A 288,358-nucleotide genomic window follows, 5' to 3' on the forward strand; every position below is an offset into this window, starting at 1 on the left:
CACAAGGACAAAAATTTAACAACTATCTACAAAAAAGTTTGGTTCTTCATAAGAACCAAAAACCAGGTGAGCACTCACAGTACCTGGTTTAAACTTCATTATCACTGAAAGAGTAACCAAAGAAGTTAAAAGCAAAAAACAAAAAAACAAGAGTGTTGAAATAGCTAGCACCCCATCCCCACTTCCTAGCAGCAGTGGCATGGTATGGAAAGCATTTCAGAGCACTAGGAGAGGGAAAGTGCATATTATCAGAGAAAATTACCTTCACAAAAAAATAAGACAGGAAGGAAAAAAGGAAGAGAAGACCACAAAACAAGCAGAAAACAAATAACAAAATGGTAGGAGTAAGTCCTTGCTTATCAATAATAACATTGAATGTAAATGGACTAAACTCTCTAAGAAATATAGACTGGCTGAATGGATAAAAAAAGCAAGATCCATTAATCTGTTGCCTACAAGAAACAGTGGACTTAATCTGCACTGTAGACCAAATGGATCTAACACACATTTATAGAACATTTCATTCCAAAGCTGCAGAAGACTCATTCTTTTCCTCAGCACATGTATTATTCGCAAGGATAGATCATATGTTGGATCACAAAATAAGTCTTAAAACATTCAAAAAACACTTGAAATATCAAGCATCTTCTCTGAGCACAATAGAATAAAACTAGAAATTAATAAGAGGAATTTGGGGAACTATACAAATACATGAAAATTAAACAATCTGGTCCTGAATCATCAGTGGGTCAGTGAAGAAATTAAGAAGGAAATGAAAAAAATTTCTTGAAACAAATGATAAGGGAAACAGCATACCAAAACCTATGGAATACAGAAAAAGCAGTACCAAGAGGGAACTTTACAGCTATAAGTGCCTAGATAAGAAAAGGAGAGGCCAGGCGTGGTGGCTCATGCCTGTAATCCCAGCACTCTGGGAGGCCGAGGAGGGCAGATCACGAAGTCAGGAGATCGAGACCATCCTGACTAACATGGTGAAACCCCATCTCTACTAAAAATACAAAAAATTTGCCAGGTATGGTGGCGGGCACCTATAGTCCCAGCTACTCGAGAGGCTGAGGCAAGAGAATGGCATGAACCCAGGAGGTGGAGCTTGCAGTGAGCTGACATCGCACCACTGCACTCCAGCCTGGGTGACAGAGCGAGACTCCATCTCAAAAAACAAACAAACAAAAAACAAAACAAAACAAAACAAAAACAAAAGAAAAGGAGAAAAATTTCAAATAAACAACCACAAAATGCATCTTAAAGAACTAGAAAAGCAAGAGCAAATCAAACACAAAATTAGTAAAAGAAAAGAAATAACAAAGATCAGAGCAAAAATATATAAAATTGAAAGGAAGGAAACAAAACAAAAAATCAGTGAAACAAAAAGTTTTCTGAAAAGTTAAACAAAATTGGCAAAACTTTAGCCAGCATAAGAAAATAAAAAGGGAGAAGATCCAAATTAATAACATCAGAGATGAAAAAAGACACATTACAACTGATACCGCAGAAATTTAAAGAATCATTAGTGGCTACTATGAGCAACTACATGTCAATAAATTGGGAAATCTAGAAGAAATAGACAAATTCCTAGACACACGGTTCAAACTATCAAGATTAAACCATAAAGAAATCCAAAACCTGAACAGACCAATAAGAAGTAATAAGACCAAAGCCATAATAAAGTCTCCAGTAAAGAAAAGCTTGGGACATGATGACTTCACTTCTGAATTCTACCAATGATTTAAAGAAGGGCTAATACCAATCCTACTCAAACTATTCCAAAAAATAGAGGAGGTGGGAATATTTCCAAACTCCTTCTATAATGCCAATATTACCCCGATATCAAAACCAGACAAAGACACATCAAAAAAATAAAACTACAGGGCGATATCTCTCATAAATATTTTTGCCAAAATCCTCAGCAAAATGCTAGCAAATCAAATTCAACAGTACATTAAAAAGATCATTATTATCACCAAGTGGGATTTATCCCTGGGATGCAAGGATGGTTCAACATACAAAAATCAATCCATGTGATACATTATATCAACAGAATAAAGGATAAAAACCATATGATCATTTCTATTGATGATGTAAAAGCATTTGATAAAGTTCAACATCTCTTTATGATGAAAACCCACAAAAAACTGGGTACAGAAGGAACATACCTCAACATAACAAAAACTATATATGACAAACCAACAGCTAGTATCATACTGATTGATGAAAAACTGAAAGCCTTTTTTCTAAGATTGGGAACATGGCAAGGATGCCCACTTTTACCACTTGTTTTAGACCATTTTCATGCTGCTGATGAAGACATACCTGAGACTGAGCAATTTACAAAAGAAAGAGTTAATGGACTCACAGTTCCACATGGCTAGGGAGGCCTCACAATCATGGTGGAAGGTGAAATGCACATCTCACATGGTGGCAGACAAGAGAAGAGAACTTGTGCAGGGAAACTCCCCTTCATAAAACCATCAGATCTTATGAGACTTATTCACTATCATGAGAATAGCATGGGAAAGACCCACCCCTGTGACTCAATTATCTCCCACTGGGTCCCTCCCACAACACATGGGAATTAGGGGGGCTACAATTCAAGATGAGATTTAGGTAGAGACACAGCCAAACCATATCATTCTGCCCCTGGCCCCTCCAAAATCTCATGTCCTCACATTTTAGAACCAATCATGCCTTTCCAACAGTCCCCCAGAGTTTTAACTCATTTCTGCATTAACTCAAAAGTCCACAGTCCGAAGTCTTATCCGAGACAAGGTAAGTCCCTTCAGACTGTGAGCTCATAAAATCAAAAGCAAGTTAGTTACTTCCTAGATACAATGGGGGTAGAGGCTTGGGTAAATACAGCCACTCCAAATGGGATAAATTGGCCAAAACAAAGGGGCTACAAGCCCCATGCAAGTCCAGATTTCAGAGGGCAGTCAAATCTTAAAGCTACAACATGGTCTCCTTTGACTCCATGTCTCACATGCAGTTCACACTGGTGCAAGTGGTGGGTTCCCATGGTCTTGGGCAGCTCTGTCCCTGTGGCTTTGCAGGGTACAGACTTCCTGGCTGCTTTCATGGGCTGGAGTTGAGTGTCTGCAGCTTTCCCAGGCACACGATGCAAGCTGTCAGTGGATCTATCATTCTGGGGTCTGGAGGATGGTGGCCCTCTTCTCACAATTTCACTAGGCAGTGCCTCAGTGGGACTATGTGTGGGGGCACCCACCCCACATTTCCCTTCTGCACTGCCCTAGCAGAGGTTCTTCATGAGTGCCCCACCTCTGCAGCAAACTTCCCCCTGGACACACAGGCATTTCCATACATCCTCTGAAATCTAGGTGGAGGTTCCCAAACCTCAATTCTTGACTTCTTTACACTCACAGGCTGAATATCACATAGAAACTGCCAAGGCTTGAGACTTGCACCCTCTGAAGTCATAGCCTGAGTTGTACCTTAGCCCCTTTTAGTCACAGCTGGAGTGGCTAGGAAGCAGGGCACCAAGTCCCTAGACTGCACATAGCAGAGGAACCCTAGGCGCAGCCAACAAAACAATTTTTTCCTCCTAGGTCTCCAGGCCTGTGATGGGAGGAGCTGCCGCAAAGGTCTCTGACATGCCCTGGAGACATTTTCGCCATTGTCTTGGGGATTAACATTGGTTCCTTGTTACTGATGCAAATTTATTAGCAGGATTGAATTTCTCCTCAAAAAAATGGGATTTTCTTTTCTATCACATTGTCAGGCTACAAATGTTCTGAACTTTTATTCTCTGTTTCCATTTTAAAATGCCTTTAACAGCACCCAAGTCATATCTTCAATGCTTTGCTGCTTAGAAATTTCTTCTGCCAGATATCCTAAATCATTTCTCTCAAGTTCAACATTCCACAAATCTCTAGTGCAGGGGCAAAATGCCACCAGTCTCTTTGCTAAAACATAACAAGAGTCACCTTTGCTCCAGTTCCCAAGTTCCTGAGACTAACTCAGCTTGAATTTTATTGTCCATATCATTATCAGTATTTTGGTCAAAGCCATTCAACAAGTCTCTAGGGAGTTCCAAACTTTTCTGCATTTTCCTATCTTTTTCTGAGCCCTCCAAACTGTTCCTACATCTGCCTATTACACAGTTCCCAAGTTGCTTCCACATTTTGGGTATCTTTTAAGCAGCCCCCCACTCTACCAGTATCAATTTGCTGTATTAGTCAATGCTGCTGATAAAGACATACCCGAGATTGGGCAATTTACAAAAGAAAAAAGTTTAATGGACTCACAGTTCCACGTGGCTGGGGAGGCCTCACAATCATGGCAGAAAGTGAAAGGCAGCACATCTCACATGGCAGCAGACAAGAAAAGAGAATTTATGCAGGGAAACTCCCCTTTATAGAACCATCAGAGCTCATAAGACTTATTCACTGTCATGAGAATAGCACAGGAAAGACCCACCTCCATGAGTCAATTATCTCCCACCTGGTCTCTCTCACAGCACATGAAAATTATGGGAACTACAATTCGAGATGAGATTTGAGTGGGGACACAGCCAAACCATATCACCACTTTTATTCAACATGTTACTAGAAGTCTTAGCTAGAGCAATCAGACAAAAGAAGGAAATCAAGAGTATCCAAATTGGATAGGAAGAAATCAAATTATCTTTGTTTGCAGATGTTATCGTCTTATATTTTATAAAAAACTAAAGACTCCACACACCCAAAAAAACTATTAGAACTGATAAACAAATACAATAAAGTTTCAGGACACAAAATCAACACAAAAAAATTAGTAACATTTCTATATGCCAACAGTAAACAATCTGAAAAAGAAATAAAAAGGTAGTCCCATTTACAATAGCCACAAATAAAATTCAATATCTTGGAATTAACCAAAGAAGTCAAAGCCTCTGTAATGAAAACTCTAAACACTGATGAAAGAAATTGAAAAGGACTCAAAAAAGTGGAAAGATATTCCATGTTCATGAATTGGAAGAATAAATATTATTAAAATGTTCATACTGCCCAGAGCATTCTACAGATTAAATATAATCCCTATCAAAATACCAATTACATTCTTCACAGAAATAGAATAAAGAATTCTGAAATTTACATGAAGCCTCAAAAGACCCAAAGCTATCTTAAGCAAAAATAACAAAACTTGAGGAATCACAATATCTGACTTCAAATTATACTACAGAGCTATAGTAACCAAAATATTATGGTACTGGCATAAAAACAGAAACGTAGACCAGTGAAACAGAATAGAGAACCCAGGAACAAATCTACACACCTACATTTACTCAAATGTGTACATTGAGTGAACTCATTTTCGACAAAAGTGCCAACAACATACACTGTGAAAAAGTCTCTTCAATAAATGGTGCTTGGAAAACTGGATATCCATATGCAGAAGAAGGAAACGAAACTCCTATCTCTCACTATGTACAAAAATCAAATAAAAATGGATTAAAGACTTAAATCAAAGACCTCAAACTATGAAACTACTACAAGAAAACATTGGGGAAACTCTCCTGGACATTGGTCTTAACAATAATTTCTTGAGCAATACCCCCAAAACACAGGCAACCAAAACAAAAATGGACAAACGGGATTGCATCAAGTTAAAAAGCTTCTGCACAGCACAGGATGTAATCAACAAAGTGAAGAGACAACCCAAAGAATGGAAAAAATATTTGCAAACTACCCATCTGACAAGGAATTAATAACCAGAATACATAAGGAGCTCAAACAACTACAGGAAAAAATCTAATAATCCAATTAAAAAAATGGGCAAAAGAGAGACATTCAGAGAATGTCAGAATTAGACATTTCTCTAAAAAAACATGCAAATGGGAAACAGGCATATGAAAATGTTCTCAACATCATTGATCATCAGCAAAATGCAAATCAAAACTACAATTAAATATATCACCCCTGTTAAAGTGGCTTGTCTTCAAAAGAAAGCCAATAACAAATGCTGGTGAGGATGTGGAGCAAAGGGAACCCTTGTCCACTGTTGCTGGAAATGTACATTAGTACAACCACTATTGAGAACACTTTGGTGGTTCCTCCAAAAACTAAAAATGGAGCTGCCATAAGACCCAGTAATTCCACTGCTGGGTATATATCCACAAGTCAAAAAAAAACTGGTATATTGGAGAAATATCTGCACTCCCCTGTTTGTTGCAGCATTGTTCACAATAGCCAAAATTTGGAAGCAAGCTAAGTGTTCATCAACAGATGAATGGATAAAGAACATGTGGTAAATATACACAATGGAATATGAATCAGCCATAAAAAAGAAAGAGATCCTGTCATTTGCAACATGGATGGAACTGAAGTTCACTATGTTATGTGAAATAAGCCAGGCACAGAAAGACAAACATTTCATGTTCTCACTTATTTGTGGCATCTAAAAATGAAAACAATTGAACTCATGGACATAGGGCAGGGGATGGTTACCAGATTCTGGGAAGGATAGTGGATAGAGGGGTAGGGGCAGGAGGGAGATTAATGGGTACAAAAAATTAGTTAGAAATAATGAAGAAGACCTACTATTTGATAGCACAAGAGGGTGACTATAGTCAATAAAAATTTAATTGTACATTTTAAAATAACTAAAATAGTATAATCGGACTGTTTGTAACACAAAGGATAAATGTTTGAGGAGATTGATATCCCATTCTTTATGATATGATTATCATGCATTGCATGCCTATATCAAAACATCTCATGTACCACATAAATATATACCCTTACTATGTACTCACAAAAATTAACCATAAAAAGTTACAAAATAAATAAATATGCATTGCCATTAGAAAATGTCTTTACAGGTGAGATGAGTTTCCTGTAGGCAGCATGTAATCGGGTTTTTTTTTGTTTTGTTTTGTTCTGTTTGAGACAGTCTCGGGCTGTCACCCAGGCTGGAGTGCAGTGGCACGATCTTGGCTCATTGCAACCTCTGAATCCTGGATTCAAGTGATTCACCTGCCTCCTGAGTAGCTGGGACTACAGGTGTGTACCACCATGCCCGGCTAATTTTTTGTATTTTTAGTAGAGATAGGGTCTCACCATGTTAGCCAGGATGGTCTCGATCTCCTGACCTCGCGATCCACCTGCCTCAGCCTCCCAAAGTACTGGGATTACAAGCATGAGCCACTGTGCCTGGCCTGGACCATATTTTTTATCCATTCAGATAGTCTATACCTTTTAAGTGGAAAGCTTAATCTGTTTACGTTAAAGGTTGTTATTGATATGTGAAAGCTTATCCTTGTCATTCTACTAATTGATTTCTGCTTGTTTTGTATATCCTTGGTTCCTTTCTTTCTCTTTTCTTGTTTATCATTGTGATTTGGTGGTTTTCTGTGATAGTAACATTTAAGTTCTTTCTTTTTTTAATCTCTGTGTTTGCTTTACCATTGAGTTTTATACATTCATGTCTATTCAGGATAATGGATGTAGTCCTTTTGCTTCCAGCTGTAGGACTCTCTTATGCATTTCTTGTAGATCTGGTCTAGTGGTAATGAATTTCCTCATCTTTTGCTTGCATAGGAAGGACTATTTGTCCTTTTAGTAAAGAATAACTTTGCTGCAGATAGTATCCTTGGTCAGCTGCTTTTTTTTTCTTTCTACACTTTGAATATATTATCCCTTTCAGGACTTTAAATATAAAATCCCATTTTCTCCTTTTATTACTTTTTTTTTTTGGCTGAGAAATCTGCTGTTAGTCTGATTGTGGGGTGGGGGTGGGGAGGTCCCTTTATATATGACTAGGTGTCTTTTTCTTGCTGCCTTACAATTTTCTCTTTGTCTTTGACTTTTTTTTGACAGTTTGACTATGATGTTCTGTGGAGATAAAATGTATTAATTGTGTGTATTTGAGATATTTTAGCTTCCTATTTCTGGATGTCTAAATATGTTGCTAAACTTGGAATGTTCCAGCTATTATTTTTTCAAATGGTTTTTCTATACCTTTTTTTTCCTTTTGCCTTCGGGGACACAAAATAATTTGAATACCTGGTTGCTTTACGGTGTTACATAAGTCATGTGGATTTATTCCTTCTCTTTTTTTATCTACTTTTGTCTGACTGGGTTATTTCAAAAGACCTTTCTTCAAATTCTAAAGTTCTTTCTTTTGCTTCATATAGTTCCTTTTTGAAGGTTTTAAGTGTACTTTTTATTTCATTCAGTGGTCTCTTCATTTCCAGAATTTCCATATGAATTTTTTTATTATAACTATCTCTGGTGAATTTCTCATTCATATCTGGTGTGGTTTGGCTGTGTCCCCACGCAAATCTCATCTTGTATTGTAGTTCCCATAATCCCCATGTGTCATGGGATAGGCCAGGTGGGAGGTAATTGAATCATGGGTGTGGGTTTTATCTGTGCTGTTCTTGTGATAGTGAATAAGTCTCATGAGATCTGATTGTTTTATAAAAGGCAGCGCCCCTGCATTTGCTGTCTTGCCTGATGCCATGTAAGACATGCCTTTGCTCTTCCTTTGCTTTCCACCATGATTGTGAGGACTCCCCAGCCATGTGAAACTGTGAGTCCATTAAACCTCTTTTTCTTTATAAATTCCCCAGTCTTGGGTATTTCCTCATAGTAGTATGAAAGTGGACTAATGCAATATCCTAGGCTGTTTTTCTGATCTCTTTGTATTGCTTATTTGTGTTTTCTTGTATTTCACTGAGCTTCTTTTTTTTTTTTCTTTTTCTTTTTTTTTTTTGACAGAGTTTTGCTCTGTCGCCCAGGCTGGAGTGCAGTGGAGAGATCTTGGCTCACTGCAACCTCCGCCTCCCAGGTTCACGCCATTCTCCTACCTCAGCCTCCCTAGTAGCTGGGACTACAGGTGCCCGCCACCAAGCCTGGCTAATTTTTTTTTGTATTTTTAGTAGAGACGGGGTTTTACCATGTTATCCAGGATGGTCTCGATCTCCTGACCTCGTGATCCACCTGCCTTGGCCTCCCAAAGTGCTGGGATTACAGGCAAGACCCACTGTGCCTGGCCCCTCACTGAGTTTCTTTAATATCATTATTTTGATTTATATTTCCAGGACTTGAAAATTTTCCTTTTCATTGGAATCTGTTTCTGGAGAATGATTTTCTCTCTTTGAAGGTGTCATATTCCTTGATTTTTCATATTTCTTCTGTCTTTCTGTTGATATACATCATTGGTATAATATAATTGACATTTGATATAATAGTCACTTCTTCCAACATTTTGCATTTGCTTTCACAGGAGAACTTTTCCTGTAGGTGTATCTATGGTGTTGGTTCTGTAGGACATTTTAGCTTTGATTCTGGGTGTATGGAATAGTGTAGTCTCTGTATGATTTATTTGGCTATAATCAGCCTCAATGGTGTCTGTAATTTCCTCAGTGGCTTAGGATGTGACTGTTAGTAGTGTCTGTGTGAGAGTTTTGCTGGGGATTGGGATGCCAGGTAACCCATTTTACAGTTCCCAGTGGTGGCAGTGGTAGGTTGAGCATGCCTATTTTTTTGGTCCCAGGGCAGCATACACTAGCACCAATGTTAACCTGTCCAGGCAGATCAATTACTGGGCCTCTGGGAGGCTTTTCGTGTGCCAATAATGGCAGTGGTAGGCTGGGCAGGTGGGTGGGTACTTGGGCCTCTGGGCAGTGGACATGGTGTAGGCAATGGCAGGAGGAGTGATAGGACAACCCTATTGATCCCAAGTAGTCTGCATTGGTATTTTCGTGGCTGTGATAAGCTGGGTGTGCCAGTCCCCAGGCCTGCAGCTGGTGTTTTCAGGTGGGTGCAACTATGGTGTCAGCAGTAGTTTGTGTGGGCCCAATGTCAGGCCCCTGAGAGGTGTGCTTAGGTGTCAATGGTGGTGGACTGTGCTGGGTGATCCTCAGACCCCTGTACAATGTGCTCAGGCACTGGACGGGGTGTGGGGCTTGTCTGGGAAGACCTGTTCTAAAGTCCCCTGGTAATGCGTGCAGGTACTGGCTGTGATAGGCAAAAGCAGGATGATCCCTGGCAGAATGCTTGGGTAAGGGTAGCAGGAGTTACAATATACCCCTGCTACTAGAGAAGGTGGCATGGCTTTCAGTGGCAGCAGCCATAGACAAGCGGCTGGGATATCAGCCCCAGGTGGAGGTTACAAGTGGGATACCCTGTTATTAGGGCCTTTGTAAATGTGCAGCATTTCTGCTGGTGAGGGTAGGTCATGCTTTGGCCTTGGTGGAGGCAGCCCTCCACCAAGGTGGTACAGTTTGTGGTAGCTGGTCTGCTGCTAAGGGCAGAGGGGTCAATGCCAATGGTTCGAGCATTGCCCCTGGCAACAGCAACCAACCATGGTGGTGGCTGCAGGCAGGGGATGTCAAAGGGGCTCCGGAGATGCAGAGATGCAACAGCTTTTGAACCCTATGGCAGGATGCAGTATGGTGGGGGCTGGGTTTTACATTTAAAGACAATGTAAAATATAAGGTGAAAATAGAAAAAAAAGAAATGACACATTTGTCCACATAGTAAATCTGAAAACAACTCTTACATATAAATTATTAAAAGTAATAAGATAATTTTGTGAGTCCATTGAATATATTAATATATAAAACTATTAGAAAATGTAATTCAAAAATTACAATATCAATAACAATAAGGTGTCTAGAAATAAGTTTAACAAGTGATGGGTAAGACAAATAAAAAATTGTAAAATTGCATTTAAATATAAATTCAAATTGTTAGTGAGACTGTATACAAGATAAATTCTCATATCTTAATTGCAACTACATGTGATAAAACCTTTTTGGAAACTGTTTAGCCTAACTTAATAGAGTTGGAAAACATACAAGGAATGCTTACAGTTATAAGAAATGAAACAAGAGGCATATTCAGGAATTTTTATTTACAAAATTGTTTGTATGGTAAATAAGATTTCAAAATGGTCCTCATGATTTTCACCCCCTGGTGTACACACCCTGTATAATGCCCTCACCTTGAGTGTGAGGAGTACTGCTGAATATGATATTTCACTCCTATGATTCTATTATGTTTTATTGCAGGAAGAATTTTGCAGAGACAATTAAGGTATGTAATTAGTTGACTTTGAGTTAATCAGAAGGAATATCACTCTTGGTGGGCCTCATATAATCAGAGAGCCCTTAAAAGAAGTAGGAGAGACTCAAAGTTAGAGGTATTTTTTCTGCTGTACTTGAATAAGCAAACATTTATGTTGTAGAATGGTTCCCATGGCAGAAAATAGTAAGTGGTCCCCAAAGCTGTGAAAGGTCCCAGTTGGCAAGCAGCAAGAAAAGTGGGGATCTCAGTCTTACAAGTCTAAAGAAATTAATTCTACAAATGACTTAAATGGGTTTGAAAGAGGAGCTTGAGCCTCAGAGGAGACCGCAGCCCTGACCAATGCCATTATTTTGGACTTGTGAGACCCTAAGCAAATAAACTCAGCTGAGCCATGCAGTGCCCAGACTCTTAACTCACAAAATTGCAAGATAACCCGTTTGTGGTATTTAAGTTTCTAAGTTTGTGATAATGTGAGCAATGGAAAACTAACACATTTTGTAATAGAAAAAAGAACTTTGAAATAATCCAAATGTTTATGCGTGACACATGGATAATAAATTATTTCAATAAAGGCATGCAATGGTATACTAAACCTAAACCATGCAAAAATTAAATAAACTATAGCTATGTATGCCTAATGTGAATAAATCTAAAATCTGTTGAGGAAAAAAAAGGAAAATCATAAAAGTATACACATTATCATTCTGTTTATATAATTATTAAAACAAAAACTTGAATAATTTATCAATTAAGTACATAAATAAATAAGTAATTTTAATATACTAGTCAGAATAGAGACACACGTAGAGGCAAAAGATATTTTGAGAGAGTTATTAAAGCAGTTTCCGAAGTATTGTTATTAGTCTATTTTTTAACTCAGTGTTGAATACATAGGTGTTTATTACATTTTAAACTCTGCCTATATATTATATACATTCTTTTATATGGAAGACGTATTTTATCTATTAAAAAGTACCCAAATTCTAGAAAGTTAATCTCTTGTCTTCCCAGATTATACATTGAGTAATAAGTTCATCAAGTGGAAAAAATTATGTAAGGCTCTCCAAACGCATTTAAATACAGCAAAAGCAGTAACAGCCATGGTAGTAGTCATCTCTTCACCCTAATTAGTGATGGCAGTTGAGATAGATTAGCAAAGTGAGCCAGGAGACTAATGACCCAAGTGTCATCTTTCTTTTGTGTTCTATGCTTTGCATGTTCAATCTGTACTATGTTGGGGAAGTGAAACTGAGAGAAAACCAAGGAGTTAATGACAATGAGAGAGAAAGATACAAAGGCAGAAAATTGGAAAAGAAAAAACATAAATATGCTTTACATTTATTGCATTAATTAGAAAGTGAATCATAAACTTGAGTTTAACTGGCAATATAACTATGGGTGGATATCCAGTTGAATATTTAGCCTGTGTTCATAATATTGAGCTGTTTTGCTTATACAGCTTGACTGCTGTGTTGGGTACTCCTTGATTCAGGAGAATTACCTTAAATAAGGGCCCTGAGAAACTCCATCAAATCTGTATTCCTGAATTGTCTTGATGAACGATTGAAATGCAAAGCATTTCTACGTTTTTACACCAATTCTCCAAATCTAGTTCTACTCCTCCAAAGCCAGTTCTGAATTTGGTGATCACTATGGCTAATGTGCTGATCTGACCTAGACCCATCACAGGAAAACACTTTGCAATAAGACTTTGGATAGGTATACACATGTCTCTTGCATTCTCATCTTTTTTTTTTTTTTTTTTTTTTTTTGAGACGGAGTCTCGCTCTGTCGCCCAGGCTCTGGAGTGCAGTGGCGCAATCTCGGCTCACTCAAGCTCCGCCTCCCGGGTTCACGCCATTCTCCTGCCTCAGCCTCTCGAGTAGCTGGGACTACAGGAACCCGCCACCACGCCCGGCTAATTTTTTTGTATTTTTAGTAGAGACGGGGTTTCACTGTGTTAGCCAGGATGGTCTTGATCTCCTGACCTCGTGATCTGCCCTCCTGAGCCTCCCAAAGTGCTGGGATTACAGGCGTGAGCCACCGCGTCCGGCCTCTTATCTCTTGTAATTAAACAATGCTAAATCATATTTCCCAAAACCTAATCCCCATGATTAGCAAGCAAGGATCATTATGTATGCCCATATTCCTAGACATTATTAGCACTTTCTACTTTGCAAATTAATTCTAGGCTAGAACTAGGGAAGTTAGTGTAAACAGAGTCATACTGTGTAACTGTTATTACTGTGGCTTGAAAAAGATAGAAAATTATTTATTACAAAGAATTATCACTGAAACAGAGAAAAACATCAATTTTTCAGTGTAAAAATTTTCATAATCATTTTGCTGTAGGGTTTAAGGACATTATTTTCACTTAGTAAATTCCAACTTAATATTAAAGCACTATGCCACTATTTCATCCCTCTCCATTTTCACTCCCAACAGCCCACTCCAGCAAAAGCAACATTTATCTATGCTAAACTAATATTCACAGAATTTTAGAGCTAGAAAAGATCCAAACTATCATGTGGTTCAACCCAACAATAAAATTACATTAGACATGGTTGTTAAACAAAATTTCTTTTTGAAAGAAACTCTAGAAAAGAAAACAATATTCTCTGTAGATGGTCATTTAAAAGGTTTATTAACTCCCCGAGTTTGAGAAAAAAAGCACTTTTTAAGCAACTAAATTTTGGCACACACACGCAAAATAATTCAGTCAACTATCAAAGTGACAAGACCATGTAGAATGGAGATTATAAAGGAACAACATTTATAAATGTTGGCAACCAGTTGTATACCAGGAAACCAAAAGCAATTTATGTAGGAGTTTGGCATCCTAAATTCTCTCTAAAATTCTATGACTAATTTCTCTAGTGGTTTTATTTGCTCTGACTTAATCACTCTACTACCTACTTCACAATATAGATGACGCCATTTGATCATAACCAATGCTCCAAGGGGACATTGGAATAAAATATGTCAGTAAGGTTTTAAACAAGAATGGTCCAATAACTGACAATGGAGCACACTGTAAGATTTAAGTAGGAAAATGTGAGATAAATTAGTTTTCTCCTCTTGTATGTTTTCAAAAGCTAGAGACTATTGTTTCCTTGCCTTTTTGTCAGTCCAGTACTACTTTTTCTAATGTAATTGTTTCAAAACCCATTCATAATTTCTGCTATGCTGCACCTGCTATATATACTGTGCTTTGATCAATATTTTTGTTCTTATCAAGTATATCTATCAGTCAGCACTTTCAGGGCTTCAAGATGACTTCTTCCCTTAAAAAAAAATCCAAAAATAATCCTTTATACAAGGCTCTCATATACATTACCACATTTTATTCTCAAAGCAAAGTGGCAGAGGTATATAGATTTCCACTCTCTCTATGGGAGAAAAGAGCCTGAAAAGTTAAGTGGCCTGCTCCAGATCATAGTTCAATAAGTGATTGAACCAAGAATAAAAGTCAAGTTTCTTCTCACAATGACCAGAATGATTTTTTTTTTTTTTTTTTTTGAGATGGAGTTTCACTGTGTTGCCCAGGCTGGAGTGCAGTGGCATATCTCGGCTCACCACAACCTCCACCTCCTGGGTTCAAGGTATTCTCCTGCCTCAGCCTCCCGAGTAGCTGGGACTACAGGCATGCACCACCATGCCCGGCTAATTTTTGTATTTTTAGTAGAGACGGGGTTTCACTATGTTGGCCAGACTGGTCTTGAACTCCTAACCTCATGATCCACCTGCCTCGGCCTCCCAAAGTGCTGGGATTACAGGTGTGAGCCACTGCGCCTGGCCCCAGCATGATTTCTTAATGCCACCTTGTCTCTTTAGCTGTGTCAGTTGGTCCTTGTTCATCGCTCCCTCTCCATTGTCACTCTTCACTCCCACATATATTTCCATGCAATAATATTTAAAAGCTCTTATATAAATTGATAGTGACAACAAGACAAACTACCAGTGACTTCTATCTTCAAAGCCTTTGTAGTAGCTGACTTCCCAATGGCACTTAAGTGCCACTGGAACACTTACATGGAAATAATCTGGACCTGATGGAAGAAATTTCTGGTACCTCTGCTAGCAGGAATTATGTGAATTTAAAGAGGGTTTCCCTTCTTCTGCTCAAGAACCATGGATTCATCATTATTTCTGAATATTTTGCCATATTGTATCATTCATTAATGGCTAGATTATTTAGGTTCCATATATTGAACTGGGAAAAATAATTATAAAACTTAAATTTATTAGAAACATAGTCAATTACTATAATTTTTATATCAGTCAGGGGCCAGGCAGAAACTATTCTAGGTAGCTAAATTGAGAAAATTTTAATACATAGGTAATACGCAAAGAAAGAGCTGAGAAGCCAACAGGGGATAGTGAAGCAACCAAAAGATGAGCAATTGTATAAAGCCACTACCACGTCTAAGGCTGGGGTGGCAAAGGTAAGTCTTATTACCTGAGACTGGAAGCCAGAATTGCCTGGTAAGGACTAGAACTGAGCAAAGGCTGTCTAGTGGGGAACTAAAACCACAGAAGAAAACCATCCACTACTGTAAAATGCTACTGAGGATGAACTTGCAGAGGAGAAATACCCTGGCTTTTTCCATTCTTCCTCTTTTCTACCACCCTACCCCCTACCTCTCATGAGCTAATGTACCTGGAAGCCAGCTGGGAATGAAATCTGAGAACCATAGTTTGTAGGTAAAGGATTGAAAATGAATATCAGTAGAATAAACTATGACCAACTCACTTTCCATGTCATAAAAGAGAAATTTAGAGCTGTTAACTAATTACTAAATTATGTTCAATTTACTTTTCTTTTAAATAATTAAAATGATCTGCAAATCTTTGAGTAGTTTAGACATTGTAGCATTTGGTAGATAATGTATTTGGTTAGTGAAACTACTGCTAAATATAAGAAGTTCTGCAGCAGAAGTACCATTATATTTTCTTACTACGTTCTTTAAACAATAATAATGGATATTATTACACCGAAATACATAGTATAATTACGCAATTTATTTGGACTTCATAAAGAAAAGTTTTGTGTAGCCTGTCTTAATAAGTTTATGCCTCCATTTAGAAATGTATTCTATAAGCAGTCACACAAGACCTAATGTGCAGCATGGAATGGGCTAGTCCCTAGAGAAACAACTATTTTCATAAGACAGGCTCATGTCTTCAAGAAACAGAGAGCAAAGAAATTAAGACTACAGCATGAAATACACATATGACATAGATACACATTGAAGTGGTACACAAATCAGGAAGCAATTCATTTTTTCAGGGGGGAAGGGAGTCAGACAAGGCTTCACATAAAAGGTGACATTTTAGTCAAATCTGAAAAGATAAGGAAGAACCAAATCAATTGCTATGTCTCTCTGAAGCCTGCCCAGGCTCCTCTCCCATACATAACAGTGATCATTACTTTGGATCAACTGTAATGCATAATTACCTGGATACTTTAAGAAAATTCTGAAATAATCCATCACATTACCATCCACTTGGCAATGCAAGAAACCTAGCAGATATATCAAAATTTTAAAGATTGTCAACCTAAACAACTGACAGAGAGTGGCTCTGTAAAAGAAAATTATATTTATTCAGGAATAGGCATTGCAATGGGAATACAAGTGGCATAGTTAACTATGTGCATATTCAGTAAAGTAAAATAAGACAGATTTTTTGTTTGTTTGTTTTTTGAGATGGAGTTTCACTCTTGTTGCCAAGGCTGGAGTGCAATGGCATAATCTCGGCTCACCACAACCTCTACCTCCCAGGTTCAAGCAATTCTCCTGCCTCAGCCTCCCAAGTAGCTGGAATTACAAGCATACGCCACCACATCCAGCTAATTTTTTGTATTTTTGGTAGAGATGGGGTTTCTCCATGTTGGTCAGGCTGGTCTTGAACTCCCGACCTCAGGCGATCTGCCCACCTTGGCCTCCCAAGGACAGATGTTTTTAAAGAAGAAATGAGGTGCATTACATAATTGTTTTGAAATAATTATTCTTAGCTACAAGGATCAATAACAAGAGTGGCACCAGTTTGGGGTTGGAAAGGCAGTTGCTTTTCTTTAAGGTTGTGGTGGCCTTTGTGCAAGGTTGTGATTTTTGCATAGTCCTTTGTGATCATTCTTATTATCAGGCATTCCTGCATGAGAACCCTCCCTTCATGCCCTTCCTGGGCTCCATTTCTCATGGTTTTTAACATAAGTGACTTCATTTTTATTCTAAAACTTTCATAAGCTCTTTGAACAGTACATGCTACAGAGTTACCTTCTTTTTGTCATTCATAACCCCATCCCTTTCCTATCCTGCATCCCTGATATTGCTAAATATGTTATTGAACTGCTCTTTGATCTACTTTATTTTCTTTCCCAGTAAAACCCAAGAGCCATGTAGACCTCCAGTTTACATTAAGGCAAATTCCTTGAGGCTATAATGAAAGCCATTCTTTCTTCTCCCACGTTTGGAAAAAGGATTTAGATATTTTATCACTGGAAATCTGTCCTTATCCAAGATGTTGATGGCCTCTTGCTAGCCACTCCTTCACTGGAAGATAAGATACCTAAAACTTCTTGTATAGACCTTCTGTGCTACAAAACTTTTTTCTTTTTTTTGAGACTGAGTCTCACTCTGTCACCCAGGCTGTAGTGCAGTAGCGCGATCTTGGCTTACTGCAAATTCCACTTCCCAGGTTCAAGCGATTCTCATGCCTCGGCCTCCAAGTAGCTAGAATTATAGACATGCACCACCACGCCTGGCTAATTTTTGTATTTTTATTAGAGATGAGGTTTTGCCATGCTGCCAGGCTGGTCTCAAACTCCGGATCTCAGGTGATCCACCCGTCTCGGCCTCCCAAAGTGCTGGGATTACAGACATGAGCCACCATGCCTGGCCTGTGCTACAAAACTCTAAAATACATATGGTTTTGTCTGTCTCAGATTCATCACTTAGAACATTTCATACCTATTCAGAAGTGAGATTTTCTCCTAAGAGAAAAAGCAATCCCAAGGTCCTAAGATCCACCCAAATTTCACAAATGTCCACTCTCTTGCATATGGCCAGCTATTACTGATATAGTATACTAAATATGATTCTAATACGATGATTCTAAGTGCATCCAATTTAAAGTACTATTCCAGAGTCATGACCTTTGTCACAGGAAGCCGAAGACGCTTTTTACTCTTTAAAAGAAACCTTGTAGAGAACTCCAGCATTAAGTCTCCTTGATAATCATTGAGCCAATACATTTTTCACAAAGAAACTGTTTTAGGTATGAACATATGTTCAAGACAGTGACCCATTGCTTAATATAAGTCAGTTCTCCCCTGACTCAAGTGGCTGGTTTGCCGCCTTTCCTGCAGCTGCTATTGTGATTGAGACTTCCTTTACTTTGGCCTTACGCACCTCTCTGACTATAGCTATCTCCCACACACTAACAGCACTCCTGAAGATGTTAGCAGTGATGAATCTTTATGGGTCTGAAGCAATGCAGTTCTTGCCCCCTTGGAGGAAATAATTCAGCTGAGGAGCAAATGGCAAAGTGAGAGACTGAGGCAAGTTTTAGAATAGGAGTGAAAATTTATTAAAAAGCTTTATACCTGGGAGGCTGAGGCGGGAGGATCATTTGAATCTGGGAGGTGGAGGTTGCAGTGAGCTAAGATCACACCACTGCACTTCAGCCTGGGCAACAGAGCAAGACTCTGTCTCAGGAAAAAAAAAAAAAAAAAAAAAAGCTTTAGAGCAGAAACAAAAGGAAGCAAAGTACACTTGGAAGAGGGCCAAGTGGATGACTTGAGAGATCTGAAACCACCAGTGCAAAATTATAACGAAGACAGTGAAAGAGATCTGACCTAATCAACTCCATCTTGTTTCTAACCTCCCAGCTGTCCCTGTTCATTCCTGGGCAGAGGCTGAACTAACTTTGGGAGGAACTTAGTTTATAGTCTATAGTTTAAACAAAGATGATAACAGCCCTTTCCCAAAAGAAACCTCCTTCTTGCCTGGGGACTAGACTTCCCTTGTAGGACTAACAAATTAGTCACAAGATTAGAAATTATGGTTCAGGAGTCATGCAGCTGGAGACTACAAGATTCTGACCCTCCCTAAACTGCTCCTGAGATCAGTGCTTGAGATATTTTGCAGACCCTGCACTTGGTGGATCAGCTGGCACCACCCAGATTAATAAACTGGCTTATCTGATCTTGTGGCCCCCATCCAGGAACCGACTCAGCACAAGAAGACAGTTTCAACTCCCTATGATTTCAACTCCAACCCAACTAATCAGCACTCTTGACTCACTGGCTGCCCCCAACCCACCAAATTAGCTCTAAAATCTCTGATCTATGAATGCCTGAGGAGATTGATTTGAGTAATAATAAAAACTCTAGTCTCCCTCACAGCTGGCTCTGTGTGAATTAGCGTTTCTGTATCGCAATTCCCCCATCTTGATAAATTGGCTCTGTCTAGGCAGCAGGCAAGGTGAACCCATTGGGTAGTTACAGATCCAAGTGCACTGTACGGCCCTTGACTTGGGGTTTTATACATTGGCATGGTTCAGGGATTGTAGTTTATCCTCTCTTGATTTTTTCCTTGGAGTGGACTGTCCACAGGCCCAGTTGCCTGCCAGCAATTGGGAGGGGCCGCATGTACACTGTGTTTACTGAAGTTGTGCACATGCTCATTTGAGATGTCTTTCCCTTACCAGTTGAGTGTACCTACAGGAAGGTCATATATCAGTTAAACTCTGACATTTTGCCCCTTAGTTTACATGCTTGAGCTTGCTCACCCAACTCCTAGAGATCTTATTGGGAAGCTGCTGATCACCAGCTTTAGGTGTTTCCTATCTGTTAGGAGCCTGCCTTTCCCTGGTGCCAGCTGCAACCAATTATCATTTTAGAGAGACAGCTTAACAACCACATGACTGTCACCTGATGGTTACAGGTGACAGGGGGGTTTTCTCTTACCCTGCTCACGTCTGCCTAGCTACCTACTAAAAAATTCACACAATCACATTTTAATGCTAGCTTAACAAACTGCAATTGTATTATTCTCCGTTTGCCATTGGCTTATACTAAACTCAGCCTCTTTTCTTCTGTTTCAATGGAAGGGAAGTTCCCTATCATCACTGTCCACTATTCAAACCCAATATTAACTTCTAAACTTTTTTTTCAAAATTATCATCTCATATTTATATAGACATGCCCTGACAGTGGCATCATGAGAAAAAAAAGTTGTTTTGGAATATGCAGTAACACGAGAATGTAGAAAATATTTTGTTATCTATATGACTGAATTTATAATCTCTGATATTGTTTATGATTATAGACAATGGAGAAAACAATGAGAATTTATCCTCTCAGTAGGTATTAAAACTGTCTGTTTGTCCTTTTCTTGATAATCTTTTTATATGTTATATAATTCCTTTATAATACAGCTGTTATAAATGGTGTTGCTCTCCAAACATCTTCAGCAAGAAAATGTTTGACTCTCACTGCAGCCAAAGTAATGGCCATTTTCCCTTTCTGGGTTCAACCAGTTGCCTCTGAAAACTCTCACTCTCTCTTTTTTTTTTTTTTTTTTTTTTTTGAGACAGTCTTTCTCTGTTGCTCAGACTGGAGTGCAGTGGTGCAATCACGGCTCACTGCAGTCTCCACCTGCTGGGCTCAAGTGATCCTCCCACATCAGCCTCCTGAGTAGCTGAGATCACAGGTGTGCACCACTATGCTTGGCTAATTTTTTTTTTTAACATTTGCAGGGACATGGCCCTGACACGTTGCCCATGTTGGTCACAAATTCCTGAGCTCAAGCGATCTTCCTGCCTTGGCCTCTCAAAGTGCTGGGAATGCAGGTGTGAACCACTGTACCGAGGCTGAAAACTATTTCTGTGTTTGACTTTCTTTAAGATTAGACCTCAGATTCAGGATTAAACAGAATCAAGCCAACAAACAAACAAAGCCTTACTGATTAATAGGGTGCCTTTTCTTTCCAAACTTCTTTGAACCCACAAATACTCATCTTGCTTTAATGGCTCATGGAATAAGAAAGGCAGACAAAGGAGATGACAGTAAAAATAACAGATAGTTGATATGCTTCTAATTCTTCCAAATTGGTCTATTTTGTTACGTTTTCCTCATTTGTCAGGCCTATATTTTAGGAAGTCCAGTAAAGACACAAAGGATGGCTAACCCATCATTCCTAGGGTCATTTATGAGTATTAGGTTTGTTTATTCACACATATGAAGAAAAGTTGTTCAAATGAAAGTGTTTAGGAAATGTTTTTTTTTTTTTCAGGTACATAATATATTCTTACAGTAAACCTGATAAAATTACTCAGGGTGAGGGGGGCAATAAAAAGCTATTTAAAAACTCTTTATAATATTTGGAATAAACTTGTTTTTTACTAGTAAGAAGAAAATTAGTTTGCAAGTCATATTGTAAAGGAAGTGTATATAGAAATTGTTTATTCATCCATAGCACCACAGTGGTATGTAGAATTCATACAAAAGACAGATAAGATGTAGAAACATAAGGTTAAAAAATAACTTGACTAAGATTTGTGCAGAACCCAGGCTCAAATAATCATATGTCTTGCCCTTAGATCCTATAGGCATGAGATATAAAGCCAGTTAGGAAGATGGGAGCTTTTTCCACATGAAATATTATAGATATGACATAATACCTGACTAGAACTCCAGGAGCTCTCATTTACAAAACATTTATGTATTAGATGACTTTTTGCTAAATTTTTGCAAAATATTAATGAAGATTGCCAATGCCCTTTACTTATGATAAAAACATACCACACACAAAACCTGACAAGACATGCTAGATCGATAGTCCAGAAATTAGAGGCACATTGTAATTCATGAGAGAACATTTATACTTGACCTCAGTAGGAGGGGCCAAATTAAGTACTACTTACTACCAACACCACCTTAAGTGTCAGAGTTTTAGTTTTGGATCCATGCTTTCCACTGCAGCTGAAATGAATATGCAAATGCTGAGGATAAATGATAGCAAATTCTCTGTCAAAAAAGAAGACAGCCTTTCAGAATATAACCAGTTTTTGCATTTTTTGTCTTAGCTACTGTGGTCATTGCAACTGGTAGACCCTTCTTCCATGACAGTGGAGTTGTCATCATATTCCTTCTACGATTATATATGAATAAAGATCACATTATTGTATATTAAAAACCATGCTTATTACTGTTGGTTTTGGTACCATGCCTACTCTGGAATAAGTCAAGTATACTGCCCAACTCTTGGGCATTAAGCCAGCAACTATTCTATGTTGAAGGATATAGTATCTGTAATGAACCTGGCTGCATTTAAATTAACCCTGTCAAAGAATACAGTGCACTCAAGTTTCAATAGTCTATGCTTTTTAAAAGAAGAACCCACTATAGAAGAATCAACAAAATGACTCTTCTGGATCATGCTTTTAGAGCTACATCACTACAAATTATAGATCCCCATCCATGGTGTCAGGCACAACATGAAAGAAATTTCTGAACGGAAATAATACTGGTGAATAACTTTTCCAATGTATACAGCCTATCAAAAAATCAGGGAGCTAAAATGCTTACGTTAAATCTTAAAAATATATTAATAGATACTGCCAATTGTCAAAATACAACAAAAATAGTGGCTATTCAAGCTATGTTTCACAGATCACATGGCTCTAGGTTACTCTACCTATTAAAGGAGTGCGTACCCTCATTGGAAAGAAAGCTGCACACATATTCTAGATGAGTTAAGAGTGTATCCATGACCTGGCTAATTACAACATAATTCATTTTGGTACTTGAGTTCTGAGGTCTGCTAGGAAACTGGGAAGAAAGACTGTACGAGACATACAGATAATTCCATTTGTGCAAGTAGTGCTAATAAAATGTGACTTCCTTGCACTATTAAATACCCCAAATCTTGCTTTATCGAGATGGCATATGATTATTTACTTATTCTTCTTCTTGTTCTGTCACCCAGGCTGGGGTGCAGTCATGCAATCATAGTTCACTACAGCCTTAAACTCCTGGCCGCAAGTGATCCTCCTGCCTCAGCCTCCCAAGTAGCTGAGACTACAGGCATGAATAACCACACCCAGCTAAGATGACATTAAAATTTTTAAATGCATCTAGAAATAAAACTTAGGACTTATGACAAAGGTAACAATGCAGTAATATGAAGAAAGGATAATAATCTTTTTTCACAAAATGGTGTAAATGGTGCTATATGAATTGTACATCCACACAGGAAAAGAATATTGGGTCCACTGATACCTTACAGCATACACAAAACTAAATTTCAGTCAATTGCAGATCTAAATATAAAATGTAAAACTAACAATCTTAGAAGAAAATATAAAAGAATGCCTTCAGTCACCATGGAGTATGCAACGATTTATTAAACAGAACACAAAAAGCATTAACCACCAAATTTTAAAACTGGAAAAATTGAACTATATTAAAATTCATGCTTGGTGTCAAAAATCACCATTAAGAAAGGGAAATATCAATCAATAGACAAGAATGATATTCATTACAAATATATCTGACAAAGGACTTATACCCAGAATATATTTTTGATAAAACTCAAAAATTAATGTGAAAAAGACACACAAGTAGAAAAATGAGCAAAAAAATCTGAGCAGCCATTTACAAAAGAGAACACAGTATGGCTAATAAGCATATAAAGTGCTCAACTTTACTACTCATCAGTGCAATGCAAATACAACCACAGTGTAATACTTCTACCCCTACAAAAGAATGGCTAAAATAAAAACAATGGGGAAATAGCAAATGCTGTTGAGAAGGTGGAGCAACCACTCTGAAAAAGTGGCAGTATTTATAAAAGTTGAACATCATTATATTCACTGACCCAATAATTCTAATCCTAGATAAATATGCATTTGTTCCAACTAAAGACAAGTCTAGAATGTTCAGCTACCCTAGGGGTACTATTCCCAAACTGAAAATGACAAAATGGCCAGTAACAGTAGAATTGATAAAAAAAATTGTGACATATTTAGGCAATAGAATATCAAACAAGGAAGAATATAAAGAACCCTCAGCTATACACGAGGTGGCTAAAACTTACAAAGAGTGACTGAAAAAACCTGACACAAAAATAATGCATGCACTATGATTCCATTTATATAAATTCTGTCGGAAGTCTAGGTAATCGTTATTCTTGGGATGTTGGAAGCAGGTACTGGAAGGGGACAGGAGGGGGGGTTCTGGGATACAATGTTCTTTATTTTCTCTAAGTTCCTGTTATATGGGTTTCTCCAGTTTGTGAAAATTTATTCAGATGTACCCAAATCAAAAAGTTAAAACTGAAACAAAAATAATAATTGCAATGGATCACTTTATTTAAAACAAAGGCGACCACAATGAACTCCTCTCTCCCCACCCCCTAACCCCTGCGCACGCACACGCACAATGAAGCGAAACCTCATTGGCTGGGATCAGTGACGCACTTCTGAAAGCCGCAGTTTGGCACCATCTTTTCCATCTCCTGCTCCTTCCGCCTTCCCGCCATCCGGCCTCCACAAGATTCAGCCCGGTGGTGTTAGCCCCCTGGACTCGATTCCTGAGGCAAACAGTGCCCCTTAAGGTCGGCGACAGCCTCTTCTGGATTCACTGCAGTCCAACCGGTTCCCTACGCTCCGCCATTATGAACATCCGCAACGCTCGGCCAGACGACCTGATGAATATGCAACACTGCAACCTCCTTTGCCTTCCTGAGAACTACCAGATGAAATACTATTTATATCATGGCCTTTCCTGGCCCCAGCTTTCTTACATCGCTGAGGATGAGGACGGGAAGATTGTGGGCTATGTTCTGGCCAAAATGGAGGAGGAACCAGATGATGTCCCGCATGGCCATATCACCTCACTGGCCGTGAAGCGTTCACACCGGCGCCTCGGCCTGGCCCAGAAGCTGATGGACCAGGCCTCCAGGGCCATGATAGAGAACTTTAACGCCAAATACGTGTCTCTGCACGTCAGGAAGAGTAACCGGGCAGCCTTGCACCTTTATTCTAACACCCTCAACTTTCAAATTAGTGAGGTGGAACCTAAATACTATGCAGATGGGGAAGATGCTTATGCTATGAAGCGGGATCTCTCGCAGATGGCAGATGAGCTGAGACGACAAACGGACCTGAAGAAGGGCGGGTATGTGGTCCTGGGCTCCAGGGAGAACCAGGAGACCCAGGGCAGCACACTTTCTGATTCTGAAGAGGCCTGTCAGCAAAAGAACCCGGCTACCGAAGAAAGTGGCAGTGACAGCAAAGAACCTAAGGAGTCTGTGGAGAGCACCAACGTCCAGGACAGCTCAGAAAGCTCGGATTCCACCTCCTAGAGCATGCTTAAGGTATTCTGTCTTCCCTGACCCAGTACCCCCTTCTCCTAAATCCCTGCATCCTGCCTTGGCTTGCCCAATTCCATCCTGTCTTACCCCATTCTGGCCCTACGAGATTTTACGGTAAAAACCACCTGGTGACCTTAGGGAGAAGTTAGAGTGAGTTGAGGGAGACTCATTATACGCTATTGGAAGTTAAATAGGATACCAGCTTATGCTGAAAGTAGATTAATTTCAATGAAGAAACAAGCATTTATCCTGCTTTTTGGGCATGAGTTGTATTTCAGGGTAACCACGTAGTTGATGAAAGGCATTTTTTTCTTTATGGAATTCCAGTTAGTAATAATGATAGAAATATAAAATCATCATTTTCCAACTCTTGATGAAATAATGGACCCAGCCAAGAGTCATCAATGGCTAATAGCATTAGGTAAAAGTTGGAGCACTTTGTAATGATGGAGCAGACTGACAACACTTGAAGTCAGTGTAGTCAGTCTTCACTAAACGTGGAGACAAATATGTGTCTCCTTATGCAACAGGAAGTGCACAGTACTACCTATGAAATATTCTTTCCAAAAGAAAATTATGAGATCTGACTACCATTTTACAGAAAATAGAGGGACTTGTTAAACTATACCATGATGCAAACAGCCAAATCCAGAATGAGAGGTTTTTACAAAACAAATGACCTGGTTTCTTCAACAAATAAATGGCACACACACAAAAAAAGATGAAGCATTATCTGTTAAACTTTACAGATACATTAAACTCAACTGTTATGGACATTGTTTGGATACTGATTCAAACAAACCATGTATAAGACATTTTTGAGATAATCAGGCAAAATTTGAACAGGGACTATATTAAGGAATTATTAATAATTTTATTAGAGGAGCTAAATGGTATTGTATTATGTTTAGAAAGTCCTTATCTGTTAAAGATACATACAGAAATAATTATAGCTGAAATAATAGGATGCCTAGGATTTCCTTTAAAATAATCCAGCAAAAAAAGAAGAAAAAGATTGAAAGAGGGAAAATGAAATAAGAATGGCAATGATAATTGTTGGGTTGGGAAATGGGTACTTAGGGGGTTCCTTATGCCATTTACTCTTTCGAATGTGTGAAAATTAGCATGAAAAGTTAAAGAGCCAAAACAATTTCTGTACTTTTTTTTTTTTTTGAGACAGAGTCTCGTTCTGTCGCCCAGGCTGGAGTGCAGTGGCGCGATCTCGGCTCACTGCAACCTCCACGTCCTGGGTTCAAGCTATTCTCCTGCCTCAGCCTCCCAAGTAACTGGGACTACAGGCGCCCGCCACCTCGCCTGGCTAATTTTTGTATTTTTGTATCTTTTTTTCTTTTTTTGAGACGGAGTCTAGCTCTGTCGCCGAAGCTGGAGTGCAGTGGCACTGTCTTGGCTCACTGCAAGCTCCGCCTCCCAGGTTCACGCCATTCCCCTGCCTCAGCCTCCCGAGTAGCTGGGACTACAGGCGCCCGCCACCACGCCTGGCTAATTTTTTTGTATTTTTAGTAGAGACGGGGTTTCACTGTGTTAGCCAGGGTGTTCTCGATCTCCTGACCTCGTGATGCGTCCGCCTCGGCCTCCCAAAGTGCTGGGGTTACAGGCATGAGCCACCGTGCCTGGCCTAATTTTTGTATTTTTAGTAGAGACAGAGTTTCAGCATATTGGCCAGGCTGGTCTCGAACTCCTGACCTTGTGATCTGCCTGCCTCAGCCCCCCAAAGTGCTGCGATTACAGGCGTGAGCCACCGCGCCCAGCTCTTGTACTTCTTAATACACACTTATGCTAATACTAAGAAACCACTGAAACTAAGTTTTAAAGGATTGGTATGTTAGAAACAACTTAATTGTAATAATATACCACAGTATTTCTTCCATCAAAGGACTTTGTATCGCTTTAGGAATTTCAAGGGTCAGTGAGCTACTGGCAGTTTACAGGCTTTAACATCTTAATCTAGTCACCTTACCCTTACATGTATGAAAGGCAGCAACTTCTCATGGCAAAGTCTAGTCATAAATAGTGTATTCTGTATATAATTTCAGTAAGTGCTATTTGATTAGTCTACTCATTCATAAAAATATTTGTCAGGCATTAGGCTTGGAGCTGAGTATACAGCAGTGATCAAGACAGACTGATGTTTATATTATATAGCATTTAAGAATAAATGGACTTTTTTTTTGCATTTTAATGCCAAAACCGAAGCTATAACACACTAATCCCATTTTATTTTCATTCAGTTACAGTTCAGTATGTTATAAAAATTTAGATACAGTAAGTCTTTGGTGGTTAGAAAGAATCTGTCCTCAGAGGAGATTTTGCATCTGACTTTTAATAACCTGAAAGTTTCACAGTGACTGATTCATTTTTTCTAAAAAATAAAGCCGGCAGAACAGTCTAAAAGCAAAGATGAAATTAAACAAAACTTGATGCCTTGAGAAAGCGTTGTCAAATTTACACCTGTCTTGAAAACCCTGGAGGGCTCTCTCAAGACTCTTTGAATGCACAAACCTTTTATAAAAAATTTCAACTTTCAAATTCCTTCGTAGAAGGACTTACACAGTATTGATCTCATCTTTGTAGTTATTTGCTTCTCTTCAGTGTTAAACTCTAGCTGAGAACAGAGCTAATCAGAGGTTGTTTTAAAACCGTATATATACACACACACACACACACACACACACACATACACCTATAAAACTGATGAATTCAAAAGCACTTAATATCTGCTATGAGAAACAAAATAACTGCCACTGTAGTAAAAGAAGAGAGAAATAATAAATAAGAAAATTCATTGTTGTGTCACAGTTATAAATTTCAGCATACAAATTCAAGAATAATTGAACTGTTTCTTTATGATACTGTAATTGAACTTTATTTCTAAGTTGAAGGAAATGTTTCCTAGACTGAGCTTCACCGTCTTTCTGAGTTGTTATCTGCTGAGACATATTCAATGGCCCCATCCAATCTTTGATCCTCAGGATTCACTTCTGGGTCTTTTCCAACCGGAGGTCTCTTACCATTTTGGTAGCAAGGGTATATGAGTATTAGTCTGCACAGGCTAACTGCTCTAAAAATTAACTTCCAAATCTCAGTAACTTAACCCAGTAAAATCTTATTTCTCACATCATAGTACAATGTGGGTCATCAGTGTGGTGGTGATGTGGAGTAGAGGGGAAAAGATGGACCCTACTCCATGGTATCATTCAGGGATCATTTAGACAGGGATTCTTAATTTTCTGTAGCTCCTTTTGGCAATCTGGTGAAGCAGAAAAATTTTTAAAAGATGTAAAAATTATACCAGATTACAAAGGAAAACAATTTCATTGATATAGTTATCAAACTATTTTAAAAATATTTTTGTTGTAATATATGTGCTTTGTGTTAGCATATTGAATAGCCTAATAATTACTATTATTTCAAAGTAAATTTTAGTATAAATGATATTTAAGATACCTTAAGTATCTATAATGTGATATGAAAATACCTATGAGTTTTATTGGTGACAAAGTCTCAAGTATTGCTAATACTACTGTGCATTGATTCCTATGTTCATAATTTAAAGAATTGCCAGATTTCAGTTAGAGGTTGATGAAAATACAGAATTGTTTTTGTTCCAAATCCAAGGTCATGGTTCTCCTACATTTTATTAAATAGATCCCAGGTTAAGAACTCCTAATTCAATGACTCTTGTCTTTTTTCTAGAATCATAAGACCTTCAACTGGTTCATATACATTCAACTAGCAGATGAGAGAAAAGAATGTATATAGTGGTTCATAAAGGTTTTAAAAGTCAAGTCTTACCCAACTAACTGCAGGGGAGGCTATGATATTTAGTTTAGCTTTGTGCTCAGGAAAGAAAGGAAGGAGTTCAGCAACAACACAGCATAGTTTCTGCCACAATAGGAAACATCCTAGTGGTGCTCTGGACTTTGAGAAGTTTTGCTTCCATGCCCAGTTAGAAGCAATGGGATCATACAGCTGCTCTCACTCCATGGCATGGCCCAGGGAACTCTGTTAGGCTGTCTGAGGTTGTCTACATAAACACCTGACATATATTTATTCTGCTGCTTCACAAACTTGGGCATGGAAAACTATGGGATTCTGTTATCTTGCTGCCATTATGCCACTAATTAAACCTGGGACAAATGACCCCTCTCCTCTGAAGTCCCCAAAACTGTCTAAATCTTCACTTCCATCCCATTTAATAGGGATTCACCAGCACATAGGTCTAGCTCCCTGAATGGAGAAAGGCTACAGTGAAGAAAGAAAGAACAGGAAAAACATTTAAAAGGCTCATACTGCAAAAGTACTATCCTTCTACAATTGTGGTGCTCCCTCCTGTGGAGCTGGAGTTCAAATACCTATAGAAAAAATGTCCTAAAAAAATATTTTTCATTTTCCCTATCTGTACTTTTGGATTTGGGAACAGAGACAGAGTTAGAAGTGATGTTGAGCAGGACAGTTGGTGAAGAACTGGTTGATTTCATCTAAAAAATGGTAATAAAAATTGCTCTTCACACTATGAAAACGCACTGTTTTGCAGGTATTAATTCTAAGCACTGTTAATGATGTGTTTCAATAAGCCTGTGAGGTAGGTACTATTACTTCATTTTGTGGTTGAGGAAATCATGTCACAGGGAGGGCTGCATGTTATACAGATAGTGGAAAACAAGGATGCAAACTCAGGTGGTCAGACTCCATGATTGAGAAGATTAAATGAGTCAATCTATGCAAATTGCTAAGCACAACTCCTCACACACAGTAAAATAATCAATAAATTTTAGCTCTTAATATAATCGATAGTAAGAGTAACTTTTCAGGTTCTCTTCTTCTCCACGGTAATCAAATGATAGAATGTTGTGTATGAGCAGCAACAGTTTGCAATCTTGGACGGGAAATGCATCTTAATGATTAAAATAGCTTTCACTGACAAGCTAAATGTCAAAGCATTCAGCTGAATCAACGCTCGTCAACGGCAGAGTTTCTTGGGAGCCATAGCAATGAAGACAGGTCAGTTCAAAACATGCTGGTTGAGGCAGGAATGTCATCAAACTGCTGCTTATCTCTTGACAAGAAATATGTGCTTGATTATTAATAACAAAAATGAAAAAAATGCAAAATCTTAGTGTTTTCAATTGAGCTGGCAACATTGAGTTAAGTAAGGTTACTTCAGTGACTCTCCCTTTCTGGTTTATTCTTTGTGTCGCTAAACTGTCATTCTAACAAAAAGTTGTTAAATGTTCACATGAGCAGTCACTGAAATAGACTGTTCTTAATTTTACCAGACAACTAATTATAACTGGAATGATATAATGAAATATGGAAGAAACCTACAGACTGACAGGTCTGGTAAATTCGTAGTATAACCTTACCCCAGATATGCCAGAAACCATAGATTTCAAATGCAACTGCACTCTATGAAGATAAAGAGGGGGTTGGGAAGAGATAAAATATTGTTTTGAAATACTAATCAGATAGATGCCATTTGTTGAATTATTTATAATCTCTAACAATGTCACCTTTCAATCAGTGTATGATGTACATGTAGGATGACTGAAATACCAACTTTGTCAGAAGTAACTGATAAAAGCAGAGGTTTTTCCTAAATTTTGTACTCTATGCTCTAGTATATGAAATCCAATGGGCTTTATGGTACAGGAGGTTAGATAGAATATTTAAAATTCTTTGAATGGGCAATGATTCAAAGAGCCACCATAAAAGCCTTTCTGAAAATATTCTACAATGCCATTTCTATAGATAAATATCTTTGGAAAATTATAGGATTTTTTTTTTAAAGTAAAGCCATAGTATTCTGTTTCATGTTTATAACACCATATCGACAAACAGCATGTATTTGTCAGGCTTCCATAGCCCACCTTTAAGAAAACCTGATAATGTAAAACTTTGAACTTAATAAGCTAAGACATTAAGGGCTTGGGGTGGGCACAGCGGCTCATGCCTGTAATCCCAGCACTTTAGGAGGCCAAGGTGGGAGCTTTGCATGAGGCCAGGAGTTCAAGACCAGCCTTGAAAACATAGCAAGACCCTAGTCTCTACAAAAACTAAAAAACATTAGCCAGCGTGGTGGTGTATACTGGTGCGTGCTTGTAGTCCTAGCTACTCAGGAGGCTGAGGCTGGAGGATCACTTGTGCCCAGGAGTTTGAGGCTCTTGTGAGCCATGATTGTACCACTGTGCTCCAGTCTGGGTGACAGAGCAAGACCCTGTCTCAAAAAAAGGACTATAATACTAACATTTTAAAGGGAATCTTTATGAAAAATACCTATACTCTTAAACAACAAACTATCCTATAGCCTTTATTACAGTGTTATTTGACTTTTTCAGTTTAATTTCTTAAAATTTTCAAGCAGTATTTACTGAGATAACTAAAACAGCTATATAACTTCTTTTGCATGCCTGTTCATGCAAAAATGAAAAAGGCAATGATGATAGTCTTTCTGACCTGTTCCTCCGTATCTTGTGTCTCTTTTGTTATAGCAAATATACTTTAAAAAATAAGATTTTACATAATATTACCTCTTACAACTGGCTTCACTTGTTATTCTGGCAACAGAATTTTCTATAACAATGATTTTGTACAAAAATGCTTTTTAACTGCTCTGTGCATAATAGCCTCAATCTTATTTACTTCTGTGTGCATATGATAGATGAGAAGGTACTGAGTAAATATTTATTGAATGAATGAATGAATGGACCTCTCAAATTACCCATATAATAAATTTTTTTAAAGGAGAGAAAAATAATGTATGTATGATTCCTCTTACCTGATATAATTACCTACTTCCTCTTACCTGATGTAATTAGGGCACTTTAATTTGTGAATAAAGAAACATTATGGTTATTTTGGTTTCCTGTCCAGGCCTCACAGAAAGAAAATATGACTTACAGAGTTGGACACATTGCATCTAACTTATCAAGAGCTAAAAAGGCCTTTCATTTCTTTAGAATTGGAATAAATTTTCTTTTGAGTGGAGTAGGATGAGATACAATTTAAAGATGACAAGCAAAATGATCTCAGTTTCTTTAGTTTTAAAATAGGTTCTTTGGGGGTAAATCCCAGTTTTTTGGTGTTCTTTCTGTCCCTTTCTCCTGGCAGAAATGTCCTTTAGATGTCAGGAAAGGTTCATGTGTTCTTATGGTAGGGAGGGGAGAGAGCCCCAGATCTGTGTGTGGTCTTTGTGCAGTCATCTGAATTCTCACTGACTTCCATGGAGATATATCTAGTCCAAACTAGTTACTGGGTTTCTTTATCTGCTGTTCCAGTCTATCATTAACTAAACCAGTATTCTTTCAGAGCTGTCAGAGCTTATAGCTCTCCCTTTCTCATTTGTTTTCTTCTCATTTTTCAACAGCATTTCAGGTCCTCATGTCTCAACCACATCTACTCTGTGAACCCTGGCTTAGTCTGTCTGCTCTGCAGCATCTGCTGTGGGGATCATCTCACAGTGACCAGAATGGCTTCTCACTCTTAACTCTATAAACAACCACCTTTCACATATCCTGCTGGGATCATGAAGGAATACCTGGACACAAGAGCCACTGCACAACAGCCAAGGAACTTTGAGACCTGCCATTACAGGACCTTTCTTGGCCTACTCACACTACGCTGCCATTTTATTCTGTTTGTAGTAGTCCTCTGTTGGGTGTGGTTATCCTACAAGTTTTTCTCCTTTTAGAATGATGAACAGGAAGCAGGGCAAACTCTTAAAGATTTCCAGCTTTCAGTTTTTGTTTTTGTTTTTTAACCATTATTTACCTGAGTTTTCATCCTTGAGGAGGTGAAGTAGTCAGGACCATGAAGTCAGACCTCATGCCCTCTTCCTCCTCTTTCCTGGAAGAAGTATTCGGTTTCCTTTTCCTTTCTCTGGTAACTCCTCCTTTATACTATTCCCCCATCCCTTTTTTTTGAGGAGGAGGGCATCACCTTCCCAGTGGGAAAAGGTGTTAAGTTAGGAGCTTCTACTGTACAATCAGAACTTGGAGATTTTAAGAAAAGGACAAACGGTAATTAAATTGGAATCTCTAATGTGCTTGTTTGTGTTAGTTTTTTTGTGATTATGTCACTTGGCATTTATTGAGTACCTGCAGTGTTCACACACAATGCTGGGGCCTTCATTAGTTATATATTTAACCCTCTCAGCAACCCTGTAAAGTAGGTAGTATTATCCCTGTTTTACAGATGAGGAAACTGAAGCTCAGAGAAGTGAATTAAATATCCTGGATCTGAACCCAATTCTGTTTGAATTCAAAGCCAAAGTTCCTTCTACTTTTCTGTTCCTACTCTTTGCATTTTATTTATAAATGTGTTAAAATTTTAGCAAAAATGGAGAATCTGCTGTTTAAAAATGTGTTTGCTTAATACATGGCTACTGTATGTCAATTGTAAATATATAACCTACAATTATAATCTATTTTTATTATTTTTCTCTAGTAAAAATAAGTGAAGACAAAGTACCTTGACCTCTGCAGTAAAAGTTACCAGATAAATCCAGTTATCATTACTTAATGTTGTTTTTATGTTCACTGAATGTGAATTACCAAAGTATATAACATTTTTCATGTTTAAACTTTTATGAAAACTGGTGTGTATGGATTTAAGTCAAAGCCTGGACTTTATCTGGTGACAAGAGGTAAGTCTTTTCTGTGTAATCGTAATTAGCCCTGCTAAGCAGTTCTTACAGATCTACCCTAGTGCACTCTAAGAATGTCTACCTAATGGTAAATGATTGCCTGAGGCAGATATAAAAGTTTTTCCCTACATGAAAGGATTTGCCATTTCTTGTGCCAATACAGTATGATAAAATCTATCTTTCCATCTTTTCCTTTTTTCTTTTTAATATTCTATCTCAACGCTAAATTATTTTATTCTTTCCTCTCAACCATGTGTTTATCTCTTTATTTTTAAATATTACAGCTTTCTAACATCTGTCTCTAGGGCAGCATAATCTTACTGATGAAGTATTCCATGTTTTCCTTGAGCTTTTGTCAATATGTCTTTGTGTTAACAGCTTAGCAGATGGAGAAACAGAAGGAGTAGCCTCAGCTTACCTGAATGATTTTTCTCCAGCACCAGGCACATTGACTTGCTGTCTCTAGTAACTTGATAGGAGTTGGAGCAATTGGAAAATGGGAAATGATATATGACTTCTGCAGTGTTATTTACTAAAACAATTGGCTGCATTTCTTTGTTATCATTATATCTTCTTTCCCAGTCTCGTACCAGGAGAAAGCAGAATTATAGCAGCCTATCTGGTTTGGGCTATAATGAAAATAAAATAAACAATAATACTAATATTGCTTTGGGCATAGATTAGCATGTTCATAATGGTTCCAGGACAGTAGTGGTGATTTAGCAGCAGCAGTGGCTTTTTGAAACACAAATTGTGAGAGTCTGTGGCACCATTGTTTTTGTAATAGCATTGTTCTTTTTACACAGGAAAAGTGATTTTTTTTTTTTTAATTCTGAAGGGACTGACTACTTTTTACTGAGGCACAGTCCTAGAGAGAGCAAAGCAAGGCTTTGAAGCAAGGAGGGAGGACAGTTAATGGTGTGAATACCCTTATACTAGCTATATTTTATTCACTTGCAGCTTTAAATAAACTGGATGTGCTCAGGTCTGCTAGCAGATTATTTAAAGATATTGATCAGCTCACTACGTTTTCTTTGGTTAAAAGAGGAAAACTTGTGAATGAAGCCTGTGAGTTCCTAGTTAGAGTCTGTGTGGTTTTCCCTTTGGAGATAAGAGCAAGAAGCGAGAGATGACCATCTGAAATAAAAATAATGGGGTGTGGATATATGGGAGAAATGGGGAATAGTACTGGGAATTAGTCCACAGCCAGGAAAATTTAGAAAGGATCAGGACTGAAACACTGGAAAGAAAGTTTTCTTTATTTTTTATGTGCAGCTAAGTCATTTGGGTATTATGTTAAAAAATGCTGATTTTTTTTTTCAGTATGTCTGGTGGGGCCTGAGTATCTGCATTTCTAACTAGTTCCTACATTGCTCATGTTGCTGGTCCCGGAACCACACTTTGACTAGTAAGGGTCTTAAAGCTCATCTCCAACCCTTGGACTGGGGTCCAAAACACCTGTGACTATCCATTAGGTCACTTAATAATAGATTAGACCCTAAATAATTCAGATTCCCCTTCTTAAATATACATTTACATAAATCCTGTTTGAGTTTATGTCTTGATGGCCTAATAATTTCAATAAAAATAGAGTTTGTTAAAAACATGTACAACAAAAAAGTGTATATAGTATAAAATGTATTGATAATATCATATCTATTAGGATGCTTTGATATAACAATTTTGCCTCATTGGCTTCTAGGCAAGTGAATGGTGTATGAGGTTTTTAAAAGTTTCACTTCTAATTCTTACTCAATTTATCGTGTTCATTGGTTGATGAATTAGCTCAGACACTGAAATTGTTTTCCATGCTGACAACATTTGACAGGATTTGAAAAGGACTACTGAGTCTTTTTTTTTTTTTTTTAATTTTAAGGAACAGCAGACCTATGTATGGGTTCAGGTGGTCTAATAGAGATTTTCCATCCAGGGATAAGAATTTCTAGCCTATTGTTTCTCAAAGTATAGTTCATATGCTTAGTGCATCGGAATCACCTGGGTGCTATGTTAAAAATGCAGTTTCTTTGTCTCTGGCTCAGACTTAAAAAATCAGTCCTGTATTTTTAACAACCCTCCAGGTGATTGTTTTGCACACTGTCATCTGAAAATCACTGATCAGTACGAGGCTTTGAATTCTTCATAAAGATAATATGAAGGGAGCTTTTTTCCATGGTAATACTCTCCAGACAAATTAATTCATCAAAAGAAGCAAATAACTCAGAGGAGATATAACAAAATTTTGTTTATTATAAAACATATGGGAAAGGGTGAGATGGTATATGGGAACTCTGCTCAACTTTCTGTAAAAACTGTTCTAAAAATAATTTATAAATTAAAAATATTTTAAAAGTACATGTGAACATTCGACACACATTCTTCCATATGTGTTTTACATAAATGTGAGATCATGTATGTTATTTTTTAGGGCTTTTTTGGTCATTACTTTCTTCCTCATCCTTTCTTTTCAAGCAAACAATAGCTACAACTTGGCAATGGCAGTATACAGCACAAGCCTGAAGGATGAGAACATTCACAAACCACACCATGAAATTTGTCCCAATTTGTTTCCAGAGCAAAAATCTCAAATTCTGCAGTGTCTTGTTAGGAACCAGACACCTAGCATGTCTGGAACCACGTCCTTCCATCCATGTCATTAGCTCCTCATATCCCATCACCATCTGGGCATCTTGAGTTAGAACTTTTAAGAACACAGTACCCAGCCAAAATCCAGTGAAACAGACTAAGTGACTTATCAAGGTCCTTTTTTATATTAATACTTTTTCCTAGACATGAATGCTTCTTTGAAATCCAGTAAGACACAGATCATTTCCTTGAGGTGCACTTGAAGGGTTATTTAAACACCATGTTTCCTTATTAGGGCGTGGGAATTACGTTTTGTGAAGTTCTGGGGAAAAAAACTCTTTTCATTTTAAATCATACATATATTGCTTTCCTAACCAAAATTAAGATAGATTTCACACCTTTGGAATGGTGTCATCACCTCAACTGCATTTTACAGGCGCTTACCTAGAGAACACAGTCCTTAGCAAGTTGAGCAATTTTCACAAGAGGTGGTTCAATAGAGTGAGAAGACACAGAGTGCGGAGTCCAACAGCTTAAATTTTAGTCCTAGTTTGGCTTATGACCACGTGGATATCCTCTAGCACATCAGTTTTCTCATTTACAAAATAGAGATAAAAATAACTTTTGTGCTTTCAGGGTTATTGTGTAATGAGTTAGTGTAAAAAAAAAACCTGCATTGTAATTTGTAAAAAATGTTACTGTAAACATTTTTACTTTTAGACATTTTTACCCCTCAATTTAAACTGGTGTAGAGTAACAGTGATCATTTGTTTTTGTTTCCCCTTTAATGGTCCAGAAAAGAACAGTGTTTCAGAGAATGTATTATCAAACAATAACTATGTCAGCAATGACAAATATATGCATGTATGTGGACATTTTAAGGGATAAAATATGGAGAAGGTGAATTCCTGTAAATATAGCAAGCCAACTTTCTATACATTCATTTGAAAAGAAAAGACTCAATAAAAGTTACCTTTTACTCTCTATGACCTAAGCATTCATATGTAATATATTTTTCAGGTAAAGCGAACTGTACTTAATCTCCTATTTACATGGTTTTGAATAAAGGAATTCACACAAACACACATACACACAGTGACCAAAATTTTTACATATTCGAAAACTTCAGTAAACTGGCTGGGCATGGTGCCTCATACCTGTAATCCCAGCTAATCAGGAGGCTGATGTGGGAAGATCTCTTGAGGCCAGGAGTTCGAGATCAGCCTGGGCAGCCTAAGCAAGACCCCAACTCTTTTTTTTTTTTTTTTTTGAGATGGAGTCTCTCTCTGTCACACCCTGGCTGGAGTCCAGTGGCACAATCTCAGCTCACTGCAACCTCCACCTCCCAGGTAATTCTCCTGCCTCAGCCTCCCGAGTAGCTGAGACTACAGGTATGTGCCACGACGCCTGGCTAATTGTTGTATTTTTAGTAGAGATGGGGTTTCACCATGTTGGCCAGGCTGGTCTCAAGTTCCTAACCTCAGGTGATCTACCCGCTTTGGCCTCCCAAAGTGCTGGGATCATAGGCATGAGCCACTGCGCCCGGCCAAGATCCCCAACTCTTAAATAAATAAATAAAACATTAGTAAACCATGATAGTACATTAGGGCAAGCATCTGGCTGGTTTTTCATTACCAGAACTCTAACGAGAGTGTTAAGTCTGGCTTTTATTCCTGAAAGCTGGTACACAAGTTAAAAGTTTGACTGTTTGTTAAATAATAAATGTTATAAAGAATTTTGAAAAATCACGTACTCTCTTGTATAAGGAGGTCTTTAATAAACAAATATTTCTAATTGCTCCTTTGGCAATCAAGACGTTTTTGCATCCTGGGACAGTGTCACTTAGTAAGATTCCCAGTGGGTGAGAGGTACATCTCTTTTGTAAAGTGGCAGATAGATTAATGTGAAAGAAAGGTGAGAAAGAGGCAGCCCCATAGAACTGCTCTTAGGCAGATCATTTTAGAAAGGCATACATATGGAACTTGAGAATGCAGAATTTGAGTTCCTTAAAAATTACTCATGTCTGTGTAGCCCTTGAAAGGCAATAATCTAATATATATTTTTCAACATTTAATACATGTTCTTTAATTTTATTATCTTCTTTATAATTGTTGGGGATGGGGTAGATTAAGCTTGTATCCAGTAGGTATTTAAGCTGAAACGTCACAGCTTTTGTGTGTCTAATTAGCATCATTGCCTCAACTGCATTGAGTTAATAGGTAGTAGTATCACAGAGGTTAAACTCATTCACTCTAGATTATACCTAGAGTTATACCCTAAGGTACCTGCTTTGGAAATGTTGAAATATGTAATTGCATATACCTTGCTTTATAAAGATAGCAACCCTATCAAAACTAAATCCTTGGCAGGCTAATAGGAGCGCCATGAAATAACCTGAAATTGTCATTTGTCAGCAGATGATAGAAATCTGAATTCAGAGTTAGAAAGCTGGTTTAGGAGTGACAGTGTATGAAAGAGAAAATTGTCAGCTGTTAGAAAGTCAAAGATGCTATTTTTATAAAGGCAAGGTGAAAAAAAGACTTTATGACAGTTGTATTGGATCCTCTGTTTGTTCAAGAAAAAAAGTATTTTTTATTACTGACTTGAATTTTATTTTCATAATGTAAAGTAGTTGTTATAATAATTGGGTACCCTGAATAATGAAAACAGACTGTATTTATAGTTTAAATTTTTGCATGCCAGTACAATTCTTATTAAAAGACATTTGGGTCAGTTTTGCTAAAAAACAGAAGCTCCTGTCTTTAATGAGGAAAAAGCATAATAGTGGCTTATCTTAGAATGTAAAGCTTTTGAAATCACCCTGTAATTCATGGCTTATCCCTGAGAATTCAAAGCTTTATAAATTATAAACCTTTTCCAGGACACCATACACACTGTCTTAAGTCAAATAGCGCTGGACTAAGCCAAAGACATAAATGAATTCTTCACTCATCCCTGGTGCTCAGTATTATTATTTTCTAGCTTACATTATACACCCTGGCCAAAACTAGAATTCTTTCAAAATAAGCCACACTCCCATATCACCTTTTCACTTCCTTTTCTCTTTCTGCTACTTCTTCCCATAGTTAAATCTATCGGTCAATAAAACCTACATTATAGCTGGTAATAAGCAACTTTCATAAATTATTAATAACTGGCAGACTTGCTCCTATAAATAATATTTAGATGTAATTCAAATAAACCTCCAGTTGGTAGGTTAAACCTACCTAACCAAAACCATTCTTACTCTACCTGTTTCAAGATCTAAACTGGGACTCTGTGGGGTGTCCTGCCATCTTGAGCCACAGCTTTCAAAAGAAAGGAAGGAGGCATTTTCTGTCTATAAGCAAGTGCGGGAATTAAGGTGCTAAGTAAACGAGCATTGTTGTATTTGAACCCCTGAAGCTTTCTTTTCTGCATCTTTCTTCCAGTACCTTCTTGTTTCTTCTATATCTTCAGCAATTCTAAAGTCTTAATTTCCACATCCACAAAATAGGTGTAAGTATAAGGTTGCTTTAAGGAACTGTAGAGTTGTTGCAAGAGTAAAATAAGGAAATTCACAGAAATAAACTGATAACCAGAAAATATTAAGGGTACCAAAATATTGTTTCATCCACTTCCTTTTTAGTTGTTGAGTAAACATTTTAATAAGTCTAATCATTCCAATACGTGTTTTTATGTTTGAATATTATTTTTTGGCAGAAAGATGACTGAGTGATCATAGATTGTTTTTGTCTTTCCAGTTTTTTCTCCATTCTCTAATTTGTCTCTGAATGTGCCCAGGCAATAGCAGGTGCTCAAGTAAAAGCACGAATGAATGAAAATGAGTGGTTCACAGATGAGGAATAATTGAGCCAATAAAAATTATAATGAATCCCATTTTATATCAATAACGATAGAATAGGCAGGGTGCGGTGGCTCACGCCTGTAATCCCAGCACTTTGGGAGGCTGAGGTGGGCGGATCACGAGGTCAGGAGATCAAGACCACCCTGGCTAACACGGTGAAACCTCGTCTCTACTAAAAATACAAAAGATTAGCCGGGCGTGGTGGCGGGCGCCTGTAGTCCCAGCTACTGGAGGGGCTGAGGCAGAAGAATGGCGTGAACCCGGGAGATGGAGGTTGCAGTGAGCCGAGATTGTGCCACTGCATTCCAGCCTGGGCGACAGAGCGAGACTCCATCTCAAAAAAACAAACAAACAACAACAAAAAAACACCGATAGAATAAGAATTCTTTTCAAACAATAAATACTACGTTAAGAAGAAAACACTCCAGTGCTGTTTTATGCCAATAGTGAAGTATTTCTATTTCCATACCCTGTTTTCAATTCTAAAAAAACAAATATCTTCCTAACATATCCTTGGACAAAAGGTAAAAATAAGAGGCACAGGTAAATAGAGAACACATCAAATCTCTTAATCAAGATGTGTTTTACCAAATATAATAGCAAACAATAAGCAAACATGATGATTACCAGCGAAATCCTGAGCATTGCAAATCCAGTTTTCAGTTGGAAAATACAGCTAAAGTAACATATGAAATGCTTTGAAAATACCACAGTACAATGTGATTTTCATCGGTGTTTATGTTTTTGAAAGGAAAAAAATGGCTGAAGTATTATTTTAGTCCATGTGCAAAGCAAATTCTGTTTTGTCTGTTAAAAAAATAAATGAGCAATAATCTCCAAGAAATCATCTTGACCAGCATTAATGACTAGTTTGGTAGTTAACAGCCCGAGGCATAGCCAGAGGCTATTAAGGCTCTGGGGGAAAGAAAAGGTTGGTAGATTGTGGTTTACCAGTAATTAACTATAGGTATGAATCAAAACTTCCTAAGAAAAGAGATTAAAGTTACTTTGGATTATTTTATGTGTAGGCTTATCTTTTCATACATCCCCCTCCCACACCTTTTCTAATAAATAGGAAAAGAAGATGATGCCATTATTTCACAAACCAAGTTGAATTGGAAATAATTCATGTAATGAAACAGGAAACACATGGGACCAATTAATGCCTTTTCAAGCTTGGACTATATAACTATAAGAAGCACTTAAAAAAAAACTCAGTCTAACACATTAGTTGATTGTTGGTGAAATGAAACTCAATCATGAGATCATAAGGATTTTTTGAAGCTTTTTTTTTAGTTTTTAATCCTATCTCAATAAAAGTAAATACATAAGGATTACACATAAACCAAATCTGAAGTAATATAGATTGGGGGAACCTCAAGAGGGTCAGGAGATAATGAAGATTATACCTCAATATTGGGATTATGATGTTAGTTCTTTATTTCAATAAAAGTGGATAGAGATCTTTCATATCAGGGACAGGGCTTAGCTGTAAGGACGAAAGTAATCTTCCGGGAATTATGCATACAGGCTTGACATCATTTTTATTGGATGGCTGATGAACTGGAAAACTCCAGGATAGCCAGGCTTTAATTTGTAATCTTAATTTTCATATAAATCGGTACATTTCAGGGGGAGGCAGAGGGGGATGTGGGGACATTGATGCTTGCCGGCCTTGTGGTAATAAGACAGCTCTGAAGCACAAGCAGCAGTACTAACTCATCCAGTATCTGATTCTGTCTTTTCCTCTATCCATCTGTCTTCCATCTTTGCATCCATCATTTAACGAAATTTACAGCCTGCAAATACCAGAGAAGCTAATGTTAGTGCAATCTTCCTTCTACCTCCTCTCGGAATGATCTATAGTAATCTACTTATCATAGACATGCACACTACAATGCACAATAATTTAGTTTTCAGCCAGGAAAATGACTGCCATTGTTTTGCCAGCATACATTAATGAGGATTTTTTTCCCCTTCTTCTTCTTTTAATTTTCATAAAGGATATAGAGCATGAGAGAGCACTAGTTTCCCTTCATAAAATAATTATCTTGGTGTTTCCCATATATAATTTCATATCCATGGAATTACATAGGGGCAAAGTTATAAAGCTAGAACATAGTGGAAATTTATTTGGATATATGGAAACTTGGTCCATATATTTTCAATATAGGATCCATATGTCCTTTACATGGTCAAAGAAGTAAAATGCTGTTGAATGTTTTAGAAATATATTAAGAAAATAGAATTTTCTTTCTGGATTGTTCTAGTCTCTTACAATATAAATAAAATTAAATTGTTTGTGCAAAATTATTCTTATCAAAGGATATTTTAGTTGAATTCGCCATAGGAAACAAGCAATATACTCCCTTCTTACATTGTGGTTATTGTTTTGAGGTTTTATGTGTCTCCCAGCTCTATCAGGTTTTATGTGTCTCTACCATTTGTTTTACCTTCGTCTCATTATTTTTTAGCTTTTGGGTGATTTATTATAAAAGAAGAGGAAAGATCATAGTTCCTACTCCATAATTTTTAAACCAGAAATCATATGTAGCTTTTTGATCTTCTAATAATCATGTGTATGTAAAGAACATATAAGGCTCATATTCTACCATATAAAAAAAAAATCCTCAGCCAAAGCTAAAAATGCAGAACTTGTTACACATAAGAACATTTTCCAACTTCTGAGTATATCTGAATGGCTCTGGTTTTAGATTTTCCCCATGATTTAGAGATGTTTTTATTTTTCAAAGACAAATCATCTGTTCTCAAGATTGTTTTGTTTGTTTGTTTTCTGATGTCTTCCTAGATGCACAGTGTACTGAAATGTTGAGATACTACCTTCAGAGCAGAAAATAGATTCTCCCGATCATATGTTATCCTCTTATCCTCCAAAGCTCCCAGTTTGCCAGTGAAGTAACACGAAAGTTGATATAGATAAATACTGTGACCGTAATCCCAGTTGGGAGCACACTCATCTCTTAAACAGTTCTGTCAACTGGGATTTATCTGCATGGAAGGCATATAAAGCATCGTTTACATAAATAACTTGGAGTTTTGGGTTGGACATATATCAGGGATGAGTAACTGCCCTGAAGTATACCTATTAAATCAACCACCAGGCTCAATCAGAAAAGCTTTGACTATAGCTATACAAAACTTGATCACAACATAATCTTCCTCTGCTTCTTGATGAGGTAACAAAATATGCTGTGTTCATTGAACAGCTGCTTTCATAACGAGAGCAATAATGAAAAAATATTCCAGAACCTTCAGCACTTGCACATGAAAACAAGGTTTCCAGTGAGAAAATTAAAATGCCAACAAGATTTATACTTACCTATGCAGATGTTCTGTGGTCTTAAACATGTTGTATTCCTTTTAAAATGGAAGAAACAGACACAAGGTCATTTTTCAAAGTACGGTTATTGAAAAATAAAAGTTATAACCATGATTTCTGTTATGGGCTGAATCTTGTCCCTCCCAAAATTCATGTGTGAACTTCTAATTCCTACTCTCTCAGAATGTGACTATTTGGACATAGCACCTTTAAAGAAATAATTAAGTTAAAATGAAGCCATTAGGATGGGCCCAAATCTGATTTGACTAGTATCCTTATAATAAGAGGAGATTAGACACAGATGACACCTAGAGAGGAAAGACTGTGTGAAGATACAGGGAGAAAATGGCCATCTGCAAGCCAAGGAGAGAGGCCTTAGAAAATCAACTCGGCCAACACCTTGATCTCAGGCTTCTAGCATCCCAAACTGTGAGACTATATATTTCTGTCATTTAAGCCACACAGTCTGTGGTATTTTGTTATCACAGCCCTTACAAGCTAATGCAATACAGTTCTCTTTCTTGTTTAAAGATAAATAAGGAAATGAAGATAGAAAGGCCCAAAGTTAAGTCATCTCTAACTTGCTCAGACATCCAGCTTTTCATTGATTCCATATGGAAATCAATGTTCCCTTAATTGCTTGAACTTTGGCTGTGAATATTCTTCCATCATAACTTCTCTATTAAGAAGAGTGAAATGTCAGATAGTTAGTTGGAACAGGGCTTGCCAGAGCTGCATAAAGCAAGCATGAAAGCATATTCCTCAGGGAAACATCTGTTTTTATAAATGAGTTAACTCTGAAGAAGTAGACATGTAAGTAGGATAGGCTAATTAATTTCAAAGGGGATGTAAAGAAGAGAAATGTACAAATTACTAGTAGAAAAAATGATGAAAACTAGATTTTTGAGGATTATTATGTTATACCATTTGAGAGTCTTTCAATATACCTAAAAAATGAGGAAGATGCCTGTTTGAGATCCTCTTATTAAAGAGGAGAAAGCTTTTTTCTCACCATTCTATTCTTTTAAGTGTCCTTATAATACATAATCAAATGATAAGATCACATCTTCTTGCTTCTATGTTCATATGAAAAGCTTCCCCATCTCACTACTTCCTATCAAATGAGAGCAGGAAGTGAAAAAAGCTTTTGTGAACCAGGACATCCTGCAGGTGAACATGTGCCAGCATCCTACCCAGATGCACAGCTTAGGAAGAAGGCCCTGTTCATTGAGCCATATCGGCTTTTCTAGAGAAATTGAACAATCTTTCAAATGATTTGTGAAATTTTAGGCACATAAAACTTCTAGATCTCAGAAATGAACTGATGACTATACTGCCATGGCAGTCATGTTTTACTTTGTGAAATATGTGGAATATAATTTTCTAAAAGGCAGTATAGTATTAGGAGTCTTGTTTTCCAAGATTTTTGGATAAATATTTAAGATCTATGTAAAGTATTTTACCTTAGTTATTAATCACCACTTTATTTGCATACATGGTGGGGGAAGAGCCTCTGTTTGAAGATAAAGTCTATCTATGGCCTAACCTGGTCATATGTCAGAGGTGATTCAGAAAAGACATGGGTCAGTCCCGGCAGTATTCTCTACATGAAGAACCAAAGAACATCCTGAGAAAGAATTCAGCCCATGAAGACAGGCGACTGCTACTATGACAGAGACATGAGGTACCACTGCCAGTCTGGGGACAGCTTCTTAGTGCATCACGTGGGACATGGTGGGTAGAGAAAGAAATGTAGTCTCTTTATTCCTAGGATTATATTCATCTATGTCTGCTCCTTGCCACAGGAACCCTGGCCTCTCAGTATGACACCTTTTCACTGACAGAGTTCTTTTAATTTGCACCCAAACAGGTATAGCATACTCAAGATACTAGGGCAAGGGGCTCAAGAGGGGTTCTCAAATCACTCTTACAGTCTGCCTGAAACCAGCACCCCCACCGTCACTACCTAGATTCAAGTGTTTCATTGGGTTTAATACTCTCATATGCATAATTTCTAGGTAGTGTGACCATATAAAAATCCCAAAAAGGATATTTTTGAGGATGAAATGGAGCAGGAAAAGTAGTAAAAATTATATAATTTCTTTGAAATATGTATATTGGACTTACAATTTAATATCATTATCTCATTGGCTGTTCAATGAACTTTATTCATTGCTGAAAATATAAAAATATTCTTGCCAAAATATAGAACTAACATTTGTTATTAAAGCAAAATAAAAAATATCTTTATATGAATTATTCGTACCTTAAAAAATAAATGGGATAATTATTTTTGGTTCACATACACATTCTTAATCATTTTCTTAGCCTGTACCTGTTTCTAACACTGTGTCACTGGCAATTTTCTGAAGAATATATTTTGCAATGTTGTGCTGTTTTACATTTTTTAATAAAATTGCTTGCAATTTTCTTCAAATTTGTATTTTGTGATGAATACAGTTTAAATTGCTGACACTCAGTTGACTCTGCTCTGTAGACCATAATTTTTTAACTGAGAAACTGCTATCTACAGATGCTGAGGTTCATGATAAGATCAGAGAAAATTTGGCTAAATAAAGGATCTTCTCAATTCTAATTTTATTGATATATGTAAATATCTTAGTCCAAATATGTTAACAACTGAAAGACAAAAGAGGTGCAAAAACAGAAAAACACATGATGGTCGAAGAGCTGTTGAGCTGTCACTAAGAAAAGTATGCCATAGAGCAGAGGAAAAATAACAAAATGAATCAACATGAGTTTTTAAAAATTAGTAAAACAATCATATATTAAAAACAAAAATGTGATATAAAGATGAAAGAGGTCAGAAAATGTGTGGAGATTTCTTTCTCAGGCCATCTAGGCTCATTAGAGACATTCTAATCATTTTGATCTTTAAGTGAAAGGGTCTGTGTTTTCATACTCTTACTTCTTTTGGTTCCGACGCCAATCTGCAAACTTATTCTCAGCAACTTTTAAACCTACCAAGGAGTCTGACAGAGTGGTAACGTCCATTACCCAAGTCAAAAGACTACCAATTACATTCTTCTCCCAAAACAAAAAGGGAAGCCTTATTGACTTAATTCTAGAAGGTTGCCCAAATGTTTTATCTCAGACCAAAGCCTATCTGCTCCAAGGAGCCTTCCTGTCTGAACAGCTAGCTACTTTCAAATGGCACTGTGTTCCTTTCCCATCTCCCCTTAAATTAAGTCCCAGTTCACCAATTCTCCCACTATGTTATCTTGATCATCACTGTGATTAACAAAGGTCAGGAAGAGCGGGTGTAATGATGCGCACCTGTCGTCCCAGGCTTCCTTGGAGTTTGAGGCTGCAGTGATCATGATTATGCCACTGCACTCCAGCCTGAGCGACAGAGCAAGACCCCTACTCAAATTAATGTAAAATAAAATAATAAATGAACAAAGGCCAAGAAGATATTATCAAATTTGCATCTGAAAATAAAGAAAAGTGAGTGTCTTTGCAAAGATTTTCAGATGGTCCATGTTAGCAGTAAAAACTGACCTGTACATTTATCTCTTATGTTGTTTCTTTCCCAGTTAGGACTGCTTTTTTGCATGCTTTTTGAAAACATTTATGTTGGGAGGTTTATATATATATAAAAAAAAAAGGCCTCAAGAGAACAGGAATGAAAAGGGAAGGATGCACAAATTAAAAAGTCAAGATGGCAAATATATTACTTTGGGTGTATATTTTAAGCAGCTGTAACAACAACAACAACAAAACCCTAAAATTCAAAGTCTCAAACAAAATAGAATTTTATTTCTGTCTTATCTAACGATCCAGGGATGAGCATTTCCAGGCCAGCAGGGAAGCTCTTTCCCTATAGATATCTTGTTTCTCTTCCATTTCCTCCAGTGTTCTTCTCTGGATTGGTTGAGGTTGGATTACACATACTAGTCCATGTTCCATTTTGTAAGAAGGGAGAAAGAGATTAAGTGGCAAGCAAACAATTTCTTCTTTAAACCATTTTACTTGAAAGTTACACATATCACTTTTATTATGAAGTAGTTGATGCTATAGATATGAAATATATGTGAATATACACACAAATGTATATACAAATATAATGCAAATATACATATATAGAATAAAGATATATACATTATATACACATATACAGTCTCAGACAATGCAATGACACAAAAAAATGAGACTTTGTTATGAAGGATTTGGGTGTCTTTGTAGAAAACTATTTAAAATTTGTCAGATTAATATTAGCAACTGCACATCCATTTTCATTTTGTCCTACCATCATTTTGATTGTTTATAGATTTTTACACTTGCAACCTAAACTTAACAAGAATAAATCAGTGACATTTTCCTTGAATACTTATTGTATAGATGAATTAATAATACCTCTCACAGAAAAGAATACCAATACATTTGGGAAGATTGACATAAGGAAAGAGAAGATATGATTTAGATCTTCAGAAGAGAAGGAAAATTCACAAAGTTATTCAAAGCAGAAATCTGTAATATAATTTCAATTTCTGTTCTATGGTATCAATCTACATTAAAAGTGCATATTTCAAAACAAAGTCCCTCTGATGCCCTTGTATCCCGTATACACATTTATACTCTCAAAATATTCCATATGTCATTTCTTAAAATTATTTATGTATTTCTACTAATGCAGGGCCAAATAAACCAACTAAATAGAATAAGAGGAAATTAGTTTGGCCAGTCTTTTATTTTTCTCTAGTTCTGCTATGGAAGCATTTTAGCATCCATCATTTTTAAAAGAAATAGAAGATTCCTTAAAGTAAGGCTGACTGCCTTCCATTCCAGACAAAATAATGTTAAACCTCTTTTAGAATACAGTAAATTGTAAGATAAAATTAGCTATTGTTGTAAAGGGTAACTTTGCCCTGCAAAGTTAAATTAAATTCAAGTATTTTTTGTGAGCTATTATAAAATGGATTTGGCTCCTCCACACTTGGTCCCTCGTATAGCTAGAGCCCTTGTGCTTGCTGGTCCCCATGCTGGAGCTCTTCTGCTTTTCCATGGGTGCCCAGCTTTTATCACCACCATGTACAGAAGTATTTTTAACTTATTGTATTTTCTTCTTAAAGACCTTGAACTGAGGAGCTAGAAGTGGATTCTATCACCAAGAAATGAGCCCGAAGTAAAATCACTTCCTCTGGTTAATCTGCATTACAATTTATTTAATGCTGATAAACAGGAATTGACATATTATTCATCAAAAAATTGTATCAAAGAAATATATTTAACAGCATGAGGTAAATGCTAAGTGTCTCTTGATTAGTATAGATGATCAATATTTTAAAAACACAGAGGTAGGAAAGATCATTGTGCACAGGACTATTCAAGGAACTCTTCATAGTGGAGTGCAATAGAGATGGGCAGATTTCAACAAGGTAGAGAAGCAAGTGGAAAGAAAAATAAACTTGGAGGGGAGGATATTCTGATCAAATTCTTCAACCATCTGTCTTAAAACTTCTCCACAATAATATGAAATGTTTATTCAGTACTTACTCTGTGGCAGGCATTTTATAAAGATTATTCCATGTGAACTAAGAACACACTTTTGACTTGAGTGCCAAGATAATCTGCACTTTAGATACATGGATTCTGATGCATAGATCAGTTTGCTAATTCATTTAAGGTGACATAGCTAATAAATGGCAGAGACATGATGCAAACCTGTGTGTGACTCTGGAATTCACATGCTTAACCACTGTAATATAAGGACATTCTTACTGCAAAGTCATGGAGTGCATCCCTTTCATCTCACTTCTACTATCAGTGATTACCTTTCAGGCCCTTATCATTACCTGACACGAACTGCTATTACAACCTTCTTAAAATATGGCTTCTCTAATTTTAATATCCGTCTCTCTAGCTTATCCTTTCTAATGTCCACCTCATGTTCTGCTCATTCTTTCCCTATTCAAAACCTTTTAGAGGATCCCAATGCATTAAAAAAACACACACACTTAAATAACCTCTTTTGATGTCCTCATATAACCCAATTTACTTTTCAACATTTTTGCCCTCCCTACCGCTCACTCTACTTCATATCAGATTAATTTATGTACTTGCTTGTCTTTCCCATTAGATTTCCAATTACTTAAGGATAGAAGAAATGCCTTCTCTTCCTGCCCTGTATAGTTCTTAGCAAAATTCCAAACATATGGTGGACATTTATCAAATGTTTGTTTCTTTGAATTTTGCTGAATCGGCATGTTGTAAGCATAATGAGTAGTTTATGTTGACTAAGGCAGGTAAGATATGAAGGGAAGAAGCAATAGAAGTGCAGGGTAGGGGGGCCATATTGTGGGGGCACATCAAAGATCAATGTCAGAAGTTGGGACTTTAACTTGAAATAGGCAACAAAATGTGCTTTGAGATGAAACATGTTAAAGTATATGGCAAGGTATAAAACCAAATTTCATTGTAATGTTCCCTCTGTTGCCATTCTTTCTTCCCACATACAAATGGCATGCATTTTGCCTAACACCTTAGGAAAATCATTGCCTACATCCAGTGAATGAAGCAGTTCTCAACGTCATTCCATGTCATTTTTACAAATTCTCAAGATAGTTCTACTTTTTCAGTGCCTGTGAATACTTGCCCCTATAAGCATGAATGTCTCTTTGGGAAGGTACAACAGATTGCCACTAGTATTATAACTGGGCATGTTAAAGCATGACATTTCCATCACCTGAAAGCGAATGGGGAAACCAAGCTGAACCAGGCCAGAGCTCATTGGCAGTGGTGGCTGGTTCAGACTTACTAGCACCTGTCACTCGCAGTCTCCATTACTAACAAAATCATTCCTTAGATATTGTAGAGTCACATCAAGATGTTAGAGTTACCATCTCTTGAGGAAGCAGAATGTCCTGGTATCTGCAATATGAGAACAGATTCCTCCTGGCTACTCTCCAGGTTAAGGTCACAATCCTAATATTGACAAAGTTGCTTCCTTTGAGATTCTTTATCCATAAAATGAGGAAACAATGCTTAACAATGCTTATGGATAGAGAACAGCTCTATCCAACAGTTTTTATTTTGGGGTTTTTGTTTGTTTGGGGTGGAGAGGAGGAAATGTCAACTGATATATAATAAATATCAAAAAAATTTAAAGTATAAACCAAGATTTGATATAAAAAAACTTTTTAAATAATCAAATTCTGTAATTAGTCAGAGATATAAAGTCAAACCATAAGTACAACATTGGGGTCTTGATATTCTTATAAGCCTTTTTAGTCTCTTTCTGCTGGACAAATGATGGGTCTATGAGAAGATAGCCTGATAGCCTCTGTAAACTTCCAAAGTCTTTCATCTTGTTGTTATAAAACTTCTCCGTCTTTCAGAAATGTAATGAGGCAGGATTATATAGAGGAAAGGACTCAGGGTTGGGCATAAGCATCATGAAGACTAGGCACTGGTGTGTAGAAAGTCTCAACTTCTCTATGCCTCGGTTTTCTTATTGGTAAAATATAGCAAGTAAATAAAATCATTGCAGGAGTCTACCTGCTCTAAAGTTTAGTGATTCTGTGATAGCAAATTTTCTCAAAATCAGTCTCACAAGTAAGAAAAATGTTGAATGTATATTTGGTGACAGTCTGACAGTATATCCATGGATTTTCTGTGTGTTCCACTGTTAGTTCTTAATAAAGATAAGTAAGATTTAGTCCTTGCTCTCAAGATGTTTATAACCTAACAAGTAGAAAAAGACAAAGGCATTTAACATAAAGCAAAATGTAATCAACTATTACTTGAATCCAAAGAGAAATAAAATATAGTCAAGTAAAATCAGTGGAGAACATGTTATTAAAGTGTTAACATTTGATTTTGTTATGGGATCTTCGGGATGTCCATTTCCTGGCTGGAAACCTCTGTGGCCGATGACACCTTTGGCAGTTTTGCTTGGGCCCACTGGGCTCATTTCGCCCACTTGGCCAGTAGGCTGCACTCGGCTCATACCACTGGTCTGGGTCTCATGCTTGCCAAGGGCGTGTATCCATGTCTGCCAAGGGCGAGTCAGGCATGGAACAGTGAGGGGTGTGTGAGTGAGTGTGGGGTCTGGCCACTGTGCACAGTCAGACACACCAACTGCTGCAGTGGGGTGGGAACTCCAGGTGCTGGCACTGGGGCTGGCTCTCTGCAAGGCTACAGCCAGACCAGGCGCACCATAAGCAGCTTCCACAGCTGGCACTAAGGAATGTGGTGGCACCTGGAATCTTGGAGATGCCAGGAACCACAGGATCCCAAAGAGGGAGTCACAGCCCTGGCTTGGGGAGCTTCTAGGTCTGGGATCCCCAAAGGGCCACAACTCTTCTCTCCTTTTCTTCTCCCGCAACCTGGCAAGCAAGGGACATGTTTCAGGCCTGTTCGTGTTACTGCTCTTTTAGCCTCACCATTCAGTGGGTCCCGACTTCTTGTCATGTGACCAGGAAGAATGAGATATGCAGACAAGTGAAGGGTGAGCAAGACGAAGAGGAGCGTTATTGGGCAATAGAACAGCTCAGGGGAGACCTGCAGGGGGCAGCTCCTTTCTGCAGCCAGGGTGTCCAGATGAGTGTTCAGCTCCTAGCAGAGAGGATAGCACCTCTCTTCAGGCAGGTAGTCCCAACAAGTGTTCAGCTCCCAGCAGAAAACGTAGCTCCTCTCTGCAGCTGCTCTTCCCATCATCTGCTCTGCTCTGGCTGAGCCCTGGGCTTTTATCAGCCTCAGTGGGGAGGAAGTACATGCTGATTGGTCCATGAGCAGCCATTGGTGGGCCCAGAAAAGGCACCACAAATTCCCACTATGGTCTGCAGGACTGGCAGCCTGCCCCCCAGCCTTCAGGCCCTCCCTAGCCTGAAGGTGGGGCCTCAACAGGGACCCACCCCCTTCCACACAGAAGCCTGTCTGCCTCCTGCTGCTGTCCATGGCACCCAGGCTGCTTGCACCAAGGGGCACCTGCAGGCCAGCGCCGAGCTGCCCTCAGTCCCCCTTCAACTCCCCCCACCACGTGCTTATTGGCACCCAAAGTCTGGAGGGGGCTGAGGCATGAGGGGGCTGGCATGTCAGCACTACCCCGAGTGAGTGCACACCTGGATGGGCTGTGACAGCACCTGGGCTTGGCCCCAACCCTGCTCTGAGATTGGAGCAGGCACCAGGAATGGGGAGAGGCAAGTCAGTGGGAGCAGACACTGCCCAGCCTGAGGGGACAGGGGGGCTTTCCTGGGCCCCTGAGGGTGCAAAGTGCAGAGATGCCCAGGCCCTACGTTTGGGAGGGCGGAGCTCTCGCCCACTCCATGGAGTGTGTGGCAGCCCCAGCTGCACCTCCTCACAATCTGGGGCCGGAGCTCCAGGTCCTCGCTGAGGCCCTCTCTGTCCACTCCTCTGTGCCTGACCACACTGCTCCCCATCCAGTGGGTGGCTCAGCCTGGCTCCATCACAGTAGCCCCCAGGGCGGTGGGCTCCACGGAGGCTCTCGCTTGTCCCTAGTTCCTGCCAGCTCTGTGGAGTGCAGCACCACTCCGGGGCCAGTTCTGCCTCCTCCCCACACGCTCCCCACAGCGGTGGCAGGCGACAGCGGCAACTGCATGGCCAGGGTGCAGAGCAGCAGAGGCTCTGGACCTGGGAGCAGGTCCTGCCTGGCCTCAGGAGGGTGGGAGCAGTGCAGTCTGCTGCTCAGGGACAGAAGGCACAGGGGACCCACTGCTGCCATTGATGATGCTCCCACAGCCGCTCCTGCTGCCACTGCCTGTGCCTCCCTGATGACAGCAGCTGCTCTGGATGGTCTGCCGCTGCCATTAATTTAAGCGTTGAAGAATCAATAGCCTTAATCATAAATGGGGATTAGATGGGAGTGAGAATTCAGGAGCACATAACAACAAAGGAAAAACATTCAGTGGTCTATGGGTGGGGATAAATGTTAAATCATAGGGCATTCTATGACAACACTGAGTAATAGAATTTGGCATACTGGCTTCTGGGAGACAAGAACTAAGATAGGCTAGGACAAAGAAAAGAGAGCCTTCAATGCCAGACACAAGAGTTCAGAGGTAATGGGGTCCATGGTCAATTTTTGAGCAAGGGAATTAAATGAGAAGGTCAAAACTGTACTTGAAACTGAGTATCAATTGAAGATTGAATGCTGAAATTAATGAGGAGCTCTTTCCCAGATAAGGAAGGCCAAGGTGTGAATCTGGCTGCAGAGGTAAGAAAAGAAATAAAGGGAGGTACATTCTAAAGCTTAATAAGCGCTCTGTTTTATAAATGTTCTGTAAGTGCCTAATAAGTTCTAGGCACTGGGTAAGGTGTAGGAATACAAAGATGAACAAAATGTTGTCCTCTGTCAAGAATGGCTTATTGGTTAAAAGGATGACTTCCAGAAGTTGAAGCTTGGCTTCATAGTTTTAAGCTGTGTAACTCTGGACAAGTTGCTTACCTTCTTTGTGCCTTAATTTCCTCATGTGTAAAAAGGGGATAATTAGTAACATTCCTCAAACTGTTATGATGAAGATTAACTAGGTCAATGTAAGGCAAAAGATTTTCTGTCATATAATACAGGATTCAGTATATATTTGCTACTTCTACTTCCACTTCCACACAGAATTACACAGAATGAAGTAATTTCAGAAGGAAGAATTTGGTTTAGTGAAAGTAAGACATTTCAAATAGCAAAATAAAAGAAAAGGGATATCTTTTAAAAGTGGTAAGAATCCATTTATTAATATTAGCTTAGCTCAAGAATGAATATAAACAACTAGACAGGCTTCACCTAATCTAATACTTTAAAGACATGTTACTTCTCAGAGGAATAGAACTCTCAGAACAGAAGAACAAATTGTATATTTTATATTAAATAAATAAGAAGTTCATGGTTATAATAACTCAATCTGTTCTGCATTACTTTATCAATGATGGAGATAGAAAATACTATGAGAAGCATGATACTTTATCCTTGACTAGTTTTTCTAAGCTGTCTTTTTAAATTGAACAGCAAAGAGTTTTTGCAATTGAAGATTGTTTATACTACCCATTTAATGTCTAGCATTTTGAACATTTTCTCTCCTGCTTTTTTAAAGTAATACAATTTCCCAGTGTTTAGCACAGGGGATATTATGGTTTGGGGGGATAAACCAATTCCTGAGAGTTTATCTACAGGTCCTTCCTTATGTGTCTAAAAGTAAACTCTGGAGTACTATTGTGAGTAGCATTATCAAAGTTGCTTTTGTGTGTCAGCATTTATTTTAGTTTTGTTGTCAAAGATCATGCAGTTTTTTTGTTTCTATTTATCAACCTAAATATCCCTTAGTCAACAATCTTTTCTGAAAGCCTGTAATCCTGAAACAGATTTCCTGAGCAAGATGGAGTTAAATAAAACACTCATTTTCTAGGACTTGGAACATTTGTCCTAATTTCACACCTTATGCTGCAGCTCAGTTAGTGCTTGAAAGGCAAAGCATGCAGCCAAAAAGCAAGTTCCAACATCACCTCTTCTATTGCATTGCACCTTTTGACTCCCTAAGACAGAATAAGATGCACTAACATGCCTCTTTGCTTTATAGTGAAGCAGTATTTGGATTATGTCAAAATCAGAGACCTGAAGAAAGATGCTTAATTTACATGCAAACCCTGTTTCAAACCTTGTCTACTATATTCTTTCTGAGACTCTTTATTGTTTCAAAAATAATTCTCAAAGTAGCTTCAGTAATGGAAAGCAATTTATTCACACAGCAAATATTTATTAAACACCTACTATATCCATATCACTGAAATCACTATAGTATGGGATGAGGGAATGGGGATGAACTATAGGCGTAAATTATACAAAAATAGGCAATAAGAAGGTTTTTCCTTCAAGAGTTCAGAATCTAGTTGAAAATATAAATAAGAGTATACAAATTGTATATTATTAGAAAACTATGGATCATTTTTCATTTTTAGCATCATGTCTACTTTCAGATACATAGAAATGCTTATAGATATTTAAATTTAAAATCCTCTTTCCTCGAGGATACAGAGTAATGTTTAATTTATTTATAATAAACTGGATAAAAGAACCTTAGAGAGTGATTTGAACAAAGCCACCAGATAGAAATATAAGACAGGAATCTTTCCTAGCAAATATTAGAAATATCAAAGATTAAATGAAACTGATTTTAATAAACAATGATTTGTTTCTAATTTGCATTTAGACATGTTCATAAACATTGCCTTTTATGATTGCCAAAATTTGATTCGGATGTGCATTGTCTCTGTTCTTATTTAGCAATGTGTATATAAACTTCAATTTCTTTCCCAATCACTGATGTAGGAAAATCAGTATGTGCCCTCCACAAACACTGGTTAATTGTTTGAATCTAGTTTTCGCAGCTAGATTCTTCTTTACCCTGTATTTCTGTTCCTTGATTGTAGGGTAAGTTCAAAGGGAGACGATGTGGTAATGAGTCCAAAGGGCTTATGAGTCATAGGCTAAAACCTTAGCAACTTGGCAGATGAGCTGTGCTTAAAATTTAGAAATGGGCTCAGCATTGATGTACTATGGAACCCATATCTGGAATTTCTACTTTGTCTTAGTCCATTTTGTCCTATTACAACAGAATGCCACAGACTGAGTGATTTACACTTAATGGAGGCCAGGAAGTTCAATATCAAGGTGGTGGCATCTGGCAAGGGCCTTCATGCTGCATCATCCCATGAAGGTGAGAAGGTAAGAGAGGGTTTGAGAGCAATGGGGACAAAGGGTCCAACTCATCATTTTATCAGGACACCACTCCTGAGATAACTAATCCATTCCTGAGATAATAGCATTAATCCATTCAGGAGGGCAGAGATGTCTTGATCTAATCCTCTCTTAAAGATCCCACCTCTTAACACTGTTGCACTGGGAATTTAGTTTTCAACACATGAATTTTGGGGGACACATTTAAACCATACCATACTTTTAAAAAGGAAGTTTGTGGAGGAGAGAAAAATGGACCAGTTGGTCATTCAATTTCTCACTTGTTCACTACCATATTCTCATTAGATTGAGTTTAATTCATTTTATATATTTTCTGGGTTGACCATGTAAACATAACTAGCATAGTGGTTAAGAACATGGACTTGAACCAAATTTGCCAAGTTTGAACCATGCTTCTGCCATATAAGCTTGAATAATTTCTTCACTTCTGTCTTCATTTTCCTTATCTGTATAATTAAAATAATGGGATCAACTCCCAAATGCTTTGGGAAAATTAATTGACTTGATATAGGTAAAGTTTTTAGAGCAGTGTCTGTCCATTTTAAGCATCTCTAAGATTTTGCCATTACTATATTGTTGTTCTTTAGAATATTATTGGGATTCTCTACTGTAACTTTTTGCTTCACATACAATTTTAGAAGAGTCAAGAAAAGTTGGCAGCACCGAATGAGGGAAGATCAGAGTCTTTCCCTTTGTTTTTAAACACTAAGGTAACCATTTTTAAAAATATCTAATTTCTATGACATGACCAGTCACCAAAGTTTTTCTTTCCTGTGGTTTAAATGAGGTCTACTTTAGTAATCACGATTTAGCAAGAAGTCAACAGAGGGCATGCAAAACACAGTGTTAAAAAAAACTTTCACTCTTATTTATACAACAGTTTATATTGAGTGTTAATATTTAAATTCTTTAAAAAACTATACTTTTTTTCTTTATTTCATCAATATAGACAACAAATATAATTTCTTTTGTCTATTTAAAAAGAAGAAAAACAGTAGATAAGCAGAGAAATCTAACACTCCTCTGAAATCTAGACATAGCATCTTTTTAATCAAAAACAACAGGTTAATCCTGGCTTTGGAGTCAGAGAAATCATATTAAAATGCATACAGTGTGATTCATTCAAAACCTGAATATAGCAACATATAATCCTATAAAGCCACAGAGATTTTTAGATCAAAGCAAAAAAGGTAAATCAAACCTGAAATGAATGGATTAACAGAAATGGGAGCGTTACTGTAATATTCCTTTGTACTGAGTAACAGAGAAGCAGATTTTGTCAAATCTTGCTTTCTAATTCCCATCTGGAAAAGCCTTGCTCTGGAAATGAACAGGTTTGAAGGAATGCCTTTGACATCTGTAAAGTTAAAAAGCATCAATAATTGGAATGGGCTTAATCCCTCATTCAACAGCAGGTACTTTATACGCAATCATAAGAAGTGATGAAAGTCAGGCACAGATGTACAAATTGTTAGATTTAATCAGATTGGTCCTCTACCCCTGGTTTACTCTATTCTGTTTTAGCTTCTGCTTAACCTGAGTTAATGGAAGGAGATGGTCATATATGTAAGGAACAAATCCAGGTCAAAAATCAGTTTGGAGATGTCGGGTGACAACTGAGTTTAACCCATGAACCACCAGATATAGAAAGTTTTCATTAATAGTTCTTTGAATAGTATGAATTATCATTCATACTAGTCTATATTAAACTGATTCTGTGAAAAGGGCCTAGTGTTTGCTCCTCTGAGATTCTGCAATAAGAAGAGGCTGTGTGTCAAAGAGAAACAATAGTGGGTGGTAGGGGAAAAATAAACAGAGGAAGTAGACCTGACACTTAGGGGTTGACAACACCAACTGTTTCTGATGTCTAAAATATTTATTGGAGCGGCACACACATTTAGATGCTCTGAAATTTATTCTGTTTTCACAGTTCCAGCTGTTAAGTAGCCATCTCTCTCTCCAAATAGTGGTATAGAGATGGAGAAAAGAAGATGAAATTTGTAATTGCACAATCAAATTACAGTATGGATTTAACTAGAAATTGATTCAAAAATTTATGCTTATCTACCCACATCTCAAATTTTGGGGAAGCATTTTAATTTCAATTATTTACTATTACTATGTCCTATTGGAAGTCTAAAGAAAAACTTGAAAATACTATATAACATGTTTCATCAGAACCTCTAAGCATATTATTGCCTACTAGATTTTTTTTTATTTTACATTTATTTATTTGTTTGTTTCTTTTTTGAGACGGAGTTTCACTTTTGCTGCCCAGGAGTGCATTGGGGTGATCTTGGCTCACCGCAACCTCTGCCTTCCAGGTTCAAGCGATTCTCCTGCCTCAGCCACCCGAGTAGCTGGGATTACAGGCATGCACCACCACACCCAGCTGATTTTGTATTTTTAGTAGAGACAGGGTTTCTCTATGTTGGTCAGGCTGGTCTCGAACACCTAACCTCAGGTGATCCACCCGCCTCAGCCTCCCAAAGTGTTGAGATTACAGGCATTAGCCACCAGGCCCGGCCCAATTCTTTTTTATTTTTAATTTTGAGACAGGGTCTCACTCTTTTGCTCACGCTGGAGTAGACAGGCACCATCATAGTTCACTTCAGCCTCGATCTCTTGGGCTGAAGTGATCCTCCTGCCTCAGACCCCCTAGTAGCTGGGACTACAGTTACACACCACCATGCCCAGCTGATTTTTTTGTTTTTTGTAGAGACAGGATCTCAATATGTTGCCCAGGCTGGTCCCCAACTCCTGGTCTTAAGCAATCCTCTGGTCTCAGCCTCCCAAAGTCCTGGGATTATAGGCGTAAACCACCGCACCTGGCCCAGATTCTTTATATGGTGCTGTACACGCTCTTTTAAAATAAACCAAAAACTTGGATAATAAATTATATAAGAACTAATACTACTAGAAATGGTACTATTTTATTTTGTTTCCCCATTTGTAGTAAAACTGTTTTTTTCAAACTCAGTAATATATATATGTGAATGTGCTTTTAATTTCTAACATACCATATTGTACATACATATTAGTTGTCAGTATTCTTGTACTTCCACAATGATAGAAATATCTTAAAATTAAGGAATTTAATAGTCAAATAGAGATTTACATTCAGAGAAAAGAAAAATACCCTTTTCAGTTTTGTCTCATTTTCATGCAAATAATTTTTGTTCTTACTCCCCCATCTTTATTAAATCTTAATTTCAGTATAAAAAATCTGCAAACTCCATATGCAGCAAGTTCTCTCCCTCTTCTGACCTCAATCATACACAAAACTTTAAAACAGAATTATTTCTTACCATATGGGATCTGAGACTAAGATCAAACCCAACCTAGACAAATGCCATGCAGCAAGTTGACAACTGTTCCTGGAGTCCTGGGCAATGCCTGGGAGAGTGCCTGCCAGGGCCTACTGTTTTCAAACGAGTTTCATTTCTCTAACAATTTAAATCTGCCAAGAAGAAACCGAGACAATCAAGCTTCGTGCCAAAAAGCCCCAAGCTTAAGCGAGAGATGTATCCTCTCTTTAGCCTGCTGATGAGAGAGAGAGCAGAGGGAGAGGAAAGGATAAAGATTCATAATGAGTAGGACAGAGGCTCATATGCTTTTGGAATGCCACAACAGGACAATTTCTGGCCCTAATGATGTTACTTTGTTGAGCTTCATATCTGGGATAGAGCACACCATTTTCCTTTTTCTGTTCTGAGTTCCATTACATTTGGGATTGAATATTATCTATGCCATATCTTCCTCCCATCTCCCCATCCTAACCCTCCCACAACTGTGTCAACCAGAGAAACATCCCACTAGAGAGGCTCCTGGTTCAATTTTGGACATAAAATCTTGGGACCAAGGAAACCTTCCTGGAGAGACCCAGCATTCTCTGCTGTCAGTTTCCTGGCCCTTTGCTTCTTTATATCACCTCAAATTCACCTTCAAAAAGGAAGTAAACAAGAAAGTCAGAATATCTATCATATGGACTATAATTTGTGAGAAAAGGAGAGCAAAAGAGAGGGCCTGGTGGTCGCTTTCTACCCCAAAGAGCCATATGCACTGAGAATGGCTGAGAACCTCCTCTGCCAACCCAGCAGCAGCCTTCCTAACACCTTGTGTTTGAGAAATGAGAGACCTACTGTTTATTATCACAGGTCCAGGTGGTAAAAATCCAAAGTTTATCCAAGCAGATATCTTCAATCGTAATACCAAATGACAATAAATTGAGGTAAAATGTTGCTGTTGCAAATCTACAAATGAGCTATACTGTGTACTATTTTGAGGTAAAACATTTTCAGAACTACAAATTTATGATCCTTCTAGTAGCTGAAATATAATCTTTTGAATCATACTGTTCTGAATTCAAATCCCAGCTTCCCACCAACTAGCTGTGTGACTGAGCAATTTATTTATAAATTGTCTGAGTTCTGGCTTTTTCTTCACAAGGAACATCAAAAACATATTCCACAGGGTAATTTTGTGAGGATAAAAAAACGAGATAATTGATGTAAAGCACATAGAACTATTGCAAAGTTATCACTGCTGCATGGTAAGCACTTAGTAAATAATGGCTATTCGTAGTTTTCAATTTGGGATAAATGTATGATGTTAAATGAATTTGCTAACTTTGGCCTTAAGACAATCACTGCAAATATTTTGCTTTTGAAATTGTTTTGAGATTTCTCTCTCAATTGCCTTCCATTTATCCTGAAAAATCCATTACTTATGACATGATATCAGAGTCATGTAGAAGGCAGATTAGAAAGAAGAGCTTTATAATCACAACTGAGAGGGAATTTGAAATCCACATTGTGTTGGGAATAAACTGAGACACCTTTCTGGAGGACAACTTGGCAATGTCTGTCAAAGCCATCAGAATTTCATTTCTAGGGATGTGCCAAAGGGCATTATGAAGATATAGCTCTAGTGATATTCACTGCAATTTTTAAAAAATTAAAAACCATTTGTATGTCCCTTGACAGAAGATTGTTTAAATATATTATGATACATCATACCAGTGGAATGTTATGTAGCCATCAAAAATATTGTAGAAAAATATTGAATGACATAAAGAATAATCATTTAATAAGTGAAAAAGTATACTGAAGACAATATTACAGTATCCTGTTTTTCACAGAGGAAAAGTCTTCAGAGGATATACACCAAAATATTAACATCTTATATCAGCATGGTAGGATTATGAATGACTTTATTTTAAGGTTTCTGTTCTTGATTTTCTGAAATTTAAATGATTTTTTGAACAAACATGTATTGTTTAGTAATTTTTAAATAATATAAAATAAATTTACTTGAGTTTTAAATTTTGCTATTTCATTGAAAATTCAGAAATGTAAATAATGATATCTATAAAGCCAAGCATAAATCCACACACAAATTTATCCACACGTATTTATTCATATTTTCTCTAAAATGCCAGTATATTGGTACATACTATGTTTGCATACACAAGCATACTAACAGATGAAAAATTCCTACCAAGTTCTCATAGAAAATCTGTGTATTTCTTCAAATATTCATTTAAATCCCAATTTAAAGCTGTATTTAAGAAATAGTTGCAGCATATCTTTTAATGCCTCTTCCTTGTAAAGTCTTCAAATGCTGCTGACCTTGCATAATAATTTTTTTCTTACAACATATTAATTATTGTTCTGGCACCTCTGGCCTACTCATGAAATCAATGAAGTGTGAAATGCGTCTGTGCAGAGTAATATTTCATATTTGGTACTTTATGTATTAATTACTTTTCTGTTTCTGCTAATACAGTCTGGGGGAAAAAAACACCCCATTCTGTAATGAGGTGTCAGTGGGGAAAGAAGGAAAACAGCAAACAATTCTGATTTGCTGACCTATCAAAAGCTACTAAGAGAAGAAAGAGAATCTTCTGCACCAGTTCCCTCTGCTGAGAGTGTCTCCTTCTGTAAGCCTGCTACTTAGCAAGTGAGGGGCCTTCTCATAGTGGAGCCTGGCTTTCTTGTGTTTAAAATAACAGATGTGAGATTATGAGAAGCAAGTCACTCAAGTCACACCTCATTGTTTTCAGCCTGACATATAAAATAAAATCCAAAATCCAAAGTTCAACTCAATGTCAACCAAAGATGGAATACAGAGTGCAATTAAAATATATAACAATTTACCAAATTATAATCTGCAAAGAGAAAAAAATGTGGGAAAATGCTAGTCTGTTAAGATCCTATTTAGTTGTCACTTCAGCTGTCCAACAGTTAAAATATAAATCAGTTTGACAATCTGAAAGCAGCAGTTTTAATCCTGAATTCCAGGGGTGCTCTCTCTCTCTCTCTCTCCCTCTTTCTCTCACTCACACACAGACACACACACATGCCAGTCATTCAGCCTGAACAGAAAAATTCAGGTGTGATATTTCTTGATTCAAGAGCTGTGTTAAGCAGTTATAAAGCTGATGTAATTTACAGCAAATAATAAAGCTAACCTAAGAGACCTCAGCCTCAATTTGCTAAAACTTATTACACCTCATTGGCCACTGAATATCCAAAAGAAGAAAAAAGAAAAAAAAAACTTACCTGAATAAGAGACTTGACAAGTATTAGCCTAGTGAGAAATGATTGGCTTAAAATTGCTCTGGCTACCCCGAAAGGTTCAGATGAACACTATTTATGATGTTATGATTTCCTATTTCCTGAGTTATGTCAAAGCCAAAGGAGCTACTGGAACTATACTAATGAGTCCATAGATGTTTTCAGATGTCTGTTTGACTCCTGAGTCTAATTAAATGTCCTAATATGACATATGTGGTTCTCCACTGAATATCCCAGCTGTGGAATTAATACATTACAAAAATACACACACACAATTATCTCAAACTACAGTGAGTTTGAGGTTATAAATATAGCAATTATATTGAATTCACTAACATAGCACTTTGTAAAGTGCTATAAACATGCTAAATAAATGACCAAGAATGTGTGACTATTAATAACTAGCCTCTTGTTAATGACACCTCACAGCCTTGTGAAGGAGAGTGCGCTACTTTGGTTTTGTACCATACCATCTTTAATCCATATTTTTCATGAGAATTTTTTTGTAGCAACATGTATTCCCATGTGCCAAAATGTTTTGGGGGTGATGGGGGTAAAGAACTCATGGGCAAAATGTTATGATGTCAAAGAAAAGTAACAAATGGCTGGTTTACCCTAAATTACCAACCCAGTCCAAAATAATTCTAATAGTCTCAGAAGTTATTCTATAATGGTAAATTTGGTGAGGTGAAATATTTGCCCACAACTTTCAAAAATTTCCATTATGTATTAGCAGATACGTAATACATATTCTTTATAGTACAAATCCCTTATTGACAGTGATTATTATACTCGAAAAGAAATAAAAATGTAAAAAGTTATTTGAGCGAGTCACAGCATTTTTACATGTGTTTCAATCAACTGTAATCTCATGTGACTAGAGATTCTCAGATCTGATAACTTTCTGAAATATGATTCAGATATTAAAAATTACATTCATGACTAAAGAAGTAGGAGACATTCAAATATATTAAACACAAATCTATAACACACATATACTTTGAAACATCTATAAACACTTTCTCTAAGAAACATGTAGAATACACAAGGCAAACATCCCTTCACCTTATTTGCCCACCTCATCCTCATTGCTCAAGCGTTTATTATTAAGAGGTTGGTGTATATTTGCTTTCTATTTTAGACTGCTTACTGTGTCACAATTTGTATACTGGTACAGTTTATTCATTTATTAAGAAATCAAGTGTGTATATTAGGATGATTTTAAGTAAATTTAAAAGTAATCATTTCAGCCATTGTGGGTTTGTAGAATTCTCTTAAATTTAGTTGATCTGAGGATTATTAAAGAAAATGAGCAACATATGTTCTGCTTAGAATACAGACAGTAAAATTTCAGAGTAAAATCAGAAGACTGTTGAATAGAAAGAAGACAAAGGTTAATGTTGGGAAGCAGAAATCACTTCTCATAAATCACTGGCTTATAAAAATAAAGTGCTTATCCTTTCCTTTTGTTCAAGGTGTAATTGCCCATCCTTGATACTACCTATGGCAGTTATATAATACACTGTTGGGAGAAAAAAATGGAATATTTGAATGCCTAAGGATGCATGCAGTATCATTCTACCAAAGCTTCCAACATTGAAGTGTTTGTATTATTAACAGCCTCTAAAATTTACTATAGTGACTAATTTGCTATAGTCATGAGACAGAAATCATGTAGCATGATTTACACTACTACAAAATCTTTACTAACTTGGGCACCGTAAATTTGATCATTTAATAATTTAGTACTAAATCTCTTCTTTTAATGAAAGGAGAGTGATCATGATTATTATTAATGCTATTTTTAGTTAGTTTTAAATTATGCCATTATGATAAAACATTCTACTTCATTTAATATTTCAACTCAAAATTAATTTCCAAAGTCTTTAACTCTAGTCAGTCTGCATAATTACAAGGTATTGTAATACTCTTGCAATTGAATTTCAGAAGTGCATTTAACAATAGGGAAAGTTAAGTGAGTATCTTATTTAGGTATTGCAGCTTAGAGTTGCTCTTGGTTTTTCAGACTTCCAACAGACAGCATTCTAAATCAGAAATTAATTTTTTAATTTTTGAAGAAAAGATAAACAATAGGCAAAGCCATTTATATCTGTTTCTGATAAAAACACTGCATAGTTTTAAAGTGCTGTGATGAATAGTCTGTGTGTTCTTTCAGATCAGTCCTTTTGAAAAATAAACAACAGTTAACATGTCACTTCAAAATGCTCTCATGTGCCACCTTCATCCAATTTATGGCATCTGATAAATAGAAAAGTGAATTTCAACATTTTGTTGAAAGCAGTAGTTGTTTCACATGCTGACAGGTGTTAGCGTAAAAGCAACTTGCAACTTAAGACCACCATCTACTGGTTCTGTCCAATGCTGCAAAAGCTACAGTGTAATATCTGATTGATTTTAAATGCACCCCACTAAAGAATCTACCAACACTCTTTCAAAAAATTTGCTAAATTAGTCACCTACCTCCTAACCAATACTTTAATATTGAGTATGCGCATTCTTAAAGACCTCAATCATTCTTTAAGACATCAATCATTCTTCAAGAAACAACAATAACTAGAATCTGTTATGCTAGAGGCTGTTACCTATGATGACTAATGGTAGATTTTTTAAAAATAATCAACCTGATACTCTTGAATCAAACTTGATTGATAGACATGGATATCAAAATTTATGCTCTACCTCAGAGGAAGATACCCTATGACAGTTAAGATTCGATTTAAGAACTAAATAGAAAAGCATTTTGTTGATGAGACTCCTTTATACTGATTCATATTGCCTTCCATTACTCCAGAGCCATGGTTAAGCATTGACTTTGGTGGGACACTATAGCCCTGAAAGGGACATGGGATTGTTACTTAGGGTCACAACCTCTGTAGAGCCTTTCAAATTAATATGATTAGTAATTTACAAAGTTGGATAAAAGTTGAGCTAAATTTCTCAAGAGTTTGCTGCCTTAGGGCTGTTGCCTCCCAAATGGACTTTTGTTTTTGGGTTTAGAGACAAAGCATTGCATTTATAAAGTTTTGTTTCTTTCATGTACTGCCCCATCTACCCTGAAAAGATGTAATTTCTTGTTTTCCAAGTTCCTCAATCACTTCATTCATTCATTCATTCAACAAATATTTGTTAAAAGCCCTAAGCTCTGTGGCAGGTAATAGGGATGGATAGGTAAGGAAAAAATATAATTCCAATTAACATAACAGGATTAAATATATTTATTTATTTATACGTTCTGTGGTTCCACAAAGAATTAAAGCATACCACTATAACCAATTTTCTAGTACAGATATTTTAAAAAACTTTTGGAATTTTGCAAAATTATATCTCTCCTTCCCCAACTTCTACCACTTGAATGATATGCATAGATTTTGAGACCACATTTTATCACAGACAGATACAGTGACTATACAGCTCTTCTAAGCCCTCTGCTTCTCTATATGTTTGAAGTTAGCTCATACCCTTAGAGATTTTGTGTTGGTGTGCGTAATTTGTTCCATTATTTTCTTCGTTACCCAGACTTGAAATTCTGCCTTTGCTTTTCTGATTAAAATAGAAGCAATCAAACAGAAATTCCCTCATCTTACCAACACAAAATATACCAATCTACCTGCATTACTACCTGTAATCTCTGCCTTTCTTGCTGTTAGAATAGAAGATGTGGTCCTCTTATCAAAGCCCAGGTCTCCCCTGTACACTCCACCACTTTCCAGCCTTCTAAAAAAAAGTTACCTTCCGTAATTATGACATTATTAACTTTTCTTCCTCCATTTGATCATTTTCATTAGCATTAAAAAAACCTTTAGGTTTGTTCATTAAAAAAAAAAAACTTCTTGACATTTTACTCACTACTATCCCTTTATACTACACCCTTCACAGTGAAAATTCTTGACAAGGTTGTCTATAGTCTCTTCTCTATTGCATTACCTTCTATTTTCTCCTCAACTAATTCCTGTAGGCTTTCTGCCTCACCTTCCACTGAGATTGCACATTGAGATCACCAATGATTTGCATGTTTCCACATCCAACAGTAACACTTTTGCTCTTATATTTAGAGACTTCTCAGCAGCGTTGGCCATGGTGAACCCTTCTGTCCTCAAAAGCCTCTCTGAGTTTGGCTCTCAGATACTTCACTCTACTTCCTCCATCCTTACTGGCCATTCCTCTGCTGGCTCCTTATTCTCTGCTACATTTGAAATACCGGAAAGCCTCAGAGTTTGTAGCTGGGGATCCTTTTCTTCTTTAGTCTACACTCTCTTACTAGGCAATTTCATCCAGTTCCATGGAGTTAAAGAATTCCGTATTAACAGTGATCTGAAATTTCTTTCTCTAGCCTTGAACCTCACCTGAAATAGGCTTTTAGATCCAATTGACCTCTTGACACTTCCACTGGAATTTCTAATATGCAACTCATTAACATGCCTCAAACAAAACTTCTGAGATTTGCAAAACTTATCTTCCTCCTTGTTTTTTTAAACAATCATCAATACACCACAATCTATCTGTTTGCTCTAGGAAATTTTTCAATATATCACAATCTATCTAGTTGATCTAGGAAACATTTAGAAAACCTTTCCTTCCCTCTCTTTGCTGTCTAACCCATCAGCCAGTCTTGTCAATTCCACCTCTGAAATATTTCCATGAACTCCATCTCAATAGCTACAAACTGGACTTCTTCTATTGTCTCCTAATATATTGCTTGGCTTCTACTCCTATCATGCTATAATTCCTTTTTCACAGGTTGGCCAGAGTGACTTTTTTAAAAAACAGAATTTATATTATGTAACTGTTCTATTTAAACCTTCCAAATTAAAACTCCTAAGCCTGTCATCCAGCACCTTGTATAATGTGGGCTGTGTTTACTTCTCTGCTTTCACCTCTTTATACTCTTTTCCCACTACATCCCAGACACATTTGCCTTACTTGTGTTCTTCAAGCATGCCAAGCATGCCATTTGTTCTTTTCTTGGGGCTTTGTGTTTGCTGGTCCCCCTGCCAGGACACTTTGTCCCTAGATCTTTAGAAGGTTGGTTAATTCCCATCATTCAGGTCATTGAAAGAAGTTTTGTTTCTTTCATGACAGTCCCACCCATCCTGGAAAAATGTAATTTCTTGCTTTTCAAGTTCCTCAAATCACTTCATTCACTCATTCAGCAAATATTTTTTAAAGGGTCTAGAGCTTGTCCAACCCGCCTTATTTTGTTGTTGTTGTTCTATTTTGTTTTGTTTTAGGCTTTTAGAAGCCTGCAGCCATGGTGTTTAGTTTCTGTCTCTCTGAGGAAGGAGCTTTACTGGCCTAATCAGAAACAGAAACTAAGAATCCATGACTGTATTCTCTCCCTTGGACAGCCTGATAGGCTCTGTGGCAGATAATAGGGATGTAATTCGTCATTGTGTACATGCTAATTCCTTAGAGAGGCCTTCCTTGAGTACTGTCTATGTAATCAGATCCTAATCAGTCTCTATTGCCTTCTTTTATTTTCATCATAGCACTTATTGTTACCTGATATTTTTTATTTATTTATTAATCACTTATCTTGTAGTAGAATATGGACTCGACAACAAAGAACTTGTCTGCTTTGTGCACTGTGGTATCACTAGTAGATATAACAGTGCATGATATTTGGTGGGTACTCAATAAATGTTGATAAAATTAATGGATAAATTACTAGCTAAGTAATTAATGGGCCTTGATTTTATCCAATATCAGCCCACATCCAGTGATGCCAAGTCCTGACAACTCTTACTTTATGATATGTATTTATTATCTATGCCACATCATTTCTACAGTTGGATTCTTTACTGTCTCCTTGAGAATGTTTTTTTTTTTTTTTTCTCCATCTGCATAGCCATACTATGGAGGGAGGCAGTAGAGTGTAATAGTTAAATGCTTTTCAGACTGCCCATGTTTGCCATTTGCTGTTTGACTGGTAAATTGTTTGGCAAGTCTGTGCCTCTGCTTCCTCATCTGTAAACTGGGGATAGGATAATGATGGTACCCAGCTGTAGACAGTTGTGAGGAATTGGTGAGTTAATTGCTAGGAAACATTTGCACTGGAGCCTGGAAAGCATGGATAAGTGTTAGTTGTTTCTTTGCCTGTTCAGTTAACCTTCCTGAAACACTGTTCTTATATCACTCCCTCACTCACCACACCCTGCAACCTTGTGTGCAGAAACTTCCAAGACTTCCCAATGCCCCCAAAATTGAGGCTTCAGTCTGTCTTTCAAGGCTTTCCTCAATGTAGTCCCTATAACTTTCTTTATATTACTTTTCTTCATTCCATCATATGAACACTTCCACTCAGTCCAGTTCATGCACACACATTTTATTTCCATTAATATTAATTAAAATCATGTGTTAGAGCCAGGCATTGTTGCTGGATATACACAAAAATGAAAGATACCGCCTTTGTCCTCAAACTCCACAGAGTTTCCTAAAGCCCCTATATCAGTCAGGATTCTCCAGGCACAAGAAACAGAAACTGACTCTCAAAAACTTAATAGGAAAAAAAAAGTATCAAAATGTATCAGAATTGAAGGAAAAGCTAGAGCACGAAGAAACAACAAAACAAAACAAACAAAAAACCATGACAGACTCAGAAAGGATAACAACCAAAGTAGAACCTAAGTTATAGGAACTAAAAGATAGTATTCTCAGGGTCCTAATACCAGAAAAAGTGAGTATAAACAACTTTTCTGCCTTGCATCACTCTTTGTCTCAAGAGCCAAATCCCAGGAAAATAACATTTAATTAACCTGGACCGGGCTGCATGCCCACTCTTTAGTTACGGGAGGGCACAGTGATTCCTGGTCTTACCAACATTGTATCTGGAGGAAGAACTGTGCCTCTTTTTGAGGCACAGTTCAAACCGTACTGCCTCTCTAAAGCCTTCAGAATCTGCCTGATTTCAATCATCATTGTCGTCTGGAAACTTTTATGGAAGTTATTAATTTGTACCTGACATTCAGCACTTAACATTACTTGCTCGCATTGTAACTTGTATATTTTATGTAAATATTATAGGTCCTTTAAAAAATGACTCCGTTGTGGCCTCCTTGTGGAGCAGCATTATTATATCTTCAGAACTTTTCTTTGTGCACCCAAAGAGGAAAGTGGCAAAACATCCATGAATGTTGCCCATACTGGTTATCTGAGGGGAAATAGACACATCTCCCTGAACAGATCTTTTATTTCTGCTCTGTTCTTCAAGTGCACCCCCATCCTCTCCCATTTCCCCAGTAGCACCAGGGATTTGATTTAGGCAGAAAGGCTGGGGTATTGCTTAGTATCTACGAGTCCTGGGTTGCCTCCTCTAAGGCTTGCCAGCTAACACTTTAGAAAACAGTGATGTTCTGCAATAATCAGGTATGAAACAGGTTTACAACATATTTTCACCTTTATTAACTCATTTAATCATGTCATTTCACCAAAATATTCTATTTGGCACATACAGAGGGATCCAGAGGCTCTGGCCAGCCCTGGATTCACAAAGCCAAGGCTGGTCATTAGAGTAGCAAAGGAATGACCCAGAGTTGAGATATCCCCAATATCACCTTCCAATCTACTATACAATTATCTTAGTTACTATGTTTGCTTTTTATTTTCTGTCACTCCACTAGAATATAAGCTCCTCAAGATCAGAGATCTTTATGCTATGTTGCCTGATGTATCCCAAATTTCTAGTTGTGTTTAGCAGAGCACTTAAAAGAGCTGGTCAGACTTGCATTATAACCCTGGCTCCACCACTTGCTGTAACCTAAAGCAAGTTACATATTTTCTCTGAGCCTCAGTTTCTCATTTCCTAAATGAAAATAAAATAGTGCTCATCTCCTAGATTTGTTAGGAGAATTAAATGAGAAAATGTATGCAAAGCACTTAGTATATTGCCTGGCACATAGAAAGATGATATACATTACTATAATAGTCAGCATTTGTATCTGTATCAAACAAATATTTATTGGGTACCTACTGCTGTGGTCTAAATGTGTTCCCCAAAATTCATATGTTAGAAACTTAACCCTCAATACAACATTGTAAAGAGGTTAGGTCTTTTGGGAGGTGTTTAGGTCATGAGGGCCCTACCCTCATGAATGGATTAGTGCTACTCTAACAAGGGCTTGCAATAGCAGGTTCACCCTATCTTGCCCTTCTGTCTTTTACCATGTAAGGATGAAGCAAGAAGGCCCACACCAGATGCTGACATCTTGATCTTGGACTTCCCAGACCTCAGAACTGTGGGAAACAAATTTCTGTTCTTTATAAATTATCAAGTCTATGTTACTCTGTTATAGCAGGATAAATGTACTAAGACATGTATTATAAAGGATGTTGAGAATCCTCATATCAATAAGATGTGATTTTATAGTAGCTTTCAAGTATTTCACAGTCTAGACCTCAAACAGATAAACTAAAAACAAGATGTGATATAATATAATGTAATATGATATGATATGTTTGATATGATATGATAAGGGTAAGGCCAAAATACAACACAGGGAAAAGAACACTATTATGCCCTGAGTGGTCTAGAAGGGCTTCCTGGCAGACGTAACTCTGGAGAGGTATCCATAGGATTATTTAGGAGTTTTTCAGGCAAAGAAATATGAACAAGTCATTGTCATCAAAGATAATAGAATTAATAAAGTGCAAGGTGATGATAAGCAGTTTAGAGAAAAATTTTCAAAGTAGGGAAAGTGAGAGATAGGATTGAAGAGGTAAGAACTAGGTAATTCAGGACTTAGTACAAGATGTTTGAAAACTTGTACTTTCTTCTTTTGGCAATATGGAATAATAAGATGTGTTTAAGAAAGAAAACAGCATAATGAGACGTTCATTGGCTGAGTCACTGGTAACTGCATGGAAGATGAATTTGAGGGGACAAGATCAGGTAACAGATTTCAATTAGAGAGTTACTACAAAAGTCAAAGTAGAAGACAACAAGGGACAAAAATAAGGCAGTGGAGAGGAAAGAAGAGGTTAAAGAAAAAACTTAAATCCCTAGGACTGGCTAATTGAATGGGGTTTAGGTTGAAGTTGGTAAGGAAGGTAGTCATGGGGAGTCTAAGAAATGAAAGCACTGAAAAGGGAAGCTCCTTCTGGCCAAATTCTTTCCAAAGCTGTTTTCAAATAAATAATTCCAGGACACCTGGTGAGACAGTGTTCATTTTCTTTTTTTTTCTTTTTTTAATTTTCTTTTTAATTTTCAGCAAGGCAAGTTACTTCTATATAGAAGGGTGCACCCTTACAGATGGAACAATGGTGAGCGCACACTTGGACAAGGGAGGGGAAGGAGTTCTTATCCCTGACGCATGTGGCCCCTGCTGCTGTGTTGTTTCCCTATTGGCTAGGGTTAGACTGCACAGGCTAAACTAATTCCGATTGGCTAATTTAAAGAGAATGACGGGGTGAGTGCTTTGGCAGGAGTCAGGGCAGAGCAGGTAGCAGGTAATCAGAATGAGTTAGGGTGGAGCAGGTAATCAGAATGAGTCAGGGTGGAGTAGGTAATCGAAAAAGATTGCTTTATGAGGAAGTTAAGTTTAAAAGTAGAAGGCAAAGAATTGAACATAATGACATATTAATTCTTTGAAAATAAATTTAGAATTCATATCTAACAACCCCTCCTCTTGTATTTCCTTACAGCTTTCTTTTCAAACTTTTTAAACATATCTTAGCTTAGTTATTTTGCTTGATTTTCTAAAAGAAGAAGCTTCTCTGGATAAGGTGGAGGACAGTTAAGGAAGGTTTTAGTAAGTGCTGTTTTTATGAGCCTCTGCACCAACTTACGGATACATGGTATGACACAGCACCCGACAAGAATAAGTACACCTATAACGGCTGCGAGGGAAATAAGAATTGAGGCTATTATTCCTTTCCATTTACCTAACCACTTTTCTAGCCATCCCGTAAAGGGGTCATTTACCCTTGAGTTGCTGGCTAACTCATTGGATAGAGCAGTCAGACCTTGCAATGCCTTTGTTATACTTCCATTAGAGACAGTGTTGTTTGGGATGAAGGTGCAACACTGAGTTTTAATCATGATGCAAACTCCTCCTCTTTCTGCTAATATCATGTCTAAGGCTATCCTATTTTCCCAAGCCATCTGGCTAGTAGCCCCTAATTGTTCAGCTATTCCTTTAACGGCATCTCTAGTGTAGTTAATAAATCGCTGCTGGTTGTAATAGATGTAGTTTATCCAATCTACATTTTTACTAACTGTCACCCACCAAAATATTGACTCAAATCCTGCAGCTATTTGATTTCGGGCTTTAAATTGATCTGGTATTCCCCATGGGACTCCAATTGCGTCTAAATAGACATGAGAGTTGAAAGACCCATAAGGGGCTTCTCTCGCTTTATGATGTTTATTTTTCCTCCCTCTGGTTGATGAAATGCCAGGGTGAAAGGGATAGCCAATTGGACTAAAGCACAAGTGCCACTCCAGTTATTCGGCAGAGTGTCCAGTAAAGGTCCACCACAATACCACCACACATCCGCTTGGGGATGAACAAGGGCTGACTTATTGGCAAGCTCTTGAAAGTTCTTAAGCTAACTGCATGTCTTCAGGTCTCCAAGGAATGCTAAGTTTCCTCCCTGTCATGGGAGACACAAAGTGAACTTAGTGTTGGGAGATGGAAGCTGGATGGCCCTCACGGGCTGACCTGCAGGGTGGCGAACTTCGGGATATAGCAGAGAGAGAGCTTGGTAAGACTTATTACTCCAGGCTGTAGACAGTGTTCATTTTCAGCTGACCTTATAGTATCATATACCTGTCTCTTCTTTCTGATGGCACAGACATGTCTTTGAGGACTTATCAGTCTCCATTGTCTTTTACTATCTTTTATGGGCAGCGTTTGCATTTTAAATGTGTTCTCTTTAAAATGCAAGAACAAGATCAAACGAAACAAATTTCTTAGTAGGAGCCAGAAGATTCAAAAGTCATTCTTATTTCTATTAAGTACTGTAAAATGGATTCAATACTCTAGCCTCAGTTTCTATGGCTGATAAAATAGTAGAATCCATGCATTCCCTTCATGTTGAGCAATTGAGCAAGACATGTAAGAACTTTTAGCAACAATAACAAAAACCATTAAAATAATCTTGTCCTTTTAAAATATCAAATGTATTGTCAAGGTGATTAAGCACTGGTTTGGTTAAGGTCTCCTCCCTCTATTTTGTAAGGTTTTTAAACATATTTAAATTAACAAGCATTTGTTGGTATCCAACAACATGCCAGACTCACTGGCATTTACGATGTTGCTTACAGCATATCCTTTTAAGTTATAACTCACCAAGCTCTGAAAATTGTCACATTTTTATTGAAGCCCTTTCACTTTTCCTTTCCATTAGTTTTCACATCTCAGTTTTATAATCCTTATCCCTAGGAAACTAAAGCCTTGCCCTAGATCTGTGCACACTGAGATTTCAGGATAACCCATTAGCTTCACATAAATATCAAATATAAATTTCAAATTGATAGAATGCACATGAAAATCAGTGTAACTTTGCAGGATCTATGTCCCATTCTTGTTCATTTTCCTACTATACATATGACAGAAAGGAAGAACTCATTATACATTTTTTGAGTGAGTGAGTGAAAATGTTGCCTTACTTCAGGACAAGGTCTAGGTCTGGTGGACAATAGTTTCTAAAATGATATTAAACTAGTAGGGCAAAAAAATCTGCCTCAATTTTCCCCTTTCTTATGACCAGAATTCTTTCCAGTTCTTCATCACTTCTTCCTATGGCAACTATTTATCTTCTTTGGCAATCCCTATCATGAAACGATATACCATGACAACTGTATTCAGAGACAGAACTTGGTCTCTATTTTCTCTAAATCATGAGGCACATAGATAATACTATATTTCATCTTGGCAATGTGTGTGTGTACTGGATAACTTCATGAGCATCAGAAAGAAGAAATCTAGAGGAATCCTGTAGGAGGGGAAAAATAAGTATTCTCCTTGTGTAGAGAAAATAAGTATTAGAATATGGTTACTTAACAGATCTAACAACAAAATTTTTCTGAGTAATTTTTATTCATCTTGAACTACCTACAGACTCATAGTTCCATCAAGCCATCAACAACTAAGACCTGAAGTAGGATCTGGCCTGCTTCATAGGTCGTAGTTTCCAGTCTTTGGGAAACTAGCACATAAACCTTATCTTGGAAAGCAAAAGAAAAAAGGTAAATAAACGATTTTAGATTTCTGCTATATACCTGGCTGTAGATTAGATACTTTTATGAATATTACACTAAGTTGTGATCCCTATGTGAGCAGCCATCTTGAATGTGCTGCTCGAGACTATATCCAGAGCTTAGTCATGCCAAACACACAGTATGTGTTCAATAATAATAACAGTAACTAAGATTGGCTGGGTACTTTTTACATGCCATGCACTGTTCCAAGCACCTTTCATATACTAATTCATTTTATTCTCATACTGATACTATACTCTCCATTTTATAGTAGAGGAAACTAAAGCTAAGATGCGAGAATAAAGTAACTTGACCAAGGTCACATAGGTAGGAGGGCCAAGATGCAAATCTGAGCAGTCCAACATTATAGCCCATCCTTAATCCCTGTATTAGGCTTGTTGAATGAATAAGTTAACATTGTGCCCTTTAGGAACAAGTAACTTTTTACACTGGGATGGTTCTGAGGTTGATGCAAATGTACCTTTTCCAAAGCCCTAGTGCTTGCCTTCTGTTACCCAGATAAAGCAGTAAGTTTTCCTTCTTGCTTCATAAATTTCAGGTAAAGCCTTTCCCCCCTGTACTTCACCTCTTGTTCTTCACAGCTCAGTAGTAATCATCAGCCCATAATGCAGTGTAGAATTGCCAACACCATCCCGATGATGTAGTTATTTCCAATTGGCACTTGGGAGCAGTGAGGATAGGAGGCATTACTCATAGCCAAGAGTACAGATGTTTCTAATTGCTTTCCATTACCAAGAATAACAGCTGTTTACATCTATCAGCAAATAATTCACAAGAGCTCCAGACTATTAAGATAACACACCCCACCTGGTCACCATCACAAGTTGTCAAGGCCAAGATAGAGGCTGCCAGAATTCCCTTCTGCATCTCTGTTCATCAACTGACAGCATGTGTCACCTTCAGATATCCTTATGCTTCCCCACAAGCTCTGGCTTCTTGGTGGCCTGACACATCAAATGGACATATGGATTCTTCATGGCTTTGCAGTAAATGTTTTATGGCTATCTTGCAGCCAAGGGCAGCTGACATGAAGAAGCAAGGGACTTGCAAATAGCCTGATGAAAGAATTTCTGCACGTTTTTAAAAGAAGAGGAATACATGTTCTGCTTAGAGGATTTTCACAGCTGCAATATGCTTAACTTCTTTAATGCACCCACAAATTGCATTAGGTGATAGATTATGCAGTTCAGTACCATCCCAGGGACCTGGTCATATGCTTGGATACAATCCCCAAAATGGACAATGTTCACAGTTCAATAAACTTTATCACATAGTTTTATTGACCACAAAAGAAGACAAATATTAAAACACATTATAGATATTAGGGTTAAAAAGACCAGTAGTACCTCCTTGCCGATACAACATTGACCCATATTGCATATTTTTCTTCCAGACTAGTTTAAAGTGACTCAGGTATTTGGTCTGTATTATTTTTTCCACGGAGACAACTTCAGAGTCTAATACAACTTTCTGTGTTCCTGCTGTACCTGAATTTATGTCTGAAATTGGCTTTCTATACATTTAGACATATTTTTTAGTGCATGGATTTTAACCTACTAAAAATAATGGAACCTCATCTATTTAAAACTATATTATGTGTTTACAAAGCTATATTAACTAAAAAATTTCCTTGTGGTTTGTGGTAGCTTATCTCCAAGGGGCCCACCATCAATTCCTGCCTTCTATATATGTACTTGTATGTCACTCCCCCATCGAAAGGTGGAATCTATGGAGTCCTTTGAATCTCAGCTGACCTCTCATTGCTTGAACCAGGAAGATATGCCACAATCTTGCTTTGCCAGTTCTGGGCCTAATTCCTAAGAGGACTGGCAGTTTCTATTTTTCCTCTTTTGGAACTCTCTCTTTGAGGGAAGCCAAATGCCATGTAAGAGCCCTTACTACCCTGAGGCCTCCAGGCTGTCAGGAAACCCAGAGTAGCTATGTAGAAGAACTGTATGGAGAAAAAGTAGTAATAGCAGCCCCCATCAACTGTTCCAGCTGCTCAAGAATGCCAACCATTCCAACCATCTCTAGCAATTCAACCCATTCCAGTAGAGGTTCTAGATATCATGCAGTATAGACAGGTTGTCCTTGAATTATTGACCCACAGAATGTGAGCATCGGAAAAAATGTTCAATGTTAAGTAACAATTAGTAACTGGAACATAGCCCCCACCTTACTTTCTATGAACCCCTGTTAATTCCTTAGCATTACTCTATAATACTGATGACATAACTCCTGAGATAAAAACCTCTTTACTAAATCATAATTCATACCCTAAATATCATTGTAGTTTCTAATCAAAAGAAACAAAAAGACAAAAGTTAAGCGCTTATAATGCACCTTACTCCTTTTCTTTTCCTCTAAATCTGTGTCTCATTCCATTGTCAATGAAGAGTTTACTATATAGTTTTGCCCATAAAACAAGCTATTATATATTTTAGGCCCCTGCTTCTGCACAGGATATCAATTCAAATCACTGTACTTAGTTTTTCTGGTCTAAATATATATCTGACAGTCTGGTTTAAATTAGAATAAAATCCTCACTTCCTTCCAGGAAATTTGGTTCTTTTAATAGAACTCCAACAAGTTTGGAAAACTGTACAAATTCTCTTTTCACAACATCAAATATGAATCTGTAGATGCTATTGGGAAAAGTACGAGTTTTAAAACCTAAAGAAGTTATTGTATTACTTACAAATACATTTCTTTTATCTTATTAACAGAGGGGAAAGTTCAAAATCTGTGGAGCCTTATTTGTGTATATAGCATAGTATATATGTATATATACACACACATATAATATATGTGTGTGTTGTATATGTATGGGTGTATCTTCTATGTGTGTATATATCTCTATATGTGTGTGTATATATGTGTGTGTGTGTATACATATATATATATGTTTGTCAGGAAGAGTTATAATATACATTAACAAATTCATGGCATTCATTTAGTCACTTTACATCTGCTTAATGATCATGAGAAGACTACTGCATTAGAACATAGACTCTCTGGATTCTAGGTCTCTATGCCAGCCTCTCTACCACACCCCCTACCTGGTTCTTAGAAGACTGGCATGATACCATGAGTTCCCTTTCACTTCATTAGCCAAATGAATTTACACAGCCTAATTTCTACTATACAATATTTTAGTAAGAAATTCAACATTTCAACATTACTTAAACATTGTTTTCTTAATTTGGTCTAATTTTGTAGCAAAATTAGGAAACAGCGAGTTAGTTTCTTCTTAATAATGTTAGGGTGCTAAAGTAACAATATTAGCTCACTCTTTAAGTTGAAAAGAATTATTTCCCCTAATTAAATTTAGTTATTTATCAATGGCCACAGATTTTCTTAAACTATCAAGAAATCGCACCACTTATTGTTCACAAGGAAACAAATTTTTATGTTCTCCTTTACCAAAAAAAATACAAAGTGTCCTTAATTACTCCTGAATATAGTTCAATTTAGAGGAAGAAAGGATTCCTTATGCAGTCATTTGACCCTACATTGAGAGTCTTCAAAGTAAAGATGTCCAAGATACATAGTCACTTCTTTTGGAGTCAGTATTTCTTTTGAAATTGCAAAATTACTTGTGCTGCAATGAAACACAGACTCTTTACTCACAAACTGCCCAATCTGAGTACAGTAAAGAACTCTTCTCCGGCATAACTTTGGGCAGGGTGATGAAGCAGAGAAATGTCTAGCCATTAGCCTCCTTGGCAAGTCAACATTCACCTCTCGTAACTTTACCCTCAATCTTTCTTTCATACTAAAGTGATCTTTAAAAGATCTAATGGAATCAGAGTTCCAATATTTGATATGAACTTTACAATTGTAAACTTTGTAAATACCAGAATTGATGTTAAATAAACTACTGATTATTCTATTGATATGCAAGGCCATCCCTGAGTTTGTATCATATTTTTTAAACATTTTATTTTGAAATAATTACAGATTCACAGGAAGTTTCAAAACAGTAAAAAGAATCCTTTGAACCTTTCCTTCAGATTCATCAATGCTCCACAGATTTTGAAATTTCCCTTTTCCATTGTCCATATTAAAATACCAGAAGATAAGTATATTCTTAATAAACATGACAAAGTTGCTTTCATGTTTGTCTTCAAGGGCTGCAGGAAGACAGCTAGTTATTAATTAGATTGCAAGTAGGATGATGCTAATATAGTACTGGTGAACATACTTGTTTCCAGGCTGGCATGATATGGCATGCAAGTTGGCATGCAGTGTTATATGAACATATGGCAGGCAGAAGCTGCTGTTTCCTCCTAGGAAACAGCAACGCAAACGTCAGCTTCCACAGTACTGAAGACACACACCCTAAAACTCTCCAGTGCTGTTGGGGGCTTAGTGCACATGCCATTTCCCAGTCATCAGGATGGGAAATAAACTCTACCTGTGGTGTCACACCAACAACTATGGGAACTGAAATTCTGTTCCCCCAAGAAGAGGAGGACACAACCAGAAGTTCTCACTGAAGCTTTTTTGTCAGAGTTCAATCTAGGGGACTTGTATTTGCAGTTATGAGATTCCATTATAAAGAAGCTTTTACCTGGGAAAACTTCATCCACTCAAATAGTTTACTCCTTTGCCTCCAAACAAGTATATGCTTAAAACTAGAAGAAACCACCACCTTCATTTTGCAGTAGAGAAAACAGAAGCATTCTATGACCTGTCCAAATGTTCGGAGTCTGAATCTCATTAAATATTCAAGGCTTTCCACTTTTTTAGAATTGTACTGCTAAAGCAATTCATCCTTCATTACTAAGCCTCTCCCCAAGTGTAATAATCTTCACTCTGAAAATTCATCCAACTTGTGCCTAAATCTCTACCACTGAAATCCATTTTCTTCATTCTATTCTCCGTGGCAGAAAAGCACATTTAATATGTAATAAACTCACATCTTTTTGAAGACCATTATTAAATTTTTCTCAGCTTTCCCTTCATCAAACTATGTAAATGAATTTGCTTCAGGAAGAAGGTTATGAAATAGGTCTATGTTCTTGACTATATTTATATCTACTCAAAGGATTCCTGTTTGCTTAAAATATAAGCTTGAAACAATGTGGGTAAATTATCCACATTCTATGAAATATACTATACAAAGATAATTTAGCTAAACATGCTTTTTGTCTTTCACTGTGCTTTTTAAACAAACAGTTTAAAATCTATGATTTGGTGGAATATGTTATTTAAAAAGACCTTACTCGTTTAATGGAAAAATTCTTCATTGAAAGAGTGAAGCCCTAATTACATTCAATAAATGTATCTTTTCCTTCCTCTTGGTCTCTGCTTTCTACTCCCAAATGCAATGATGACTCAAAAAAGCTAATAGAGAATAGTAAGGGATGAATCTTCTGTGATTCACTTACCCCCCAAAATGGAAAGTTCTTATACCAGTTATTTGGAAGAGTTCTTCAGGTGCCTTCAACTGGAAGAATACGTTTTATAAAATTATTCTTTCCTTGTGCAAAAGGATTCTTCTGTGTTGGAGAGTGCAAAACCGTCAGCTTCTGTGAGAGCTTTGCTTCTGCCTGCCTCTGTTAGCCAGTTGCAAGGACCAGCACGCCAAACTGTAAGAGAGCAGGGGCCCTGAGGTGCCTGAACTAGCAATTCCATCATGCTGAGGGGCAAAAACCTGAACAATCACTGTGACTGAAATCTAGGTTTCTTTTGTCTCTCTTCAGGCAGTCCTGAGTATTTGTTTTTTATTCCTATGGTTGTTATTGTTGTTGGATGTTTCTATGTGATTTGTTGTTTTTCCAGAGGGGGAGAGTGCACATCAGGTTGCCTGCCAGGCAGAGCAGAATGCCATTAGGAAGAGAGCTACTGCTCTGTGTGAGTGAGCTGCCTCCATCACGGGGGATTTATCTCTGCGAGTGCCGATCATAATGGATTCCTTCACTAAATGACTTTGGATGTGCAGGGCTTTGGCAGAGGCCCTGCAAGTCCCACATTCTGTTATAAAACTGAATGCCAATGTAATGGATGCTAAGGAGAAGTGGGGATGTGAGGGCAGGGGGGTGGGAGAGAGTTATGTGTACAGTGGCATAGACAGCCACCCTGGACAGAGGGAGTAGAGGAATGTGAGGTTGATACTGAGTTTTCCCAACTGGCAAAAGGACCAAGCATGGACCCAACTAATTCAAAGAAACATCAGTCATAATTCTAAACAGGAGAAACAAACAATAGAGAAACACATGTTTTAATAAGCAGATGTAAAGTGCTCTAAAGAAAAATATAGCTGAGGCAGGAGGATTACTTGGGCCAGGAGTTTGAGACCAGCCTGGGCAGCAAAGCAAGACCCTCATCTCTACAAAAAAATTTAAACCACCAAAAAACAAATAAAAAACACAGAATCTGGGGATAAGAGAGTGAGACAGGGCAGATCAGTGTTATTTCATAAAACTTGGTCATAAAACCTCTCTTTCATAAATTGAAATGAGCCAAGGACTGATGAGGTGAGGGAGTAAGCCATGCATTTAACTGGAGAAAGAATTTCAAGAAGAAGAAACAGTAAATGCAAAGGCCTTGAGTCAGGAGTGCAATGGCTGCTGAGCTGTTCAAAGAACAGCAAGATACCCCATAGGTGTAAGCTAAAGAAAGTGCAATAGGGGAGAGCCTGATAGGCAGCAGGGGCCAGATCAGGTCGAGCCAGGGGCCAATGTAATAATTTGAAGTTTTATTCTCAGTGAGAGGAGTATCAGCAGAGAGTTTTGAACAGAGGACTAACTTGTTTGGACTTAAGTTTTAAGAGAAATTACTCTGCTGCTGTGTGGTGAACAGATTGCAGGAGAGCAAAAGTGGAAAAAGGAATACCAGTTTGGAGGTCATTGGAGAAGTCCATTAGAGAAATGAGGGTGAGTTGGAGCAGGGTTGTATTAACAGAAGTAGAGGAAAATGAGGAGACTTGAAATATGATTTGAAGGTAAAGCCAATAGGATTTGTTGATAAATTGGATGCAGAGTTTAAGAAAATGAGAGGCATGAGGATGACTCCAGATACTTTATCTGACCAACTGGGAGGATGGGATTGCCATTTATTGAGATAGGGAAAATTGTAAAAGGAAAGGTTTTAGGAGACAATTAAGAAGCATAGTTTAGACATTTTAAGTCCAGAAATGCCAATTTGATATTCAAACAGAGAACTTGAGTAGGCAATTGGGTATTTGAATATGGAATTCAAAATGCAGAGACCTTATCAATGGGATCTAGCAATAATAAAGAAGTTGGTCATGGAGCTTCAGTAGAATAGAGATGGTCATCAAAGCTATGAAACCAGATCAGATAACCTATGAAATGAGTGTAGGTTAGAAAAATTTCAAGGATTGAGACCCGATGCATTTAGAGAAAGGTAAGGATGGTCCATTAAATGAGACTGAAAAGAAGTGCCCAGTGTGGCAAGGAAAACAAAAAAAGAGCACTGACCCAGCAAACACAGGCAGTGTTTCAAGGAGGAAGACTGAAGACCTGTGCCAAATGCTGAGATAAAGAAGTACACATGAGATCTGGCCGTGTGAAGATCGCTGGTGAGCTTGACAAAGTCAGGTATTTTGGAGTGGTATAGATAAAAGTCAGAATCATGCAAAGAGAATAAGAAGAAAGTATGTGAAAGACAGTGAGAATAGACAACTCTTTTTGTTAGTTTTGCTGTAAAAAGAGAAGAGAAATAGAGTAGGAACTGAAGGAGAATGATAGATCAAAGCAAGTTTATTTTAAGATGGGAGCTTTTACAGCCTATTTTTGTAGTGACGGTAATGATACAAATTTTTTTAAAAATTTATGTTATAAGAGACGAAGTCATTGTAGGAGAGAAGTCCTCAAAAGGAATAGAACCTGTAGTTTAAGATTCAACAGACATAAAATCAACTCTGTCAAATGGTTATAAAAGTTTCTATACATTTATTCTCCATTTCTGTACTGTCTCATCACAGACTAGTAACAGTTTACTAGTCCATGACCAACAATGGTTCATGGTTGTACTTTAGTGCTGATCTAGTGCACGAGCGGAAGTGTTGATTTAAACAGGAGAAGAGACAATACATGCAAAGTTAAATATTGAGAGGGCAAGGCTGGGCACAGTGGCTTATGCCTATAAATCCCAATTCTTTGGGAGTTGGAGGTGGGGGTATTGCTTAAAGCGAGGAGTTTGAGACCAGCTTGACCAGAATATATGGAAGGCAGAGTATATGGGCTCAGAAAAGATAGAAATGGTAGACTTCTAGAAGCATGTGAAGGTTGTCTTCATTTGGCTTTTATTTCCTTAGTGAAGATAAAGTGGAAGTGAAGATGAGGGATGGGGTGTTGGGGATTCAGAAGAGAGAAGATGTAAAGTAGTCTAGAAAAGTGAGAGTGTAAATTGACTAAGAAAATATAGAGGGATTTCCAAGTAGTGCTAAGTGAACGGAATAGGAGAAAGGTTGTATTTAACCAGAGTCAGAGAGAATATGACAGAGGGAAAGAAGGCAAGGAAGGAGAAAGTGTTTTTTGATAACATCTCCCAGATAAATTCATAATCGTACAATCCTGTTGTCAGCCCTCTTGTAAAAGCACTCACTGTTAACTAGTTTTCCTCTGCCAATATATTCTGCATGTTACAACCACATTAGTCTTGCTAGACCTCTACATTTATGGTACCATTCAGTTAGCCCAAGAATTCTCAATGCTTTCTTTTTGTTCCAGATACAAGCTCTGCCTGCTGTTCAGGAACTCAAACTTTCACTTTCTTGAGCATGCACTAGGTCATTTCTTCTAGTCATTGCTCATTGTTAATTTTTTTAACCTCATACTTGTACACATCCACACTCATCCTTCCACACATGCATGCATGCATATATATATATATATATATATATATATATATACACCCTACAGGAAAGTTTTCATGCTTCTAAATGTCATCCATATCTTGTACTTCCTTCAAGATTGTTAAAGTCATATTTTAATTTTATGAACTTTTATTGAATATCTATTATGCACTAGTCACTGTGCAAAAGGAATAAAAATACCATGATTTTTCTTGTTGTCTTTTTGATCCAGACAATCATTGTTCTCTCCCTTATCTAAATTATTATGCTATTCATAGTTTTTAACACGCATCTATGTATTTTGACTATTTATGCCTTAGGTATTCTCTAGCCATTTTATTTATTTAAATCCTGTCATCCCTTTTATATGTAAGTTTCTACAAGGTGGGGACAGTTTCGTATTTCTTTCATAGTACTAGCATGATGATAGATACATAATACTCATTTAATAAATACTTGGTGACTCTATAACCTTATTAGGACTTGAGAACTGCATGTCTTTGGAATAGTAGGGCTCACAAAATATCCTTATATTTATGCCGTTTAGAACACATTTACTATATAAACTTGGGTGTGTTTGGCTTCTATCAACAAAAACTCAGCCAACAATGAATTAAACAAATAGAGTTTCTTTTTATTATAAAAGTCCATAATTAGGCAGTACTCATAATTGGTTCAGCCACTCAAGAACACAGACTCTACTACCATTTTGTCCTTAGGCTTCTGGTAGCAAGACTCATGCAAAGGAAGAATGCAGGACTGAGAATACTTGCAAAAGTTAGATTTCTCCTTGTTGCTGAATAAAAAGATGTTTCTCACAAATTTCCCTATTCCCCCCTATATATTACTAACAAGTACTTAGTTACATGGCCACCCATAGCTGCAAGTGAGACTAGAAAAGTGACTAGATTTGTTCAGCCCTCATTAAAGATGTGGCAAAGGCAGAAGGAATTATGAAGAACAGCTATATTGATCAAACATTTGTTTGTTTGCAATATTTGTTTAGCCTGTTTCTTCTAAACTCATTCTTTGCATAGATCTCTAAGTCTAAAACATCACACTATTCTATTTCCAATATCTACAACTTCTTTTCTTATGTTTTACTAGCTTGTCTTTGCATGTTTTTCAGCAGAATTCTAGTTCTTTCTTGGATCCACTAACATAATTGGAAATTATACTTTTCATGCTTGATTATACAATTTTAGGCACTAAGTATCATTAGAATTGCTTAAAGACTGGGTACGAATCCATTGACCACTTTAGTCCCACGAACTTTCAGTCCACACCATTATATTCAAAAGATATTAGGTTCTCCTCAGATATCCAGTTCTCTCTAATGTTTTAATAGTCTTTTGAAGAAAAAAAAATGAGAGCAAGTGGGTATCATCGGGAAACACTAGATTATAGACGGATATGTAGGCTTCTTAACTTTAATATTTTTCAGCTATTTTTATGTGCTAACATTTAATCACCTCTTCAAAAGGAGTATATAATATCCACTGTTTTCCACTATTTAACTGCATGATTTACTTTTTCAGAGAGCATTTTGTAGAACCATTGTTTAAAGGAAAAATCCTTGCAGAATGCTGCTCTCGATATTTCTACACACTTGGATGTCACATGAGGACTCAGGACTTTATTTTAAATGGCACAGAACACAATTATACTACCTAGCTTAAACCTCATGGTCTCACTGGTTTCAAAAGCACTATATTCTTCCACGTTCAACTTCTGAGTAATTATCTATTTCCCAGTTGATCCATGCACATGGGTTTTAGTTCTAGCCCAGGGTACAGGTGCACTGTGTTCCGATCCTACCCCTGCCTCTTCTCCCAAATCAGTATTAAAAATTAACGTAAAAATCATGGTCGCCTGAGATTTTCTATTCCACCGATTCTTAGACCCTATTCTTTATATAGTTGACTTGGAGGGTACGGTTACTAAAGTATCATACAACTCTCTGAAAATTCACACTGTTGCCTATTGAAATAGTAGAATCTTAGAAGGGGTTTCAGTCACTTGGTTTCACACTCAGCCAAAACAATACCTGAAGCATACAAGGAAGTCAGTCATGTGGTCCAAGGGTATCCAGACATGCTATAAGTAGAAGAGCCCAAATTTTCCAATGTCATCAAGAAGGGGGACTGCGTTAAAAATAATAATAACTAGGCTATTCTTTGTGTATAATAAAGTCTTTGTTAGAGCATCCTCAAATGTCTTAATGGTGCCATTTTATTTTAGCCCTTTCAAAAGACATTAATTTAAACCATATATCAATGTGCTCACTAATGTAATTATTAACCTTTCTTTTTCATTTTCACTTCAAGGCCTACTGATATAGTTCTAAAAAATGACATATAGCTCTAAGGCCAAAGGGGATTTACAATTGGTTTTTATAACATCATAGATGTAATATTTTGAAAAGACTTTACAAAAGTAATATAAATGTGAAATTGATTTGCTGGTTTTAAAGGAGCTTTCTAAAACAATGCATCTTTTGTTCTTTCCCCCAATGTTTCTAGCCAAGTAAAGACAGTGTTTTTAGAAATGGAGAAATAAACTAAGTTTCTTCATTTGGAGGACTATAAATGACTCCCCCAAAGTCAAAGAAAGAGTAGGTTCATGATCAGGATTTCAGCTCTGATTTTCTAGATGAAGCTGAGTTTCCCTTTCTTTCTTGTTAAAGTTTATTTCCAGGCCAAGCCTGTGTTCAGGTTAGTTTCAATCAGTGTTCAGCAGAGATGGAAATCAGCTGGCTACAATCCTGCACATGCTTTCCTAGCCTAGAGGATGGAGAGTCAAAAGCGGGACTCTATGTACACTGTACCTAAAATCCAAATCCATCCTACCCTTCCCTACAGAGAGCCCCAAAATGGCCTAGTCAGATGCCAATCAAATGCTTCTTGTTGGGGTTTGGATAATCTGGAAACTGATTTAAAACAGAGGATTGCATTATGGAAAGATGGCAGCTGTGGTGGCAGCATAGTTTTTCCACCTTCCAAGATCCTCACATTAAAACAGATGGCAAAACCAAAACCAATGGACATTTGCAACAAAACTAAATGACAAAATATTCCCATTAACCTCAAAATAAAAGTGGATGAGGACAAACCACCAACAGTCACACAATGTATGTGTTACTGGCATCTGCAGAGGAGAAAGCAGAGAAAGCAATGGGGTATCTTATGGGGACCTCAGATTAGGATAACCCCCAAATACCAAACAAAGATTCACTGGAAACTGCAGTGAGCCAAATCAACACAGAATATAAAACTGTGAAGAATTTTGCCCAGTCCCATAGAGGGTGAAACTAACAAGCCTACAATTAAGCATGAGTCTTTTGCACTTTGGACTCTATGCACTCTCAAAAATAACCCATTAGGGCTTCCATCAAAGACAAGTCCCCATACTGAGAAGAAACTTCTGAGAGAAATAAAAACGAGCAGCACAGAGACACCTGAAATGAAGAAATGTGAAGGTTTGGATAAAAGTCAGGGAGAACAACAAAACCAAGAAATCTCAGAAAGCTATCTGCACCAAGCCTTTTTCTGTGATTTCAGGGAAACTAAATATTCCTAACTATAAGAAAGGGGAAAGTACCAAGTTCTATATTTACAGAAAGTCATTATAAGATAATATGACGCAAATTAACGTGTATGTTTGAAGGATCCTTGAGGTGTCACCTTTCTGGCTGGATACCTCTGTGGGTGGTGGTGTGTTTGCCCAAGTTTTGTTTGGGCCTGCTGGGCTTGTTCTGCCCACTTGGCCTGGCAGGCTGCATTCGGCTCATGATACCAGTCTGGATCCCATGCCTGCCAAGGGTGAGCCAGGCAGGGAGCAGTGAGGGGTAGTGTGAGTGAGTGAGCATGGTGTCTGACCACTGTTCACAGTCAGGCACACTGGCAGCTGCAGCAGGGCATGCAGCTCTAGGTGCCAGCATGGGTGCCAGCTCTCTGTGAGGCTGTGGCTAGACCAGGTACACCACAAGCAGCTTCCACAGCTGCCACCAGGGAATGTGGTGACGCCCAGAAGCTTGGAGACTCCAGGAACTGCAGGGCCCCAAAGAGAGAGTCACAACCCTGGCTCAGGGAGCTCCCAGGTCTGGCTCACCAAAGGGCCACAGCTCTTCTCTCCTCTTCACCTGCAATGTGGCAACCAAGGGGCATGTTTCAGCTGTTTTGTGTCACAGCTCTTTCAGCCCTGCCATTCTTTAGGTCCTGAGTTCTTGTCCTGCATACAGGAAGAATGAGGTACACAGACAAGCAGAGGGTGAGCAAGGCAAAGAGGAGATTTACTGAGTGTCAGAATAGCTCAGAGGAAGCCTTGGAGTGGGTACCTTTTCTCTGCAGACAGGTTGTCCCATTGTCTCTGCAGCTCTCATCAGAGAGGAGGCCCTGGAGTGGGTAGCTCCTCTCTGCAGCTGGTCATCCAGATATCTGCTTAGTTCTGGCTGAGCGCAGGGCTTTTATGGGCCTCAGAGGAGAGAAAGTATGTGCCAATTGGTCCATGGGTAGCCATGGGTGGCCCGGAAAAGGCACCACAAGTTCCTACTCCTGTCTGCAGGACTGGCAGCCTGGCCCCCAGCCTTCAGGCCCTCCATGGCCTGAAGGTGGGGCCTCATTGCCCTTTTCCAGCCAGGACCCTGTCTACCTCCTGCTGCCATTCATGGCCCCCAGGCTATAGGTGCCAAGGGGTGCCTGCAGGCCAGCACCAAGCTACCCTCAGTTCCTCCATCAGCTTCCCTCCTATGCTCATCAGCACCCAAAGTCCAGAAGGGGCCAAGGCAGCAGGGGGCTGTCCTGTCAGCACTCCTTGACCATGTGCACACCCAGCTGGGCTGTGACAGCACCTGGGCTCAGCCCCGACTTTGCTCCAAGATCAAAGTAGGTGCTGACAGCAGGGAGAAGGCAGACAGCGGGAGCAGGCATTTCTGAGCCTGTGAGGGCAAGGGGGGCCTTCCCAGCCCCCACAAAGTGCAACGATGCTTGGGTCTGCAACCACAGTTTGGGTAGCTGCCACTGCTCCCAGGATCAGGGGTCCTGCTCTGTGGAGCAAGAGACCCGGGTCTGCAGCCACAACTGGGAAGGCTGCAGCTATGTCCAGGACAGCCAGGCATCTGTCTGCTCCCAGAATCCCCAAGAGCACAGGGAGGCCTGTAGCTGACCCCTGGGAGCTCCTGCCCCACCAACTTGGAAGGGACAGGGCTCCCACTTTTCCCTGGCTCCCACTGGCTCTGTGGCATGTGCAGCCCTGGCCACACCTTTCCACTGCAGCTGGCGTAATGGCAGTAGCCGCTCCAGATGGGCCACTACTGCTATCATATGCATTACCTCACATATGTTAATTTGCTTCATATTGTCTTATAGTGACTCTCATGTTGTACATGATTACATATAGACAAATTTATCTGTCTATTTAACAAGTAAGATTAAACTAAAATTTTAACAGAGAATATGAAGCAGAATAACATCCTTCAGGCAATAAAATTATGCCACAAAAATATGCTCAAATATAGATTAAAATGGCAGCATACATTCCAAAATTAGTTAAAATGTATTAATAAAATGATACAATATATGAAATAAATTAGAAAAACTCAGAAATTAGGTGACAGAACTCAAGAAGAAATTAGAAATTTTAAAAAGCTTTTGAAATAAAGATCAAATACCAAAATGAATGTACACAGAAATAGTGGCTTCAGAGAAATACGCAGTAAAAAGAAATTTCAGAATCAAAAAGAAATGAAAGAAAATGGTTCTGAAAGTGGCACATTTTGAATATAGGCAAAGAGAATCCTCTTACAGATAATAAGTGACCTAAAGAAGAAAACCAAAGCAAAGGAACTAAATACTAAACTAAAAGCAACAATTAAAAAATCTCTTGCAAATTAAAATATTTTTAAATTTTTGAAACTACACTTTAAAACTTCATACTGTATACCCCAAAATATTGAAACAAAATGACCTACACCAAGATATATCTAGAAAACATGCTTCAGACAACCAAAATGACTAGAGAAAGATCAACAAAAAGACTGGTGGTGAGCATTAAATATGAAGCTAGTGGTGTAAATAAGATTGAGAATTTAAGAGTATTTAATGTAATGGCTATGTGCTCTGTCAATGTAGTAATAGTACAACTGGAACACATAGGGGAAAAATAGAGAGGGCATATGCAAAAGAACACAACAGATTTCAAAGATTTAATAAAAATAAAGAAAATATTTCATTAACAACTTTACATTGATTACATGTTGAAATGATAGTATTTTGTGAGGTGTTGGGTTAATGAAATATGTATATAATATACTAGAATTAATTTTACAAGTTTATTTAAACTTTTCTGACATGGCTACAAAAGTATTTACAGGCCGGGCATGGTGGCTCATGTCTGTAATCCCAGCACTTAGGGAGGCCAAAGCAGCCAGGAGTTTGAGACCAGCCTGGTCAACACAGTGAAACCCTGTCTCTAACAAAAAATATAAAAATTAGCCGACTGTGGCGGCATGCACCTGTGGTCCCAGCTACTCAGGAGGCTGAGGCATAAGAATTGCTTGAACCCAGGAGGTGGAAGTTGCAGTGAGCCAAGATGGCACCACTGCACTCAAGCCTAGGTGATGGAGTGAGACCTCGTGTCAAAAAATATATATATATATATATTTTTATATATTTATATTTATATATATTTATGTTTATATATATTTATATTTATATATATTTATATTTATATATATTTATATATATTTATATTTATATATATTTATATTTATATATATTTATATTTATATATATGGTTCACTTTAATTGAGTTAATATATTACCATTTTAGAACCCTCAAAGACTTAATGGATCTAATCACTGAGCATCAATAGCTGCTAACATAAAGACAGAGTGAATTTTATGTTTTCTACCTGTCTCTGATGAAAGAACCCAGCACCATTTATTGTGTTGCCAAAGGGGTGCAACCAGTGTCTGATCAAATCTCTAGATCCAGAAGCCCATCTGCAGGATAAAGGAACACACTGAACTGAACTGTAGGTGAAATAATACCCAAAGTTATAACTGCAACATTGAGGGCTACAAGGAACATTTCCTACCCCTCAATTCACTTTTTTCATACAGGAGAAATTACTGTAGTTCTTAAAGTACGCGAAATAAATAGTATAAGAAAGTATAACTAAAACCTTAATGTAAGAGAAAAGAATTAAATTGTAAAAATATCTCATAATTCCAAAATAAGGCAAGAAAAAGGGAACAGAGAAACAAGGAATACCTGGGGCAAATAAAAAGCAAATCGAAAGATAATTTTAAAAACCCAACTGAAGTAGGAGGCAGGACTCAACTCCAGAGGTGGGGCTCAGACACCAGACCAACTTGAGGACTAGTTACATTAAGGGCCCTGGTGGAAGCAGCTTTCAATCAGACCCAACCGCCAGCGAGCCATGTCAATTTTCTATCGCCATGGCAACACCTGGGAGTTACCGCCCCTTTCCATGGCAATGACCCAAAGTTACTACCCCTTCCCTGGAAATTTCTGCATAAAATACCTTTTAATCTGCATGCCATTAAAAGTGAGTATAAATATGACTGCAAAACTGCCCTAAGCTGCTACTGTCTGACTACAGGGTAGCCCTGCTCTGCAGGAGCAGCCATGGAGCTGTAACAACGTCTCTTCAATAAAGCTGCTTTCTTCCACCTCTAACTTGCCCATGAATTCTTTCCTGGGCAAAGCCAAGAACCATCACAGGTAAACTCCACTTTGAGGCTTGTCTGCCCTGCATCACAGCTATATCACTAATAACACTGAATATAAATGAATTAAACAATCCAAATAAAACATTAATATTGTTTTTTGGTAAAAAGACAATTAAATGCAGTTTACAAGAGATAGTCATTTAAGGACTCACTTAGGATAAAAAGCTACAGCACATAAATACTAACCAAAAGAACACCAGCATTACTGATAGCAATATAGAATACTGATATTAATATCAAAGAAGAGTTTGAAAAAGAAATATATAGCACACAAATACTAATAAAAATACTGGTATTACTGATAGTAATACAGAATATTGATATTAATATCAGTAAAGAAGAGTTTAAAAAATTACTGAGACATATATGCCCACCAAAGACATGTACAAAAATATTTAGAGCAATTCATTTCATAATAGCATAAATTAAAAACAATGCAAGTATTCATCAACAATGGAAAAAGTTGTTATAATGTATGCTCTTTTCACTCCCTCTTCCAATCACCACCACCCCCAGTGTCATCATTATCTTGATCTCTGAAACTATAGATCAGTTTTCCCTGTCTTTGGAATTTCTATAAATGAAACCATACGGCATGTAGTATTTTGGGTCTTCCTTTTTTCACTCTACATTTTGGGAGATTCTTTGACATTATTGTATATAATTATAGTTCATTATCATTTCTGTATATCACTTAATTATATGACTATTCCACATTTATGTTCCATGCCACTGTTAGTTGCCTCAGTTTCCTCATATGTAAAATACTGATAATACCACCAACTTATGAAGTTAAATGAACTAATATTTGTGAAGCAATTCTTACACTACTTGTCATATAGCAAGCTCTACGTAAACATTTGACTAAAATATATGGTATATGTGTCATTTGGACTTACATATTTTCTTCATCAATGAACCTGCATGTTGTGCACATGTACCCTAAAACTTAAAGTATAATAATAATAAAAAAGTAAATAAATAAATTAAATTAACTAAAAGCAAAAAAGTAAAAAAAAAGAAAGAAAAAGGACAAATCCTTTTTAAATATTTCTTTAAGTTCCCATTAATCCTATAGTGTTATGTATCTTATTCACAAATTAATTCACTTAAAAACATAAAACACAATGTATTTCAGACTCTATACTATCTCTCAGGGAATCTGGGACACCATGTGGACAAGTATTTACAATATAATAATTGCTATGTTATACAAACTAGATTAATCCATGGTTTACCTTGGTCTTTAGACCATTTTATTTTAATTTTCTCTCTTAGTGCCAAGGATAACTTATAATGAGAATTTAATAACTCCAAAAAAGTATGTTTTTATTGGCCATGAGGATGCAACAGGAAGTGAGGAAACCATTGAAAGCATCCTTGATAGATATGAAAATGTTTTGTTCCTCTTTATGGATTATGACAGGCTGCTAGGGACCCCCTTTGTGATGGACATGCGATAGATAAACAGAAATGCTTCCCTCTTGAAAGATGTCTGTACAATCTAATACAATTAATCTTGCTGGAGTGAGTCAGCTCTAATGGTGCTGCCTGGCATAGGCCATTCATCAAAGCTCACCAATCCATCACACAGAACCAGCTACACTGGGTGGCAGGCCTGCCACTCCTGCCGCATGCCTAGATTCCTGGAAATCTATGTGAGGCAGAGCATGCCCTGTGAAGTTATTTATGTTTGTCTTAAAAAAGGGAATCTGAAGCTATTCTTATTCAATGCTACTGATTCTAATGAAGATGTCAACGAAAAACTACCTTCCCTCCTGACAGAAAGCTCATCTATTTTGACAAATAAAAGTCTGGCAATGTGTCCTCCTCTCAAACTCAAAAGTCTAGGCATGACAGATCATCCTTGTCAGCATAAGCACATTTTCTAATATCACTCATTTAAAAAAATAATAAAACTTTCACTAGAGATGACAGCCTCCTACAACTACTGCCCATTTTCTGATCTCTATTTTTAAAAACATTTCTTTACTTTTCATTTCTTCTTGAATATTCTGTAGTAGGACTTCTAATTCTTTGTTGAAATCATTCATGTTGGCTCACTAAGGACACCCTTCTTGCCATGCTCAATAACTAAACTTTAGTTCTCTCTCTCTCTCATCACTTCTTTCACTTCTCTTCTCTTCAACTGGTTCTCCTCTGATTTCTAAATCTTCTTTGCTGGTTTCTGTCTTTTTAGTGGTTGGATGTTGGTATGCTCCAGAACTCAGCCCTCAGCCTCTTCTCTTCTCTATACTTACTCCTTCGGTCATCTAATCTTGTCCAATGGCTTTAAATACTAGTATTGTGCAACAGATTCCACAATTTGATAACTGTAGCCTGGACCTCTCCCAAACTCCACATTTTTATATTCAACTGCCTATTTGATGACTCTATTTGAATATCTAAGAGGCATCTAAGTGTAACACATTCAAACTAGAACTCTTGGTTTCCCCCCAAAACATGATTATCTCCTAGTCTTTACCGTCTTGGCAAATGTTACATATCCTGACACAAATGTCGAAAACCTTATAGTCACATTTCAACCTTCTCTTATCCTCACTGCACTTCCTATAAAATCAACCAAAAGTCTTGTTGACTTAAACTTCAAAATATATTCCATGTTTGGCTACTTCTCACCACTTCTACTACTACTTCCCTGATCCCAGCCATTATCACCTCTCACTTTGACAATTCAAGAGACCCCTAACTGGTCTCCCTGCATTCTCTCTTGCCTTTCTTCAGTGTATTCTTTATTGATATACACTTTTTGAAAGTATATATCATGACTTTTCCTTGCTTAAACATTTTAATGGTTCCTTGTTGCATGAGAATCAGTTTCAGACTCTTCACTGTGGCCCTCAAGGACCTGTGTGATATGTGCATATCTCTTTAACATCATCTCTTTCCACTTCTCTCACTCCTCTTCAGTGCCACTGGCCTCCTTGCTAATCCTGAAATTTTTCTGCCCTCCAACTTTGTTCTCACTGAATTTTCTTTGGACATACTTCCCTCAGAGCTGCAACATGAATTTCTTCTGACTTTAATTATCTGATCAAATTTCACTTTTTACAGAAGACTTCCCTAATCACATTCCTTTCTCCTATCATTCTCTATGCCATTACCATGTTTTTTTTCTTGAAAGCATTTACCTGCCATTTATATTATATTTTTATATTTATTTTATTGTTTATTATCTATCTATCCCAATAAAATGTATGTCCCATGAGAATGGGAGCTCAACCTCTTTTATTCACCTTTATTTCCCCAGTTTTTAGAAGACTGCCTGGTGCATTTTAGGTGCTCAATAAATAATGTTGAATGAGTGGGGTTTAAAAAAATAGATTTAGGGGTACAAATGCAGTTTTGTTACATGGATATATTGCTTGGTGCTGAAGTCTGGGCTTTTAGGGTACCCATCACTGTAGTAGTATCCATCGTACCCAGTAGGTAATTTTTCATCACTCATTCCCCCTCCCCATCCCATCTTTTAGAGTCTCTAATGTCTATCATTGCACTCTCTCAGTTCATGCAACCCATTGTTTAGCTTCCAGTTATAAGTGAGAATATGCAATATTTGACTTTATGAGTTATTTCACTTAGAATAATGGTCCCAAGTTCCATCTAAGTTTTTGCAAATCACATTTCATTCTTCTTTATGGCTGAGTAGTATTCCATGGTGAATATATACCACATTTTCTTCATCCAATCATCTGTTGATGGACATTTCAGTTGATTCCATGACTTTGCTATTGTGAATAGTGCAGTAAACATACGAGTGCAGATGTTTTTTTGAATGAGTGGATTTTTAAAATGAAAGCATAGGGATAAATATGCTAATAAGGTTTCTCTTTTTTTGAAAGAGGCATAATCAGCTTTATTCATATGGATCTGGTAGTTAAGGGAAAATAAAATATAAAGCATACTACATAAATTATTATAAGTGGGAAGACAAGTATATGCAGCACAATTGGCCAGGTCATTTATTATTATTTTTTTTTAGAAGAAGCTAACAAAAGATTTTTTTTTTTTAATTCACTTTTATTTTAGGTTCAGGGGTACATGGCGGGTTTGTTGTGCAGGAAAATTGCCTGTTATGGGAGTTTGTTATACAGATTGTTTCATCACCCAGGTAATCAGCACAGTTCCCAATAGGAAGTTTTGTAATCTTCTTCCTCCTCTCAACCTCCACTCTCAAGTAGGCCCCAGTGTCTGTTGTTCCCTTCTTTGTGTCCATATGTACTCAATGCTTAGCTCCCACTTATAAGTGAGAACATGAGATATTTGGTTTTCTGTTCCTGTGTTAGTTTGCTTGGGCTAATAGCCCCAGTTCCATCCCTGTTGCTGCAAAGGACATGATCTCATTCATTTTTATGTCTGTGTAGTATTCCGTGGTGTATATATACAACATTTTCTTCATACGATCTACCATTGATGGGCATCTATGTTGATTCCATGTGTTTCCTATTGTTAATAGTGCTGCAGTGAACATAAGGGTGCATGCGTCTTTTTGGTAAAATGATTCATTTTCCTTTGGGAATATACCCAATAATGGAATTTCTGAGTCAAATGGTAACTCTGTTTTCAGTTCTTTGAGAACTCGCCAAACTGCTTTCCACAATGGCTGAGCCATTAATAATTTACGTTTCCACCAGCAGTGTAAGTTTCTTTTTCTCTGCAAACTCACTTGCATCTGCTATTTTTTTGACTTTTTAATTATAGCCATTCTGACTAGTGTGAGATGGTATGTCATTGGGGTTTGATTTGCATTTCTCTAATGATTAGTGATGTTGAATATTTTTTCATTGCTTGTAGGGCCCATGTATGTCTTCTTTTGAAAACTCTCTTTTCAAGTCCTTTGCCCACTTTTTAATGGTGTTTTTTTCCTGTAATTTTGTTTAAGTTCCTTATAAACGCTGAATATTAGACCTTTGTCAGATGCATAGTTTGCAAATATTTTCTCCCATTCTTTAGGTTGCCTATTTGTTGATAGTTTCTTTGGCTGTGCAGAAACTCTTTACTTTAATCAGGTCCCACATATCAATTTTTGTTTTTGTTGTAATTGCTTTTGGCGTCTTCATCATGAAATCTTTGCCGGGTCCTATGTCCAGAATGGTATATCCTAGGTTACCTTCCAGAGTTTTTATACTTTTAGGATTTACATTTGGGTCTCAATACATCTTGAGTTGATTTTTGCATATGGTATAAAGAAGGGGTCTAGTTTCAGTCTCCGAGTTCCTGTGGAACTCAGTCATCTCAGGCGGTCTCCAGTCTGCTGCCGCTGGCCAGCTGGAATTCCAGCCAATGGGTCTTAACTTATGAGGTGCCATGGGAGCGGGGCCCGCTGAACGTGGCCTCTCGGCTCCCTGGCTTCAGCCCTCTTCCTATGGGAATGGACAGATCTCCTGCCTCACTAGAATTCCTGGGGCCGGAGTTTGCAAAAACTCCTGCATCTCCGTGCATGCCCAAGTGGCCGCTGAGAATCTACACAGCTCTCTGCCTCAGACCCAAGGCCCTGGTGGCATGGCCTCATAGGGGGTGGATTGCAAAGATCTGTGGCAGAAATGTGGTTTCCTGTGCGGGGTCACACAATCACTCATCAACTCCCTTGGCTGGGGATGACAGCTCCCTTTGCTCTGTGCTGCTCCTGGGTGGGCCATAGCCACACCCTACTTTTCCTCACTCTCTATGAGTCATGCTGACCACCTAGTCAGTCCCAATGCAAGAACCTGGATGCCTAGGTTGAAGGTGTAGAATTCATTCACCATTTTGTCCTCTGTGAGAGCTGCAGACTGTAGCTGCTTCTAATTGGCCATCTTGGCCCACCCAGTATTTTTCTTTCAACTTTGAAGAATCTGATGACTGTGTGTCTTGGAGAAGGTATTCTTGTGTAGTATTTTGCAAGGGTTCTCTGTGTTTTCTGAATTTGAATGTTGGTCTTTCCAGCAAGGTTTGGGGAATTTTCATGGCGATATCCTGAAATATGTTTTCCAAGTTGTTTGCTTTCTCTTTCTTTCAGGGACACCAATAGGCCTTTAATTTGGCATTTTTACATAATCCCTTATTTCTTAGAGGTTTTGTTTATTCTTCCTTACTGCTTTTTCTTTATATTTGTCTGACTGTGTTATTTCAGAGAGCCGGTGTTTGAGCCCTGAGATTCTTTCCTTAGCTGGTCAATTCTGCTGTTAATGCTAGCAATTGTATTCTGAAATTCTCAAAGTGAGTTTTTTAAATCTATCAGATGAGTTTGGTTCTTTCTTAAAATGGTCATTTGTTCATCAGCTCACGTATTGTTTTATCCTAATCCTTAGATTCCTTGGATTAGGTTTCAACTTTCTCATGAATGTCAATAATCTTCATTCCTATCCATATTCTGAATTCAATATCTGTCATTTCAGACATTTCAGCTTGGCTAAGAACCATAGCTGGGGAAGTAGTGTGGTCATTTGCAGGTAAGAAGACACTCTGGCTTTTTGAGTGGCCAGAGTTCTTGTACTGGTTCTTCTCATCCTTATGAGGTGGGTTCAGTTGACTGGTTCCTTTCTGGAAGATTTTAGGGGCCCAGGGCTCCACTCAGGACTCTGGGGCCATGTGCTGTAACTCTTGGGAGCTGGCATTGGGCTCCCTGCTTTGTTCTCTGGCCCCTCACAGTTAGGAACCTGCTGCACTGGGGGGGCTCAAGTGCTCCCAGACTGCTCATCACAACATTCCAATGGGTGGTGCCAGCCAAAGTGCTTTTTAGGCAGTGGTAGTGGGATCTGTAATCACTTGCATGTGTCAGTGCAGTGGCAGCATGGCGGAGTGCAAGCTTGTGGGTTAAGGCAGGGAGCTGGTGGGTACAGTGCAGTGCCAGTCTCCTGCGGGTGTTCACAGCAGCAGTGGTGGCAGCATGGCCACTGTTCTCCATGTGCAGGTTTATGCAGGCAGCAGTATTGGCACGGGGTGGGGACCTGGTAGGTGTGGGGTTGCTGCCCTCTGTGCGCATGTTCATGCTGGTGGCAATGGTGGCACAGGGTGGGGAGTGGGGCCATTGTTCTCCAGGCACAGGTTTGTGCCAGTGGTATCAAGGCAGGGGTAGAGCACTGTTGAAAGTGGTGCTAGAGATCTCCACATTTGCAATTGTGCCAGTGGCAGTTGTGGCACAGAATGGCAGGCAGGGCTGCTGGTCTTATGTGCATCCATGTTGTCAATGGTGGCACAGCAGGGGGCAGAGTGTGCTCACACTGGCAGCCATGGCATGGTGGGGTGTATACACAAATACCTGCCAGTGGTAGGGGAAGAGAAGGAAGGTCCACCTGATCCCACATGACCCATCAAACGATTGTGGGGGTTGGTTATGGGTGTGTGTGTACTGACAAAGCAGTACGGGGGAGGTTGCAGTTGGGGGAAGGTGCAGGCGGGCTGGTGAATGTCAGTGGGGAGGCTGTTCTGCTGGAACTCTCTGACAATTAGGCCCGGTCTACCTGTGCATGAGCTATGATGTGGGCCCCAGGGAGGCACCACAGCTTGGCATCTGAGGCTGCACTGCAAGCAGGTGTGGTCAGGCCAGGGCCCTAGGAGAGGCCAGTAGACAGGGAAGTGCTCAGGTCAGACTGGCCTCATCTCATAGGCAAGATTGCCCTGCCCTGTTCAGGTCCAATAGTTCCCCTAAGGCTAAAGTCTCCTAGGGGAGCAAGGCAAGCCTTGGGAGATGGGCATCCCTGGCTGTGCTCCACTACAGACACTCCCGCACCAAATCCTCTGGGATCTGTGCCAGCTGGAGTTCTGCCCCTACCACCTCTCTAAGCTGCTCTCTCCACCAGTTCAAGTGTCCGTGGGGGTCATGGGGTCTTCTGCCGCCAAGATTCCTGAGACCAGTGGTGAGAGCAGGTTGCTCCCCACCTGCTTAACTCACCCCTTCCCCAGGACTTGCTTGGGGCCAGGAATGAGTCTCAGTGCATGGTAGTCCTGGGCAGGGTTCCCAGCTTTCTCCCCCTTCAACCCAGTATCTCTGTCCTCCCTCTGTCTGCTCTCAATGCCTTCCCTCTGAAGATCTGCTTAGAGTGCGCCAGTCTTACTGATGTTCTGGTCACTTGGTGGCAGATGTTCCTCCTGGCTGTATTTAGTTGGCTATGTTGCCTCCAAGCCTAAGGTCTCTTCTTATTCTTAGTTGTTGTGGTTCTGAATCATTAAGTATTGTCTCTATAAAAACTGTTATTGTGTCTCAACTTCCTATGAAGTAGATGTTTGGAAGAATACAGGCAAATGGCAAAGGAATTTTGTGACGAATAGATTGTGAGGAAGCCAATACAGGGAAAACTGAAATGCAGGGGAGATATGAAATTCTCAGAAATGTAGTGAAGAAGGTAATAAAAAAAAATCTGGAAAAAATAAGCTTCAATGTGGATAATCAAATGTTTATAATATAGATTTACTAATCATCTTTCTCGTATATGGCTTCCTAAGCCAGATAAATACACCACTCTCCCCTGGACCTATAAAGTCAAGCTATCAAAATACACAATGATAGTTTCAACAATTATTCCAAATCCCTCCAGCCATGCCATCTGTTTTTCACTGTTTTCTAAGCCATATCCACCTCTGAACTCCTGGCTTTAGAACCCTAGCCACAAGTCTTACTTCTGCACCACTACCATTGACGTTTGACCTCACTCACATTCCTGACTTGATTACAACTCCAGCTCCCTCCAGCCCTTGACCCTTCAGTGAGACTCTTCTTGCTCTACCATTTGCCTCAAGAAACCAAAACTGGGGCCCAAAGAGCCACTAGCTCCCTGGACTAGCTCTGATTCCCTTGAGAGAGGGTGATTCTGATTCGAAAAACCAAACTTTTATATAAAAGGAATTTGAATTCTAAGTGAATCTCTGTAATAAATTTAGAAAGTAATGATCAGTGGATTTAGTTCCACTCCAGGCCTCTCTGCATTCTTTACATAATATATTAATTAATTAAATGAAAGAATGCATTTTAAGTGCTTAGCTCACTATTTAGCACTTACTGTGATTATTAGTATATTATTGTAAACTGCCTTAGGAACAGAAGTAATCAGGTTCAACTGATGGATTTAATCGCATTTTCAAAGTGTGTTAAATAAGTCTGTTTTAAAATTTTAATTGCTAGTTACTTTTCACAAAGTTGATCCTTTCTTTTTCCTGAAGATACCACTAAATTTTTCTTTTTACATATCCATTTAGCTTAAATACTTAATTGCATTTTAAAGGATTCTTTAAATTAATATTTGGAGTATTTCTAAGTTTTAAAACTGCTCACATTCTTATTTTCTTTTCTTTCTTTTTTTTTTTTTTTTTTAGTATTTATTGATCATTCTTGGGTGTTTCTCGGAGAGGGGGATTTGGCAGGGTCATAGGACAATAGTGGAGAGAAAGTCAGCAGATAAACATGTGAACAAAGGTCTCTGGTTTTCCTAGGCAGAGGACCCTGCAGCCTTCCGCAGTGTTTGTGTCCCTGGTACTTGAGATTAGGGAGTGGTGATGACTCTTAACCAGCATGCTGCCTTCAAGCATCTGTTTAACAAAGCACATCTTGTACTGCCCTTAATCCATTTAACCCTGAGTTGACACAGCACAGTTGCAGAGAGCACGGGGTTGGGGGTAGGGTTACAGATTAACAGCATCCCAAGGCAGAAGAATTTTTCTTAGTACAGAACAAAATGGAGTCTCCTATGTCTACTTCTTTCTACACAGACACAGTAACAATCTGATCTCTCTCTTTTCCCCACATTTCCCCCTTTTCTATTTGACAAAACCGCCATCATCATCATGGCCCGTTCTCAATGAGCTGTTGGGTACACCTCCCAGAAGGGGTGGCCGCCGGGCAGAGGGGCTCCTCACTTCCCAGACGTGGCAGCTGGGCAGAGGGGACCCCCACCCCCAGACGGGGCGGCTGGGCGGAGGCGCCCCCCCCCACCTCCCAGAGGGGGTGGCTGCCGGGCAGGGGCGCCCCCCACCTCCCAGACGGGGCAGCTGCCGGGTGGGGGTGCCCCCACCTCCCAGACGGGGCGGCTGCTGGGCACGGGCGCCCCCCACCTCCCAGAGGTGGTGGCTGCCGGGTGGGGGCTCCCCCCACCTCCCAGACGGGGTGGCCAGAAGGAGACACTCCTCACTTCCCAGATGGGGCAGCTGCTGGGCGGAAGGGCTCCCCACTTCCCAGATGGGGCAGCCGGGCAGAGGCGCTCCTCAGTTCCCAGATGGGGTCATGGCAGGACAGAGGCGCTCCTCACTTCCCAGACGGGGTGGCGGCCGGGCAGAGGCGCTCCTCACCTCCCAGATGGGGTGGCGGCCGGGTAGAGATGCTCCTCACCTCCCAGACGGGGTGGCGGCCGGGCAGAGGCGCTCCTCACTTCCCAGACGGGGTGGTGGCTGGGTAGAGACGCTCCTCACCTCCCAGACTGGGCGGCCGGGCAGAGGCGCTCCTCACATCCCAGACGGGGTGGCCTGGCAGAGGCGCTCCCCACATCCCAGACAATGGGCGGCCAGGCAGAGACGCTCCTCACTTCCTAGACAGGATGGCGGCTGGGAAGAGGCGCTCCTCACTTCCCAGACTGGGCGCCGGGCAGAGGGGCTCCTCACATCCCAGATGACAGGCGGCCAAGCAGAGATGCTCCTCACTTCCTAGATGGGGTGGCGGCCGGGCAGAGGCTACAATCTCAGCACTTTGGGAGGCCAAGGCAGGCGGCTGGGAGGTGGAGGTTTTAGCGAGCCAAGATCACGCCACTGCACTCCAACCTGGGCAACACTGAGCACTGAGTGAGCGAGACTCCGTCTGCAATCCGCAATCCCGGCACCTCGGGAGGCCGAGGCAGGCAGATCACTCGAGGTCAGGAGCTGAGACCAGCCCAGCCAACACCGCGAAACCCCGTCTCCACCAAAAAATACAAAAACCAGTCAGGCGTGGCAGCGGGCGCCTGCAATCCCAGGCACTCGGCAGGCTGAGGCAGGAGAATCAGGCAGGGAGGTTGCAGTGCGCCGAGATCGCGGCAGTACAGTCCAGCCTCGGCAACAGAGGGAGACCGTGGAAAGCGGGAGACGGAGACGAGGGAGAGGGGGAGACCCTGGAAAGCAGGAGATGGAGACGGGAGACGGGAGATGGGGAGGGGGAGGGGGAGAGGGAGACTCAAATTCTTATTTTCAAGAGCTATAATAAAATGCTTACATTTTAGTTTACTTAGTAGTAAACTAGTTAATTTTAAAAATTTTATCTTGGAAACATAGTGATGGGAACATTAACATTTACGCCAATTTCAGTTTCCCAAATACTGTTTTACCAAGAATCAGATAACAAATAAATACTAAGTGAAAAAGACAATAGGCAAAGTACTAAATGAAAAACTGGGCAATGTATCTTTCATTCAGTTAACAGACATACTGATGCCTATGGCTTAGTATTACTGGAAGTAGCCCAATGAAGCGGACTGGTGGGACTGTTACAGGCAGTTAGGCATGAGCAGGGCAGGAGAAGGCTCTCCCCACCCCACCCACTAGAAAAGTCAGGTGATGGTTTGGCAATTATTGCAATGCCTCTCTAAAAGCGGTAACTTGGCAGCCAGAGCCAGGGAGAGGCCAGTTCCTGATGGTCCACACCTGTTAACATTAAAGTGTTAATTAAAGGCTGACCCCAGGGAGAAGTAACTTCCTGGTCATGCACCTTAAGATACAAAAATGGCATAGTATGATCTTCCGTGTACACTCCATTGGAAAAAGGAAGAAAGCCTCAGTTGGGCATGCGTATAACTCTCTAAACGCACTGCGTGTGCTCAATTCCCAAGGGTAAGGAGAACACTGCACATGCGGAAAGCCCACCCTAAGGGAAGAATCATGGGAAAGAGGCCAGCCCATAAAGTCCCAGGATCGAGGTTAAAGGCCCTTTTTATTTTCTCTTTGATATTCATGTACCCTCTTGTATCTCTTCCAAGTTAACTTTCCTTTCTTTCCTGTTCTAAGGCCTTTTAAATAAACTTCCACTCCTGCTCTGAAACTTGCTTCGATCTCTTTTTCTGTTTCATGCCCCTCAGTTGAATTCTTTCTTCTGAGGAGGCAAGAATTGAAGTTGCTGCAGACACACATGGATTCGCCACTGGTAACTCGAGGTACCTTGAATCTCTTCAACTGCTAACACATCAGTAAACTTGTTTTATTTAAAAGACAGTAAACATACAATAAATGCAGTGGTGATTAAGACACAAAAGATATTGCTGTCATGGAGTTTATGGTTTAGTGGTGAGGGAAGGGGTAGAGAACATGCAAGTTAAAAAAATGAACGAGATAATTTGAAAGATTCAATTACTTCCTAATCCTCTATCTTTCAAGCATTATTGGTGTAAGTGCATATGTGGGGGATGGACATGAATCCCATACGACAATTTTGTCAAGATCTTTTCAAGATAATTGAGGAAAGGGAGCACCCTTCCTCATCTTCATTATTTCTTTATATTATTTGAAGCTGTGCAGGATACAAATAACCATCCAGTTGGCCCTTTTCCAATTGAGAACATGTTATGAAAGTCAATGAAAGGGTCCTGAGGTCTTCAAAACCTGGGGACATCTTTCTTGAAGGGTTGTGCTCCAAGGTTTTCTCTCTACCATGTATGCCTCTGAGGAAGCCTTTCATCAATCTCAGACCACTACCCAGAAATTTCAAACTTGACCCAACTCCGGAAAATCACTTGGGTAACCGAAAGAAGCATTTAACCTCCAGGGTTAGTTCATGACTAGAGGAGATCCCATTCTTGACTATGTCCAGTAAGCAGTGGGCTTCCTTAAACTATCCAAAGCCTAATTCTTATCTCTAATGAGAAGTAGCTCAAGGGAACCCTAAGCTCCTCTCCTTCCTGAAAAGCATTGCACAGGTTAGACGTAACCCAGCCTGGTGGCTGTGATATGAATGCTGTAACTACCATATAGCCAATAGGTCTACTGCATTCCTGATGTTTTCTATTCCAGACTAACAACTGAACCCCAAAGTGGATAATAAAATCCCTAAAATATTTGGGATAAAATATCTTCTCTTGTTCATACAATCTTTTTTTCCAAATCTCATAGATAAGTAGTGTATTAAGATGGAATGAGACAGAAAACACAGTAATTTGAACAGGGAATTTTAATATAAAGATTATGAACAGAATTAACTATAGAGGACTAAGGAGGACCAGGGCAGAGGAAGAATGTCCAATGAAGAAATAAATTTGGAAGTTCCTTTCTCTAAGTCTGGGGTCCAGACTTCATTGGAAAAGACATTGTTGGTACCCTTTGGGTGGCAGAGAAGTTCGCTGGGTTTCCCCAGGCCAGACTAATTCACAATTGCTGAGTAATCAAGAAATGCCCCTCCATAGTACAAGTGAGTTGAAGTAGGCAGACACAATTGCAGCTAGACCTGGCAAGCCAGAAATGCACTTCCAAAGTGCAGGTGGACTGAAACTGGTAGGCAGGGAACTAGAGCTGGAACTACAGCTGAAACTAACAAGAAGGATATCCCCCTCCAAGGTGCAGGTGGGCCACAGCTATGGAGCTGACTGCTGTAGTGCTTACAAGACTCACTAGGAATGCATTCATGGTGGTATGAATGGAACTTGACAGGAAGCCATCCACAGAATTACCACTTAAACTCGAAGGGGATGAGTACTACTAGATGCCTCTCACGTGTGTCACTGGCAAACAAGCATGAGGAGCAAGAAGCAGCATCAAGAAACACATTGGAATAGCAGAGAAAAGCCCCTTCCTCCTCACTGTTCCTCCAGTGCCCTCTACTGACAACGTTTAACATCATGCCAACTACAAAGGATAAATGCTTATAGGTTCCATCTCCATTATTGAAAAGCATGTAGTGATAGGTGGATTTGGAGCTGAAAGGTCCAGACTACCTCTTTGGCTACTCAGTTTCCATATGCACCTTTCTAACACATTTGAGCTTCCATACCACATTAAAATAACCCTAAATTTCCATCTAATAAGATTCAACTATTTTACTTACAAGTGATGCAGTTCTTACCCTTTCCCCAAAATGAGGAGAGACATAGTCCCAGCAGTCATTGTATCTACTGCCTACTATACTAGTTATTCCTCAAGTTCCTCCATAGCTCTACTGAATATGCTGTCACTTAAAGACTAAGTTATAAAGTTAATCTCCACCGACTAGTATATAAAAGTAAATGGAAAGAAGAAAGCAAAAAGAAAGTTAATATATGCAAATATTAGAAACAAAAAGCATATATGCAAAATTACTATGGTCCTTGTTTCTGCACTTGTACAGTTGACCCTTGAACAACAAAGAGGTTAGAGGTGCCAACCCTCCACCATGCAATCAAAAATCGACTCTAACCTTTAACTTCCCCAAAACTTAGCTACTAATAGCCTTCTGTTGACTTGAATGCTTACCAATAACATTAACAGTTATTTAACGTATATTTTGTATGTTATATGTATTATATACTGCATTCTCACAATAAAGTAAGCTAGAGAAAATAAAATGTTAATAAGAAAATCATAAGAAAGAGAAAATATATTTAAGCGAAAGTGAATCATGAAGTCTTCATCCTTGTCATCTTCATGTTGAGTAGGCTGAGGAGGAGGAGGAATAGGAGAGGTTGGTCTTGCTGTCTCAGGGGTGGCAGTGGCAGAAGAAAATCTATGTACAAGTGGACCCACACAGTTCAAACCTATGTTATTCAAGGGTCTACTTTAGTTGATATCTAAGACTTCCTTTCTCCACTAGCCATATCGTATTTGCTTTGCCCTTAGCCAGAATCTCAGCTGGTCAACGATTCTTTGCCTGGTGGAATAACCCAAATGTTCATTCCCGCAGTGTCTGAGTCCTCAGTTACCCTGCCTTTTTTTGTTGTTGTTTTTTAGTTGCTATACTTTTCTGTTGACTTTTGCTATTGAGCATGAATATATTAGGAGACACCACAGAGAATCTACCATATTTCAAACATGGTCCTCCTTACCTCCATTGTGTAACAGCAGCCCAGTTTCTCCTTGATTATTGGAATTGATCATTCCAACCAGAAAAAGTAACTTCTTTTTCTTTTGATATGTTTTTTCAGTGGCATAAGAAGCCCAAAATGACTAGTTGGCAGTCTCATCTCCCCATTCAATGGAATCATTATTGTTTCCACTGATGGAAGTATCTTCCATGCCTCATTCCCTTTAGTGACCAGCATCCATAAACAACCGAAATGCAAAGTTGCAGGACAGGAAGCAAAAATTCTGTGAGTAGGGTATTATGTGATATTTTGAGAAGAACATTGCCAATCCTACCCTTTGATTTCCAGACCCTTGTATTCTGGCTATAGAAAAGGCATCCTCATATAATGATCTCTAACTCAAAGCATATACTAAGTACATCCTGTAAAATGGAACCTCATTTCTGTGTTATCTCTCAACTGACACTATACCTGACTGGTTTAGTAAGCCATTCCATCTTTAAATTGGTCCAGCCACTTGTGAGTGATGGGGGATGTGGTAAGGTTAGTTAATTCCATCAGTATGAGCCCATTGCTACATTTCTTTTGCTTTGAAATGAGTTCCTTGATCACACACAATTATACATGGAATGCCATAAAAAGGATAAATTATTCTGTGAGTTCAATGCTGGCAGAAGCATTAAAGGTGGGAAAGGCAAATCTGTATCAAAAATATGTCTATTCCAAGAGACAAATACCTTCCCCCTTTATGATGGAAGATATCCAATGTAATTAATCTGACACAATTTCCTGGTACTCTCAGGAGTTGTTAGCAGATTAGGCACTCAGCAGTAGTGCAGCCAGGTCACCCTTGGTAAGTGCACACCATGATGTTGAGCCCATGCACACCTCCATCACTGATATCATGGCCACTTTGCTCATAGGCTCATTGTACAAGCAGTGGGCTAGCTGGGGAAATCTAGATGACTGACCACTAGAGAACATGTCATCTTATCCTTCTGACTATTAAAATAGACATCCCTTGGTGGGCATTAATATAGAAAACAAATATCTTCACAGTTTGTGTCCATTATAAGAGGTCCATTCACATACATTTTTTTTTTTTTTTCCAAGACAGAGTCTTGCTCTGTCACCCAGGCTGGAGTGTAGTGGCACTATCTTGGCTCACTGCAACCTCCGCCTTCTGGGTTCAAGTGATTCTCATCCCTTAGCTTCCTGAGTAGCTAGGACTACAGGCATACACCACCATACCTGGCTAATTTTAGTATTTTTCTTTAGTAGGATGGGCTTTTGCCACTTTGGCCAGGCTGGTCTTGAATTCTTAGCCTCGAGTGATCCACCTGCTTCAGCCTCCCAAAGTGCTAGGATTACAGGTGTGAGCCTCCGTGCCCAGCCCCATTCACATACTTATTCTCAGACTTCCTTGTCACCAATCTCCCAATTCTCTTCCTTCCATGACCCTGATCATCCAGCTAAACTATTAACAACTGCACCTAAATTAATGTATATCTTTATTTCTGGCTATCTCTTGCTTAAGGCATAGTAGACAACCAAAATAGTTATGTTCATATAATGTTAATGGTTCATGCAAATTGAATTCTATAAGTGAATGACACTTCATACTGAATCCAGCTACAAGACTCCCTAGATTCATTTAGTACTAGCTGACTCCCAAGCCTTGCCAACTCGCTCAATGGAATCCTACCAGCTGTCATTGTCACCTTTCACTTAATATTTATCACTCTCTCAATCTTTCCCAGAGTGATGTCTAGACTTAAACATAAGTCTATGGCTCCTGCCATGGAAGAAATCACAGCAAATTTACCAGCTCCTGTCCAACTCAACAATACCATACTATGGGAAGTATGACCTGGATTTCCCAATAGAATTCCAAGTAGCCAGGTAACATAACTCAGAATTGCAATGACATTAGTGTCTATGGCATAAACCTTGACCAAGAGAACTACAAGAGGCAAGTATATACTGGCAAATAAATCTATTCATTTCCTCCTGCTGCTGATTATTCCAAGGCACAGAGATTCTAGAGATGATCTCAGGAGACGTCTCTTATGACTGAACAGCTGCCATTTTTTGGTGTGTGAACCTGTACTTGACTAGTTGAGAAATGATTTTTTATTTGTGTTCCTTTTTCCTTATCTCACTTCCCTTCTTCCTTCACTTTTATTACCCTGAGATTGTACTCCCCAAGAAAGCATTATTAACATATATGCTTTGTCTCAAGCTCTGTGTTCTAGGTAATCTGGGCTAATATATATCATACATATTCTAGGCAATTTTTTAAAAGGGAAATTATGATGAATCTTGTGTGTTGCTACCTGTTCCTCACTTACTCTGTCTGTTATATTAGATTTCCATAAGTTGTACTTCAAAATCTCATTCTACAGTTTATTCCAAGTTTTAAGTTATAATGATTTTTAAATTATAAGATATCTTCTCAACAGTGGTTCAGTGGGGACAGAAAAGGAGGAAGAGATTTACAGAAAATCTAAATTAAATCACATGGATTATCATAGTTTACTTTTTTAATTCAGAAAATTGACTTTAACAGCTAAAATAATAGGTCCTTATGGCATTAACAAACAACTCTTCTTCACCAGTATTCCCAATGGTTTTAGCCACTGGCATTTATTGAATAGCTAAAGACAGTGCTAAAATTGTGCTTCTTTTGGCCAACAAATGGAAAACCCAGATGCCAAGGTGAAAAAGATTTGTTCTCTGGTAGTAGCTACAGCAGCTGTCTACTTGGCATATTCCTTAGAAAGCTTCAAAGTTGCCTAGGATACAGACTTTGTAAACTGGGATCCTGCAGAGCCTTTAAAAAGATTTTTTTGTTTAATGCAAGACCTATGTCGACTTCAAATTAGCAATATAGCTTCTAATCTACACATATACACATATGCATTGATTTGCAGATCTACGGAAACAGGGCATATAATGAATAATACAAATTATGGGATCACATAAACTGTACATATTTTGTCATGACAAAGAAAATATGACCCACATGTAGCTTGGAAGCTTTACTTTGGAAGTAAACGTTTGAAGATCATATTCCTGAACAGCTTTTCGTCAATGTTTAGCCCTAAGTTTCTGCACTAATCAATAATTATAAAATTGCCCTCAGTAATACTAATTTAACAATTTAACGAGCAAGTAGAAATCAGAGTAACACAATCCTAATCACAATATGTTATCAAACACTGTCAAAATGAAGTGAAAGGTGATAGGTGTCAGTGTTTGAATCGTTGAATTCTATACTGAAAATGGGTAAATATTGTGGTGTGTATTATACTTCAATAAAGCTTTTTATAAAAATAGAATTTAAAAATCACAGATTATTGTAAAGAAAACAACAGATATATGGGAGCATGCACACACTCAAACGTGTGCACACACCTTCTGTAGGCTGAAATTCCAACATCTGTGTCTTAGCCACTTAAAACCATCTCTAGACACCTAACTCCACATACATACCACTGTGTGAATGAGCAGCTAGGAGTGGCTGTTTTCAGACTACTCCTAAGTTCACTATCCTTGTAACTTGGCTGTGATCACCAGAAACCTCATGTTGGTAACCTCTATAGCTGATCAGATGTTCCCTGATATACAGTAAATTTTGGCCATAAATAAAAGACAGTTTTACATTACCCAATTTAGGCACCTGTGTTTCAACATTTTAGATCACCGGAATACATTCGTAGCTGTTCCGTTCATAAAGAATGTTGCATGTACTCTAAGAAAGGGGAAATACTGAGTCAGGCAGATTGATGGTATTTTACACTGAAGAAAAGACCTTTGAAAGTTTGCCAGGCTTTGAGAAAGGGTCAGCCAGAGCCCCCACAAGAAGGCAGTTTTCCCATCTTCCTGTCAATAATACTTAGCATGCGGAGTTGTTTTATCAGACAGATGGTGGACTATGCACCATTATGACCAATACAATGTTGTCACTTGTGCAAAAGGGTCCCATGAAGTGTTAAGCTCCTCTGCCACCTCAGAGATGGCTCTGTTTGTGCAACCCTTTATAATTTTGCTGTATTAATTCTCTGTCCCTAATGTCAAGAATGACACGTCATAACGAAACTTGGATGTTAAAATCAACTTTGAAGACTTTAATTCAGTTTTAATAGATTTTTGACTTATCAAAAATGTATCAGCAATGATACAATTAAGATTTTAATTAACTCATAAATTTTTTTCAAATTAAAAATTCTCAAACCTATGTTAGCATTCCAATTGAGGTATAATTTCTTCTGAATTTAAAAATCAGTTTTAAAATGAATTTAGATATTCTAAACCTAAGGGGGAAAAAGTCTTTTTTTTTCCATAAAATACATTTTACAAATTCTTCAAATTGAAATAAGAAGTCGTTTTAAATTTAAGGGGAGGTTTGTTATTTTTATCTGAAACTTATTTACATTCATAGAGTTCCTGAAATAAATACTTCTCAAATAATTTGGTGAAAATTTTTCTGACACTTAAAAAAACAAAAAGATGTGAAATTGTGGTCAGTGGAATGCAACAGATGTATATGAACTTATTTTTAAGTTGAAAAACAAATGGAGGCTTAGTAAGTAAAATATCTGTAATTTTGTCAATACTTTGTCTTTGCATTGGATAGAACAAATATAAAATGTTAACCAAAGAAATATACATTTTACAAGACTTATGTAGTTATAAGTAGGTTATAAAATTAACCTATAATAATTTTTTAACAAGAAGCTAAGTACTGGAGGTAGCTTCTTTGTATAAATGTTATTATTTCTAGAAACAGATAAAAATTAAATGGTTAGAAGTGTTGGATGAACCTGGAGACAAATACTTCATAACTTCCAGTAATATTCCCATATAATGGAACTATGATCTATCTATCTGATCCATACTGGAGGTAGCTTCTTTGTATAAATGTTATTATTTCTAGAAATAGATAAAAATTAAATGGTTAGAAGTGTTGGATGAACCTGGAGACAAATACTTCATAACTTCCAGTAATATTCCCATATAATGGAACTATGATCTATCTATCTGATCCAATTACCACACATTTATATCTTTACATTCAGAGAAAGCACAAGCAGAAAGACACACTTAAGATTTTCCAAACAATGTGTGGTGAAATTGTTAAAGTTCTGATTTTCCAAAATTGTCAGTAACTATCCTGTTAACAGCAACAAACGGGAACTATTCACACTACATTAAGTTCACATTTAAAACAGGAAAGCATCATTCTTTCTCAACATAGTATAACTGATTTAAAAGCATTAACAAAATATGGGACAGGTAAATATCTCTATGTGGAGTCACTAAGGTAGTCACTGTACCCCAGGTTTTTTTTGAATAATTGGTTTATATGGGTATTTGCTTACATAGATTGGATTCTGAATTTTTTTTTCTTTCAAGCTGAAGCTGTTTTCGTTCACACTTGGGGTCCTCCATCTGTCGATAAAGCCTGTTAGCTCACCACCTCACTGGCTCCGAGGTGCTAGTTTTCCATCTGGTAAAGCCCTAAAGGGAACCCCAGAGTCAGGGAAGCGTGAATCCTGTGGGTGCTCTCAACTCTAGGGCTTATGTCCCCGAAGGGATGGGGTCTTTTTGACAGTCAGCAAGTGTTTAGAAGCAATACAATTGGAACCTGCTCATGGCTTCTTCTAGACCAAAAGACAGCTAGTGGCAGTCCAGGCAAGGCACTGGACTAAGCTGTTAAATGAAAAAGATCAGCTTCTGGTATCCTCCCACTTTCCTTTTCTGGCCCCTTTCTCCCTTCTTGGCCTACATTTCATTATTAACTAATTAACAAGGACTCTTCATATAGATATTTACAAACTGTCTCACAATGCTATGTGATAAATTAAAATCAGTTAGGAAATTGGGATAAAATAACTGGTAAAAAAAGATCCTTTAGCCTTACTAGAATTAAGTCATAAACTGAATACTGAGTACCTTAGTAGTTTGTTCAAAGAGAAAACGTACATGATTAATGGTGTTCATAACATTTTAAAAAATAATCAATTGATATGAAAAAAACCCAGACATTCCTAGCACTGAGATTTGAAAGAAATTATTTTCATGGATTCTTATTAAAAGGTCACTGCATGGAGTAGAGAATGCACCCTTAACAATATCATCTAGGAACTACAAGTTTTGTGGGGCTATTGTTAATAATGGCACTCAGTAAACTAATAGCAATGCTTTGGAATATAGCTTAACAAAAGCAAAGCAATGTGGTCTAAATTCACTGCTTTCTGTTGTCAGCATGAACCCAAAAACAAAGGTGTCTGTGAGTTTGAATTTATACTGTCTGCAAAGTACCTGACTGTAGTTCTTTTTCTTGGCCAATTAAGCGTAGACCATATGCCCTGATAGTCATTCATCCTGGAATTAGGGTTGAGATTTTAGAAAATATGAAAAGACTAACTAGACATTTGCTTAAATAGAAAGCCACTGAACTTCTTGAGAATGTGCCAAGGGGCAAATTGATGGCTGCTTACAAGACTGAAACTTTACTCAAATAATTAACAATTCTGGATTTAATCCAGAGAGAGAGAGAGAATTGGTAATAAAAAGCCCCAATTTTCTACAGCAAAGGATAACCTCGAAATCATTTTAGGCAGGGAAGATTTTGAAGAAACATCACCTCACATGAAGACTTATTTATTGGTTTTGTGGTCTTATCTTTTCTGGCAAAGTGTTCTTGAAGAAAACAACTTAGTCTTACTGACACAGAAGATCGCAGTTTCCATTATGTTTCTCAGCTCTGTGTTCTTCTGCACTGGTTTCAGCTTCAGGTAGACTTCCCCATTTTGACAAGATGACAGATTCCCCAAGTGACAGTCCCTGAGAAACAAGATGACCACCAGACATCCCAGAAATATATTCTACCAATTTAGCTACCCCAAGTAAAAGAGAGTGCATCTTCCTTAACCATAATAGCAAAAGTTATGGGCCTGTTTCTAATTGGTTCAATTTAAATCAAATTCCCATCATGAGCCAACCACAGTGGCCAGATGGATACAGTATACTGTCAGCAGTTCTGGATCATGTAGGGGAATAGAGTGCAGGAAAAGGTAATTTTATCTAAATTTTATATACCAGAGGCAAACTATGGTCCACAAGTAGGCTACATGGTTATGAAAATAAAGACTTGTTGAAAAGTACTGCCATGTATATATTTGTTTGTGAATAGTCTGTGGTTGCTTTCAGGGTACAATAGCAGAGTTGAATAGTTGCAACCAAAACCATGGCCTGAAAAGCCTCAGCTGTTTACTCTCTGACCCTTTAAGAAAAAATTTTCTAACCCCTTACATAAACCAAAAATGGGAATGAGTGGTTGTCAAAAGAAAAACAAGGGATTCCTTTTTTAAAAAAAATGAGTAAAATAAATGCTATACAGACAAAATCAATATATACCTCCAAGACAAAATGGTTACAAAAGATATGGTCACATAGCTAAATTAGTAGAGGTGATTTTGGAGGCCATCTTAAAAAATGGTATTTGATTTTCAAAAATTGTCTTCTACAGTCACTTTAATTGACAGTACAGTCATTCTGTATACACATGGAAAGGTGGCTAGCTTTCTGTTCTCAAGAGAAGGGGCAGAGATAATGAAACACTTGAATCCAACTCACATCAAGTAATATCAAGGCATTGACATACAAGTTAAAAAACAGGAAAAAAAAAACTTAGCTAATAATGACTAAGGCCAGGTGATGATAGCTTAGACACGTGGCAGACATTGTACTAGGTACTTATTATATATTTTATCATCTAATCCCCACCATCAACTTTATGAGGTAGATATTATTATAACCATTTTACAGAATAAGCTAAAATAGGACAAAGAATTTTCCTGGGCCATAAAAGTTAGCAGTAGAACTAGTATCTGAATCCATGTTTTTTCTTACTCTATTATACTGTTTTCCCTGTGAAAAATAAATAATAATTTGTGGTGAGGCTAACAGAGCATGACTCAATCTAGAGTTGATTGTTCTAGTGCTATGCTCAGTTTTATCCCCATGGCAGTTGTCAAGCATTCAAGGAATGTTGGGGCTGTCAAATATTATACAAAGGTCTCTTTAACAGATGTCATCCCTCATGAACAAATTCTCATTTCATATGATATGCCAGGAGCCTAAAGGATTTGGGAGTTTAAATGATTCATTTGGCTCACAACATAGTAGTAACCTAAACAAGTGGATAGAGAACTTGATTCAGAGACCAAAGAACTGGATTCTATTCCTGGCTTTCCCAGGTATCTGCTGCATAAATGTGAAAGCCAACAAACTATTGTTTTTAACATGTGGATGAAGCTTTATATGCTTCTGAAGAATGCTGTGAGCATTAACATAGGAAAGAAACTTGGGTTGTTATGGAAGGCATTATGTGTTTCAATGCCATGCCACAAAATTTTAGAAAGAAAACACAACTAGGGAGAGTTGTGGAAAAGGGAACAGTTATTTTGGAGCTAAAGAAAAATTTTCAAATGTATAATCATTATTTTGATGATTTAAAAAAAACTTTTATTATGGAAATTTTCAAACATACACAAAAGCAGAGAAGAATTATTTATACCATGTACTTAGTCCCAGTTTAGGCAACTATCAATATGTGTCCAATCTTGTTTTATCTAAACCTCAACAATACTGTGCCCAGTGTGGGTTATTCAAACAAACCTCAGACATCATATCATTTCATCCATAAATTCTTCAAAAACATTTATCCATAAGATAAGAAATCTGTTAGAAAGCACACAGAGTTGTAATAGCATTATCATAATCTTAAAAATTAATAAATTTTTAATGTCACTAAATATTCATGTATTGGTCAAACATCTCATTATGTCATATATATTATTTCATATATATGTGTATATACATATATGTGTGTATGCATATATATATATGAATGATTTGCCCTAGAAAATGTTCCATATTCAGGATTTTTGCTGAATGCATCCCCATGGTGTGATTTTACAAGTTCCTTTTTGCCTTGTATTTCCTGTAAACTGGTGGTGGATCTAGAAGCTTGGTCACATTTAGGTTTCATTATTTTTGACAATAATAAAACATATAAATTATATGTTTTGTCTCCCTACTGTATCTCATTAGGATGCACATATTATCTAATTGTCCCTTTTTTATGCTAAAAAGATTAATACTTTCAACTGTGGTCCACCTGACTCCTCCATTAGAAAATGTGGGACTCCTTTTAGGGATGCATATAAGTTTTCGAGGTATAAGTTGGCACAGTTTCAAAAAGGACCAATACCTTTTTGGAAAAGGCTGTGTCCCTGCTACCAGCTATGCTGTTTTGCAATCTATTGACACAGGATTTTGTTGTGAGGATTCTGAAATGAGAGGATAAAAAATTCTGAGGTTTTCCAGTGTAACTAGGGAGGACAACTTTCTCTGAAATATCCTTTTTAGTATTGTAAAGAAATTAAAGGCCAATCCAGTACCTCTTCCACTAGCAGTTTCCTCTCTTCCCAATCTTCTCCCTCATTGTTTCACCAGGGGAAAATTGCTAATTCTACCTATTTATTAGACTATCACTCTGCCAGACCAGTAGGTTTCTTTCTTCTAGAATAACAAACTGTTTCCAAGAATTAGTCTTTCTTGAAAAAGTATTGAAGAAGCCATTTAAATTACTGGCCCCAATTGCTCTCTATGTCAGTTTGTCTGTTGAAACACATTTCTGGAACATTTAATATGTATAGGCATTGTACTAAACTCTGACAACACAGATACATTCCTACTCTCATGAAGCGTTTTAGAGAAGATACACATTAAATAAGAAGATAAAGAAACAAAATGTGCAAAGTGTTGATAAGAAAGTAAAGGTCTTATGATAATATAGAACAGGGGGCTCTAATAAAATTTTGGGAGTCAAGGAAGGTTTTTTTAGGATAGCTAATTCCAATGGGAGAGTAGAACTATGGATCTGGGGCTATTAAATAATTTTCCAGTTCCAAATGAGTCTCAAAGTTCTTGAGCACTTTCTCTGTTAAGAGTATCATCTCACATGGCCTTAATATTCAGGACCAGAAGAATTGATATTAAACAACAGATAAGAAAGCAAAAAAAAACTCCTTTAGTTATTACTGCAAATGAATCTAACAAACAAGGCCAATGTCAGGGCAGCAGTCTCTGTTGTAAACTTCAAAATGACATTCTGATCTGTCTGATAATTTCTTCACAAAAAGACCAACCTCATTTTTAACTATCTTTCATAAGCAACTCTCATAGTACTTATGCATTTATGTGCTTGTGTGAGGTTTCTTTTTGTAGGAATCAAAAATTAGGAGATAAATATAAAAGACTTTATATAAAATCTTTTTATTTGTTTGTTTATTATTATTATACTTTAAGTTTTAGGGTACATGTGCACAATGTGCAGGTTAGTTACATATGTATACATGTGCCATGCTGGTGTGCTGCACCCACTAACTCGCCATCTAGCATTAGGTATATCTCCCAATGCTATCCCTCCCCTCTCCCCCAACCCCACAACAGTCCCCAGAGTGTGATGTTCCCCTTCCTGTGTCCATGTGTTCTCATTGTTCAATTCCCACCTATGAGTGAGAATATGCGGTGTTTGGTTTTTTGTTCTTGCGATAGTTTACTGTGGAACCAACCCAAATGTCCAACAATGATAGACTGGATTAAGAAAATGTGGCACATATACACCATGGAATACTATGCAGCCATAAAAAATGATGAGTTCATGTCCTTTGTAGGGACATGGATGAAATTGGAAATCATCATTCTCAGTAAACTATCAAAAGAATAAAATCTTTTTAAAAATCCATAAAGATACAATAGAAAATATAGACTAGGTACCAATAAATGTGGCAGCATCTTGATTTGTTTCACAGTTAGACTTTCCATTGGCAGAATAGTGTAATGGTTAAGAGCAAGTGTGAGGACCTGAGTTCAAATTTCAGCTCTCCTATTTAGAAGCCCCATGACCTCAAGGCAGTCATATAATATCTCTATGCCCCACTTCTATCTTGTGACAAGGCATAATAGTAGCCTCTCTGAAGAGGTGAAGTGATGCTTAAACAAGATGGCACACACAAAGAACTCAATATCATACCAGGCACATAGCAAAAATTTACTAAATGTTAGATATTATTATTATTAAATACAGACCAATGGATCACTGAAACCCTCAAAGCTGGATCCAGTGGTGAGTAAAAGCAGAGTGAAAGTGAGTGTAGGTCTAATACTCAAAAACATTTTTATGAGTTCATTGACTAATCTTAACTCGTGTGTATCTAAGATGATGTTGAGCAGGTTACTTAACCTCTTTGAAACTAATTTTCTCATCTATATAATATATACATTAAAATCTACTTTACAATAGATACATAGATCAAACAGACAGTCCAGAAATAGTCCCACTTATATAAACTTCATTTATTTTTGACAAAAGAGCAGAGGTATTTTAATTGACAAGGAGAGTCTTCTGAAGAAATAGTACTGGAACAACTGAATATTCACATGTAAAAGATGAATATCAACTCATATCTCCTGCTATATAAAAAAACCCAAAATGCATCATATATTAAAATGTAAAATATAAAAGTATAGAATTTCTAGAAAGAGACAATAGGAGAAAATCAGTGTAATCATGGATTAGGCAAAGATTTCTTACATATAACACCAAAAGTGCAATTTATATAAGAAAATGTTGCTATATTGGACTTTGTAAAAAAAACTTCTGCACTACGAAAGACACTATTAATAAAGTGAAAAGAAAAGCCATAGACTGGGAGAAAATATTTGTGAATCATATATTTGACAAAAGACTGGTAAGCATATAAAGTAACTAGAATGTTCCTACTTGCTGTGAGACTGAAAAATAGAATGGCCACTTTGGAAAACAGTTTGGTCGTTTTTCACATGTTTGAACAAACATACATACCATATAATTCAGTAATTCTACTAGTAAGTATTTACCTAAGAGAAATAAAAACTGATGTTTATACAAAAAATGGTACATGAATGTTTATAGAAACTGTATTCATAACTGTCCAAAACTAAATACTACCCAAATATTCTCCAAATAGTGGATAAAACACCTGTGATACCTCCATACAATGGGTACTCCTCAGCAATGCAAAGGAATAGACTACTAAGGCACACAGAAACATGGGCAAATCTTAATGCATTACCCTGAATGAAACAATCCAGACACAAAAAGCTACATACAATATGATTCAATTTATGTTCCATTTTTGGAAAAGGCAAAATGTTAGGGACAGAAAGTGGGTGAGGGAAGGTATGACTATAAAGAGCATAAAGAAATTGTTATTAAAACTGTTCTATATTTTGATTGTGGTGATGGTTACATGACTGTGTGAGCTTGTCAAAACAAATAGAACTGTGCACCAATGAGAATGATTTTTAATGTACATAAATGATATCATAATAAAATAATTTCCAAATTCTTAAAAACAAAAATTCTTTAGTGGTCAGAGTTGTATGGTAGCTGTAATAACAGTACTAGTATTAGTGTTGGAAAATCCTGTCAAAAATTAACAATATTTCCCCAAAGTTTTCTTTTATGTAATTAATACAATACTCAGGCCAGAAAACAAACAAACAAAATGACCTTATGAGAATGTTCAAAAATTAAATGAGAGGGCAGCCAGCCAGCACCCCAGTGGACTCTATCAACAGGCATTGAGCAATAGGCACACAGTAAACGGCAGCTGTTGTTACTGGTTTGCAAGGCCTTTTATTAATTCTACCATAAACCACGAGATGGAAAAGACAACTAATACAGACACAGTTAAGTTCCAGAAGACTTCTGGACTTCAAATGATGGACTAAAACCAGCATAAATTTACATAAAAAGAAATGAAATACCTACATATTTTCATAACTCAATGAGCCAAATGCATGATAGAAGTGACTTGTTTTTATGGCAATTAATATGAGGAAGAGCAGGGAGTTTTTTGCTGAGAACTAGATCAGTGTGAGTCAGTGGGATGGCCTTGTTACTTCAAGAAAACATAGGCTGCATTATTTAAAACATTCTCAATTTAAGGGAAAAATTTTTCACAACTCTCCACACTCAGCAGGCCTCACCTAAAAAACAGTGTCCATCTCTATACCAGATTTTACTAGGGACACTGAAGAGTTGGACGGGGCATTTGGATAAATGTAACCAAAGTGAAACCATCATCTCCTTCTTCATGCAACATCCTCTTCTCCTTGGTTTCTGGGACACCACTGTCTTCATAACCCTCATATTCCTGAATGACTCCTCTTAGTCTCCTTTGGCTGCTGGTTGGCTTACAAAATCCATCCTTCACTTCTTCAATAGAAGTCAAGATTTAGCTGGGCAGTGGTGATGAGCATTTTTTCATGTGTCTGTTGGCTGCATAAATGTCTTCTTTTGAGAAGTGTCTGTTCATGTCCTTCGCCCACTTGTTGATGGGGTTGTTCGTTTTTTGCTTGTAAATTTGTTTGCGTTCTTTGTAGATTCTGGATATTAGCCTTTTGTCAGATGAGTAGATTGCAAAAATTTTCTCCTAATCTGTAGGTTTCCTGTTCACTCTGATGGTAAAATGAAAAAATGCTCATCATCACTGGCCATCAGAGAAATGCAAATCAAAACCACAATGAGATATCATCTCACACCAGTTAGAATGGCGATCATTAAAAAGTCAGGAAACAACAGGTGCTGGAGAGGATGTGGAGAAATAGGAACACTTTTACACTGTTGGTGGGACTGTAAACTAGTTCAACCATTGTGAAAGACAGTGTGGCGATTCCTCAGGGATCTAGAACTAGAAATACCATTTGACCCAGCCATCCCATTACTGGGTATATACCCAAAAGAATATAAATCATGCTGCTATAAAGACTCATGCATATGTATGTTTACTGCGGCAATACTCACAATAGCAAAGACTTGGAACCAACCCAAATGTCCGACAATGATAGACTGGATTAAGAAAATGTGGCACATATACACCATGGAATACTATGCAGCCATAAAAAAGGATGAATTCATGTCCTTTGTAGGGACATGGATGAAGCTGGAAACCATCATTCTCAGCAAACTATTGCAAGGACAAAAAAACAAACACCACATTTTCTCACTCATAGGTGGGAATTGAACAATGAGAACACTTGGACACAGGAAGGGGAACATCACCCACTGGTGCCTGTTGTGGGTTGGGGGGAGGGGGGAGGGATAGCATTAGGAGATATACCTAATGTAAATGACAAGTTAATGGGTGCAGCACACCAACATGGCACGTGTATGCATATGTAACAAACCTGCACGTTGTGCACATGTACCCTAGAACTTAAAGTATAATAAAAAATATATATATTAAAAAGAAAAAGATTTAGCTGGGCATATGGTCACTAAAGCCTCCCTACAGCTAGCTCTGGACGCATGATGATCAGAAGAGATGTGTGCAACTTTCATGCTATTTTCTTAAAAGGAAAGTCCTTGACCTCAACTCTCTCTCTTTCTGCTTCTGTAGATGAAAAGCCAATGAAGATCTGAGACAGCACAACCTAAGGAATGGGGGAACAACAGGATAGAGAACCTGGGTCCATGAATGATCTCATGGAGCAGAGCTGCTTACCCATCTTGAAATATGTGGCATTCACTTAGTGTTCAAGAATTTAGTGGCAAAACACACACTCACACTCACACACACACTTTTACACATGCAGATTTTGAAATTTAGAAAGCTGATAACTCTGGTGATGCTATGGTACAATATTCCATAAAACTGACATGAGCTAACTTGGGAAGGATATAACTTTTCCACAGAATCTATAGTATGGGGGCAAACCATTGGAAAGGGCAGAATGTGTGTGTTGACAGTTGCTTGATATTTTTATAAGATGCTATAAGACAGAGATGGATTGACAATTGACCAGTTTGCCGGCAGCTTTTTAACGGGAGATCCCCCTATGCCTGCAGCCTATAATCTGTATTAACTAGAAGCAATTAACTTATTCCCCTGCAGATTTGGAAAAGCCAACTACTTCTACTCACCAAAGAGCAGAAAGTAAGACTCCAGACTTAAAGGAAAAGAAGACTTCCCTTTTAACTCACTAAGTCCTCTAGGCCAGAAAATGTGACCTGGCTCAGTGGCAGACATAAGATTAAATGTGTTGCTTCTTCTCTTAAACCCATAATTTTAAGTGGTGTCAAATTACCACTGCTGTAATTTTACCCACAAACTTGATACCAACTCTGATTATGCCATGCTCTCTCCACTGCCTGATCCTTGTTCAAGTTACCATCATCTCTTGCCAAGAATATTAAAAGAGCTTTAAAACTGAATGTCCTGCATCCACACTTGCCATTCAGTGCTTGGCACCTCAGCCACAGTGACACTTTACGTAAGGTAAAATGTAATCCATCCGTTTAAAAAAATCACAGCTCTTAAAGTAAGTGTATTTCGCTAAAATTTAAAACAGTTTATGAGGTCCTGCAAGGTCCAGCCCCCAACCACCACCGCTCTAGCATACTTTTTAATAAACTTATTTTTTTAATGGTTTCATATTTACAGGAAAATTGCAAAAACAGTACATAGCTTCCATCTACCCCACATTGAGTTTCCCCTATTTTTAATATCTTACATTAGTATGGTACATTTGTTACAATTAATAAACTAATATTGATATAATATTAGCTAAAGTTTATATTCTGATTTCCTTATTTTTTTTCCTAGTGTCCTCTCACTATTCCAGGATCCCACTCAGCAAACCACCATATATTTTGTTGTCCTATCTCTTAAGCTTCTCTTGACTATGACAAGTGCTCAGAAGTTTCTTGTTTTTCATGATCTTGACAATTTTGAGAAGTACTGGTCAGATCTTTTGTAAACTATCTTTCAGTTTCAATTTGTCTGATATTTTTTGCATGATTAGTCCAGGGCTGTGAATTTTTAGAAAGACTACAGTGGGAAAATGCCATTTTCATCCTATACTAGCAACATGATTGATCACTGTTGACGTTGACCTTGTTCATCTGGTCCCAGTATTATTTTGTCCCATTCTTCATCGCTCAAAATTCTATCATATACATTGCTCAGACTCACCACAATCCCTTCATAACATATTGCTCCCTCTCTCTGGAGCACTCACTTCTCCAGCCTCCACTTTCACATTATTAGCACCAAATCACCCCTCTGATCTCTGTTCCTGTCTCTTTCTCAGCAAATACTTCTCAGAAGGCCCCAGTCCAAGTCAGGTTTATATTGTTTGTCTGGTTGGTTGCTTTTTTTGTCTTACATTTTTGTAGAATCATAGAATCATGTTTAGTGTACTTATTTGTTTGCCTTGGTTCAATCATCACGTAATTACTTAACTCTGTTGCTGCCACTAAACTATGAACACCACGTGAGCAAGAACTGCAGGAGATGTTATTGAAGCAGCAACATGAACAGAAAAAGGGCTTATGTTGTTTATACTGAAGATTTTTGAGATTGGTAGTGGATTGAATTTTGTGACTTGCCTCTTGACCCCAGTGACACTAGCAATAGCTAGTGCCTGTAGCAGTGGCCGCCCTTGGAATTATGTCACCTGGAGCCACATCCTTTCAGATTCTTGCCTGCTGAACATGCTTTACCTCTCATTTCACACATATACCTGGTGACTCTTGACTACCGCCCTGTGGTTCTTAGACTTCCAGATCTAGAACCATGCCATTCATAAATGTATGTGCAACCTCAAAGTGCAGAAGAATTGGTACCCTATGAAGAGTTGTTTGCTTATTTTTACATAAGAAAATACTGAAAGGATAAAACAGAAACTAAAATTGTTATCTCCAGTGGCTGAAGTTGAGAGAAATATAGTGAGAGATATAAAAATAAAGTGAGAATTTCTATGCATACTGTCATATATATGTAGACTTTTGAACCATGTAAATCTTTTTACACAAAACATATATTTAGATAAAGGAGCAAACCCCAAAATTGAAAGCAAATAAATCTAACTGTTCATGTACTCAAATCAGTAACATAACCATGCAAAAAAAAAATTATTTCAAGTGACTTTTGAGCACAATACTCTGGCTATACCTCCTAGGTGGGATGTACTCTAAAAAGAAAAATAGCAACTGGTAGAGCAATCTTTTTTTTTTTTTAATTATACTTTAAGTTTTAGGGTACATGTGCACATTGTGCAGGTTAGTTACATATGTATACATGTGCCATGCTGGTGCGCTGAACCCACTAACTCGTCATCTAGCATTAGGTATATCTCCTGGTGCTATCCCTCCCCCCTCCCCCCTCCCCACCACAGTCCCCAGAGTGTGATATTCCCCTTCCTGTGTCCATGTGATCTCATTGTTCAATTCCCACCTATAAGTGAGAATATGCGGTGTTTGTTTTTTTGTTCTTGCGATAGTTTACTGAGAATGATGATTTCCAATTTCATCCATGTCCCTACAAAGGACATGAACACATCATTTTTTATGGCTGCATAGTATTCCATGGTGTATATGTGCCACATTTTCTTAATCCAGTCTATCATTGTTGGACATTTGGCTTGGTTCCAAGTCTTTGCTATTGTGAATAATGCCGCAATAAACATACGTGTGCATGAGTCTTTATAGCAGCATGATTTATAGTCCTTTGGGTATATACCCAGTAAAGGGATGGCTGGGTCAAATGGTATTTCTAGTTCTAGATCCCTGAGGAATCGCCACACTGTCTTTCACAATGGTTGAACTAGTTTACAGTCCCACCAACAGTGTAAAAGTGTTCCTATTTCTCCACATCCTCTCCAGCACCTGTTGTTTCCTGACTTTTTAATGATTGCCATTCTAACTGGTGTGAGATGGTATCTCATTGTGGTTTTGATTTGCATTTCTCTGATGGCCAGTGATGATGAGCATTTTTTCATGTGTTTTTTGGCTGCATAGATGTCTTCTTTTGAGAAGTGTCTGTTCATATCCTTCACCCACTTTTTGATGGGGTTGTTTGTTTTTTTCTTGTAAATTTGTTTGAGTTCATTGTAGATTCTGTATATTAGCCCTTTATCAGATGAGTAGGTTGCGAAAATTTTCTCCCATTTTGTAGGTTGCCTGTTCACTCTGATGGTAGTTTCTTTTGCTGTGCAGAAGCTCTTTAGTTTAATTAGATCCCATTTGTCAATTTTGTCTTTTGTTGCCATTGCTTTTGGTGTTTTAGACAGGAAGTCCTTGCCCATGCCTATGTCCTGAATGGTAATGCCTAGGTTTTCTTCTAGGGTTTTTATGGTTTTAGGTCTAACGTTTAAGTCTTTAATCCATCTTGAATTTATTTTTGTATAAGGTGTAAGGAAGGGATCCAGTTTCAGCTTTCTCCATATGGCTAGCCAGTTTTCCCAGCACCATTTATTAAATAGGGAATCCTTTCCCCATTGCTTGTTTTTCTCAGGTTTGTCAAAGATCAGATAGTTGTAGATATGTGGCGTTATTTCTGAGGTTTTTTGAAAGGATCAACAAAATTGATAGACCACTAGCAAGACTAATAAAGAAAAAAAGAGAGAAGAATCAAATAGACGCAATAAAAAATGATAAAGGGGATGTCACCACCGATCCCACAGAAATACAAACTACCATCAGAGAATACTACAAACACCTCTACGCAAATAAACTAGAAAATCTAGAAGAAATGGATAAATTCCTGGACACATACACTCTCCCAAGACTAAACCAGGAAGAAGTTGAATCTCTGAATAGACCAATAACAGGAGCTGAAATTGTGGCAATAATCAATAGCTTACCAACCAAAAAGAGTCCAGGACCAGATGGATTCACAGCCGAATTCTACCAGAGGTACAAGGAGGAACTGGTACCATTCCTTCTGAAACTATTCCAATCAATAGAAAAAGAGGGAATCCTCCCTAACTCATTTTATGAGGCCAGCATCATTCTGATACCAAAGCCAGGCAGAGACACAACAAAAAAAGAGAATTTTAGACCAATATCCTTGATGAACATTGATGCAAAAATCCTCAATAAAATACTGGCAAAACGAATCCAGCAGCACATCAAAAAGCTTATCCACCATGATCAAGTGGGCTTCATCCCTGGGATGCAAGGCTGGTTCAATATTCGCAAATCAATAAATGTAATCCAGCATATAAACAGAGCCAAAGACAAAAACCACATGATTATCTCAATAGATGCAGAAAAAGCCTTTGACAAAATTCAACAACCCTTCATGCTAAAAACTCTCAATAAATTAGGTATTGATGGGACATATTTCAAAATAATAAGAGCTATCTATGACAAACCGACAGCCAATATCATACTGAATGGGCAAAAACTGGAAGCATTCCCTTTGAAAACTGGCACAAGACAGGGATGCCCTCTCTCACCACTCCTATTCAACATAGTGTTGGAAGTTCTGGCCAGGGCAATTAGGCAGGAGAAGGAAATAAAGGGTATTCAATTAGGAAAAGAGGAAGTCAAATTGTCCCTGTTTGCAGACGACATGATTGTATATCTAGAAAACCCCACTGTCTCAGCCCCACATCTCCTTAAGCTGATAAGCAACTTCAGCAAAGTCTCAGGATACAAAATCAATGTACAAAAATCACAAGCATTCTTATACACTAACAACAGACAAACAGAGAGCCACATCATGAGTGAACTCCCATTCACAATTGCTTCAAAGAGAATAAAATACCTAGGAATCCAACTTACAAGGGATGTGAAGGACCTCTTCAAGGAGAACTACAAACCACTGCTCAAGGAAATAAAAGAGGATACAAACAAATGGAAGAACATTCCATGCTCATGGGTAGGAAGAACCAATATTGTGAAAATGGCCATACTGCCCAAGGTAATTTACAGATTCAATGCCATCCCCATCAAGCTACCAATGACTTTCTTCACAGAATTGGAAAAAACTACTTTAAATTTCATATGGAACCAAAAAAGAGCCCACATCACCAAGTCAATCCTACGCCAAAAGAACAAAGCTGGAGGCATCACACTACCTGACTTCAAACTATACTGCAAGGCTACAGTAACCAAAACAGCATGGTACTGGTACCAAAACAGAGATATTGATCAATGGAACAGAACAGAGCCCTCAGAAGTAGAGAAATCTTAAACTTGATTTAGATACAATATTGGTGTTGTAATTTAGAAAATATTTTATGCGTATTATAGAAAAATGCAATTAAACAAATTAATACTATTAGGTACCAAGACTTTCAGACATTCAGCATAAAGATTATATATAATCACATATATTATTTATATATATCTTAAAAGTTAAGAAAATCCTATATTACATTTGAAATGTAACTATTCATAGAAATTCAACACACACACACACACACACAGACACACACACGCACACAAACCTATTCCATTGAAAAGTCACAGAAAGCCCAGCACAGTGGCTCATGTCTGTAATCCCAGCACTTTGGGAGGCCAAGGCGGGTGGATCACTTGGGGTCAGGACCTCAAGATCAGCCTGGCCAATATGGCGAAACCCCGTCTCTACTAAAAATACAAAAATTAGCCGGGCGTAGTGGCGCCTGCCTGTAATCTTGGCTACTCGGGAGGCTGAGGCAGGAGAATCACTTGAACCCAAGAGGCGGAGGTTACAGTGAGCCGAGATCGTGCCACTGCATTCCAGTCTGGGTGATAGAGTGAGGCTCCGTCTCAAAAAAAGTCACAGAAGTAATGACAGTCTTGTAGCAATGAGCATGCTAGCCCAGATCTTACTCCTAGGCTTCTTGGGACAATGGCTGACTTCGCACGTAGGACAAGAAAGTACAAGGTGAGCTCAAAATAGTTTATTATGTTAGAAAGCAAAGCAAGGCTCAAAAACTAATGAAATATTGGTTGGATATGGTTTGATATTTGGGGACAGTTGGAGAAACTTGAACATAGACCGGATATTATCGTTAATTTGCTGCTACTATTATGCTTATGTAGGATAATGGTTTATTTTAAAGGAATATATGTTGAAAATATTCATTCAGGGATGAAGTGTTGTGATACATGTGACTTACTTCCAAATGGTTCAGAAAAAAATGTATATATACATATAAATACAAAGTAATATAGCAAAATATTTATAATGACTGAATGTGAAATGGAGGTATATATGTGATCATTGTATTAGTCTTTCAACTTTTCAGTTTGTTTGGCATTTCTATATTTAAGAGTTGAAAAAAATGTCAATGCATATCATATAGCACAAATAACAGGAAATCAAGCTTATGTTTCCCCTAAGGTCCATTTTAGTCCTTCCATTCTAGAATCACAGAAAAGGAGATTGAGAATAGTGGTTACGGATAATAAAAGAAAAATGGAGGGATTAAAAAACAGCTTTCTATAAGCCAATATCATAACAGCTTGCTCATTAGATTAGTGTGATTACTTCTTTATTAGGCCTTATTTGAGCTGTCATCTGGTATCAATTAGGTCAGTTATAGTCTGTCAGGTCTACTGGAGGGAAATGGAGCAAGGTCCATCATGGTGAGGATGGCATAATTAAAGCAATGGAAATAATGACTACTCTTCATTTAACCCTCATCCAATCGACCAAGCTCATATTGGCCTTCCACTCATATTGAATGCTAAAGATGTGGAAGGAGAGAAAAAACACTTCCAAAACAGTTTTTAAAATCTTGTTTCAATTTAAAGTCAAATCAAATCAGATTATAAAGAAAATATTGTAGGGACTTAAAAAAGTAAAAGGGCATAACCCATTTATAAATATGTTTCTTAATGATTTAACTCTATATTTACATGTGTATATATGTTATATATCATGTATTATATATGTATATACTGTGAATATTTTTCAACAAAAAAGGTGTAATAAAAGTGAACATCTCTGAATATTTTGCTAAAGTGCAAAAATTTTGCATGGTAGTACAGAATTAAAAGAAGACCATTGATATGAATTGAATTCAGCATATACATCTCTCGATCCTTAAAGAATCTAAGCAAAATCCTGAGACCAAGATTGTAGCTATGTTGAAAATCTTTCCAAAGTAATTTGAAATCAGGTTGATTTTATTCAATTACACCTCAATTGTAAAGGTAACAGAAGAAGCAAAGAAGACATAGAAATCCATTTCAATCTAGACATTAAAATATTTAAAAATAGCAGAATTGAGGTTGGGATAATTCCTCCAAAAAATTGAACTATGGTGAAATTTCACTTTTATACTACTGATAGGTAATAAAGTATTTGGACTAATAGTTATCATATATGACAGATGTGAGTTATCAATTTTAATAACTCTTGGTTTTATTAGGTTTTAAATTAGACCTAAATGTACTTCAAAATTCACAAACCTTTAATGACTCAGAAAGCTTTTTAGTATTTTATGGAGTTGTATATGTAAAAATACAGCTAAATATATAGTCACCATAGACTATGTTGTCTAAATTGTTTTTCCAACCAAAAAAAAAACTAACTTATTTGTCACTTCCTTCTTTCCTAAATAAAGTACAAAAATGGGGAATATGAAGGTGGGGAGCACATTACATACATGTTTAAGTTATATTGTTAATTTTGATTACAAATTAATGGATGTCTAGCTGAGTGAGGACACATGATACTGATCTGTATTCTCTGACCCCACTGCTGCCATGAAAGTAACTGTTTGTTTGACCTATCTTTGACAACTCAATCTTTCTGGGCCTCAGTTATGTCATTTATGAAATGAGGAGAGTATATATTACCAGATAATCCCTAGGTTACTATTCAGTTTTAAATTCTGCACCCTTCATGACTTAGTTACCTCCCTCTAAAGTCATTTACCTTAATGGGAAGGAATTAGGCAAGCACCAAAAAAGGAAAAGTAATATCAGACACTTCTACACATGTATTATTTCTTCCTTCCTTCTCTCTTCCTTCCCTCCCTTTGTTTCTTCCTCTTCTGTCTTTTAAGATTTAGGGATTATTTCTTGTTTAACTGATAAAATTACCTACAATGTAAGATATTATGGTAATTATAATATCCTGCCAAATGTTCTACATTGTCACAAAATTTGCAGGTCTTACTTCCCATATGAATTTTCTAAATCTTTTATCATCAACTGATATCAGCTAATGGCACAGTTACACCACAGCATCTTAATTAGTTTAGCTCAAGTGTAATTTTGGTATGATAAAGCTATTCACTATAATAATTCATGTGCTTATATTTTTCCTTTGATCTTCCCAAAATTCTGATAAAACATTGCTTGACTCTTTACAATTTAAGAAGCTATTAGTGTTAGACACAAGATTAAAGATTGCATCTACCTCTGTTTTAAACCTTGATTTTTTGTTCATACAATCCTTTTTCTGTTTACTCTGCCAAATAATAGTAGTAGAAGGAAGTTTTAACCCCAAGCTTTTGGGGGAAAATGAGATAGTCACCAATATTACCACCTAAAATCATGGCAAAGGTATCTGCTATCCCAGTCTCTGGCAGCTCTTTCACAGCTTTTCATCTAGAGTTTGATAGGTAGTAGCTTTCCATTGCCTTCCAAATGAGCCTAGGAGGCCAGTTCACCAGGACTCCCTGCAGTTCTAACAGAACACAGACAAGTTGATCTGCATCCCAAAGCCTGCCATTGGGGCTATATGAAAATGCTGCCTCACTAATAGAAGCACAATATGCAAGATGCCAGTGCATCTCTGTGATTTACAATATGTCTAATGAGCAAACCCAATGAAGAGGTTTGTTGTCTACCATAAAACCAGATGGATGTAAGCAGTGATTAGAAGCAATTAACTCTGTTCAGCACTAAATAACTTTCTGTCATTAATGTACATTTTTCCACCTCATTAGAGGTACGGAGGAGAGCATGAGGTAAGGTGCACTCAATTTGAATTTCAGATATGCATATGTTTGGCGGAAAAATTCCATAAATTTGTGAGGAAAACAGAATACATGTTAATAGAGGCCTTGTATTGAAGCCATTTTTATTCCATCAATACTGGCTTAGGCATGTACTCAATTTTACCAGCCATCCACCACTCCTTAGGTGAATAGGAAGCTCATGAAGTCAAGTTCTGGTAAGAAACACAAGAGGTGGTCAACAAACTAGTGACAATGAACATAGATTTTCTTTTTATTTGCTGTCAATATAATAGACTATTCTTTTAAATGATTAGTGATGTCATTTCAAAGAATAAATCTAGAAAATATAATATTATTTAAGATACTTTTTGGGAAATTCAGCCTAAGACATCCAAAAATGTCACTCAGCCCTCCTCTACAAATATCAAGTGTATACAATACCATTTCAGTCATTTGATGAATTTATTAAAGAAGAGAGTTTTGCTAATTGATAGTCTTAATTAAAAAATAAACTTTGACTCTACCCACCTAAAAGAAATCTTTCAAAATGTATTGACTTTAAAAAATAATGTAAGAGATGTTCTGGGTCACAGGCTTATAGTATAATATTAAATGAGTAAAGGAGATATACTATGATCTCAAACATACAAAAGCAAGCTCAGGAAAAATGTGCAAATAAATAAACTATAATAATATTAACAGATATTCTAGAAAATGGGACTCTGGATGGTTTTATTTTCTTCATTATTACTCATAGTTCCCAACTTTTCTACAGTACACAATTTTTTGTTCACTTATCTCCTACCTTGCTCCCCAAAGGACTAGATACAGCTTAAAAAGTAAAATAATTGAGATAAAGAGTAAACATAATTGAGAGAATATTTTTAAAATAAAATTATTTGTGCTTATAAATGATTATAAAGAATAGAACAGAGTACTTAAGAGAATGAAATACATGTGTATTTATTTTCTTTTGATGATTATGAATCTGTAATAGTTATGGTTTACCAAAGTCAATAATAGTTAATAATATAATTCTTCTAAAAATACATTCTAAAAATAATACTTAGAGATAATGTGTATGATTCTCATTCTTTGCCAGGTATTTTTCTAATTTGTATGTATTCATTTATTTAATCCTCACTCAATAATTCTATGAGATAAGAACTACTATTATCCTCATTTTATAGTTCTTGACTACTTGGACTACCTGTATTCAAGTCCAAGTCATGCTAGCTACATGAGCATTTTGAAGCAGATTTGCTGTTTACTGGTTACTGACTTGCCTAAATCCAGTAAGACAGAATACTCACATAGATGACAGGTTACATGCAGCAGGCAGAAAGCGACAATTGTGAATCAATACCTGAAGGCTCAGGAAAACCACCTGGGGTGGATAGAGTCTTACTTTTTCATGGTCCACTTGTACCACAGCTGAGGAACCCCAGAAAGCAGCCCAACCTGGGTTTTACACTCCAGGATAACATGATTTGCTGGGATGAAGCATTCAGGGACATCTTCTTTTTAGGGGGGACTAGAATAGAGCCTTGGCTGTTCTGGCCAGTCTACTCTTTTCTCAGGATTTTGCATTCCCAGCATATTTTACAGTTATTCTTGAGAACTTCCAGTAAGGAAAGGGAGGGAACTGGTTGGCCCAAGACTACCCAGAGAACTACCCTGCAAACATAAACAAGTCACTCAATGTCTCTGTGCCTCAGTTTCTAGATCTGTAATACAAGGCATATTAATCCTTATTTAGTAGGACTATTGACTAAGTAAATATGTGTAAATTGGTAAGAACAATATTTAGAAAAGAGCAGGTACTATACAATTAACCATTAATATCACTTAAAAAATAATTTTTAGAAGAAAATTATCACTGACTTTGATGAACAATATGAGAAATTCATGATCAGCAAAAGGAAATAAATACACTCTCTTAGTCTGTTGGTGCTGCTATAAGAGAATATGATAGACCGGGCAATTTATAACGAACAGACATTTATTTGGCTCACTGTACTGGAGAGTAGGAAGTCTAAGATTGAGGGGGTGGCATCTGGCAAGGGCCTTCTTGCTGTGTCATTCCCTGGTGGAAGGCAGAAATGCAAGAGAGGGTGAGAAATAAGACAGGACTGAAGTTGGACTTTTATTTTTATTTTTATTTTTTTTTAGATGGAGTCTCGCTCTGTTGCCCAGACTGGAGTGCAGTGGCGCCATCTCGGCTCACTGCAAGCTCTGCCTCCTGGTTCATGCCATTCTCCTGCCTCAGCCTCCCAAGTAGCTGAGACTACAGGTGCCCGCCACCATGCCCAGCTAATTTTTTGTATTTTTAGTAGAGACAGGGTTTCACTGTGTTAGCCAGGATGGTCTCGATCTCCTGACCTTGTGATCTGCCCACCTCAGCCTCCCAAAGTGCTGGGATTACAGGCATGAGCCATGGAGCCTGATCCTGAACTTGGCCTTTTATAATAAACCCACTCCCACACTAATGGCATTAATCCAGTCATGAGGGGAGACCACATATGGCCTAATCACCTCTTATTAGGCCCCACCTCCCAACACTGTTGCATTGGGGAATAAGTTTCTACTACATCCTTTTGCAGGGCCGGGGGGTGGTTCATTCAACCAATAGCATACATATATATCAAATACTTGTGAAAGATCCAACTAAATTCTGTCATATTGGTCTCCATTGCATTAACATTTCTGTTATCAAAATCAAGAGTCCTTACTACTTCCTTCCAGTAGTAGAGGAGTATTTCTATTTTATATGTTCTTGTACCACAATGTGTATTGGAAATCAAGCAGTTCTTTTGCAAGTCATCACCATAAAAAATACTCATGATGGTATGTTGGTAAATGTTCAGCAACTGGCTCATAGAGGGGCATTTGGAACATTTGTCAATTCCTGTGTTGTGGTGGTGTAAATAATCCCACTATGGTTAATTTAAAGCTACCAATGATTTACCAACCAGAATGCAAAATTCCTGAAAATATAAGAGTCAGATAGTAAGAAACAGTACTAGCCAGCCCCAGGATATCAGTATTTATTAAGGGCCTATCTGCATGTGCTACAAACTGGGCACTTCATAAATAAGTGGAAACATCAATGACTTGTGTTTCTAAAATGATGTCATCAGTATTTCTGTGAAGGTGAGCAATTATAATGAATAGAGCTAGTTCTAAGCATAACCAAAACAAGTGGAGAAGTAAAGGACATAAGGGATTCCATGTACTTGACCCTCATCTAGTTTAGAACCAGCTTGAAAAAGAAAATAAATAGCTGGATTTTGTTTAGAAAGATAAGCAGATAAATGATGTCTTCTCCCATATGATATTCTGGCATATAAACTATAAGATAATCAACTAAATTGAAACACACAAATAAATAAGAGTTTAACTATATTTTAATCATAAGAAGTTCATTTTATATGAGTCATATAAAATGTAAAACAAAAGCTTCCTATTCTTACCATATTATGCATAAATGGGATAGTTTATGCTGATAAAATTTCAAATATTAATTTTAGGAAAAGGAGTTTTTCCAAATCTGAATTTATAAAGTTTTGAAATGACAGACCACATATCCTCAAACCATGGCTCTGATTATCAGAATCCCCAAAGAAAAAAAAAAATCAACTACATATCACATCAACTGATCACTTTTACTGCTTACATTTCTGATCCACATGTACTTGCCTGCCTGTACATATTAATATTTCAGCATGTAGCAAAATAACTGAACCCCTGAAGCTCTTCGTTCATTAATACTACTATCTGTCCCATGAATACAGTTGTCACCCTGTGCTTTTGGCAGTTGCTGAAGTTAATTTGTTAGCTTGATAGCCCCACCCAACACATTGCTCTTTCATTGTGATAATAATGAACCAGTATAAAATTTTTTATACCTTGGAATCAATGTAAAAGTAAGTAAGTGTCTAGTTTACAAGTAGAGTACTGTATTTGGTGTTATAAAGAATAAAGAAAATGGTATATAATATGATCACTGTTCCAAGGAGTTTACAATCTAATTGTGGAGATAAGATAAAGCTTTATGGACAAAATGACACTATACAATTATAATAGAGTAGTCCTTCTTTATCCTTGGGGGATATGTTCCAAGACCACTAGTGCATGCCTGAAACTGTGAAGAGTACTGAACCCTTTATATACTGTCTTTATATATATATACCTATAATAAAGTTGAACTTATAAACTAGGCACAGTAAGAGATTAACAACAATAACTAATAATAAAATAGAACAATGATAACAATATATTGGATTATAAGTTATGTGACTATGAATTCTCTCTTTCCTCTCAAAATATTTTAGTATTTTTGGACTACAGTTGAGCATAGGTAACTGAAACCATGTAAAGTGAAACCATGGATAGGAACAGACTACTGTGTTCAAGGAAGATTCAGCCTTTCATTAACCTCATCTCTGACAACCCAGGAAGCAAACAAACAAGCAAAACCTTTGCAAGGTTTTGCAAAGGCCATGTACATGACAAGGCCTTTGCAACAAAGGAAGCCTTGAGCGCTCACTTAGCAATTATTTCCTACTTTTATAACATCCCAACAAACTAAGCTACGTAATTCAAGCTGACAACTGATTTAAAAGTATCAAAACAGACCTTGGGAGAAATAATGGCCCAGAGTAAAACGAAAAGAAAAACTTTAATAATAGGGGAAATAGTCCTATATATTTTAATGGAGCATTTCAAAGAGTACTATGTTTGACTAATAAAAATTATTGTTCATAATGTTGACCCTAAGTCATCAGGAAAGTGTGAAATTAGAATAACCTGTTTAAAATGGCAAAGAGGCATGTAAAATGTCTTTTGAAAATGTTTCATTCAAAACAGTTAAGTTGTATTGCTTATGACAGGGCATCTGCTATTCAGAATTTCTTATGCTCCCAGTGTTTAACATAGCAGAGGTTTCACTGTATATTTTTGTTCTAGAAAATTCCAGGAGACACCTGGCATTGGCAGAGTCTTTTTAAGCTTATGAGAAGAGCTCTCATGAGTCAGAAAAGTTGACATTTCTTTCTAGACTATCTTCCAAGATGAGATGTTTATAAACTCACAACTTTGGGGAAGTTTACCAAATGGTGATAAGAAGATGGTCAATTCTAGACCCATTAAAATGGATGACATTCTAAGGAATTTACCTTGGTTCTTCTGTTTTCCTGCAAAGTGAGGCATTCAGGCATTGCATCTTCTGAAATTTCCTCGCCTCTTTCAGGGAAGCATATTGGGACAGAGCTTGCCAGCTGTCTGCTCCCTTTGCCTTCTGCTGCCATTATCCTGAGGTACCGCCCCACCTTCTGGCCCTCCAGCTTGTGGGGGGTGGGGAATAGGGAGGAGAACAGAACTCTCACTGCCTCTGACATGCATAACACAATGAAAAGAGCAGAAGGAATGTATATCTATACATATATTTGTCTCTCTCTACATATAGACATACATAGACTGATAGTACGAGTGTGTGCATGTATATGCATGTGAATCCACATGCCCAGTGCCAGAATATCTCTATATGTATATATACACGGTATATATTCCATATGCTCTTTCTTTCTGCAGCACACATATGCAGCTGGGAATAACTACTGTGAAAAAAAATTACATACTCACCGAAGACAAATTATGAAGCAGAAACAAGAATATATGGAATGTAGCTATTATAAATTCTTCTCATCTGCTGCCTGCCTTTATTAGAACATGCTCATGTAGCTTAAGAAAATATCTAGCGTTTTATATTGCATGCATATAAAACTACCTCTTTTCCCTCAGTCTCATGTTTTACACAAGCTCAGCCAGTCACTTAAGCTGGTTCTGGACTCACAACTAATGTAATCAAAAGGTTTAAAGAAACATAATAAATACTTAATGCTGAATTATGATGGTTGAGTAGATTCCTGGGCAAAAAAAAGCACTGTATAGTTTGAGCAAACAAAAAGATGACAGGATTCCATAATAGACAAATGTGTATAATGACTACTATCTGCAAGTCACTGCACAAAAGACCCAGGCATCTATTTTGTCGTTTAATCCTCACCTGCCCCTATGCAGTTATTACCATCACTCTCGCCATTTTACAGATAAAGAAAGCGGGGTTTAGAGAAACTAAATAACTGACCTATTGGGCCGGGATCTGGCTGCAGTATATCTGCCTCCAGAGCCTTTCTTCTTCTTTTTTTTATTTTTCTTTTTTTGAGACGGAGTCTTGCAGAGCCTTTCCTCTTAAACACCATCTTACGCTGCCGCTAACCCAGGGTATATTAAGATGTCTAACATATATAGAAGCATATGCTGTGCATATAGGAATATAAAAGCATATGATAGTATTCTAGGTGGTGGAAGCTAACCCCTCCTTTTAAATTTGTTTTTGTCATTCCTTTACTATAAGTAGTTGATAAATTTCATGATGCACAATTTTGTAAGGTCCTCTGAACAGGCTATGCCATGGTGAAGCCATTATGATCCCTGTGATCCACACGTACACATCCAGAAGGTCTCCTGGAGCCAGAAAGTCTGGGACAACAGGAAAACCACAAAGGAAGAAAAAACAGCTAGTTCCTGTCTTAGCTGATTAGCCAGCCTTGCAACATTCTACCCTTGTAACATGCTCTACCCTAACTGATCATCCTCGTGACACTGTGCCCTGTGACCCCTCCCACCTTGTGATAATGTACCTTGTGACATTCTTCCCCTCCCGCAATAAACGTCCCCTAACTGTAACTTTCCACTGCTTAGCCCTAACCTGTAAAACTAGCTCCAATCCCGCCACCCTCCACTGACTCCCTTTTCAGACTCAGCCCACTCGCACCCGAGTGAATCAACAGCCTTGTTGCTCACACTTAGCCTGTTCAGGTTGTCTCTTCAATTAGACACACGCATAACAAATTTAACCAGTGTATTTTTTTTGAGAACAAGTCTTGTTCTGTCGCCCAGTCTGGAGTGTAGCAGCGTGATCTCAGCTCACTGCAATGTCCCCCTTCCAGGTTCAAGTGATTCTCTTACCTCAGCCTACCAAATAGCTGGAATTACAGGTGTGCGCCACCACGCCTGGCTAATTTTTGTATTTGCAGTAGAGATGAGGTTTTGCCGTGTTTGCCAGGCTTGTCTCCAACTCCTGGCCTCAAGCAATTTGCCCACCTCCATCTCTGAAAGTATTGGGATTATACATGTGAGCCACGACGCCCAGCCCTGACCAATGTAATCTAAACTGGGTTATTGAGGGTTCAGTTACAATGAATCTGATGTAATTTTTAACTCAAATTTTAAAATAACTACAAGTGTGCAACTTAAATAAGCATTAAAATAGTAAAAAAAAATCCTTTTTTTCCTACTTATATATTAACTTTTATTAAAATTTATCAGGACAATAGTGACTTACTTACTTACTCAGAGTGACAACAGTAAGCTGAATACTTTCCCAGCCTTTGCAGTGGTCCCTCTGGGGAGTTGGGTTGGGTGTTCAGTGGATGTATTAACTTTTTTGGGCCACCACAATACACTGAATAGCCTTTAATGGCCTGAAAACGCAGGTGATTAAGCATTCATAGGCCAAGTGACAAATGGCAGCAATCCCAAACCATTTCTCAATGAAGACTTCTTGTTTAGGAATTTATAAGGAAGTAATCACTTAGTAAGATCTATCACCCACTTCAAATGCTTCAATTATTCATCTCACTAACACATTGAGCTTAATTCTCCTCGGTGTCTAAATTGCTTCCTGATATTAATTTAAGGGCTTGAGGAGCGATCCTAACTCATTTAGGCCACTTGGTGCTGTTAAGACTTGTGAAATGTATTTCAGGAAAAGAGGCAATTCAGCCGACATTTCAAAAATTGTTCAGCCCACAAACTTCTCACCAGCCTGTCCATTTACAAATTTCAGGCAGTTAAGACAGTAAGTTTAGTACATAATCCCTGCAACTATATAAAATACATTATTATTAGAAAAAAATTATGCAAGCCTGAAAATTTTGTTCCAGAAGCAAAGGGCAGTTTTGGTTTTTTGGGTTTTTTTTTTTTTTTTGGCAGTTATATAATTTTTTGAGATCACTTTCAATCTACTAATCTCCAGATTTGGGGGAATTTATTTTAATTTATTTATTTTTATTTTCTTGAACCAAATCCAAATTATTAGTTTTAGCTGGAATTCCTTCATTTTTTTAAAGCTTATAATCTAAATTTCTATAAAGAGGTATTATCCTATTTAGCCAAAATATTCATACATGAAATATGTATAATGCTATACAAATGTGACTATTACTTTAAATATAAAATATTAAATTGTAAGCAATAAATATTAGGTTAGGAACAAAACTGAGTTTGGAAAAAAATCTAGAACTACTTCCTGGACTTAATCTCTCCTTTTATAGATGCAGAGTAATCATCTATGCAAGAATAAATTTAGCTTAGAGGCTTTTCTTTCATATGTGGGCTAAAAGCCCACCCTTTGTCCAATAGAAATGAAAAGCATGTATATCTATTTCAGTCAGAAATGCAAAATATCTGTATTGGAAGTTCTTTATAGAAAATATAACCTTGAACTTTCAAATAAGCATGGTACTTTATAACTATGTTGCACCCTAGCAGCTAAGTCTTATGGTAGGTTCTCATTAAGTATTATCACATTTAATTCTTAATAAAACACTTGTTAAGAGTGTTGATATTATTGTATTATTTTTCAGATTAGAACACTGAGGCTTATAGAGTTTAAATGCCTTTCTGGAAATGATTTAGCTAGGGAGAGGCCAAGTGAGGAAAAAACCAGGCCACCTTATTCCAAAGTTGGAGCCCTTGATTCTCGCAACATTCTGTTCCTCCTGTCCAATTCCTATTGAAAGTCAAATTTTGCGAAAATGTACTTATTTAAGACTGTCTGGAAGTCAAGTAGTTATTTTATTTCTGTAAATATTCTGTTTCAACTTTATTAATATGCCATGCTTACAAATCATAATTTGATCTTTGTACAATTGCTTTAAAAGGAATTATCCTTCAATGTTTGATACCCACCTACACTGAGGATCATATTACAACTGGCATATAAAATACATAATATAGAGAAGATGTTGAAGATATCATCCACCCCATGGAAGACAGTCCTACTTTTTTGTTTTTTTAAATGAAGAACAATGTTCTTTTTCTTTATAAAACAATATGTCATTGAAGAAAAATTAGAAGAGAGTAGGAAAAATGAATGATAAAAGCACTCATAATCCCCAACATCCAGTGGTCACTAATGATAACCCTTTGAAGTGTAACTTTCTTGATCAGTTTAGTATGCTAACATATTAAAGAGCATGTTAGGTGTATTAGTCTGCTCAGGCTGCCACAACAAAATTTCACTTAAACAACAGAAATTTATTTTCTCATATCTCTGAAGACTAGAAGTCCAAGATCACCATGCCAGCAGGCTTGGTTTCTTGTGAAGCCTCTCTTCCTGGCCTGAAGATGTTGACTTCTTGCTGTGTGCTTGCATGGGGCCTCTTGTGTGCATGCATTGAAAGAAAGCTCTGTGTTTCTTCCTCTTCTTCCAAAGCACAACAATCCTAAGGGATTTGAACTCTGCTTTTTTTTTTTTTTTTTTTTTTAACCTCATTTAACCTTAATTACCTCCTTAAAGGCCCTATCACCAAACACAGTTATAGTAAAGATTAGACCTTCTGGAATGGATTAAAAAACACAATGCAAATATCCGCTGCCCACTTTCACCACTTCTATTCAACATAGTACTGAAAGTCCTAGCCAGAGCAATCAGGCAAGAGCAAGGAATAAATAGCATCCAAATTAGAAAAGAGAGTCAAACTATGTCTATTTGGTGATGATACAATCTCATATCTCAAAAATCCTAAAGACTCCTCCAAAAAACTTCCAGACTTGATAAATGAATTCGGTAAAGACTCAGGTTACAAAATCAATGTATACAAATCAGTAGCACTACTATACACCAATAATGACCAAGCTGAGATCAAATTAAGAACTTAATTCCATTTATAATAGCTACAAAAAAACCAAAATACCCAGGAATATAGCTGTTTGAAATTCTTGTTCTTTGATGCTGTAAAGAAATAGCACTTGAACGTAAATTTAATTTTTTCAGCAAGGCTATTTTTACTTTCTGCAGAAAGGGTACACTTGCTAGCAGTTTTGCTACGAGAGTACACTAAAAAAAGAAAAGAGGGTCATTTATAACTTGACGCGTCTACCTTATTGCTGTGTCCGGTTTCCCTTGGTTGGAACAGGACTTCACATTCTGTATTTGTCTTGACTGGCTAGCAACTTAGAACTTTTTAAAAGAGGCAAAGGCAGAGGAGAACAAAGGGAGGAGGAAGTAACTTGTGGAATGCTGAGAAAGGTAAAAACACCTTCAAATAAGGAAGAGGCACAGGATATGACCTAATGCTTGCTTAGACTAGTATAAGCATGCCAGGGCAAATATTTAGGCTAAATTGTGGGCGCTAAGAACATAAAGTACATTGATTTCTCTATTACGGCTAGCAGACATTCAAGAATGTTAGCACAGGTCTTTGAATAAATTTTGCTTCTAAGACAAGTTACTATTTATTCTTAATTAGATGGGGGGGAAAGTCTTTGAAGAAGAACCTCTACTTTACTTTTTACATAGTTTACTAAGGAGGTGGCATATCTTAACAAGTTGAACTACAAAACACTGATGAAGGAAATCACAGATGACACAAACAAATGGAAACATATCCCATACTCATGGATTAGAAGAATCAGTATTGGAAAATGACCATACTGCCTAAAGCAATCTACAGATTCAATGCAATTCCTATCAAAATACCAATGTCATTTTTCCCAGAATTAGAAAAAACATGCTAAAATCCATGTGGAAACAAAAGAGAACCTGAACAGCCAAAGAAATCCTAAGCAAAATGAACGAATGAGGCATCACATTACTTTGCTTCAAATTATACTACAAGGCTATAGTAACCAAAACAGCATGGTACTGTTATAAAAGTGGACACATAGACCAATGCAACAGAATAGAGAACCAGAAAGAAAGCCAAATACCTACAATTAACTTACCTTCAATAAAGCAGACAAAAAATATACTGGGAAAAGGACACCCTATTCAATAAATGGTGCTAGAAAAATTTGATAGCCACATGCAGAAGAATAAAACTGGATTCCTATCTCTCACCTTATACAAAAAGTAACTCAAGATGAATTAAATATCCAAATGTAGGACCTGAAACCTAAAAATTCTAGAAGAAATCCTAGGAAAAACTCTTTTGGACATTGACCTAGGCAAATAATTTATAACTAAGACCTCAAAAGCAAATGCAACAAAAACAAAGATAAATAAATGGGACTTAATCAAACTAAAAAGCTTCTGCACAGCAAAAGAAATAATCAACAGAGTAAATATACAACTTACAGACTGGGACAAAATATTCACAAACTATACGTCTGACAAAGAACTCATATCCAGAATCTGCAAGGAACTGAAACAAATCAGAAATTTAAAAAACCAAATAATCCTATTAAAAAGGGGTAAGGGACATCAACAGACATTTCTCAAAAGAAGATATACAAATGACCAACAAACATAGGAAAAAATGCTCAACATCATGAAACATCCAGGAAATGCAAAAACAAAAATAGATGTCGGCACAACTGCAGTGAAAACAGAGTACTTATACACTGTTGGTGGGAATGTAAATTAGTACAACCTCTATGGAAAACAATGTGGAGATTTCTCAAAGAACGAAAAGTAGACCTACCATTCTATCCAGCAATCCCACTACTGGGTATCGACTTAAAGGAAAATAAATCACCTATATCAAAACTACAACCTCACTTATCTATTTATTGCAGCACATTTCACAATTGTGAAGGTATTGAATCAACCTATGTTCCCATCAACTGGTAAGTGGATAAAGAAAATACCTACATAAAAAGGAACAAAATAATGTTTTTTGCAGCAAGCCAGATGGAACTGGAGGCCATTATCCTAAGTGAAGTAACTCAGGAATGAAAAATCAAATACTGCATGTTCTTTCTTATAAGTGGGAGCTAAGCTATGGGTATGCAAAGGCATACAGAATGGTATAATGCACACTGGAGACTCAGAAGGGGAGTGGGTGGGAGGAGGATAAGGGATTAAAAATTAACTATTATGTACAGTGTGCACTATTGGGTGACAGGTACACTAAAAGCCCAGACTTCACCAAACAATCTATCTGTGTAACCAAAAACCACTTATACACCTAAATTTATTGAAATAAAAGTAGAAGGAGAGAAGGAAGGGACGGAGGGAGGAAGGGAAGGAAAGAGGGAGGGAGGGAGGGAGGCAGGAAAAAAGAGGGAAAGGAGGGAAGTTCAGACATTCAACTTATGAATTTTGGGGGCACACAATTCAGTCCATACATTAGGTATAGAATAATACTTCATATACTGTGTAGTAACCTGATTTTTTGCTAACCATTATATTGTGTATATCTTGTCCTGACAAGAAATATTATCTATAATTTTATTGTTATTCTGATAATATGCGATGTACCATAATTTATTAAAATAAAACCTTCATTGTTGTATGTTGAGTACATTTGAATTTTCCTTAGTGTAAACAACATTGTCATGAGCCTTTTTGCAGCTACCAAATATTTGTCTGTATCTTGGATTATTTCCTGATACCATATTTCTAGTAGAAGAATTACCAAGTCATAATAGTAAGCGGGCTGTTAAGACTTTTTATATACATTGTCAAAATACCTTTCAGAAAAGTTATATCAATTTACATACTCAGTAGCAGTGCTTGAGACTGCAAGTTTCTTGAATCCTCACAAAAATGAATATTATTTTAATTTATGCCCATTTACTATGCAAACATTTTCCATTTGATGTTCCAATTTGCACTTCTATTTCTAATGATAACAGAGTTTTCTAATTTTTTTAGTCATTTGTGTTTTCTCTTTTGAGATTGCCTGTTCATATCCCTTGTCTTTCTCTATTAAAAGGTTCATCTTTTTGTCATTGAAATATGTGAGAACTATTAACTCTGAGTGTCACATCTATTTCAAATACATTTTCAGTTTACTTGCTTTTTATTGTATATATATTTTCTGATATTTTTAATATTTTTGAACAACTTGTCTACTGAACTTTTTCACTATGATGTCTGCCCCTGTGGTTATATGTAGAAGAGGTGCCATAGTTAGTGTCCTCTTAAAAAAAAAAATCAGGGAAAAGCTTTTGCTTAGGTCTCAGTGTCAGAAACAGTGTGCTTCTCCAGAACAATGGTGTGTTTTTGTCTTACAAACACTGTGCATCTTATAATTCATTTTGTTTCTTTCTTTCCTCTGACTACAAGTAGAAACAAATTTATAACCTACCTCCAACAACTACATAAAACATGTAGTGTGGGTACTTCTGTAGGATAATACAAAGGATTATTTTCTTACATTTATTTCCACTCATCAAAGTTTCCTTAACTATTTACAATACTTTCCTAATGTGTGTGCATGTGTGCATGCAGGTGCACGTATGTGTTGCAAGATGCTTCAAATGCCTTCAGATTTTAGAATATATTCATTTGACTACACTTAATGGAGTCAAAATTTCATTATTTGATCAGAGATAATAAATAAAAGGAAATCAGCTTAAGTTTGAAGCCTTTTTTTTGAGACTTGGATATTTTTCCATGGTTTATAAACTGGTTTGAAGATAATTCTGCAAGCAAAGCTTTATAAATGAAAACACTTACATCATTAGAATAAATACTTAGAAACTCCAGAAAAAAATTAAGCACAAAAATTTTAATTATGGCTTTACATATATGTTTGAAATCAGCATTATACTTTCACAGATCAACTTGTAGCCATAAATTTGACTTCTAATACACACATGCAATGTTTTCAACATACCTACATTCTATATGCATAACAATTCACAGTACTTAAATAGAAAGATTGTAGGTTTACCTCACTAATAAGAAGACTACATTAAAGAGCATACCAAATGATCGTATGGCTCTAATAAAAATCTAAATAGCCATAGAAATTAACTTTAGCTTTCAACTGTTTTAAGTGCAACAATGCAATGAAAATACATAATAATTCTAAATCTATTAGAAAGATTCCTATATATTAATAATCAGGTCAGGTTCAGTTACTTGGTGATTCACCTATCCTGAACAATTACACAGATATGACTATATATAAAACTATATATATAAAACTACATATATATATATAACTACATATGGGGTGTGTGTGTGTGTGTGTGTGTGTATAAAAGTTTACATTATGACCAATGAAAAGACTTTCAGAAGATGAACTCCACTTTATGTTAATAAAATCAAAGACCTTAGGTCCAGTTGAGAAAAACACTATAAACTCAGGGAAGGGTAAACAATGCCTACACGTCTCAGGATCATCTGTTCAAAAATATAATGAGGAAAATGGTATTAGAAAGAACACTGCTTAACATAATGTCCTACAGATTCATCCACGTTGTTGCAAATGACAGAATTTTATTCTCCTTTATGGCTGGATAGTATTACATTGTATACATACATTCCACATTTTCTTTATCCATTCATCCACAGAAAATAAGCCAGGCATAGAAACACAAACATCACACGATCTGACTCATATGCAGAATCTAAAAAGGTTGATCTCATGGAAGTAGAGAGTAGAATGGTGGTTACCAGAGGCTGAGAAGGACAGAAGGAAGGGAAGGAGTAGGAGAGGATTTTGAATGTTATCACCACAAGTAAATGATAAATGTTTAAAGTGATGCTAATTACCCTGATTTGATTATCATATAATGTATACATGCATTGAAACTTCACACTGTACCCCACAATATGTACAATTATTATGTGTCAATTATAAATAAAATAAAACTTAAAAAAAGAAAAGACAGGATGAAGTTGAAGTTATTTTTTGATAACTTTACAATATTGTTAATATTCCTCATTGAGAAACTTCTCTAAATAACTCAATAGCTATTTGCTTTAAAAATTCATTATTTATTTTATGTAAATAAATTTGAGCCTAAAGTTCACGGTAATATTTTAGAGAACTGCAAGGCTCACATGGAATATTTACAGGGAGTATCTAAGGCAAGTGAGGAGGATTTCAATTACGTAAAAATTTAAAAAGTCCCAAACACCAAAAATATAAGCAACGTCAAAATAAAAGTGAAAAACTGAAACATACATATGACAGGCAAAGGGTTTTTACCATTAATATAAAAAGAGCTCTTAAAAAATCAGGGTGAAAAAATTAACATCCTGGTACATAAACTGGCAAAGATCGGATTCATAAAGAAAGTAAAATAAATATGAACAGAGCAAGTATTAATGTAAATTAAAACAAGATTCTATGTTTTAGTTATCAATACTCAATATTGTTGAAAAAGTATTGAAATCAGCAATCTCATTTACTGCTGGTACATTCAATGTGGTATTTCTGTAGAGAAATTTTGCTATGTGTATAAAGAATCTTAAACAGAAATTCATTGTTCTTGACATAGTAATACTACTCCTGAGAATCTAGTATAAGGAAATTTGCCCAAAGAGTTTTAGAAAGATGTTTTTACAGCATGATTTATAATGGGAAATTTGGGAATAATCTAAAGGTTCTATGGGTAAATAAATTAAGAAACAGCCATGCATTATATTTTAAAATAGCTTAAAACCTTATTTTCAAAGAATAGCATGAAACATAAGGAAAAATTTGTGAAGAATCTAAAGAAAAAAACACAATATAAAATACTATATATGGTATAAAAGCAACTTACAATTTTATTAACATAAAATTGTATATACATACATAAAAATACATATATGTATAATATATATGGCTTATTACACATCTATTTTCATGTATTTTTCAATTGGGACTTTTATTTGACTTCTCTGAATACAACAAAGTGCAGTGGAAAACAATTTTGTCATGAGCTAGGAAAAAACCCCAGAAACATCTACATCAATGAAAAGCCCAGGATTTCACTGTGAGTTGCATGAGTGAAAGGCTTGCAAAGCATGGTAGGGTCTCACTGGAAGAACAAGAATCAATGACAGGAAAACTCAATTTATAATTAAACTATTTTTATAATTGTTTGACTGAGTCATTTCCAGCCACAGGGTCTCTAATTGAATTTCCCACGTTAAACCTTTCATCTCTCCTATGGCTTCTGTAGGGAAAGCAACTTCCCTAATATCTCTTCTAAGTAACTCCTACCCATCCTTCAGATCTCAAATATCACTTCTTTCAGGAAGGCAGAAACCTACTCAGAACAGGTCAAGTTCCCATTTTATACAATACCTTCGCAGTTTTATCCTTCCCTATTGCTCTTAATTCCAACGTAATTTAATAATTAAATGGATGATTCATTGCTGAATGCCTCCTTCCCTCTTTCCCAGAACAAAAATTCTATGAAGGTAGAAATCAACCCCGTCTTGTTCACTACTCTGCCCCCAAGGCCCAGCAAATAACAACAGGCAGCACATCACTATGTGTCAAGTATTCTTCTGAGTTTTTTAGGTATATTAATTTATTTAATCTTCATAACAATCCTATAAGGGAGTTATAATTGTCTTCATTTTAAAAAGGGAGGAACTGAGGCACAGAGGTCCCAGGTCACACAACTAGTAAACGTCTGGGCCAAGATTCCAGCCCAAGCTGTCTGGCATCCTTAACCATGATCTATGCCTTCTCGTTGTAGGTACCCCATAAATATTTGAATAAATATTTGAAGAAATGAATGAGGAAGCACATTAGCAATAAAATGTGTATTTGCTATGAATTAAGCACCAGCAGAGACATGCCCTGTAACAGCTGTAGCTCATCATTTCATGGTCACCTGACCATAATAGATGCAGAGGACTCCAGTTCTGTAATAGGAATACCATGAACAAAGCTCCATAGACACCCTCATTAGAAATTCAATTATAATGATTTCTTTAGAATAATAGACTATTTCAGACTTTAGATTTTAGTGACAGAAATCTGAAATTAAAAGATTTGGAGAAAAGGCGTAAATGGTTTTATGACACATATATGCATCAACTCTAATTATAACAACTGACCAGCCACAAAGCTCTCCCTTTTTTGTATGCTCTTATTTCTTGTTGAAATCAGCTTTGAAAGAGGGTCTGTAATTGCAAACAAGTTGTGCAGAATAAACAAGCCATTATTGTAATGAGGATAATTCTTGCTGAGGATTATTTTTAAAAGCCAAATTATAGACTCCCAGTCTAAATTGTATCTGTTTTTTGTCACTCGCTTTCAAATTTGGTACTTATTTGCATTTTGCCTGACCTGCTAGTTAGAGCACAAGTTCACAGAGTCCCTTCTGATGCCATAATGAGCTAAGGTAATAACCACCACATAATTGTGTTCAACTGCATACAAGTGTTTACTTTTTACTGCTGTGCGTCTGCCTCCGAGATTTTTGAGATGCAATTATGCATTGCAAAATTTGCAAGTTGCCAGCCTTGCTTGGACTATTTTTGCTATGTTTCACATTTAAACTGCTTAAGTGTATAAGTGGAGGTATAAAACAGCTAGGTTTTTCAGACTAGAAAATTACTGTTACTTAAATGGCAGAATTTCTGCTCTGTGGTTTCCTATTTCCATGCCTTGCCTCGGCTACATATCTTTTTAACCATCTGTTTCTTTCTGGCGACCAGCTACAGGGAGGCAAGCAACTGTATCTGCATTACTATGTGGTTTGACATCTGGTATCTAAATCCAACCATGGTATTGATTTGTGAATTGTTTAAATATGAGATCATATTAGTTACACTTGCAGATCCCTCTTCATTAACATTTCTAACCCTGCTCATGCCAGAATTGCATGCCATTTGCCATAGAGAAAGAGTATGCATGTTTTCCTGCAGGTTGCATAGAATTTGGGTATGTGAATATGAAATTTTTTAAGTAACAAGAATATATTACACAAGAATTAAAATTGGAAATTTCAGATATGATAGTGAGAGGTGTTAACACACATCTCAATGTGCACATGCTCTTAAGTATTCCCAAGACCGCTCTTGTTGAACAAATTCAAAAACTGTTGAAATCATGACATATATCAATCTTTTTAGACAAAGATACTATTGACCCATGATCATTTGGAAAATGTCGCTGTTCTCTCTAGAAGGAAAGGATTCTACACTGTCTCCTCTTTCCCTTGTTGCTGAAAGTGTGCATGTGGAAAATGCCAACTAGGGTTAGGGTACAGGAGGATACCCCAGACCTCAGAAAACACCAAAACACTGAGGAAATAAAACAATGGCTTTGGTCTCATAAGCACCACTCATGATATAGTTTACAAATGATAGTCATGATGTTCCCAACAATCTCTTAATTCTTCTTAGTTATTGATTCCCATGCTTAATTAAGACCACTTGACAGTCCAAGTGAGCCAAGAACGATTCAGATGGAAAGTACAATTTTGCATTAAAAATCATCTCAGAAAAAGATGCGTGATTTTGCTACCATCCTGTTATACATAAGAAGAGAGACAGGAAATTGATTCTGCCCACGAAGGAGGCATAGAATCTACCTGGACCATGAGAGACCTCTTAAAATGAGCCCCTCTTTATTTCTTGCTTCTTCCAAACTCGCACTCTCTTAAACAGGTTTTGACATAATCTTGTAATTATCACCTCAGAAAGCAGACATGAGATCTGTTTAACAAACTACTTGGGAAATATTACTTTTCACATTCTATAGAAAAAGTATCAAAAAAAGCAAACTCCAAATAAAGTAAGGGCATATTTACCAGCTCCTTCAGCTGAAACTAAATTACCTTTAAATCTGCTTAAAGTTATTTTACTTACCTCGCATAACCTTTCCTATCTACTCACCCACACCCTTTATTGACCTAAAGAAATCATATTCATCCTTTATGATTCAGCTCAAATGTCATTTCATCTCTGAAGACTTCCTTGATTCTCCCAGCAAGAGTCAGGTGCTTTGACACAACTCTCCTTTATACTTGAAATACCTCTATGATACTGCCTATGCTTCTATTCAGGTGTGTTTAGATCATGTGCTTACATGACAGTACCAGTCAAGAACTGTCATAATAAGGTCATATAACAAACTCAGTAATACTACTAGCATAGAGCAGTAAGTTTGCTTTACTCACAGGTCTGGGGCTCAGCTAGATATTCTGTTTCAAGTGTTCCATGTGTTATCCAGGCTAGGGAGCAGATGACAAGGAGAAGCTTCTCTAAAGCAATAGCATGGCTCTTAAGCTTGGCTCAAAACTGACACACTCACTTCTGCCCACATATAATTGGCCAAAACAAGTCACATGGCCAAGTCCAAAGTCAAAGCATAAGAAAGTACCCTTCATCCATAATGAGTCCATGGTAAGAAGATAGATGCAGGGAAGACTGAAAACACTGAGGCATAAAATTAAACCTACCATAATGTCTACTACAGCAAACGTCACACATTCAGCAGAGATTCATTGGATGAATGAATAAATAGAACCCAAAACATTCAGAGTAAATTTCAAAGTTTGTGGAAATAAAATATGCCTTAAAAAAAAAAAACCTCAGTAATCAAATTCCTCTTTAGTAAGCTTTGAGTTATCAATTTAACCTTGTTTGGACTTAAGTACATGCATTTCTTGTTATGGTAACAAATTACCACAAATTCAGTAGCTTAAAACAATATAAATTTATTATCTTATGGTTGTGGAGGTCAGAAATCTGTGTCTCACTGGACTAGAATCAAAATGCTAGCAGGACTATATACCTTTTGGAGGCTCTGGGACAGAATCCTTTTTCTTTCTTTCTTTCTTTCTTTTTTTTTTTGTCTTTTTCATCTTCCAAAAGAGGCCCACATTCCCTGGTTCATGGCCCCTTCTATCTTCAAAGCCAGTGATGGCAGCCAAACTTTCCCATAGCATATTGCTCTGACACTCTTCTGTTTCTCCCTTCAACATTTAAAGGACTCTTGTGATTACATAGGACCCACCCAGATAACCCAGGAAAATCTCCCTATTTTAAATTTAGCTAATTAGCCACTTTAATATCATCTACAACCTTAATCTCTCTTTGCCATGTAACCTAACATATTCACAAGTTCCATGGAATAGAATATGGACATCTGAAGAGGGGAGGGGAGCAGATTTTTCTGTCTACCACATGGCTACAACATATTCTAATGAAAAAGCACAGATCCAGGAAGCAGTTCTAGTTTGAGTCCTACAACTAGCCAAAAATAGTAAATTGGACAAATCCCCTAAAATTTCAATTATTTCTGGTGAAATGAGGAGGTGGTTCTAGCTGATCTCTAGGGCCCTTTCCAACTCAAATTCCCTTGATTCTGTGAATATAGTACATCTAATTATACCTTAGAGTTAAAAGAGATTAAAGCCTAATTCATTAGCCTAAAAACAAAAATTCAGGAGAAAGCCTAGCAGTGTTATGGACACATGGAGGAGGGTCATTATTAATCCTCTCTGGGTGTCTATAGGGGCTTCATGGAGGAGGTGAGATCTGAGCTTATACACCCCTGCAGTAAGGACACTGATATTCTGAGCATGGGAACCAGAGGTAGAGGGCACAGGAAATGAAGGGCACAAACCTTATAGGGGCACAAGCCATGTAGAGAATAGTGAGAAATCACATGTGGACAGAGCATAAAGAGGCAGGAGTAGAGACTGGAAGTGTAGCATAAGGTCAAATTGCATGCATTCTATGGAGAAAGGGGAGTAAATTTTTTTAGTAAGTAAGGAACAGGCATGGCAGGTGTATTAGTCCATTCTCACACTGCTAATAAAGACATACTCGAGACCGGGTAATTTATAAAGGAAAGAGGTTTAATTGACTCACAGTTCAGCATGGCTGGCGAGGTCTCAGGAAACTTACAATCATGGAGGAAGGGGAAGCAAACACGTCCTTCTTCATATGGCGGCAGCAAGAAGCAGTTCTGAGTAAAAGGGTGAAAAGCCCCTTATAAAACCATCAGATCTCATAGGAACTCACTCACCATCACGAGAACAGCAGCATGGGTGTAACCACCCCCATGATTCAATTACCTCCCACTGGTCCCTCCCAGGACAAATGGGAATTATGGGGACTACAATTCAAGATGAGATTTGGGTGGGGACACAGCCAAACCATATCAATAGGTTTTGTGTCTCTTACAAAGATAATGCAAGAATAATGAGAGAGGGCAGTTTTTTTAGCTGCTTTATTTTATTTAACATTTTAGCTAATAGTGTTGCATTAAACTAGCTTACCGGATACCACAGATTAGATTTTCTTAAAGATTTTAAAAGGCAAAGGAAAAAACAGTAAAGAATATTTGTGTATCAGCTCACCAGTGGTCTTCAAATGTAAAAAAATATTTATTTAGAATAAAAACATATTTTAAAACTATATTTTAAAAATAGAATTATACAAACTGAGTAAGTTCACCCACGTAGAGTTTAGAGAATTAAATACACTTCCAACCCAAAATTACACTCAGCCCCATGCTAAGTGAGCATTTGCTGTATTTATCAACTTCTTATTGACAAGTTGTTCCCAAGATTCCAATTCTGTAGGCTCCTGTTTATTCTCTTTGTTTTAGTAGTTACAGTCCAAACTCTGGGGTAGCTAATTGCCCATTAACATTATTTCATCTCTCACCAAAAACATAGATATCTTGAATGATGGGAATGTGTGATTTTAATTGAATCTCTCACTTTTATCTACTGAAGAAGTATTTAGATTAGATAGGACACTTTTCTTTCTGTCTCATCCTTTTTTCTGCTCTCTTGAAGATTTGAGCCTCTCCCACAGGACAGCAGAGTGGAGTCCATGGAGTTCCTCAGAGCATTCTTGAGACAAACCATCTGGACTCAAACCTACCTCCAGTATTTGTGTGACACTGAGCAAGTTACTTAACTACTATATGTCTTAGTTTTTTTCATCGTAAAATAGGGATAAAAGTAATACACACTTCAAAGGGCTGTAATAAGTGTTAGATAAGTCAATATCTGCAACAAGCCTATGCTTAGAAACCAGGCATTATGAAAAGTGTTTATTAAATAAAACCCCCTGGATTGACAGGTATGTGAGAAAGAAAAACTCCTTACCTGCTTAAGCCCCTAGAGTATTTTCTGTTACTTATGCCAGAATATAATCTTAGTTGATACATGTGCCAGATAAGGCTTTTCAAAATCAGGCCTTTTAGTTCCTTTCCAATCTCATTTCTCTTTACTCTTTTGCCTCTCCACTTCCTATGCCCAACTTCTCACCTCCGGACACTTGCCCTAAGCACCCAGAGTCACACTGTTACACCTCCCATTATCCTTAAAGACCTACACTTCACCTTCAACATCACATCATTCAGAAAGCCTTTCTTAACTTTTATTCAACACACTATGTTGTACTTATTTCACTACATGTATGTTTCTTTTATTAAAGTGTCAGTGCGCTGAGAAATCAAAGAAAACACAAATGGAAAAACATCCCATGCTCATGCAAAGGAATAATCAATATCATTAAAATGGCTATACTGCCCAAAGCAATTTATAGATTCAATACTATTCCTATTAAATTACCAACGACAGGTATTCAATTAGGAAAAGAGGAAGTCAAATTGTCCCTGTTTGCAGATGACATGATTGTATATCTAGAAAACCCCGTCGCCTCAGCCCAAAATCTCCTTAAGCTGATAGGCAACTTCAGCAAAGTCTCAGGATACAAAATCAATGTGCAAAAATCACAAGCATTCTTATACACCAATAACAGACAGAGAGCCAAATCATGAGTGAAGGCCCATTCACAGTTGCTTCAAAGAGAATAAAATACCTAGGAATCCAACTTACAAGGGATGTGAAGGACCTCTTCAAGGAGAACTACAAACCACTGCTCAATGAAATAAAAGAGGATAGAAACAAATGGAAGAACATTCCATGTTCATGGGTAGGAAGAATCAATATCGTGAAAATGGCCATACTGCACAAGGTAATTTATAGATTCAATGCCATCCCCATCAAGCTACCAAGGACTTTCTTCACAGAATTGGAAAAACCTATTTTAAAGTTCATATGCAACCAAAAAAGAGCCCGCATTGCCAAGTCAATCCTAAGCCAAAAGAACAAAGCTGGAGGCATCACGCTACCTGACTTCAAACTATACCACAAGGCTACAGTAACCAAAACAGCATGGTACTGGTACCAAAACAGAGATATAGACCAATGGAACAGAACAGAGCCCTCAGAAATAATGCTGCATATCTACAACTATCTGATCTTTGACAAACCTGACAAAAACAAGAAATGGGGAAACGATTCCCTATTTAATAAATGGTGCTGGGAAAACTGGCTAGCCATATGGAGAAAGCTGAAACTGGATCCCTTCCTTACACCTTACACAAAAATTAATTCAAGATGGATTAAAGACTTACATGTTAGACCTAAAACCATAAAAACCCTAGAAGAAAACCTAGGCAATACCATTCAGGACATAGGCATGGGCAAGGACTTCATGTCAAAGACACCAAAAGCAATGGCAACAAAAGCCAAAATTGACAAAAGGGATCTCATTAAACTAAAGAGCTTCTGCACAGCAAAAGAAACTACCATCAGAGTGAACAGGCAACCTACAGAGTGGGAGAAAATTTTTGCAATCTACTCATCTGACAAAGGGCTAATATCCAGAATCTACAATGAACTCAAACAGATTTACAAGAAAAAAACAACCCCATCAAAAAGTGGGCAAAGGATATGAACAGACACTTCTCAAAAGAAGACATTTATGCAGCCAAAAGACACATGAAAAAATGCTCATCATCGCTGGCCATCAGAGAAATGCAAATCAAAACCACAATGAGATATCATCTCACACCAGTTAGAAAGGCGATCATTAAAAAGTCAGGAAACAACAGGTGCTGGAGAGGATGTGGAGAAATAGGAACACTTTTACACTCTTGGTGGGACTGTAAACTAGTTCAACCATTGTGGAAGTCAGTGTGGTGATTCCTCAGGGATCTAGAACTAGAAATACCATTTGACCCAGCCATCCCATTACTGGGTATATACCCAAAGGATTATAAATCATGCTGCTATAAAGACACATGCACACGTATGTTTATTGTGGCACTATTCACAACAGCAAAGACTTGGAACCAACCTAAATGCCCAACAATGATAGACTGAATTAAGAAAATGTGGCACATATACACCATGGAATACTATGCAGCCATAAAAAGGATGAGTTCATGTCCTTTGTAGGGACATGGATGAAGCTGGAAACCATCATTCTCAGCAAACTATCACAAGGACAAAAAACCAAACACCGCATGTTCTCACTCATAGGTGGGAATTGAACAATGAGAACACATGGACACAGGAAGGGGAACATCACACACCAGGGCCTGTTGTGGGGTGGGGGGAGGGGGGAGGGATAGCATTAGGAGATATACCTAATGTTAAATGATGAGTTAATGGGTGCAGCACACCAACATGGCACATGTATACATATGTAACAAACCTGCACATTGTGCACATGTACCCTAAAACCTAAAGTACAAAAAAAAAATTATCAATGACATTCTTCCCAGAGCTAGAAAAAACTATTTTGAAATTCATATGGAACCAAAAAAGAGCCTGAATAGCCAAGGCAATCCTAAGCAAAAAGAACGAAGCTGGAGGCATCACATTACCCAACTCCAAACTATATTACAGGGCTACAGTAACCAAAACAGCATAGCACTAGCACAAAAACAGGCACATAGACCAATGAAACAGAATAGAAAGTTCAGAAATAATACCACACATCTACGATCATCTAATCTTCAACAAAGCTGACGAAAACAAGAAAGAGGGTAAAGACTCTCTATTCAATAAATGGTGCTGGGATAACTGGCTAGCCATATGCAGAAGATTGAAGTTGGACCCCCCTCTTACACCGTATACAATAATTAACTCAAGATGGATTAAAGACTTAAATGTAAAACCCAAAACTATAAAAATCCTGGAAGACAACCTAGGCATTACCATCCTGAAAATAGGAACAGGCAAAGATTTCATAACAAAGACTGCAAAAGCAATGACAACAAAAGCAAAAATTGACAAGTGGGATCTAACTGAACTTAAGAACCTCTGTACAGCAAAAGAAACTATCAACAGAGTAAACAGACAACCTACAGAATGGGAGAAAATATTTGCAAAATACGTATCTGAGAAAGGTCTAATATCCAGCATCTAAAAGGAACTTAAACAAATGTACAAGAGAAAAACAAACAACTCCATTACAAAGTGGGCAAAGGACATGAACAGACACTTCTCAAAGAATACATACATGCAGCCAACAAGCCTATGCAATAAAAAGCTCAATATCACTGATCATTAGAAAAATGCAAATCAAAACCACAATGAGATACCATCTCACACCAGTCAGAATGGCTATTACTAAAAAGTAAAAAAAAAAAAAAAAAAAAAATAGCAGATGCTGATGAGGTTGCAGAGAAAAGGGAACACTTACCCACTGTTGGTGGGAGTGTAAATTAGTTCAGCCATTGTGGAAAACAGTGTGGCAATTCCTCACTGAGCTAAAAACAGAACTACCATTCAACCCAGCAATCCCATTGCTGGGTATATACCCAGAGGAATATAAATCATTCTGCCATCAAGACACATGCACGTGAACGTTCGTTGCAGCACTATTCACAGTAGCAAAGACATGGAATCAACTTAAATGCCCATCGATGACAGATTGGATTTTAAAAATATGGTACATATACACCATGGAATACTATGCAGCCATAACAAAGAATGAGATCATGTATTTTGCAGGAATATAGATGGAGCTGGAGACTATTATCTTTAGCAAAACAATGCAGGAACAGAAAACCAAATACCGCATGTTCTCACTTACAAGTGGAAGCTAAATAATAAGAAATTATGAACATTAAGAAAGAAACAACAGACACTGAGGTCTACTTGAGAGTGGAGGGTGGGAGGAGGGAGAGGAGCATAAAAGATAACTATTGAGTACTGGGCTTAATACCTGGGTGAGGAAATAATCTGTATCAAAAAAACCCTGTAACACAAGTTTACCAATGTAACAAATCTTCACATGTACCCTCAAACCTAAAATAATAACTTAAAAAATTAAAAAAAAATAAAAAATAAAGTGTCAGCTCCTCCAGGGGGATAAATGGGTCTTTCATTTATCTTTAACGTCTGGCACAGCAACTGGCACAGGATGATTATCAGCAAATGTTGGGTGAATGAAGGGATCACTTTACACAGATTCCTGCCATCAGGCTTTAATTGCTAAGTTGTTAACAGTTTAATCTGTGCTTTTTAAAAAAAAAAAAAAGTGAGAGACAAGGAAGCAAAATGTGGTAAATGTTTTAAATTGCCATACTCCATTCGTTATCAATATTTTATTCTTGTACTTGAAAGGCTCTTCATATACAAACTTTTTAAAAAATGATTTTACGTATGAGGCCACAGAAAATTAAGTTTATTTTAAAATACTTTTTCAAAATCTCATCTCTGTGAAAAAATCCAAGAAGATTAAGAACCTTTTTTTTCTTCAAACGAATTCAATTTTGTCCTTTAGTTTTGCAGTGCACAGAATAACTTTCAAGTTTCTGTTACATTTGAAGTGGATTTTTCCCGAAATTGTAAAATATCAGTATCAACAAGACAAATGATGTTTGAAGTGCTTTACACATGATAATTTAGCTTTGTGCGGGTTTTTTGTTTCTGCTGTTGTTTTTGTTTGTGTGGGTGGTTTTTTGTTTTTGTTTTGCTACCCAATGTCAATAATAGCATCCAGTTGACTTGAGACTTTTTATAGTTCTCTGCAAGCCTTCCACACTTTTCTGGTCTCAGTTATAGCTATCTCCACCATGCTCATCAAGACTCCTAGCTCACCACCTTGCTCTCTCAATTCATGAAGTCTTTGCTCTATCAATTATTTCTTCTCTTTTCTATGTCTTCAGACTTGCCCTTTCCATTAACTCCTGCCTGTCAACAAATTCTGTCTCCGTCTGGGATCCTTAGAAACAAACCCTTAGACAAGAAGTCAGGTACAAGTATTCAGATAGGGGATGGCAATGTGACACAGGAAATGGAGGAAGTCAACAAAGGGGTGTTACTAATCAAGTTTCTAATCAAGTAAGAGGATACAGTGTGCACCTGCAGCTATACCTTCTTGGGGACTCTGGCAGACAGAACACAGTGTAGGTCTCAGAATTACCTGCAGGGACATGGTGAGAGCTCAGGAAACACGAAAAGGCCACCAGTCATGTCTACTATTCCCACTCCGAATGCCACTTCTGCCTACTGTTAATGTCTGTCCTTTCTCCTTACGTTCCAGCCAGTCTTTTGGAAAGAATAGCTTTTTAAATTGTCTTTTTTCCTCACTTCCTATTGCTTCCTCAAAATGTTGCCATCTAGCCATCCCTTTTAGAAACACCCCAACATTGTTCTTTCCAATATTTCCCTCTAAGCAATCCATTAGACCCTTTGGATCCGTTAGCTTGATTTCTGCTACATCCTGCATCCTTTCTTCTCAAATCTCTCTAGTTCACTGTTTCTCAGGTCACCTATCTCAGTTCTCCTCTTGTCTCCTTGAAATATCTCTGCCTCCTTCGTAAGTTTTTTTGTTTGTTTGTTTGTTTGTTTTGAGATGGAGTCTCGCTCTATTGCCCAGGCTGGAGTGAAGTGGTGTGATCTCAGCTCACTGCAAGCTCCGCCTCCCGGGTTCACGCGGTTCTCCTGCCTCAGCCTCCCGAGTAGCTGGGACTACAGGCACCTGCCACCACGCCCGGCTCGGCCTCCCAAAGTGCTGGGATTACAGGCGTGAGCCACTGAGCTCGGCCCTTCACAAGTTTCTTATATTTCCTCTTCTCACTGTTGGTGATCCCCAGGGCAGGGTCTGACTTGGCATTTTCTTCTTCACCCTTCATTCATTTTGTCTTGGGTGAGCTCAGGCCCACCCCAAGCTTCCACTGCTACTGAGAGTCTGAAGACTCTCTTCTGAAATTCAACAGCAAATCATTTATTCATTTGCTGACTAAATATTTCTCAATCTACTATGTAAAATAAAACGTGTCAAGAGATGAATCATAGGAACAATAGTAAGTTTTCATCACATTTATATCTCCGAAGTGTAAAATTTTGTCACCATTAAGTTATGACTATGTTTTTTAAACAGAAGTTTGTCTTTTTTTTTTTTTTTGAGGCGGAGTCTCGCTCTGTCGCCCAGGCTGGAGTGCAGTGGCGAGATCTCGGCTCACTGCAAGCTCCGCCCCCCAGCTTCACGCCATTCTCCTGCCTCAGCCTCTGGAGTAGCTGGGACCACAGGTACCCGCCACCAGGCCGGGCTAATTTTTTGTATTTTTAGTAGAGATGGGGTTTCACCGCGTTAGCCAGGATGGTCTCGATCTCCCGACCTCGTGATCCACCCGCCTCGGCCTCCCAAAGTGCTGGGACTACAGGCGTGAGCCACCGCGCCCGGCCAGAAGTTTGTCTTTATGTTTTTATTTTAACGCTCTTTTTACATCCTCCCAGCCCCTGATAAAATTAATTTTCATTGTTTTACTTGCAGCTTGCTGTTTCAGTGACAACTTTGTAGTATTCAAAATAAAGCTGAATGCCTAGTCTAATTTTAGATAAACAAAAGAGGAAAAAACATTCAAAAAAGGGGAGAAAATTTGTTACAATCGAAAACATAAACAATTCACATTTAAAACTGGAATTCTGTTTTGTTGTTGTTAATGCATATCCTCACAAGTATTTCTTTCTTTTTTTTTTTTTTTTTTTGAGACAGAGTCTCACTCTGTTGCCCAGGCTGGAGTGCAGTGGCGCGATCTCGGCTCACTGCAAGCTCCGCCTCCCAGGTTCCCGCCATTCTCCTGCCTCAGCCTCCCGAGTAGCTGGGACTACAGGCGCCCGCCACCGTGCCCGGCTAATTTTTTTTGTATTTTTTAGTAGTGACGGGGTTTCACCGTGTTAGCCAGGATGGTCTCGATCTCCTGACCTCGTGATCAGCCCACCTCGGCCTCCCAAAGTGCTGGGATTACAGCCTCACAAGCATTTCTAAGTATTAACAACTAGAAGCAAGTTCAGTTTGCTAAACTGCATGAATGGTCTGCACATTAAATAACTGAAGGTTAGAGAAATAAACACATCTTAAAATTCCTCTCCAATAAACCCAAAGAAAAACTACATGCCATCAAATGACACAGTTGGAGATACCGTTTCCGAACCTAATATAAATTGTTAATGTTTTATACCTCAGGACTAACTGTCACGGTTAGTATTTAAACAGCCTCAGTCAATGGGAAGAACTGAAATGTTACTTTTCTCCGTGTAAAATTTTTTGATTTTTTATTTGTCTTGAATAATATGAAATGCTACAGTTCCCCTGTAATGCCTGTGAACTGAGTTATTAAATAAATGACTCCAGCCCTGGGCAGCAGTGGGCCATGACATGCAGCTATTTGCACTCACAATACAAATTCAGCTGGATGGATGAACCTGGCACAGTACATCCTCATTGGGATGTTCGTTAGCCTCACTTTACAGCTGTCAGAAATGATATCTGTTATTCAGCCCAGACTCGGGCTCTGAGAAATAATTCTAAAGCAATTGATGATAAAACATGGGAAATTATTTGAGAAAATGCAAACCTATTTGAAAAGCTGACAAACCAAATGTAAAAAAGAAAATCAGTCTTGGAAGATTAAAATGTAATAATAAAAATAATAATTACAGATTAGAGCCAGACAAAGGATATGCACTCAACCTTACCTAAGAGAGTCCTGTGACAGTTTATTACACTAGTCCCCAAGCCACACACTTAATTTGTTTCTAAGCCTGCATCCTATCCCTGTGAGTTACTCAAGTATATAAACCTCACTGTGTTCATCGTGCTTCTCAGGTGTTATATGCATTTCAATGTTCAGTGGAGGTTTGGAGCCTCACAGGTGCTGCCATGTACATTCCAGATAATTTCAGGGATTTAAAGAATTGAAACTGGCTTGTCGTTGGTACTCAGCAGCCCACCAAGACTTCTCTATCCTTAGAACTCCTATAAATATTTTATCTCCATTTGACAAAATCCATCTCTTTTTATCTTTCTTATCATTAGTGTCTCCTCCTTCCCACTAGAATTACAGTTTTGGTACAGCTGAGAATGTGCTTTTTTATTTCTCCAGCTCAGTGCTTGAAGTAGTGTTGTTCACTGATTGGCTTTTAATAAGTTGTTTAAAACCTTTAATATACAGTTATTCAAAGCAATAAAAATGACAATGATGCCCCTGTCCACAGTCCTTCATCTCCAAGGAGGCCATCTTGTCCCCAAAGTCTTTACATTGTTCAATAGAAAAGAAGTTTTCCCCTATCATCTGGTGAATTAAATGTCAACTCCAATATTCCTGTTGGCAAAAGGAATCTTGCCAACAGCTTCGAATTCCTGAATCATTCCAAAGTATTTCTGTACTCAGACATGTTTAGATTCATATTTTGATTCACCTTCAATATATAATATCATTACCATTATAGCCAAATTCAACAGGTATTTTGATAATATATTCATAGCCTTTTAAAAGAAATTTCAGTATATTCGGGAGGCGGGGGGAACACCTTTTAAAATGAGTGGGCTTGTAGCATTTTCAGCACAATGTTTTCTGAACAGCAACTGACCTGAAATATCTCCACATAGACCATATTCAACCTTTAACAAGATGTTTCTCAAGAAAACAGCACCCCAGAAACACATACATGTGTGAGGACACACATACCACTCACACACAAAACACTGTTTTTAATAGCCAAGGGCACTTTGGCACAATGTGGGGCGGTGGTTGTCAACATAAACAGATGGTCAAAGAAGTGGGCAAACACTTCGTGTGAACTAGTTCCATAAATGAAGTTTTTTTTTTTTTTAATTTCATTCTAAATGCCATACTTACTTAACCAGCTTTCAGACAAGATGATACATGTAGCCAGTTGGAAAGAGTTTCCTGCCAGGCTTCTGTGTTTTTATGACAAAATTAAAAGTCCACAGATGGAATAACTCAAAGCTAATTCTTACAGAGTTTGTTTAGTTAGAATGGGGTGGGGAGAGAATACCATATTGCTTCAAATTAAAGCCACATCTACAAAATGAGAGACTTTTAATTGGGGAGGAAAGATGTAGAAACAGCTTTTTAAAGAAGTAACATGTCTGTTTTTTAAACGAGTGGAATTATTTATCCATTAAAATAGCAACTTTCCCCAAAGAGTTATAGGATCATCTAGGAAATTCCCAATTCCAAACTCCACTCCCAAATATCTCAGCATCCTTTCAACCAGAGCTTTGAAAAGTGCCACTTTGGCTGCCTTCTAAAGATAAACAATCTTCCCATCATGTCTTCACTAGCCATTACATCTTGAAACCCAAAATAATGACTCCTGCATGAGAATTATGGGGGAAAAAGGTGCTGTCTGAGGAAACATAGAAGAGACCAGCTGTCTTGGCATTGTGTGTTCTGTGAAAGATTTGTGACTTTATTAGAATATTTAGCTGATGTCTTTAGTGAGAAAAAATAGAACTGATGTTTTATCAAACATAATGGCCCATGATAAGGCATGAAAGGTATACAACGTTAACTACTGCAGAAAAATAGAGAGAAAGAACCTACAATGAATAAAAAATCTCTTATAGTAGCCCTGTCAAATGGAATATATTATCCAATATTTCAATTAAAAAAACAAACTCAGGCATGTAAAATTCACTTACAAAATCTAAACTCTAAAAATAAATTTTATGTACAGCTTTTTCAATTTCAGTGCAGTAAATAAGCACTCAGAAGTCCAAATGTTAAAGAAAAAAGATGTAGTTAATAAAATAATTGTTTTCATCTACAAAATATAAAAAACTTTATTTTTGCCAATTAATTAATTTGATATAATTAGTTTGCTTGTGTCAGGTAAATCTCAGTGTCTATGTGCTATATAGAGAGTAAATTTATATACCAGCTTTTATTTATCTTCCGGAAATACACATACTTATTTCCACAAAAGACGTTTTTCACAGCCAAAGTTGGGGGAAGGGGAGTTCCTAGCGTAAAACTATGCACATTTGCGAGGAAACAGCTGCTCTTCTTCCAAGATTCCACTCTGCTCCCCCAGACTCACAGAGCCTGAGTAAGCTCTAAGCAATACTGTATAAATTAGGACCTCAAAGAAAACAACCTCTACCTAGCATCCAGCAGTTAAAGTCACAGGTTCTAAAGTGTTTCATTCCCACAGAGGTCTGAGTGAGTAGAACAAACCGAATCAGAAGTTCTTATATTACTTACTGAGTGCTTCACCTGTGATTTCAACTTCTTTATGGAGAAAATTGCCCTTTTAGCTTATATTTCCTATTTTACATGTGATTATCTTTTAGGAGTTCTTTTTAGTGATTTTATTTGTTTCCTCTAGGCTACTTACCAAAGAATCCAGGCAGCATCCTTGCGGCAGTTCAGCATATTTTTAAAACCTCCTTGACATTAGAAAAGGGCTGTTTTTAAATCTCTATTTATTATTTGAAGAAATCATTACAAGGTTCACTTAAAATTAACATTTAATACAATATGGGTTTTATCAAAACAAGTTGCAATATTTTATTTCTTATTTGAAAAGTGTTCTGTAGACATTAGTGTGCCAGGAGAGGCAGACTTTGGATATGTTTTGATAGTTGAAGAAGCATCAGGTCTTCAAATAAAAAAACAGAAGCCATCTCTGTGTTATGTGGCTCTTAATAGAAATGTAGATAGCACTGAGAATGGGAAAGCTAGTATTTTGGTTTCTTCCAAGTAAATGTTGTTGTCAAGGTAGAGCACAAATGTGAAAGACAAAACTCAGCATGTGACATAACTTGATCCTCATTTAAACTTATTTTTGGTGAAAACTAGAAATTGCAAATATTATATTATCACAATGAGAAATTTAAAACATCCTTAGAATCCTAGAGGAAAAGGTATACTGCAAACAAGATAGAAAATAGTAGCATAAAATATATCGTATTTTCCTTAGGAAGAGGAAAACAAACTGTTCAGTAGCAAGGGGAGGCTGAACAAATATGCTTGCAAGTTCAGAAAAAGAAGACAGGCACAATAAAAGCCAATGATATAAAAAAAAAGGTGGACAATACTATAATTATGCACTTCTTCAGGATATTAGAACATATAACACAAGAGCATCCTAGCAAAATCTTGAGGGAATCCTCTTTCTGCAATGGTCAAGAGTTCATCTTTTTAAGAGAAGAATTTCTCCCAAAATGTTAATTCTTAATACATGGGGAAAAAATATTCCCAAGACATTAGTGTTTCATGGGACTCACTAAAACAAACAAAACAGTAAGTAATACTGTATCTTTTTAGGCCCCACTATTTCTAACAAAACTTTATTTGCCACCTGAATAGCAAGCACTTAAAAAACATTAAAGTTACAGATAGTATCCTTCGGCACAAAATTTGTTTCTTGCATTTTAGATCCTTGAAACTGTATGCAATGCCAAAACAGAAACTTTTTTTCCCAAGGTGACACAACGTATAAGAAGAAAGTAGGGAGAGGGTAGAAGTTATATTATTCATCCTAGTAACCTCCCACAGATTTAAACTTTTACAGCTGTTAATTTTCTTCACATAGAGAGGATTCACATATTGCATAACATATTGCTAGGATCTACGCAGTTGCTTTAATAGACTGTAAATTCTATGTTCAGAGGGGGAAAATGTTACCTCCCGAAGAAGAATCAGATGCAAGAAAAGTAATTTTCTAAACTATATCTAGATAATTCCTGTAAAGATATCTCAGAATAAAGTTTCCATGAGGTCGAGGGCTTTGTATACTAGTTTCCTGAGTCTAGAACAGGTCTTGACATAGTAGAAGCTCAATAAATATTTGTTAAATGATTGATTAGATGAAATAATCCAAAATATTGAATAAAATGATTATAGTATAGGATAGCAGCTTATAGTCAACTCTAATTTTTAAGGGTAGCTTAGATAATGGAGAAATGATTATGTGTCTGTCTGTATAAAGTTGCCATTGGTCCCCCCCCATTGTTGAGGAGCATTTTATTATTCTTTCCTAGCATAAATGCATCCATTAGAATGATGAGTGAAGTGCTCATTAGTCAACCTGAATACTAAAAGTGGTGGAGGTTAGCTCACTCAAAGCCTGACCTTTCCAAACATTTTGCTTCTTAAAAAAAAGACACTACTTCCCTCCCTAATCTTCACTCTTTGATCCTCTCGTTAATTGGGGAACAATCTCTCTTTTAACTTTGCCAAATATTGCAGAGTATTTTCAGTAAATGTCACCATAAATTGAAAGCTACATTAACATGGTAGATGTGTTTCACTTTCTGATCACGTGTAACGAACTTAGTCATTGCTCTTGTGCTTCCCCCATTAGTATTGATTTTCCTAGTTGATAATGGGTGGCAGAAAAAGACTCATTTAAACATTCTCACCCTTTGGCCTGACCAGGAGCTTAATTGTTGCCATGAATACACAACAGACATATTTTTAATACGTTAAAGATAAACATTTATGCTATTATTCTGATTGTGCTATGACCTCATTATCTCTGTATTTAATATTGCAAAAATGATGAGTTTAGCATGCTGGTGAAGCAAGGGAAAAACCGACAGGTCTATGACTGCTAATCTCACTCACCCATAAGACATTCCCTGCCCTAATAGTTATTACTTGTGACTCTGAATAAGTGATTTAATTTCTCTGAGGCTTGGTTTTGTTCCTAAAATTGGAATATTATCTAGCTTGTCGAATTTATTTAACAATTAGTTCAGAAAACACAAGAAATGACTTCTGTGAAGATATCTCTAAGTATTTCCATTCAGATGCTTTATCTGGAGTTTGTGGTAAAATTATACATCTATCAGAAGATGATTTTCAACAGAACTACATTTAAAAAAAAATGAATCCAATAGTAGCCACAGATCCACAGATGGAAGTGGCCACATCCCTTACACACCAACTTCATCCCCAGATTTTAATGTAAAATCAGTGTCATCATAAGTTCGGTGTTTTATTCTTTTCCTTCTTTCAAAAGCAGGCAAAGCAAGAGGACACTGAAGCAGGAGCAGGTTACAAAGCTGCAAATCAGCAGCACAAGGTCAGAGACTAATAAACTACGAGACTGTTAACCAAGAAACTTAACTATAATGTGCCCCTGGAGTAAAATTTCCCCTTAATGGAAACCACCTTATGGTCTCTTAGTCTCCTTCCCGTTCACTGTAGTCAATCATGGCCACCGCGTGTGTAATTTCTTCCTTGAACTTTCTAAGGAGTGAAGGAAAATCTCAGAGCTGGTTGTAACTTTCTACTCTAAACTTTAGCGGCAAGAGCACAGAGTCCACTGCAGCTGGACAGCAGTGCCTAGACTGAGCCACTCCCACTTCCTTAGCAACTCAGGGCAAGAAAGTCACATGGGATGTGAGCAAGAACGCACCTCCCTAGCTGCTTCATCTTTGCCTTTGCCTATGGGAAAACTGAGAACCAGAGAAGTGGACAAAGGCTGTATGACTTTTTTTTTTTTTTTAATACTTTAAGTTCTAGAGTACATGTGCACAACGTGCAGGTTTGTTTACATATGTATACATGTGCCATGTTGGTGTGCTGCACCCATTAACTCGTCATTTACATTAGGTATACCTCCTAATGCTATCCCTCCCCCTCCCTCCACCCTACAACATGCCCCGGTGTGTGATGTTCCCCTTCCTGTGGCCAAATGTTATCACTGTTCAGTCGCCACCTATGAGTGAGAACATGCGGTGTTTGGTTTTTTGTCCTTGCGATAGTTTGCTGAGAATGATGGTTTCCAGCTCCATCCATGTCACTACAAAGGACATGAACTCATCCTTTTTTATGGCTGCATAGTATTCCATGGTGTATATGTGCCACATTTTCTTAATCCAGTCTATCATTGATGGACATTTGGGTTGGTTCCAAGTCTTTGCTATTGTGAATAGTGCCGCAATAAACATACGTGTGCATGTGTCTTTATAGCAGCATGATTTATAATCCTTTGGGTATATAGCCAGTAATGGGATGGCTGGGTCAAATGGTATTTCTAGTTCTAGATCCTTGAGGAATCGCCACATGGTCTTCCACAATGGTTGAACTAGTTTACAGTCCCACCAACAGTGTAAAAGTGTTCCTATGTCTTCACATCCTCTCCAGCACCTGTTGTTTCCTGACTTTTTAATGATCGCCTAACTGGTGTGAGATGATATCTCATTGTGGTTTTGATTTGTATTTCTCTGATGGCCAGTGATGATGAGCATTTTTTCCTGTGTCTGTTGGCTGCATAAATGTTTTGGGAAGTGTCTGTTCATATCCTTCGCCCACTTTTTGATGGGGTTGTTTGTTTTTATTCAAGACTCTGGTTATATAAACTATAGATTTGTGAACACAAAGAATATTTTTCACTTTTAGAGAAAACACATGTGGTCCATATACATTTCCTGTCATATTTTATAATTTCTTTTATCAGTATAAGACACCTCATTTTTTAAAGGATAGAATATTATGATTTTTTTCCTCCACTTGAAGCAACAAACTCCATTCTTTCATTTACAACAAGTTAATTTAAAGAACAGATACAAACAGAATCACCATTGATATAGTTAGGCTTTCTGTCCCCACAAAGATCTCATCTTGAATTGTAGTCCCCGTAATCCCCACATGTCAAGGGAGAGACCAGGTGGAGGTAAATGAATCATGGGGGCAGTTTCCCCCATGCTGTTTTCGTGATAGTGAGTTCTCATGAGATCTGATGGTTTCATGAGGGGCTCTTCCCCCTTCACTTGGCACTTCTTCCTCCTGCGACCTTGTGAAGAAGGTGTCTGCTTCCCCTGTGCCTTCCGCTATGACTGTAAGTTTCCTGAGGCCTCTCCAGCCATGTGGAACTGTGAGTCAATTAAACCTCCTTCCTTTATAAATTACTCAGTCTGAAGCAATTCTTTATAGCAGTGTGAAAATGAACTAATAGAACCATGAAATACACTCAAGATCTTTCTTTGGAAATAGTAATGCTCTTGATGCTTCATTTGTATTGGGTTTCTGCCTAGTAGAGAACCAAAGAAATATTTCCTTATACTTCCCTGGGAAGCATTATTTCATCATGACATCCTCCATATGCTCTGTCCTTCTCCTGCCTTCCCCAAAAGTCTCTGAAGGAACTACACCACTGTGCAATCAAACAGAATAGTAAACAATAACTTTGATAAAATGGTTTGGGAATGATATTTTGAAAATCATTGTGTATATTTATAGATTATCTTTGAAGAATAGTACTGTTTAATAGGCCTTTAGAAAATATATAGTCAGAAATACAATAATAAGGAAATATACTTCAAAGTATATCTTCTTGGATCACTGCCTTAAAAATAGCTTTACCATATCTTATTAAAATTCAGAGTTCTGGCATGGAAAAGAAGGGCTAAGCAACTTTCTCGAGGTCAAATTGTAGAATTTCCGCTCTCTCTTAGGTAATTATTAGAGATAACTGCTACTTCTCTACCAAAATTGACTCTAAAGCAAAAAACAAAACAAAACAAAACAAAAAACAAGAATATCATATGTCAAAAAATAACAAAATACACTACATTTAAAACCATGAAATAAATAGCATGAGCTTTCACCTTTGCCTGAATGGTCATATACCTGTCCTTTTGATAAATCTTTCAATGGCTTCCACTTGCATTTAGGGTAAGATCCTAATGCCTCCAATGGTCATGATGATACAGACACTGCAAGTCCAAACCCCTTCTCTCCCTCTTGCTCTCTGGGCTCCAGTCCCATTGGCTGCCTTTCAATTTCAGAAACTTGCCAAGTTCTTTCCTGTCTTAGGGCTTTCACACATGCTCTTCTTTCTCCCTGTAATGCTTTTTCTTTCATTCTTTGCACAGCAGTCTCCTTAACCTTCACATCGTAGCATAAATGTCAAATCACAGAGACCATTTCATGATCTTCCTGTATATAGTCCACCATCCCAACAACCACCACCAAGGTTATTCTCTCACACAGCACCAAACTTTTCTTTTATAGCACTCATCACAAAGGGCATGCATGTACATGTGTGCATGTATGTGTGTATACTATGTATCTTCTCCACTGGGCTTGAAGTCCCACAAAAGCAGGGACCATGTTTCTGCTATATAAAATTATATTCATAGTATCTAACACAGGACATAAAGCACATAGTAAGCCATCAATAAATATTTGCTGGATGAATAGAAGCTCTTTCTGAGCTATGATTATTCTTCCTAATATATATCTCCAAAGTATTTGACATAGGTCATTATTTGAACTATTCTCTAGGACTTGTATCAAATTAGCATTTGAACATTTGAAAATATCCAGTAACTGATTTAGTAATTCTCATATTCTCTGGAGAAGTTAAATACTCTGAATTTAATGTCTGTATCATAATATGTTTTCCCAGAGCACGCAATTATTAAATATTGTTTGCCGTTTTCCTAGTTTATACATTGAACTCATATCACCTATTTTGCAAATGAAAAAATGTTTGTGATTCAAAGGCATGCCTTACCATTAAATATGGACAAAACTAAAAATAAAACAGGCTTTGTCTCTAGTCAAATTTCTAGGCCATGGCAGCCAGCAAAGGAAGTTTAAAATTTGCTGTGAAAGTTAAGTGCAAATATTTCTAAATATTATTGTTCAAAAGATATCTTGCTTCATTTGTTTTGCTCAGTTTTACTTTTAATGTTCAACTCAGATGCTGATAACATCTCCCAGCTATGAGAACAATTAAATTAGACTAGATGAGAAATATCTCCAAAAGTTATAAAATTCTCCCCATATGATATTAGTATTTACATCTCTGTAAGGTTTTTATCTGGTTATTAGCATAGTTATTTTGGGAACTGATCTCATGCATAATAAGACAAATAAGAAATGTCTCCTCTTAATTCACGTGAGGGAAATTATCTTTCCCAAAAAGCCAAACTACCTATAAGAGATCATTTACTTCAAAGGAACAATTTACTGCCAGTAAGATACAGTTTAAATTCTCACTTTCTACAGTATACCCTGACCTGTTATTATTATTACTAAAAATGTAAAAATCTCATGGGATACAAAACAAAATTAGGCTTGGTACAAGCCCACTTTAAAGAAATAATTACACTGACCTCATTTTCACACTATTCATATTAATAGTATGACTCAAATGAGCTGAGGACAGCTCACATTCTAAGAACAGTAGAGCCCTGGACTTCCATTTGCAACTGATGCATGAAAGGACATTTTTTTTTCTTAAAATGCACATTCCTTCTTCAGCTTGATATTTCTTTCCATGTTTATGGTTTTTTTTTTTTGATAAGTCAAAAAGAGAGGGGGTTCTGCACTCAGATTAACAAAGATAAGAACAAAGAAGGAAGCCCAGAAGTTAACAGGGGAGACACCATCTTCTGGGCCTAGTTTTGTTGTTGGTTCAGATGCTCCCAAAGGGAAGAGAAAATTCAACTAAAAAGATAAAATGTAGTTCAACCCCAAAGCATTATGAGCTGAAGATAATTTTTTTTTCTATTTATACATACACACTGCCTTGGTAAAAAAAAATTAAAATTCATACACACAGACACACACATATACATATAGAGTGTCCATATTTTATAATTTCAAAAAATTAAAATTATTTCTATCTGTGAGACAACAACCTCATTTCTTACTTCAAGATAAACATTAAAGTTACTTTCTAAGTGACTATTTGTAGGGCTTACAGATGTCCACTAATATAGGAAGCTCCACTCCCCCAAGAAATAGCATGGGACAACAGAACACCAGGTATGACACCTGAGGGTGGACAGTGGAGGACTTCCTGATTTTATATGCAGTAACAGTCCACGGCTACAATTTAAAAAAGTAATCTCTTGTCCTTGGGACATGCATGGAAAATAGAAGCACTGCCTGCTCAAATGATTTTCTGAGCTTTTGTAAATCTCGGAAGGGATACTGAAGTATGGGTGTTGTTTATTTAACATTAAGGAGTATATGTGCACTATGATAGATAATTCTATGTGTCAGTTTGTATAGGTCGAAGTACCCAGGTATTTGGTCAAACATTATTCTGGATGTTTCTGTGTAGGTGTGTTTTGAATAGGACTAACATTTTAATCAGTGGACCTGAGTAAAGCATTACCCTCCCTAATCTGGGTGGGCCTCAAACAATCAGTTGAAGGCCTTAATAGAACAAAGACGATTTCCACCTAGAAAGAAGGAACTCTGCCAGCAGACTGTCTTCAGATGCAAACTGCAACTCTTTCCTGAGTCTCCAGCCTGCCAGCCTCGCCCATCAGATTTTGGATTCACCAAGCCTCCACAATTACATGAGCCAATTCCTTAAAATAAATCTCTCTATATACATATACATATCCCATTGGTTCTGTTTTTCTGAAGAATCCTGATTAATACATGCATACACAAAAGAATTGATCTATTAACCTCTATTTTAGATCTACTTCTATAACTGATTTTTAGATATTATCTGCATATCACTTTGTAATAGCCTTCAGCTTTATAAAGGCTTGAGGTCAAAACCAGCAAGCTCTGGAGAGCCACATGTTCTTATTTATTTATGAAACCAGTTGGTGGGGATACGAGTTTATTTGCCATCTGATTCCTTTTTATTTGAGTCAAGATCAATTTACAGGCACCTAGTCTATCCAAAAGACAGATGATTTCTGAACTCTGTAAGGAAAGACAATGAAATAGGGACAAAGCAGCTCTGTAGTGAGAACATTTTCCTTCTAGTTATTGCATTAAATATAGCATCAAGAGCAGCTGGAATTAAGGGAAAAGACAGCTCTAGCACCTACTTAAGCACTAGCCTTAGATGTAGTTTCTATTGTCAGGCAAAATGCCTTGGGCTGAATTCATGTGAACTCACATTACATTAGATGTATAAAAAGGAGCAAGACAAAACTTATAAGAGAGAAGAATAACACTGGAGCTGGTATCTTTTTTTTTTTTTTTTTTTTTTTTTTTTACAGTGATTACCTCTGAAAAAGCTGTATGCATAGTCTATTGAGCATTGTGGCCAGAACTCCCGGCTTCAAGGTCTCCATGTCACAGATGGTTTATCAGGAGAAAAATGATAATGGCTGAAAACTGCATGGGTTTTTATTGTTAATGGGGGCAAGGATAGGAACAGCCTGTTATACCAAGAATAACGAGAACATCATTCTCATTGTTATACAGCGCAAATTATAGATGAAACAAACTGCTAACTTCAGGTACATTGCTTGTTGAAATAAGAACTTTTATGATGTTAAGGAGGACAAAGAAAGAAGACCTGTTTCTTAGCTCCACAACTTTCTGCATTTGTGATTCCTTAGGCTACTTGATTAATTTCATGTGTCATTATCCACGGAAAATAAAGGACATGATAACTTGAAAATTTCTCTTAATATTTCGTGATGCATACACTTAGCCATCTTCAGTTGTTATTCACTGCTAGTAGAAATACATCAGCTCAGAACATAATGCAATCAGACACATAAGTTATCTGATGCCAAAAGGTACTTACAATGACCATGCTTGGGGTTAGAAGGCCGATCTCTTTTTGTATGGGGTATTTAGGACTTGCCTTTCTTTGAAGTTGACCATAGTCAAGAACTTTAGAGACACAGTTTGCATTCAGAAATGAGCAGCAAACTGTTCCAGCTGACTCCACAGGGGCAGCATGTGATGGCTTAGACACTCAGAGGATTATCTGCCAGGACTTACATGCTTCAAGAAGAAATTATGTTCCCTTCTTTCAAGAAGAGCCTTTTTCTCTTAATTCAATAGAAATAATATTATTCAATTTATATAACTATTTCTTACATGCTCAGGAAAAAAAATGAGAAGACAGATAGTTCCTTTTGTATACTATTTGCATTCGGATAAGAGGTCTATTTCAGTTCTTTGGTCTGTTTGAGTTCCTGGCTACCTCCTGCCTTTATGTAAATTATCATACACATTGTTTGCATGGTGACTAATGTGATTTTCCCTTATTTAGAATTCACAGATGTTTTATACCATCCTTGTTAATGTACATCTTGATTTATGTCACAGTTGATGTTTCAAAGCTAAGGAGGCAACTGCTAAATGAGCTGATGCATCCCGTTGTAACTCAGTCATGAGTAATTTTGCTCCTGAAATAGTCTGGAGTTTTTAAATATAAATATTTCCATTGTGACTTGATTTCTATGTAGCAATGGCCAGTAAATTGTAAGAAAAAGGAGCCACAGCAGGGTGTAACCTTCATACTCTCTACTGAGACTGTATATTATTGCCAGTGATCCACAACATAAAATCCTGTACACGGGCTTTCAAAGATGTGGACACCCAGAGAACATATGACTAAGAAACTATTTTCCCACCCCCCTCTCACTTTGCTCTCATCTTAATACTTTAGCATCAGAAATGTGCTGCATTTAAGGAGCAGATGAGTAAGTATTAATATATAGTTTCAAAATGTCTAATTCTCAGAGAAATTGTTCCAATTCTCCATATTCTTTAAAAATATTTTAACTTTTCTTCAAAACCTAATGATTTTTTCTCAAAATTGTATTCTATTTCATATACAGTGATTATCAGAGGTTCCCACAAATTTATTCCAAACAATTTGTGCTTCACATAAGCTTTGGGTACCTAACCAAATGATGAACAGGATCACAGGTGGCAAGAGCCCAAGCCTGAACTGACAGGTCAGTGAATGGGGAGTCTCCCTCCCCCTGACTGTCTTAGGCCTCCTTTACCTTCCTTCCACCTCTAATTGTTGTTGTCCTAAGAGACCAGCTTCAGTGCAGCTCAAAGGCCTCACTGTCATTACCAAACCCCCAAACTTCAATGGCTCAAATTTCCAGGTCCAGGGCCAGCCTAGGCATTAAGGCTCTGTAAAATCTCACTTAACCTTATAAATAACATATATCATTCCAAGTAAAAAGAAATAAAGCTAACATTGTCTTCTCATTAGCCCCAGAATGTGGAACATACCTTATTAATGCCCACCTCTTTGCCTTGGCCATGCTTCCTCCCCTCCCAGCCATTGTTCTCCCCCACGAGAATATCTTCTCTTTTCTGCTTCTTAGTGGTTCTATTCTCAGTATCTTAAACTCTCATTTTCTGTGAAGTTTTCCCAGGTGGTTACAGCCTCTTTCCAAAATCCTAGAGACTTTATTTGTTGTTGTATTTATCTACGTTCTTAATCATATGTTAATAACTTATTAAATCAATATTTATTAAACATCTAGTATATACCAGGTACTGTTCTATGTATGAGATGAGATGGTAAACAAGACACACAAGGATCTTGTGAAGGTTACCAATCTACTTAGTTTCAATATACCTCCTGTGTGTTTTTCCATCTCCCAGTGAGTATAAAATGTGGTGCCAACCATAGAGTACCACCATGTAACACTTTTATTAGCTCATATAGAATCTAGTTCAACACATAGCTGATTGAATGATTAGAGACTGGCACTTCAACAGATCAATGTTGCCTGAGCCACTGACGCTTCCTGTCCCACTATCCCCACAACCTTTCACCTTTTCATCTAACCTCAAGTTCATATAATTACATCAACTGAGGTTACAATAAGCATTCTGTCTTCTATTAGCAGAAACTATCTTCAAAATCTCCTTTTCGTTCTACCCACGAAAGTATATCCATCTTGGCTCGCTGGAGTTTCCATATTGGTGTTATTTGCACTATCTAATATGAACTAAGAGAGCAACAAGTGTGGTCTTATGGAAAAGAGTGAAATGTGGAGTCAGGAGACAGCAGTTCTGGTTAAAGTCCTGCCAAATTTGAGTTATTTAAGCTCTCTGTGCCTCTGCAGTCTTAGCTGTAAAATAACAGTTGAGCAAGATTGCCTCTAATACCCCTTCTAAATCTACTAGTATTCTATGATTGCTATTCTATTTCTTCATGATTGTTATGTAACTGCCCAACTAATTCTGACTTATAGTTTTCAGTCTCAGGAATTAAAGGTGAGGTAGGGTGTTTTACATTTATTTAAGTGCTTCTAAATCTAGAGAAGAGTGAAGGATATGGACAGCTTGAAAAAGCTACCCCAGGTAATTTTGGTAACCTTTGCCACCCTCATCCCAACCACATAGAGACCCCCTTGTGTACATGAAGGAGAGGCTGTAAAGGAAATATTCTTAAAATAAACTTTGAGTGTTATTGACTTTCATCATATGTTTAAATAAAACTCATCTGTGCAAACAACCAGAGACTTAGGGGAAAAAATCCAGAAAATAAATAGCTGCCTGGCATCTGTAGGGAAGTGTTTAAAGCATATAATTAAAGTGCCAACTGTGTTCTCAGATAAACTGATTTTTCCCTTGGAAAAAAAGTTAATAAGTAGTTTCACAATACAATTAGGGGTCTTAATAATTTTTTTTAAAAATATATAATTTTGAGAGTGGTTCAAGGAAATGGTTCCAACATCAGTAAACAGATCTTGAGAGGGAAATTTTTATTATTAGGAGGGAGCATATCCTCACTGATTTATTTCATTTTATATTCTGTAGAGTAGTCATGAAGCCTTTGCAAGCATTGTTTTTCCAACGTATAAGTGATAAAAATCACAGATTATGACTCAGAATGAAAGAAAAGAACATAAACTTATAGCAAAATAGACAAGTTCCTGATTTCATACCTTTTCCTGTCAATTTTATTATTTTCTGCCTTTCCTATTGTTCATATTCTTCTTAATGTCCTAAGTTTCTGAACCTAATCAACTTTCTACACTCATAAAATAAAAAAGTAGAAACAAATAAACCAATAATTAATGCATACTTACTAGAATTTGTGCTAGGCACTTTTCCTTACAGAATCTCCAAATAGCAGATCAACCAAATGTTATTTGTATTACTTTTTGTGATTCATTTTGGGTAACAGTATTTTATAGTAGATTTGTCCCTTTAAGAATTTGCTAAGTACTCCTAAATATGTGTCACAGAACCAGGAGATAGGCAACCTAAGATTAAATATTGATCATAGATAAGCCACAAAGTAAATAATCCATGGTAACATTTTCTCTGAAATTATAAGATCTATGTTACCTTATACAATAATGGTGCTATGTTCACATTGAAATAATCCCTGGCTTCATTATAAATCCATATGAGATGCTTCAGCACCTGTACCTCCCCCTTCAGAGTCTTTACTATATAATAACTATATAATTACTGCTGTATTTGCCCATATTTTATCTACAGTCTAAATGTCCATTTTATGCTGCTATAGCAGAATACCTGAAACTGGGTAATTTATAAAGAACAGATTTTGATTTCTTACAGCTCTGGAGGCTGGGAAGTCCAAGATCAAGGGGCCCACATCTGGTGAAGACCTTCATGCTGTGTCATCCCACAGTGAAAGGTGGAAGGGCAAGAGAGTAAACATGACATGGAGAGAAAAGAGGGCCAAACTCATCATTTTATCAAGAGCCAACTCCTGCAATATCTAACCCACTCCCACAATATATAATTCACTGCCACAATAATGACATTAATCCATTTATGAAGGTAGAGCCCTTATGACCTAATCACCTATTAAAAGTCCAAGCTTTCAACACTGTTGCCTTGGGGATTAGGTTTCCAACACATGAACTTTTGGAGACACATTCAAACCATGGCTATTCTCTAGATTCTTAACATCTCAAGAGAGCAGAGAGTGTTCCCAGGGCCAAGCACTATGTTATCAACATGAGAGGAACATAACAAATATATATTAACTGAATGTATAAACAAACTCTAAAAGAATCTTTCATAGCTTGGATTTTAGTGAATGCTATATTTTTTTTGTTTTTTTGTGAATGCTATAACATTTAACTATTACTTTACACAGCCATCTCAGTTAATCAAAGATAAATTTTTCTTGTATTTACACAAAACAAGTGTTTTGGCTTTTTCTCTAACATTTAAGATTACTTTTTTAAAAAAAACCTTAGATCACAGATGTAAAAATATTCAGAAGGAGGAACAGAGGAAAAGGAGAGAAAGCCTGAGGCTGGTAATGAAGAAATAAAACTTCTAAGCCTTAATTTTTTGAAAAGACAAATTAATATATTTTCTCAAGTTTTCTTGAAATTTTTCTAGGCCTTCATATGCAAACTTTCCACCAATTACAAAAAGACATTAACACAGTCCCTGAAACGGAGCCAAAATGCAAAGTCCTTTCTGACCTCAGGGCCTCTGAACATTCTAGCTTCTGCCAGGGTATCTAGCTTCCCTGGTATACACTTGATTAACTGTTTTATAGACTTCAAGTCTTAGCAAAAATATGGCTCTTCAGAGAGGAGAAACATCTGAATGTCCTCTCTTTATAATGGAATCTCCACATGGCTTCTCCATGTCTCCAGCATGATGTCTACAGGCATACAATGTATGTGTCCCAAGTGATAGAGAGCCAGGTGGAAGCAAGACTGGTGACATAATTTGTAATGCCCAGTGGAAACTGAAAGTGGAAAGCCCCTTGTCCAAAAATACCAAGAATTTCAAAACAATAACAGTAGAGCATTCAACCAATGTGAGGCCCTTCTGAGTGCAGGACCCTGTGTGATTGCACAAATCCCATGCGCATGAAGCTGGCCCTAGGTGGAATGTATTGTATCTCAGGATCTAGCATCACTTTGTATCATTTGTGATGCATTCTGTTCATCAAGGCAGTCATAAAGACCCACCCAAATTCAAAAGAAAGGGAAATAAATCCACCTCTTGTGGGTGTGGCTATAATGCAGAAGAGCATGTAGGGTCAGAAATACTGCTATGGCCATTTCTGAAAATACAGTCTGCCACGTTTGCTATAAACAACTTGTTCACCTTTGGAGAACAGAAACATGTCTGATATGGTTTGGATCCATGTCACATACAATTCATGTCATCTCCAATGTTGAAGGTGGAGCCTGGTGGGAAGTGATTGGATCATGGGAGCAGATGTCCCCCTTGGTGTTGTTTTCATGATAGTGAGTGAGTTCTAATGAGATCTGGTTGTTTAAAAGCGTGTAGCATTTTGTTGCCATTGCTATTGGTGTTTTAGTCATTAAGTCTTTGCCCATGCCTATGTCCTGAATGGTATTGCCTAGGTTTTCTTCTAGGGTTTTTATGGTTATAGGTCTTCAGTCTTTAATCCATCTTGAGTTAATTTTTGCATAAGGTGTAAAGACGGGGTCCAGTTTCAGTTTTCTGCATATGGCTAGCCAGTTTTACCAACACCATTTATTAAATAGGGAATATTTTCCCCATTGCTTGTTTTTGTCAGGTTTGTCAAAGATCAGATGGTTGTAGGTGTGTAGTGTTACTTCTGAGGCCTCTGTTCTGTTCCATTGATCTATATATCTGTTTTGGTACCAGTACCATGCTGTTTTGGTTACTGTAGCCTTGTAGTATAGTTTGAGGTCAGGTAGCATAATGCCTCCAGCTTTGTTCTTTTTGCTTAGGGTTGTCTTGGTTATACAAACTCTTTTTTGGTTCCATATGAAATTTAAAGTAGTTTTTTCTAATTCTATGAAGAAAATCAATGGTAGCTTGATGGGGATAGCATTGAATCTATAAATTACTTTGTGCAGCATGGCCATTTTCAGGATATTGATTCTTCCTATCCATGAGAATGGAATGTTTTTCCATTTGTTTATGTCCTCTCTTATTTCCTTGAGCAGTGGTTTGTAGTTCTCCTTGAAGAGGTCCTTCACATCCCTTGTAAGTTGTATTCCTAGGTATTTTATTCCCTTTGTAGCAATTGTGAATGGGAGTTCACTCATGATTTGGCTCTCTGCTTGTCTATTATTGGTGTATAGGAATGCTTTTGATTTCTGCACATTGATTTTGTGTCCTGAGACCTTACTAAAGTTGCTTATCAGCTTAAGGAGATTTAACTAAAGAGCTTCTGCACAGCAAAGAAACTATCATCAGAGTGAACAGGCAACCTACAGAATGGGAGAAGATTTTTGCAATCTATTCATCTGACAAAGGACTAATATTCAGAATCTACAAAAAACTTAAACAAATTTACAAGAAGTAAACAAACAACCCCATCAAAGAGTGGGCAAAGGATATGAACAGGCAATTCTCAAAAGAAGACATTTATGTGGTAAATAAACATGTGAAAAAGAGCTCATCATCACTAGTCATTAGAGAAATGCAAATCAAAACCACAATGAGATACCATCTCACGCTAGTTCGAATAGTAATCATTAAAAAGTCAGGAAACAACAGATGCTGGAGAGGATGTGTAGAAACAGGAACACTTTTACAGTGTTAGTGGGAGTGTAAATTAGTTCAACCATTGTGGAAGACAGTGTGGCGATCTCTCAAGGATCTAGAACCAGAAATACCATTTGACCTGGCAATCCCATTACTAGGTATATATCCAAAGGATTATAAGTCATTCTACTATAAAGACACATGCACACATATGTTTATTGTGGCACTGTTCACAATAGCAAAGACTTGGAACCAACCCAAATGGCCATCAATGATAGACTGGATAAAGAAAATATGGCACATATACGCCACAGAATACTATGCAGCCATAAAAAAGGGTGAGTTCATGTCCTTTACAGGGACATGGATGAAACTGGAAACTACCATTCTCAGCAAACTAACACAGGAACAGAAAACCAAACACTGCATGTTCTCACTCATAAGTGGAAGTTGAACAATTAGAACACATGGACACAGGGAGGGGAACATCACACACCAGGGCCTGTTGGGGGGTAGGGGGCTAGGGGAGGGATACATTAGGAGAAATACCTAATGTAGATGATGGGTTAATGAGTGCAGCAAACCACCATGGCACAGGTACACCTATGTAACAAACCTGCACGTTCTGCACATGTATCCCCAAACTTAAAGTACAATAAAATAAATAAATAAAATTTAAAGAGTAAAAAAAAATGTGTAGCACTTCCCCATCTCTCTCTTCCTTTTGACCCATCCATGTGAAGTGCTGGCTTCCCCTTCGCCTTCCATGATGATTATAATTTTCCTGAGGCCCCCTGAGAAGCTAAGCAGATGCCAGCCTCATGCTTCCTGTACAGGCTGTGGAATCATGAGCCAATTAAACCTCTTTTCTTGATAACTTACCCAGCTTCAGTTATTTCTTCATAGCAATGAGAGAATGGACTGATACTATCAAACTTGGAAAACTCACACTGACAACTATAATAGCTACCACATATTAGGAAACTTTTTCTAGGTGGGGTACTGATCGAGCACTTCAGAAACATCATCTCATTTAATCCTCATGACTCCCCATTTAATAGGTACGGTGCAGATACTATTATCCCTATCATAGAACTGATGTTCTTGATATCTATCCCTATCATTGGACTTGATTTAGACTGATGTTAAGAGGTTTTATAACTGTTAAGTGTTATTGAAGTAAATTTCCCAAAACATAAGTCCTGATGGGACTGTACTTTTCCCTGATTTCTTACCACGTCTCTCTCTCTCTCTCTCTCTCTCTCTCTATATATATATATATATATGTGGGTGTGTGTGTGTGTATACATACATATATGTGTATATATGTATATATATGTATGTATATATATAAAATAAGTTGTCTATTCTCTCTCTCCATATATATATATATATATATATATATATATAAAATAAGCTGTCTTAATAGCTCACAATTTCCCTTCCGTTTCCCCTTCTTTGGTGACTTGGTGACTCCCCATACCTCATACCTCCATCCTCCAGCACCCATAATCATGTGACTAATTCCAGTACCCTAGCTATAAGAGACAAAACTGGGCCAAAGTTTCACCCCTCAAATGGGAGGTAGGAGAAAGAGAAACAGAGACAGATGATAAAGATCAGATGATTTCTGGCCAGGCATGGTGGCTCATGCCTGTAATTTTTTTTTCTTTTTTTGAAACAGTCTTGCTCTGTTGCCCAGGCTGGAGTGCAGTGGGGTGTCCTGCCTCACTGCAACTTCCACCTCCCAGGTTGCAGCAATTCTCCTGCCTCAGCCTCCCAAGTAGCTGGGACTACAGGTGCGTGCCACCACGCCCGGCTAATTTTTGTATTTTTTAATAGAGACGGGGTTTCACCATGTTAGGCAGGCTGGTCTTGAACTCCTGACCTTGTGATCTGCCCGCCTCAGCCTCCCAAAGTGCTAGGATTACAATACCTGTAATCCTAGCACTTTGGGAGACCCCAGGCAGGAGGATCACTTGAGGCCAGGAGTTCAAGACCAGCCTGTCTCAAAAAAAAAAGTAATAGGCAGGTATGGTAGTGCACACCTATAATTCTAGCTACTAGGGAGACTGATAGAGGAGGATCAGTCTAGGAATTTGAGGCTGCAATGAGCTGAGTTATGTTTGCACCACTACACTCCAGCCCCCACATCAAAGTAAAACCCTGCCTCTTAAAAAAAGTTCAGTTGTTCAGCTGGACCTGAAATAATAAAACTGTGCACTGTAAGAAATTCTATTTCCCATTCTGTGTTCTAAGAACAATAGAACATAGGTGTATAGAAAGGGGAAAAAACCGTGGTTAGAGAGCAGCAAGACATGCAAGAGAAAGATGGTGCTACAATTTTCAGTTAAGATGATAAGTTTTCTCAGTCTATTCCTGAGGCCCAACTATGTCTCTGATCTTGAGATTCTTTCATGCCACCAGGATATACTTTCATGTTTTGCTGTTGTTGGCTTAAGTACTTCTCCATTATTGCTAGCAAAATAATCCTACCACCTATAGGTAAAATAACAGCTTTCCTCAATTAATAGAGAGTAAATTCTAGAAATAGATAATGTGCTTCCTAAATAAAAGAAAAGAAAGTCATCCTTCTTTAAAGGCTCTGTAAATTACTGAGGCAAAACCAAGTTACCACTTACTTTTAGGCAATAACTAAGTCAAAAGACTATGTATAAACAGTTAGATGAAGTAGATACTTTGTAACCACTATTAGGAATAAATTTAAAATCACAGCCAAGTCAATCTAAGCTGTTTCCATCTACCTTCAGGATTGTAAAATAAAAACCTTTACCTCTGCAGAAGAGATTTTCCTCCAGTCTCTGCAGCCCATTTTGAAGCGAGCTGTGAAAATGCTTTATATATTTTGTAGATGTCTCCCAGTTTTTAAAAAGAAGAACATTGGGTGAAATGTGCTTCTCCACCCTCCCCTAACATACTCACTTTAATTACTGATTCATTATCCAATTCTACATATATTTCATGGTAGCTTTGGCATCACTGGAGAAGCACTCCAGCATATGTCAACACAACTTCCTCCAGGTTCTGTGCAAAGGGAGAGTAACAGGAAGAGCTCTACTCCTGTCTGAAGAGACTTGCTTTCCTTCTCTCATTCTTTGCATACCCTGGGCCTCCAGCTTCTTCATTTGGGGAACCATTTCCCAAGCCTGCAGTTTAGAGTGGAGGGGATGGGAGGAGGGGCTCAGATTCTGGTGAACAGCTGGGGCCCATCACTTCTCATTGCAGGTCTTGGGGAGATGTGGTTGACAGAGTGATGCACAGAGCCTGTCCCAGTTAATGACTTCACCATTCTCCATCATTATCCCCATCATTAGGAAATTAGGAGGACAGAAGGTATTTACTGTAAACCTGCCACCTCCCAAGGAGAGATAAATAGAAACTGATAAATGGGCTCTTCTGGTGCTGTTCGTCTATTAACCTTCTGCTTCCCAGCTCCGGCATATGCATGCCATCCTGCCATTAATATCCAGTAATTGGCATGGCAGCAGGCAATACAATCATACCTTTACTGTGAGTGTTCCCTCCGTGTGGTGTGCCTGTGCAAGCACACAATTACGTTCATAATGAAGCTTTGCTAAACAATCCGGTTGAAAGACATTAGGCAGTTGTTCCCCAGCTATAACACCAGCCTCCCACAGTCATTCAATGCTTAACTCTTCACTAGCCTGGGTATGAGATGCCATTGCTAATCTTTCTGCTGTCCTTGCACACATTATACTCTTTCTCTTAAAGGTAGATACATTTTGTTAACAGCTTCTTTCTTAACTCTGTGTTCCTTGGGAGCAAAGTCATATATTGCCAGCTTATGAATGATTTGAAACCACTTCACCTGGCTGACTGACTGGCACGAGGGAAGAATGGAGTTTTGTCTGTGTTGGGGCCACTGGTGACCACCTGGGGCTATTTGTCACCAATTGAGAGCCAAGCTGTTTAGCAGTGTTTCCCAAGGAGATTTTGTGTTCTTTATCACATTTCTAGATAACTAAGTGGGTGAAAGAGTGTATCTCATCAAGCGTATTTTCTGTGTGATAAGAGAGGAGATAGGAAGATAATAACCTTGGTGTCTTCTCTTAGAAAGACACCGTCCTCAATGTTTGTCTGCTCAAGACACTTGGGAATTTTGAAGGAGCATGAATCCCAGGAGATCCTGAAAGAGTTCACAGAAAACCAAGGCCCACAAAGAAAGCCACTTCATTCTGTTACCCATCTGCTCACACCGTGGCTGCAAAATGAACATTTGGTCTCTGCTTCCCTGACCTATTTCTCCCCCAGTTAAATTCCTGTGTTTACTATGAAGTCTATGAAGACTTTACAATAGTGACTGCAGCGGGCAGACTGTTTCATCACAGGATGAAACATGAAAAACCAAGATGAGTAATTTCTTAAAAGCACAGGATGGGTTCTATGAAATGAATCAACCTGGTCCTAAACATGGCCCTAAAAAAAAATACAGTAGCAAGAGGGAGGTGAGGCTGGGGAGAGGTAATATCAGCAAAGAGATAAAAAGCAATAAAAAGACCGAGAAGAAAATGACATGACAACCTTATTACTGGTGTTCAGGAACCATAGCCTCTCTGTCAGAAAAATACCAGATCACCCATTTGAGAACTTCATAAAACTAAATGATCAATAGATTATAGCTCTGGCCCTCCTTCCACACGGCATAAAACAAATAATAATATCTCCAATAAATATAACAAATAGGGTAATCTTTCCTATCTCCTGCAAACCCCTGACAGAATGTGCTACAGGATCTTTTCATTGTGTCTTCAGGAGGATGCTAAGCAGCTTGCCAGACTCCCAGTCAAGCACAGCCTCTCCAGCTGTCTTCCAAGCATCCACCTTTAAATACAGAATCTGGATGTAGCTGGATGGCCTTGCACTCCTGGAAGCTTTCATTCTGCAGAAATACCTGGGAACAAACCTTGTGTCAGTCAGCATTCTATTAACTAAAATTCCCAAGCACTGATGCCAGCAGACACCTCTAGTATAATGCTAATGTTTGTAATGATGACCCAGTGACAGGCTAAGAAATTGACGTCAATTCTGCCTCTTCTTCACCATTCCTTACTTCTATCTGCTTTATTTATTTTTTTATTTTTTAACCCTCCCCACAGCCCCACAGTTCTCATGGAAGAAAGGGCCTGCTTAATGTTTTTATGAAGCCCTTTCACATGATCTCTTCTAGTTCACAGCAAAGCCTCACGCAGTAGTCAAGAGATGATATTAGAATCCCTATTGTACAACTGCGGAAATGCACATTCAGGAAAGGTAAGTGACTTTCTCAGTTCACATAGCTAGGACCCAAGTCTTCTTTCCTTTTCAGAGCTGCTGTGCTGCCAACTCTAAAAGACACCATTCACGTTGTATTCTGTGTGAACAGCACTCCTGAATTTGGGCAACACGGATGTCCTGAAAATCAACAATATGGTGGAAATAGGAGGGGCTTTGGAATCAGAGACTTAGTTTTACCACTTATATTAGCTGCATTACTCTAAATAATGTTTAAATTTCTCTGAAGTTTGTTTCCCTATCTTTAAGATGGGATGATGGTAATGACAGTTCCTACTTCATAAATGTAACACATATGTTGTTAGTATATAATAATATATGAAGAATACTTCCTATTTACTTCTATTTATCTTTCCCTTTCCTATAATGGACACTACCATGTTGCCTCTTTAGGAAAAGCTTAATGGAGATACATTTTACAGTATTCCAGCTCTTTGGATATCGGTAGACTATGTAACATAATGCTGGCTCTCCTTTTAAATAGATTAAGATTAACCAGACTATTTCATTCCCATGCCATGCCAGATTAATATAATCTCAAGTTGACTCAGTTAAGAAACAACATTTTTTCTTCTTTTGTAAAATGTAAAACATACACAAAGGTGCCATAGACTGTGACTAAAGGATTAGTTATCATTATGGGATATTTGTGGACAGCATAAAATAAAAATACACCATAAGACCATTTACAATTCTTCTGCCATTCTCACCACAAAAATTTCTCTCTAATTCACTCCTCTTTAGTACTCACTAATCACCATGAGTGCAGCTGGGTCACTCTTGCAGGTGTATCCTTTTCATCCATGTCTCTTTTTCCATGTCAAGAGGCTTATCAATCCCAATTTTAAGCACTGACAATTCTAAGACCCCCAGTTTTTTATTAGGCAGAACTATTTAGTTCTCCGGGATTCAACACTTACCTTTCAGATCATGCTCAAGCTTTCTTCACTTAGGCAGAATACCACCTTTCCCAACCTAGAAGCTTTTGGAAATACATGGGAATATTTACTGGTTATCAAAATTACAGGGGCCAAGTTCAGCAAGATGGCAAGATGCAAGACCAATATACAAAAATCAGTTATATTTCTACATACTAGCAATAAATATTGTAAAAATAAAATAAAGAAAATAATTCCACTTACAGCATTAAAAGAATGAAATATTTAGAAATAAGTTTCTCAAAGAAGTGCAACACATGCATACTAAAAACTACAAAATACTGTGGAATGAAATTAAAGAAGAACTAAGTAGGCCGGGTGCGGTGGCTCACGCCTCTAATCCCAGCACTTTGGGAGGCCAAGGTGGGCAGATCATGAGGTCAGGAGTTCGAGACCAGCCTGGCCAATATGGTGAAACCCTGTCTGTACTAAAAATAGAAAAATTAGCCAGGGGTGGTGGCATGCGCCTGTAGTCCCAGCTACTCAGGAGGCTGAGGCAGAAGAATCGCTTGAACCCGGGAGGCCGGGAGGTGGAGGTTGCAGTGAGCCGAGATCATGCCACTGCACTCCAGCCTGGGCGACAGAGCGAGACTCCATCTCAAAAAAAAAAAAAAAACTAAGTAAAAGGAAAGATATCCCACGTACATGGATTAGGAGACTCAATATTGCTAAGATGGAAATACTTCCCAACCTGGTCCACAGATTCAATGCAATCCCAATTAATATCTCAACCTCCTGTTTTGTGGATATTGACATGAAGATCCTAAAATTTACATTAAAATTTAAGGAATCCAGAATAGCAAAAAACACCCTTGGAAAAAAATAAATTTGGGGGTTTCATACTTTCTGACTTCAAAATTTCTTACAAAGCTATAGTAATCAAAACAGTATGCTACTGGCACAAGGATAGTCATACAGATAATTGGAATAGAATTTAGATCCCGAAATAAACCCTTACACTTAAGATCAATAGACTTTTGATAAGGGCTCCAGGATTCTTCTGAGGCAGAAGAATTGCTTGAACCCAGGAGGTGGAGGTTGCAGTGAGCCAAGATCGTGCCAATGCACTCCAGCCTGCGCAACAGGGAAAGAATGGGAATGGGAAAGAATAGTCTTTTCAAGAAATAATGCTGAGACAACTGAATCTGCAAAAGAAGGAAGCTGGATACCTACTTCACAACATAGACAAAAGAAAACCCTCAAAATGAATCACAGAATAAATGTAAGAGCTAAAAGTATAAAGCTCTCGGAAGAAAACCTAAATCCTTGTAATCTTGGATGAATCAATGGTCTCTTAGACATGATACCAAATACACAAACAGAAAAAGAAAAATAAGTAATCAGACTTAACCACCCCAAATTTACTTAAACACCCACATTTATTTTTTTCAAGGGTGTTTTTTTGCTATTCTGGATTCCTTAAATTTTCATGTAAATAATATATAAAATTAAAAACTTTAATGTTTCAAAGAACATCATCAACAAAGTGAAAAGACAGTGCATAGAATGGGGAAAAATATTTGCAAATATATATCTGATAACAGGCTTATTGCCAAAATATATAAAGAACTCTCACAAATCAACCGTTTAAAAATTCGATTTTAAAATGGGCAAAAGATTTAAATAAAAATTTCTCCAAAGATATACCAACAGCTAATAGCCACATAAAAAGATACTAAAAATCATTAGTCATTATGGAAATACAAATCAAAACCACAATTAGATACAACTTCACAACTACAGTCATTGTTGTAATAAAAAAGACAGGCAATAACAAGTGTTGAGCATGTGGAGAAATTAGTACCCCATGCACTACTGGTGGTGGAAAATGGTGCAGCTACTGTGGAAAACAGTCTGACAGCTTCTCAAAAAGTTACCATAGGACCTAGCAACTCAACTCTTAATAATATATCAAAGAATTGAAAACAATAGTCCATAAAAAATGTGTACGCATATGTTTATAGCAGGATTATTTATAATAGCTAAAAAGTAGAAACAACTCAGCCGGGCACGGTGGCTCATGCCTGTAATCCCAACACTTTGGGAGGCCGAGGCGGCTGGATCACCTGAGGTCAGGAGTTCGAGACCAGCCTGGCCAATGTGGTGAAACCCCATCTCTACTAAAAATACAAAAATTAGCTGAGCATGGTGGCAGGCACCTGTAATCCCAGCTACTTGGGAGGCTGAGGCAGGAGAATCACTTGAACCTGGGAGGCAGAGGTTGCAGTGAGCCGAGATTGCACCATTGCACTCCAGCCTGGGCAACAAGAGCAAAACTCTGTCTTAAAAAAAAAAAAAAGAAAGAAAGAAAGTAGAAACAACTCAAATATCTATCTAGATGAACAAAAATATCTAATAGATGAACAAAAGTTAGTATATCCATATAATTGAATAGTATTTGGCAATAAAAGAAGAAAAAAACTGACACATTCTACAACATGAATGAATTTTTGAAACATTATGTTAAGTGAAAAGAGTCAGTCATGAAAGGGCACATATTATATATTTCCATTTATATAAAATGTCCAGAAAAGGTATATTTATACAAACAAAAAGTAGATTCATGGTTTTCAAAGAATAGAGGGAAGGATAATGGGGAGTGACTTCTAATTATTAGGTTGGTGCAAAAGTAGTTGTTTTTGCCATTGCTTTTAAAAATGGAGGAAACTGTAATTACTTTTCACCAACCTAATAGTATAGTATTTCTTTGGGGGGCGATTAAATGTTTTGGAAATAGATCATGGTAATTGTACAAGTTTGTGAATACATTAAAAATCACTGAACTGTATACTTTAAAATAGTGATGTTTACATTCTCACCAGCAGTGTAGAAATGTCCTTTTTCACTGCATCCAAGCCAACTCTATTATTTTTTATTTTTTAATAATGGTCATTCTTGCAGGAGTGAGGTGGTATCAAATTGTGGTTTTGATTTGCATTTCCCTGATCATTGGTGATGGTGAGCATGTTTTCATGTATTTGTTGACCATTTGTATATCTGCTTTTGGGAACTGTCTATTCATATCCTTAGCCCACTTTTTGATGTGATTGTTTGCTTTTTTCCTTGCTAATTTGAGTTCCTTGTAGATGCTGCGTATTAGTGCTTTGCCAGACCTATAGATTGCAAAGATCTTCTCCCACTCTGTGGGTTGTCTGTTTACTCCGCTGACTGTTCCTTTTGCAGTGCAGAAGCTCTTTAGTTTAATTAAGTGTAGCCTATTTATCTTTGCTTTTCTTGCATTTGCTTTTGGGTTCTTGGTCGTGAAGTCTTTGCCTAAGCCAATGTCTAGAAGGGTTTTTCCAAAGTGGTCTTCTAGAATTTTTATGGTTTCAGGTCTTATATTTAAGTCCTTTGTCCATCTTGAGTTGACTTTTGTATTCTTTCTACATGTGACTTGCCAATCATCTGAGCACCATTTGTTGAATAGGGTGTGCTTTCTCCACTTTATGCTTTTGTTTGCTTCGTCAAGGATCAGTTTGCTGTAAGTATTTGGGCTTATTTTGTGCTCTCTATTCTGTTCCATTGGTCTACATGCCTATTTTTATACCAGTACCATGCTGTTTTGGTGACTATAGCCATATATATATATATATCAGGTAATGTGATGCCTCCAGATTTGCTCTTTTTGCTTAGTCTTGCTTTGGCTATGCAGGCTCTTTTTTGGTTCCATATGAATTTTAGGACTTTTTTTAGTTCTGTGAAGATTGATGGTGGTATTTTAATGGGAATTGCATTGCATTTGTAGATTGCTTTTGGCAGTATGTTCATTTTCACAATATTGATTCTACCCATCCATGAGCATGGGATGTGTTTCAATTTGTTTGTGTTGTCTATGATTTCTTTCAGCAGTGTTTTGTAGTTTTCCTTGTAAAGGTCTTTCATGTCCTCAGTTAGGTATATTGTTAAGTTTTGGGGGTTTTTTGCACCTATTGTAAAAGGGGTTGAGTTCTTGATTTGATTTTCAGCTAGTTTGCTATCAGTGTATAGCAGAGCTACTGGTTTGTGTACATTAATTTTGTATCCTGAAACGTTGCTGAATTCATCTATCAGTTCTAGGAGCTTTTTGGAGGCATAAGATCTTATCATCATAGGCCGGGCATGGTGTCTCACGGCTGTAATCCCAGCACTTTGGGAGGCCGAGGCAGGCGGATCACGAGGTCAGGAGATCAAGACCATCCTGGCTAACACGGTGAAACCCCATCTCTACTAAAAAATAAAAAGAATTAGCAGGGCTTGGTGGCGAGCACCTGTAGTCCCAGCTACTCAGGAGGCTGAAGCAGGAGAATGGCGTGAACCCGGGAGGGAGACCTTGCAATGAGCCGAGATCACGCCACTGTACTCCAGCCTGGGTGAAGAGCAAGACTCCGTCTCAAAAAAAAAAAAAAAAAAAAAAAAAAATCATCAGCAATCAGCAACAGTTTGACTTCTTCTTTACCGATTTGGATGCCCTAGTTTCTTTCTCTTGTGTGATTGCTCTGGCTAGGACTTCCAGTACTATGTTAAATACAAGTGGTGAGAGTGGCCATCCTTGTCTTGTTCCAGTTCTCAGTGGGAATGCTTTTACCTTTTCCCCATTCAGTATTATGTTGGCTATGGTTTTGTCATAGCTGGCTTTTATTAGCTCGAGGTATGTCCCTTTTATGCCAATTTTGGTGAGGGCTTTGGTATATATACATATGTGTATATATATGTGTGTATATACACACACACGTATATATGTATATATACATACATATACATATGTGTATGTGTGTATATATACATGCATATACATATATGTATATATACATACATATATGTGTGTATATATATATTCCATCATATGTATATGATGGAATACCACTCAGCCATAAAAAGGAACAAATTAATTGTATTGGCAGCAATCTGGATGGAACTGGAGGCTAATATTCCAAGTTCAGTAATTCAAGAATGGAAAACCAAACATTATATGTTCTCACTCATAAGTAGGAGCTAAGCTATGAGGATGCAAAGGCATCAGAATGATACAATGGACTTTGGGGACTTAGGGGAAAAGGTGGGAGGGGGTGAGAGATAAAAGACTATAAATTGGGTTCAGTGTGTACTGCTTGGGTAATGGGTGCAACAAAATCTCACAAATCACCGCTAAAGAACTTACTCATATAACCAAATGCCAACTGTTCCCCAAAAACCTATGGAAATAAAAACTAAAAAATAAAAAACAATAAAATGGTGATGTTTATGGTATGTGACATATTTCAATATAACTGTCATTTAAAAAAATAGGAATCTGCTACTGTCAATTTAGTCAGGGATCATGTACACTAGACATTCTGAAATGTCATGAGTCCTGTTCAATAGACTTTTTAAAATGAAACACTATTTGTATTTAATTCTGAGCCATTTATTTCTGAGCTAAATTCTTTTTCTTCTCATTACCACAGTTGTGAAAAATCAGTAGTCTGTGGCAGAAGACATCAATTAAGAAATAAGAAGATTTGGATACAAGTCTGAGCTCAATTACCAGAAGCTCAGGCAAGTTATTTAACTTTCTTGGGCTTCTTTTATCATCTAACAGATGTATGATAGCGAATTTTACGTCAAGCTGTCTGGTCCACAGTGCCCAGATATGTGGTCAAACATTATTCTGGTTGTTTGTGTGAGGGTGTTTTGGGATGAAATTAACATTTAAATTGGTGAACTCTGAGTAAAGAAGATTGCCCTTCATAATTAGAATGGGCTGCATCCAATCTACTGAAGGCCTTAACTGAACAAAAGGCTGACCTCCCTGAGCAAGGAGAATTAATTATGCCTGTAGACACAGCATGAAGACCCTCTTCCTGGGTCTCCAGCCTGCTGGCCCATCCTGCAGATTTTAGACTTGCCAGCCTCTATAATGGTGTGAGCCAATTACTTAAAATAAGTCACTTTGTATATACACACATATATATAAATATATATATACCCCTATATGAGTATATATATATATACACACACACACATCCCATTGGTTCTATAACTCTAATATCTAATATACAGAGTATGCCCTGTAAAGCTCTAAGGTTTTTGACATCTCCAACAATTTCAGCATATGGGTTTCAAATATACATATGTGGGTTTTACTACAAATATACATATGTGGGTTTTACTACAAATATACATATGTAGGTCTTACTACAAATATACATATGTGGGTTTTACTGTAGTTTTTAAACTATATGGGTATTAAAAACTCCAGGTACATCCAGGGCACTCTGGAAGTTCCAACTGACCTTATTAACTCCACTAAGATAAGATAGCCATTTGGTAAATGACTACAGAAATAATGCTTACATTGACTTACCTGCCTCGTAACTGTCCTCCAAACCTGAGAATGAAATATGTTTCCTAAAACTCTATGTGATCAGAATAAAAAGTATATGTTCATAGGGTTTAAGGATAGCCAGACCTACCCAGCACACCTGAAACAATAGCATGTATACAATCATTTACTTTGTCCATGGGTAAAATGAGTCCTGATAACAGAGCAGGAGACGTCAGTCTTCTTTGTCATCAATCATAAACACTAAGTTCCTAGTTTTAAAATATAGTTAATTCTGTTATTCTGTAACTGACTATCCAGATGTGTATTACTCAGAGCTTTTCATTTGGCAACACGTGTTTTTGCCATTTCACAGCTCATTTGTACTTCCACTAGCTTTGATACACTCATTACTATCTCTGGCAAAAGATTTGGTGAGAGAGGCAGCTGATGCAAATGAGATTTTTAGATTATCCACGCTCTCCCTTTCTACCATGACCATGGATAATCAAGAATTCACTGTGCAAAGAGCATAGAATGCAATTAGGCATTAGATAAGGAAAGCTTCACACATAAAATCACTAGGAATGTTTTGAAGGCAGTATCAAATAAAAACGTGCACCTGTGAAAACAAGCTGATGTTTCTTGTTAATGCTGCCTGATGCCTTCTGAAATGTCTCAAGAGAAATGATCATAAAAAATTATGGGCCCGGCGCGGTGGCTCACGCCTGTAATCCCAGCACTTTGGGAATCTGAGGTGTGCAGATCACAATGTCAGGAGATCGAGACCATCCTGGCCAACACGGTGAAACCCCGTCTCAAAAATTAGCCGGCCGTGGTGGTGGGCGCCTGTAGTCCCAGCTACTCAGGAGGCTGAGGCAGGAGAATGGCGTGAACCCGGGAGGCGGAGGTTGCAGTGAGCCGAGATCGCGCCACTGCACTCCAGCCTGGGCAACAGAGCGAGACTCCGTCTCAAAAAAAAAAAAAAAAAAAAAAAGACAGTAATTCCTCAACCCATTTCACAGTAGGGAAAACACCTTCATTGAGTGGTAGTGTCTAAAGGATACATGTTGATTTCGTGGTGCTGTCAGCAATCATCTCATTCAAAAAGTGTGCAGTTAAAGCCTACTAAGTTTCTGACAGAGCTCGAGGTAGGCACTGAGGATATGAAGATGGTAAGACACAGCTCCTGCTTACATTTTAGTGGAGAGGCAGATAAGTAAGTAAATTATTTCACTTTAACAAGGCTAATTCTATTACAAGGGAATTCCAAAAGTGCTAGGAGAGGACAGAGGGACATTTATTCAAGTCTGGCAAGTCAGAGAAGCCTTTTAGCAGGAGGTGATATAAAGTAGTAAGGGATGATTAGAAGTTAAATGTTTTATGAAAAAGTAAAGGTAATTTTAGACAAAATAAGAATATGAACAAAAGCATGAAGAATTAGGAGAACTTCATATTTAGGGACAACCGTAAGTAGTTCCTTATACTCTATCCTAAAGTATGAATCAGGTAGAATCAAGTAATGAGAAAAGAGACATAAACCAGTGGTGAAATTACCTTAACTAACTTTGCTAAGAAGCTTGGGCCTGATCCAGTAAATGATAAAAAGCCATTGAAGAATTTTGACTGTGAGTGATGTGGCTAAACAGGTGTTTTAAATTGATCATCCCAGATAGATAGGGTGGGTTTTATTAGTGGGGAAGAGGATCTGAACAAGGAAAATATGTTGAAATTGTCACAAAAGCCAATTCGGTAACATTGTAACTAAACAAAGGTAGTTCAGGTAAGCGTAAAGGAAAAGACTTGAGAAACATTTAGAAGATAAATCGCCAAGACTGTTGAATAATTGAATATAGTTGGAGAGACAAAGGAAACAAAAGAATATTTCCAAGATTCTAGAAAGTAAACATAGAACAAAAAACAGGTGGAGGACACTTGGTGGTTGATGAGTTCAGTACTGGCATGTTGAGGCCATCCAAGGAGAGATGACAAGCATGCATCTGCACCTTCAAACATAAAGCTCAGGTAAAATTAGAGCTGATGATACACATTTGGGAGTCATCAAGATAGTCGTTCAAATTATGAGAGTGAATGAACTACCCAAGGAGACAGTGTAAAATACTGATTCTCAACACCGGCTGCACATTAGAATCAAATGAAAAGATACTTATGCCAAGGATACCCTCAGACCACTTAAATCAGAACTTATGAGGTGCAGCCAGGATCTGGAATTATCACATTAAGGAAAAATAAAGGCAAACCCACGACTTTTTCTTCATGCCTATGAAGAAAACCAAAAAGAAATGGACAGAAGTGTATGAAGGAAACCAGAAGAAAAAAAATAATGCCACTACTTCTATAGTCTCAATTGCATTCACTAGAACAGGATGAATATGACATAAACATTGTTTTAAAAATAAATACTGTGATGTTCTATCATTTCAGAAATCCTTGATCACCACAATAGCATCCCATTTCAAGAGCTCAAGTCCATTTTACCACTATAAAATCAATTAGCTGGTTATGCTCCATTATAAATGGGTTTCCAAAAGTTTTAATTCCTTTAATCCATGGTGAAGCATATATTATTTTAAAACTAAGCAGATGTGTTCAACAATTATAAGAGGTCCAAGATGAAATTGATGCCTTTTGTGGAAAAAATATTTTATTACAGAGGATTTATCTGTTTAGATAAATCTTAGTTTTCTTTGTTATTCTTTAAGGGCTGTTAGTTGGGGGATGGGGCAGAACTTCAATCCATTACAGATTGAAATGTAAAATTTGATGTACACATTTATACCTGTATTTATAATAAGCAACATTCAAGGTACTAATGGCATGTTTGCTCCCAAAAATTATATTACACTTTTATTGTTTGAGGCACTGCTTTTGGTTGCAACTGAAAATGTGATTATGACCTCTAACAATGGTAATTTAAGTATTAATTTCCACTTCTTTTCAGCAACTGGCAGCATCCATCAATTATACCATTAGCTTCCCAATGATTGCAGCTGCAAAAAGCAGAATTAGTGTTTAAGCTACTGTCACTCACCTGAAATTTTACAGTTCTAATTAGTGAGCCAAGAAGGCTGTCAACAACTAAATGCCAAATGATTGGCCTGGAAAAACAGCACTTCCTAACCCTTCCCCAAACTCACTCATCCACTGTTGTTATGTCATTTCCTCCTAGTTCAGAATTCAAACTGTCAGAAAACTCTTTATTTTTTGTTTCTGGCAATATTTCTTAACAAGTGTTAATAAGACAATGGACAGGCATGTCACTTAAGCCCACCTGCTGTCTATAGAAAAGTTGTTTCATACTCCATTTTACCTTATATCTTTGCTTCTGCCAAATCTGATAGTGTAGTTATTATTTTACTTATGTACCAGACACTTTGCTAGATATTATACATATACAGATAAGTAGCAGGAAAAGATACTTGTTCTCAGGGAAGTTACATTTAAAATAGAGAGTTAAACACATTGACAGGAAGATAATAAATTTAAAAATATATCAAAAGGATAGATTCTGTGAAAATAATTAAAATAGAGTTATGGGACTGACAGTGAGTAGAAGTCTACTTTGAATTTGGTAGCTACAGAAAGCCACTCTGGAGATATGTCAGCTTAGTCATGCAACATCAAATGGAGTCTACATTCAGAGCCCAAGGAAGAGTATTCTAGTAACAGGGTAAAAAGACTTTAGGGCAGGAATGAATAAAAAAACTGAATATTGAGAAAAAGAAAAAAGGCCATTGTGGACCGTAGTGGGAAAGGGTAATATCAGTTTAAGATGAGGTAACAGATATGGTCAGAGGCCAGAGCAAGTAAAGCTTTGTAAACTATAGTTTAAGGAGTTTGGATTTTATTCGAAGTATAGCAAAATGTCACTGGAGGGGTTTAATTTATGTTGTAAAAAGACTACTTCCTCTGGCTACTGTGTAAAGAAAGGATTATAATTCTTGAGAAATTCCTACACATTTACAGTGAGAACATGAACAAAAATGCCCATAGAAATATTGGTTATAATAGCAAAAACTGAAATAATACAATGAAAAATCAATTTTGTGACAGTCTTAAAATAGACTGCTATATGGTCATGAAAATTACAACTACAGTGGAACATATGAATATAAAGCAAACATAACTATGAGTGGAAAAGAAATTGAAGAATAATATATACAGGATGATTCCACTTACATAAAACTGAAAATCACATATAAACTAAACAATATCTACTTTAGGATATACATATACAGTGAAAAAGTAAATCAATGTAAATTGTGGACATATCCTAGGATGACCCTCAAGGAGTCATACCATTGTATAGTCCCCTCCCTTGCAGTATGGGCTTCTAACCAATAGATTATTGCAAAGGCGGTGGAATGTCATTCTTCTATTTTCACAGACAGAAGTGAAACATTCTCAGTAAATACTGACCCTGAAGTAAGTTGACACATTGTGATGTTGTAAGTCTACAGCAAAACCTATGTGGCAAAGGACTCTCAAGAGTTGGAAGTGTCCCCAAACCAATGACCAGTAAGAAAACATAAATCTAAATCCTATAACCACATGAAGAGGAATTCTGCTAACAACCTACAGTATGTGGAATTAGATCTTTCCCTGGTTATGCCTTTGATGAGAACACAGCTCAGCCAATCTTAATCTTAATTGCAGCCTTGTCAAACTGTGAAAAGAGGACTCAGCTAAGCCATGCCCAAATACCTGACACACATAAACTGTGAGATAGTATGTGTATGTTGTTTTAAGCCACTAAGCTTGTGATAATTTGTTACACAGTAATAGTAAACTAATTCTGAAATAATAGACACAAACTTTGGAGTAATTATTACCTCTGGAGGAAGGAGATGTAACTAATGGCATCACAGTGTGGTCTTCAAGGTTGTTGTTAATATGTGCTTTCTTCTTTTTATATCCTCATATTTTCTCTTGCAAAGAATATGTTAGATATTTTAATTAAAATCTTAGAGTCTCTGACTTTAATTGACTAGATTAACCCATTTATATTTATTGCAGCTTCTATTATTTTAGGACCTAATACTGCTATCATTTTAAAAATATTTTTTCATTTTTTATACTTTCCTTGCATTTCTTTTCTTCATTTATGCTTTCTATTGCATAAATTTAGTGTTCTTACTCTGTTTATATAATATTTTCTCCATTTGCTCTTGTAATAGACTTAAGACCCATTTAAATTGCTTTGCCTAATGAAACAAGTACTACAGCATTCTGCCATATTCCTACGTACTCCTCTTGTCTATTATGTTAATTTTGTCTATAATTTTATTTTGAGTTCTAAAACTTCCCCAGAGCTGAGGGAGGAATCCAGCTGCCTATACTGGTTTGCCATTTTGTTAGGATAAGAAATGTTTCATTGTAATATTTAGTTGTCTATTTCTTCAGCTATTTGGCAGGAACATAATTGTTTTATCAGCCTTTAAGTGTCACATGTATGTAATAGTATTTTGTATGAATCATTTATTTCATTAATATTTTAAATAAAAAAGCATCTAGCACAATCGGTTTTTAATAAATATTAGTAAATTTAAAAGTGGAATACAAGGAACCGAATAATTATTCTCTTGATCACTATTTCACAAATGCTCTGGTGATACCAACAAAGTTAAGAAATTATTCCAACAGGTAAGAAAGATCTTGTCCAGCCTTTCCTTTTTATCTAGAATCAGTGAGGTTACTATCACATCTACTTGCTTGAATCATTGATGCCATTCTGTTATTCGTTTATGAAACATGAGTCTGCTTATTCCAAGCACTTTCGGCCTCTTTAGGCATATTGCTTTTAATTAAGCACCTGTTCTATGCAAGTCATTGTGGTTATTAATGTGCAGGATATGAAAAATAATTTGGCAGAACCCACAATGAGCTTCTCTTCTAGTAAGGGGAGATGGATATGCTCACAAATAATTATAATAGAAGGTTAATGTGACAAATGCAAAAGAGGGGTATAAATAGATTAATGGGAAAAGAGAAGAGAAGGCTTTATAAAAGATGTTTGGGCTGGGCCTTTGAAGAAGGGTAGAATGTGAACTCCATGAATAAATGTGTTCTTTTTTCTTACCTCTGAGCTGTCATAAACACTGTTTTAAGTACATATACACTCTTAAGTGTCCGTGTAGCCTAGCTAATTGCCACTTTTTCTTAGGTTCTCAGTTTTGTTGTATTGTCTTTCAGGAATCCTTCCAGCTCCCCATGCTCACTTCCCTGAGCTTGAATTAAGTGCTTTTTCCATGTATGCCCCCCAAACCCTAGTAAGTAATCTTTGCTGTTACTTTTACCATAGTCTGTAGTAATTACAATAAAATTGAGAAGTTCCTGTGTCTGCTAAAAATGTTAGCAGAGGTTTGCAGACATCTATTTGGGTTAATTACTTGTATTGAGGGACAGAGACCTGTGAGAAGAAATGTTTTATCAGAGCCAAAAATAAGAGAGGGAAATGGAGAAGAGAATGTGCATCTCTTCTCCAGCTTTAACCCCAGAGGCTGGATTGGACAGAACTTTGTGAGACCTGGGGCGTAAGTAGCGAGGCTTGGTAGTTCAGGTGACAAAGCAAAACTTAGAGGTAAGGCTCAGGGCATTTTCACATTCTGCTGAAAACAGCATGTTACACCAACCCAATGGCAACGTGGTGCCCCGAGGAATTTGCAAGGTTTGGAATACAGGACATTGAAGAGTGGGAGGGGCAACATACATGCAGAGGTACCACTAGCAGTCAGAAGTGCCTTTGTGGGAGCCCAAAAAAGAAAATTGAAGGATTCTATGAACACGTATGAGGTATCCTTGGGAATTCCTGAGTAACTCAGGAAACTTAGAAGGAAAACTGATGTTCATAACTTAAGAAGGTCTGAGGCAACAAATTCAGACATTAAGGTTAATATAAATTTATCTACATCTAACAGATGGTGAGGCCTAGAGAGTTTTGTAGGATTATTTCTATATCCCTACTTCCTTAATTAGATTGTGATTTCCTGAGAGGAGAGACTGTGCCTGGTTCACTGTGGGATTGCTAGAATTTGGCATAGTGTCTGAAACATATAGTATATATTCATTTAATAATTACTGCCTAAATGAGTCATAGGTGGCATTAGAACTGAAAATTCAGGACTCTTTACCTGAATTAGTATTGAATTGACTCCTGATTTCCTTTATAAAATATTTGTAACTGGGCCTTTGAAGAAATGTAGAATTTGTGCTTCTTAAATATGTGTGTTTTTCCCTCTCACCTCTGTGTTTTCATAAACATTATTTTAGCTGGATATACACTCTTTTGCATCTTCTTAGCCTAGCTGATTTTTCACTTATTCTAGAGGTTCACAGGCATCTATTTGCATGAATTATTTGTATTGGGAGAAAAGACCTGTTTCGCATGGGTAACTCAGTTTCACATGTGTGAATAAAAACAAAGTTGCAAGCAGATTAAAGATAGTAAGTGAACTTTCAAACATTCTCCTCAGTCTGTTTCTAACCACATCCAGTAAAATACAGTGTTATCTGGTAAGAACAGATGGGTTTTCAAACAAATATAATCAATTTCTACTATAATTTGGTTAATGCTGAATGACGAAGTTTTGAAATTGTGTATAAAGGGTTTTCTCTGTAATTCCCCCAAACAGTACTATTTGGGAGTGAGTGTCTAGTCAGTGAATATTAACTCCTTACATTTCAAGTACAGCACATATGAACATTTCTACACATATCATATGCTGCATTGGATGGTACATAAATAACAAGGTACATTCAGAGCATCATGCAGATATAAAGGCTGGGGTGTCTGAGGTAGCATTTTCATTCACAAGACTGAATCTGTGTGTTGTGGTCAGAAATCAAAGCTAATGTCAAAATCTTCTTACAAAAACAAGATTTTTCATAGTGATGAGAGAATTTACAGCAACCAAACTGATTTATTGATGAATTTACTATGCTCATGTGTCATTAAATAGTATGTATAGACTGAAATACAAGAGACCTACACTGTTGCACAGGCTTTCATGAGCATATGTGCTTCTGCTGCAGAGCTGCCTGTGGGCTACTGGGGCTCCTGGATGGTCTAGCCATGTGTCTTCCCTAGGAGTATATTTAAAGATTTATGCAAAAATCTTTGTGGCACCAATAACAAGTTGGATTCTTGCACTCCCACTGTCAAAAAAAAAAAAAAAAAAGAAAAAAAGCAGTAAGCTATGAATGTAACAATAGATGTTTGGCTTGGCAACGCAATAAGAAACAAATGCCCCAAAATGACATTTCTTTAATATTGGGGAAAAAGTATCTTTGCTTAAAATGAAATAAAACTTTCTCCATTTAAAATATATTTATATAATAGAATTAAAAATAGATTATGGGAATAATAAAATTCCTGACACTTTCAGCTAGAGTTGGGTGTCTGACCATTTTATAGAAAAGTAAGATATCCTATGTCTATCCCCTCTATCCCCTGACAATCTATGAGACACCCTTGCTTTGACAGGCTCCCAACTAGACAGTCAAAATATTAAGGAACCATTTATAAAGGGAGGTGACTCATCTGAAAATATTTGCATTACACTTCCCACTGAGCAAGAAGCTTAAGGAAGGATTCCAGTAACTTAGAAATGACAATACTTTGGAGAAAGCCGAAGTAGAGTTTTAGGGGAACTCAACTTGTCTGTGCAGGCAAATACTGCACATTGGATTCATACAGACTGCTTAAAATATGTATGTCCATATTTTCCTTATACTAAGGTGTAATACTTGGATGAAAGAAACTTCCTATTTATCTTTGTTTTCCATCATACATTTTCCTCATCTAAAGTTTACAGGAATTCCAATCAGCATTCTTTGGGGGCACCTTTCATTTTTCTAACATCATATGAGAGAGTCTTAAAAACTTAGGTGTATCACAAGAGAAGACTCTCAGTCTCAACTTTACCTTTTCTTCATATGGTGACTCTGTGCCTTGTTCAGACTGGTTTTTCACTATCCACCCAATTTTTTATTCTGTCTGCAGTGTTCTCACTTGCTTAGCTTTCTTGCTAGGACAACATGATCCTTATGTCAGCCATGGCAGATGGCTTTGCTGGTGGCATCATTTTTTTTTTCTCAAAGCCCAGTACTTAGAGACATCATTTCCTGTTTTCCCACAATAATTCCATGGGATAGATGTTCTAGCATTTCTGAGATGCTGTGTTCCAATGGACTTGATCCATGTGCTTGTCCCATATGGAACCCACAATCCTCCCTTCCATCTACCAGGCAGAGATGACATTTATAGTTGTGTAGTGTGGACACTGAACAATAGAACCTAGCATAAGTGGCCAGTGGAGGACTGGAATCTAGCTATGCTCTACTGGCTAAGGTTGTGCCTTTGTCCTGGGCTGCATCTGCCCAGAGTGAACCTTTTTCTAATTTACACAGAAACCTTGTATAGGTCAGTAAGTAATAAGCCTGCCACACAGAATAACATCCTCTAGGTTTAAGCCACCCTCTCATCAACCTCTTGGGTAGATTCCTTTCTTGGATAATCCACTTTTAATTCATTTAATGGCACTGGGACATAAAGAAGTATTAAGCCCTTTCTGCCATCACAGTTTCCCTACCCTTGCTAAGAAGCTGGACTTTAGAAGTAAAGACCTGGTTGCTATCGTAGGTGACAGAGGAAAGAGAAAGAATAGAGAGTTCCTTTCAAATGAATCTAGAGTATTGAAAGAAAAAAAAGACAATTAACTTCTTACTCTGTGCCTAACACATTATCTAATTTAATCCTCACAGTAACTAAGAGATACTATAATTCACAGTTTATAAGGGAGGAAACTGAAGTATAGAGAGATTACCTGACAGGCTTAAAAATCATGTACTTAGTAAATTATAGAATCTAGACTTGAACCCAAGCCTTCCACTTCCAGAGCCTGTGCAGTTAACCATTAAACAATAATTCTATAACTTATTCTGTCACAAGAGTAATTTGGGAAAATTGTTTAAAAACATTGTACTTTTAACAACACAAAGTAGGGGCCTAGCACAGTGGCTCATCCCTATAATACCAGCACTTTGGGAGGCTAAGGCAGGTGGGGTGCCTGAGCTCAGGAGTTCGATACCAGCCTGGGCAACATGACAAAATCCTGTCTCTACAAAAATCAGCCAGGTGTGGTGGCACATGCATGCAGTCCCAGCTACTTAGGAGGCTAAGGTGGGAAAATTGCTTGAGCCTGGGAGGTCGAGGCTGCAGTGAGCCATGATCGTGCCACTTATTATATTATCCAGCAATCACTCCTAGATATTTACCTATTTAATTTGAAAATTTATGCCCACATAAAAACGTGCACAGGAATTATAGCTTTAAACTTAATTCCCAAAAGCTGGAAACAACCAAGATATCTGTCAATAGGTGAATGAATAAACAAACTGTGGTATATCCTTACAATATAATATTATTTAGTGATTAAAAACAAATGAGCTATCAAGTCACAAAAATATACAGATACATTTTAAATGCATATTTTTAACTGAAAGAAATTGGTCTGAAAAAGCTATGTGATTCCAATTATACAACATTGTGGAAAAGGTAAAATTATAAACAGCAGTTTCCAAGAATTTGTCGGGGGAGGGGCGTTAAAGAGATAAAATGCAGGAGCTATATTAGGGCAGTGAAACTATTCTGTATGATACTGTAATGATGAATAAACACGTGAACTAAGCATTTGTCAAAATCCATAAAACTCGACAGCACAAAGGGTGAACCTTAATATAGCCAAGTTTTTTAAAACAATCACTTAGATTAAGGAACCTCAGGAAGGAATGAAGACTGTGACAAGAGGGTATAACTGTAATAGAAGTATATAAAACAACCTCATTCAAGAAGGTGGGAGAAGAAGTACTGACCTAAGTAACTCTGGAAAAGAGTATTTATAAGGCGGAATGCAACAGAAATTGCACACAAGCAATGTACTTTGGTTGATAAAATTGTTTCTCACAGGTGTAAGAATTAATGATGCTGATACTGCTACACAAGTATGGACATGCCCCATTTTATTGCACTTCACTTTATCGTGCTTCACAGATATTATAGTTTTTACAAACTGAACGCTTTTGGTAATCCCGCATCAAGCAAGTCTATCAGCACCATTTTTCCAACCGCATATGCACACTTTGTGTCTGTGTCACATTTTGGTAATCCTTGCAATATTTCAAACTTTTTCAGTTTTTTAGTTATCTGTGATCAGTGATCTTTGATGTTACTATCAAAATTGTTTTGAGAGGCCATGAACTGCACCCATGTAAGATGGCAAACAATTTATAAATGTTTGTGTTCTGACTGCTTACTGACCAGCCATTTCCTAATCTCTTTCTCTCTTGCCTTGGCATTTCTATTTCCTGAGACACAACATTATTTAAATTTGGCTAATTAATAACCCTACAATGATCTCTAATTGTTCAAGTAAAAGGAAGAGTCCCACACTTCTCACTTTAAATCAAAAGCTAGAAATTACTAAGCTTAGTGAGGAAGGTATGTTGAAACCTGAGATAGGCTGAAAGCTAGGCCTCTTGTGCCAATAGTTAGCTAAGTGGGGAATGCAAAGGAAAAGTTCTTGAAGAAAATTAAAAGTGCTACTCCAGTGAACACAGAAATGATAAGAAAGCAAAACAGCTCTGTTGTTGATATGGAGAAAGTTTAAGTGCTCTGTCTAGAAGATTCAACCAGGTACAACTTTTCCTTAAGTAAAAGACTAATCCAAAGCAAGGCCCTAAATCTCTTCAATTCTATGAAGGCTGAGAGAGGTGAGGAAATTGCAGAAGAAAAGTTTGAAGCTAGCAGAGGTTGCTTTACGAAGTTCAAGAAAATACATCATCTCCGCAGTAGAAAAGTTCAAGGTTAAGCAGCAAGTGCTGATATAGAGCTTGCAGCAAGTTATCCAGAAAGTCTAGCTAAGATAATTGGTGAAGGTGGCTGCATTAGAAAACAGATTTTTAATGTAGACAAAACAGCCTTCTATTGAAAGAAGATGCCATCTAGGACTTTTATAGCTAGAGAGGAGAAATCAACACCTGCCTTCAAAGCTTCAAGGTACAAGACAACTCCCTTGTTAGGGGCTAATGCAGCTGGTAACTTTAAGTTGAAACCAGTGCTCATTTACCATTCCAAAAATCCTGAGCCCTTAAGAATTATGCTAAATCTACTTTACCTGTTGTCTATAAATGAAACAACAAAGTGTGGATTAGAGTACATCTGTTTACAGCATGGTTTACTAAATATTTTAAGCCTATTGTTGAGACCTACTCCTCAGGAAAAAAAAAAGATTTCTTTTAAAATATTACTGCACGTAAAACTGCACCTGGTCACTCAAGAGTGCTAATGGAGATGTACAAGAAGATGAATGTTGTTTTCATGTCTGCTAACACAACACTCATTCTTCACCCCATTGGTCAAGGAATAATGTTGACTTTAAAATCTTATTATTTAAGAAATAAATTTTGGAAGGCTTTAGCTGCCAAAAGATAGTGACTATTTTAGTGGATCTGGGAAAAGTAAATTGAAAACCTTCTGGAAAGGATTCACCATTTTTAGATGATATTAAGGACATTTGTGATTTATGGAAGAAGGTCAAAATATCAGCATTAACAGGAGTTTGGAAGAAGGTGATTCCAGCTCTCACAGATGGCTTTGAGGGGTTCACAACTTCAGTGGAGGAAGGAACTGCATACGTGGTAGAAATAACAAGAGAACTAGAATTAAAAGTAGAGCCAGAAGATATGACTGCATTGCTGAGATCTCATGATAAAACTTTAATGGAAGAGGAGTTGCTTCTTATGGATGAGCAAAAAAAGTGTTTTCTTGAGATGGAATCTACTCCTAGTAAAGATGCCTGGCAAACACTGCTGAAATGACAACAAATAATTTAGACTATTTCACAAACTTAGTTGATAAAGCAGCAGCAGCAGGGTGTCAGAGAATTGGCTACAATTTTAAAAGAAGTTCTACTATAATTAAAGTGCTATCAAACAGTATCACATGCTACAGAGAAATTTTTATAAAAGGAAGAGTCAATCAATGTGGCAAATGTTATTTTAGTCTTTTTTTCTTTTTAAGAAACAGCATTTCATTCTGTCCTGAGTAGCTGGGACTACAGGTGTGTGCCACCATGTGCAGCTAATTTTTTATATTTATTTTTGAGAGACAGGGTATCACTATGTTGTCCAGATTGGTCTCAAACTCCTGCCCTTAAGAGATCCTGCCTCAGACTCCAGAGTAGTTGGGATTGCAGCCACAAGCTGTGTGCTAGTCCACTGTAGTCTTACTTTAAGAAATTGCCACAGCCACTCCAGCCTTCAGTAACAACTACCATCATCAGTCTACAATTATCAAAATTGAGGCAAAATCCTCCATCAGCAAAAATATTACAATTCACCAAAGGCTCAGATGACCACTAGCATTTCTTAGCAAGAAATGATTTTAATTAAGATATGTAGATTGTTTTTATGGACATAATGCTATTGCACACTTAATAGAATATAGTGTAATGTAAACATAACCTTGATATGCACTGAAAAATAAAAAAATTCATGTGACTCACTTTATTACAATATTCACTTTACTGCAGTGGTCTGGAAAAAAACTGCAATATTTCTAAAATATGCCTGTATTCTGGAACTGAATAAGTAATTAAATGGATGAAAGGCAGGAGGCTGATTTCTCACTGATGGAGTAGGAATTTATAGATATAGCAAGCAGAGGAGCTAGAATAATTCACGTGGTAATGAATTAGTGTTGCAGACATTACCAAGAATATATATAATTTCATATAAATATATATGAATGCATATAATTTAATATGGATAGAGCTACATACATATTTACAGACATATATTTCTTCTGTCAACTGAGAGGGCCTAAAGTAAATGACATTCCAATAGCAACAAGCACACCTTATACCCAGATCTTGGCTTCTAACAACATTCTCCAATTAAAAACAACAGCAACAACAAAAAAAGACAAGTTGTCTCCCACTGAGACAGACCAGAGTATCAGGCAAACCAGCATACACCAAGTAGACCATCTGAGAGAATAAACTGAGAGAGGGTAGACAGATGACCCAGATGCTGGAACTGAAGGAGAAGATAAGAGGAAGTGGAAGAGAGATGACCCAAAAGCTGGGAACCCTGCACAGGGCTGCCAAGTACGTGGACACATTCCAGGCCCTGAAAAGCTCCCTAAAAATGGGGTGGCTCTGACCTGTGTAAGTTGCTAGACCTGGAAACAGCAGGGCTGTCTTTGTTGCAGGACCATGGAGAGTGACCTGTGGAACCTGCTGTCTGCCAGCTACTCCCAGAGTCACTGCCTGGCCGTGACTGCATGCAGCACAGCCTCAGCTACCCTGCTGGAGCACTTTTCCCAGCAGACATCACCACAGTGATTCTGCCGCAGGCCTCACTGCCTCAACAGAGCACTTTTGCTGACAGCCTCCCACTAAAACATGTTTGCCTGAAACTCCACCAACACCACTTCAAAGCACATTTTTCTACAGTGCCACTGCCACCCCTTCAGTGCACTTCACCCCACAACAACCTCCACCCCGGGTGGCCTTCCACCCAAGTGCCTCCCACCAGCATCACCCCTGCTGCCCCAACTGGAGCACCTGCAGTGGCCCTTCTGGAATGCCTCCCATCCACAGCACCCACCTCAGGAACACCTCCCACCTGTGGTGCCACCCTGCCACCATCAAAGAATTTATGCCCACGGCTCCCACACCATCCCCCCAAGAATGCTGTTGCCAGCAGTACTGGAATAACTTGGCCACTCCAGCCCAGGTAGGACTTGACCTCGAGGGACCAGAGGACAAAGCTGTAGACCCAGGGTTAGAGAATGCAGCCCAGGAGTATGGAACTGAGCCTAGACCCTCTGAAAGCATCCAGAAGCAAAGTCACTCAACTATAAACAACTTGCACCATAGTCAATCCCTCAAGGACAAGAAAGACCATAAAATCAAAAGCTCCACCCAAAGGACAGTAACTTCAAAGGATAAAGGAACATCAGCACTCACAGATGAGAAAGAACCAGTGTAAGAACTCAGGCAACTCTAAAAGCCAGAGTGTCTTCTTACCTCCAAACAATCACATTAGCTTCCTGGCAATTGTTCTTAATCGGATTGAAATGACTAAAATTTTAGACATAGAATTCAGAATCTGGATGGTGAGGAAACTCATTGATATACAAGAGAAGGTTGAAACCCAATCCAAGGAAAACAGTAAGATGATCCAAACATTCAAAGATGACATAACCATTTTAAGGAAAAAAACACTAAATTTCTGGAAGTGAAAAATTTGCTACATAAATTTAAAAATAGAACTGGAAGCCATAGCAACATAATAGACCAAGCTGAGGAAAAATCTCAGAGTTGGAAGAATGCGCCTTTAAAGCACCATGGGCAGACAAAAATGAAGAAAAAAGAATTATAAAAATGAGCAAAACCTCCAAGAAATATGGTATTATGTAAAGACATCAAGCCTACAACTCATGGGCATTCCTGAAAGAGGAGAGAGAGCAAGTAACCTGGAAAACATAATTAAGGATACAGTCCACCCATAAAATTTTTCCCAATCTCAGTAGAGAAATTGACCTGCAAATTCAAGAAATTCAGAGAACCCCTGCAAGATGCTATGCAAGATGACCATCCCCATAACACACAGTCATCAGAATCTCCAAGGTCAACATGAAAGAAAAAATCTAAAAGCAGCTAGAGAAAAAAGGGGAAAAGTGGCAGATAGGAGACAGGACTAACTTGCAGCTCCCACTCGGACAGACAGAGCAGCGTGTAGAGACCCACATCGTGAACTTTTGCTACAAGAGCTACCACAAGTACATACCAAGAAAGTTGAGAGAATCTGCAGACCCTTTTGAAGAAGGTGGGTTGCTGCTGCAGGTTCTGTGGGACAGCTGAGGAACTGTGAGTCGGCTTTCTTTCTCAGCTGGGAGGTTTGTACCCTGGCACGAGCTCTTAGCCCTGCTCACCGGCTGCCTGGAATTAAACTTGGTGCTGTTGTGGGGCCATGGTGAGAGTAAGACCAGTCTTTTGGGCTATGGGCTGCATGGGAGCTGGATGAGGCATGTGGCTGCTGGCTTTTCCCCACTTCTTTAGCTACCTGTGTGACACAGCAGAAGCAGCCATAATCCACCTGGGAACATAACTCTATTGGCCTGGGAATCACACCCCCATCCCCAACAGCAGCTGCAGCAAGTCCTGCCCAAGGAGAGTCTGACCTCAGACACACCTAACCCTGCTCCCACCTGATGGTCTTTCTCTACTGGCCCTGGTAGCCAAAGACAAAGGACATCATCTCTTGGGACCTCTACGGCCCCAGCCACCACCTGACACTAGGGCAAGCTTGTGTCTTCCCTACAATACTGCAGCTCCACCTAAAAAATACAGAATGACAGAATGGATAAGAATTCACCAACCAAGTGTCTGCTGTCTTGAAGAGACTTACCTGATACATAAGGACTCACATAAACTTAAAGGGGTAGAAAAAGATATTCCCTGCAAATAGACACCAAAAGGGAGCAGGAGTAGCTATTCTTATATCAAATGAAATACATTTTTAAGCAACAGCAGTTAAAAAAGGCAAAGAGAGACACTATATAATGATAAAATAACTAGTTCAACAGAAAAATATTACAATCCTAAATATATATGCACCTAACAATGGAGCTCCCAAATTTATAAAATGAATACCCATAAAATCTTTGCCCATGCCTATGTCCTGAATGGTATTGCCTAGATTTTCTTCTAGATTTCACTGCTTGGTGATGAGCACACCAAAACCTCAGAAGTCACCACTAAAGAACTTATTCATGTAACCAAACAGTACCTGTTCCCCAAAAACCTATTGAAATATTAAAAACAAATTAAGGCAGATAGAGAACAGGGGCTGTTCACTTACAAAGGGAATAGTAATACTTCCAACAGGCTAATCGTAGAACTTTCAGCAGAAACCCTTTATGTCAGACAAGATTTGGATCCTACATTCTGCATTCTTAAAGAAAAAAAAAATCCAACCATAAATTTTATATTCAGCCAAACTAAGCTTCATAAGTGAAAAAGAAATAAGATCCTTTTCAAACAAGCAAATGCTAAGGAAATTTGTTACCACTACACCTGCCCTACAAGAAGTCCTAAAAGAAGTGCTAAACATGGAAATGAAAGAATGATATCTGCCCTGAAAAAAGCACACTTAAGCGCACACCCCATTGACACTATGAAGCAATTATACAACAAAGTCTACATGAAAACCAGGTAACAGCATAATGACAGGATAAAATCATCACATATTAATATTGACCCTGAAGGTAAACAAGAAGAATGCCCCATTTATTTATTTATTTTTTTCTTTTTTCTTTTTCTTTTTTTTTGGGGGGGGAACGGAGTCTCACTCTGTATCCCAGGCTGGAGTACTGTGGCATGATCTCGGCTCACTGCAAGCTCCACCTCCCGGGTTCACACCATTCTCCTGCCTCAGCCTCCTGAGTAGCTGGGACTACAGGCGCCCGCCACCACGCCCAGCTAATTTATATATATATATTTTTTTTTTTAGTAGAGACGGGGTTTCACCATGTTCGCCAGGATGGTCTCGATCTCCTGACCTCATGATCTGCCTGCCTCAGCCTCCCAAAGTGCTGGGATTACAGGCATGAGCCACCACGCCTGGCCTATTTTTTAATTTTTAATTTAATTTAATTTTAAGTTGCAGAATACATGTGCAGGATGTGCAGGTTTGTTACATAGGTAAATGTGTGTCATGGTGATTTGCTGCACCTGTCAACTTATCACCTAGCTATTAAGCCCCGCATGCGTTAGCTATTTATCCTGATGCTCTCCCTTCCCCCTCACCAGAGGCCCCAGTGTGTGTTGTTCCCTCCCTGTGTCCATGTGTTCTCATTGTTCCGCTCCCACTTATAAGTGAGAACAGGTGGTGTTTAGTTTTCTGTTCCTGTGTTAGTTTGCTGAAAATAATGGCTTCCAGCTTCATCGATGTCACTGCAAAGGACACAATCTCCTTCCATTTTATGGCTGCATAGTATTCCATGGTTTATATGTACCACATTTTCTTTATCCAGTCTATCATTGATAGGCATTTGGGTTGATTCTATGTCTTTATTAGTGTGAATGGTGCTGTAATAAACATATGCGTGCACGTACCTTTATAATAAAATGATTTATACTCCTTTGTGTATATACCCAGTAATAGGATTGCTGGGTTATATGGTATTTCTGGTTCTAGGTCTTTGAGGAATCACCACACTGTCTTCCACAATGGTTGAACTAATTTACATTCCCATCAACAGTGTAAAAGTGTTTCTATTTCTCTGCAACTTTGCCAGCATCTGGTTTTTTGTTTTTTTTTTGTTTTTTTTTTTACTTTTTTAATATTCGCTTTCTAACTGGTGTGAGATGTATCTCATTGTGGTTTTGATTTGCATTTCTCTAATGATCAGTGATGTTGGGCTTTTTTTATATGTTTTTTGGCCACATAAATGACTTCTTTTGAAAAATACCTGTTCATGTCCTTTGCCCACTTTTTAATGGGGTTGTTTGTTCATTTCTTGTAAATTTGTTTAAGATCCTTGGATATTAGACCTTTGTCAGATGGATAGATTGCAAAAATTTTCTCCTATTCTGTAGGTTGTCTGTTCACTCTTATAATAGTTTATTTTGCTATGCAGAGGTCTTTAGTTTAATTAGATCTCCTTAGTCAATTTTTGCTTTTGTTCCAATTGCTTTTGATGTTTTGTCATGCAATCTTTGCCCATGCCTATGTCCTGAATGGGCAATGGGTTTTTATAGTTTTGGGTTTTACATTTAAATCTTTAATCCATCTTGAGTTAATTTTTGTGTATGGTGTAAGGAAGGGGTTCAGTTTCAGTTTTATGCATATGGCTAGCCAGTTTCCCTAGCACCATTTATTGAATAGGCAATCTATTCTCCATTGCTTGTTTTTGTCATGTTTGTCAAAGATCATACAGTTGTAGATGTGTGGTCAAAATCCCGCATTTAAAAGGCATATAGTGTCAAGTTGGAAAAGAAACAAGACTCAACTGTCTGCTATCTTCAAGAGACACCTACAGTTTCAAAGTAAAGGAATCGAGAAAGATCTATCAGGCAAACAGAAAACAGAAAAGAGTAGGGGTTGCTATTCTTATATGAGATAAAGCAAACTTTAATCCAACAATGATCAAAAAGTACAAAGAAGAACATTATACAATAATAAAGGGCTGAATCCACCAAGAAGACTTAACTATCCTAAATGTATAGGCATCCAACATTGGAGCCCCCAGATTCAAAAAACAAGTTCTTAGAGACCTATGAAGAGACTTAGACAATTGCACAATAATAATGGCGGACTTCAACACCACACTAACAGTGTTAAACAGGCCATTGAGGCAGAAAATTAACAAAGATATTCTGGACCTAAACTCAACACTTGACCAATTGGACTAATAGACATCTACAGAATACCCCATCAAAAGACAACAGAATATTCATTGTTACCTTCTACACAGCATGTGCTTTAAGTTGTACCACATGCTCAGCCACAAAGCGAGTCCCAACAGATTTTTAAAAATTAAAATCAAACCAACAATACTCTCAGACCACAATGCAGAAAAAAGGAAATCAATACCAAGATCTATCAAAACTGTACAATAACATGGAAGTTAAACAACATGCTCCTGAATGACTTTTGAGTAAATAATTAAATTAAGGCAAAAACAAAAAAAAATTCTTTGAAACTAATGAAAACAGACACAACATACCAGAATCTTTTGGAAACAGCTAAAGCAGTCTTAAGAGAAAAGTTTACAGCACCAAACACCTATATCAAGAAGTTAGAAAGATCTCAAATTAACAACCTAATGGTGCACCTAGTGGAATTAGAAAAACAAAAGCAAACCAACCCCAAAGCTAGCAGAAGAAAAGAAAGAATCAAAATCAGAGCTGAACTGAATGAAATTGATACATGAAAATCCACATAAAAGATCAACAGAACCTAAAGTTGGTTCTTCAAATGATTAAACAAGACTGATAGACTGCTAGCTAGATTAATAAAGAAAAAAAGGGAAAACCCAAATAAACCCAAACAGGAACAATGAAGGTGACATTACAACTGACCCCAAAGAAATACAAAAAGTCTTTAGAGACTATTATGAATGCCTCTATGCACACAAACTAGAAAACCTAGAAGAAATTGACCTATTTTTGGAAACACATGGCTTCCCAAAATTGAACCAGGAAGAAATTAAAGTCCTGCACAAAATAATAGCAAGTTTCAAATGTGAATCTGTAATAAAAACCCTACCAACCAATAAAGGGCCTGTATCAGATGGATTCACAGTCAAATTCTACAAGATGTAAAAGAGCTAGTACCAATCCTACTGAAGTTATTCTTAAAAAAAAAAGAAAAAAGAAAAAAGAAAAAAAAAAGAGGAGGAGGACTTCTCCCTAACTCATTCTATGAAGCCAGAATCATTCTGATACCAAAGACTGGCAGAGACACAACAAAAAAAAGAAAACTTCAGGGCAATATCCCTGATGAACACAGACACAAAAATCCTCAACAAAATACTAGCAAACTAAATTCAACAGACATCAAAAAGTTAATTCATCACGATCAAGTATGCTTTATTCCAATGTAAGATTGGTTTAACGCGAATAAATAATTAGTTTAATGTAAACAAATAAATAAATGAGTTTCACTACATAAACAAAATTTTATTAATAATCACATGATCATCTCAATGGATGCAGGAGAGGCCTCTGATAAAATTCAACATCTCTTCATGTTAAAAACACTCAACAAATTAAGCATTGAAAGAACATACCTCAAAATAATAAGAGGCATATATGACAAACCTGCAGCTAACATCATACTAAACAGGCAAAAGCTGGAAGCAGTCCCCCTGAGAACTGGAACAAAAAAAAAATGCCTAATCTCACCACTGTTATTCAATGTAATACTGGAAGGCCTAGCCTGAGCAACCTGGCAAGAGAAGGAAAGAAAAAAGCATCCAGATAGGAAAAGAAGAAGTCAAACTATCTTTCTTCATGAACAATAGGCTTCTTTACCTAGAAAATCCTGAAGACTCTGCCAGAAGGCTTCTAGAACTCATAAATGACTTCAGTAAAGTTTCAGGATATAAATCAATGTACAAAAATTATTACATTTCTATATTCCAATAACATCCAAGGTCAGAGCCAAATCAAGTATACAATCCTACAAAAAACAGCCACAAAGGATAACATACCTAGGACTACAGCTTACCAAGGAGGTGAAAGATCTCTACAATGAGAATTGCAAAACACTGCTCAAAGAAATCAGATGACACACAAAAAAATAGAAAAACATTCCATGCTCATGGATAGGAAGAATCAATATTGTTTAAATGGCCATACTGCCCAAAGCAACTGACAGATACAATGCTATTCCTATCAAACTTCCAATATTATTTTTTCACAGAACTAGAAAAATCTATTCTAAAATTCATATGAAATCAAAAAAGAGCCCAAATAGCCAAAGCAATCTAAGCAAGAAGAACAAACCTAAAAGCATCACACTACCCAACTTTAAACTGTACTATGAAGCTACGATAACCAAAATGACAAAAACAGCATGGTACTAATACAAAAAGAGACACATGTACCAATGGAACAGAATAGAGAACCCAGAAATAAAGCCAAATACCTACAAGCACCTGATCTTTGACAAAGTTGACAATAGCAAACAATGGGGAAAATACTCCCTATTGTGCTGGGAGTCAATAAATGGTGCTGAGATAACTGATCTGCCATATGCAGAACATTGAAACTAAATCCCTTTCACTTCAGGCCAATATATCTGACTACTACGGGAAGCCCTGAAAAAAAAAGAGAACACATATTTTAAAATATCAGTCACATTAAAAAGATCTTTCCTATTAAGTCCTTTGAAAGCCTTCAAATGTATTAGAAGAAATCAATGCTACCTCTCAATATTCGACCCTGGGCATGCAAAGAGCATGGTGGTCAGCCAGTTCAGCATACAGACCTGGGTCCTGGCCTTGTAGCTCCAGGTGTGCAAACCTGAAAAACGCTGCTCAGAATTTGCTAGAGGTAAAAGAGACATTTTGATTCTAATATACCTAGCCGACACTGCACTTCAAGATTTCAAAGCCAAGTATCTCAGTTGTGATATTGTGCTACAGTTTTGTAAGATAATATCATTGAGGACTCTGAGTAAGAGGTATAAGGGAATTTCTCTATAATTTCTTACAACTGTATGTGAATCGATAATTACCTCAAAATAAATAGTTTAATTAAAAATGTGAAGTGGTTGAAGCATTCAAGGTTTATTCACCCATTCATTCATTGACTATTTCAGAAATATTTATTGATTATCCATACTATTATAGATGCCAGGGATAGAGAGGTCAGTATGATACATATGGCCTTTGGCCTCATAGAATTTAAAATGTAGCCAAGAAGAGAGAGGATTAATTAGTTTAAAATGTGAGGAATATTAAGAGAACAAATGGGAGTATCAGGACTACATATAAGAAAGAAGCCTAACCTATTACTGAGCCAGGAGAAGAAGGGTCAGAGAATGTCTTTACCCATGGCACATTCTCCCCAAGTGTCTCCCAGCTACTTCTGAATGCTGGCGAGTCCTCTCCAGATTGTCTGGAAATTTTCGTTTCCTTGGGATATTGTAATAATAGATTAATTAAATATTTACTTTGTGCCAGATACTGTGCAAAGTGCTTTAATGACTTACTTCATTCAATACTAAAAACATTTTACAAATGAGAAAACTGAGACTTAGTGAAGTCAATTAACTTGCCCAGAGTTGCACAGAAAAATAAATGTGAGAGCCAAAATTAGTACCAGATAACCTGACAACAGAGCCTAGATTTTACCACTGCTTTTTACTGCACCTCTGTCACGACGCAATTGCCAAGTAATCTGTTTCTTCAAGATATTTATCTCTAAAGCTAATATAATAAAGGAATGCATTTATTTGGGCTACTTGTGGCTACTGGTGTAATGGGTGTACCACCTAAATAACGTATCTTCATTTTAACATTTGTCTTGGAAGAAAACCATTGCTGCATTTACAAATGATGTTAGCTAGCTGACTATTTACTTGAAGGGAAAGGAGAAAATATTTTATTTGAGTCAACACTGTCCAGTATCTGATCTACACCTTTGAAAGGCCAGAAAAAAAATGTATACACTCTAAAATACTTACACTAAAAAAAAGAAAACTGCAAAATAAACCTAAGGAAACTGAAATGAATTAGTTAAGATTAAAACATAAAACAATTGTTCATAGTAGTTTTTTATGATCCTTTATATTTCTGTGACATCAGTTGTAATGTCTGCTCTTTCAATTCTGATTTTATTTGAAATTTCTCTTTTTTCTTCATTCTGTTAAAGGTTTGTCAACTGACTTATATTTTTAAAAAACAGCTTATAGTTTAATGTTTTTCTATTCTCTATTTTATTTATTTCTGCTCTGATCTTTATTATTTCCTCCTTCTGCTAATTTTGGGCTTAGATTATTTTTCTTTTTATAGTTTCTTGAGGTATAAAGTTTGTTTGAGATCTTATTTATTAATGTAGGTGTTTATTGCTATAAACGTCCCTCTTAGTACTACTTTTGCTGCATCCAATAAGTTTTGATATGTTGTGTTTATGTTTTCATTTGCTCAAGATATGATCTAATTTCTCTTTTAATTTTTTCTTTGACTCATTGGATATGCAAGAGTATATATGTGAAATTATATTTGTGGAAATATGTGGAATTTAAACATATTTCAATTTTCTTCTTTTTCTTCCACTATTGATTTCCAGTTTCATTCTATTGTAGTCAGAAAAAAATACATGGTCTGACTTCAGTCTTCTTAAACTTTTAAGGACTTGTTTTGTGGCCTAATATGTGATCTATTCCAGAGAATGTTCCATGTGCACCTAGAAAAATATGTATTCTACTGCTGTCAAGTGGAATGTTTGATATATGACTACTAAGCCCATTTAGTCTATAGTATTATTCAATTCCAATGACTCCTATAGTATTATTCAATTCCAATGACATCAATAAGGAGTATGAATCTGAAAATATGAAAATATGAATATGAATATGGGAATATGAAAACATATTTCATAGAAAATTGAAATATGTTTAAATTCCACATATTTCCACAAATATAATTCCACAAATACACTCTTGCATATCCACAAATATAATCTTGCATATCTTGAAAGTGAGATATTGAAGTCTCCTACTGTTATTATACTGCTTTCTATATCTCCCTTCAGTTCTACCAATCAATGTTTGCTTTATATATTTAGATGCAATGATGTTGGGGGCATCTATACATATAATTGTTATATCTTCCTGGTGAATTGATCTTATTATTATTATAAAATGTTTTTTTTAATCCATTCAGCCACTTTATGTATTTGATGAGCTTAATCCATTTATATTTAAAGCAATGAATGATAGAGGACTTACTATTGCCAATTTGTTCATTGCTTTGTCTGTCTTGTAGTTATTTTGTCCCTCTTTCCCTCTCTTGCTGTCTTCCTTTGTGTTTCTGTTAATTTTTTGCATTAAAATACTTTGATTCCTTTCCGATATTTTGTGTATGTTCTATAAGTATTTTCTTTGTTGCTGCCATGGGGCTTACATAAAATATTTTGTACTTATAATGGCCGATTTTTAATCTGGTAACAAGGTAACCTAGAGGAAATGAATATACATTTTTAGAAACATATTACCTACTAAGACAGAATCATGAAGAAATAGAAAATCTGAACAGACCTATAATTTATCAGTAAGGAGATTGAATAAGTCATCAAAAACCAACAAAGAAAATCTCAGAACTAGATGGCTTCAATGGTAAATTTCATAAATTATCTCAAAAGAAACTACCATTAATTATTCTTAAACCACTATAAAAGCTTGAAGTGGAGAGAACACTTCCAAATTTATTTTATGAAGACAGCATTACTCTGATACCAATCAAAGACAGATAAGGACACTAGAAGGAAAGCAAACTACAGGCTAATATCCCTGATGAACACAGATGTAAAAATCTTCAATGAAATATGAGAAAACCAATTCAACAACACATTAAAAGCACCATTCACCATGATCAAGTGGGATTTATCCCTGGGATACAAGGATGGTTCAATATATAAAAAACAAAAATTATTTGTGTTCTGTATCCTAATAATAAAGTATTTAAAAACAAAGTTAAGAAAATGCATATTTACAACAGCATCAAAAAGAATCAAATACATAGAAATAAATTTAAGGAGGTGAAACACATAAACCTTGAAACATAAAATATTAAAGAAATTAAAGAAGATACAAATAAAAACACATCCTATGTTCATAAATTTGAAGTCTTAACATTGTTTAAATGTCTATAACTACCTAAAGTGACCTAAAGATTCAGCGAAATCCCTAACAAAATTCCACTGGCATTTTTTACAAATATAAAATAAACAAAGGACCCTTAATTCAAAAGAATTTTTTATTTTGAGAAAAAAGAACAAAGCTGAAGGCATCCCACCTTCTGATTTCAAAATATATTACAAAGCTACAGTAAATAAAACAGCATAGTACCAGCATGAAGACGGACATATAGACCAATAGAACAGAGACTGCAGAAATAAACCCACACATTTCTGATCAATTGATCTTCAGCAATATTGCCAGGAATGCACAATGAGAAAAGAATAGTCTATTCACTAAATGGTGCTGGGAAAAATTGGATATCCACATGCAAAAGAATAAAACTGGACCCTTATCTCACACCATATACAAAAATAAACTCAAAATGGATTAAAGATTTAAATGTAAAATATAAAAACACATAAAACTACTAGAAGAAAACCTAGCATGAAAGCTTAATGACACTGGTCTGGGCAATGATCTTTTTGATATGACCCCAAAGCACAGGCAATAAAAACAAAACAACAAAATGCAAATGACATTACATTAAAATAAAAAATTTCTGCACTCAAAGGAAACAATTAACAAAGCAACAATGCAACCTCTGGGAAGGAAGAAAATATTTATAAAACATATATCTCATAAGGGGTTAATAGCTAAAACATACAAAGAACTCAGTACTGCCATCAGTGTGAACATGCACAAAAGGCACACACAGCCCTGTGCCCACCAGCACCCTGTCCCCATGCTAACATCACCACCAGTGTGGATGTACACACAGTCACCAGTGAGAACCCCTGATCCCTTGTGCCATACTGTCACCACTGCTGCTGTGAACACCCACATGGAGGCCAACACCCCTTGCACCTGCTAGAACCCTGCTTCAGCTGATGAGCATGACACCTTCTGCACTGCCACTGCCACTGGCACATGTGAGTGAGGATGGATCCCACTGTCACTGCCCTATGAAGTGCTTTGGCTGGCACCACCAATTGGGGTGCTATGACCAGCAGTCCAGGAGTACCTCAGCCCCTCCAGCACAGCAGATTCCTAACCTTGAGGACCCAGAGATCAAAGATGGGGCCTGATACTATTCCCCCAAGTTAGAACATGCAGTTCAGGAGTCCTGGGCTGAGCCTTGGTATCCTAAAGCTTTCAGTAATGAAGCCAATCAACTGAACCCATTTTATATATCAATCAAACACTCAACATTATCCAATGGGATAAAAGAAAAAAAATCCAAAAGAGCAACTTCAAAGATTGAAGGAACTCAGCCCACAAAGATGAGAAAGAACCAGTGCAAAAACTCTGACAATTAAAAAAGCCAGAATGTCTTATTTTCTCCAAATTTTCACACTGGTCCTCCAGCAAGAGTTCTTAACTGGGCTGAGATGGTTGAAATTACAGAAATGGAATTCAGAATATGAATAGACAGGAAGATCATCAAGATTCAGGCGTACAATGAAACCCAATCCAAAAAGCTGTATGAGTCTGTTCTCACACTGCTAATACTCACCTGAGACTGGGTAATTTGTAAAGAAAAAGAGGTTTAATGAACTCACAGTTTTACATGGTTGGGAAGGCCTCACAATCATGGCAGAAGGTGGAGGAGCAAAGGCACATCACATCTTATATGGTGGCAGGCAAGAGAGTGTGTGCAGGGGAACTGCATTTTATGAACCATCAGATCTCATGAGACTTATTCACTATCATGAGAACAGCATGGGAAAAACCCACCACCATGATTCAATTACCTCCCACTGGGTCCCTCCCATGACACGTGTGGATTATGGGAGCTACAATTAAAGATGAGATTTTGGTGGGGACACAGCCAAACCATATCAGAAGCGAAGAATCACAATAAAACAATATAGGAGCTGGCAGAAAAAACAATTAGTATGGAAAATCATGTAACCAACCTAAAAAAGCTGAAAAACACACTACAAAAGTTTCCTAATGAAATCACAAGTATTAACAGCAGAATAGATCGCCTGAGGAAAGAATCTCAAGCTTGAAGACTGGCATTCTGAAATAAGGCATCAGACAAGAACAAATTTTAAAAGAATGAAGAGAACAAACAACTGCAAAGAATATGGGATTATGTACAGAGACTGAACCTATGACTCATTGGTGTCCCTGAAAGAGATGGGGAGAATGGAAACAACTTGGAAAACATATTTCAGGATATCATTCATGAGAACTTCCCCAACCTAGCTAGAGAGGCCAACATTTAAATTCAGGAAATGCAGAGAAACCCTGCAAATTAATTCACAAGAAGATCATCCCAAAGACACATAATCATAAGATTTTCCAAGGTTGAAATGAAATAAAAAATGTTAAAGGCAGTTAGAAGGTACAGATCACCACAAAGGAAAGCTCAACAGACTAAGAGTGGACCTCTCAACAGAAACCCTATAAGCCAGAAGAGATTGAAGGCCTATATTCAACATTCTTAAACAAAAGAAATTCCAACCAAGAATTTCAGATCCAGCTAAACTAAGTTTCTTAAGCAAAGGAGAAATAAGATCCTTTTCAGACAAGCAAATGCTGAGGGAATTCATTACAACCAGACCTGCCTTACAAGAGCTCCTGAAAGAAGCACTAAATATGGAAAGAAAACACCATTACCAGCCACCACAAAAAACATTAAGTACACAGACTAGTGACACTTTAAAGCAACCACACGAACAAGTCAGCCTAATAAACAGCTAATGATATGACAACAGGATCAAATCCACACACATCAATACTAACCTAGAATACAGATGGGCTAAATGTCTCAATTAAAAGGCACAGAGTGGCAAGTTGGATAAAAAAGCAAGACCCAATTCCCAGTGGTATGCTGTCTTTGAGAGACCCATCTCATATACAGTGACACCTACAGGCTCAAAATAAAGGGATGAAGAAAAATGTACCAAGCAAGTGGAAAACAAGAAAAAAGCAGAAGTTACAATCATAATTTCAGACAAAACAGACTTTAAACCAACAAAGATTAACACACACACACACACACACACACACACACACACAGAGAGAGAGAGAGAGAGAGAGAAAGAGAGAGAGAAAAGGGCATTACATAAGGGTAAGGGGCTCAGTTCAACAAAAGGACCTAACTATCCTATATATATATATGCACTGAACACAGGAGCATCCAGATTCATAAAGCAAGTTCTTTGAGACCTTCAAAGAGACTTAGACTCCCACATATAATAGTGGGAGTCGTCAACACCCAACCGTAAGTACTAGTCAGATCACCCAAGCAGAAAATTTACAAAGATATTTAGGACCTGAACTCGACACAGGACCAAATGAATTTGATACCTATCTACAGAACTATCCATCCAAAAACAAAAGAATACACATTCTTCTCATCTGCACATGGCACACAGTCTAAAATTAGTCACATAATTAGACATAAAACAATTCTCAGCAAATACAAGAAAACAAAAATAACGTCAACACAATTGGACCACAACACAATAAAAATAGAATTCAATATGAAGAAGATTGCTCAAAACCATACATTTACATGGAAATTAAACAACCATCTTCTGAGTGACTTCTAGGCAAATAATGAAATTAAGGCAGAAATCAAAAAGTTCTTTGAAACTAATGAGAATAAAGATACAACAAGCCAGAATCCCTGGAACACAGCTAAGGCAGGATTAAGAGGGAAATTTATAGCCCTAAATGTCCACATCAAAAAGCTAGAAAGATGTCAAATTAACAAACTAACACTACATCCAAAAGAACAAGAGACTCAAGAGCAAACCAACCCCAAAGCTAGCAGAGGACAAGAATTGATCAAAATCAGAGTTGAACTGAAGGAGATTGAGATACAAAAAAAAAAACCATTCAAAAGATCAATGAAGCCAGGAGCTTGTTTTTTGAAGAAGTTAATAAAATAGATAGACCACTAGCTAGACTACTAAGAAGGAGAGAAGATCCAAATAAATATAATAAAAGAGAAAGGATGTCCCAAAGAAACACAAATAACCACCAGAGACTATTATGAACACCTCTATGCACACAAACTAGAAAATCTAGAAGATATGGATAAATTCCTGGACTCATACACCCTCCCGAGACTGAAACAGGAAGAAACTGAATCTCTGAACAGACCAATAATGAGCTCCAAAATTGAATCAGTAATAAATAACCTACAACTGAAAAAAGCTCTAGCCCAGGTGGATTCACAGCCAAATTCTACCAGGTGTACAAAGAAGAGCTGGTACCATTACTACTGAAACTATTCTAAAAAATTGAAAAGGAAGAACTCCTCCCTAACTCATTCTATGAGACCAGTATTATCCTGATACCAACACCTGGCAGAGAGACAACAACAAAAGAAAATGTCAGGCCAATATCCTTGATGAACATTGTTGCAAAATTTCTCATTAAAGTACTAGAAGACTGAATTCAGCAACACATCGAAAAGCTAATCCACCATGATCAAGTAGGCTTTGTTCCCAGGATGCAAGTTTGGTTCAACATACGCAAACCAATAAATGCGATTCATCACATAAACAGAACTGAAGACAGAAAACCACATGATCATCTTGGTAGATGCAGAAAAGGCTTCTGATAAAATTCAACATTCTTTCATGTTACAAACTCTAAACAAACTAGGTATTGAAGGAATATACCTCAAAATAATAAGGGCCATCTATGACAAACCCACAACCAACACCATACTGAATGGTCAAAAGCTGGAAGCATTCCCCTTGAAAATCAGAACAAGACAAGAATGGCCCCTTTCACTGCTCCCACTCAGCATAGTATTGAAAGTCCTGGCCAGAGCAATCAGGCAAGAGAAAAAAATAAAAGGCATCCAAATAGGAAGACTGAAAGCCAAACTATCCCTGTTGGCAGACAACATGATTCTCTATCTAGAAAACCCCATAGTCTCAGCCCAAAAGTTCCTTAATCTGATAAACAACCTCAGCAAAATTTCTGAATACAAGATCAACATACAAAATTCATTAGCATTTCTATATACAGATAACAACCAAGCTGACAGCCAGATAAGGAACACAATCCAATTGACAGTTGCCACAAAAAGAATAAAATATCTAGGAATACAGCTAACCAGGAAGGAGAAAGATGTCTACAAAGAAAATTACTAAACACTGCTAAAAGAAATCAGAGATGACACAAACAAATGGAAAAACATTCCATGTTCAAGGATAGGAAGAATCAATATTGTTAAAATGGACACTGCCCCAAGCAATTGACAGATTCAGTGTTACTCCTACCAAACAACATTTTTCACAGAATTAGAAAAAAAAAAAACTATTCTAAAATACATATGGAAACAAAAAAGATCCTAAATAGCCAAGGCAATACTAAGCAAAAGAACAAGCCAAGAGCATCATACTACCTGACTTTGAACTACACTACAAGGCTACAGTAACCAAAACAGCATGGTACTGGTACAAAAATAGGCATGTAGACCAATGGAATGGGTTACAGAACCCATAAATAAAGCCAAATACTACAATCATCTGATCTTTGACAAGGTTGACAAAAACAATCAATGGGGAAAGGACTCCCAGTTCAATAAATGGTGCTGGGATAATTGGCTAGCCATATGCAGAAGATTGAAACTGGACCCCTTCCTTATACCATATACAAAAATCAACTCCAGATGGATTAAAGACTTAAATTTAAAACCTCAAATTATGAAAACCCTGGCAGACAACATAGGCAATATCATTCTGGACATAGGAACTTGATATATTTCATGACAAAGACACCAAAAGCAATTGCAACAAAGCAAAAATTGACAAATGAGATCTAATTAAACTTAAGAGCTTCTGCAAAGCAAAAGAAACTACCAACAGAGTGAAGAGACAATATATAGAATGGGAGAAAATATTTGCAAATTATATATCTGAGAAAGGTCTAATATCCAGCAACTATAATAAGGAACTTAAACAAATTTACCAAAGAAAAACAAACAACCCCATTAAAAAATGGGCAGAGGACATAAACAGACTTTTTGAAAGCAGACGTACATGTGGCAAGCAAGCATATGAAAAAAAGGTCAATATTATTGATCACTAGAGAAATGCAAATCAAAACCACAATGAGATATCATCTCTTACCAGTCAGAATGGCTATTATGAGAAGTCAAAAAATAACAAGTGCTGGCGAGAATGTGGAGAAAAAGGAATGTTTATATACTATTGGTGAGAGTGTAAATTAGTTCAACCAGTGTGGCAAATTCCTCAAAGACCTAAGGACAGAACTACCAATCAACCAGCAATCCCGTTACTGGGTATATACCCAAAGGAATATAAATCCTTCTATTATAAAAAAATGCATGCATATGTTCATTGCAGCACTATTCACAATAGCAAAGACATGGAATCAATGTAAATGCCCATCAGTGGTAGACCAGATAACAAAAATGTGGTACATATACACCATGGAATACTATGCAGCCATAGAAAGAGCAAGATTATGTTCTTTGCAAGAACATGGATGGAGCTGGAGGTCATTGTCGCTAGCAAAGTAACACAGGAACAGAAAAACAAATGTTGCATGTTCTCACTTAGAAGTGGGAGCTAAATGATGAGAACACATGGACACATAGAGGGGAACAACACACACTGAGGTTGGAGGGTGGGACTGGGGAGAGGAGCAGAAAACATAACTATTTGGTACTAGGCTTAGTATCTGGGTGATGAAATAATCTTAGTATCAAACCACCATGGCATGAGTTTACCTATATAACAAACCTGCACATGCACTTTTAAACCTAAAATAATTTTTTTTTAAAAATCAGAAAAAGGAACTCAAATGACTAAATAGCAAGGAAACAAATGACCCAATTTAAAAATTGGTTTCTTAGATTTTTTGTGATCCTGTGACATAATACTTGAGACTAGGTAATTTATACACAATAGAAATTAATTTCTTACACTTCCGGATGCTTGGAAGTCCAAGCTTAAGGTGCTGACATTCAGTGTCTGGTAAGTGCTGCTCTCAGTTACCAAGAAAACCCTTGTCACTGCATCCTCCAAAAGGGACAAATGCTGTGTCCTTACATGGCAGAAAGGTTTTATAAAAGGGGCAAAGTGAGTAAGCTAGTCCCCCTCACCCCTTTTATGAGGTTACCAATTCCATTAAGGAAGGTTCTGCCCTCATGACTTAAAAACCTCCTAAAGGCCCCACTTTTAATACTGTTCCACTGGAGATTAAGTTTTGACATGAGTTTTGGAGGTGACACTAGCATTCAAACCATAGCAATAGGCAAAAAACTTGATAGACATTTCCTAAATGAAGACATATAAATGGCCAGCAGGGCAATGCAAGTCAAAATCACAAGGAGACATCACTTCATACGTGTCTGAATGACTATTATCAAAACAACAAAAGGTTAAGTGTTGGCCAGGATGTGGAGAAAAGGGAACCCTCATACACTATTGGTGGGAATGTAAATTGCTATAGCCATTATTGTGTCCAGAATTGGTGGGTTCTTGGTCTCACTGACTTCAAGAATGAAGCCGCGGACCCTCGCGGTGAGTGTTACAGTTCTCAAAGGCAGCATATCCAGAGTTTGTTCTTTCTGATGTTTGGATGTGTTCGGAGTTTCTTCCTTCTGGTGGATTCGTGGTCTCGCTGGCTCAAGAGTGAAGCTGCGGACCTTCGCGGTGAGTGTTACAGCTCATAAAGGCAGTGTGGACCCAAAGAGTGAGCAGCAGCAAGATTTATTGCAAAGAGCAAAAGAACAAAGCTTCCACAGTGTGGAAGTGGACCTGAGCAGGTTGCCATTGCTGGCTCGGGCAGCCTGTTTTTATTCTCTTATCTGGCCCCACCCATATCCTGCTGATTGGTCAATTTTACAGAGAGCCCAGCCCTCTGTTTTGACAGGGTGCTGATTGGTGCTTTTACAATCCCTGAGCTAGACACAAAGGTTCTCCACATCCCCACTAGATTAGCTAGATACAGAGTGTCAACACAAAGGTTCTTCAAGTCCCCACCAGAGTAGCTAGATACAGAGTGTTGATTGGTGCATTCACAAACCCTGAGCTAGACACAGGGTGCTGATTGGTGTGTTTACAAACGTGAGCTAGATACTGAGTGCCGATTGGCGTATTTACAATCCCTTAGCTAGACATAAAGGTTCTCCAAGTCCCCACCAGTCAGGAGCCCAGCTGGCTTTACCCAGTAGATCCCACACCGGGAGCCACAGGTGGAGCTGCCTGCCAGTCCAGCGCCATTTGCCCACACTCCTCAGCCCTTGAGTGGTCGATGGGACTGGGTGCCGGGGTGGAGCAGGGGGCGGCATTTGTCGGGGAGGCTCGGGCCACACAGGAGCCCACGGAGGGTGGGGGAGGCTCAGACATGGCGGGCTGCAGGTCCCGAGCCCTGCCTCGCAGGGAGGCGGCTAAGGCCCGGTGAGAAATCAAGTGCAGCGCCGGTGGGCCGGCACTGCTGGGGGACCCAGCACACCCTCTGCAGCCACTGGCCCAGGTGCTAAGCTCCTCATTGCCCAGGGCTGGGAGGGCCGGCTGGCGGCTCGGAGTGTGGGGCCCGCTGAGCCCACACCCACCCAGAACTCGTGCTGGCCGCGAGCACCGGGTGCAGCCCGGGTTCCCACCCGCGCCTCTCCCTCCACACCTCCCTGCAAGCTGAGGGAGCCAGCTCCGGCCTCAGCCAGCCCAGGAAGGGGCTCCCACAGTGCAGCGGCGGGCTGAAGGGCTCCTCAAGTGCCACCAAAGTGGGAGCCCAGGCAGAGGAGGTGCTCATAGCGAGCGAGGGCTGTGAGGGCTGCCAGCACGCTGTCACCTCTCATTATGACAAACAATATGGAGCCTTCTTGAAAAATTAAAAATTAAGCTACCATATGATACAGCAATCTCACTACTGGGTGTATATCCAAAGGAAATTAAATTGGTATCTGAAATTGCTTGCTTTCAGCGTGAAGAACTTCCTTCAGTCCTGGTAGCAATTAATTTTTTCACTGCTTTTTTAAATCTGTGAATGTTACCTTCAGTTTTCAGAGGTAGCTTTGCTGGATATAAGATTCCCAGTTTTTGTGGGTTTGTGGGTTTTCATTTGTTTGGTCTGTCAGCACTTTCGTTTAGTTATCCCATTCTCTCTGGCCTCCACTGTTTCTGATAATAAATCACCTGTTAAGCTTATTGGGACTCCCTTGTATATGAAGAGTCAATTTTCTCTTGCAGATTTTAAGACTTTTTCTGTCTTTTAACATTTATACTGTGGTATGTCTGATTGTGGACCTCTTTGTGTTTATACTGCTTAGAGTTTTTTGAGCTCCCTGGATGTGTGCAGATTAATGTTTTTTGTCAAATTTGAAAAGTTTTCAGCCATGATTTCTTTCATCATTATTATGATTATTATACTTTAAGTTCTGGGGTGCATGTGCACAATGGGCAGGTTTGTTACATAATGCCATGTTGGTCTGCTGCACCCATCAACTTGTCATTTACATTAGGTATTTCTCCTAATGCTATCCCTCCCCCAGACCCCCCACTCTCATACAGGCCCCAGTGTGTGATGTTCCCCTCCCTGTGTCCATGTGTTCTCATTGTTCAACTCCCACCCATGAGTGAGAACATGTGTTTGGTTTTCTCCTCCTGTGTTACTTTGCTGAGAATGATGGTTTCCAGTTTCGTCTGTGTCCCTGCAAAGGACACGAATGCGTCCTTTTTTATGGCTTCATAGTATTCCATGGTGTATATGTGCCACATTTTCTTTATCCACTCTATCATTGATCGGTATTTGGACTGGTTCCAAGACTTTGCTATTATGAACAGTGCTGCAATAAACATATGTGTGCATGTGTCTTTATAGCAGAATGATTTATAATCCTTTGGGTATATACCCAGTAATGGGATTGCTGGGTCAAATGGTATTTCTAGTTCTAGATCCTTCAGGAATCACCACACTGTCTTCCACAATGGTTGAACTAATTTACACTCCCATCAACAGGGTAAACATGTTCCTATTTCTCCACATCCTCTCCAGCATCTGTTGTTTCCTGACTTTTTAATGATCATCATTCTAACTGGCATGACATGGCATCTCATTGTGGTTTTGATTTGCATTTCTCTAATGACCAGTGATGATAAGCATTTTTTCATAAATCTGTTGGCTACATAAATGTCTTATTTTGAAAAGTGTCTGTTCATATCCTTTGCTCATTTTTTGATGGGGTTGTTTGTGTGTTTCTTGTAAATTTGTTTAAGTTCTTTGTAGATTCTGGATATTAGCCCTTTGTCAGATGGATAGATTGCAAAAATTTTCTCCCATTCTGTAGGTTGCCTGTTCACTCTGCTGATAGTTTCTTTTGCTGTGGAAAAGCTCTGTAGTTTAATTAAATCCCATCTGTCTATTTTGGCTTTTGTTGCCATTGCTTTTGGTGTTTTAGTCATGAAGTCTTTGCCTATCCCCATGTCCTGAATGGTATTGTCTAGGTTTTCTTCTAGGGTTTTCATGGTTTTAGGTCTTACATTTAAGTCTTTAATCCATCTTGAGTTAATTTTTGGATAAGGTGTAAGGAAGGGATCCAGTTTTAGCTTTCTGCATCTGGCTAGCCAGTTTTCCCAGCACCTTTTATTAAATAGGGATTCCTTTCCCCATTGCTTGTTCTTGTCAGGTTTGTCAACGATCAGATGGTTGTAGATGTGTGGTGTTATTTCTGAGGCCTCTGTTCTGTTACACTGGCCTATATATCTGTTTTGGTACCAGTACCATGTTGTTTTGGTTACTGTAGCCTTGTAGTATAGTTTGAAATCAGGTAGCATGATGCCTCCAGCTTTGTTCTTTTTGCTTAGGATTGTCTTGGCCATGCGGGCTCTTTTTTTGGTTCCATATGAAATTTAAAGTAGTTTTTTTCCAATTTTGTGAAGAAAGTCAGAGGTAGCTTTATGGGGATAGCATTGAATCTATAAATTACTTTGGGAAGTATGACCATTTTCACGATATTGATTCTTCCTATCCATGAGCATGGAATGTTCTTCCATTTGTTTCTGTCCTCTTTTATTTCCTTGAACAGTGGTTTGTAGTTTTTCTTGAAGAGGTTCTTCACATCCCTTGTAAGTTGGATTCCTAGGTATTTTATTCTCTTTGTAGCAATTGTGAATGGGAGTTCACTCATGATTTGGTTCTGTTTGTCTGGTATTGGTGTATAGGAATGCTTGTAATTTTTGCACATTGATTTTGTATCCTGAGACTTTGCTGAAGTTGCTCATCAGCTTAAGGAGTTTGGGCTAAGACAATGGGGTTTTCTAAATATACAATCATGTCATCTGCAAACAGAGACAACTTGACTTCCTCTTTTCCTAATCAAATGCCCTTTATTTCTTTCTCTTGCCTGATTGCCCTGGCCAGAACTTCCAATACCATATGTTGAATAGGAGTGGTGAGAGAGGGCATCCTTGTCTTGTGCTGGTTTTCAAAGGGAATTCAGCCATAATTTCTTTGAATGTATTTCTGCACCTTCCTCTCCTCACCTTCTGTTACTCCCATTATTAGTATGTTGGTGTGTTTAATGGTCCTCTACATTACTCTAGGCTTTGCTTATTTTTCTTCATTATTTTTTTCTTTCTGTTTCTCATACTGGATAACCTCAGTTGATGTATCTTCAAGTTCACCGATTCTTTCTTTTGCTGGCTTAAATCTGCTATTGAAGCTCTCTAGTCATCCTGAGGTGATTGTAGTTTTGGCAGGATTCTTTATTACTATCTCTTCTCTGAACTCTGTTAGAGTGTCTGCTCCCATTGATGCCAAAACCAGCTACTAGATTCCATTAATTTTGTTGGTTGCTCTACTGTTTTGGACAAATTCTCTGGGACACTCATTGCTCTACAGTCTCTTTCAATTAAATTTGGTCCCTTTGCATGGGCACTTTTTAAAGCCAGTCTTTGAGATTTGTTCTGATTCTAGAAGAGCTCTTGTTAGTTGTTTCTTATGCTGTTCTTTCTGCTAAACTATCTGTCTTTATGGAGATTTAGTAGATTTCAATGAATAAATATTACTTCATTTACTGTATGCCCTTAGGACAATTTTAGAAGACATTAAGTCATATGTAATATATATAATTTTCTTCACTTTTGGTTGTTTTTCTGGGGAGTGGGTTCATGGAGCTACTTTTGCCACCATTCTAGAAGTAGAATCCTCAGCAAACTCTTGAAGGAAAATCTGAGCAGCACAGCTCTAGGGCTGCCACTTCAGTTGAATTACTAACACCTGGGTTCAATAATGGCCTATGCTGAATGAAGTTGAGATGGCAGGATTTTGGGTATTATGTAGAAGAGGGAATGTTGGAGTGGATTTACCACGTGCAACCAGTTTACTCATGTCTAATTAGGTACCCTGAAAGGGTTCGGAGAACACTCTCTTCACCAAAACATTGAAAGTTACATTGGCCTGGGGCACATTAGCATTCTTGAAAAGCCCTAGAGTAGTGACTGCACTGTGGGAATAAAGATAGGAGAGGTTGCACTTAATTACCAGAGGTAAGGCAGACATATAGGCAGACATATGTACACAAGGCAGTAGGGCCAGCATGGTAATCAGGAGGATTTGAACTACAAGAATATTTGGCTGTGACTAGTTGATCCTGATATCCCTCAGAGTGACACAGAAGGCCACCCACTTTGGTCCTGTGTGGTCCATATAACTCTAGGTCTGGAATGACTGGTCTTTAAAAGGGAAAATAGAGTTGCAGCTCCAAAATGGGCAGGGAGGAGTATGTTTGGATCCATTGTTTGGATCCATGCAATGGATCCCCTTGAGCATCTCCTGTTACACCCACTCAATGCTGAAGTGGAAGGTTATCAGGGGAACCCACCCCCAATATTTCAATGTAGGTTTTTTCTATTTGCCGTAAGTGTCAGCTGGCTGAGAAAGAAAGAGAAAGAGTACAAAGAGAGGAATTTTACATCTGGGCCACCAGGGGTGACATCACATATTGGTAGGACCGTGATGCCCACCTGAGTCTCAGACCAGCAAGTTTTTATTAAGGATTTCAAAAGGGGAGGGGGTGGAAGGACAAGGAGTAGGTACAAAAATCACATGCTTCAAAGGGCAAAAAGCGAACAAAGATCGCATGCTTCTGAGGGAACAGGACAAAAGGCAAAACAGAACTACTGATAAGGGTCTATGTTCAGCTGTGCACATATTGTCTTGATAAACATCTTAAACAACAGAAAACAGGGTTCAAGAGCAGAGAACGGGTCTAACCACAAATTTGCCAGGGCAGAGTTTTTCCCCATACTAATAAGCCTGAGGGTACTGCAGGAGACCAGGGCGTATCTCAGTCCTTATTCCAACTGCATAGGACAGATACTCCCAGAGCGGCCGTTTATAGACCTCCCCCCAGGAATGCATTCCTTTCCCAGGATATTAATATTTCTTGCTAGGAAAAGAATTTAGTGATATCTCTTCTACTTGCACATCTGTTTATAGGCTCTCTGCAAGAAGAAAAATATGGCTTTTTTTGCCCGACCCCGCAGGCAGCCAGACCTTATGGTTGTCTTCCCTTGTTCCCTAAAAATCGCTGTTATTCTGTTCTTTTTTAAGGTGCACTGATTTCATATTGTTCAAACCCATATGTTACACAATCAATTTGTACAGTTAACACATTATCACAGTGGTCCTGAGATGACGTACATCCTCAGCTTATGAAGATAATAGGATTAAGAGATTAAAGTAAAGACAAGCATAAGAAATTATAAAAGTATTATTTGGGAACTGATGAATGTCCATATTAAAATGAAATCTTCACAATTTGTGTTCCTCTGCCATGGCTCCAGCCGGTCCCTCTGTGCGGGGTCCCTGACTTCCCACAACAGAAGATGTACATACTCAGGATCCAGCAAATTCTCTTCTATGTTTCTAACCTTGAGAAACTCTAAGCATGTAAGAAATGAGGCATATATAAGGATGTTTAATGTAGCACTGTTTATAAAAAAAGAAAAAGTGAAACAATTCAAATGGTCCCCAGTTGGGAAATTGTTTATTCATTCAATAAAATATTGTGAAACAGTTGAAACAGATATTAGAGCTATGTTTATGAACATGAATAAATCTTAAAAATACAATGTTGAATGAAAAAATAATTTGCAAAAGGACGTATACAGAAGGATGTCATTTATGTAAATTTTTGAAATAGCTAAAGCAAATCATATATACTGTTTTTGGTTACATGAATTATGTAGTGAAAATGTAAAGCTTAATAGCAATGATTCACACCAACACCATGTGAGTGATGTTATGCCAGTGAGAGAAAGACAAATAGATGAGGAGGGCATTAACTTTATTTGTACCATTTCATGGCTTTTAAAATAGAAATTTGAAGCAGAGATAGCAAAATGTTGACATCTTTTTCATCAGGGTTGTGTGCTTACAGACATATGTTACATAACTTTGGGAACTTTATCCTTAAATATTTCATAATTGAAAATAAACACTTTAAAAAGGAAATTGCTTCTTCATATCAACAAATTATTTGTAAAGAATTAGTATTTTTACTAAGTCCTCACTGACATACACAAAATCTCAAGACCATATGATATAATTGTAGAAGGTACCCCTTTTATTCGCCCTTTATATCAGAAAGATAAAGAGATGTGGGATGTGTAACCCAGAAATGTAGGACATGTTAAAAGTAAATTATACAAAATTTTAGGGACTGTGTCTTGGAGAAATGCCACCTGTCTACTTCCAAAGCTTAGATTATAAGTTAATGGATTTTCAAATGGATTGTTTTGCCATCTACAAACTTATAGCCAAATGTAATTATGACCTTACACTATGAGTAAGTGCAAGAGAGTCATCTTTGCTATTTGGTCATTCATGCTCCCATAATTGGCAGGAAATATGATTCCCCACTTGACAAGTAAAGAGAAACCTTTGAGAAACATGAGAGGTGTCACTATTATCATCATTGTACATTATATAATTGCTGGCACCCAGCAATTATATAAAATAGCAGACAGTTGAGCTTCATCAGATCCTCTAAACTTTCTAATTATACAGATAAGAATATATACCTGGAAAGTGGAATTCTATGTCTAAAATCACCCCTGTACTCTACAGTAGGTTGGTTTTCTTTATTGGCTTTTTTAGGGACAGCAAAATGCTCCATTTATTTCCTTGTGTACAATTAAACATAGAGTAGAACAACAAATAAAAATTGAGTTCTTGGAGGCAGTGTACTCAAGTCTTATGCCTCATAATGCTACTTTAACAAAAGTATAAATCTCCATGGTGATTCATTTACTCTTCCAAATTATCCTATGAGATATTTTCCCAGGATTTTTAACATTAAAAGGTAGTAGGTCAAAGTGCTTAGCTATAGTACAATATAATATTTTAAATTATGATTAATATTCTCATTTCCCCACAATAAATATTTTAAAGTACTACATATTTTTTAAATTATATACTTGTACAATATTGTACATTTGGCCCCTGGTGCTGTGGTTTTAAATTATCTAGAATTGGGGGTAATATTGCCAAATAGAGCTGTTTCTAATTCTACCTCACTCTGTAATAAATACTTCAGGAGCACTATGTGATGGGCGAAAGAAAATCGATATGCCTCATCACAAACATTATATATTTCCTATTGAGGAGAGAGATGCTGGGCAGGTTAGCACCCCTGTAACTATTTAAAAATTTAAAATGTATCACTTTTTTAAGCTACTATTACAGTAGCTAAAATCAGACAAAAATTACGAAACCATTTCAGATATTCTGTAATATTAGCCAAAAACATAATTTTTCATCAACATGAAAAATATAATCATACTGTCCTGCCCAAATACTTATGAGTTACATTTCTCTCAAGTATTTTAAACTATGGATTTGCTTGTTTTTGTTCTTCTCTCTTCTTCTACTGTCAGAAACTTTGCCTTCAAAGTGCATGTTTCTTTTTATTCTTCTAGCAAATCTATGATTCTAACATCTTAAACATATCAACTTCTTGGGTTAACAAAAAATTTTCTCTGGTACAATCAATCTCAGTAATATGATGATGATATTTCAGTAGAAACCATCTGCAATTTAAAGTATTATTGCCAAGAGCAGAAAACTGGCACAATTAATTTGTAACATACAATAAAGGCCTTTCTCAGCTTCATTTCCTTGGTAGATGCTTTTTGGGGGCAATACTTTAAAAACCCAATGCAATGCAGCAGAACTATCCAAAGTTCTCATGAAAACAAAAGTTACCAGAGGGAGTGCATGAGCAAGGTAAGAGATGGTGCAGCACGCCAGGCCCTCAGGAGCTGAGTGAGTGCTCCCAGCAGCAAGGCTGCCAGGCCAGTTTGCTTACCTGGCAGGCAGAAGGGCCTTCCAGCATTGATATAAAAATGGGAAGACAAAAATGAGGGAGAGAAAAGGGGAGAGGTTGTGTTAACACGCAGGGAAAAGAGCTGAGAAGGAACATGGATAAACAAATGGTTCATGTCAGTCAGACTAATTCTTAGCAACGAAAACTTCTTAACTTCTACTTCAGACTATGACACCCATAGCTACGTGGCTAGTGATTTAAAATTCATTCTAATACTGGAAACAAGGAAACATAAAGCATCACTGAAGCTATTGACCTGAATTTGCTATTATTTGTTATAGACACACATGTAATTATCATGAAAATACAATGTACCGCTGCTTAAATTTCCCTGTCTCACTTATGATCATGTAATCAATAGTCTCCACATTTACCCTCAGTCACCTCTACCTCAAGTTCATGGTGTTGAGTTCTCATTAGCATAGTTGCATTAAATTGCCAGACTATATTAATTTAAAATATCTAGAAAAAAAGATAAAACCACTCTAAAATTAAATTACAAAAGAAGTTATAACTAACCTAACTGGATATCCAACAAAGATCCATTTTCTGTGAATATTTGTAGTTAAAATTGAAGCAGACTTTGAAAAATTCTAGTTTTAAATTTACCATTTGCATTTGGGAATGGTGATTATGCTAAGGAAAACAATGTGGTAACAGGGAATAAGGAAGAGATAGAGAAAGTTCTAAGAGCTGTGACTTGCATTAGTGAACTGGTCATCAATAATATTTATATATGACTGCTGAAATATTTTAAAAAGTCAAAGCTCCTTCAAAAATACATTGTATGTGTAGTTGTTTAAATGGTGTATAAGAAAATCTTGTTCAATGATAACTTTGTATTTCAATAAATTATACTCTCCAGTTCTCAGTAAACAGAAAAAAAAATCTAAACTCCATGAGTCAGATAAGATAAACTTTAAGGAAAACACTTTGTAAATATGTTAATAAAATTCTGGTATAACATTGGTGACACCAGTCAAAATCAAATACTATATTGTGTTATTTATTTTTGTTTATAACTTTTCTGTCATTTTTAGGGATTTGAGTAATAGTGGAAAACTGCAATTTCTTGGTCTTCCATTTTAACCTAAGATCTGTAAACCATTAACCACTTAAAAAGAAGTTTTAAAAAAAAATCTGTATTGATAATTCTTTATATTATTTAAAAAATACCATTTTTTGAATACACCAAACATCCAAAATGTAATTAAGACTGTGGCATAAAATATAAAGTGGATACACAAATGAATTGTGTGAAGTTGTGAAGTAGCTAGCCTAGGAGGAAAATATTAAAACATGCTCCCATGGTTCTTATTTTAAATTTCTTAGATTAACAGTGTTGAAACCTTTCAGGTTTTCTTCAACTTTCTTCTCCAACCTATTATGTCCTTTCTCCCCAGTGAAGTTCTGCATTTTTATACAATGACAGTCAACATAAATTATATATGATTATAAATAAATAAAGTGATTCCATAAGCAGCACATGGAAATTATACCTACATACCATTGGACATTATATTTGAGACAGATGGCTTTTTTAGGCCTGGTCTCCTCTGGGATAGTTGAGACAGTTGGATTAGAATTCTGGATGTTTAAAAAGCACACACATACAAATAAACTATGGCTTTAATTGAGGAAAGAGTACATGGGTTCTTTACTGTCTCATATGATTATTCTCCTGACCATGTGTCTTGTGTCAACATGGATTATTTATATTTAAAAGGATTTTTAAGATGCAAGATTCATCAGCATGATGCAAGAAGATAAAATGCTTTCATGTTTCAATGGGTGAGTTTCATGTTTAACAAGCTGTTTTTAAAAGATACAATGAGGCTTGGTTTATTGCTTAATCAGTCAACTAAAATGAAAGAAGTTCTTGTGTCTTCCCTAGGATATCCCCATGACTAGAGTAAGCCATTTGTGTTACTGTAGAAAAAGATGTGTTGAGGCTTTTTCTCTGAGAAGGAATACGGAGAAACCAGGTCTACTAAGAAAAGATGGACAATGGCAGCTGCTGAGAAGGGTGGGTCACCAAGAAGCTGTGAGGACCCAAAGTATTGAATGCAGAAATCATGCCAATAGCTTTTTTCCCCAAGAATCGTTTTAGGATGAGTTACATGTTATATAAAATAATGACTGACAATAGTTAAAACTCCTAAATAAATCCTATTCTAAATAACTTATTCTTCAACAGTTATGTTAGTATGAGTAATTGATATGCATCAAATTAGTAAAAATTATTTGTATTTTTATTTTTAAAATAGAAGTTATTTTAAAAGTAAGAAATTTTATTATAATGTTTGTATGAGTAAACATGCAGTGTGGTGCAGTAGGGAAAAAATCATAAAATACTTTGGAGTAACATTATCAGGACATGTGTAAAATATAGGAAGAAAGGGAAGTACAGAAGATAACATAAATAGATGGAGATAATTAACATTTTCCAAATAGGAGGACTGAGCCTACAAAGTGGTTAATTTCACCCAAAGCAATCTGTGCAATTAATATACTCTTGGTCAAAATGCCAATGGAATTTATGGGTTTTTTTTTTAAGATTTAGTGATGTTTAAGACTAAATTTTAAAACTATTGAAAAGTCAGATTGATGAGGAATTAATAATGTTACCGAGTATTACAAAATGGTATAAAGTCATAATAACAAGTTAGTGTGGTTCTGAGAGAGGAAAAGACAAATAAGTAAATCAAACAAAACAATGGTTCAGAAGTGTTCATGTGGGAAATGCAACAATACAAACCAATGGGGAAACGTAAACAATGATTTTGCAACCAAATATAAGCTAGGTGGAAAAACTTTAGATATTCACCTCATATATTAGACAAAATTAAATTTTCAATGAATTAAACTGCTAATTCAAAAAATCAAAATACTTGTATAAAAAATAGGTAGACTAATATTTATCTCTCCATGGGAAATAATTCCAAGCTTAAAACAGTAAAAGAAAAATAAAGGAAGACACAACTTGGTTAACTACATAACAATAAAAGATATTCATATGGAAAAATATAATATGGAAAATCAAGAGTAACACAAAACCAAAGAAATATAAAACGGTAAAAATTTTCTATAAATAATGAAGCATAGAAATGCAAAAAAGAGAATATCAATGAATAGTTTAAACTACTCATGGATTAGAAACTATAAGAAGAAAAAATGTTAATTTCTTTATAAAATGCAAGTATTATTGAGGTATCATTCAACTGTAAAGTTAGCAAAGATTTAAAAAGTATAATACAGAGTATAAAATGAAAAAGGTATTCTGTTCAGAATAAAATGGCAAAATTTGTGGGAGGAAACAGTGTGACCACTTGCTTCAAGAGCCTTAGAAATACTTTTATCTTCTCATCACCATTTTATTTCTAATAATAAGAAAATAATCATATTTAAACAAAGATTTATGCACACAGATGTTTGGTGTAGCATTAGTTATACTAGTGAAAAAAACAGACACAATACGTATGCCTATTAGTGAAATGTACAAGTTGTTGTGTTATAAAGTGGAAAATTTGCTGTAATTATAAATACGATCATAAAACCACAAATAATTACATGAAAAGTGTTTATGACACAGCGAAGGGCCACTGTGACTGGGCCTCATGCCAAACAACTTCTACAAAAAAAGCTAGGGTCCCAGACAATACCAAAGCTTCATGAGACCTCTCCTCATCTGTGCATGGATGGGCAGCCAACTCTGGAGCCCAGGCTGTTGCTTCCCAGTCTGGTGGTGAATCCCCTCCATAGTATGGTGAGTTAGTGTCCGACTCTGGAGGTCAGGCTGTTGTTACTTCTGACTCTGGAGCCCAGGCTGTTGCTTCCCAGTCTGGTGGTGAATCCTCCATAGTCTGGTGAGTGTATATGTGTATACATATATATACATGTATATATATGTATGTATGTATCTTTTCCTTCTCCCCTTCCCATTGCAATTTGCTTATTATATCAATCTGCTTATTATATCAATTTGCTTATTATATCATTTGCTTATTATATCTGCATTGCCATTTACATGGGATAAAGGTTATTTACCCTTACAGGTATTGTATGTGTGTCTTTTCTTCTCCCCTCACATGTTCCCCACATAGAACAATTAGCAGCTGTGTGACCCTTGAAATAAAAATAAAACAAGGTTAGAGTGTTGAGTTCTTTCTTTTACTATTAAGACAGAGTAAAGAAACATGTAAATAATACCTGGAAATCATGCCTTATATTGAATATAATCTTTATACTGGTTGGAAATTATATAAGTCATTATTGGTAGAGAATGTTAAGTGAATGTTTTTAAAGTGTTGTGGTACTTATTATTGACATGTACACAGAAAATGTTCCACATATAGATTTTACCTGCTTTTAAAAGATAATCTTTGATTCAATTGGTAAATTATTGATAAATTTGGCAATGTAACGAAAAGATCCAGGGCATTATTTCAGCTCTGTTACAAAATACATACAAATGCAACACAGTAACATTGTCAGTAGAAAATCATTAATGATAAAGGATTGTATCATGAATTTTCTTGCAAGTTCAAGATGATGTTGAATTGCATGAATCACTAATAAATCAGATTAGTCCACTAGGTTATCTGAATCCACAAGTCTTCTCCAACAGCAGCAAGCTATGGTTTTACATTTCTATTAAAATTCGTAGAAAAAACGTAGTAAGCTTTTTATCTATTATATTTCAGTCAGTATCAAGTGCCAATAGCCATGATCACAGTACTTTTTAGTTCTATTTCTTAAAATTGCTACATTTCTTTGCTTTATCATATTTTTCAACTTAATTACTGGCATCTTGGGTCTGTAAATAAGCTTTGATAGAAAAGACACACCATTATTATTTTGTCCATTTGAAATGATTAAAGGGTGTCACTCCCTCAGTTGGAAATTTTACTCTAAGACATCTTAATCCATTCAGAAGTTCTAAACAATTTGAAAAGCTATATACCTTAATTTGGTTGTTGCCACCAGACTGAGATTTAATCGGCTCTTGTGACTCAAAATTCTTCTCAGTTTTATATTTTATCAGTTGGAGTTGAGAAAAACTTTCCTCTTTGATACTGAAAGACCTTGAAATCATGTACTCTATTTCCATTCATTCCTGCTTGTAAGCTAATTCTTTCCTGATCTTACTTTATATAATTCCCTATCAAATGCAGCCAACATCAACCAACACACACTACTAAAGCTATTTTAACCACTTTTCTGAGAACTACAGGTTTATTAGGTACATTATCTTATTTTCACATATTTATCAAAAATAATTTTACCAAATATTTTGCTATTGAATAACATTGATTGTGATTCAGCATTCAAAATAGTCTTTTCACTGCCTCGGACCAAAAAGCTAAGCCTGTGTCACATATTTTGACATTTCTCTTTGAATATCAATTTTTGTATCTGTCAGAATAGGCTAGAATACACTTCAGTAACAAACAAAAATCTTATGGCTTATCACATAAACATATATTTCATGTCCAAAGTGAGTCTGCAATGGCTTGTTCATCAGTCTCCTAAGGACTTGGAATGATAGAGATTTAATATTAACATATACTTTTAAAATTCCTGCATTAAGGAGAAAGTAACATGGAAAATCATGCATAGTTTTTAGGTTTTTCACAAGGAACTGACAAAAATCACTTGGCTACAGCAAGTACATAATCATGCCTAATATCAATGGAGACAGGTAAGTGCAATCTTACTATGCACGCAGGGGGAGAGCCAGAAATATCTGGTGACCTACACTAATGGCATTTGAAAATAGACAGAATTAAATAATTATTTCCTTCTTTTGCTTATTACTATAATTTTGCTAATGCAATATTTACAAATAATATGCATAGAAAGAGGTTAAATGGCAAAAACAATACTGGATTCCTCAAAAAAGGCATGCACACCCAGTGTAAGATTCTCAAGTTATTAACTCAAGTTGTCAGACCAAATCACAAATTGAAAACAATGAACAAAAAAATGTAATCTCAAGATCTTTTAAAATTATTGATATGTCCCTATAGCTCTGTCTAAAAGATAATGATAGTCAATGATACAGAAGAATAAAATATATCAAATAATTTTCTGAACAAAGATGAGGTAGGATTGTTTCTATATAATTCTTTCAAATACTTATCATTTAGAAAACCTTCAGATAATATATTACTATTTACACAGCATTCAATCAGTAACTTAATTACAAATATATAGCCATATTCTTTACTGTTTCATAAATAAGCTACTGTACAGGGTAGTAATTGCTGGTATATATCTCTTATCTATTTCTGTTAAGATTATAATTCACATATAATGCAAAGTGTTCAACCAACTAATCTCAAATTTTTTAGGGCTCCTCACTGTGTCATCTTTATAGCTGTTAGTGGCAATAAATTATTTACTTACTTGAATTATTAGACTTAAAAGCAATGGGACACACCATGGCTACATGCAATAAACAAATACTTAAAGTTCTTTCATGAAATCTTGCAATCTTACATAACCACATCTTACAAATCCTGTTTGAAAAATTTCTTTAAATTCTACAGAATTATAATAAAATAGCAGGATCTTTATATATTGAATATAAAAGACTATGGGTTAAAATGTTTTTTAAGCAAGGGAAAGGTTTCAAAGAATAGTGCTTAATTTTTCTCAAAAATAACAGAGATAAGGCTGCTCTCAAGAAGGCCAACTAGATGCATCCAGGAGGAACATCTGCCACCAAGGGTCCAGGACATTAGGAAGACTGGCACACTCCAAGCACTGTCAGTGGACAGAGGGAAGACACATAAGCTGGGCTGAAGGTGGAGGAAGCTGGGAACCCTGCATGGGGCTACCGTGTACTGGGACTCGCTCCTGGCCCCCAACAACTCCTGGGGAAGTGGTGAGTTGAGCAGGCAAGGAGCAACCCACCAGGCACCTCTGGAACCCTGGCAGCAGGAGACCCCATGACCTCCATGAACACCTGAGCTGGCAGGGAGAGCTGCTTAGAGAGATGGTAGAGGCAGAATTCCAGCCAGTGCAGAGCCCAGAGGGTTTGGTGTGGGAGTGTCTGTAGTGAAGCCCAGCAAGGGATGTCCATCCCCCTAGGCTCACCTTGCTCTCCTAGGAGACTCTAGCCCTAGGGAAACTGTTGGACCTGAACAGTGAAGGGCAATCTTGTCCATGAGATGAAGCCAGTCTGACCTGAGAGCCCCACTGTCTACCGGTCTCTCCCAGGATCCCAGCCTGGACGCACTTGCTTGTAGTGCAGCCTTGGATGCTCAGCTGAGGGAACTCCCATGTGCCTGCATCATAGCTCCTGCACTGATAAATCATGCCTGAGCATCAGGGAGCTCCAGTAGGGCAGCCCCCACTACCAGGTACCAAATTACCTGCTCCCGCCCACCACCACAGCCTTGGCCATGCTGGTTTGCCTGTGTGCACTTGTCCATGGCTGCCCACCACATCACTTTGCCAGTGAGTGGGTGCAGGAAGACTTCACCTCCTCTTCCCTGCCAGTGTGCATGTGCATGTGTGCCCCATCATGACACTGCTGCCAGCATAAGCACACCTCATACACCCTGTCCAACATGAAGGAGCACAAGGAGACTAGTAGCCCCACCCCCCTACTCTGTGCTGTTACTGCCACTTGTGTATTTATATGCACATGGAGATCACCAGCATCACACCCCTCAGTACCTCACCCCCATGTTGACACAACCTCCAGTCCAAACCTATGCACAGAGACCAACAGCCTCATCCCCCATCCTGCATAGCTGCTGCTGCCCACATGAATGAGTAAATGGAGAGTGCCAGCTCCAGGCCTGCCAACAACCCCCAAGCTGACCATCACCAGCACAAATATGTGTATGGATGCTGGCAGGCTCCCACCACCCAATAAAACACTTTGGTTGGCACCACCCATTGAGTGTTGTAACCAGAGGTCTGAGAAAACCTCAGCCCCTCCAGTGCAGCAGATTCCTAAACTTGAGGGGCCAGAGAACAAAGCAAGGGGTCTGATATTAGCCTCTAAGAGTTAGGGCACACAGTGCAGTAGTCCTGAGATAAGCCTTGGCTCCCTAAAATATTCCAGGAATGAAGCCAGTTGACTAAACCCACCTTTATAGCATAATCAAACCCCCAAGGACACTAAAGAGGATAAAAGAAAAAAAAAATTCATCCAAGAGAGTAACTTCAAATATTAAAAGAACATCAGGCCATGAAGATGAGAAAGAACCAATGCAAGAACTCTGGCAACTCAAAAAGCCAGAGTGTCTTCTTACCTCCAAATGAAAGCACTAGTTCCTCAGCAATGGTTCTTAACCAGGCTGAAATGGCTGAAATGACAGAAATAGAATTGGGAATATGGATAGGAATGAAGATTTTTGACATTCAGCAGAAAGTCAAAACCCAATTCAAGGAATCTAAAGGTTATTGTAAAATGATACAGGAGCTAATAGATGAAATGTCCATTATAGAAGGAACCAAACTGATCTGATAAAGCTGAAAAGCACAATACAAGAATTTCACAATGTATTCACAAGTATTAACAGCAGAATAGGCTAAGCTAAGCAAAGAATCTCAGAGCACGAAAACCTGCTCTACAAAATAACTCAATCAGACAAAAATTTTTTAAAAAGTAAAGAAGAGTGAATAGGCAACCTACAGAATAAGAGAAAATTTGTGCAATGTATCCATCTGAGAAAGGTCTAATATCCAGAATCTATAAGGAACTCAAACAAATTTACAAGGAAAACACAAACAATCCCATCAAAAAGTGGATGGAGGATATAAACAGACAATTCTCAAAAGAAGACATTTATGCAGCCAACAAACTTATGAAAAACAGCTCATCATCACTGGTCATTAGAGAAATGCAAATCAAAACCACAATGAGATATCGTCTCATACCAGTTAGAATGGTGATCATTAAAAAGTCTGGAAATAACAGATGTTGGCAAGGATGTGGAGAAATAGGAATGCTTTTACACTGTTGGTGGGACTGTAAATTAGTTCAACCATTGTGGAAGACAGTGTGGCAATTCCTCAAGGATCTAGAGCCAGAAATACCATTTGACCCAGCAATCCCATTACTGGATATATACCCAAAGGATTATAAATCATTCTACTATAAAGACACATGCACACGTATGTTTACTGCAGCACTATTTACAATAGCAAAAACTTGAAACCAACCCAAATGCCCATCAATGATAGACTGGATAAAGAAAATGTGGCACATATACACCATGGAATACTATGCAGCCATACAAAAGAATGAGTTCATGTCCTTTGCAGGGACATGGATAAAGCTGGAAACCATCATCCTCAGCAAACTAACACAGAAACAGAAAACCAAACACCACATGTTCTCACTCATAAGTGGGAGTTGAACAATGAGAACACACAGACACAGGGAGGGAAACATTACACACCAGAGCTTGTTGGCAAGTGGAGGGAAAGGGGAGGGACAGCATTAGGACTAATACCCAATGCAGTGGGACTTAAAACCTAGATGACAGAATGATAGGTGCAGCAAACCACAATGGCACATGTACACCTATGTAACAAACCTGCACATTGAGCACATGTATCCCAGAGCTTTAAGTAAAATAATAATAAAAAAAAGAATCAACAAAACCTCTGATAAATATGGGATTATATAAAGACACCAAATCTGTGACTCATGAGAGAGAGAGAGAGAAAGGAAGAAACTTGGAAAACATATTTCAGGATATCATCCATGAAAATTTTGCCAATCTTGCTAAGGAAGCCAACTTTCAAATTCAGGAAATGCAGAGAACCTCTGCAAAATACTACATAAGAAGCCCATCCTCAAAACACACAATCATGAGATTCTCCAAGGTTGAAATGAATTAAAAAACATTAAAAACAACTACAGAGAAGGGACAGATCACTTACAAAGGGAATCACTTACAAAGGGAATCCCATCAGGCTAACAACAGACCTTTCAGCAGAAACCCTACAAGCCAGAAGAGATTATGGGGTGGGAGGGTATATTCAGCATCCTCAAAGAAAAGAATTTTCAACCAAGACTTTCGGATCTAGCCACACTCAGCTTCATAAGTGAAGGACAATTAAGATCCTTTCAGACAAACAAATGCTAAGGGACTGAATTACCACCAGACTTGCCTTACAAGAGATCCTGAAAGGAATGCTATATATGGAAAGGAAATACTTACTGACCACTTCAAAAACACTTAAGTACATAGACCAGTGACATTATAAAGCAATCACAAAAACAAATCTTCATAATAACTAACAACATGATAACAGTATATAAATACTAATTTTCAATGTAAATAGGCTAAATGCCTCAAATAAAGACACAGAGTGGCAAGCTGGATAAAGAAGCAAAGCCCAATTGTATGCTATCTTCAAGAGACCCATCTCACATGCAGTGACACACATAGGCTCACAGTAAATGGATGAAGAAAAATCTACCAAGCAAACAGAAAACAGAAAAAAGGTTGCTATTCTAATTTCAGATGAAACAGATATTAAACCAAAAAAATTTAAACAGAAGCAGGGCATTACATAATGGTAAAGGGCTCAGTTCATCAAGAAGGTCTAACTATCCTAAATATATATGCACCCAACACAGGAGCACCCAGATTCATAAAGCAAATTCTTGGACACCTATGAAGAGCTTAAATAACCACATAATAATTGTGAGAGACAATACTGACAGTATTAACCAGATCATTACGGCAGAAAACTAACAAAGATATTTCTGACCTGAGCACTACACTTGACCAAATGGACCTAACAGACAACTACAGAACTCTCCACCCGTAAAAAAAGAATATACATTCTTCTCATTTGCACATAGCATATACTCTAAAATTGACCATAAAAAAGGGCATAAAACAATCCTCAGCAAATTCCAAAAAAAAAAAAAAAAGAAAAATATTATACCAACTACACTGTTGGACCACAGTGCAATAAAAATAGGACTCAATGCTGAGAAAATCACTGGAAACCATACAGTTACATGGAAATTAAACAACCCGCTTCTGTATGACTTCTGGCTAAATAATGAAGGTAAGACAGAGATCAAGAAATTCTTTGAAACTAATGAGAACATAGATACAACATACAAGAATCTCTGGGACACAGTTAAAGCAGTGTTAGTAGGAAAGTTTATAGCACTAAATACCCACATCAAGAATTAGAAAGATCTCAAATTAACAACCTAACATTACAACTAGAGTAACTAGAGAGACAAAAGAAAACCAACCCAAACTCTAGCAGACGAAAAAAAAGAAAACCAAAATCAGAGGTGGACTGAAAAAACTGAGATGCAAAAGATCAACAAATCCAGGAGTTTGTTTTTTGAAAGAATTAATAAGATATATAGACTGCTAGATAGACTAATAAAAAAGAGAGAGAAGACTCAAATAAACACAATCAGAAATGACAAAGGGAATGTTACCATAGAAAAAGAAAAAACTCTCAGAGACTATTACAAAAGTTTCTATGCACACAAGCTAGAAAACCTAGAAGAAGGAGATAAATTCCTGGAAACACACAACCTCCCAAGATTGAGCAAGGAAGAAATTGAATCACTGAACACACCAATAATAACCAACATTGAGTCAGTAGTAAAAAGCCCACCAACTTAAAACAAAAACAAAAAAAAAGCCCAGGACCAGAAGGATTCACAGCCAAATTCTACCAGATGAATAAAGAAGAGCTGGTACCTTTCCTACTAAAACCATCACAAAAACATTGATGAGGAAGGATTTCTCGCTAACTCATCTTATGAGGCCGGCATCATCTCAATACCAAAACCTGGCAGACACACAACAAAAAAGAAAACTTCAGGCCAATATCCTTGATGAATATAGACATAAAAACCCTTTACAAAATAATAGCAAACCAAATCCAGCAGCACATCAAAAAGCGAATCCATCACAATCAAGGTTTATCCCTGGGATGCAAGGTTGGTTAAACATACACAATCAATAAATGTGATTCACTATGTAAACAGAACAAAAAACAAAAGCCACATGATCATCTCAATAGACGCAGAAAAGCTTTTCTTAAAATTCAATATACCTTTATATTAAAAACCCTCAATAAACTGGGAATTGAAGAAACATACTTGAAAATATTAAGAGCCATCTATGAAAAACCTACTGCCAACATAATACTGAATAGGCAAATGCTAGAAGCACTCTCCTTCAAACTAGTTTGCAGATGATATGATTTTATATCTAGAAAACACTGTAGTCTCTACCAAAGCTCCTTGATCTAATAAACAACTTTAGCAAAGTTTCAGGATACAAAATTAATATACAAAAATCTGTAGCATTCCTGCTGAGTGTGGTGGCTTATGCCTGTAATCCCAGCATTTTGGGTGGCTAAGGAAGGTGATTTGCTTGAGCCCAGGATTTTGAGACCAGCGTGGGCAAAATGACAAAACTCTGTCTCTACAAAAAAATACAAAAATTAGCCAGATGTGGCAGTTCATGTCTGTAGTCCTAGCTCCTCAGGATGCTGAGGTGGAAGGATTTATTGAACCCAAGAGTTTGAGGCTACAGTGACCTGTAATCATGCCAGTCCACTCCAGCCTAACAGAGCAAGACCATCTCTCAAAAAAATAAAAATAAAATAAAATAAAAAATCAGTAGCATTCCCATAGACCAACAACATCCAAACTGAGAGCAAACTCAAGAATGCAATCTCATTTATCATAGCCACAAAAAGAATAAAATACCTACTAACACAGATTACCAAGGAGGTAAAAGACCTCTGCAATGAGAATTCTAAAACGTTGCTCAAAGAAATCAGAGAAGACACAAATGAATAGAAAAACATTTCATGCTCATGGATATGAAGAATCAATATTGTTAAAATGGATATACTGCCCAAAGCAATTGATAGATTCAATGCTATTCCTATCAAACTGCTGAAATTCTTCACAGAATTAGAAAAAAACTACCTTAAAATTCATATGGAATCAAGAAAGAGCCCGAATAGCCAAGCCAATCCTAAGCAAAGAGAACAAAGCTGGAGGCATCACAGTACTCAACTTCAAACTATTCTACAGTGATACAGTAACCAAAACAGTATGGCGCTGGTACAAAAACAGACACATAGACCAAAAAAAAAAAAAAAAAAAAACCAACAACAACAAAAAACAGAACAGAGATCCCAGAAGTAATGTTGCATATCCATCTGATCTTCAACAAATCTACAAACACAAGCAATGGGGAAAGGACTCCCTGTTCAATAAATTGTGCTGGGATAATGGGCTAGCTATATGCAGAAAATTGAAACTGACCCCCTTCCTTACATCATATACATAAATCAACTCAAGATAAATTAAAGATTTAAATGTAAAATCTACTAGAGTAAATACCCTGGAAGATAACCTAGGAAATACTATTCTAGATATAGGAACTGGCAGAGGTTTTACAATGAAGATGCCAAAAGCAATTGCAACAAAAACAAAAATTCAACAAATGGGATGTAATTAAACTAAAGAGCTTCTTCACAGCAAATAAACTATCAATGGAGTAAACAGACAACCTACAAACTGGGAGAAAATATTTGCAAACTGTGCATCTGACAAGGGTCTAATATCCAGCATCTATAACAGATTTAAACAAACCAACAAGCAAAAAACGAACAACTCCATTCAAACATGGACAAAAGACACGAATAGACACTTTTCAAAGAAGACATACATGTGGCCAAGAAGCATATGAAAAAAATGCTCAACATCACTAATCATCAGATAAATGCAAATCAAAACCACAATGAGATGCCATTTTACAACAGTCAGAATGTCTATTACTAACAAATCAAAAAATAACAGATGCTGGGAAAGTTATAGAGAAAAGGGAATGCTTATACACCGTTGGTGGGAATTTAAATTAGTTCAACCACTATGGAAAGCAGTTTGGCAATTTCTCAAGGAATTTAAAACATCATTACCATTTTACTCAGCAATCCCATGTTGGGTATGCATCCAAAGGAATATAAATTGTTCTGTCACAAAGACACATGCACACACATCTTCACTGTAGCACTATTCATGATAGCAAAGACATGGAATCAACCTAAATGCCCATCAATGGTAGACCAGATAAAGAAAATGTAGTACATATGCACTATGGAATACTATGCAGCCTTATAAAAATGAGACCATGTCCTTTGCAGCAGCATGAATGGAGATGGAGGCCATTATCCTAGGAGAATTCACACAGGAACAGAAAGCCAAATACCACATATTCTCACTTAAAAATGGGAGCTAAACATTGAGTATATATGGACAGAAAGAAGGGAATAACATATACTGAGGCCTACTTGAGGGTGGAGAGTGGGAGAAGGGTGAGTGCATTAGTTCATTTTTTCATGCTGCTGATAAAGACATACCTGAGACTGGGAAGAAAAAGAGGTTTTAATGGACTCACAGTTCCACGTGGCTGGGGAGGCCTCACAATAATGGCAGAAGGGAAGGAGGAGCAAGTCACATCTTAGATGGATGGCAGCAGGCAAAAAGTGAGCTTGTGCATGGAAACTCCCCATTATAATAATCATGATATCTCGTGAGACTTATTCACCATCAAGAGAACAGCATGGGAAAGACACCCCCGCTCCAGTTATTCAATTACCTCCCACTGGGTCCCTCCCACAACATGCGGGAATACAAGATGAGATTTGGGTGGGGACACAGCCAAACCATATCAGTGAGGATCAAAAAACTACCTATGAGGTACTAGGCTTATTATCTGGGTGATGAAATAATCTGTACACCAAACCTCTATCATATGCAAATTACCTGTGTAATAAACCTGCACATTTACTCCTAAATCTAAAATAGAAATTAAAAAAATAAAATAACAAAGATAAAATATGGATATTATATACCTAACCAGGTAGTAGGAAAATAAAAATCTGTACCTTTATAAACAGCATCCTTAAGAAAATTTAGATCAGGATGAAGTGCTCAGTTTAATCATCTTAAGTGAATCAACCTTCCTTCATCTACTTCAATTAGAGAGAAATGGAGAAAGGTAAAATAAATGTAGATTAGTCAAAATCGCCAAGGCCCAAGGTTGTTTTTCTGGGTATGCAAAGTCTATGTCTACAAGAAGTTTACATCTTGATGGGTAAATGAGGCCTGAAAATGAAGTCAAGAATACAAATAAGAGTCTTTTTATAAATGTACTTGAAATAAAGACCTAGAAAATCCAAATATTATAGAAAAATTTTAGAGAAAAACCAAAAATATTCAGACGGCCAATTAATTTAAACTCTATCCTGAATAACTAAATTCAAATAACCTTTTGCTTTAATTACATATTTTTAATCTTATTTTTTGAAAAAAATTCAAAATATTCTTGATTGCTTAGAATAATGAACTGATTTATGAATATGAAATTTAAAAGTAAGTAACAATATCGAGAAGATTGGGTCAATGTGGGAGGCGTAGTATTTGTATTTATCTCTATTCCCATTCCAAATTTTCTAACATGACAGGAAAAATTTAAAAATAAATAATAGTTCTGAAAAACAAGAAAAGATGCCCTAAGGGCAAGAAGTGTTGAACATTTTAGAAGATAGAAAGCAAAAGCCCTGGATTAACACAGAATAAACAACATAGAACACCACTCTTTTAAAATAATGCAAGAGAAAGTAGCTGGTGAGGAATGATGTAGTATACAAATACTCCACAGATAATACTTATATGAACTGAAAAAATAAAATAATAATTATTTAAATATGCCATAAAGCATTCAAAAGCTGACAGAAGCAGTTAAATAATTCAATATTTTTTAAAAATTACCTGAAGAAGTATACATTTTGGCTTTGTCAAATCTTCTGGCCTGAGGGCACAACCTAATCTCCACAGCTACAGCAAATGATGTAGGGAAAAACCATAGGCAGACTGGTAAGGTGCCAGATCCCGGAGTTCAGTGCAAGAAAAGCAGCTAGAAATTTAAAGGAGAATCCTGACGGTAAGGGAAGCATACATTGTCCAAATACCAGGCTGACATTATGGTAAAAAACACAGGAAGGGAAGGCACCAAAGAGAAATCTCCTGTTAAAAGATAAAACCATACAGAATCTGAGTGTAACACTTATCTGAGTATATTTTCAAATTGTGCACAACTTGACCACAGAAAGCTTAATGTGTCAGAGTACAGAGCCCAAAAGTCATAAAGCAGCTGGAAATTATAGAGAAATACACATAATTAGCTAGATGAGCTCAACAGTAGATAATGAAAGAAAGATAACAAAAAACACTCTGTGAGCTTAAAATAAATCAAAATAATTTCCCCACTCTGAAGAACAGAGAAAAAAAATAACAGACCCTATTAATTAACATGCATGGAAGTAGAATTATAGAAAGAAAAGAGAGAGGCAAATAAGTAGTAAGAGAAATATTTTTAGAACATTAACTAAAAATTTACAAATTTGGTAGAATATAATAATTTACAGATTCAAAAAGGTCAACAAATCCCAGTCAAGATAAATAAAAAGAAATCTCGCCGGGCGCAGTGGCTCACACCTGTAATCCCAGCACTTTGGGAGGCCGAGACGGGAGGATCATGAGGTCAGTAGATCGAGACCATCCTGGTTAACACAGTGAAACCCCGTCTCTACTAAAAACACAAAAAATTAGCTGAGCGTGGTGGCGGGTGCCTGTAGTCCCAGCTACTTGGGAGGCTGAGTCAGGAGAATCGCTTGAATCCAGGAAACGGAGATTGCAGCGAGCGGAGATCGTGCCACTGCACTCCAACCTGGGCAACAGAGTGAGACTCTGTCTCAAAAAAAATAAAATAATAATAATAATAATAATAAATAAAAAGAAATCTCCTGGCCATATCAGGGACAAACTGCTATAAACCAAAGGTAAAGAGACAATCTTGAAATAAACCAAAACAAAATATTTCAAGGGGCTTGGAGAAAAGGAATAGACGACAAAATTTAATGGCTGACTTCTCATGAGAAATGTGGAAGCCAGATGCCATTGGAATAATATGTTGAAAACATTGAAGGATAAAAAATTATATGCACACTTTTAGATAAACAAAAAATGAGAGAAACTATCAGGGATAATAGTGATAGATAGAAAGATAGCTAAAATGCATATATATGTATATGCATATATGCTGCATATATAGATATGCACTATAAGAAATGCTAAAAGAAGTCCTCAATATGAAAGTGAATGACACTAAATGACAACTCAGATCTATAGAGAAAAATAAAGAGTATTAGAAATGTTAAAATTATAAATAAATATAAAACTTTTTCTCTGGATTTTTAAAGTTATATAACTATATAAACAAAAATTATACATTTAATGTAATTATTGATATGATTAAATTTTTGGCTGCTATTTTACTATTCGTTTTTTAATTTTTTCATTTAGAATTCTTTTTCTCTTCATCTTTTTTTGCCTTGTTTTGTATATTAATCTATTGCATTTAAAAAGCTATTTTAATACCTTCACTTGCTTTCTATTTCTATCTCTGCATGTAGTGGTTAAACCAGAAATTATATATGTAGCTTATACCTAGCCAATCTATTTTTGGATAATTTTAAGTCACTTCTAGTAAAATGTAGGATCATTGTATCAGCATACATTTCCATTGTATTCCCCTTCCTAAGTCTATTGTCATGAATATTATGTCTGTTTACCCTATAAAGCAATAAATAAAATGTAATAATTTTTCATTTTTATGGTTGTAAAACTTACAAGGCTGGGATTGTCATGCTAACAACACCAGGCAAGCACAATATAAAAAAGAAAAATACAGGCCAATATTCCTGATGAAAATATAGGCAAAAATTTTCAACAAAATACTAGCAAACTGAATTCAACAGCACATTAAAAGGATCATACACTATGTCATGTGAGATTTATCCCTGGAATGTAAAGTGTAAAGGTGATTCAACATATACAAATAAATAAATATAAAACACCACATTAAGAGAAGAAAGAATAAAAATCACATGATCATCTCAACAGGTGCAGAAAAAGCATTTACAAAATTCAACCCTCCTTTATAATAAAAACTATCCACAAATTAGCCAAAACAATGAAAGCCATATATCACAAGCCCACCTCTAACATCATGCTCAATGATGGAATGTTGAAAGCTTTTCCTGTAAGGTTAGGAACAAGACAATAATGCACATGCTCACCACTTCTATTCAACATAGAACTGCAAGTGCTAGCCAGAGCAATTAGGCAAGGGAATAAAATGAAAGACATCCGCATTGAAAAAAAAGAGGAAAAATTGTCACTGTTTGCATATGACATCATCTTATATAGAGAAAGTCCTAAAGGGTCCACACACACACATACACACACAAAAAACTATTAGAACTAATAAACAAATTCAGTAAAGTTTCAGGACACAAAATTAACATACAAATATTAGTTGCAATTCTATACACTAAGGATAAATTATCCAAAACAGAAATCAATAAACAATGCCATTTATGATAGTATCAAGAAGAATAAATACTTAGGAATAAATTTAAACCAAGAATGTAAAAGATCTAGACTACAAAGTATAAAAATTCATGAAAGAAATTGAAGAAGGCACAAATAAATAGAAAAATATCCTATGTTCATGGATCTAGAAGAATCAATATTGTAAAATGTGCAAACTACCCAAAGCAACCTACAAATTCAATTCAATCCCTATCAAAATTCTAATGACATATGTTACAAAGATAGAAAACAATCCTAAAATTTGTATAAAACCAGAAAAGACCCTGAATAGCTAAAGCAATCTTGAACAAGAACAAAGCTGGGGGCATCACACTTTCTAATGTTAAATCTTATTATAAAGTTATAGTAATCAAAACAGCATAGTACTGGCACAAATACAGACATATAGACCAATGGAGCAGAATAGAAAGCTTAAAAATAAACTACACATATGTAGGCAACTGATTTTTGACAAAGGTATTAAGAATACACAACGGGGAAATGATAGTCTCTTCAACAAATGATGTTGGGAAAACTGGATAGCCACATACAGAATAATAATTTTGGACCCTTATGTCACACCATATACAAAAATCAACTCAAAATGGATAAAACACTTAAAGATAAGACCTGAAACTGTAAAACTACTCAAAGAAAACTAAGAGAAAAGCTTCATGACATTAGTCTGGACAACGATTTTTTGGATCAAAAAGCAAAAGCAAAATAAACAAGTAAGACTACATCAAACTAAAAAGTTTTGGCACAGCAAAAGAAACAGTTGACAAATTGAAAAGGCAGCCCACAGAATTGGAGAAGATATTTGCAAACCATATATTTGGTAAAGGGTTAATATCAAAAATATACAAGGAACTCATACAACTCAATAGCAAAACAAAAAAAGCAAATAATCCAATTTTTTTAATGAGCAAAAGACCTGAATAGACATCTCTCCAAAGAAGACATACAAATGGCCAAAAAGTACATTAAAGAAAATGTTCAACATCACTAATTATCAGGATAATGCAAATCAAAATCACAATAGATTATCATTTCACAACTGTTAGGATAACTCATCAAAAAGTCAAAAGATAACAAGTGTTGGCAAGGATGTGGATAAAAGGAAACCTTACACCTTGTTGGCTAGACTAAAAGTTGGTACAGGCTTTATGAAAAGTATTTTGGATATTACGAAAAAAAATAGAACCACCACATGATCTAGCAATCTCACTTCTGGTTATTTATCCAAAAGAGAAGAAATCAGGATTTCACAAAGATATTAACACATCTATGTTTATTGTAGCACCATTTACAATAGATAAGATTTAGAAACAACCCTGTTATAGAATATTAGTCAACTTTAAAAAAACAGAAGGAAATTCTGTAATATGTGACAGCATGGATGAATCTTGAGGACATTATGCTAAGTAAAATAAGCCAGTCATAGAACAATACTGAATGATTGCACTGATATGAGATATGCAAAATAGTCAAATTCATAAAATCAAAGAGCAGAATGGTAGTTTCCAGGGGCTGAGAGGAGGTGGAAATCAAAAGTTACTAATCAACAGAGTTAGTCAAGCAAGATGAATAAGCTCTAGAGATCTGCTGTAACATATTGCACCCATAGTCAACAATAATGTATTAGACACTTAAAAATTTGTTAAGAGGGTAGAGCCAAATTAAGTATTCTAACCACAACAAAATAAAATAAAATAGAAAGGAATCAAGTACTGGTATACACAACAACATGGATATGTCTCAAAAGTATTAAGCTAAGTGAAAAAAAAGGCAGGCACAAAGACTCCATACTGTATAATTCCATTCATATAAATTTCTAGAAAAAGCAAATCTACAGTGACATAAAGCATATAGGTGGTTGCCAGGGGCAGGATGTGGGGAGAGGTCACTGACTGCGAAGAAACACAGAGTGTTAAAACTAAGGGTGGTAAAACTAGCCTATATCATGATTGTGGTGGAGGTTACGTAACTGTACACATTTATCAAAACTCGTTAAATTGTACATTTTGAATTGGCAAATTTTAATGTGTATAAATTAAACCCCAATAAAAAAAATGGCAGATATAAAAAGGAAAGGGAGAATTCACAATTTTTTAAATGCAACAAAAATTAATAACAAGCTAAAATAATTAAATTAAATATCAAAGACCAAAATGTGGTAACATGTGAAGACTTAGATTCAATAGTTGAGTCAGGCCATCTAGCAAAGATCTAGCTCTATTTCCTGTTAAACAATAATTGAAAAAAGGAAATCAAAGGGTATAGAATGAGTTTTCTATTCCCCTTCCTTAATCGGAGCCAAAACTTTGGTAGGTATGTTCGCCAGGGCTGGGATTGAGGCAGGGTGTGGTGGAGCCAGGCCAGGGATTCTCTTTTACGGTTATAGTGACAGGGATAAAGTCAGAATTAAACTTTTGGACAAGAATTCATCGGTTTCATACACTGCATTGAACCAGGGACTGGGACAGAGAGGTCTTGGCCATGAACTTCCACAAGCATTTTACAGAGACTCATCAGGGATGCGGAGGATATGACACCCTAGCTGGGGATTTTCCTGGCATGTTTAGTTAGGAACTTTACCAGTGTAGTATATTATCTGGGGCCAGAGATAAGGAGGAATCCCATGTGGTTGAGGCCCATAGTGTGTGTCAGGGCTTGCATGTTTCCAGACTGGTTACACACAGGGGATTAAGCAAATTAGTAAATATATTATGATGGCGAAGAGCCAGATTTCTCACTGTTGGAGAAGGGATTTATAAATATGAAAAGAGAGAAGGCTAAATATGTTATGTTAGATTGGAATTGGAAGTATCAGTTTAAACTCAAGTTTTTTTTTTAAAAAGACGTATGATAGATAGACATACATAGATGACAGATAGATGTTTGTATGCATGCATGTATGTATGTGATATAAATATACATATATTTCCTGGATTGATTTTCTGAGAGATCCTAGAAGTAATAATGCAATAATGAACCATAACAATGAACACACCCAGTGCATAGATTGTGGTTTGTGAATACCGCTCCCCAATAAAAAGAACTAGGGCTCCTTAAAGAACTGGTTGTTTCAAGGCTTGGGCAGAAAAAGTCTAAGATGATCCTTGAACATCTCGGCTTCTCAGAAAATAAGTGCTAGAAAGAGGAGGAGGACGTGTCAAGAAGACATGGGAGTATCTTTGAAAAAATTTCCACTGGTCAAACACGAGACAATTAGAGCATCAAGTCAGGTAGTGTGATTCCTCCAGCTTTGTTCTTTTGGCTTAGAATTGACTTGGCGATGCGGGCTCTTTTTTGGTTCCATACGAACTTTAAAGTAGTTTTTTCCAATTCTGTGAAGAAAGTCATTGGTAGCTTGATGGGGATGGCATTGAATCTGTAAATTACCTTGGGCAGTATGGCCATTTTCACGATATTGATTCTTCCTACCCATGAGCATGGAATGTTCTTCCATTTGTTTGTATCCTCTTTTATTTCCTTGAGCAGTGGTTTGTAGTTCTTGAAGAGGTGCTTCACATCCCTTGTAAGTTGGATTCCTAGGTATTTTATTCTCTTTGAAGCAATTGTGAATGGGAGTTCACTCATGATTTGGCTCTCTGTTTGTCTGTTGTTGGTGTATAAGAATGCTTGTGATTTTTGTACATTGATTTTGTATCCTGAGACTTTGCTGAAGTTGCTTATCAGCTTAAGGAGATTTGGGGCTGAGACAGTGGGGTTTTCTAGATATACAATCATGTCGTCTGCAAACAGGGACAATTTGACTTCCTCTTTTCCTAATTGAATACCCTTTATTTCCTTCTCCTGTCTAATTGCCCTGGCCAGAACTTCCAACACTATGTTGAATAGGAGCGGTGAGAGAGGGCATCCCTGTCTTGTGCCAGTTTTCAAAGGGAATGCTTCCAGTTTTTGCCCATTCAGTATGATATTGGCTGTGGGTTTGTCATAGATAGCTCTTATTATTTTGAAATACGTCCCATCAATACCTAATTTATTGAGAGTTTTTAGCATGAAGGGTTGTTGAATTTTGTCAAAGGCTTTTTCTGCATCTATTGAGATAATCATGTGGTTTTTGTCTTTGGCTCTGTTTATATGCTGGATTACATTTATTGATTTGCGTATATTGAACCAGCCTTGCATCCCAGGGATGAAGCCCACTTGATCATGGTGGATAAGCTTTTTGATGTGCTGCTGGATTCGGTTTGCCAGTATTTTATTGAGGATTTTTGCATCAATGTTCATTAAGGATATTGGTCTAAAATTCTCTTTTTTGGTTGTGTCTCTGCCCGGCTTTGGTATCAGAATGATGCTGGCCTCATAAAATGAGTTAGGGAGGATTCCCTCTTTTTCTATTGATTGGAATAGTTTCAGAAGGAATGGTACCAGTTCCTCCTTGTACCTCTGGTAGAATAACAATCATAAAATATAAGTCAGTGAATAAAATCAATATCCTTGAGTTCATATTGATATAAATAGATAATTATTAAATAAATAAATGGGAGAGATAGGAAAGGCCTTCCTTACAGTCAATTATCAACAAATAAATGTAGAAGGAACAACAGTATAAGAAAATAGCTATTTGGCAACTATGAAAAAATTGTATCAGAAAAGCATCATCAATGGATGTTAATACTAACAGGTGACAGTCTAATGAGAAATAAAATACTTATACAGTTTCAAAACTATCTCCATAAATACTTAATAATTATTTTTTAATAAGTATGAAATACTTGACAATGGAGAAGCCTGGCAGACAACACTTTAATCAAGTGATCAAAGTGTAGCTACCAAAGATGGGAAAATTGTAAGAGGGTACCTGTTGTTACAAACAGAAAATGATACAACATTATTTCTGTTGCATTCCTGCCAAATATACATAACCTAAATTTAGTTATGTGGAAACCTCAGACCATCCCCAACTGAGGGACGTTCCACAAAGCCACTGGCTCATACTCTTCAAAATTATCAAGATCATGAAAGACAAGAGAAGACTGAGAAATTTTGCAGACTGAAGGATATTGAAGAGACATGACATTTAATACAGCAAATGATTCTCTGTCGAATCCTGGACCTTTTAAAGATATAATTTGAATAAAAGGTGAAATGTGAATGGTGACTGTGGATTACACGGTGGATTTATCAATGCTAATACCTGGATTTTGATGGTTGTACTGTTGTTATACAGGAAAATGCCCTTGTTTTAAGGAAATACACACTGAAATATCAAGCTTCAATATCCGCAATGATTTCAAATGGTTAAAAAATAAATAAGTATATTTATACAATAGAGAAAGAATGAAGCAAATATGATAAAACGTTAATATTGGAGAAGCTGGGTAAAGAGTATGTGGGGGTAGTTGTTTTATTCTTGTGACTTTTCTATAAGTATAAAATAATTCTCAAATACAATATTTTTAAAAGTGCAGTTTGTGTTGAATGTATTGGAAAATGTTTTTAAAAAGCTTACTAGCCAAACAAATGAAAAGACAATAAAAAGAATAGAAGTCTCATATAAAATTACCATGGCTACCAGAATGGTTTTATTCTTCACATTTTTTGACATCAGAAACTCATATTCATGTGTGCAAAACTGAAGTATGCAAATTACTACAGAGCATAAAGTGAGGAACACTGAGCTAAAAACTAGGAGTCCCAAGGCTTAAATCTCAGATCTCCAGCAGAATGGCCTCAGGACTGTCATTTAACTTTCCTGAGCCTCAAGATAACTTAGCTATTGAGTTATTAAATCAAGTCCCTTTAATTTATAAAGCTCTAGGATTCAAATTTTCCCAAATAATAGTTTAAATCAAATCACCATTACCTTAAATATTGACTAAGTATTTAGCTATTACAAATCAATAATCAAAGCCTGTTGGGATTTGATGATTTTAGGATGATCGTAAAGTTTATTTGACAACATGGCAAAAAATCTAAAACTACTTCCATATGTAAATGTACATATTTGGTTGTTTTAGAGTAAGAATTCTGTCTCATTTCTCAACACAAGGTGGGAGAATCATGCCCTCAGTTGAATTCCAACGATTTCCTGAATCAGGTCTCTGAAGAAGTGATTAATGAACTGGTCACATTTTTCTTCTTAACCCTTTGATGTACCCTGTGCTCACTTAGCATAGCTGATTAGGCGATCATACTAACAAGCTCATGGAATCATCATTCAAATGACAGTAAACTCCCACCCTTGCCAACCATCTGACATATGCTTGTCATTGGTAACAAGGTCAATTGAATGATTGTATGCAGATATATCACTGCAAATTCATCACCAATAGGAAAATGATTCACAAAGCACATCCAATTCACAATGGGCTAGCAACACCATTTTGCTGTATGAACATAGGATATCAAATTAGGTTTCTGGTGCTCTCAGCATATGATATTAATCTCAAAATCCTCCTCTTAGATTTGAGACTCTGCTAAAATTTTACATCCCTAGAAGTATCACTGTGCCCTTCAGTGATTAATACCTCCTTACATTTGTGACTCTTTTAAGAAGAATTGGGAAGCAGAAAACCTAAAACATATTTATTTCTAGCTCTGCAAAATTTGTACACCTAGAAGAAGGCACTCACCTTTTCAATTGTCCCCAAATGATTGCATCCACAGTACAATACACACAAAGATGCTGATGTGAAATGAATACCACTCTAATGGATCATGATAGTAATATTTTCATCAGGTTTTTATAAATACAGTAATTTACACAAAGCTAAATTTTTAAATAAGATGTTGATGTATTCAAATATATATTTTAATACTTATTAGCCCAGGGAATGATGAAGAAACAAACATTTGGTACAACATTCACCCTGAAGCTTCAAATAGTGATGTCTTGTAATTGCTGTCTTCTAAATGTGACCTCTCATGTGAGATAACGTCGGGAATCAGAAGATAATATATTTACAACAAAGCAGTTTCATAATACCCTAAATAGTATGGCAATGGCAGATCTAAAGCACAAACTTTTATGCAGAAGAAATGCACTTCTAAAAGAAGTAAGGCTCTGGAAACAGGTAGAACCCTCAGATGAACAGAGGATGGCTCTGCGATTGGTTATATGAGATATAGTTCAAGTGTGTTTTAGCTCTCACTCCCACTATGCCAGAAAAAAAGCAAAGAGATGAGTATATAAGAAAGATCTTATTCTGCCTGAATATTACATTAACCTGTGAGCACTACTGCTCCCTTGGTCAGCTTTTTCAGAGCCTGCTGGCACTGCAGCACTGCTGACCTGGTAGGTCTGATTATGAATGATCAATGTGCCTATTTGCAGTAAAACTCTTTGCACAGATCCGGACCCTCAGCCCTTATTCACTCATGCAGATAATAACAGCAGTTCAAGGCACTTGCCCATAACTCCAAGCTTCATTAAACAAGGGGAATGTCACCAAAAGTCCCTTTAACTGTCTTTATGCTGCTAGGCAGGGAAAAATTGGAAATTCTGAGGAAGTAGAATTTACAGTGTTAATAAAATAAGGATTTGTATATCCCTATGCCCTATTTTGCACATCTTTCTTGAGCTTCTTGTGTTAAAATTCACCACTTCAGTAGTGAGCAGAGTGAGAAATGTGAACAAAGGATATTGTATGCCTGAGGTCAGATTCTGCTTCAGATAAAATATTTCAATGGAATTTTTCAGGTCTGTGACAGGGAATGGGATGTTGCCACTCCTCCTCATTCATTATAGACACAACTAGTGTCAGGCTGGTGTCTCAAAGGGCTGGAGGTTGGAAAGAATGGTGGGGGAGGCACCAGAAGAGTTCTGTGCAAACTTGAAAAGAGGGTCCCTCTGTGGTGCATCAAGGCATGAAGTCTGCCTACTCTCCAGTCTTAAAAGGGTGTGAAGATTTGGTTACTCATTTTCTCAGGCAAAACATGTTAACAAGTTGCTGGTGTTTGAGGAAAATGTGAGTTGCAGATTATCTAATGAAGGATAGTCCTCTTAAAACACAGTGCCCCATGCACCACCTCCTTAGGGTCCTCACATAGACTCAGCACTCCACTCCATATCCCTGGCATCACTCCTATATTAACCTACAATGTATAAGTTTTCCTAGCTAATTAGAACAACCATTCACTTTCTTTTATAATCCCCTTCCTTAAAATTAGACGTTAAGGAAATCCTTAATTTTTTTGCCTGAATAACCCTGCTACCACTTAAAACTCATAGGGAAATAGAGTTTCAAATGATAAAATAATTCAAGTCAAAGCTTGCGTTTCTTGAAGATAACTAGGTGGTCATTTCTGAGTAATAATTGGTATTTGCACCTCAACAATTTGTAGTGCCTTAGGCAATACCAATTCAAGAAAAATAAGAACAATGGACAAATGAGAAATTACCCTGCACAATGAATAATCACACAAAATTTAGATAAATTAACCCGGAATAAAGCAATTTTCTACAGAGAAATATGTTTTTCCTGCTTTCATCTATAAAGATAAGGTCCAAGATACACACATATAACCACATAAAATTCACCACTAAATGCTAAGAAAATGGGCTCCCAGTTTTTCTTGCCCACTCAGAAATTTAGTGGGCAAACTGCATAAAGTAGTGGTCTGCAAAGCATCCCTATTTACAACAGATAGCTTTTCCTCTGAACCTCTCTCAAACCTTAAAACTCTACACATCCATCTGTTCATGCAATGCCCAACACTTGTTTATGCCCCGCAGTCACCCTGCAACAATGTTGTATGGGAAAGGAGATGTGGAAAAGATTCAAAAGAGTGTGTGGCACTAGGATGGGACATCACTGGTAATTAAATAAAACAGACAGAAACATTATTTCTAAGATACCCTCCTGGAAAATATGTCATGCAAAGAATAAATGTAGATTTGGTCTGTCTTTGTCTAAAGGTCAGAAACAGGATTAGTGATAGAAGTTGCAAGGTAGTAGATTTTGTCTCACCATAAAAAAAAGAACTTTTTAATCATAAAAAGTGCCAAACTGTGGCTTCCTCAGAAGGTAAATGTGCTTCCTATGACTATGAGGGATGCTTTAGGAGAAGACATTACTGAAATAAGTGGGAGATTATTCTTGGATTATTTGAAAAAACATTTCTAACTTTAAGAATTCTATAATTCTATGATGAGATGGGAGCTGACATTTTGCAAAGTGCACAAATAAGAAACTTAATTAGCATATATTTATTTCTCTATTGTCATCTTCAAGGGAGGCTTGAGTCCTGTTTGGCAATTTCACTAGGACATAAGTCTCTCTTCTAAACTGTGCATTGACATGAGCTTTAGTTTTGTTTAAAGAAACTTCTTTAAAAATTAAGAAATGACAGTGTGCTATTCTGCAAAGTAATTCCATTTGTGGAAACTCTGTGGTATTAAGATGGTTAGGTTTAAAATTAAGAGTTTCTTGCCTATTTGGAACAGGTTAGTCATCTCAATTCAGTTTGAATAAGCAGCCCATTGTTCCCATTTTAAAGCTCAGGGATAAGATACTAATAATATGTCCTCTTTCCTCCCACACTCTGCGCCAAGGCCCAAGAAGCTTCTGCTCAATGCTATCCATTCAAAGTGAAAGATTGGCTGAGCTATTCAAAGCTCCCTCTCCGGCTCTTAGGGCTTTGTGCTGTTGTTCAGCTGTATAATACTTTGGTGGATTCTGTGGTTCAATCTGTTCAGATATACCTCCCACCAGCTGGAATACATGTCTTTAGAACTACCGTCTCCTTTCTTTTTTTTTTTTTTTTTCCGTCTCCTTTCCATTATTTTTAATCTAGGCAGTTCAGGGTTTGTTCTGTTTTACTTTGGACTTTGTATTCTATCTTTGCTTTCCCAGTATTGGAATTTTCTTCAGTATATTTCTACCAGAATATAAATGCCTATGGATGAAATTGTTCATATATATACGTAGGAACTATGTATGTCTTAGTCTTTTTGCATTTTTCACAGCACTTGGCATAATGGCTTGAACACAATAGATGTTCAACCAGGTTTATAAAATTCAATTAGCTGTTTTTTCTACCCAAGTGTTACCTAGAAAAGTAACACAAGGCCAAAATGATGACATTTACAAAATATCATGTACTAAAAAATGTTGTTATTCTTCATCCATTTCAACAGTGATTGAACAATTTACTACTGACATCTGTTAACACATTGAAAGTACCTGATCATCTGCCATTTGAAATCAATAATCTTGGTTTTTCAGAATGTAAGAAGAAAGAAGAAAAAAGCCTGACCAAAAGAGTAAGACTGATTTTTGAGCAACTTCATGATTTTCTTATATTGGCACTCTTTCGGGTCTGCTATATGAGTACCATAGGGGTTACAGGAGAAACATAGAAGAGCAAGGCCCTTTTCTCTTCCTCAGAGAGTTGTGTAGATATTGCCTACCTCTAGTATTGCAGTCTGGGTCTCTGCAGTGGTGGAATTTGCCCACTGGGTAATAGATGATAATTATGTATTGAGGATATTTATTACTACACAATTTTCCACCTTGAGCAGGAAATGTCCACTCTATTCCCTAGGAAACAAAGCATGGAAGGATTACTTCAGCCTCTCCCCCAGCTACCTCCTTTCATGGGAAGAGTGTCTTATCTAATTGATGAATTTTGGAGAAGTAATTGAGTACATCTGGCTCAGCATCTTCTAGGTCCATCTCTTTAAGGGCCAGTTTGACTGTAGTGTGCAAGCTTTTGGGCCTCTTCTCTCATGTGATAGTTCAGCAGGTCTACTCCTATTCCTTCAAGGGGAAGCCGGCAGCTCTGGGAGATAGGAAAGGTTCATATTAAGTGATATATTAGCAAGCCCTCTCTGGACATAAATTTAAAGCGATATTCACTAATTCAAGCTGTTGTGAGTAATAAGGATTTCTATTTGTCTGATCCCTATATCCTATCTCTCAGTTGTTTCAAAATTTGCAAGGAGAAAGAGATGAAAGGAATAGAGAAACTTTCCATTTCTAAGCTCATATATTAAAGAACTGTAATATGAGCAGTTCTATAAAATTATATCAATTTTTAAACCAGTATAGAAAATTATTAGGTAACTTAAGTTCATTCAACATTAAAATAATCTGTATTCTATCTTTATAATATACTCCATTTATTAAAGCAGAAAAATTTGGGCCAGGAATGGTGGCTCACAACTGTAATCCCAGCACTTTGGGAGGCTGAGGTGAGCTGATCACCTGAGGTCAGGAGTTCGAGACCAGCTGGACCAACATGGTGAAGCCCCATCTCTACTAAAAATACAAAAATTAGCCAGGCACTGTGGTGGGTGCCTATAATCCCAACTACTCAGGAGGCTGAGGCAGGAGAATAGCTTGAACCCGGAAGGCAGAGGTTGCAGTGAGCTGAGATTGCACCATTGCACTCCAGTATGGGTGACAGAACGAGACTCTGTCAAAGAAAAAAAAAAAAAACAGAAAAATTTGAACTGTTACTGCTGTTACTGCTAAACTTGGTACTATTTCTTGCAAAGGAAATTTGTATCAGTCAGTATATCAAATATACCTGTAAATTTGTAACTTGGGGATTTAGACAGCAGAGTAGTTTTACCAGTTTATTTATTTCAGCATCATAGTAGACATTAATTCTTACGCTATTGGTGACATTATTCCCAGGCACACCACATCTGAAACATAACCATATACTTTCAATTATCATCTTCACCATCATCTCAACATATATCGTTGTATGGTTTTCAAAATATTTTCATTTATATTCTTTTATTCAGCCTTTCAACATCCCCATCAATTGGGTGGAATAAGTAGTTTCATCTATGTTTTAATGATGAAAAAGCTCACAAAGAGAGATTATGTGACTTCCTCAAGTTACTCAACCAGTAGTGATAAAGCTGATTCTAGTGCCCAAGTGTCCAGCTTCCTATTTCTTTTCCTTTCTTTCTCTCTTTCCCTTTCTCCCTTCCCTTCCCTTTTCTTTTTCTTTTTTTCTTTCTTTCTCTTTCTTTCTTTCTTTTTCTTTCTTTCTCTTTCTTTTCTCTCTCTCTTCCTTCCTTCCTTCCCTCCCACCCAGGCTGCAGTGCAGTGGCATGATCTTGGATCACTGCATGCAACCTCTGCCTCCTGGGCTCCAGTCATCCTTCCACCCCAGCCTCCAGAGAAGCTGGAACTACAGTTCTATAGGGACATGCCACCATATCCAGAGAAAGGGTTTTGCCATGTTTCCCAGACTGGTCTCTAACTCCTGAGCTCAGGTGATCCACCTGCCTCAGCCTCCCGAAGTGCTGGGATTACAGGCGTGAGCCACCATGCCTAGCCCTGCCTCCTATTTCTGCAAAATTTTTATACACTTTTTATGTTCTCATTATGTTATATATCTATAATGGCAGCATTACTTGCATGGACTAAAGGCAGTATTATCTGCAGCATATTATAGATATTTCTTTGTATCTATCATTTTCTGTCTAATCCAGCAACCATCAGGATAGCGGGGACAAAATATTTTATTGTTCTTTGTTTGGCTTCCCAGAACATACGAATTCAATGTAATTAAAAATATTGATTATCTAAATAACAATAATAATAGTAATAATAATAACAGGAGGCTCTAAATATGTTAAATAGATGAATAGATAAGTGGGTGAGTGGATGGAATGGTGGATGGATGGATGAACGGATAGACGGATAAATATATGATAGGCATAAAGATAGAAGAATAAGATGTGACTCCTAAGGAAGACAAATGTGGTAACACACAAATAGATAGAATACATGTTGATTTGTACTATAATAGAGACAGGTACATTATACCAGGGGAACAGATGACAGAACAATTCATGGTATACCACATTTTACGATCTCTCTATAAATGTTGTACTATAGACCCATTGTTATGTTCTTTATGTTGTAAAGAAAAGAATTGAGAGTAATGAAGCATGCATGGCTCATTGTAAGAATTTTTAAAAGAAATCACTTTAGAATACATGGAAATCAACAAAGAATCTAGGAATTTAAAACCCTAAAGAACTTAAATAAAAAACCCAGCCCTACACATTTTATTAGAGCAGGGACACCCAGATGGGATGGAGGGAGGACGGGAGATGCCAGTGTCATATACATGTATATTTAGTAGTTAAAGAAAGCATTGAGCCAAGGTATTAACCAGACACATTTCTAACCTTGACACAAGTTGCTGATAAAATGGCCCTTAGGATAAACAGCACAATTGGCCTTATTTTGACCTGAGTCAGCAGGAGCTTTTAGCGGTGGGGTACTTGGAGTTCTGTCATGTAAATGCCTTCTTGAACAAGAACAGAACACATTGTTCAGGTTGCTCAAACAGAGCTGGCAGTCAGTAACTGACACAAGAGAACTTGAGTAGAGACAAAACAGAAAGAAGATCTCTTTCAGGAGGAGTGGTGGCCGTTTAGGAAATTTAACAGAGTGAAAGGAAACTATTCTGGGAAAGATAATGTATGAATCCAAAATACTTTGGCACTTTAATCAAATATGCTGCTTAGGGAAAAAGCATAGTCTGCACCCCAACACCTGCTGGACCTAATGGACTCTGAAATGTTGTTTCAGAATTAATCAAGTCATTTAAAATCATAGCTGCAGTCTCCATTCACTACTCCTGTGCGTAAATGTGCTGATCCTGATACTAATCCATGTCGGGTGACTTGAGCAATATATCACCATAATTGCCATTTAAGGCTGCAAATTGGAGCTAAAATAACCAGATGCAAAAGAGATGGCCGTATCATACTCTCAAGATGGATCTTCAAAGTTCAAGGAGAGTTCAAGCATGGAAGAGGCAATAGAAAGGGGTCAAGTGTAAGGGGATTGTTCATGTTCGAGAGGAATTAACTTTACAAATATATTGTTTCTGAGGTGGTAATTGTCCCATCTTACAGTTATTCATACCTCATTTACTAATTGCATTCTTCTCAAGCATTTAATGAAATGAATTTGATTTTGACAAAATATTCTATTTCAAAATTGCCATTAATTTTCAATATTTTTTATTCTCCTCTAAATTATCTGTTTAAAAGGGATAGAGACTGGAGTCAGGAAATCTAATATTTCCCTAGGTAATCTTTTGGCAAGAATTCATGCCAGTTTCAGATATTTCCTTCCTAGCTCAGTAAATTAAATCATTGAACTAAAAAACGTCACCAACATTCCAAACATCTCAAACTCAAAAGGCCAAGACAGAATTCTGTCCCATGTGAGTAAGACTAAGGCAGTTCTCTAAGCTTATCTGTCACAGTTCCTCACTTAGGTGACCATAAAAGCATGTAAATGAAAGCCTACTGCATACTTATTTGTTTGTATAAAATTAAGAAAGATTTGAAAAATTGGAAACAAGAGAGTGCCCCTGTAACTACTTCAGTATCAAAGTTGCTAAAATGCCACTATTACTTGCTACTTTGCTTGAGTCACCATTCTCCTAATATCATATAAAATAAATCACCATATAAAGGAACCACAATATACTACTTTTATTTCAAAATCCAAATTTGTTAATGTAGCACTCAAGGACCTTCACAGTCTGCAGCAAACCTGCTTATTTAACACTTCTTTCTTCACAAACTCTTGCTTTTCAGCTTCTGCAACAGTAAATGGCTCGTCATTTCCTCGAAAAAATAAGGCTTGTTTAAACCTCTGAGCATTAGAAAAATGTTCTTCTCTCCATATAACATATCTCTCTTCCCCATTTCTCTAACTAGTACACTTATTTTCATACTTTAATACCCAGCTGAAATGTCACCACCCTTCTCTGACCAGCAACCCCAATACATGACATTTAGTTTTGTTTTTGCTACATAGTGCACAATGAAAACCTCCATTAAAGAATTTATCACAACATATTATTGCTATTTCTTTTGTGTCAATCACCTTCAATTAGATCATGAACTAATAGAGTAAATGGACTTATTTTTACAATTTCTTTAAGTATTATATTAAATATAGGTAAAGCAATTTGCAAGAATCATACTGCAATATCAAAATTATTGCTTTTTTACTATTTTTATTTCTGAAAACAAGCAGTATATCACAGTGTATTATATATATTACTTTGTGTCTATCACTTTCTATCTAGTGTAGCAACTATCAGAATAGAGGAAACAAAATATTTAAAAACATAATTGTCAAAATTTTTCAAAATTTGATGAAAATTATATACCTTCAATTTTAAGATTTTAAATAAAAGCAGTACAAACACAAATAAAACTATACTAAGGAGCATCATAATCTGATTGCTCAAACTACTAATACAGAGAAAACTGAAAAACCAGCCAGTGGGGGAAAAAAAGCATGTTACACACAACAGGGAAACAAAGATAAGAATAACCTCAAACACCAACAGTCATGCACTTGAAAAGACAATGCAATGACTTCTTTAAAGTAATGAAAGAAAAAAATGATAAAACTAAAATTTTACATCTGGAAAAAAATCTTCAAAAATGAAGGCAAAGGAAGCATTTTTTTAAGAAAAGTCAAATCTTCAATTTTTTGGCATCAGACTTCCATTAAAGAAATGTTAAAAGTAATTATTCTAGCTGAAGGAAAATAAACCCACCTGGAAATTTCAATACACACAGAGAAATTTAAGAGTGCCAAAATGGTAAATATGTGGCAAATATAACAGATATTTTTGTCATTTTAAAGTTTTTTTTAAAAAGATAGTGATAGTATTTTGAGGTTTATAACATGTAAGAAAAAGTTTGTGCTAACAATAGAACAAAAGATTGGAAGGAGGAAATGGAAGTATGTAATTTATATGAATGTAGATTATAATAGATAATAAAGTAGATTATAATAATGTAGATTTCATTTAGTGAAATGAAATAAGACAGATATTTTGTTGAAAATCCAGAAGTATTGCTAAAGACAAAAATTGTAAAATATTCAGACTAACTCAAATAGAAGCAGAAAAAGAGTAAAGAGAAGAAGAGAAAATACAGGTCAAAAATAAAACAAATAAGAAAATGGTAAACCTAGCCTGAACCATACTAATAATTACATTACATGTAAATTATCTAAAGTTTCCAATAAAAAGCAAACATTTTTTAACTGAATAAAAAACATGACTAAACCATATATTGTTCACAAGAAATTCACTTAAAATATAAAGATTCAGATTAAAAATAAAAAGATTTTAAAAATTAGAAAAAATTCATATACTAATCAAAAGGAAACTGAAGTAGCTATATTAATATCAGGAAAAATACACTTCAGAAAAAGGGATATTACAGAATTTAAAATAAATATTTCAAAATGTCAAATGTGACAATTAAGGCAGAGTAATCCTAATTATATATGCTCTAAATAACAGGGATTCAAAACACATAAAGCAAAGCTGAAAAACACCATAAGGAGACAAATCCAGAATTATAGTTGCAGATTTCAACACTTTATTTTAACAAATTAATAGATTAAGTAGACACAAAATAATGAGTATATAAGCCTTAAACAACACAATCAACCATCTTGACATAACTGACATTGTAGAATACTCAACCCAACAAAGCAAGCCTAAACTTAAAATTATTAAAATTATACAATGTACTCTGACTATAATGTAATTGAATTAGAAATTAATGGTAACAATCTGAAAATGCCATAATATTTGGAAATTAAATAACACTTCTGAATAATCTGTGGATCAAATGAGAAGTTAAAAGGGAAATTATAAAATACTTGGCATTCATAAAAAATAATGAGATCATGTCATTTGCAGGAACATGAATTGAGCTAATGGCCATTAACCTTAGCAAACTAACACAGAAACAGAAAACCAAATACTGCATGTTCTCACTTAAAAGTGGGAGCTAAATGATGAGTACACATGGACACAAAGAGGGGAACAACTGACACGGGGACCTACCCAAAGGTGGAGCATGGGAAAAGGGAGAGGATCAGAAAAAAAATAACTATTGGGTAGTAGGCCTAGTACTTGAGTGATGAAATAATCTGTACACCAAACCCCTGTGACACAAGTTTACATATATAACAAACCTGCACGTGGACCCCTGAACCTAGAATAAAAGTTTTTTTAAATGCTCAAATAATGATCAATTAAAACTTTTTAAAAATAGTAACAATAAAAAATATTTGGCTTTAATAGAAATGTAAACACAGACATCAAAATTTGTGGTATGCAACTAAAGCAATGTGTGATATCTTATATATATGGTTTTGTCCACAATCCCTGGCTCACAACCTCTATAGCCCTTGTTACAGTCTTTATTATAACGGTGCACTTTAGGCCTAAGAAGCAAACCTCAGAAAACAAAATCTCTCTCTCTGACCTTCCCCTGCCCTTCTTTCACCAACCCAAGGCAAGACACTAATCTTCCCCTGTCTTTCTGATTGTAGATCATAAGTTTCACATTTCAGAACAAATTCTGCCCCATACCCTGGAGGAAGGAATGCTGCACAGAGAGGCCAAGAAAAATCTGAACATACAAACCTTGCTGGGTTTCCCCACTCGGTCTATTAGCATAAGATGATACCCTTTTTGTCTAATCACATTTCTACACAGTTGTCAATCAAGCCTATCTAAAGAAGTCTCCATAAAAAGGCCCTAGAAGACAGGGTTGGGATTGTCTGGAATGCTGAACACACAGAGGTTCCTGGAAGATGGTGCACCTAGAAAGAGCATGGAAACTTTATGCCCATTCCCACATGCCTCACCCTATGCATCTCTTCATCTGTATCATTTGGAATATTTTTTTATAATGAACCAGTAAACGTAAGTTTCCTTGAGCTCTGTGAGCTTCCCTAGCAAAGTAATTTAACCCAAAGTGGAAATGACAACTTGAAACTGGTTGATCAGAAGTTCCAGGGGCTGAGGGCTTATGACTAATGTTATCTTCAGGTAAATAGTGTCAGAATTGAATTGGAGTACATCTAGCTGGTGTTCACTGCAGAATTGACTGCTTGCTTGGTGTGCAAGGAAAACAATCTCATAGATTTGCTCACAGAAGTCTTCTGTGCTGAAATCAACAAAACCAAAACTTGGTTATGTTAAAGAATAAATAAGCTTGATAGACTGCTAGCTGGACTAAGAAAGAAAAAACAATCCAAATAAACATGATTAGAAATGACAAGGGGACATTACCGTTAGTCCAAACTGCATTGTTATGTAAGCTCCCTGCTTTTTTGCAGACCTTGGTCAAAGTGAAACATTTCATGCGGGTTCAGGCCATGAGAAACAGCCTGCCTAATCACCTGACCACAAGGCTGGCAAAGGCCCAGCTAAAGGCAAAGGCTCAACTAAAGAAACATCCCTATGACATCCTGCTAGGCAAAGGCCCAACTAAAGAAACATCCCTATCATATTCTGCTGGGAGAAAGTGCAAGGAACACCACATTCTGCTGGAACAAGGGCCAGAACTGCCTCAACATGGGAACATCTTATCAACATCCTGACGGGCAGCAAACCATACGGCCCAGACTCCTCCCACCCATACCTACAAGTACAGCCTGTAAGCAGTGGTGGCTCTGGCCTTAAGCCGGTCCTCCACTTCTGCAGGTTTCTGCAATATACCTGTGTTGCTGTTTGAGCCACCCTCTCTCTGTATATATCTTTAACCCTCGCCTTCCCTTCAAAACCTAAAAATAATCACGAACCAAGAGAAAAAAAAAACAAAAAACCTCAGAGACTGTTATGAACAATTCAATGCACACAAGCTAGAAAACCTAAAAGAAATGGATGGATTCCTGGAAACATAACCTGCCAACATTGAACTAGGAAGAAATTAAAACTCTGAACAGACCAATAACGAGTTTCAAAAATGAAGAGTAATAAAAAGCCTACCAGCCAGAAAAACCCCTTGACCAGACAGATTCACACCCAAAGACTACCAGACATATAAAGATGAGCTGGAAACCACTCCTATTGTAATAATTCCAAAAAAAAAAAAAATGGAGGAAGACTTCCTGACTCATTCTTTGAGGCCAGAAACATTCTGATACCAAAATCTGGCAGAGATAAAACCAAAAAAGAAAACTTCAGCCAATATCACTGATGAACATAGACACAAAAATCCCCAACAAAATACTAGCAAACAAAATCCAGCAGCACAACAAGAAGCTAATCTACTATGATTAAGTAGGCTTTATTCCTGGGATGCAAGGTTGGTTCAACATATACAAATCAAGAAATGTCATTCATCACTTAAACAGTACTAAAAACAAAAGCTACATGATTATCTCAATGCAGAAGAAGCTTTTGATGAAATTCAACATCTCTAAACATAATAACCATCAAGAAAATGGCATTGAAAGAACGTACCTTAAAATAATAAGAGCCATCTATGACAAACCACTAGCTAACATCATACTGAACAGGCAAAAACTGTTCACAAGCATTCCCCTTGTGAACTGTAACAAGACAAGAATACCTATTCTTACCATTCCTATTCCACATAGTGCCCTAGTTACAGCAATCAGGCAAGGAAAAAAAATTAAAACCATTAAAATAAGAAGAAAGGAAGTTAAACTATCTCTTTTCACAGACTATAGGATTTTATATCTAGAAAACCCCATAATCTCTGCCCAAAAGCTGCTGGATCAGATAAACACCTTCAGCAAAGTTTCAGGATACAAAAATCAGTGGCATTTCTATATACCAACAATGTCCAAGCTGACAGCCAAATCAAGAATGCAATCCCATTCACAAAAGCCACAAAAAAATAAAATATCTAGGAACATAGCTAACCAGGGGGGTGAAAGATGTCTACAAAGAGAATTACAAAACACAGCTGAAAGAAATCAGAGATGACACAAACAAATGGAAAAACATTCCATATTCATGGATAGAAAGGATCAGCATCATTAAAATGGGCATACTGCCCCAAGCAATTGACAGATTCAATGCTATTCCTATCAAATTACCAATGACATTTTTAACAGAATTATTCTTAAAAAAAACTATTCTAAAATACACATGGAAACAAAAAATAAAGAGCCCAAATAGCCTAAGCAATACTCAACAAAGAGAACAAAGCCAAGGGCATTATACTGCCTGACTCTGAACTATACTAGAGTGCTATAGTAACCAAAACAACATGACACTGCTACAAAAATAGACATGTAGACCAATGGAATGGGTTTACAAACCCATAAAGCCAAATACCTACAACCATCTGATCTTTGGTAAGGTTGATGGAAATAATTGATTGGGAAAAGACTCTCTCTTCAATAAATGGTGCTGAGATAACTGGCTAGCCACATGCAGAAGACTGAAATTGAACCCTTTCCTTACACCACATACAAAAATCAACTCAAGATGGATTTTACTTAACCGTAAAAACCGAAACTATAAAAACCCTGGAAGAAAACCTAGGCAATACCATTCTGGATATAGGAACTGCAAAGATTTCATGACAAAGTTACCAAAAGCAATTGCAACAAAAGCAAAAATTGACAAATTGGATCTAATTAAACTAAAGGGCTTCTGCACAAGAAACTATCAACAGGTAAACAAACAACCACCAAAGGTCTAATATCCGGCATCTATAAGGAACTTAAACAAACTTACAAGAAAAAAACACACAACCCCATAAAAAAGTGGGCAAAGGACATGAACGGACACTTTTCAAAAGAAGACCTACATGCGGCCAACAATCATATGACAAAAAATCTCAACAGCACTGATTATTAGAGAAATGCAAATCAAAATCACAATGAGATGTCCTCTCACACTAGTCAGGATGGCTGTTACTAAAAAGTCAAAAAATTACATGCTAGAGAGGATGCAGAGAAAAAAAAACATTCATATACTGCTGTTGGAAATGTAAACTAATTCAGTCACTGTGGAAAGCAATTTGGAGATATCTCAAAGAACTTAAAACAGAATTACCACTCCACCTAGCAATCCCAGTACTGGATATATACCCAAAGGAATATAAATTGTTCTACCATAAAGACACACACATAATATTTTCACTGCAGCACTATTCACAAGAGCAAAGACAAGAATCAACCTAAATGCCCATCAACAGGGGACTGGATAAAGAAAATGGGATACATATACACCATGGAATACTATGCAGCCATAAAAATGAACAAGATCATGTCCTTTGCAGCAACATGGATGGAACTAGAGGCCAATATCCTAAGTGAATTAATGCAGGAACAGAAAACCAAATATCTCATATTATCACTTATAAGTGGATGCTAAACATTGAGTACACAAGGGCACAAAGAAGAGAACAGACACTGGGGCCTACTTGAGGATGAAGGGTGAAAGTGGGGTGAGAATCAAAAACTTACTTATCAGGTACTATGCATATTACCTGGGTGACAAAATTATCTGTACACCAAACCCTGTGATACATAATTTACCCATGTAACAAAGCTGCACAGTTGCCCCTGAACCTAAAATAAAGTTGCAAAAAAAAAAAAAACTGAAACTGCAGACCTTCTAGATGAAAGTAAGAGAAAATATTTGTATGCTCGGGTTACCCAAAGATTTCTTAGCTATGACACCAAAGGCACAATGCATAAACAACAATTGATATAACAGATTGTATAAAAACTAAAAGTTTTTTCTGTGGCTATGACATTATTAAGACAATAAAAGGCCACAAACTAGAAGAACGTATTTGCAAGTCACCTAATTATTTCCCAAATATGTAGAGAACTCACAAAAGTCAATAATAAGCTAACAAACAATCCAATTATTTAATGGGCAAAATATTTGAAAAACAGTTCACCTAAGAAAATACAAATTGCAAATAAACACTTGAAAAGATGCTCAACATTATTAATTGTTAAGTTACAGACAAACAAAGGAAAACTACAATGTGACACTCCTCTATACTATTAGAATACTAAAATTAAAGAGCTTGACCTTTCCAAGTGTTGTTGAAGATGCAGAGCAACAGGAATTCTCATATTCTGCTGGTGTTGATGGGGAAATCTCATATTCTGCAGCACTTTGTTGTTGTTTTTCATTTTTTATTTATATTTATCTATTTTTAACTTTTGGGGACATGCACAAATTTATTACATAGGTAAACTTGTGTCAAGGAAGTTTGTTGTATAGACTATCTCATCACCCACTTATTGAGCCTAGTACCCATTACTTATTTTTCCTGATGCTCTCCCTCCTTCTAACCTCCACCATCCAAAAGGCCCCAAAGTGTGTTGTTCCCTTCTATGTGTCCAACTGTTCTCATCATTTAGCTCCCACTTATAAATGAGAACAGGCGGTATTTGGTTTACTGTTCCTGCATTAGTTTGCCAAGGATAATAGCCTCCAGCTCCATTCATGTTCCCACAAGAACATGATCTCATTTTTTATGGCTGCATAGTATTCCATGGTGTATATGTACCACATTTGCTTTATCCAGTCTATCATTGCTGGGCATTTAGGTTGAATCCATGTCTTTGCTACTGTGAAAAGCGGTCCAATGAACATACACATGAATGTGTCACCAACAGTGTAAATGCATTCCTTTTTCTGCACAACCTCACCAGCATCTATTGTTTTTTGACTTTTTAGTAATTGCCATTCTGACTGGTATGAGATGGTATCTCACTGTGGTTTTTACTTGCCTTTTTCTATGATTAGTGATGTTGAGCTTCCTTTTGTATGTTTGTTGGCCATATGTATGTCGTCTTTGGAGAAGTGTCTGTTCATGTCCTTTGCCCACTCTTTAATGGGGTTGTTTTTTTTTCCCTGTAAATTTATTTAAGTTCCCTATAGATGCTGGATATTAGACTTTTATCAGATGCATAGATTGCAAAAATTTTCTCCCATTCTGTAGGCTGTTTATTCTGTTGACAGTTTCTTTTGCCTTGCAGAAGTTCCTTAGTTTAATTAGATCCCATTTGTAAATTTTTGCTTTTGTTGCAATTCCTTTTGGCATTATCGTTATGAAATCTTTGCCCATGTCTGTGTCCTGAATGGTATTACCTAGAGTTTCTTCTAGGGTTTTTGTAGTTTTGGGTTTTACATTTTAGCCCTTAAATAGTCTTGAGTTGATTTTTCTATGTGGTGTAAGGAAGGGGTGCAGCTTCAATTCTCTGCATATTGCTAGCCAGTTCTCCCAGCACTATTTATTAAATAGGAAATCCTTTCTCCATTGCTTGTTTTTGTCAGGTTTTGTCAAAGACCAGGTTGTTGTAGGTTTGAAGTCCTATTTCTGGGTTCTCTATTCTGTTTCATTGGTCTATGTGTTTGTTCTTGTACCAGTGCCATGCTGTTTTGGTTACCATAGTTCTGAAGTATAGTTTGAAGTTGGGTAGCATGATGCCTCCAGCTTTTGCTCTTTTTGTTTAGGATTGCCTTGGCTATTCAAGCTCTTTTTTGGTTCTATATGAAGTTTAAAATAGTCTTCTCTAGTTCTGTGAAAAATGTATGGTACTTTAATAGGAATAGCATTGAATCTATAAATTGCTTTGGGTGGTATGATCATTTTAACGATATTGATTCTTCGTATCCATGATCATGGAATGTTTTCCAATTTGTTTTTGTTATGTCTGATTTCTCTGAGCAGTGGTTTGTAATTTTCCTTGTAGAGATCTTTCACCTTCCTAGTTAGCTGTATTCCTGAGTATTTTATTCTTTTGGTGGCAATTGTGAATGGGAGTTTGTTCCTAATTTGGCTCTCAGCTTGACTGTTGTTGATGTATAGGAATGCTAGTGATTTTTGCATATTGATTTTTTGTATTCTGAGACTTTGCTGAAATTGTTTATCAGCTTAGGAAGCTTTTGGGATGAGACTATGGGATTTTCTACATATAAGATCATGTCATCTAGCAGCCACCCTGAAAAACTGTTTTGGCAGTTTCTTAAAAAGCTAAACATACTCCTAGCACATGACCTAGTCATTTTGCTCCTATGTATTTATGAAAGAGAAATGAAAGCATGTGTCTATATAAAGACTTGAAAACAAATGTTTGTAGCAATTTATTTGCAGTAGCTAAAAAGTGGAAACAATCCAAATGCCAATCATCAGGTGAATGGAGAAATAAATTGCGGTATGGACATACAGTGTACAACTACCCCAAAATAAAAAGATATGAACTATTATACACACAATGTGGATAAAAATTAAAATAATTATGCTGAGTGAAAAACAAAAGTACATAATATTTGACTCAACTTATATATAATTCTAGAACATTCAAACTGTTTATAGTAAAAGAAAGATTAGTGGTTGCCTGGGGATGGATGTCAGGAGGGAAAAATTATTTCGAAGTTGCACAAGGCAACTTTTAGGGTACAGACATGTTCATTATCTTGATTATGTGATGGTTTAATGAATGTATACATACGTTAAAACTTATCAAATTGTATGCTTGCAATATGTATAACTTGTTATACAAATTATGCCTTAATAAAGCTGATTTTAAAGTAGATGCTTAGCATCTTTAATCATCAGAGAAATACAAATTAGAACCAGAATGAAATACCACTATACAATCACTAGAATAGCTAAATACATATGACAATACCAAGTGTTAGTGGTGATATGTAACCACTGGAATTCGCATGTATATTGCCGTAGAAATCTGAATGTTAAAAATCACTTTAGAAACCAGTTTGATAATTTTTTTAAAAAGGTAAATATACACTTACCATATGGACTAGGAATTCCACTTGGTACGTGAAGAGATGTTTACACAAAGATTTGTGCTCAAATATTTTAAGCAATTTTATAATAACTGAAAACTGGAAACATTTCAAATGCCCATAAACAGGGATATGGCCAAGGAAATTGTGGTATATCATATAATGTAATGCTACTCAGCAATAAAATGGAACTAGCTTCTAATACACAGAATAATGTGGAAGACTTAAAAAGCATTATGCTACATGAAGGAAACCAGACTAAAAAGACTACATACTGAATGATTTCATTTCTATGAAATTCTAGAATAGGCAAAACTAGTTTATAGTTATAAAAGTAGAACAAACACTGATGGGGTGAGGGATGTGGGTATTGGTTAAAAGGGGGTAACAAGAAACTTACTGGCATGATGGAACTGTTCAATATCTTAACTATGGATATGATCATGTATATGTTTGCCAAAACGCATCAAACTTTAAAGAATGAATTTATTGTACCTAAGTTATATGTCAATAAAGCTTATTTTAAAATAATCTTCACAAATCACCAGTTTTCTAAAAAAAATCACTACCAAAATTAATTTAAAAAATAGAAAACTTGAAATAATTTCTATAGAAAAAATGTATCAATAATTTTATGAAAATTAATTTTAAAACCTTTATGATATTGAACACTTTACAAGAAAATATGTAAATGATCAAAATCGAGGACACAAAGTTCTAGAAAATAAGAAAAAGGTACATTTTTAGATTTCCAAAGATTTAATTCCCAAAGACAGTTTTATGGGGAAGTTCCTTCCAATCTGTTCAGGAACTGATCGTGTCTGTTCCATAGCACAGAAAAACATAATTTATTTAGTCAAGTTAGTAAAAAAATAAAGTTAAAATTTGGTAACAATATTAAATCCACATAAAACTACAAAACAAATTCCTACTCTGACCAAGCAAGATGTCTTAAAAGAATTCAATTATTATTCAGTATCCTAACATTGTTTTATCACAGAAATAAGCAAAAACAGGAAAACTATATATACATTTTAATCAATGGCCAGAAAGGCATTAGATAAAGAGATACAGTTCTGACTTACACATTTGAAACTATGAATAAACAACTTATTTCTTAATATGTTGAAGAAGTAAATCTCAAATTAAAGATGACACTTCACATAATGGCAAAACAATAGAAAGATTTCCACTCAAGTTGAATAAGTATATCAGAACTGTTATGAACACTGTCATGCAAATTTGAATCAATACAATGAAACAGAAATAAACAAATAAGAGGTATGACTGCTGGAAAGGCAAAAAAGATCTTTTTTGGAAGATGCGTTTTAAGAAAATACCAAGAGATTCACCGAAAAAATGTATAAAAGTAATACAAGAATTCAATACGATGGCCACTTATAAAGTATACATACATTCAAGGACGTTCCAACATACCAACACTAACCACCGAAAAATATTCAATTTTCATCTTGTATTCTGGAAATTGTTAGGAGAATAGATTTCAAGTGTTCTCACCACAGAAAAATCATAAATATGTGAACTAATGCATATGTTACCTAGCTCAATTTAGCCATTGCTGATATATACATATTTCAAAACATCTTGTTGTACTTGATAAATATATATAATTTTTATTTGTAAAACTAAAAAAATTCAACACTCAATAAACCGAAAATATTAAATACCTATAAATAACCCTAACATGATATGTAAGAAATTCCTACCCATAAAAGTTTTAAATTTTACTGAGGAAAAGATAAAAATAATTTGTTATATATAATAGCAAGACTGAATTTTTACAATGTTTAATTTTTTTCATATTAAATTATAAATATAATCTAGGTTAAAGATACTCTCCAAATGGTATCTTGTTTTTATTTTCCACATTGAGTTTTGGTTTGGTTTAGTTTGGTTTTTGGAACTTAAAAACATTTTTCTAAACATTATAAGTAGCAATAAACTTTTAAAAATAGCTGAAATACTTTTGGGGGGTACAAGTAATAATTTAATGCACTCCTGTAATTTTTAAAGATCAAATTAGTATAATTGGGATATGCATCACCTTAAAATATTTGTCTTTTCTTTATGCTAGAAACATTTGAATTCTCTTCTAGGTATTTTTAAATATACAGTAGATTATATTAAACTATAGTCATACTACTGATCTATGAAACACTGGGTCCTATTTCTTCTATAAAAACTGTATATTTGTACCCATTAAATAACCCCTTTTCACCACCTCCTCTACCCTTCCTGGCCTCTAGTAACCACCAATATACTCTATCTTCCTGAGATCTACTTTTTTAGCTCCCACATATGAGTGAGAAGATGTAATATTTGTCTTTCTGAGCTTTGCTTTTTTCACTTAATATAATGACCTTCAGCATTGCTGTAACTGACAGCGTTTCATTAGTTTTTATGGCTGAATAATATTCTATTGTGTATATGTACTACATATTATTTCCCATTAGGGACACTGATGGGAACTTAGGTTGATTCCATATTTTGTCTATTATGAATAATGCTGAAGTAAACATGAGAGTGTAGATATCTCTTTGATATTATGTTGGAATATATACCCAGAAGTGGAATTGTTGGATCATATGGTGGTTATATTTTTAGTTTTTTGAGGAACCTCCATATTGTATTCCACAGTGGCTTTACCATTTACATTTTCACCAACCGTGTACAAGAGTTCCCTTTTCTCCACATCTTCACCAGCACCCATGATTGCCTTTTTTATAAAAACCATTTTAACTAGGAGGAGATAATATTTAATTGTAGTCCTTATGTGCATTTCTGTGATGTTTAGTGATGTTGAGCATTTTTCATTTATTTATCGGACATTTGTATGTCTTATTTTGAGAAATGCTTTATTTAGATCTTTTGCCCATTTTTAATTGAATTTTTGGGTTTTTAGCTATTGAGTTGTTTGAGCTCCATATATATTCTGGTTATTAATCCCTTGTCAGATGGATAGTTTACAAATATTGTCCCCCATTCTGTAGCTTGTCTCTTAACTTTGTTGATTGTTCCCTTTGCTGTAAAGAAGCTTTTTGCTTGATGTAATTTCATTTGTCTATTTTTACTTTGGTTGTCAGTGCTTTTGAGATTTTATAACAAAAAACTTTTACCCAGTCCAGTGTCATGGAGTGCTTCTCCAATGTCTTCTTCCAGTAGTTTCATAGTTTTAAGTCTTTAATCAACATTTTAATTTGATTTTTGTATATGGTGAGACACAGGGGTCTAGTTTCATTCTGCATATGGTCATCCAGTTTTCCCAGCACCATTATTAAAGAGATTGATCTTTCTCCATTGTATTGCTCTTAGTGTTTTAATCAAAAGAGTTGGCTGTAAATGCATGGATTCAAATCTATGTTCTCTATTCTGTTCCATTGGTCTATGAGTCTGTTTTTATACCAGTGCCATGCTGGTTCTGTAGTATAATTTGAAGTCAGATAATGTGATTCCTCCACTTTTGAGCTTTATGTGCAGGATGTTTTGACTATTCTGGGTCATTTTGTGGTTTCATAAGAATTTTAGGACATTTTTTTCTATTTCTGTGAAGAATGTCATTGGTATTTTGATAGGAATTGCATTGAATCTATAAATTTCCTTGTGTAGAGTTGCTATTTTAAGAATATTAATATTTCTAATCCATGAACATGGAATAGCTTTCTTCTTTCTTGTGTGTCCCCTTCAATTTCTTTCATCAGTATTTTATATAGATTTACTTGTATAGATCTTTCATTTAGTTTGATTAAATTAATTCTTAGATATTTTATATTCTTTGTAGCTATTGTAAATGGGATTGCTTTCTTGATTTCTTTTTTTCATTTCACTGTTGGCATATATAAATGCTACTTATTTTTCCACATTGGCTTTGCATCCTGCAACTTTACTGAATTTATCAGTCCTAATAGTTTTTGGTAGAGTCTTTCGGTTTTTCTAAGTACAAGACCATGTCATCTGTGAACAAAACTGATTTGACTTCTGCATTTCCAATTTGGATGCCATTTCTTTCTTTCTTTTGCCAAATCATTCTGGCCAAGACTTCCATTATTATATTGAATAAAAGTGGTAAAAATGGGCATCATTGTCTTGTCTCAGATATTAGAGGAAAGGATTTCAATTTTTCCCCAATCAGTACAATGTTTGCTGTGAGTTTGTCATATGTAGTTTTTATTATTTTGAGGTATGTTCTTTCTATACCCAGTTTTTTGAGTGTTTTTATTATAAAAGAATGTTGAACTTTATTGAATGCTTTTTTCAGTATCTATTGAAATGATCATATGGTTTTTCTTTTTGGTTCTCTGAGTGTGATGTATCATGTTATTGATTTATGTATGTTAAACCAGCCTTGCATCTCTGGGATGAATCTTATTTGATCATGGTGAATGATCTCTTTTACATGTTGTTGGATTCAGTTGGCTGGTTTCTTATTGAGGATTTTTGCATCTATGTTCATCAGCGACTTTGACCTGTAATTTTCTTTTTTGTCGTGTCCTTGTCTGGTTTAGTTTCAGGATAATGCTGGCCTTGTCCAATGAGTTTGGAAGTATCCCCTCCTCTTCAATTTTTGTTGAAGAGTTTTAGTGTAGTTAATATTAGTTCTTCTTTAAATGTTTAGTAGAATTCAGCAGTGAAGTCATCAGGTCCTAGACTTCTTTGATAGGACACTTTTTATTATGGCTTTAATATCATTTCTCATTTTTTTGTTGAGGTTTTGTATTTCTGCATGGTTCAATCTGGTAGGTTGTGTGCATCCAGGAATCTATCCATTTCTTCTGAGTTTCCCAGCTTGTTGGTGTACAAATTGATCATAATAATCTCTAATGATTCTTTGTATTTCTGTGGTCTCAGTTCTTATATCTCCTTTTTCGTTTCTGATTTTATTTATTTGGGTCTTCTCCCCTTTTTTCTTAGTCTAGCTGAAAGTTTGTTGATGATTTTATCTTTTCAAAAAGCCAACTTTTCATTTCGTTGATCTTCTGTATTTTTTCAGTCTCCATTTCATTTATTTCTGCTCTGATATTTATTATTTCTTTCCTCAACTAATCTTGGATTTGGTTTGTTCTTGCTTTCCTAGTTCCTTGAGTAGAAGAAATAGACTGGCAGAAAGGCAAGTACAGCCAGACCTTTGTACCCATGAGTTTCGCATCCACGGATTCAACCAACCACGGATCAAAAATAATCGGGGGAAAACAATTAAAAGTAACAATATAACAATAAAAAATATAAATTTTGAAACATAGTATAACAACTATTTACATAGAATTCACATGGTATTAGGTATTATAAGTAATCTAGAGATGGTTTAAAACATGTGAGAGAACGTGTGTAGGTTATATGCAAATACTATGCCATTTTATATAAGGGACTTGAGCATCCTTGAACTTGGTATCCATGGGGTTCCTGGAACCATACAGGAAATGTGGAGAGGAAACGTGAAGTATTTCCATACAAGAAACACTAGAAGAAAAGTAGGTGGCAAAGGGACTTTTTTTTTTTACCTACACTCCTACCCTAGAAGCACAGATAAGTGTAAATATGTATTATTTATGCTTACCTTCCTTTTCTCCTTCAAGCATTAAAAGAATAAGAGCTATTAATATTTTTCTATCACTTAATTCTATTTACAAAGTTGGTACTCAGATCACACCTCTGAAAGCCACATGGACTGTACCATATAATTACCCCAATTCTAATCCCTTGGTACTTGAGAGGCAGTGATGCACAGTGATGAAGAACAAGCTTCTCAGACCCCCTGGGTAAAGCTCTGGCTCCACCTCTACTAGCTATACAAACTTCAACAAGTTACATAAGTCCTCTGTGCCTGTTTTCTCATGGATAAAATAAGCATGTAGTTAGGATTAAATGAGTTAGTACAGGCAGGATGTGCTTAAAACAGCCTATAATAAGGGCTATATAAGGTGCTGGTAAAGGAAAAAAAGTATATCCAGGACATACAGCAAATACAGTTTTTGATTAACATTTATCACAAACATGGCCCCATAATCTGTGATCCTTTGTCAGGCATATATACTGGTTTGGTTAACTAATCCATCCTGACAAAGCATTCATAAACATGCACTGGAAAAAATCTTTTACAAATTAAATAAAATCTAAGTAGATTTTCAAGGCTTTTAATTTTACATAAGCACAAAAAGCAGTCAACCTAATTTTTATCACATGATTTGGACACCAAATTGGAATAACACAGAAAATTATGAATCTAAAAAACAGGGTATTCTATTGAGAAACTTTCACAGTAAATATTTAATTATTATTCATCAAAATACTTCATCAAATTACAGCTTTATCTTTATTGTTCTTTATAGAGCTAACAAATGATAGTTTAAGGTTATAGACGAAAATAGTTAAAAGACTTCTTTCTAGTTCCGTTCTTCTACCAGGTATTTGCAAACTTATAATTTCTACACTAACTCAACTATCAGGATCAAAGAGAGGCTATAGATAGATTTTAGTGTTTGATGCTTGTACTTGCTCTCCCTCTTTCTCTCTGTGTGTGTGTGTGTGTGTGTGTGTGTGTGTGTGTGTGTGTATGTGTGTGTCCCCAACAATTCCTGTATGTCAAGAGAAAAATAGTACTTAGAGGAAAAGTTGGTGTGGAAACTGGGTCAGAGGCATAAAATTACATGGTTATGACAAGGCACAAACTGTTGTTTTCCCTCATCTGCAAGATTTTGTTTATTTTTTTCTTTTTCAGCCTCAATGGAATCTATATTCAATATTAAATGCCAAACAAGCCCCCTCGACATTCTGGAAAACTCATCTTATCTTAATAGTGGCAGAGTCAGTGACTCAGAGCAGCCCACATGGGCCAAGGGAACTCATGACAGCTGCAGCTGAAAGAGTGAGAGAAGAGACTCTTTCTTTTTCTAAGCATAAAATGCCTATGATGGCTCCTCAATTCAACTAACCCTTTAGCAGAGCCTCTATATACTAGGTGTATAAAATAGTTGTTGGCAGCTTGTTTAAAACATACAAAGAAAAAGTAAAAAGAAAATACATTTTCTTTAGCCATAGAGCTAAGATGATATGGGGTTATTTAGTGCCACCTCTATTATTAAATCAAATATAATTTAAAAACAAGAATGGTCCATTTCAATGTCAAATGAGTTTCATTCAGCACATGTCTGTTCTTTACTCTGCATGTTAGGTTTTATGCCTTCTGGAGAAAAATTTAAGTTTAGAGTGAAACTAGTCCTATATATAAACATATCCGAAAACGAGAATATGTAGGAAAATCCCCAAATGTCTAAGATTTCCGTTTCTGTCATAAATACTGTCATTAATTAAAATGTACTGGGCAGCCACCAGATGCATAGAACTATTCCAGGAACAATATAATAAGATTTGACATGTGTCTCTAAACAAAAAACAAACTTAGGGTTTAAATATTTCAGGCAAATCTTTTACTTTTTCTTCCCTAAATTACCCAAATTATTGCATCAAATGTTCACTTACAGTTTTGATAACAATTCAACTTAAATTATAAACAGTTTGAACTAAGTTATCAAAAAATCTCCTCTTTGAATGAAAAAGAAAAAATATAAAGCAAAATAAAACCCTTCTGCCATCACCACCACTAACAATTTCACAGCAAGAACAAAACTAATCCTACCAAAAATTAGTGGTATTTAAATAACAACATATTTTGAAAGTTCTAAACATGTTATGGATATCAGCTAATTTGTCTATCATGGCAGAAGGGACATGAGTTTATTATTATTAATTCCTTTGGAACCCATAGTTATAATTGAGACCATTTTATTGAAAGAGTGTTATATAATTGCAATATCTTTGTAATACCATAGAATAAAAGTCAAAGTTAACAATACAATTATTCATATCTATGTGCTCCTATTCTTTACTTCTTAAGACAGTGAGTTTAGTTACAATTTCCCTGAATTTACCAAAACCACTTTCAGGCACATTTGGTCCCCTAGAGAGGAATCTCTACTATACCTTCATGAGGTATGTCTGTGGGGGTGGAAGTGAGGGCAAGAGGGTGACTTGAGATAATCACTGTTAAAATGTTTTATTTGCAAATGATAATTTCTCCTTTCATAAATATCAGTAAATATGCTTCTCTCTTACCCCTCTCTTTTCCTCTCTCTCAGGATATCAGGCAGATAAGAGTTATCAGTAAAGGTCATCCTCAATTTCTGTACAGAAATGATCTGTCTCCGGTATGTAATAAACATTTATCCATGCCTTTATTAGCTATATTGAAGCTGACAGTTCTGTTAAACCATTTTCTTTCATTTTGCTAGGTCATGACGGTTAATGCTGCTAAAAAATCTCATCACTGCTTTTGATCACTGTATTGTCTTCCGTGTATTATCAGAATTTTGTGAAGGTAAGCACTGGCTGGAATGACCTATTAAAGTTACAGCCCGTTGAATCTCTGGTTGTTTTTTTTTTTCTTTTCATCACAATAAAAAGGCAAAGGAGTGCAAAGAATAAATTTTCCTCAGAGGGTATATTTAGTTGGATAGTTGATGTGTTCAGCCAACTCTGAATTATCCCTAGTAAAAACTACCTAAAGCATCAAATATAAATGAAAACGACACATAATCCAAAATCTTCATTTTGGTTGAATCTTTTACCAGAGTATTCTCAAGATCTAAAAGACAACTTCACATTTTACTCAAATTCCTTTCTCATCTCCAGGGATCAGTTTTCAGGATGCAGGCAGAAGAAGAAAAAGCAAAAGCAAAAACTCACTCATTGAATACAGATCCCCAGAAAATTGAGATGTGCAATGGGAAAACATGATTAGGGGAGGGGTCGTTTGCATCTGCATTCCTTTCCATCTTTCCCTCATCCAGACCACTTAACCTCTCCTCTTGCTCAAATCAATTTTTAAGAATGGTTTCCTTTGAGAAATGAAAAACAAAACAGCCATGAAAATGTCTGCCTTTGTTAATGGATTGAAGATCTTATAAAACTTGCCAAAAAGTTAGTTGTCAATTTCAAGGAAACAGTTCAGATCAGTTAAGAAATAAACCATCTGAAATTTCAAACATGTTTTCTTTCAGTTCAACAAACATTTACTGAGTTCCTATTGCATTCCAGGTACTGTGGGAGATTCCAGAAATATAGAGATGAAGAACTCATTTCTTCTCTCAAGTAGCTTAAAAGCAAGGAGGCAAAAAACAGATACTGAAAATTCATGGGGTAAAATTAAAGCACAGAGAAGAATCACCTTCCCCAGCCAGGAAGGTCATGGAGACTTTGAGGGAAACATGAGGTACAAACTAAATCTTGAAGAGCTGGCACAGTTATCCGGGTAAAGAAGCAAAAGCAGAGGAAAGGGTATCTCAGGCAGAGGGAATGGTATGAGCTAAGGCACAGATGCATGACAGTTATATGTATGCAGAGAACCACTGGAATCTCTAAGTTGCCCAAGCCTAGCAATCATAAGCATGGGAGACAAGAAAGGAAATAAAAAGACAACTTATTAAACTGGAAAGCTAGGGACAATACAAACTTTGGGGGCTGTGTAAGGAGCTTAAATTAGTAGTCTTTCCAACATAATTAATATGCAATAAAGCAAGAAACAATATGGCACTTTAATGCCATTATCCATTATTTTTTTGATTTATTTTAAAAATACATGTTTTGCATCTACTACATGCCAGGCACTGTTCTAGTTGCCAGTGGTATGCCGGTGAACATAATAATGAAGTCCCTGGACTCATGGCTTGTTCATTCGGATGGCATGAGAACGACAAGAAACTAACAGCAATGACAATGTATGTCAGGTGGTGATAAGCTCTACTCTGTAGAAATAAATTAAGGCTGAATAAATGGGAGAGCAATGTGAGGTGTGGGAATGGGGAGCATGGTGTACTATTTTATAGAGTGGTGAAGACAAGGAATCTCTGAGAAAGTGGTATTTGAGCACAGACCAAAAATTTAAATAAAAAAAAAAAATGAGGGCCGGGCATAGTGGCTCACGCCTGTAATCCCAGCACTTTGGGAGGCCGAGGTGGGCGGATCACCAGGTCAGGATATTGAGACCATCCTGGCTAACACAGTGAAACCTCATCTCTACTAAAAATATTAAAAAAAAATAATTAGCCAGGTGTGGTGGCGGGCATCTGTAGTGCCAGCTACTCGGGAGGCTGAGGCAGGAGAATGGTATGAACCCGGGAGGTGAAGCTTGCAGTGAGCCGAGATCGCGCCACTGCACTCCAGCCTGGGCGACAGAGCGAGACTCTATCTCAAAAAAAAAAAAAAAAAAAAGAGGACAAGAGCCATGTGGTACAGAAGAATTGCTTTCAAAGCAGACCTGATCACAGGTGCAAAGATCCTGAGAGGGAAATGTGATTGGCAAGTTGAAGGGAAAGCGAAGAGGCTGGTTTGGAGCAGAGTAAACAAGAGAGAAGGTAGGGCAGGTAGAGTAGAGTGCAGAGAGATGCAGATTAATACTGAGAACAGGCTTTTTCAATTTTTTTATAATGATCCAAATATACCTTATTGCTATATATGAGTGTCTTAGAGATAGATATTGAAATAGAGATATTTCAAAGTTTCATAAAACAATACTATATCCAGTGTACTCTGCTATTCTCAATTCTACTTTTTGAAAATTCTGGTCATAATCTATTAATTTTATTTTACAACCTACTAATAGGTCACAATCCACAGTATAGAAAATACTGAGGCAGGGCCATGGAGACCAGTTGAAAAAAACACATGTTCTTTCTAAGGTACACAACACCTTGCCCAATGCCAGGCACACAGGCATCCTAATATTATTTGTTGAATAAATGAATGAACATAATTAAATGCCCAAAGCATAAAGACTTCAAGTTGTGCATTTCTATGCCAAAACAAAACTCTAAGAACTTCATGATCTTCAATTTACAGTTTGTCACCAGGTTCATCAGAATGTACTCAGAATTTAACAGAATATCAGTGTTAGTCACTTGTCAGAATGGACAAAATGTTCTCAGGAAGACTTTACTGAAGGTAAGGGGACAGTACTTAAAATTTACTTTTAAAAAACTATGTACAACTTCTGGAATACAAATTTTTTTTCTGAATTAAAAAAATAGGTTGAGAGTAAGTCCCTAAAGAAGTTCACTGTTGTTTTGATGGAAGTTTATTTCTTCTACCCTGATGATTTCTAACATGGGATTAGAAAATCTTTTGATATAAATGGAAACATGTGCCAGAATTTTTGACTAACACATTTTATTTGATTATTTTGTAAATGAATTGTATGTGAAGGAAACAACCACCCTCATGAAGTTAGCTACGCATGTTTCTAAAAAAAAAAACAGAATTGAAGTTCAAAAAATTTGATATTTATTCTGTAGAATAATAATTGCTAACACTTACACAATGCCAAGCACTGTTCTAAGCACTTTACAAATATAAAATTAATTAATTAAATTCTAACAATAATCCTATACAGGAGATACAATTACTATCCCTATTTTACAGGCAAAGAAACTGAGATATAGAGAGCTAAAATAACTTACTGTGTTCCAAGGACTGCAACACTCTATGTATGTTAACTTATTTAATCTTCATAACAGCCTTATTTTACAAGTAAGGAAACTGAGGCACAGGGAGCTATAACTTATTCTTGTTCATCCAATTAGTAAGTCATGGAGCTGGGATTGAGCCCAGGGCAATCAGTTCCAGAGTCCACAGTCCTGACTACTATGCCATTCTGCCTCCTTTAGCTGCAATATCTGTGCCAAGTTAGCACTGTAGAGTAGGACGACAATTGCCAAGTGAGACCTTAAAGAAAGTGTGAGCTCCTCAGGAGAGAACGGTAGCCCTGCTACACATATTTGGCACCAATCATTCAATCAGAATTTTAAAATACCACAAAGGACTTAGCGAATGCAATTTATGAAAATTTTATCTTATACTTTCCCTAATAAAATCCTATACAAGAACTTTTAAATCATCTTGAGCCCAAATTAATTCAA

The 288,358-nt window shown here is 37.0% G+C and overlaps 1 protein-coding gene and 1 long non-coding RNA gene across 7 annotated transcripts; one reads left to right on the forward strand and one right to left on the reverse strand.

Moving 5' to 3' along the window:
• The first annotated feature begins 24,129 nt into the window (after window positions 1–24,129).
• On the forward strand, window positions 24,130–197,614 carry NAA11 (N-alpha-acetyltransferase 11, NatA catalytic subunit). 5 transcript variants are annotated; one of them, XR_008625147.2, is made up of 4 exons: window positions 24,130–25,432; window positions 56,446–56,555; window positions 57,176–57,298; window positions 190,667–197,614. XR_008625147.2 is itself a non-coding variant. In XM_055111373.2 (2 exons), exon 1 carries the CDS (start codon window positions 24,731–24,733, stop codon window positions 25,418–25,420), a length of 690 nt encoding a protein of 229 aa, XP_054967348.1. In that variant the 5' UTR covers window positions 24,130–24,730; the 3' UTR covers window positions 25,421–25,432; window positions 190,667–197,614. The 5 variants fall into 5 exon arrangements, 2 of the variants coding, with proteins under 2 accessions (XP_054967348.1, XP_008955912.1); XR_008625148.1 differs by lacking the exon at window positions 57,176–57,298 and having other exon boundaries at window positions 190,667–190,757; XR_008625146.2 differs by lacking the exon at window positions 190,667–197,614 and having other exon boundaries at window positions 56,446–56,547; window positions 57,176–74,078.
• Window positions 42,049–141,337, reverse strand: LOC106634682 (uncharacterized). 2 transcript variants are annotated; one of them, XR_010111853.1, is made up of 3 exons: window positions 136,887–141,337; window positions 43,862–43,899; window positions 42,049–42,320 (listed from the first exon to the last, which is right to left on the reverse strand). It is a non-coding gene; the product is annotated as an uncharacterized LOC106634682 (long non-coding RNA). The 2 variants fall into 2 exon arrangements; XR_008625149.2 differs by lacking the exon at window positions 136,887–141,337 and adding an exon at window positions 80,798–81,014.
• Window positions 197,615–288,358: the final 90,744 nt, after the last annotated feature.

Source organism: Pan paniscus, chromosome 3 (assembly GCF_029289425.2).
Source record: "Pan paniscus chromosome 3, NHGRI_mPanPan1-v2.0_pri, whole genome shotgun sequence".
Lineage (NCBI taxonomy): Eukaryota > Metazoa > Chordata > Mammalia > Primates > Hominidae > Pan > Pan paniscus.

Coding starts and splice junctions, on each gene's coding strand:
- NAA11 (XM_055111373.2), top strand. CDS start 24,731: ATGAACATCCGCAACGCTCGGCCAGACGACCTGATGAATATGCAACAC.